Genomic DNA, 232,763 nt, shown 5'->3' on the forward strand with positions numbered 1-232,763 from the left:
GCTTATATATTAATTCCAAGTGTACAATTGTGGTTTGTATTTTGTTCTTTAGGAATACATACTGCTTTACGAACATAAAGAAAACCAAGAAACAGTACGGTCCCTCCTAATCCTGCTAGGATTTCTGCTAAAAGCAATCTCAAATCTGTGGCTTTCATCAGGCAGGGACTGAGGGATGTGCTTACCTTTAACGTGTATAAGTGCTTTCATCGAGTTCCTACCCACAAAGCGAAGCATGTATATAAAACTTTGAGGGGTTTAAGGCCCTACCTCCATCTGACATCATTGCTCTACCCAGACGGACCCTTCATCTGTGGCATTGAGCCCCACAGCAAGACACAGGCAGCGAGTAGGGTATTACACTTTTATTCTTCAACTCCCCCATATCCATTAAAATAGAAAAGAAATCCTCAACTGTTGCGAAAGTACCGGTATGGTTACCCCGACTGTACGGGAGAGCAGTGGTGTCTGTGCCGCAGGCAGATGGCAGGTTAGCGCCCAGAAGTTAACGTACGTATTTTTGAGGCTCGCTTAGCGGCGCAGGGTCTGTCGCAGGCACCGATCGCCCCGCTCGGAGCCGGGACCCCCGCGGCCTCCCCGTCCCTGTCACCTGGCCCCGGCCCCGGCCCCACGCCCCGGCCCCCCACGCCCCGGGAGCGCCGCCTGACGTCACGGCGGCCCCAGATTGGCTGCGCGGGGCCGGCACCGGGGCAGGGGCACCCCCCTCCGCCCCCCTCCCCTCCCGCACACGCTCACTCGCGGAGAAACTCTTAAAAAGCGGGTTTTTTTTCCCAGCCCGGACTGGCTTAAGGACCGTTTCTGACACACGCACGCAGACCCCTGCCAGCTCCGGCAACCGAAACATCTGCTCTCCATTGCGACCACCCCCCTCCAGCAAACACCCTTCCCCTGCTGCTGCTCCTCCTCCCTTCCCGCTCCGGCTCGCAGCTCGGCTCCCACCCGCCGCTTCCTTTCTTCCAACGATGTTTTCCTGCTCCACGGGGCGACGTGTTTGCTGAACTTTTCTAACAGTTTGGGGGGCGGGCGGGGGGAACCTGAGGCTTTTTTCCTTTCCCTCCCCCCGGCGCAGGTTGGGGGGCAGCGAGCGGAGGAAGGATCCGCACCCGGGGCGCGGGTCGCACGCGCGCACGTCCTTTGGAAGAGAGGAAACCCTTGCACCGGGGGTCCGCGAAGCTCGCCGGCTGCAGGGGCTCCCGCGGTGGAAATGGCTCGGATCAGATGGGGCTTCCTCCTCCTCCTCGCTGCCTGTGCACTTTTGTCACCAGCGCTCGCTGCCTCCGAAAAGGGCAGGCTGAGGAGGATCACGTACGTCCTGCAGCCCGGCCGGGCGGGCTCCTCCGGCAGCCGGCATCAGCGCCCGACCCTCCTCGGGGGGGAGCAGCAGCAGCAGCGCACGTTTAACGTACAGCTGAACACGCGCTACAGCGGCGGCGGCACCCCGGAGCGGACCCGGCGGATGAGCAAGCCGGGCGGCGCGGGCGTGCAGCTCCGCTTGAGCCCCGCCGGGCAGGTCCACCCCAACTCCGCCGCTCACGCCGCCTCCTTCGCCAAGCCGGCCCGCTTCGGGCCGCGGCCCAAGCCGCCGGCGGCCCCCCACGGCAACAGCAGCGCCGGCCTGCCCCTCCGCCAGAAGCACCAGCTGCCGCCGCTGCCGGGGTAAGGCGCCCTCCCGCCCGCCGTGCCCCGCACGTCCTCCGCTCCCCAGCACGGCTGAGGCGAGGGTGGTGCTGCCCGCCCCCCTGCAGCCTCCCTCCCCGCCGCCCCGAGCACCTTTGTCGCGGCCGTTGTCGCTTTCCCTCGGGACGGGGGATAGGGGCGGGGTCCGAGGGAGCCCGCGCCGGGCTCCTGGGAGGCATCGTGGCGTTACCTGCCCGCCGCCGGTGCCCGGCTGGCTGCAAACCCGCTGTGGGCGCGTAACTCCCCATTTCTTTGCCGCCTCCCCGCGGCACCTGAGGCCGGGCCCGGGCCCGGGGCCGGCTCCCCCCCGCCCCCCAGGAGCCCGCTGCGGGTCCCGCGCCCGGGCTGAGGCGTCGAGTGCGCGAGGAGCCCCGTAGCCGCCTTCCTCTCGGTCCTTCCGCTGGGGCGGCGGGGGTGGCCCCGGCCCTGCCAGGGGCGAACCGCGGCCCCTGCCTTTGTCGTCGGCGTCCCTGAAAGCAGTGCTCGGGGTGCCCGGCCCTCTCCGGGAGGTGCCAGCCCGCCTTTCCAGTCAGAGCCGGCGCCGGGCGATGAGTTTCTTCAAACGCTCTTCGGGACGTTTAATTCTTCCCGCCTTTTCTCTCCCCTGCCCAGCGCCCGCCCCGCGGCCCGGCTGGGGATGGGGAGCGGGGCCGGCCGCCGTCGCGGCGCCGGGGGGGGGCCCTGCCGGACCCTCGCCTCTCTTTGCTGTTCCTGCAGGGTCAATGTCTGCGGGGGGCAGTGCTGCCACGGCTGGAGCAAGGCCACGGGCTCCCAGAGGTGCATCAAACGTGAGTAGCCGTGTGGGTCGGGGGGGGGGGGAGACGCCGCTGCGGTCAGTGCCGGGGGGACCTGCGGGGACCGCGCTGGCACCTGGCGAGGCGGTGGATCCCGACATCGGCTGAGGGCAAAGAGTTGCCGGCTCAGCTACAGATCCCACCTGCGCCCCACGGGCGCGGTTACCAGCGCGCTTGCTCGAGCCCTTCTCCCATAGCGTCGTGGTGCGCGGCAGTTGTAACACTCCACTTTTAATCTCTAAATCCCGGCTTGCTAACCTTCAGCTTTGCTAAAGGATGAATAGCGGGTGCTTCTGATGTTTATTCCCAGCACAGATAGTGGCATTTTTGGAGAGAGCTTTGCAGAGGTTATTTTTTGTGGAAAAAACACCCGCACATTAATGCTTGGGTGTTACGAGTTTTTTTGAATGGGGGGGCTTAACAGGGTAAAGAACCTGCCAGAGGAGCGCAGGTGGGGAGCAAGGAATTGCCGTCTACCCACACTGTCCCTTCACCAGCAGCATACGTGATGATCCAGTGCTTAGGGCATGGAATTTTAGAAGCGCTGAACAAGGCGAAAGAAGTGTTTGGAGAAGCTCCTGTACAGGGATGTACCTTTACTGGGATATCTAGAAACACAGAATATGTGCATAAAATAACACTGATTGAGTCAATACTATTATACTCTGGTTGTCCTTTCTAATGTGAAAGAGGAAGAATCTCTGCTAATTTAGGCAGGATTCAGGATGACTGCAAATGGCTAAACTGGAGTGATGTTGCTATGAGGTCGTGGAAGACTGGAATGACATACCTCTTCAGGAAATCCCTTTAGCGATCAGCGAGATTGGGCAGATCTTGGAACATCGCTTTCATTTAGCAGGACAGTCTTCTGTCCCTGAGAGAGTTGGAGTAAACAATGCTTTCAAGATGCAAACTCTGTTTGGGGTTTTTTATAGTGGCTTTTGTCCTTGTGTGGGATTTTTCACAATAGGGAGCAATCACATTTGTAATCCCCAGTAAGGTCAAGTACCTTTGACCTCCATGGAGCTGTTGCTAAGAAGCAAAGACTTTATTACAGGAGGCTGTTAAAGACAAAACTTCACAATTTCCCTGACCAACTTAGACATGCATTTAATGTAGTCTTCTAAATTAACGTTTTCAGCTTAAAATACATACTGCTGTGTTAGGTTAGTCACCTTTTTTCTTTAACACACATTACAAGTACTAGAATGATTTCTTCAGCTTACATTGTTTGAGAAGGTATTTTGAGGCTAATTGCAGAGCTTAATAAACACCTACCTTAGCTGAAAGACAAATCAAAGTGAAAAAAACTAATAATTTCAGGAGATTAAGAAGTCAAAAAATCTATTTCAACTGCAATGCTATTATCAACCAATTTTATTTTCACTATTTAGAACAAAACCCAAACAATTTTCTTTTTCATGGCTCTTTCTCTTCTAGTAACTTATTTCCAGTTAATCTCATCTTTTTTAACTTTCGTTTATAAATTAAGTAGTTTTCATTGCTTTCTGTCCTTTAAGGTTCATCTTTTCGACTTCTCTCATTATCATCCAACTGTTCTCTCTTTTGTCTTCTCTTTTTTTTATTCTCTTCTATTTTTAGGGCCTTCAATAAGGACTAAGTCAGGCAATTAGATTTTTATGGGATAACTGTGTAGAATCTCATTTAAATCCATGAATTACTTGGTTCATTCATATAGTTATTGGAGGAACGGAGTAGCAGAGAAAGAGTTAAAAGAAAGGTGGGGGGGATTTTCTCTTTGACCTTTCTCATTTTGTGTCTCTGATGCTGGGCTCTCCTTTGCATTAAATGTTTTTGCTGCCTGCTCTGATGCTACTCTGATACTCTTAGCTGTGGTATAATACACTTGGCTTGGATCTTCTCAGTTTTACCCCTCTCTTGGCAAGTCAAGGGAAGCACTAAATGTACTGAAGTTGTCTGGTTTGTAACTTAGGCAAACCATGAGATAGCATTGACTTGATTTAGCTGTGGAAGATTAGTCTCACAGTCATAAAAGCCAGATACCTCCTTTTCTTGAACCTCCCGATGTTCCTTTCAGAAGAACAGAAACCCTATAATTGAACAAAAGTTAACCCCTTTGTTTCCTGTAAAAAGAAGTGATTTTTAAATTCAGATAGTGGACTCTCAGTTGTTTTTGAGTGGATTATTCCAGTTGTGGATTAATTGTGCCACAGATGCAGGCACACCTGAGCTGACTTCATGCGGAGTCAGTTTGGATCTGTCGGGGTTTATTAGCTCAGGCTCAGTATCACTTTAATAAGCTATTTGGCCTCTAGGGCCAGTTTATATTCTTTTGCATGGTGCAAAGCCTGAGCTAATAAACCCCAGACCCATACTGGCTCTTTCCAGAGCCAACTTCCATTTGTCTGCATTGTGCTTCCAGAACGAGAGTGCTGAGAGCCAGATCTGATCAGTGAGGCTTATTAGCTCAGGTGTAATCCCAGGCTGGAACAAGCACCATGTGTTTCTGCTCTGCTGCACCTGTGTGAATAAGCCTGCCTGTAACCCACAGAAAGAGGGGGTCGAAGGGAAGAGGTATGGTCTTACAGCCCAGGCTTTGTTAATCTTCCCCGCTCCCTTTCTCATGCATGGTGGTGTTTGCTAGCCCTGCTTTCTCACGTGTGGGGCTGTGGCTGAGGCTGCTGTTCCCTTGGGTGACTTCCATCCCAGGTGGGTGGCAGTCTGGCTGGAAGCAGTGGCAGCTGCATTGCATTTCCCTCAGTAGCAGCAACAGGGGGTATTTGAAATGTTTCTGTGCAGGTCAGAGGGCAGCATCTGTATGGAGGAAGCAAGTGGACATTTCAAGTCCTTTTTCTAAATTTTAGTTTGAAGCTGAACTGCCTGTTGTGTTTACAGTATTCATGTTCTCTTGGAAGCCTTACTGTGTGTCCTCAGAAGGTGAGCTTCTGTTTTCCTGTTAACTACCTGTATGAGAATGTCTATCGTATCTGATTTTAGGCATATAGGGTTTTCCCCCTCTGTGCCTAATACTTAAGTTTTACATTGTAAAGTTTTATTTTAAGAACTTTTTCAAGCTTGGTGTGACTTTGCTTATGAAGAACTGCATCATTCTAATTAAAAAGATGAAATCATAAAGCTCAGTGTTAAAAGTATTCAGAATTGCTTTATACTGGGAGAATGATGTCTAACGATCAAAAATGACCTTTTTGAAGCGTTCAGAACATCTACCTTTGGGTAAAGACAAAGGTGGGGAAAATCCAGCCACAGCGATAAACACTTTGGAAAGTTATAAGCATGTGAAAGGGTTTATGATAAAGATTGTCTTCCAGTCATAGTTATCATAGGTTATAACGCGTGTAAGCGCAATAATAAGATGCTGCCAAGGCTGGAGACATCATGTTTTGTTAGTACTTGTTATATTACCGGAGCATTATACAAACATTAATTAGCTCTATAATGTGGCTGTAAGGCAAGTAAAACCTAGAGTGTGGGGTTTTTGTTATTTATTTCATTTATGGAAATTGAACCATAGGTTAAATGCGGCCTTGGACAAGTTATAACAACTGACTGGAAGGCCTAAGCTGGAAATCAGGAGATCCTGCCTCTCAACTGCATGTTTATCCTATTGAAACCTGTTGTCTCCTACTTTGTTACTTGCTACTAAATTTGTATTAGTTAATACTACTGCCTACAAAATATGCTCTTCTGTTTGTTCTGTTTTTGTTTTCTTAATCATTACAAGGAGCTGTCTTTCATGTTGGGAAGTCAAGAAAGAAATTACCTATTGTATGGAGGATCTGATATCTTTAAAAAAAAAAAAAAAATTAACAGAACCACCTTATTGTAATAGTAGACCCCTTCTAAAATGTATAAGAATAAGTTTTGTCTGGAGTATTAATATAAATTATTTGTGAGTGTTCTCAATGTAAACTGGATAGAATTCCTCCAGGCAATGCTATTTTTTAAACTAACTGTCACTAACGTAACGATGAGAATTGACAAATGCTAGTGGGAAGGAGAGAGTTGGTTGTTAATGGAGTACGGAAGTATGAGCTGCTTATTGCAGAGCTGTAAGGAAGGCTCATAGGGCAAACAGGTGAGGAAGTGGATTTTTGCAGGATTATGCTTAGAGTAAATTTCTTATAGGGAGAGGAATTACTGTCTGTGTAGATGTAGAACCCATGTACACCATCCTTGTCAATTAAGAGAAAAAGGATCTTGTGTCTTTGTCAGCTGAAGGTGATGTATGTGTGCGTGTATGTATTCCATGCATGGGCACAAGGTGAAGGATTTTGGAGTTGGAACTGAACTAGATTCTTCGAGTTTGGTCATGAAGTTTTATCCTGTCTGTCGTGTGCTCAGGTACCTCAGAAAGGTCATCAGAAAATAAGACAAACAGTCTGTTGTCTTTTTTGTATTAAAAGATTATCTTGCTTATTCTCTTCTCTTTTGAAAGACTTCCTGACTCAACATTAAATAAATGCGCTATAGATAAATGAGGTTTAATTTATTTTTCAGAATAAGAAAATACACAACAGTAGAGTCTTCATGCTGGACAAGAAGGAGACTAGAAAGTTGTCTTAATACTTGCCCAGAGGAAGGTCCCTTTTGTTCAGTTCCCAAAACCGCATGGCTTCTGCTTGTGTATTGCTATTCAGTTTGAGCCATCTGATCCCTAAACCTCCAGAGCTATACTTCTTACTGTTAGCATGCTACAGCTTTGTGTTTCCTTCAGGACAAGGGCACTTCGCAATGTAACCAGTAGTTCTAGACCCCCAGTTGTCCAAGACCTGGATGGAGCACACCCTAGGTTGCTTCTAGCTTGTGCTCCTGAATTTTCTTGGGGGAGGTGAGGGAAAGGTTGCGTGCTTAGGTCTTGTTCTGATATAGGGTTAGGATCCAGACTGGAAACTTAGAAGCATACATGGATCCCCCAGTTTAGATATAAAACTCTGTACCACTGAATACTTTAATATTGGTTGCTCTGAATCTACTCTTTCTCTGTTTTCAGTTCAGCTCTTAGAAATGGTGGTATCCAGGAGAGCTGTACTTCTCATCATTGGAACTGAGTACTTCAAATGTTTGCAGCTGTGCTTCATGGTGGTTTTCTTGTCATAAATGGTTCCTGAGGCTTGTGCTTAATCAGTTTTGTGGCTTTGAGTTTTACCAAGTTCTGTTTATTTACATTGTGTATACAAAGCCTAACTATAACATACTCTCCCCAAATGTTGTTTCTTCTCATTCTGAGACCATCATCTCGGTAAAAGCAGTATCAATCTCCTTCAAATTATGTCTAAATCAAAATTAAATGTTTCAATTTTAAAGAGACATAACTACTTTGACCTCATGTAACTGACCTATACATTAGTACTTTTTAATCTATTCTTTGATGTTGTTTTTAAACACTTCAAAATTGAAAAACTGAAAGCCATTACTTGAGTAGCTTGGTTTTGCCTCTGCTGTGCTTAAAGCTGTAATATGTAAATAAAACTTTTGAATTTCATATACAAGAAACAGATTGGCTTTTGTAGTGGGAAAGCGCTTGTTAGGCCTCAGTGGTAGTTCCATGCTGCTTTATTTTCGCTTAGTGTCCTTGGGAAGGGGGGACAATGAGAGGATCCAAATTCGTGTAATCTTTGGCTTTGTCTACTTTAGCAAGCAGCATGGGCTAACAGGGGCAGATCTATAGACTAAAGCCTTTGGTTTTTATGACCTGAGGCCCACGTGTTTCAGGGCTTAGTGTTTTATTTTGGATGAGGTGTAGTCTGGTCTCATGGAATGAATGCCAGTATGAGGCTGAAATACATTAGCTGCGTTCTTGAAGTGTTCATGTTTTGTGTTTAGTTGTTGTTTTTTTCAATTTCTTTTTTTCTCTGCATCTAAAAGAAATACAGTGCATATGGCTTAAGATGGCCCCACAATGCGAACCAAACCTCGGTGAGTGCAATTGGTAAGATTTGCTTCAAGACAGAATCCTGACCCAAGCTAAAGCAGTAACGCAGACTTTGAGCACAGTGTCTGTCTCCTGGCCATTGGTGGCAGCCAGCCTCCCACCCGCAAGAGGAGGCAGTAAGAGCTGTGGGAAGACGGGGAGGTGTTAGCTGCTCCCTGCTGTACAGACGTGACCACGCTGTGTGCCGTTGCCACATTTCGGTGAGGAAACTTAAGTCCACAATTAGTATGAGGTGAAACCTACCCAGCCTTTTCTTTGTGAGCCATTTGGGACTTTACTGGAAAGAAGTAAGGTTATAATGATACGTAGTCTCTATTTCATACAAATTCTGTATGTGTGTATAGATTTAAAACAAAACAAAAAAAGAACCTTAAAAGAAACTTCTCAAGGTGGTGTGCTCCTGCACTGAAGCAGATGACAGATCAATAGTGAAGTCGTTCAGCTCTTTGCAGCCGTTAGCCTTCACAAAAGAAACAGGGCATGTAGTAAAGTTGTGGTAAATCTACAGTGGATAAAAAGTCCTGAACACTTCCTCTGTTAATATAGTATCAGAAGGAACCCAGAAAACTGTTTTTTTTTCTTTTTTTCCTTTTCAGATTTGTTGGCTATTTGTTTCCAATGTGTAACTTGGAAGTGGTGTAGAAAGCTGTGTAGGTGCTGGGGGGAGCTGTGGTTCATCCAGTGATTGTGCAGTGTTCTGGTTCTGCAGGTGTGCAGAAACGAAATGACATGTTGACAGTGAAGTGATACTTTGATACGTACAATACTAGTCTTACATCTCTCCTGTATGGCCGCTCTTCCTGAGCGTGAAGAAGGGAAGAGCTGGAAGCGGGGCGTGCTCCCCTCTCCTTCCTCTCCAGCAAAGTGAGAGAGCAGGGCAAAGCGGCTGTGCGTACAGGATCAGCCAGCCTTTGTGAAAGCGGGGCTGTAGTGAGGGGTGGGATTCTGCACTCTGCGGGGCGTTGAGAAGAAGTTGGGTGCAGCACCTCTAACGATGCCCTTCTTTGCAGCCTCCAACATGAAGGGCTGCTTGAGCCAACTGATCCTTCCTTAAAGCAAGCTTGGATTGCCTGAGAGCGACCGGGTTAGCGGAGGGTGGATGGAGAGGGGGCACGCACCTCCCTCAACCGGCTCCTTGTTAAATTACTGCAGTACTGGGTGTTAGAAGATGATGGGTGGTTCAGGTTGTCAAGTGAGTTTGTGCTCTGTAACTAACATGGGCTGATACTGGGTTGGGTTTGAGGTTTTTGCTTTAGTTTTTTTGTTCTGCCTTTAAAAGCACCAGTACTTGACTTGCGTAGCCTAATTTATTCCCAGAAAACAGATCCTCTCCATTGACTACAGAAAGCAAGCAAAGCTTTAGCATCTCTCTGCATTTCTGAATGCACACAGAAGGGGAACAAGGTTTTCACATGTTAGCAAGGCAAGATGTTCATTTAAATGCGGAGCTAAAAATAGTTCTGCTCGGCCATGTTCTTTTTTGTGAAATGCAGATAGTAATCCCTGCATAAACCTAGAGTTCTGGAGAACTGTTTCCTGATAAAGGGGGATTGTTTTGTGTCCTGTGGCAAGATTTGTTTTTTCATAATTCGAATCAGTTTTTTTATTATCTCTAGATGGCAGTTTAGCCCTGGATTTTCAGAGAAGCTCAACTAAAGGGTGAACTCTTATTGAGAGTTGGTTGGATTTAGGAAAAACTTTATTGTTCTTAGCATTCTGATTACTCTATTATGATTAATAGTCTCTTCTCTGGTATTTCTTTTCTGTAACGCTTCAGTTGTCTGAATCCTGCATCCAGTTAAAAATTTTCAGTTGTCTCTTTATTGAGTTTCTCTTAGTTTGTTCAGTTTCCTGCATATTTCTTACAAAGTATTTTGTAACAAAATGAATAAGCACTGTAATGAGAAAGGTTAAGAGAATTAAAAGGATTGCAGACTGGAGTGTTAACCACTCCAGCAAGCAAGAACAGCGTATAACGTGAATCTGCTGGTTTCCTTGGCTTAGGCCATTCTGTAGTGAATGATTTTTTTTTGTTGTTTTTGGATACTGAAATGATAGAAGGATCTATAGCATGTGAAATGTTTGTACTGTCAGAATATGTATAATTATGATCTCATATAATTAAATACTTTAAAATGTCTCCCAGATTGTACAGACTAAGTATTTATGCTATGTAAGTTCCAGTAAACACATTAATGAAAATGCCAAGTATCAAATAGCATGTTACAGTCTTATGACTGATAAAATAATGCGTCCTTTTGCTGAAGTTAGGCTTTTGAAGTATTTGAGTATAGCTGCTGTTAAATTCTAATAAATCTTAGCCTTTAGAGATAATACTATGAAGATACATAGAAAATAATAGAGTATGTTATGTTGTCATTAGGTTAGGAGAGAAACTTTGTTTGTTTGTTTTAGAAGAAATATGTATGCCAAAAGCATTGGGTTTTGTTTCCCTCCTTTTCTTGGAGGTCATGTTTATGTAGTCATCCATGCCAGTGTGGGAATGCATCAGATGTTTTGAAGTAGACCAGTGAAGAATTCCAACAGTGACACATGCTTTTATTTGAAGTATATTTGGGGAAAGAATTCCCTAAGACCATATAATTATGATGAAAACAAAGTTCCTGTGTAGGAAGACCCAGATGGTTGTAATACTTCCTCTATTAGCAGTGTAGAGGTCATACAGGTTTTCTGCAGTTCATGCCATTTCTGCTGATTAAGTAATTTCAACTTTTTTTTTTTTATAGAATGGTCTTACAACACCTTGTCTCACGCTTGGTCACAAATTTCTCTCTCCTCCATCCTCAATGACTGTGTAGAATTGTTGGATATATTTCTGGTAAAATTCAACTTTTGAAAACTGTTTGGAAAGAGTTACTCAGATGGAGAACTAGGTGCTCACCATCTAATGCTTTTCTGGGGATCAAGTGTTCCTTCAGTTACCTTTTGAGTTTCTAGTCTCCACTGTAATGCTTACAATGACTTAAAAGACTCAAAATGGTATCCAGAATAAAAGGGTAAAAATAAGTGGTGAGCTAATCAATAAGGCAATTCAGAGAATGGGAAATTATTATCAACTTTGCTATTCTCCAGGATGTTGGTACTATATTCAGATTTTTGAGGGAAGCTGGAATATGCCTCTTTCCTTTCAGAACCCACAGCTTGTTGCTCTCTAGAGAAAGTGCTTCACTGCTTTTATTTTAGACTCAGTGGGGGGTCATCATGCTGTCTTTCAACACAGCAGGAGTTAAAGGTGCCTTTGTAGCACAACTTTTTGTTTAGGATGCGCACTCAACCAAGATGAGCTTTGGTTTGGTTTCCTTGTGTGCTTGAGGAATAGAAATCTTGAATTAATGAAATAAGACAGACAGTATTTGCTATGCCTTTAACAGTATTCCTACGTTGCATGTAAAGGAACTTCAAATTTCTGCTCTAGCACAGATATATTCATGTCACTGTGTCATTTTTTCCCATTTCTGTAAACTTGATGCACGCATCGATTCTTGACCATTTTATGCTAGAATCTGAAAAAGCCCCACACTTCTGATCCTCCTTCCAATTACTATATTTTCTATTATTTGCCCTCTAGCATGTATTTTACTTGACAGGATTTATTATGAGAGAAGTTGATAGATACTGTGCCAATACGTGCAGTGATGAAATTTGTTAGAAGTCAGTGCATTCTGCTTAAACTGATGCTTGAATATATGTGTGGTTAAGAGGAGGAAAAAAAAAAGTTAAATTTTATGTGGAAACAGAAAGGAAGAATCTAGTGGATGGGCTCACTAGAAATAACACAAAACTCACAACACTGTTGTAGTGTAATTGTGGTATCAAAGTATTAGAAATTCAGGAATGACATTGAAAAATTTTTCAGTCATTTAAGTACTAACCAACAGCAGTTGCTTGATAAAAGAGATGCTTAAAGGTGGAGCTGAGGCTAAAAGATTAGAAACTTTTGCCTGCGGGAAACTTTTGGGACACTTAAATTGTTTATTGTGGGTTTCTCACTGAAAAGTACATTTTTGTGAATTTCAATTCTCCACATGACCTAGAGACACAAGGAAATAAACTTGTAAATGAGATGTTACTGTCTGAAGAAGGTAACTGTGAATCAAGGTAAAATCAAAGTGATTAGCATGGAAATCAGATCTTAATGATCTTAATTCAAGAATTATCAGGAATTTAATATAAAAGTGTTTTCATGACAAGCGGAGTTAGTTATACCTGTATTTTTTGGACCTTTTGAAAGAATCAAAAGCAATTTTTATCTAAACTTCTTCAATATGTTATAATATTTTATACTTACTGATTTAATATAATAAATTATGCTTAATTTAGTATGTATTAAAACAGAAATACATTCTGTATATGTAGAAGTTTTAAAATATTTACATATTTTAAAACTGTTATAAACCTTCTATTTTAGGTCTTGCTCCCGCAAATATTTACATACTCTTTAACCAAAATAATATGAACACATGGACTGAAAAGTGCATGTGTATAGATCGGTCCCAAACCAACATACAGATGTGTTGGAAGGGGTGTGTTTAAGCCTGATGGGTAATATTATTATTTTAGACTTGCTTTTCTGAAAGAATGTCGTAAATACAACCTTACCAGGCCTGATAAACGTCCCTCTAACCCAGTATTCTGTCTGTGATGGTGGCGAGCAGTAGTTGATTAGGGAAGGATGCATAAAAAGGATGAACATGTTGGGATGCAGCCATGGAAAATGCTTTCAGCTTTTTGTGATTTAGGGAATTCCAAAGCAAATGTGGCACTATGGCTTTATTTTTAGTAGGTACAGATTGCATGATCTTAAAACACAAAAACCAACCCAAAAGAACCCCATGTTCCTTCACCATACTTCTGGAAAGTGGGGGGAGGCTTGTTATGTTGTTTATGCCTGGCCTTCCAATGTGGCCAACTTCCTTGGCACAGCAGGTTTTGGATGCTGAAACTAATAGGTTCAAAAAGCAGATCAGTGAACTCCTGACAGAAAAATCTGTTGAGGGTTATTAAACACAAAAACAGCACTCTTGCTCAGGAAGTTGCTGAGCCTCTTAGTTCTTGAAGGCTGTAGTGGTACAAACTTTTACTGCTTCTCATCCTGTCCTTAGACCTGTCCTTAAGCATCCCCCTTAGTAATGGAGAGAGGAGACTGGACTAAGTGGATCTTTGATCTGACCCACTAAGCCTAGTCTCATTATTTGCATCTTTGCCAAGCTCCGTTTTGAATTTCCAGTCATAACCTCCTTGAATTGAATAGGACCAAGCCTATTGCCTTTAACAGGAGTATATTGGCCCACTTTTCAGTTTTAAACTTAATACTTCCACACTGCAGTTTTTGGAAGCTTAGCTTTATGGAAAATAATGGTGTTTTCAGTTAGATGTGCCATTATTGTTGTCTTCAAATGAAATAATTAGGTCATACATCTGGCACGCTGCAGCTGTCTTGAACATTTTTAAAACTAAACTGCTGTATTATGTCAATTAAAATGTTCATTTAATTCTTTCCTAAAAATGTGATTTTTTTAATCCTATTTTGTGATTTTTCTATTACATAACATTAATGAAGAACTTCAATCAAAGGGTGTATTGCTGTGAAGATCTAATGGATCAGGTTTTTAACCTGCTGTCACTGTTTACGTGATTTGAGACAAACTGGGTCTTTTGTAACGTAGTTGCTGGATCTGCTGATGCTTGTTTTGTTATCAGGCCAGCTAGACTAATGCAGTTTGTCCTGCAGAGCTTTGTATGCTTTATGGATATGTAAAGCTGAGGAACTTTCAGGGCTTACATTGCTGTCGGTGAAGTGAGAATCTTCAAGTCTGTTTGGGTAAAAAAGATACGGTCATTTAAAAACAGGTTCTATTTTCAGCTGCATAGTTTTAAATTCGTTACAACCTTATTAGGTTCACTTTGATAAGTGGAAACTAAGTTTCTTAGGCTTCTGAAGCACAGCTTTGGTTCTTTACTACAGGAAAAAAGAGTTGCAGTTTTCTCAGGGTTGTCTTTTGTGCATGTATAAATTGTTAATTCACTTTTGAGAGTTACGACATACACAATGATCAGTGTCCTAGCAGAGCGGATAGTTTGTTATGTTGGCTTTTGGGGTGGTCCTGTTAGTTTACTTTTGTGTTTGATTTTTGTTTTTTAAATAACTGGTTGAGAAGCCTGGAGGTTAATATAAATGCATGTCCATAAATCTCCAGAAATATATGTTCAGTATGAATGTTTTTTTAATGTTGTAAAAATGGGACTTTTGAAAATCCTGATTTTTTTAAAATTTTTTTTTTCAGAATTTTTATGTGATATTTTTCTAAAGCGTTCCCAACTGTGCTCAAACTGTTTCACTGTGATCTTTGCGCATTTCCTACAGATGACCTGGATGATGGGGTCACTGTTCTGGTCTTAGAGTCTCTCCAAAGTCAATGAAACTTAATTAGGATTTAAGGCTCCTTAATCTATTTTCCAAAGATATAATTAATTTCAGTCATGCATATAAGTGAATTTTTACTGTTCATAGCAAAATCTAGGTCTCTAAAGTAAGGCGCAAGAAAGAGTTGGCTTGTATATTACAACATATGGTTGTTGTAAATACCTTCTCAAGTTTACAGTGAAAATGGTCTTCAGTCTTCCAGCAAACACAAAATATAGTCTCAAAAATAAACAGAAATATAAGTATGCAAATGATTACTTTTTTGTTGCCAGGGAGATGCAGAATATGCAGTTAAGCTAGCTCAGCTAAGTAGTATTGAAAAGAAGATATGCTGCTGAACATCATATGGAAGGGGGAAGTATATGTGAGAAGAACCCCATGCAAAGGTCAAGTGAAAGTTGTAGGGCAATTCTGGTGTCACGTACAGGTGGTATACACGATACATCTGTATCAGATGGTATTATCAGTTGACAAATTAGTCCTCCGAATTACTACAGTCCCATCCTAATAAGTTATTTCGTAGGTATGCTTGTGTGTTTATTTTTATATATAAACGTATGTGTTAAAACTTGATTGAAGTGCCAAGTACTCCAACTTATTTGGACTAGGGCTGTGGACTGACTTTTTTAAAAAAATAAAATAACTGTGCAATTGGATATACCTGAATATGGTGCAGAATCACATGTTATGGTTTAAGATACAATCTTACCTGTTTTAGTAAAACCTGTAGACTTTGTGATCTGGCATATCATTTCATCTATGTTAAAAGGTCTTTAACGATATTAAGCGTGCTTAGTTTGAAGGGGCAAAGTAGCTCAGGAGTGATTCTTCTTATAAATGCTTCATTGTATGCCATCTCTAATAGGACTAATGAAGACATTATTTTGATAGCTATTTTAATTAGAATTGTATTTTATTGTTAATTGTATCCTGGATAAGAGAATTAATTTGTTTTGCCATCTTTGTGTTATTTCAACATTCTCTAAATACAATAGCATTGTAAGTTTAAGTATCCAAAATAAATCCTCAAATTAGGCATACCTTTGCAGTGTTATGTATACATATGATCAGCAACTGCTTTTTCTTTTTTTTTTTTCTTTTTTTTTGTGGGATTTGCTTCTTCTCAAAGTTTCTTGCTCATTCAGAATGGAATTGATCCTGCGTTAACTAAGTCTACAAGCTGGGTGTTGAGTCTAGGCTGATTATTCAGACTCCCTCTATAGTCAGTGGATAGAGCAACACAAACAGCGTAATTAATCCTGTCTGGAGGCAGGTATCTGAAAGCGAATTGTCTTTTGAAGAATCTGATCCCTTTTCACTGGTGGTACAAAGAATGTATAGAAGCTAGTTCAGGATAATCACAAGCACCTGTCTGTTTCTTCAAAGAATGCAACCCCTAGGTATAGCTATATCTTTGTAGCAGCAGTTTGTGTCTCCTTTTTGATGTTATTATAGTGGTGATATCGGAGGGAATTTCATTTGGGCTTTAGAGGAGGAGGGGTTGAATCACTTCATGCTTCTCTGCATCGTTTTGGTCATCTATAATGTGACAGTAAGGATTCCTTCTAGGTACCTATGGAGGATCTGTGATTTTTTAAATAGTAATAGAATGAATCTAAACCTGGATCAGTAGTAAAATTCTGCATATTATTGTTTCATCGGATGCAGTTTGGTTGTTAAAGTATGGGGAGGGAGGATGCAGGGAAGGAGAATATAAAAGGCCACTAACAGGAAGATTTGAAATAATGCTATATTGATTTAACTCATGCGTTTCCTATTTTTTAACTAAGCAGCATTTTACTTTTCAAAGTTGTTCAAATGTTGTGCATGTCTTATGTAGGAAAGCGGTAAAAGCTATACCAACTTATATACTATCTTGTGGAGCTTAGCAATGTTGCTCTCTCCTATTCCAATTAACATTAGCAATTAACGTCTTTTTTTTTTTATTGCGGGGAGGGTTTGCATTTTCCTTCATGCTTTGTTTCACAGGTACTTTTTAAAATGTCTTTTCTTAGCTAACTGTGCACCACCATGCCAAAATGGAGGGATGTGCCTGCGACCTCAACTTTGTGTGTGTAAACCAGGGACAAAAGGTAATTCCTGTGAGGATACAGTCATGCAAGACACATCTTCCACTGGAGGCCGGAGCCCCGTTGTTCCTCCGTGGCCCATACCCCAGCAGGCTGCCCAGCAGACCTTTTCTCAGAAGGTGCAGGTCCCACCGAAGGTTGGCCCTATGACTCAGATGGCATTCACCATCAAGCAGAAGCCTCCTGTTGGGTTATCTCAGCAAATGCAACCACAGTAAGTGTTTTCTTTGCTTTCAAAGAAGTTCAGTATGTTAGATTTGTAAAACATTGTTCCTTGCAAGTGTTTTCACATAATCATACTTGGAAACTTACACAGATTTTTTTTAAGAGCTTTTTATTTTAATGATCAGACTTCAGTGGATTTTTAAACTTCTATTACTTATGAGCCAGATCGTCTCACCTGAACAGAATATCCCTTAATATCAGTCAACTTTATTTTCCTTAGAATGACAATGCTGTACTAATTTCAGAGGAGTTATTCTTAATTTACAGTAGTGATTTTTTGCGTTTAGCCCAGAACAAAGTCTGGCATGGAATTTCAACACCTCATAACTGAAGAGAGTAAGATTGGTGCTTGTGTTGCGTTCTGGTTTCTTTCTTCCATTCACATTATATTTTCTCTTAAAGTAAGTGTGTATGGTTTTACTGCAATGGATACTTCTGCTTGCTTGCATTTGAGGTTCAGGATTGTATCTGCCTGTCATAGGTAGCAAGGAAACATCCCTCTTATTGGACAATATTTTCCCTGCCTCTTCAGTGGCTGGTGACTTAGTCAGACTTTGATATTACTTTCATTCGTTTAAATACTTCAAGTGAGTCTGAAATTCCTCTAATTATAAAGTTGTTTTTATTAATGTGTCTGACCTTAACTTGTTTCAGGGCTGCGTTTGATATGGGGGGAGGGAGATGCGCAGGAGGGTGGCAATCAAGTTGATTGTGGACAGTTTTAGGTGTCTGCAGCAACTACTGTCCTTCCAGTTTCAGGTGAAGTCAGTGACAAAAAGTTTCTGTCCTGTAACAGGTGTTGCTTTTGGTTAGCTGTAAGCAGGGTGTAGTCTGCCTTGCTTCTAGCCTCCAGAGCAAGATAATCTGGACTGGGAAATAAACTGTGCTTTCCTGTGCCCAAAACTATAAAAATGAACCCGGAAGGGTGGTGTGTGATTATAGAAGTCTGCACCTGAGTAGTTATATGCTCCTGACAACAAAGTACATCCTGCCACCCCTCTCCAAAGCTGCATCTGAGGATAGGGATCGCTGGGCACTGCCAATGGTGTTTGGTGTTGTCTGGTAACATCTTTGTCAGGTTCTTTCCTCCTAAACCCTTCCAATTCCTTTTACTGTTGTTCTAGTTCATCTAACTGTGGAGCCACAAGCAAAACTGGGTTCATACATGTCTTGTGTAATAGGGAGAGGAATTTACCTGAGTTCCCTTGGAGTTCTAAACCCTAAGCCAGTTATGTTCTTTAAGAAAGGTAGAAGGTGGGGCAGTGTGGGCTTTAGAAACAAGTACATCCACAGTCTTAAAGGACACAGAAATTGCTACCCAATTTTAATATTTTATAGTACTCTGAGCCCAGTTTCATTCCTATCAGTGAAACAAGGGTTATTAAAGTGACTAGTAAGAAGGGGAAATTACTGGTAAAATCAGCAGGCTTTTTTCTGTTCCCTCCCATCCAGACCAGCAGGACTGCTAATCCTCAGCACCTGGCTTCTCTGCTTAGCCCCACAAAGTGCAGTATAGCAAATCAGTACAAAGAGGCCAGACAACTCCTGTCTTATCAGTACTGATTCCTGTAGTGTACTGTGTGTCTTTTTCTTCCTTCCTCCACACAGAAGCATTCTCAAGGATTTCTTCTTCCTTTTGTGAGAAAGGCCAGTTGTCCAAATTGGGTAGTAAAATATACTTCAAAAAAAGAAAAGAAAAAAAAAAAGAATGCAGTTTGTTCTTGCCTGAAAAAAAATCTGTCGTCTTCCAAGCACTCTGAAGCTGTGCTTAGAAGGCTTGTGGATGCCTCTGGAGAAGACTTATTTTTCATTATTCCTGGAAAAGCAGATAAAGGTTTCCTCTTGTATGAAAAGAGAAGATGATAAACTGGTATTCTTCTATGCTACTATGATAGTTGCCAGGCTATGATGCTCAAAGTGTTTCTAGAGGGTACCTACAGCATGTCACGCTTCACGAAAATCTCTGTTCTTGCTTGCACGAGACAGCATCCCAGATGTAGAGGAAGCAACTTCAGCCTAACAAAAAGAGTCATCTGTTATCTGCTATCCAAAGTGCCTCTGCATGCTTCCATAAGCAGTGTTAACCCAGGTGGGCTTTTCTGTTCACGTGACCCTTCTCAACCTAAGGATTTTCTCTTAGATGTAAAGAGACTTTTTCAGGTAGATAGGACTGTTAGTCTTTGAGCTCACATGAAGATAAATCTATTTCAGCCAGCTTAATAATAGTGGGGAAAATGGAAAACTGAGTCTTTGGAGTCATGAGAAAGCCAGCCTACAACCCTGGCAGGAGCCAGACATAGGAGCGGGAGATGGAGAGGAAACAGGCTGTTTCACAAACCAAAGCAGTTGTATAAAGTGCAGCAGAAGAAGGTGGATGTTTAGATACAACTGTTGAAATGAGTGCTAGCAGTAGTTCTCATGCAGACTACTAGGACAATTTACGAGGCTGAAAAATCCTTCTGAGGTCAGGTCTCTACCATTGGCGCAGAGCAAATGGGTTAGCTCCTGCTTCAGTTCTTCTTCGAACGTCTTGTGATCTCATATGTTGTGTGAGGCTGCCCAGATATTTTTGGAATGGCTTTTTTCTGTTCCCACTCCTAGAAACATAGGTAAGGCTATGGCAGGAGTGGAATCATCCATTGTCAGTGAGGTTGGTATGCTGATCTAGGCACTGCTTGCTATGCAGAGCTGTCAAGGGCTGGCGAGAGTCAGGGCAGAACCCAACCTGGAACACCAAAATAAGCTCCTAGAGGAGAATTGTCTCTACAGTGCTTCTGTTTTGCCATCCTCTGTCATTTTTTTTCTGTTTTTGTATATGAATGCAACTTTTCCATCTTCAGTCATTGAGATGCGTTCTTACATGTTTTCTTAGGATCATGGTGGCAGTGATGTTTAGGGAAGCAAGGAATTCATTTATTTCTTCCCAGAGATCTTTTTTTGAAGAATATGGTGCTGAATAGAAGGAAACCTGGAGAGAGGTTAATTTCCTGGAATATCCTGGATTTAGAACACAGGCACTTAGCACTAGCAACTGTCATAGCCCTGGACTGAAGATGGATATTATCAGGTACAAGGTCTCATCTCGAAAGAATGTTAGCAGAAGATGTAGATGGCTGTAATTGAAAACAAATGGTGTCTCAGAAATAAAAATCTGCTTCTCATTGGAACCTGTTGGGAATTCTGATCTCAATAACAGACGTGCTTTGTGGTCCTGAATTCCTGTGATAGCTCTCCAGTAACTCCGGGTGTCCCTTTCACATCTCATTCTCTCACTTGTTGGCAACAGTATAGCTCCAACAGCTTGATTTTCTGCATGTACCAGCTGTGGGAGCAGAATTTTTTTTTTTAAAGGGAACTTTCTAGTACAGTTTTAGAAATGGTCACCAGAAGGATCAACCAGCTGGAGCTCAATAATACACTGAAGGGTCACAGCATTTCTCCTTCAGCCTCTTTTGGAGGCAGTTATTGATGAAATTTGAAAGTTTGCTTTTGCGTTGGGCAAAGCAAAGCTCATCAAAGGAGAGGTAGATGCACAGACTTTAGGTGACAGATTTGGGCTTACTGGTGTGTCTGATGCATCTAGAACTGTTTCTGAAGAGGTCCCCTCCAAACCTGTATTCCTGGATCCCTGGGTCTAGTCCCATGCTATTACAGGCAGGCGTATCACCTGCTAATTTTAGTGAACCTATCTACCTGTGTCTTAAAACTGTTTTTCCCTTCTGTTCAAGGATGTAGTATTTTTTCCAATAGTTCCCTAATTTTTATGAATTGATGTGAGATTAATATGAATTTAGATTGGGGAAAAAAAAAAAAATGAAAACTGACTGAGAGAAGAATTGGGCATGCTGTTATGACCCTACTGAAATCAGCAATGTAGGACAGTTGTAACCGAAAATGGAATATATTTTCTATATAATCTATAATTGTAAGTTATAGATTTACATATATATGTAAGATAATCTGTAAAGATTATTGACTTTGTGTTGTACAAACTCTTGGCTGAGGCTTACTGCAAAATATAAGAGACTGCTCTTTTAGCTCTTTCCTGTCCTGCATACTGGTTCATTTTTGTATCTTTGACTGTATGTAGTTTATTTTTTAGAACATGTGGTTCTAAGATGTGATAACTGACCAGGTGATGGTCTAAAAAAAGATTACTGTTTTTTGAAGGTTAATAGCTAGTGTGAGAGTAAATACTTCTGAAGGACATCCATTTTCCATCACCGTTATGATAGATTTTTGTACTAAAGTTGTACAGAGCAAGTGAAACTTCACTACTTTTTAGTTAGAAGAGCCCTGCACTTGAACTTAACTGTGAAGTCTGTTTAAAAATACTTTATGGAAGCTCTTCTTGATGGAAGATTGGACTTCTGTCCAAAAAGACCTTGACTTGTGTGTGTTTGTTTTTTCTTTTTTAAAAACGAAACTTTTTTTAAGAAAAGCGAGGACTTTGGGGTAGTGTTGGTGTTAGAAGCATAGAAAAATTTAGGTTGGAAGTAGAGGCAATCTGGTCCAACCTTCTGCTTAAAGTGGGATCACCTATAAAAGGTTGCTCAGTGCTTTGTGTGGTTGAGCTTTGAACATTTTCAAGGCTGCAAGGTTGAAGATCTCACAATATGTCTGGGCTCCTGTGGCAGTGTTTGACCACCCTCAGAAAAAAAAAAAAATTTCTCCTTATCTAGTTGAAATTTCCATTGTTGCACATTGATTGTTACCCTTTGTCTTTTCACTGTATGTCTCTAAGAAGTCTGGCTCAGTCTTCTCTATATATTCTCAAGAGGCAGTTGTAGATTGCAATATCATCTCCTTGAGCTGCCTTTTCTTAGAGCTGAACAAACTCACCTCCCTCAATCTCCCCATACGCTTCAGTCCCTGACAGTCTTGGTGGCCCTCTACTGGACTCACTCCACTGTGTCAGTATCTTTCTTGATTTGGGGAGACCATAACTGGACACAGTACTGGAGATGCAGTCTCACAAGTGCCAGACAGAGGGAATAATAATTTCCTTGACCTGCTTGGCTGTGCTGTTGCTAATGCAGCCCAATATATGATTGGCATCCTTCATGTGGGAGCACGCTGCTCACTCATGTTCAGCTTGTCCATCAGGACCCCCAGATCACTTTTTGCAGGGCTGCTTTCCAGCTGTTTCCGTGCCAAACCTGCACTGTTGCACAGAGTTGCTGTATCTCAGGTAGAGGGCTTTGTGTTTGCCTTTGAACTTCGTGAGCCCTTTTCTCCAGCCTGTCAAAATCCCTCAGCCCTCCAGTGTAACAACCACTCCTCCGCATTGGAGTTGTCTGTGTAATTGCTGAGACTGCATTTTTCCCCTTCTGTGGGTCATTAATAAAGTTGTTGAACAATATTGGTCCCAGTATTGATCTCTAAGGAAAGCAAATAGTTACCCACTTAAGCTCCTCTGAGTTGGATTTTGCATCACCAAATACCACCTATTCAGCCAGGCAGTTTTTGCAATCACTTTATAATCCAGTTATCCATATTTCACCAATTTTTACATAAGGAGGCAACTGTGTCAAAATGCCTTGCTAAAGTCCAGGTTAAAAAGATTGATCATGCTCCTTTCATGCACTGGGCTAGTCATCTCATCATAGAAGTCAAACAAAACCCAAGCAAAAAACCCAAAACAAAACAACTTTATTCCAAGCTAAAACTACAAAGTCTGTGATGACTTCTTAACTTCTGAAAGTTGTAGTTCAGTTGTTTTCATTCTGTGTTGGTGATACTCTTTCCATTCAAAGCGTGGAACTTGTACTGTACACTGCCGCCTTTCTTCAGGAGGACAGGCCATCTTTTTTCTTGGGCTACACAGGGGAGCTGGAAGCAACTGAACTATAATTCCAGTGATGATATCTTGGAAAATTAATATTTTTGATTCTAGGCAAAATATTCCACATTAATATTCTTAAATCTGATTTTTCCTGTTCTCGGTGCAGCTTGGGGTTTAATCTGTGTTCTCAGGCACATGCATGTATGTGTGCTCAGGGCTGATACACCAAAGTGCATACTTGAGGATATTGAGTGTATAGAGGAGTCTGAACAAGTCATGACTATTCCATTAAGATACAACCATAGACTGTTATCTTGGGTTTCAGAGCTTTTGTCTGTAAGTCATGGGCTACCAGGTTCTGCCCTCCTATAGTCCAGTGCCATGGCTGTTTGATTTATTCTAAGAAAAGAACATCTAAATCCTGTGACCTTGTATCAGCACCGTGTGCTTTGCAACATCGGGGTGTTACTGCTTCTCTGGCTTCAAAATTTAACTCCAGTGGTGAGACATGAGGTTTTTCCAGCAGTTCTTGAACCCACTGGCTTGTGTCAGAGAGGTGGAAAACTGGCAGGCAGTCTGCAGTGTTAAGCTGACTGTATCCCTTCAGTATAGGCTTCTAACGTGTAGTGAACTCATGGTGTACTTGTTACAGGTTCACTAATGCAAGGTGGCTCCAGGGAGAATCAGGAAAGTTAGTTTTCCATTGTAAGCTATTTGGGGTGGATTCTGAGGTGCCTTTGCACAATGCTTTTAACAAGAGACCTGCTGCAAGGAACTGTAGTGTACCCTGTTATCCCTCAGGTTATTAATTTCTTCCTGATCAACTTGAAAATCATCTATGCAGGTCAGTTATCCATATTGTCCTGTAAGGCATGTTCCTTTTGAGAATGTCAATGTAGCCTTCCCTTCCACAATCCCAGCAAACTGAACACACTCCACAAGGTAAACTCAACTTTGTCATCAAGTTATTTTCTTTGAGTGGTACTGGAGTATGTTCATGCTAATGTATGTTGATAACAGCAAAATAGAGACATAACGATTTAGGCATACTCCATGGGTGTAGAAATAATTTCCCCTGCTTTCGAGGAACTGCTTTTCAGGAAAGTAGATTACTCTAAAACTGTATTGATGCTTTCAGCTTAGTTGAAAAGAGGACTGTAAGCCACCATTCCAAACCACAGTGTTTTTGTTTGGTTTTTTTTCCTGGCTTAAAAAAAGGTGTGCCTGGCCATTCAGTGTTTGCATGGAGATGTGTAGTGGTGGCTTTAATGAGGAGTTTTCAATGTTACTTGTTACTGTGTTGCGAACTGGTTATGTTCTCTTCCAATGTGGCTTTTCTAGTTTTATTTTTTTTAAATTGTACTACTATTGAAACTTTTACCATTTGTCATCAATAAACTATTTCAGGAGATGTTGGGAAATGATCAGAAGAACTTTACTTCTTTCCAATGGCTTGTTGGGGACTGAAGGAGCACAGCTTTTCATGGATAGCATGACAGTGTGTTTCCAGTTTTAGGAAGGAGTATTTGTATTGTTAAAATTTGGTTTGATGTAACGCTGTTGTCATGTGGCAGAAAGTCTTTCTAGACATTCAGAATGTTTACTTTTAAAAAGGTTGCTCTATTAGCAAATGTTTGTGATACCAAAGCAACTATGCAACAATTTTGTACTTGACTGAGACTTTTTACCCAAACAGGTAAAAGTAACCCACTGACGGTAAAGTTTGTTCCTCTAAGCAAACTACCGTGCAACAGTAGTGATTATAGGATGTGGCTGAAATAAAAACAACATTGCAAGTAGCCATTTCCCTTGGAGCATGTATGATCAATAAGCTAATGGGAATAATTTTCATGCCATTTTCATTCCCCCCTCTTTAGAGCTGTGGGAATGGATCTCAGTAGGTTGATCTGAAAAAACTAATGTCTATTGTAAAAATACGTATGTACCTTTAACTTCCAAAGGAAGAAAAACAAAGTGACAATAGGGTTTATTAGTGATTTCAAGTATAGAAATATGATTTAACAGTATTCTCTCTTTAGAAAAATCTAGGTGTTTTTGTTTAGTGTTGTAATGATCGCTGAACCAGGGATGTTTCTCCAAGTTCAATATACCTAAAACAGAGGAAAAAGGCTTACTGTGTTTGTAGATGTGTCTGCCTTTGGTCTTCGTATCAGAAATCTTGCTTAATACTTGATCTTCAGCCCCTTAAAAATAAAATTAGCTGCAACTATTAGCTGATTTGTATGTCCTGGGTATTAGTGTAACTTTTGGTATTGTCTTAACACTTCCAGACTATATTGAGAATTCATTCTTAATAACCTTATTAAATAGATAAGAAAGACACAAAGAACCCCTCTTCGGGGGATTTACTTAATCTTAGCATTTTGCTAGTGTAGCAGATAACTAGATGTTTCAAGAATCTTCATTCAGAGAATAATGCGGGCTGACCTTAGACAAAGGCAGATGTATTTTTCAGGATTGGGCCTGTCTGATTAATTACAAATGCCTCATTGATTTCTCATCTGTGAAGAGCCTGTTCTCATGATTTAGGAACCCTGAGAGACATATACTTCATCTCCAGTAAACTTACTTTCTTCAGTGCTAGAGTCTGAATACTTCACTGAGAAGCAGACTTTTTCCTACTGAGAAGCAGTTTCCACTTTACCTAAGCTCCATAAAGGTTACATACGACATGTATCCTTATACTTCAATAAATTCCTCTCAAGAATCCAAAAGTATTGTTTTACACAATGTGTAATCAGTTGCTAATCTAACCACTACCAAGGAAGTTTATTACTCATGTCTTATGTTGAAGTTTGGGTGTTACTGTTCATCAGTATCTGGTGAGAGACAGATTTTTTTTTTGTATGACAGGATTTAAGACGAGTATAAATGGTGAAGAGCACTAGGCAGTTGGAGAAAGCTGGATCTTCTCCTGATGTTATCGTTCAAATATTGATTGAGACTTTGTAACCAGCCAGTAGTCTGTTAGAGGGATTCTGCAGTAAATCCTTGTTGATTTCCCTCTTTAGCAAATTTTCCCTGAAATACCTCATAAGGCCTTAGAGGTCTTGGAGGACCAGAAGGTGGACTGTTGGCTAATTTGAAGTGTCTAGCATGGATAGCATTGTATGGGAAGTTAAGTCTGCTAGCGTGCTCAGAAGTTATGTAGGCAATTGAATCATGACTACTTGACTTTGTTAAGCAACTTCCTACACTAAGCAAAGGACCTACTGTTATTCAGAAAGGATTCTTTACATGTGGTATGTTAGGAAAATAAATACCTCCACACTAATAGCTCACTGAAGCATCGTAATTATTGAAGAGAATTTCTCCGTGCTTGAAAACAAAAAGAAGCATAGTTTCTGCTGTTGAGACATGGAATTTCCAGGACAAAGGAAGTATTTGCAATAAACTAGCCTTCTTTACAGCCCTGTTTTGTTACTAATGCAATCTATAGCTTTAAAAACTATCTCCTCCAGACATATGTACAGGGAAAGAAAAATCTTTTCTGATAGGCTTTAGCTATTGTAATAATTAATTTAAAGTATTCTCTATACAAAAAACTTATCATGCAGCTGAGGACAGACTTTATTAAAGCCCATAGCACCACTGGAGGATATTAAAAGGAATTCCATGTCAGTTTGGATGCTATGATAAATGGTGTTTCAGGCTTGTCGGAGGTTTTATAAGCAGTTTAAAATTGGTTTAAAGGAAAATACTGCTTTTGGATATTCTGTGCGTTGGCTGTGTGTTTTCTGTTTTATTAAAAAGACAATTGAAGATGCAATTCTACATGTTCTGTGTCAGGGAAATGAGTTTCAAAGGCAAGATAGTCTGAAAGGAGATAGACAATACTAGTACATACTATTATGTCATTGGGCAGTAGGTGGCAAGCTTTGCTTTTCCTTCTACTTAGCGCTTATTTTTATATTGCGGAATGCCAGAATTTTGAAAAGGGTGGTTTGAATTCACTGGAATATGTCATTTATTGGCAGCACATTTTTTTGAACCATCTATTTTGTTCATTGTGTATCATTGCCTTTCTGTTGAATGCTGAAGTAAAGCCTCTTCAGATGACGGAAGGACACAAATCAATACATGTGAGCTCTGTTGTATTCTCTTATGGCTTCAGTAGGGATTACTAACACACAAATTAAAAATAAATGAGTTGCAGTCACAGTCAATAACAAATTATTTGGGATCCTCCTGTTCAACTTTTATTGTGGATCACAGTACAGCTGGGGGGGAGGGAACACAAGACCTTCTTTTAACACAACATTTTCCCAAAATGGGACTTATACTTCTAGCTCTGTAACTAATAACTGAAAAGGAAAAATAACAGAATATTTATTTTGCCTTTCTCCTGATGTGTTGTGTCCCATCCTGTGTTCTGGTCTGTCTGTTCCTGCCCTCCCCCCTTATTCCCCCCATGAATTGCTAGTCTGGTATAGCTCTCCTCACAAACCCAGCCTGCTCTGCTGTTGTGTAGGGTCAGGCATGGGGACAATAAAGCAGCAGCAAATTGCCTAGCTAAAACTAAGGGTGTGTAGAGAGGGCAATGCTTGAGTGCTTGTCCTTAGTTACTTTCTATTGTGGGTGACTGTTAATACCCCTTCTCTGCTCAGACTGCTTGCCGAGAGCCAATCACCTGACATCCGACGAATTAGCAGCCAGCTGTATATCTGTACCAAGAATAACAGGGGGCACAGCACCTCTCCTCCTGTGCAGTTCCTCTCAGCTGTTGTCCAGCTTAGACCTCCTCAACTGTTCTCCAGAACACATTTTTACCTGTTAGCCAAGTTAATTCTTCGCTGAGTTTCCGCGTAGTGAGTGATTTAGAGTTGTTCTTGCTTTGCTATTAAAGTTTTTAAAAAGTTTGTTCTGGATTAAAAAAATGACACTCTTCTCATTCTCTCTCACTCTGTCCGGCACACACTTTATAATAATTGTTCTGAGGAAGATCAGCTATCTTGGATCTTCTTTATCTCAAACTTAAACATATTAATATAGACAGCTATTTAATTATGTCATCCTAGAAATTCTAAAACAGTAATTAACATTTTTTTTTTTCTTCCTATGGCAGGGCATTCTGCACAGGGGTAAATAGAGGTTGCATATGAGTTTACATTTTCACTGCTGAGGCTTTGTGTCCTCGCACTATTCCTAATGAAGGTCAGAAGGGTTTTGGGACTAGTAACAAGGTTCTGAGCTGTCAGTTGAGAATCACAGAATCATAGAATCATTAAGGTTGGAAAAGACCTCTAAGATCATCGAGTCCAACCGTCGACCCAACACCACCATGGCCACTAAACCATGTCCCTAAGTGCCTCATCTACACATCTTTTAAATACTTCCAGGGATGGGGACTCCACCACTTCCCTGGGCAGCCTCTTCCAATGTTTAACCACTCTTTCAGTAAAGAAATTTTTCCTCACGTCCAATCTAAACCTCCCCTGCCGCAACTTGAGGCCATTTCCTCTCGTCCTATCGCTAGTTACTTGGGAGAAGAGACCGACACCCACCTCGCTACAACCTCCTTTCAGGTAGTTGTAGAGAGTGATGAGGTCTCCCCTCAGCCTCCTTTTCTCCAGGCTAAACAACCCCAGGTCCCTCAGCCGCTCCTCCTAAGACTTGTTCTCCAGACCCCTCACCAGCCTCGTTGCCCTTCTCTGGACATGCTCCAGCACCTCGACGTCCTTCTTGTAGTGAGGGGCCCAAAACTGAACACAGTATTCGAGGTGCAGCCTCACCAGGGCCGAGTACAGGGGCACGATCACTTCCCTCCTCCTGCTGGCCACACTATTTCTGATACAGGCCAGGATGCCATTGGCCTTCTTGGCCGCCTGGGCACACTGCCGGCTCATGTTCAGCCGGCTGTCGACCAGCATCCCCAGGTCCTTTTCCGCCAGGCAGCTTTCCAGCCACTCTTCCCCAAGCCTGTAGCGCTGCATGGGGTTGTTGTGGCCGAAGTGCAGGACCCGGCACTTGGCCTTGTTGAATCTCATGCAGCTGGCCTGGGCCCATCGATCCAGCCTGTCCAGGTCCCTCTGCAGAGCCTTCCTACCCTCGAGCAGATCAACGCTCCCGCCCAACTTGGTGTCGTCTGCAAACTTACTGAGGGTGCGCTCGATCCCCTCATCCAGATCGTTGATAAAGATATTGAACAAGACCGGCCCCAGTACTGAGCCCTGGGGAACACTGCTCGTGACCGGCCGCCAACTGGATTTAACTCCATTCACCACAACTCTCTGGGCCCGGCCGTCCAGCCAGTTTTTGACCCAGTGCAGAGTCCACCTGTCTAAGCTGTGAGCCGCCAGCTCACATTCTCCTTCTCTAGGAGAATGCTGTGGGAGACAGTGTCAAAGGCCTTACTGAAGTCCAGGTAGACCACATCCACAGCCTTTCCCTCGTCCACTAGGCGGGTCACCTGGTCATAGAAGGAGATCAGGTTGGTCAGGCAGGACCTGCCTCTCATGAATCCGTGCTGGCTGGGCCTGATCCCCTGATTGTCCCGCACATGCCTTGTGAGCGCCCTCAAGATGAACCGCTTCATAATCTTCCCCGGCACCGAGGTCAGGCTGACAGGCCTGTAGTTCCCCAGATCCTCCTTCTGGCCCTTCTTGTAGATGGGCATCACATTGGCAAGCCTCCAGTCGTCCGGGACCTCCCCCGTTAACCAGGACTGCTGATAAATGATGGAGAGTGGCTTGGCGAGCTCCTCCGCCAGCTCCCTCAGCACTCTCGGGTGGATCCCATCCGGCCCCATAGACTTGTGAGCGTCCAGGTGGCGTAGCAGGTTGTTGACTGCTTCGTCTTGGATTATGGGGGGTTCATCCTGCTCGCCATCCCTGTGTTCCAGCTCAGGGGGCCGAGTACCCTGAGGATAACTGGTCTGCCTGTTAAGGACTGAGGCAAAGAAGGCATTAAGTACCTCAGCCTTATGAGGGCATGGTTAACTTAATTGCTACGACAGCGTTAGGCACACATAAAGGATCTTTGGCACCAACTATTGGTAAGTTGAGACCAGTGTTTTGAGATTCTGATACTGCAGCTATTCTCACTTCTGTAGTCTTTGGCAGTGCTATTGATGCATGTGTCCTAGAACAAAAACTGGTTCAAAGGTAGTTACTCATCTCTCTGTGCTGCCAGGCACTGAGTCAGCCCTCAGGAACACCTCCATCCATCATTCTAGGGGAATGTCATCATTGGGCCGCAGGAACTGAAGTCACTGTTTAGTTGAAATGGCTCGTCTCCCTCAGGGCTGGGATCATTTGTGTTGGCGGAGAACACAGAGATGATTTTTTGATGACAGTGATACCAGTCTCAGTCCTGGTGTCATTTTTTAATGGTGCTGGTGCACACTTCAGTGCTAGTCTGTAAGTTAACAGGTAATTTGTAGTTACCTCTGTTGGATTGAGTATTCTTGCTGTTAATTGGGTTGTAACAGACCTGGGCCTAAAGGCCATGGCCTTCCTTAAGTGTGGTGTGAAAGGTAGAAAAACATGAATTTATTATCAAATAGGCTAGTTGTTTGATACCATTGTGAACCAACAGGTTCTATGAGATGTGGGCAGATTGTTATGGCATACTGCCTTGAGGGAAGCCTTTGGTGTTTTGGTGGGCCAAGTCCAGTCTGTTGTTACAACTTGTTTGTAAGACATTTTGGATGTGAACATTTGTGATTTTTACCACACCTGTTTTAGTTGAAATCTTTGGAGCTGCAAGTGTGCAGTTTACTTGTGTTGAGAGTTCAGCAGAGACTCCTTTCAATGGCCTGGAGCTGGATAGCATCGGGCCATGTCAAGTACTGTGCGTATGCAGTGAACTCTCAGCAGTACATTGATTTCTGTCTACCAGAAAAGCAGAGGTATCTTGGAAAGAATTTTGAAAATATAAAGTATCACCATTGCACTGCCACACAAGACATTCATGAGATTCAGCTGCAGTGTCCTACACTTTGGATTATTGACGTTCCTGAGATGATGCAGCCTACCTTTGCATGAACATCTCGTTTTATCCACACTTGAGCTATCATCTAGTGAAATGAAGGTCTCAAACAGCCGTTAGAGGATGTTCAGTGTTTTCATTAGTATCTTTGACAGGAAAAGGATTCTCAGAAAGAATCTCTTTTTGATACAGAGACTTAAATTATAGGGAGCCAACTGGGACCTCCAGCCAGCCAGAGCTTATTCCAGACAGGACGAGGAAGCTAATCTGTGTGATGGCAGTAGCCAGTTGGCTTACGGTTTTATGTGGCTATGTAACACCACTTTTCTGAGTAAAGCTTTGGTGCAAGAAAAGGGCGGTCAGTGTTGAAGTAATACCAGGGAAATTGTTACCTGGCTCTACTGTTGTACAATTTCCTCTACAAATCCCATCTTTAGTGTGATGGAAGGATCAACCAAATGTGTGTAGGAGAGTCCTCTACTCCCTCCTCTATCATTCAGCCATGACTCAGCTATGTTAGGAAGCCAACACAGACAACCTGCATTACAGTGAGAGATAAAACAGCTTGGTCAAGATTTCAGTCAGTCTCCAAGAGCTCACTGTGCTTGATTCACCTCTCCAGGCACTGTGCATGGATTGTAACAAACTGTATCAAAAACATGTTCCACATCAATAGTAAGGCAAGTAAAAACCCTATCAAATTTTTTTTTTTTTTTTTATGAAAGTTACTGTATTCTTCTCTATTGGGTTCTGTTGTGCCCAGAGTACTACATAGTAGACAGGTAGAATCCTGCTTAACTTTTAGAACTTTTGGGTGAGAATTATCTGGTCTAATGACGTCTTGGTGTTGACTGTCTGTTCTGTCACCTTCTCTGTCCTTCAATTTAAAACAGATCCTGAGAATCCCTCAGAGAAAGGCGTGGGAACCTTTCTAAGCTCCTTCATGATGAACACAGATGGGAAGAATTAATCGAGACTTTCTTCTCTGGCCTTTTCTTCTCTGTGTCTTCCTTTAGTATGTTGCTTAATTGGTTCTAAAGACTTTTGGACAGTTTTTCAGCTCATTAACTTTTTTCAACTAGCTTCCATTTTATGTTCATTCTCCTGTTTTGAAACTATGAACTGCTGTAGTGAGTCTTTGACTTTTGTTCCCTCTTCAAGGATGTTAACTCTAAGTAAGTTTTGCTCACTCTTGCAGCATCTTTTCAGTGGTAACATTTGAATTGGATACTGTACACAGGTTAGGCCAAAACAAGATTTTATTCTTTTCTTCTGGGTTCCCAATGAGCTGATCCATGAAGATATTGTTAATCACATCTAAAAATTTTGTTTTACTGTTGTGCTGTTGTTTGGGGGTAAATGAAATTTCATATTACTATTGTTTCCTATCTTTGTAGCTGCAGTGATGTCACCATCTTAGGCAGCTAATAATATAGTCCTAATGCTGTGTTTCTTCTACTTTGCATGGAAATTACAGTTCACAGAGATGCTCTGTTAGTGATTGATATGATCTAATTTGAGAGGCTACTCTTTGAGAAGTAGCATCACTCCTCCACCAGGTGGTCTGTTTTATATCCAGGATATTCCATGGATTTTTCCCTATCCTCCCATTAGTTTTCCTTTCCCAAGGTAGGAATGATTCCTTCCTAATAAGTTTGTATAAAGCTGGTCATTCTTTCTCCATTCTGTTTCTTGAACTTGTAATGTTTCATGTAGAAGCACAGGTACTTCTGGTTTGGTTGCCTCCTCAGTTAAAAAGAATACTGTCAATTTAAAAATTCTCCTATGATATTTGTAAGTGCCATCAACCTAGCTCCATTAAGCTTTAAATTGAGTTGTGTCTTCCATAGAGCTTTCTCTGTTTCAGTTTCTGACAACTCTGAAGTCCCCTATGTTTATAACGTTTTCTGAGCCATGCACTGAAACTGTCGATCTCTCTGGTACCTTGTTTGTGCAAACTGTTAGCAAAAAGTGTCAAGTTTTAGAGCATGAGACAAATGTGCTGTCATTTGACACTCTCACAGAATGGTTTGGGTTGGAAGGGACCTTTAAAGATCATCTAGTCCAACCCCCCTGTGCCATGGGCAGGGACATCCTTCACTAGATGAGGTTGCTCAAAGCCCCATCCAACCTGGCCTTGAAATCTTCCAGGGATGGGGCATACACCACTTCTCTGGGCAACCTGTTCCAGTGTCTCACCACCCTCAGCGTAAAAATTGCTTCCTTATGTCTCTCTTTTAGTTTTAAAACCATTGCCCCTTGTCCTTTCAATAGCCAAGGTCATGATAACACAGAAAAAGTAAATGCCTCTATATAATATATGCAATTCCAAAATATTTTTATAACACGAAGAATGTTAAGTTCTTAATAATTAGTCTAATTAAAGTTGTGGTACAGGAAACCAAGATCTAAACTTACAGGCTGTAGGCAGTACTACTGTCTTTACATCAGTTTCATAGTAGAAAATTTACAATCTTAATACATTTACATTTTTTAAAAAAAGTCTCACTGTGATTCCACACACCCCCAGGATGCTGCTCAACTACTTTCTCAACCACACTCCCAGATCACCTTGAAGCAAAGTTCGTAATTTGGTAATAATCTTCAGTGATCACCTCTGGACAGCAGTGTCTGAGCCTAGAATCCCTTTAGCTTTAAGTACTTTTTAAAGTACTTTTAGAATGTGACAATTTAGAAGTATAAAGTTAGACTTACCTTTGTATGGGTTTCACACTGGGTTAGCTTTTTCCTTAGACCATTTTACATTTTATAGTCTGTGTATGCTTCTAGAAAAGGTAGCAATCAGATGTAAACCCTGTACAATTGATGAATACTCTGATCTTAATTACTACTTTGATATGGATTCTGTTCTGGTTTTTGTATGGTGGACAGGGGTGGCTGTAGAATTGATGCAAATTAATAGTTATGGTGAAGCAGAAATACATTTATATATTTATTTACTGGTGCAAAAGCTCTGGTGTCTCTCTCGCTTCCTGCACTAGTACCTTGAAGCTCTAAAGTGGAGGACAACTGCTGGTCACCACAGTCCCAGCTGTGCCTCCTTACTGCTTTGAACAGCTTTTGTTGTTATTATATAATGCCTGTTTGGGAATTCCAGCTGTTGCACACATGCAGATCCTTAACAAGAAGCCAACTCCCCCTCATCCCCCCTTTCACTATTCCAGCTGCTTTTCACTGCAGTGTATGTTTTGCATCCTGAAGTATTTTCCTTCTGTTGCACCCTGGAGGGCTGTATCTATAATTTTTTTTTTTGATGGACTATTTAGAAATCCAGTGAATTCCTAAATTGGATTGTCTTCTGATGTGCTTCTGGAAGTGAGATTAGAAAGAGATGTAACATACAGCTGTATACTCGGAACATTTCTAATGGGAATTCAGGCGATGAAGACTGAAAAGAATGAGGTTGTAAAAGGAAAAAGAGGTGTATAAATTCAGTGATTTTCTTTTTTTCTTTTTTTTTTTTTTTTAAATCCCCCCCCCCTTCCTTCCATTCATTGCCAAATTCTGCTATTATTGAAAGAGTAGAGGGGGAACTGCTAATTCTGTGTGCAGTGCTCCTGGTAAGGAGATCATTTGGGGGTAATTCCAGAGCAGTCAGCCTGTCAGTCCTTTCTGTAATAGCTAGTCTGTTTAGAGGGATGGCATTTCACCTCTTTTTCAGGTTCCCATTGGAGAAGGGAGACACACGCTTCTCTTAGCTTCCTATTCCTATAGCTGGGATGCCATTTTTGGGGGGGAGCGGGTTTTACTTCTGGCTGCTTTGGCTGGTCGAGGTCTTAAAGGAAGAGGACATAGGTGCTTTTTTCATAGTTTTCCTGCCATTTTGTCTTCAGGCAATTAACACATCTTTGGAGAACTGTTTTGGGTGGACATTGCCATTTCTTCTTGAGTGCTATGCTATTAGTGCTCTTAACTCCACCTGCATGTGGAGTCCTTCAACCAAGAGAGAGGAAACTCCTGGGCTCACTGTTATGAATGCAGCTTTTCCTGAAATGTTTGCATGTTTTACGGCAAAGCTCCTTTTGGAGATGTCATAGGGGTTAATCTTCAGCCTACTGGATTCTCTGGTGGAATATGAAGTGAAACAGGGTAACTGTGTAAACACTATATAGCTTCTGTACTGAGTGCTTTAACTTTATCCAAGGGTAAGACATAGCAAGGCCTGCTAAGTATGGATGGGGACCTAGAGTTCCTTTAACTTACACACCACCTAGGTTGCTCTGTACAGGGTAGAGCTGCTAGCAGGATGTTGTTGTGTTGTCATGTAACACGAACTGCGGCTTCTTTTTCTACATGAGTAGTTTATTCATAGCAGGATGAGTTGTTACAGCTGCTATCTACTTAATTGATATTTACTTGTGTTGTCATTGTTGAAAACGAAACAAATTATTCATAAAAATGACCTGGGGGAGGTCTGGTGACTGATCCCCCCCCCATCTTCTCTTTCACTTTGGGAAGTCTGTTCCTCTCTCTTGGAGCTCCTCTTCTTTCATTCCTACTTCTTGCAGTGTGTATTTGGCCTGTATGATCCTTGCACTGTAATTTCTGCCTTTCTGTGTATTTTTTAAGTGTTTCACGTGGCAAGATTGGAATCCTGGTTGAGGTATCTAAGGCTTACGCTGTATTACTAGTAATAATACATTTACCTTTTTCATAATATTATCTGCTGTTTGTTTGCATTTTAACACTACCTATTTGTCTTTTTAAAAAGTTTAAAACAGCGGCCACTGTTAATTATTGTACTTTTTTTGTAAATGCTTTCAAGTAGCTTTTTCTGAGAACAGCCATTTTTAAGTTATTCATAGTAAACAAGGTTGTTCTAAGAAACGATAGAGCTTACAATTGTTTAAAAAGTAGCTATGGAAACTAGCAGATGATTCTCAATTTAAAATGCGCATTCTTTGCTTTCATTGGCTGTGCTCCCTTCTTGAAAATGTCATGCTTCATGGGCACTCTACAACATTTTCAATTAATTTAATTTTCTTTAAATGGGCAAAATATTTGTCCTCATTAAGATATGTTAGAGTTTTAAAACATAAAGCTGTTGTTTGCTTGGTTTTCTGTGTTTGGTTTCTTTAAGTTATGTGATCATAAAAAGAATCTTTTTTTCTCTTCCAAGCTGGAAATGTTAAAATCCACTCCTCTTTAAGTCTGGCAAAAGAAAGTTTCCTTCTTGAAACAAGACCAAGTGTGCCAAGTTTTGGCTTTAGTCTTTTAAGCCAAAAGATTCTTCTCAGCAAATGTTACACAACTCTTGCAGCGTTCAGGACATGTTTTGTATCTGCACTTCAAGGTGCAGAGTTTAGTAGGCATAACTTTTTGTAGACAATGCATCTCTAACACAAAAGGTTACATGTTGTCATTTTACTTAGATCATGGCATTTAAAAAAATACTTGAATAGTCCGTTATTTTCTCTTTAAAGAGAAGGGGGGGAGGGAGATTCCTCCAGCCTAAAAGAGTGAAACCAAAGAGGCAATAAAAGCTGGTGATTGCCACACATTTCTTTCTATTCAGTCTTTCGTAGCTGTACTGTTGTAGATACAAAATTCTGTGGGAAGGCTTGTTAAATGATTCTCTTCCCCCAAGTACAGTTCAAAGTCAGAGTTCCTTTTTGATGCTTAGAGGGGCAGGTTATAAGCTCTGTGCATAATAGTTGTCAAGTTGCTTGACATATTGAACTTGGTGTGGCTTTACTAAGTTTGTGTCTCTTGATAATATTCATGAAGTTCTAAAATACCAGTGACTCAGAAGCAGTTGCTATTCTGATTCAACATCCTCCTGGTACACAGAGTATAATGCAGTTATAGTAACTGAAAATAGTTTGAAAACTTTCCTAACCGTATAGAAAACAGTATGCATGTGTTCTTAAAATCTTTAGCTTCTTAACATGATAGTGCTTGCTAGAAAAGACTTATTTTTAGAGACTTCTAGCATGCTCGGCACAAGCTTTCGGAACTACTTTTTCAGCTGTACCCTTAAACATGTGCTATGGGGAGCCATAGCTGGTTTTGACTGTGGTTATGTAACTCAGGTAAATAATTAGTTTCAGATTCAGTTAAACTATGAATTACAGTGATTGTCTTCTGAAAATATATCATTTTAATTGTCAAACTTGTTACAGAGAATTGAAGAAGTAATATGGGCCTCTATTATAAAATTCAAGTGTCAGCTCTTGGCTTTTCTGTTCTTTCCTGCTTCTCTTCCTCCCATCCCTCCTATGTTATTGGCGGGGGAAAAACAAAACCGAAAAAACTCTATCCTGTATAGTTTAAGTCAGTTGTCATTATTGTGCACTATATTTATTGTAAATGAAATGATCGCAGTTTGCATGCAGTTCTGCGTGTGTCAGTTTCATACAAAAGTTTTGGCATACATAGGGGCTGTAGTTAAGAACTCAAGTGATCCGTAGACAGGGAAAATAGTTATCGCTGGAAGTGCAGCCCAAGTTTCACCCTTTTGTATGTTGTTTTAAAATATTGTTCTTTTTTATCATTATGTGTTATCTCACAATTAATAATAAAGCACTTGGAAGTGTGAAACTGCAGAGCCTCATACAGTACAGAACAGCGCTAAGAACTACAGCAGCTCATGCAGTAAGCTACAGAACAGAGAATGCAAAAAAAATTTAAAGGTACTTTTAAAGTCCAAATATTCTCAACATCCAGCTGATTAATTTTAATTTTAGTAGGAAATTGCTGCATGCCCTGTACATCTGAAATTGGGTATTTTTTCAGGTGCTTGTGGGTTTTTGTCTTCAGTTTTGTCAAGGAAGATACTTGGGATATTTCTTGGCTAAGTGTTAAGTGCGTTTGTACTGCATCAAGAGTTAAGCTGAACTGGAAAAAAGCTGCTCTTTAAGAACAAGTATGCACAGGAGATACTATTTTGGTGTAACTAGATTGTTTTAATTGTGAAAACAAGCCTCTACTATAGCAGTTTCTATCTCCATGTATGTAGAAGTCTGTTTATGAGAAAAAGCTCCTTATAAGCTAAGAAGCAGCAGGCTGAAAGGATTATAAAAGCCCTGCCAGTCAGTTCCTCTTGTGACCATCCTAGGCCCAATAACATAGGCATGCTGTGGCTCCTGTGTGGAGGCTTTTTTCTTTTTCTCCCCCCCGCCCCGCACCCAACCTTGTGCCTCATTTCCCTGCACCCCCCCAGTTTGTTCAGTTGTGAAGTTAATATCGGCAGCAGAGGATCATCATCTGCCTACAAATAGTATCAGTACAGTCACCTGTCATCCTCCTGAGCAGGGGTACTTGGGCAAACCGTCTCCGTGGGTAGGATACTCATGGTATCTCCCCATTGCTGATTGTTACAGAAAGGAAGTGGAGTGTAATCCAATCCGACTTTATGCATCTCCCCTGGAAGGCAGGCTGCAGATTTAGAAAGCACCTATGGATGATTCAGCCACTTCCCGCAGAAGAACAGGAACTGATCTCAAGTTGGCAGGCTGCCTGGCCAGCAAGTACCAAGGAGAGATTGCAGGACTCCTGTATCCTCTAGTCAGCTGAAAGGGCAGAACCAAGGCCTTCATCACTCAAACCTGTTGTCTGTGGGTGTGCATAGTGGAGCTTACAGTGTTTGCTCATTGCTCACATTGTACGTGATCAGGTGTACCTATAAACCTCGATCAGACAAGAGAGGATGGAGGCATTTGAACAAGCTAAGCCCAAAGTAGCGTTTAAAGAACTGGAGATGAGCAGTGACTGCTCCATCTTTCACTCTTTGTTCAAAAGTAGTGTGTTAAGCCCAGGGATTCCAAACAGCTATGCCTTTTCATCATTAAATGGTGTGTAAGGGTAGGTACCTATGGTATTTGTTGCTGGAGTTTCTAAAAATAGCACTGAGTAGTGAGTCCTGCCAAAGGACTCAAAAAGTGTCGAGAAATACCAGGCAATTACAGGAACGTTTAAGTGCTGGAAACAGGAAGAATGTGCTCAGCATCATCATGATTCAAGGTAGCTAAGTGACCTGGAAATGTGTAATGTTGTCGTTTTCACAGTAGTAGCCACAGCTTTCTGAAATCCTTGTTGCTTTACTTAAGGTAGAGGTGGATTTGCTTCATGTAGAACCAAGGACTGCAGAGTTTCTACAGGCTGTTTGGATGTGGGGCTAAACACAAGCCTCAAAAAAGGTCTGTTTGGCAGGAATGCCAGTTTCCAAAAGTTCAGTGGAACAAGTTCTGCTGGGCTGATGTGAGGATGTGTAATTCACAAACCAGCTGGCACCACAGAATAAGATGTTTTCAAAATACAGGTTTTTATCAGTGGTCCTGAGATGGTACTGAGTTATTTTGCTTATATTTCTACCATGACAAATTATCTCAGTAGACTTTGTTTGCAAGATGTATATGTTTTAGTATGTGCATAAGGTTGTTTGATCTGTTTTGTGATTCAACATGTATTAGCCTATGCAAATATTGTGAACAGTCAGTTTTGTGTTGGTTTTGGCAGTAAGTTGTCACTGTCAATCATCTGATTTGAAAATACAAATTTTGATTTGGTTTACAATTAAGATACCTGTTTTAGTAACACAATAATTCTGTCTTTTTTTTCTTTACAGCCCAAAATATAGCCACATTAAGGATGGTTTTTGAGTTCTGTGTAATTTTTTAAAAAATTGAAATCTCATTTTAATTTTCAAAAATTCTATAATAGAACTCATCCATGTAGAGAGAAATGCTGTACTTAGATTTTTGTTTTTCATTAAGTGAACAAACCTAGATATATCAGATGCTAGTTAAAATTATACCATAAACTACTGAGTTTGTAGATTTGAATTGCACATCTGAATTGTTTCATTGTGGAAGGTGCATAAATATTTGCTTTTTTCCTTTTATTTTTTTCCCCCAGGAAATAAAGCGCATAAATGGTATGCCATGAAAACCTTTTTTAGAATAAATAATAAAAAAACTAGGTTTTTTTAGGAGTTTTTTAAATTTATTTTTATGTTTCTAGGTTACTGTGGTGCTTTAGCAACTCTAACAAACTCAAATTATATGTATAGATGGTGTTCTTTAATTTGATGTGTTTTATTTTTTAATTGATTGTGCGTGCAGTTCACTAACTAAATAGTATGTTATTTCCAGAAGCACAGTCTGCTTTTTCTGGTTTGCTGAGCAGTCACTGGGTGTTTTAAGATAATTTAAATTAGTTTAATATATTTAGGAGTTCAAGCATGTATTTCTTTGAAGTCATTAATGAGGGGAAAAAAAAAGAACTCTAGCAGACATTTCAATAACGAAGCACGCAAATCAAAAGAATGTGAGGAGAAGCTTCTAAATTGAGCCCTAAGGATGTAATTTCAAACACCTTATAACCTGTCCTTTTTATAGTTTAGACTTGTTGGAATGACGGTATTTTGGCTTACGTTTGAAAGAAATCCTTTATGCAACAGGGGGAAAAAAAAAATTTTAAGTACTGTGAAATGTGGTTTACTGTTATGCCTGTGTATAACACAAACCTGTAAGTCACAAACTTCAGCGACTTAGGATATATGCATAATATATTGTACCAAAATCTGTGAACCAAAACCAAGGACTGGGACAGTATCAGAAAGAAGGCATGTGTAGCAACTGCATTTTCTCAAAATTCACGCTGAAAAATACCTCTTGTTACAAAGCTTGTAGTTCTAGGGAAAGCAAAATTTTACATGTAGAGAAAGAAGCAAAGTGAATTTTTGAGGAGAAATCGGAGACATCCTTAAAAACCAGAGGAATGCCTCACAGACTTCAAATTTACCTACTGCAAATAGGAAAACAAGCTATTCCTAGACCTCTGGAATGCAGTCTGGGCTTTTGGTCACAGTATTTTTGCCTTTTTTTAAAGTACGCAAAGTGGTTTGGAATAGGAGATCCAAGTTCTTCCAGACATTGTTGGTTCAGCCGTATGTCAGAAATTCTTCATAGCTGCTTTCTCGCAAGCTGAATTGAACTGTAGTTGGACTTATTTTTATAATAAGGAATTAGATAGCTTTCACATACTTTATCCCTGTGTTGATCATGGGCTGAAGTCAGGGATACAGTGTTCTTTAAGTTTGTTTGCATTTCACTGCCTTCCAGGGTGACAAATGTGGGTTTCAGGAACTGGAGTCAGGAACCAAGAGAAATCTCCACTTTGGCATTCTAAGGCAGGGTAAAGGCCGCTGAATGTAGCATCTACGGGTTTTAAGTCCAAAGGTGCAAAGCTGTGTTTGACAAGTAACAAAGTCCTGGGATGAAATCACAGCCAGCAATGAAATAAATGAGAGTTCTGCTGTTGACTTCAGTGGAATCAGGATTTTATGCTAGTGTCTGGGCGAACAGATCGTATTAAAACCAGTTTAACTGTTTCGGTATTCTTTTGCATGTGTACTGAGCACTGTACAATCTTAAAACCTTTCACTGTTAAATACTTTGCAGCATCTTATTAGATTGTGATGTACCTCTGTGGAAGAAGGGGCAGGCGACTCAAGAAGAGTACAGGGATCTCGTTAGGTCGTGCAGAGAGGAAATGAGAAAGGCAAAAGCCCAGCTAGAACCCAATCTGGCCGCTGTCGTTAGAGACAACAAAAAAAGTTTTTACAAATATATTAATGACAAGAAGAGAGCCAAGGAGAATCTCCATCCCTTATTGGATGCAGGGGGGAACATTGTCACCGAGGATGAGGAAAAGGCTGAGGTACTTAATGCCTTCTTTGCCTCAGTCCTTAACAGGCAGACCAGTTATCCTCAGGGTACTCGGCCCCCTGAGCTGGAAGACAGGGACGGCGAGCAGGATGAACCCCCCGTAATCCAAGAGGAAGCAGTCAACGACCTGCTATGCCACCTGGATGCTCACAAGTCTATGGGGCCGGATGGGATCCACCCGAGAGTGCTGAGGGAGCTGGCGGAGGTGCTCACCAAGCCGCTCTCCATCATTTATCAGCAGTCCTGGTTAACGGGGGAGGTCCCGGACGACTGGAGGCTTGCCAGTGTGACGCCCATCCACAAGAAGGGCCGGAAGGAGGATCCGGGGAACTACAGGCCTGTCAGCCTGACCTCGGTGCCAGGGAAGATTATGGAGTGGTTCATCTTGAGGGCGCTCACAAGGCATGTGCGGGACAATCAGGGGATCCAGCCTAGCCAGCACGGGTTCATGAAAGGCAGGTCCTGCCTGACCAACCTGATCTCCTTCTATGACCAGGTGACCCGCCTAGTGGATGAGGGAAAGGCTGTGGATGTGGTCTACCTGGACTTCAGTAAGGCCTTTGACACCGTCTCCCACGGCATTCTCCTAGAGAAGCTGGCGGCTCACGGCTTAGACAGGTGTACTCTGCGCTGGGTCAAAAACTGGCTGGACGGCTGGGCCCAGAGAGTTGTGGTGAATGGAGTCAAATCCAGTTGGCGGCCGGTCACGAGTGGTGTTCCCCAGGGCTCAGTACTGGGACCGGTCTTGTTCAATATCTTTATCAACGATCTGGATGAGGGGATTGAGTGCACTCTCAGTAAGTTTGCAGACGACCCCAAGTTGGGCGGGAGCGTTGATCTGCTCGAGGGTAGGAAGGCTCTGCAGAGGGACCTGGACAGGCTGGATCGATGGGCCCAGGCCAACTGCATGAGATTCAACAAGGCCAAGTGCCGGGTCCTGCACTTCGGCCACAACAACCCCATGCAGCGCTACAGGCTTGGGGAAGAGTGGCTGGAAAGCTGCCTGGCGGAAAAGGACCTGGGGGTGCTGGTCAACAGCCGGCTGAACATGAGCCGGCAGTGTGCCCAGGCGGCCAAGAAGGCCAATGGCATCCTGGCCTGTATCAGAAATAGTGTGGCCAGCAGGAGGAGGGAAGTGATCGTGCCCCTGTACTCGGCCCTGGTGAGGCCGCACCTCGAATACTGTGTTCAGTTTTGGGCCCCTCACTACAAGAAGGACGTTGAGGTGCTGGAGCGTGTCCAGAGAAGGGCAACGAGGCTGGTGAGGGGTCTGGAGAACAAGTCTTAGGAGGAGCGGCTGAGGGACCTGGGGTTGTTTAGCCTGCAGAAAAGGAGGCTGAGGGGAGACCTCATCGCTCTCTACAGCTACCTGAAAGGAGGTTGTAGCGAGGTGGGTGTCGGTCTCTTCTCCCAAGTAACAAGTGATAGGACGAGAGGAAATGGCCTCAAGTTGCGCCGGGGGAGGTTTAGATTGGATGTAAGGAAAAATTTCTTTACTGAAAGAGTGGTTAAACATTGGAACAGGCTGCCCAGGGAAGTGGTGGAGTCCCCATCCCTGGAAGTATTTAAAAGACGAGTAGATGCGGCACTTCGGGACATGGTTTAGTGGGCATGGTGGTGTTGGGTTGACGGTTGGACTCGATGATCTTAGAGGTCTTTTCCAACCTCAATGATTCTATGATTCTATCATTGTTTTACAGGTACAGAAGTGGAGAGGAGAAGTGGAGAGGAGAAAAAACGTGTGCCTATTCTAACTTTTTTATGCTGACTTCTCTGTCTCTGGAGTAAACTGTATTGCTCAGTATAGCAAGTTCAGTAGCAAAATTGAGATTTCAAACAGTTCAGCTTTCATCATTGACCTCAGTGCACTAGATAAGCTTACCTTCTACCTAATTATTTTAGAAATAACAACAGTGCATCGTTATAATATTAATTATAATTATAGCATTCGTTGGGCTCATTAGCAGTGGAATGATGAGTCACTATTCAGTTGAAATCTACGCTCACCTTTAGCCCTGTAATTTTTCCTGAAAATCGTGAACCTTTCTCAGACAAAAATATTACTGTCTTTATATTATCTGGATTTGCTTTCTGAAAGATGATTTTAACACTCAGTTTTCAAGCAACCAATCTTTTTCTAGTAGGATTAAGTTAGGCAAGTAAATGAGAGAGCCTATTTTTAAATCTAGATTCTTTACGTGCTGTTTTTAGATTTAGTTGCTGTATGAAATGTTGTAGTGATCTATATATATGCCAAGAGTTAATGTTGATGTACTAAACTTATTTTTTCTTCTTTTAATGTCTGAAGTTAAAAGGTATATATTGTACCTCTCCTGATGCTGGGACGCTAAGCCAATAGAGATACCCCTAAAGTGCTGCTCCTGTTAAGCCTTTAAGCAATTAGTCATGTAGGTAAAATCAGCTATATCTGGTCTCCATTATTAAATAAGCTGATAAATAGTGTTTTGGTGGGGTTTAATTATTTTTTGTGGTATGTCTAATAGAAATATAAATAAACCACGTTGACTTTTGTTAATCTGTTGTCAAGGTTCTTTGTCAAGATTCTTTCTGCGGAGGAATTCCCCAGGTCGTGACAGCGTGTAAATGCTTTACTAGTTCCATTAGCTTTAGTTGGTTCTTTAGCTCTGCTGAAGCGACCTTTTTACATCAGGGAGCTTGTATCGACACAAACAGGATTAGAGCTACCTTCTATTTATCTTTTTAAGACATTATACCATGTAGGCATAAACACACAATTTCCATGAATGTTATTTATCTGAAAATCCATGATGATGAAAACATAGTTATACTGCATCAAGTGTATGCAGTTTAATGAACAAAAAGTTACATGGCTGAATTTCAAGAAACAACTAAAATTCACTAATAACTTTTGGAAATTGCTGTCCTCTGGTCCTGCATGAATTTACCACCTTAATTACTTAGAAAATGTTTTTTGTGTGATGTTATGTTCAAACTATTTGGAGATGTATGTCACAAGGCTTTGGAAGCTCCTGACCCCCAAAGTTAGACTTCTGGTAAGTGTAACTGCTTGCTGTTGTCACCCCTTTCCCTGGTTCTGCCCGCAAATGGAAACATTCCATTTTTGTAATGACTTAAAACAAAGAATAATCCTTATTACTCAATTTTGTGGTATGAAAAAATAGATCATATGAGCTTATCTAGTTCAGCTAAGAAAGAAGTTGTACATTTGAAAATTTAGATGTTAAAAGTGTTCTTGGCCTAATACAAATATTATTTTTACATCCAAAACTTTTCATCACTTACATTTTCACCGTCAGGGGTACAGCACAACATGTATTTCTGTTTTTGTCTTGCATCACTTCCAGACTTCCCAGATGTGGCAGGGAGCATGCTGTTGTTGCATCACTTGAATTTAGATGGCCACTGTAGAGGAGAACTTGGATAAACTTTTTGGTTTTGCTTTTTTTCCTGACTCTCCATCTTTAGGATTGCCAAATTCTGTGGCGTAATTTAGTAAGAGCAGTCCCTGGGGTGTTTCAGGGAGTGTATCCTCTAGCCAGTACAGTCTGTCAGAGCTGCTTGCTGCTGATTTAGTATACCAAAAAGAGCTTCTGCTGAGAAATACACGTACTGAAGGTGGAGTCTGGATTTAATCTTGAAATTTTCTAGGATTGCCTGTCATGAAGTACTGTGCATTTTGTGCTTCTTGTCAAGTAAATTTAGAAAGCCTTCAATAAATATGGTTAAGATGGTTATTGTGCAATAACCATCTCCCCATTCAAACACATGAAGACATAGTTTATTCTCATATAATTAGCATATGGCACTTCTTGTGTACAATACTTGGGCAAAGTCAGTATCATACTACATCTGCTAGTAGTTGCTTATGTACGAAATCAGTGTGTATTACAGAGGGATAAAGTGCTCTGACTTGCACACTTATTGGCACTTCCTTATGAGGAGAAAATTAAGATTTGTTAACATTGTTTATTCTGTAGGAAACTGATATCCTTAAGCACAGGGATTTCTGAGGTTTTTTTTCTGTGATCTCATAATCAAATTTGAGGTGTGCTCATCATCCATTTACATTGGCATCCTTGGAAGTAATTATGATCCATAATATCTTGTGCTAGTTTTTTCCATAAACTGATTCTGCAATATGTGGAAAAAGTATTTCCTTTTTAGTCCAGAATTTATTGCATTTCATTTTGAATTAAGGGTTATTTTGTATATTTCTGTCATACATTCCCTAAAGAATTTTCTCTGGACCCAAACAGAGTCTGGCTTTTCCCTGCCTGGGCACTTCATAGAATCATTAAGGTTGGAAAAGACCTCTAAGATCATCAAGTCCAACCGTCAACGCAACACCACCATGCCCACTAAACCATGTCCCTAATCGCCACGTCTACACGTCTTTTAAATACTTCCAGGGACGGTGACTCAACCACTTCCCTGGGCAGCCTGTTCCGATGTTTAACCACTCTTTCAGTAAAGAGATTTTTCCTCATGTCCAATCTAAACCTCCCCTGGTGCAACTTGAGGCCATTTCCTCTCGTCCTATCGCTAGTTACTTGGGAGAAGAGACCGACACCCACCTCGCTACAACCTCCTTTCAGGTAGTTGTAGAGAGCGATGAGGTCTCCCCTCAGCCTCCTTTTCTGCAGGCTAAACAGCCCCAGTTCCCTCAGCTGCTCCTCATCAGACTTGTTCTCCAGACCCCTCACCAGCCTCGTTGCCCTTCTCTGGACACGCTCCAGCACCTCAATGCCCTTCTTGTAGTGAGGGGCCCAAAACTGAACACAGTATTCGAGGTGCGGCCTCACCAGTGCCGAGTACAGGGGCGTGATCGCTTCCACTTCATGGACTCTCTTTGAGCTTTGTGGGTATCAATGCCTTTAAAAGCCTTCGTTGTTATTTTCCCTTAGCTCTTTACATTCAGTAACGCTTTGAGTTTTATCTTTTAATCCAATTTTGTATGCTGGAAACCTTCACCAGGCTGATGCTAGAGTCTCTTGGATGCTTGGCTGCTGTCAGTATAGACATCAGTAATGTGTAACAACTTCTGGTTGCTTCTGATGCACATTGCCATGTTCATCAGTGCTCGATTTCATCTGCAGTCCAGGTACTCCGAGTCCTTCTCTCTTCCTGTCTAGCCACTATTAATTGTCTTGGCTTTTTTGTATCTTTTCCTACTTGTACATAAGTCTAATTTATAAACAGGTTATAAACCTATGATGTATTGCCTATTTCTGACCCCTTCTGAGAAGCTCTGCTTATACCAGCAAGGTCATACTTTTAAAACACTTCCTAGACATAACAAGCTGTAATGACAAAACATTTTTGCTAATCCATCTGCTTCTATACGAAAAATTGATGGTGTAGTTACTTGCTCATTGCATTTATTTTTTTCATAAACGTGTCTTAACCCATCAATCTCAAGGGTAGACCAAGGTTTTACGTTCTTTACTGGCGTATTTTACTTTTAGTTAGTTATTGGATTCCTAAATTACAGACTTCTGCTTAATTCAGACAAGGCCATAAGTGTACTCTCAGAATGAATTTATCTTTTGTAAATATATGCTTGCTAGTCTGGAAGACCAAATTAGATTTGAGGGTTTTTTTGAATTACTGTAACAGAATTTAATATACTTATAAGTTAGTTATTTAATTGAAGTGGGGTATTACCAAACCATGTATGTGTTGGTACACTTCAAAAGGACATACCGTAATTAATATGTGTCCAAGAAGAAAAAGTGTATCTGTTCCATATCTTTGCCCATTTTAAGCTTGCAACACTTTTATAATTTAGGGTTTTTTAGCAGCCTCTTGTAAGATAAGTCTTCAAAGTATTACGAATTTCAAATAAGTTATATCAACCAACTGGGCTCTTTGTCTGCTGTTTTGTTTAACATGCTCAAGAATTTGAGTAGATTAGTGATGCATGGTTTTCCTTTGCAGCAGCTGTGCTCATTTGCCTTTATCGTATAGCATCCATCGTGGGAGTTTGTTTCTATTTTTAATTGTCATTTCGGCATACTTTTCTAATATCAAAGTCTGTCTCATGGTTGGACAGACTAGAAATTATCACCAGTTAATGTGTCTTTATCAGAGTAATTTTTTTACTATACACTGTCAGTGTAATATTCAGTAACATGCCACTAGCCCTACGAAAACAAAAGTGATTTTTTTCTTTAGAAAATGTAATGTGAAACAGGGAAGGCATATCATATGTTAATTTTACTAAAGATTATGTATTGAACTTGCTCAGTGCTCTGGTTAAGTAAGTTTGCCATTAACTAGTGAATTTCATCTTGACTTACTGTTGCAACATAGTGAATGCCTGAAGGTCAAACTTTTAACGCAAATATTTGTGACACTGACAGCCACTCTTTTAAAAGCTGAATTATTAATGAGTTTGATGCCTTCCCTGATTTCCAGAAGACACTGACATGTATCTTACATGAATGTAGTATTATCAAACGTAGTGTCCTGGAAAAAAAAAACCACAACAAAATCAACAAAAGCAGGTCAACAAGAACAAGTCAGCAACACATCTAGGTTTTTTGGTTTGGGTTTTGGGGTTTGTGGTTTGTGGGGGGGTTTTTTTGGGTGGGTTTTTTTTTTTTTTGGCTCCTTGAACTTTGCTGGTAAGAGGCCTGACAAGTTGAAGGTGTATGTATGTCTGAGAACCTGTATAAAATAATCTGGATATCGAATTAATTAATCTGGATTCTTGAAGAGCTTCACTGGTTAAGTGTGGGTGAAAGTATGCATAAGATAATGAATCATTTATAGCATCTAGTTGTTCATTTGGTGCATAGTGAAAAGGGAAGTTTGCAAGTTGCTGTTACTGTGAGACTAAGACTTGTGTCTGTTTCTTGTTCATCGTTGTCTCATACTGGATTTTCCTAGCCTTCATGCATACTGTTTCCTTAAGTGTTGGTTTACTTTGAAGATAGTTAAGACTTAATACTCTAAGAAGATTTTTTTAGATTTGCATCTGTTGTATCCTGATGGTGCTTTGGGAGAGGAGTGGAACAAACTTTCTGTGCTCATTCTGATGAAAAGATCTAGTAGGCAAGCTTTCCTTTTTCTCACTGATAGAATTACCATTTATATAATTTAATTCCTTTTCAGAAGGAGTATTCTTCAATCTTTAAACACTCTATTATATGAGAAATGCTTGTCTGCTGTTGCATAACTTGCAAGAACTGTAGCTTCCATCAAGTTGTGTGCCTGAGAATCTGTATTTTTGCTCTGTATCTGAATATTCAACCATCACATACATTTCTTTTGCTTTAAGACCTTTTTCTGCTTTTTGACATCTAGGAAATGAATCGTTGCACGTGATTCTGGAAAACTTGGTGTACCTCTTCTCTTTAGAAACCTGGAAGAATGTTCATAAATCTACACATTTCAGTTTATTGTTTGGTATGCAGATGATGGAATGAACTTAATGGAGTCATAGTTACGCGCTTACACTGTTGTTTCACAGAGCTTTAGTTCAGCTATTACACCAGCTTATGCTGGCAAAAGGATTCTAACCAATGAGCAATTCATTTGAGTCTGCAAATACAGGGCTAGCTTTATTAGCAAACACTTAAGAGTAGATAATCCCTGAAAGTGTCTTCAACAAGGATTTTACCACAGAAATTATATTTAAGTTGGGCAAAACTGGTAGTTGTGGATAAAAGTTAGTTTTACATTTCTGTGGGAAATTTTATAAACAATTTTGATTCCGTTTAGCTTTTTTTATCTTGGTGTAGATTAAATATCTTTATTAAGATTTGTAGTATTACTTCCTTTACAAATCAAATCAACTTGATTACGATCAAATAAATAAATGTGTAAATAACATCTTAGCCTTTTAAAGGGGTAAAAAAAGTAAAAACTTGAAGGTATTGTTTGAAAACAAATTAGTCATATCCAAACCATGATCTTTGCAAATTTTTGCCTAGGGAAAAATGTATCACAAAGATACAAAGTCAAGGCAGGTTTATAATGAAAATACTAATGCAACCCTAGTTATTCTAGGGCAGGCAGGTCTCAGTGCTTGTTTTGCAGTGTTTGCACTGTATTTCAGGGACAGGATTTTTAATTACGCATTAAAAAATACATTTTTGTACATGAAATCAATTTTGTGCAGAATTTTTGCAATGGTGAAAAAGAAAAACTTGAGCCCTTCCTCTCTTTCATCTCTTGTGACTGGTAGGACACTGTGAAATAGGCCAAGCTTGATTAATGTTAGGTATGATAATGTAAAGGGCTTTGAAGAAATCCCATCTGTTCATCATCAGCTGGGAAGTTAAACTTTCTCACGTATCTTAAAAAAATCGGAGAAGCAATATAAGGAGGAAACAGCTCGCAAAGGTCAGGCTGAACTAGCAACTGAATTTTAATGTTTTATGGGGGGAGGATATAGTTCTATTTTCATGCCTTTCAAACTGTCCTGTATATTTTCTTTATTACCTCGTAATTTTAGAAAATGCTGGGTTTTCTTCTCCTTTTGACTGTTCATTGTGAGTTTGAGAGGAGGTAGTGAAGCAGGAATTAATTTGTAGGTTTGTATAAAACGACTGTGTTAGCAATTTAGATTTTTTTAAGTATTGCTAGCTAGGAGCCAAGCATGGGAGCATCAGACTTACAGTAAATAAAATGAAGAAAGCAGCCTGAGTCAGGCTTGTCTTATTTAGTCTAGACAGTACTTTTCATGCCAAACATTGCTGGTCTCATTTCTGCTTGCCAGAGTTACTCTGATACATCGCATTCCTGGTTTGCTTTTATCAAGCAAGAGAGCTTTCTTTGCATGATAGTTAGATGCAAATGTTTGTTCTCCCTCTGCAGTGCTGTTGTAGCCTTATTAGTATTTATCATATTGTTTGCTGAAAATGCAATTAGACATTTGTTTGTCTGCCTAGTGTGCACTTCAGCAGTGGAAAGTTTTTGTCAAGTTTATTAAGTTAATGTCAGTTTTGAGCATCTAACTACAAACTACCAGATAAATTAGTGACATAAGCCTGTGTAATGCAAAAATCTTGTGTAGTCTTGGCTGTTTCATGCAAAATTTAAAGATTGGAACTAATGATTGCATCTTTTTAACTAGTGTTACAGGGAGCATTAGTAATACTTGAATATTTTGTATTGCAATAATGCCCAGGGGTTCCACTGAGTTGTGCAGCGTTCAAATGTGCAGTAAGCAACGTGCTAAAGTTGGGAAGCAATAAAACCTTCAGTTGCAGTGAGGGTTGTTATTAATAGATAAGAACTATTTATCTCTTAATATTAAGTATAGTGGCCATAAGTTGACAAGTATGCCTTTCCTGTCTTTGTTTTAAATTATTAAAAACCTGATTTAGAGTGTCTGTGACCTACTTCGAGTATCCTCTTGTGGGCTGTGGTAGCAAGATAGCACCAGCTATTCTTAGTGGCCTTGAACCTTGAGTAGTATTGTGAAGGAATCAGCCTATCCTGCTACTTATTTATTAATTTGGATATTCCAACACCAGGAATAGATGAAAACGCTTCATTCAGTGCCTAGCATTCCTACCCTAGTGTACTCTGAACAGAGATTAAACTGCCTGAACTATTTGCCTTGGTGACAGCTAAATGCATCTGAGCATAACAGCAGACTTGGCTTTTGCTTTGTGCCAGGGGCCCCTGGCGTGGGTGATGTGACTGTGGATTACAGCATCTGGGCCCCCATGCAAAGACAGGACCAGCATGAGGGGCTCAGGCAGAGCTCCAGAACTTGGCAGAGGCCACCTTACAGGAAAGGGAAGAAGCAGTAGTACTCCCAGGCTGGTAGGAGGGTTGTTTGGCAAGCTGGCACCACCAGTCATAGCAACAACCACAGCTTTTTAGAGGATTGGGAATACATTGTAGTAGAGCTGTTAAAATAATTTCCAAAGGCTCAGTGGGGACTGGGGTGATGCTTGTTACCAAACTAGGCCTGAAATGTTTCCTTGTGACATCTTAGATTTGTATTGGTCATTTTCAGTGCTGACATATTAACTACCTTCTCTCTGAGGCACAGGCTCTCCTCTCTCTTCTGAGGTCAATTAGAGGGGATAATTCTGAAGAATTCTTTCACAGAGATCAATACAAGGAAAAAAAAAAATACCCCTCACTGTGTTGCTGAGCCCCCTAGAAATCATATCTTCTTACTTAGAAGTCCTGCAGCACTGAAGGACCCCCTGTGTGGTGGTCTAGGAAGAAAAATCCTGGTTCCTTCACTAGTGTCTATACCGAAGCTGTTGATAGAACTACGTGACTGGTTTCATGTAGCTCCCATGATGTAGTTAGAGGAGTACCCTTGATTCTGGTGGAAGATGCAGCATCTCAGTTAGCTATGCAATATCCTTTTGATTATGAACTAACATCTTTAAGAACTAGGTCATGTTGAGAAGAATTTGAATATCAAAAGAACAGTCAGAACAGAAGGAACTCATGCTTTGATGTTTGACCATATCAGCTCCTACTGGAACTGCAAGACCAGTTGAGCTGGTCGGATGGCTGGCAAAAACCTGCTGCCAGTTAGCTCACATTCACACTAGCAGTGGATGTCCAATACTGGGCAACTTTTAAACACTTGGAGTACTTTTGTGCATACCTATACTCAAGATCTTTGGTAGTTATACACCAAGATCATCAAAACTGAGGGTAAATGTGCAAGAAAAAGGGTCTAGACAACTCTTAACTTTGTTTTCATGCAACTATTGTAAGCATACACCTTGATACAAGGATAGGTGATTTACTCAGTATTGAAACTAAGATTAACAACTCACACATGAGGTGAAGGTGTTTCCTTTTAAAGAACTGGAGTTTCTAGAGTAAAGATTACAGTTTTCCTGTGTACTACTGAATAAACCACTCTCTTGCAAAACAAAGCTTACTCTTATACTGCCTTAACAATAATTAATTAACATTAATACTTAATGCAAGCTAAATTAAGGAAGAAAATTGCAATACCTGAGAAAGAAGGAAGAGGCAACTTTTATAAATTCTGGTGGTAAAACTTTCAGCCTCCAACGTATGGCATTTCTGTCTTTGGGGTGTTGTGGTGTTGGGGTTTTTTTAAAAACTTTATTTTCAAGTGTTATGATGGACTGTATTGTAGGTTGACAAGATTGGGCTACAGTGTGGCTGGATATGTGGCAATATAAAAGCTAACACTTTACTACATGTTATAGCCTTAACAGAAAACAGACAGGCACTTAAATGGCAGCATCTGTCTGTGTCCAGTCAAAGAAGATAACACCATAAAACTTAAATATATATAACTTCTGATAGATTGCTGTAGTATCAACTTCTGTAGTATTTTGACCTCTGTTGTCGTGACCTGCTTACCCATAACATGGGAAGAATTCAGTATAGACCCTCTTATGTCCAGGTACAAAAATGGATGTCCTTATACATAGGTGTCAGATGAGATCTGTAGAAAAAACAGGTTGTGCAGGAAGGATGGTAGTGACCCTTCAAAGAAATGAAATTTGTATGTGAGCAGTACCAAAGGCAGTGATGACAGCTTTATCACAGGCTGAGGTCTTCCTGGTGATACTTTTTATTAGACTGTGATGGATTCTGAGCCTGACCTCCAACAGAGCCTGAAACCTCTCTTTTGAGCTGCTGGTAGGAAACCTAAAGACAACACGGAAAGTACAGTATTCTCTCTTAATCTGGGGAAGGGACTTTTACTGAATATAATGAGACTGTGTAAGCACTGTATTAGAAAAATTTGACTTGAAGGTAGTCTGAGGAGTTACGTTTCTGTTGCATGTAAGAGTCAGAATGTCTCTGTTAATGAATGCACTTTTTCTCAAACTGATCCAAGTTAACAAGAGCATCTGTGTAGGACAAAACCCCATTGTCTGTTCTAACCACAAATCCATTGGCTACAGCAGTTACTAAGCATCCTCAAATAATGTGACTAAGGAATCGGGCATTGCTTTGGAGATAGGGGCTGGCTCAGGCTCCACATGTTGGAAAACAATACAATGATCATCTGACTTCTTGCTCAGCTGAAACTCTTCAGTCCCACCACTGTGGGGAAGTGCTGCTCAGCTGTCCTCTGTGATATAGGCCCTTATTCTCAGAGGACAGTTATTTACTCTGCAGAACTGTGGCTCTGAGGGATGTTTGTTACAAATCCTGTGACTTTCCCGTTTTTCCATTTTTGCAGACCAAACTTACTACAGACCCTTAGTTGAGAAGGAAGTGAGGGAGGTTTACAGCATCCCACTCTTTATGCCTTCATTTGAGCAAAGGACAACATAGTGCTAGTAGCCACTGTTACTAGGTTAGTAATTGATACTGTCTCTGAGGAACACATATTTCTACAGTGTGATCTACACTAGCTACAACTTCTTGAAGACTTGCTGTTAGTAGGCTTGTTATTTGAAGGTGTGTTATTCCTTGCTAGGCAGTGGAACTCTGCAGCCCAGGGCCCCAAAGTGGCTCGCAGTTTCATTGAATATGATTAACAGCTGTACGATTTGCTCCCTTGCTTGTTTATTGTTGGGTAGCACTGTGGAAGAGTGAAGGCTGATTTGTTAGTAAAGAAGTGGTTCCTACTGCTGATGATGGCTAAATAACCATGGGTTTTGAGAGAGAGAGAAGGGAATTTCTACTGAAAGTTGGCAAGGTCTTGTGCAGTGAGAAGCTGAGGTCTTAAGGAGGAATCTAACAATACAAGTAAGGAACTGGGATTGGCAGTGAGAGAATCAGTGAGCTTGAAGGAATCATCTTGTTTAACAGGAAGAGGAAATAGGTTTGCTGTGAAAGGAAGCTACGTTGTTGTGGGATGTTTGTCAGAGATGTTCAATAGTGCAGGCAAAAAGAAAGTGGATGGGGAAAGTAATGTGGAGCAGGGAAACAGAGACGTTCTGATGAGATGGGAGACAGGCTGAAAAAGGGGAAGAGGAGCAAGTGCTCTGCTCTATGGCTGGAAGGGTATGGTGGGGAAGGGAACAGGGTTTCTGGGAACAGAGTGGGAAAGTCAGCTGGGCTGAGGTTCTACTTAACATACCTGCTGTGAAATGACAGTTGTAAGAAATAGAGAGGTTTAAATGCACCGCTGCTTCTCTGACCAGTCTGGAAAGCTCTGTGTGCTAACAGAGTTGAGCTCCAACTCATGATTTTGAGGAAGACTTTTTCTCGTTCCTCCCTGTTTTCTGAGCTGTCCATGATACTTCTCTTTCTATGTTGAAAAGGAAGTGATATAATCCCTGTAGTCTCTATTTGTTAGGTGTTTGTTGAGCAGTCAAGACAATGAGAATGCTAAATGCATGGAAAATCAGGTGCTTCATTGGAAGCTAGTAAGTTTCCCAAACTGTGTTTTTGAGAACTTGGAGTACAGATGAATTTGTCTTTAATTTTTACCAGTAGTTTCTAAGTCCTAATTTATTAATTCTTACATCATTCTGTCTCTTCTATGTTTGTTTTTTCCCCCTAAAACAGGATGATACCCCTTTCGTCTCAGACACTGATGATGAATCTTCATCATGGCCAAACACAGGAATATGTGATCAAACCCAAATATTATCCAGTAAAAAAAGTGATTTCAGGAGAACAGTCCACCGAGGGCTCATTACCACTGAGACTGGGCCAGGATCAACTTGCATCACCTTTTCAGTGTGAGTACAACTGCAAAAAGTGTACTCCCTTCTCCCCCCCCCACCCCCCCCCCGCCCCAGTCACCACCCCCCCCCCCCCCTTTTTTTTTAAGGTCTTGAAAATTTCTTTTGTTCACCTGAATTGCAGTAACACTTCAAGACAGAAAAGGTTAAAATAATTAAACATGAGATAATTCTTAGATTAGCAAATGCTCCAACATTCTGCATCCTGTTGAGAGGCAAAACAGACTTCCTGGATGAAGAAAAAAGTTGAACCTGATTTGCTGCTGGAATCTCATAATGCTATTTCTAGATGATAGTTTTTCCTTCAGGTAAAAGGTGCTTTGTGAGCACTTGCTAGAGTAGGCATAACCGTGAGTGTAGTCAGCGTAAGACGAGAGTTCCCTTTACTTCAGTATGATGGATACCCTTCTTGGAAAGCTGGAGTCCAGGATTGTGGTCTCATTGGTAACTATTTTTCTCTATATTTAATTTATTATGTGTTTATGAACTTCTGCACAGTATGGAGGCTGCATGAGAGTTTCTGCTTCATACCTATAAAAAAAGGATTGTGTAGGTGCCCAGCCTGTGGCCTTGGCTCATGCCCCATTGTGTGGGGAGCTTGAGGACAAGCTTTGGCTTAAAAGATGAAGAGCTTGATGAATTATGGGTTAGGTATTACAGAGCGTCTGCTGGCTTGATTTGGAGAAAATTTCCTGCAGTTAAATAATGGACTGGTTAACATGGAGACCTAAGGTACTTGCAAGTCTCCTGACAGACTTCCTCTGCTGTGGCACAGAGAAATATGTTCTGCTGAGGATTTAGGGAAGAGCCTTTCCTTCTAAAGCTGTAAATATGCTTGGGTTTTTTTTTTTTGTGTGTATCTTTGCATTTCTGCATTGCACATCTTTATGGTCTGTCCATTTATACTTAAATGCAACACCCTGCTTCCTTTTCCTCAAGTGTAAGTTCATCGATGGTTAATTAGAATCTTGGCCCTAATGGGAAGAACAGGAGGCGGCCGGAGGTCTTTCGATTAACACGTTCAGAGTGGTGAAGTATACTGTTTGCAAAGCACTAGATCCCTTTCTTAGAAGCTTCAAAAAGATACCTAATCACATTGTCAACATCAACCAATAGTCCCTTTTGCAAATAAGATACCATTGCTTTTCTTCCAGCCAGCTGTAATTTTCCTCCAAATAAGATATTAGTGGCCACTGGGATTGGATTGTGTCCCTCTCCTCTGACAGAGTATACAAATCCCAGATTGTATAGTTCTCCCAGTACTTGGAGTGACTGTTGCTGTGGTTGGATTCTGGCCAAAAAATCTTCAGTTTTGCACCCTTCTTTCAGTCTGTTTGAGTCGGTCTACCTTAGATAAGCTCAGCATTGCTTGCAAGTACCAAGCCACTAAACAAACGGGTTGTGTGAGATTATTTTTTTTCTTCTGTCATAGCATAAGGAAATAACTCCATGCAACTCTAAGACAAAGGAGTTAGTGCTTCTAGCTCTTTCTAGCTTATTGGAGCTCCTCTGTTAATTGCGGTACTCTGAGGGACATGACTGGGAGAAGGAAAGCCAGGAGCTGAAGGCATAGAGTATTTGTTATCAAATCCCAAGAAGTCCCTCAGTGAGCGATGTGTTAGTATATCCCTAGCCTGAACAGGAGACCTAGAACATGTCCAGCTATATCTATTTAGGGTGGCTTCTGGTTTCTAGAGGTGCTGGAATGGACTCCCAAGTATAGAAGACTACTTGTTTCCATAAAAAAATGAGTGGTAAACTTCAACTGTCAGTATTTTAATGTTAGGGATGTTTGAATTAATTACAGTGAGGTAAGATTAGCATGTGAAATTTCATGTTAGGTGTTCTGTGATAACGACCAATATGCAGTTCCTAGCCCTGTCGTGATTGGAGGGATGAGCTTCTGCGAATTATGTCATGCTTATGGTAGGGTTGACATTCATTGTCTAGTTAATATGAGGAAATCTATGAGAGTGGCTGATGACCTCATGGCATTTTGTCACTGCTGTTAAATGTATAATCTTGTTTCATGGCAGAACCTCTTATTTCATTGAGCAAAGGAATCAGTAATGGTAATGTGGAGATTCTTGAAAAGGAAGAGAGGAAAAATATAGTAACTTTATTAAAAAGCAAAAGCCAGAAAGTTAGTACTGAATACTTCAAGACCTTTTTTCCTTATCATTAAATACTTTTTTTCACAGAAGAGAAGAAATAGTAGCCGTATAATACTTCGTGGCATCGCTCAAGAGTTCATAGTTACCAGTTAACATGGGGTGCAAAGCAAGTCATTCTGTTATTTTTTTTTTTCTGAGCATTTCTATGCATTTTATTTTAAAGTATTAACGCTGTGACAGAGATTGGCATCTGTGAAAGATGTACTCCATAGAATAAATCTGTTTTTCCAGCTGTAGCTGCAATTGGTGTTAATTTTTCTGGACTTCTACAGATGATTTCAATCCTGTGACATGGAATGGATAGACTTGAAACTGGAACAAGTGTCAGTCCTGAGCTACCTTTAGAGGCAGGTCTGTCCTGGCAGAGGCAAATGAGGTGTGGGCTAATGGTGCTTTGGGAGGAAAACTGCCAACCCTGAGTAGGTGCTTCTGGGCATCTGCTGGTTCATAGACAGTCAGTCGTGTTTGAATGTCCCATTATAGTGTTGCCAGATCAGCTTTTGGAGCTACTAGGGAAAACATGTTAAAGATTAGTCACATTAAATGTTTTTCAATTAAAATTCATTTAAGGTTCCTCCTGGAACAATTACTGTGGTGTATTTATGAGCAGTTTCATTTCTCTGATAGCTTTCAGAACAAAGACAGCAAAATGGTCTATTCTTTTTTTGCCTTTTAAGGTGAATTTTGCAGTGAAGTTATATATCACATCCACAGAGCTTGAAAATTCAGTAAGCCATCGGGGTTACAATAATAGCATTTAAAGTCACCCTGGGATGTGAAATGCAGTTACCTGCCAGTAGCCATTTCTACTGTCAAGCATTTTGATCTTTTGTGCTGTGGGATATAAGCCTTCTCCTAAGAATAGCTAGTGCAATTAGTCATAAAGCTTGCATAAAAATTTTAAGTTCTTTAGTGCTAAATTTGTAATTCTCATTCATTGTGCCTAATGGGGGAGGCTGTTATAGTTGTTCATAGTGATTTTTTAAAAAGTCTTGTTTTTTAGAAACAAAACAAACCAAAAACCCACCCTGGAAATAATGTTAACAGATCTTGAATTAAACATTTTTTGAGTTCACTGACTCATTCGAATTTTCAGAATGGTCACAATTTTACTCCATAATTAATTCTGTCTCCTTATGCCTAGTATTGTAATACAGTTTTATTTATATGGTCATATATTGCTTTTTTTCAAAGGGCTCATACCACATTCAGTAGAGAAAGAGAAAGAAAAATCAGGGACCCGTAAATATGGCACTGTATAATTTTAAAGTGCTTGTCTTCAGAGCTGAAATGCTATTCTGTTCGCATGCTTCTAAATCATCTGTTGTTAAAGTTATTACACTGTAAAGCATCTATCAGATTCTATTTAATTAGTAAGCTGGTATATTTAAGCTACTGCAAATTAATCTTCAGATATCTTTGTGCAGAATTAGCAAATACTTAAGGATAAGGCTTTGGAAATTCAGAGCCTTCTCAAGCAAATTAAAATAGCTCATGTTGGATAGACTGACAGCTGCAGAGAAAGTATAAATATGGTTTAGCACAAGTAGGAAGATTGAATATATAGTGATAAAAATAAGCTTGCCGTGGAATTGATATGATCAGCAAAGAAGAACTGAAAAGGATGAGATCATATGGATCTCAACATTTGTAATATAAACATCAAAAATACTTTGACACATAGCTGAGGCCAGCCAAATAGCCCATCTTATATAAGCTCACCGTGAGCTCTGAGTAATTCTCAAGGGATGCATTGCTTTCTTAAAAGTACATATTGGCACACTCGACCTATAATCCATCTGAACACTTGAAACCTGAGGGTTAAAAATCCTCCAAGAGTCGGTAGCAATGGCATCAGCACAGAAACTTCAACTGTAAAAATCTGTTTGTAACCTAGTAATCTATAAAACAGTAGGAAGATGATACTTTTAATAATTCAGGTACATCTACCTCAGACATTTTCCATTATTCTTTTAATGGCACTGTTAAATAGTAACTACTAGTCAGCGTGAGCTGAGCATGGATCCTCTAAACACCAGTGCTGATCTCTCTGGCTTAAGAAATGTAATGCTGAAAGGAATTCTGTGCTGTTTCTATTGGTCTGAAATGTATAAATATATCATAATAAGCAAATTCTAAACTGAATGTGCGCTTTCTGGTATTCCTTTCAACACAGTTATTGTGAGAACTGCTTATTACAGCAGTAAGAGGCTTTGAAGTTCTGTTTCACTCTATCCACTTCTGGTGTTAAATGATTCTTCAGAAAATGCATTTAAATATAAGTCTCATTTTCCAGAGACTTGTTGAGATGGTTGAGGGCTAGTTTTTAGTGGCATTGTGCATTTTACCCATTGAGCTGAAAAAAGTGGAATTTCTGCTTCTGAAATCAGTTGTCTAGTGGTGTTGGAGTTTGTGTTGCCTGCATGTGTAGGACACTTTCGCACACCCCTCACCGGGCTAAAATTCCCCATGTGTACAATGATGATGCCATGGCTTCCCTGTCTTGGAGGCATGTTGTGAAAATATATTAATTAGGGGCTGAGGCAACCAGAAATCACACTAAAAGCAAAAGGAAAGCTCAGGAGTAGGTATAGAGTACCTTGCCCACAGCTGGAACGGCATTGTATGGTGTAAATAAAGCGTATGTTTATATAACAAAGTTATCCCAAGGATAAATATATGTTCAAGAAGGAAAATGAGCCTAATCTGTTTATTCAGGAAGACAATACCAAATGTATGTGAATTTTGCAATTGGAGTTGCGTGTTAAGTTTATGCAATTAAATAGTATGGAAGACTTTTTTCTTTTCTTTTAGGTAGAATGGGGTTTTTTGGTCTTCACCAAAATTCCTTATAAAATGCATTAAGGAGACTTGTCTCCTTTCTATTTTAGGTAGAAAATGAAAACATGTCTCGAATTTAAGTAGTACAGGTTACATAATGGTTAGTGAATACAGGCTTGCAGCACCCTACTATGGCTTAGTTGTGTGTGTTGTGGCTTGACGTTGGACAAGTACGTGTGTGTGGGTATTAGACTTCTAGAATCTGCATGTGGTTCTGTGGGCAGCACTTAAATGCCTGTGTAAAGATGAAGCTGAAACAATCATGAAAGTTGTATAACTGTTCTAACTATTGATACATTATATTGCTTCATATTTTACAACATAATTTTACATATGTTTATATGCATGAAATAAGATTAAAGTGGAAAAAAATGTCCCCCCACTTAGAATTGTGATGTGCAGAATACTCTGTTACAATTTTGGCATAACAATAGCTTTCCTACTATTGGAAGCATAATACACTGATAACTTAGAGAAGCTCTTTTTTTAAGGTCATACATAATTTACACATGCTGCTTTCACTGATGACTTCATAGGTTGATTTAAGCAAAAACAGGTGTCGCTTTGAAATTCCAATTTAACCTATTCTTGTGAAATTGCACCATTCTGACTTCACTACGTGACACTTACATCATAATAATAGTATTTCCCCATCAGTAAGTATGGGTAAATAGCTGTAAAATACATATATGTTTTACTCTTTAAAAAAACACATACAGAGATATGACGCGTGTTCCATGTGAATGCATCTGTATGATTTGACATTCTACCACAATTCAGCGTCTGTTGACTTCAGGGAAAAAGCTCCCTCAGGTCTTCACTGGGTCAGATATTCTTTCTACTCTTCTTGGTATTTGTTTGTGGAACTGCTCTGTGTAAACAGCAAAATAATTCTCTTACTGGCTGGTCTTAACTAGAGCATTGTATTGTGTTCCTTGTAACTTCTGCCTACTTTTATTTATATAGATATTAGAGTTGAACACTGGTAACTTTTCTAAATAGAAGTTTTGGGAAATGTGGAGGTGAGGGAGGGATGTTAAAGCTATACTCTGATTAAACAAGGTATAGCCAGCAGAATGAGGTGGGTAAAAAGAGAGTGAACAGTTAGCCTAACAAGCAGAAATAACTGAAAAATCACAACAGTCTGTTTGGAGGGAATGTAGAGTCAAATTCACTTCAGTCACTCATGGGAACTGACATTCATGTCTTGCTCCTGAGGTTGTACGTAATCAAATACAAATAAGGGAATGGGGTAAGTATATAAATGTCAGGGACTTTTTTGTTTTGTTTTCTCAAATGCGAAACACTTGCATGTGTGTTCAAAGCCTTTGCTCCCCTTCAAGAGGCGAGGGGGATTTTTCAGGGACATTCTAAAGCATTTAAGAAAAAATTTTGGTGCAGTCAGCATCAGGGTCAAACAACAGTGTGGCTTTTTTGGTTACAAAACCTGACAATTTTAGTAAAGCATCCTTTTCCTCTCTCCCATTTAAGAGCATTACCCATACTGCTATTGAAAGGCATGACAGTTCATAACAGCCATTTAAAGTTTGCATTTGATTCCAGTGGGACTTGGAAACAAGAGGCTAAACTCCAAATATAAATTAAGTGGCTTAACTAGATCATGCTAATGGAGTTAACTCTGTCAAATCAAGCAGCACATTTACTTTGCTTTTGCTTTAAGAAGTAGAGTGTCAAATTCTGAAAAAAAAATCTTCAACAAATGAAAATAGTTATTTAGCAATTACAAAAGACTGTGGAGTTCTTTGAAATCCTTGGAGACAGAACAACTCTGTATAAATACAAATTGCTTCTCTCAATATACTGTAGCTGCAGGCATTTTAACAATATCCTTTCTAAGCTGTCTTTGTGATTGTTTGTGTATCCATAGAGGGTTCACAACTTAGGAGGCCAGTAAATCAGTACCCCCAAAAAAGTACTGTATTTTTTCTCTTTGGACTCTGAAAAGATTTTTATGGCCCTGAGCTCACCAATAATTGAATGCCTGCATGACAGGCAAAGGGTGCTGGTGCTCTTACAGGAATTAATTTAAATGTTACATTCACCCAAAAATGAATGATCATCTCTCTATGCTTTAAAATATGGAGGCCAAGACTGATAAACAGCAGTGTGAGGAAAAATGTTGGAAAAACAGATTGGTGATCTGGCAAACGGAATTAAAATCAGTTCAAAACGTGTTACAGCTAGGGGAAAACACAGACTGAGACAAATGCATCTCAACTGCTGTGATGAAAGAGAATTGGCTCCAAAACCAAAGATTTCTCAAGAAGAAAAAGAGAAGAGGCTTTCCAGAAAATTCTGTAGGGGAAAACCTCTATGACGTGTTTGAAAAATAGTAATTTAGCTGGATATAGAGACTGATTAAACCAACACGAATAAACATTAAAAGTCCCTTAGCCAGGCTAACTCCAGAGTTGCTGTGATACAAGTCTTGGACCAATTCTTGGTATCCGGACTGTTGCAAGTAGCTAAGTCTGGTTTTACTCACAGGAGATGTGAGTGCTCTTCTCTGATGTCAGTGCTGTCACCCATGCCAGAAGGAACGAACAAATGTTGACAAAAAAAGTACTGCGAGAAGAAGGTCCTTCCATACCCAGTGAAACTGAGATTTCAGAATCGGTGACATCCTTATTTCTGTTGTCATTTTTTTCCCCCTTCAGAAAATTAAAGGAAAAAAGATCTTTGCTTCATGCAGTGCTGAGAGAGATTTTTAATGGTGATTCAGCATGCAGAGGGCTATGTTCATTTATAACTTAATTCCATGACGTTCTGTCCTTTGTCACTGTTTACAGTTTGTTGACTTCCTTAGTGCTTTTCAGTTGCTTCCTTTCAGGAAATGGAATGTTAAGTGAATATACTTAGTAAAGTAATATTAATTTAATTTTCATTCCCTATTCTTCCTGTAAATGGTAAACACTTTTAGAGTGTTACACCTAAGCCTTGGTTTCTCATTTAAGGGAGTCATGTACCCTGGGAGGGGGAAACCGTGTCTATCTCAAGAATTTATTTTCTACAGAAATAACACTCTTCCAACTTAAGACTTGTAATACTATCATAGGGCAGGGTAAAGTCTGTTGTCTTGATTGTGAAAGGAGCCTAGATAATTACCTTAGGTGACATGCATAATTTCAGATGAGTGAGATCAGGTGGGAAAGAATCTTGTTCCCAGTGTGTAAAGGCCTAATTCAGACCTTCTTGAAAGAGGCCTGTTGATAAAGTGGACAGTAAGGGTTGTATTTAGCTGGTAATAGTAAAGTGTCAATGACACTAATAATGTGTGTTCATCTGTGCCCACCTGAGCTCCTGTATGGCTGTAAGTTTGTGTGTAAAAATGCTGACTTCACTATCTGAGCGTGCAGTTCCTGCAGTAGTACCTGCAGTAGCCTTCATCAGTGGAAAATAGCTTGTGGTGGGCTGTGAAGTCATTGCTGCTTCATTACAGCTGAGATGAGCATTGTGTAGAACGGCTTTCTGTCCTAGATGTAAAGACAGTTGTCGGTGTCTAAATGTGGCTTTTTGGCTTTTGTTCCCTTATCTCTCAAGTGAAAACCTTTTGGATCCCGGTATGCTTTAGGTACCTAAGAATCTGGGTAACTTGAATTGGGAGTTAAAAAAGGCTTGTGGACCTGAATCCTGTGCTGCGTTGCTTACAGCTGGAGTTGTTTCCAGCCCCAAACCTGAAGCATGGGTGCGAACTTTCAAGCGTGACACTCTTGGAAGAGCTTTAAGTTCTATTTCAGGAGAAGTGCTTTGCTCTGAAGAAGACAGGCCATCTGGGTGCTAATATTTTTGCGTAATTCCCACCTGGACCTGCAGCTGAAGCACTCATCTGCCTGCCTATCCTTAGAAGTGCAGTCAACTAAGCCTTGTTAAACTCTCCTGCAGGATTAAGCTCTCTAAGGAGTGCTATAGTATAGTCATGGTGGGGTTTGGAACCCAGCTGTAGTGAAGAGTCACCCAGTTCCTCAAAGAAGTGTGTCTGAGCCCTAAAAGGATTTGAACTAAGCAGTCTTACGTCCTCAGTGTTTCCTGTTTAATGGGTTGGGCACATTCCTGTTCAGTGTGCTGGTTAGGCTGCTTGCTCCATGCAATTAACTTCTCTCATCCCTTGTACAAGAGACCTCGGACTGATTAGTGGTATGACTCAAGGCTAAAATTTAAGCTTTTTTAGCATCATATCCATTTGTGGATCTAGTCTACATGTAATACCTTTAAAACAAATAAACAACAGATTAAAAGAATTATCCCCTAATAAATTTAACTGAACAGAGTTGAGGCCATTCTGTCAGACATCTCAAACCACATTGCAGTCTCTATTAATTTATTTGGGTTGGTATATTTTTCTGGAACATCCTAAACTATGTAAAGGGAAATCATAGTTAAATTTCTCACTACCAACTATTGATTAGAGTTTTTAAAATTGCTTTAAGCATGGAAAATGTCGGTAGTTCAAGATAGGATGTTTGTTGCCTGAGGATTGCATATAGAAAATCTTTGTAGTGGTAAAAAAGACAAGGAAGACAAAAGGTGATTCATAAAACCTGCTGACAGAGATCCCAGATTTCAAATCTGTGTGATTTGTATGTTATTCACTTGCACAGGACAAAAATGGTTGTAATTATTGTGAATTCCTCTGACTTGCTCTAAAAAGGATGTGTCAGTAAGAGACTTTATCAGCAAAGGGCTCCTGGGGGGCATGTAAATACAATTATGAATGTCTTTCAAAACGATCTCAGCACTTGTGCCTGCATGTGCTCCTTTGATACTTAAGTGACAGCCATCCATAAAAAGAAAACACAACAAGCCTGTGTTGTAGACAGGAGAAAGTTTGTCAGAATTCGCTAGAATTCATGAAGAAAACCTACTTTAATGGAGCAAGTTTTGCTGTAGTAAATTGCTTCAAACAATACACTGTTTACCTTCAGCTCTATCTTAAACTGAGATTAAGAGAACTGAAAAGTGGGTTACTTGCCTCTCCTAGAATAGACTGAAAATTTTGCTGTATTTTAGGTTTTTTTGGGGGGTGGTGATGAGGAAAACGGAAGTCCCCCTTCTCTCTGCTGTGACAGGGAGCAAGGAAGAGGTTGTATCCCTGTGATAATCAGCAAGGAAAAAGGCTTTTCCAGATACCTTCTTTTCCGTTATCTTCTTCCTTACCTTGGAAGCATCAAGTCATCTGGATGATGTCTGTCAAGGATGCTGAAGAAGCAAGCAGGGCTTAAAAAGAGGGTAAAGAAGCAGGAATGCAATAGAAGCAAGAAGTCTGAGAGCTCATTTCTGACTGGAGGGAGAAGATTGTGGTAGGAACATCTAAACAAGACAGAAGGAGGAAATGATGTGAAGATGTAGTGACATGGCTAGTCAGAAATAGGTATATAAAGAAGTGTGTATTAATAGCAATGGTGGCAAAAAGAATGGCAACAAAAAAGCTGTGGAGATCACTGTTCAGTTACTGTCATAATAGGTAGCTGGGTCGTGTTTTGCTCTTTGAGGGCCCCGCTGGTTTGCATTAAGGTAATAGAACTGAATACTTGAAAAGTGACAAAATATCAAAGGTTAAGCTGTATTAACTAGTGAAATACCTGTAAGATCATACAAATGCAACAAAAATAAGGAGCTACAGAAATAACAAAAAGTAGAAAGAATGCTGGAATTAAATACATGTCAATAATGTGTCGCTATAGCTGCCTAAACGTGGTAAATAAAGTACAGCTTGACATACTGCCGCCTTGTTCAAAATGGTTGCCTGGGTGGGTATGCACACATACGCCTCACCTCATGCAGAACTGTGGAGTACTTTTAAGCATCAGAGAAGGCATTGGATCTTGGATGAAATAAAGCTGGGTCATCTTATTTTTAATTTCATTGCCATGTCTAATTTTTCCCAGTGCTTGTGAAAAGAGAACCAGATGTGAGGTGTGCAAGTATACTGTAACAAAGTTTCTGGAAAGAGCAAAGACGCACTGCCCTACCTGAAGATAGGCATTGTATATTGAAGCAAAAAATGAAATTACTCAGCAGCTGTGCCTTGCCTTTCTGAATCCATGTAGTTTTCAGACTTGTTTCTGCTTGTGACTGTTACAGAAAGAGTAAGTCTCATATTCTGCCTGTTTTTCAGATGGGCGAGGCTTGAATGCAGGAGGCTTGAATGCAGAAGGTTTTACTCAGAGCAGAGTAAGGGCTGAGTTCAGTCCTGCTAAGGTCATGTAAGGAATGTTACACATTCACTTCACTGGGACGACATCCATATCAGCAGATCAGAAAGGGGTTTGGGAGATCTGTGCCCCTTTGGCCTAGCCTGCAGACTGGGTCTGAGTATGTAGTATTAATAGTGCACCATTGGGGGAGAAAGTAAGTTATACCAACAGAAGCATTTTACGTAAGCTGTATTAAGTAATCCTGCTGCTCTCCCCAACACTGATCAGACCTCAGCTGTAGTATTGTTTAGTTTTGGACAGTATATTTGAAGAAAGATGAGGACCAAGTGAGTGGTATCAAAAGCAAAACAAGAAAGAATGGAGGTCTGCAAAATATGGCCTGTTAGACTGAAAAAGTTTAGATGGTTTTCGTCTGGAGAAGATGAGACTGAGGGAGATTCATGGTAGCAGTCTTCAAGTATGTTAGAAATTGATCCACAGAGGAATAAGGTTTTGTCAGAGTTTGCTGTAGATAAGGCAGGGCAATAATACACTTGAATTGCAACAGGGGAAATGTGGGTTAGGTATTAGGAATACCTTTATAATAAGAGAGGCTGAAGCACTGGAATATGTTTCTTAGGGAGGCTGTGGAATCTGCATAATAGAAGGGTTTTGAGAATAGGCTGAACAAACTTTTTGTGTAATGCTGCTTTTTCATCCTGTGTTGGGAAAAAGAAGAGAGGGGAGATTAGGTGATCTCTCAGAGTCTCTTTCAGTCCTTTCTATGCCTAGCAAGGGCTGTATTCCTCTCAATGTGTAATCTGAAATTTAGGGAAGGATCTGCCTCTGGTCTGTATGTGAATCTAGTGTGTCTCTCTCTCCCCCTCTCATCTTTATTTTTTTTTTTTCTTTCCCACCCTTTTTTTTTTACTTAGCATTGGTAAATCTTCCAGACTGATATACCTAAGATGTATGATAGCTAAGTTTCAACTTGTTCTGACCTTTGGGAACTAGGTTTTTGGAGTTTTTTTGTTTGTTTTAAATTGATGACTAAGTGGTGATAAGACACAACTTCCTCATATATTGTCAAAAGTGTAGAAAGGTCATTTGACAATAGTTCTAAAAGCTTAACTATTTTACTTATGTGGTTGATTTTTATACAATGTCAGCTTTCCTTTTGGCTGAACAAGCATATCTAGTAGTAAGGATGAAACCAGGTGGACTGGTGAAATAACTGGGAGACACCTGTTTTAGGAAATAAGTCACTTCCTTCTGCTTATTTCCTTTTTTTCTGTCAGCATTTAATTAAGAAAAAAGAGAGGGAGTTGGTCATCTGAGAATTTAAAATGTTGCATCTATTTGCTATTTAAAAGCTTATCGGCTTTGATTTGAGAAGATAGATTTTTCATTCCAAATTCCTCCTCATGCATCATGGTTGTCATCTGAAAACATGAAATTGCCTGACATAATCTATTGTCTTTGGAAAGAGAATGTAATTTTAAGATAGAATCTTCAGGTCTGATGAGATTCTGTGTAGCTAGACATAAGAAAACATACTGGGTTCAGTGCAGAAGTAGGGTGTCATGAAAACAGTAGTGTATATCATTCTTGGAGGTACTAATGGAAAGCCTACAGTTTGCTTAGTTCTGTTTCCTCAGGAGATTTGCCTCAGGATATTTGTCATAAGTGAAGGTATTAAAAAAACCACAAACCCCTCTAAAAGTCGAGTCAGAAAGAAGTTTTGTGCAAGGATTATGGGAGAGGTATGTGTAAGCTCTACCAGCCAAGTCCACAGTATAAGCCACTGCTTGTGAATTTTATTGTGAATCCTTTTGATTAGATCACTGTGAAGCACAAAAACATCATACACAATAACAGAATAATTTTTTCAACACATTAAAATATTTTCTTCTTTTCGCCCCACTTGACCTATGAGACAGTACAGTGTAGTCATCTTTTTAACTGAATACCAGTTCTGCTCTCACTAGTGTTGCTAGCCCATTGTATTCCTGCAAAACAGGGACGTGCCACAAATCTTCTGAGATACACTAGAGCTATTGAATACTGTCTAGTTAAATCTTTGCAGAATGCTGTGCTGCAGAGCTGTGAGGGCAGCCATAAAACCAGGAAAAAAATGTGTTCATAGAAATTCTTCTAGAAAGAAACGCAGGCTGAGTAGCATTACAGACCAAAGGGAACCCAGGAGGTTGAGGAGGAATCCTTCCACTTACACAACTCTGCCTAGGCATGGCTGTGTGAGCTGTTGTGACCACCTGGACCTAAAACCTGCCACCTGCCTTGTCTTAACTCATTCACCTTTTCTGCTAATGCAGAAAAAAAAATTAGTTTGTCATGATGGACAGTGGGGGCGGAAGGGATTCTGTGAAGAAATCCTTTTGCTTATATTTTCCATTTCTCCTGCAGCTGTTGTTAAATCATAAATTTATCACAGCAGGAGCTTGCCGTGTTCATAATATTATATCATAGTGACTTACAGAAACGGAAAAGAAAATCACATACATGCGGTGCCAATTTTCAACTAAAATCTCATCACTTCACCCAGGCATCTTTCTTTTTTGAATTTGGCTCAAGAGAGTTTCACAGATTTTGGAAATTATGGGTACATTCTTCCACTGATCTCCTTTGACAAATGCATCTAGGAGTTCTTAGGTATAAGTGAGCCTGGACTATGAGGCAGGATGATGGTGCAGCTGGCTGAGCCTCCTTGTGAATTTGCTGGCTAGCTCAGGGATGAAGCTTTAGCCAGTGTTAGTAATCCTGATTGTCCTATCTTTATTAAAACAACAATCTGATTTTATCTCTAGTTCTGCCATTTTTTCAGTAGCTTTGGTATTTGTTCGGTGTTTTTATCTTCTGCTTTTATTGTCTTTCATTAGGCTCATTTATTTATCTGGTCTCACATTTGTATTTCTTCAGTCTGGTGTTACACTTAAGAGCAGAGTGAGGTGTTTCATTTCCACATGTTTAAAATTGGTTTTGAAGAGTTTATAATACATTTCTGTCTATATATTTAAAAAAAAAAAAGATTCGAGGTATGTTGCAGTGCTGTAGCACCATCATTTTTTTTCCAGAAATGAATTTGAGATAATCTAAGTTGCAGATCTTGTCATGTCTACGTCACAGTGGTGTCATCAGTAAAGCTTCTGGAGTTTAAAGAAGAAAATAACCTGTATGCTACCTTAAAAATGCACTGTCCTTCTTTAATATGAACTAGCCCAAAACCAAGAGGTAAAGGCTATAGCAGTAATGGGCTTTTTCTAGCTTGAAACTGTGTCTTTTAACATTAATACTGCCAAACCAGCTAAGAGATATTGAAGGACATAGTTTCTCATTTAGTATTAAATCATCCCTTCTTTGGGGAAAGGGGGGGGGCAACCCCCAAACCCTACAGAAGAGAAGAAAGGGAGAGGATTCAAGGAAGTCCAAGAGTCTAACCTTGCAGAGTTACTGCCAAAAGCTTCCTTTCAGGAGAAGGGTTTGTAGTCTGTTTTCAATTTAAATCTGCATGTATTATGCTCACTGTTAAGGTCCCTAGACCTTAGGATGTGTGAGGATAGTACTGTCTACTTAGGTACAACTACAGAGAAGGATGAAGATAATGTCTCTGCCTTGAATCACCTCCTCATACACTGGTCAGTTTTCAGCTCGGAGGCCATCGTTAGCTTTTTATCCTTCCTAAATGTCTCCAGAAGAATTGAGGAAGTTAAAAGCTGTGGCCTGCTAGGCAAGGAGAAGAAAATGGTTTCATTATAGTTTTCATAAATCTGAGAAAGATGGAGAAAGTCTTCCCATGTCAAAAGAATATGAAGCTGTCTTATTTCTGGCGCTCTGCAACTAGTAAAACAGGAATATCTGTGAGAATTGAATTTGTTTTATAGCAAAAGCATTGCTGAATAATGATTTGAATATTTGTAGGGGCTAGGTCTTATGTCATGTTGTTTTTCGGACTTCTTACTTCCCTGAAAAGCTGCATTTAAATATTCTTTGATAGATACTCTTTACCTCTGTAGATACTGGCCTGTGTCATTGAAGGTACTGTTCAACCGCTGTTCCTATGTTGTTACTCCCAAACTTACATGCTAACATTTTCTCACCCAAAAGAGGCGAGAGGCAAATTTACAATTTCCATTCAGTCTCATACTAAGGCATCTCTTCTACCAAAAAAATTATGCTACAGAATTTTTCTGGTAAAATCTGAACTATGTGATAAAAATTATTTTTAAAATATGATTTTTTGTTATAAACACTGTGCCAAATTTTGCTATAGCTCAGGACTCAACAATATAGAGCAGAATACTGTGAAGGAGAATTAAATCGTGGTTTAGTTCCATCTATACTGGCAAAGCCAAATTTTTTTTTTTATTTTTTTTTATTTTTTTTTTTAGCTAAGCTGGAAAACTTGTGTGGGTCCCCCAATACTAGTTTTTACAGTGTAGGCAGGACTGACTTTTGTGACTCAACTAACCATGTTTTTTTAATTAGATCACATCCTAAAGGAAAAATGTTACTAAAACATCTGAAAATATAAAATGGATTGGGCTTTTCTAGGAAAAGATATATATAAAACTATACAAATAAAATACAAAGATGGCAGTATTGCTTGTGAAGCTCTGCTTAACAAAAGGAAAGCTTAGAAGTTCTAGCCTCAGCAGTTCACAAGCCACTTATGTCTGTTCATTGGGAAGGTGTATTAATAATTTTCATAAGAAATGCTTGGCATCCAAGAATCCAGGATGTCTTCTAAATAGACTAAAATCACAATACTGGCCTTTAATTGAAATACTCTATTCCTGTGTCTGTCTGGGCTGTGCTTTTTCTAACTATTGTTTAGGGAGAATAAGGTGGGAGCATCTGTACTACAGCTGCTGTTCAAATAGAGCAATGCCTTTACTGTAGACAAAACAGTTGGCACAATTGTTTTAATTTATTTGTTTATGAAGAGCCAGAAATAAGAAGGCTTTATATTCTTTTGAAGTGGGAAGATTTTCTTCATTTACTTGAGATTTTCAAAAAAATGTTTGTCCAGAGGGTATTTCATAAACTAGCTTAGACAACTATCCAGCAACTTTTTTATTTCTATGACATGAGGAAGAAGGAGATTCTTCTCTTTCTGTGCATCATTTCTTGGGATTGTTAGGTTTAATATGAAAGTATTTATTGTTTCCAGAAAGATGCTGTGATATATTTACAAGAACTTGCTGAATTTATTAGTAAGTGTGCAGAGGACAAACTGTTTTCTTTTTAATCTGTTCTTTTTCCCTAATTTTCCTAATGAGTAGTTTTAATCTCTTTTTTGTCTTCAGCTGTTAGATGTGGAATCAAATACATCTGTTTTTAAATCAAATTCTGTAACAGGAAGTTCTTCTAATAGCTTAACTTAAAATTAGTGTTTGCTCAGTCTTCATTACATTCAAGTTTTAAAAATGACTGTAAGGAAGTATATAAAAAAAAAAAGAGAATCTAGCCATTTTTTTATCTTTGAGCTCAGAAGCAGTATTTTCAAGCATTGATACTTACCCTTTTCTCTGAGCTATTTATTACTTAAACAAAGGCTGACAGCAAAGCTCAGTCTATAATATGTAAATCCTTGTGGAAAAATAGTGCCAAAAAACTGTGAAAAAATGGGTCCAGGCAGCTGCGTCACAAGGTTTGACCACTTCGGGCTGGGGTGCCAGGAGATTTGAGACAGATGTTTTCAGACATGCCGCATGCCTAAAACATTTCCAGGGGTCGAGCTACAAATAGTGACTTAATAAGTGCAGAAACAGGAAAAGTATGCAGGAGGACACAAGAGTTTATTCACCCCTAGGTGCACAGCCAGCCTCTTTACATTACATCTGCCTGTCAGGGTTGGCTATTTAAGCTGTCATGCCCTTGGTATTGCTCTTTGTCTGCCTGTGAATAAAGTGCAGCATTGTGATTACTAATCCCACTCCAGTGACTTGACTTTAAATGTGGTTTTGGAGCGGATCCCGGAGTTCTGTTTGCTAAGCTTCCTACTCCTGTTTCAGAGACACCACTGGAGATCTATGAGAGAGAGCACTGCAGACTGCCCTCCTCCTGTAGACCTGTCGCCTTTTTCTCCCCCCCACCTTTTTTTTTTTCCCAAAACTTCTTGAAGGAAATCAATGGATACCAAAGTGATCTGTTTATTTTTCTTTTTTTCTTTGCCTCCGCTGACAGTGGGAAATCACACTGGTCGCATCAAGGTGGTCTTTACACCCAGCATCTGTAAAGTGACTTGTACCAAAGGCAACTGTCAGAACAACTGTGAGAAGGGAAATACCACCACCCTCATTAGTGAAAACGGCCATGCTGCTGACACTCTGACAGCCACTAACTTCCGAGTAGGTAAGTACCCTGAAACTGTATTTGTCCTTAGCTGTCCTCTCTTGACTAACAGAGGGAGGAGATGCTTTGTTATTAATACCAGTTGTGCATCTGTTACTCTTTGTTTGGAGGGCTGTGCTGAGTAGGAACCATTGTATGTTAGACAAGCTTTCTGGTATCCTTCGGAAATGTTCCCAAAAGTTCCTTTTGTGTCATAGAAGAAAACCTCCCATATTTTTCATCTGAATTTTCAGCTGCAGGGCTACAACATGCTAAGCTGAAGCTTTTGGTAAAACTCATCCCTCAGAGTTTGTGTTGGTAAATAGAGAAAATGTCAGATCCCACAAAAAGTTCTGTTTCCTATTTTTGCTTGTTGAATAAGTATCAAATGCACATAAAATCTAGCTAACACAGTGAATCTGTCTTCAAAAAATTGTTCAGGAGTTCCTTAAAACTACAAGCCTTTTTAAAAATACATCGGCTTAAAACTTTTTCTTACTGCTGAGAGTAAATCACGTTTCATATTTGTCATTTTTAGAAACTGAAATAATGTTAAGGCCAATTGAAGTTATTGAAACCAGTCATTTCTCTGTTAATGTTTATTCTTTCTGCTTGCTCAATAAGAGTATCAGCAGTATGCCAGTCTAAAGCCTACAACTGCTTGACTGTGTTGAAACAAATCCTGAAAGCTATCTGGGATAATGATTAGCATATTTTAACTGTACACTATATGACATTGGTAGGAATTTGTGTGTAAGTATCAGTCTTGTAAGCTAAGAGAAATACAGATGTATGGATACATACCTAAACACTTTTAGATTTGTTGTTTCATATTATGATATCCTTAACTGCTCTTGGAAAGTATTTTGTTGTTATCCTGAAAATATCATAGTATCGTTTTCTAAAAAAACTTTTAAAATTAATTCTTTTGCCAGTTTGTACTCAAAGAATGCCAGATATGAACACTGTAGTTTTAGTCTCTGTCTAGTATAAACATAATGTCAGACAGTGCTGAGGCTGGCCAATACTGCCCTTTCTAAAGTGCACTATATTTCAGGCTCTGAGGGGGGAAAAAGCTATTCCAAATTATTCTTCTTTACATCCGGACACATGATACAAAGAGCAGTTCCCTCTCTTAACACTCCTACTAGACTATCAGACTGTGGGTGAAAGCTCTTGAAATTAATAACACATTCCTTGATAATATGCATGCTTGTAAAAAATATGTATGTTTTGGACTAATGATAACAAAAACAGTGTTTTAAAACAGCAATACAGCACATTTTGAGTTTGTTTATGGTTGTTTTGAGGCATTAAAAAAGAAAAGGATTTTGTAAAGGAATGGTAAATCAAATACTTGTGTTTACTGTCAATACAGATTTTTACCAATGTTTTGGCAAGAACCACAGCTAAGTAAGTTTTTTGTTTAATTTTCTGACTACTGTGAAAGGATAGGGTTATTCTCCCCCCCTTTCATTTGACCTGATTTTTTACTGAAATTATGAAATGCTGAGAACGGGCAGTCATGTAATTTGTCTGCTATGTAAATCTGTGCTGTAACACGACCTTCTCTCAAATACTTGGAGAGTGGAAATCGACCTGTGAAGACGTGTTCCACACCTTCCTTCCTGGCCTCAGGCCATGCAGCTCCGTGATGCACTGTGTACAATAGGCTGCTGGAAATATTCAACAAAAGCAGCTCATAATAGTATTTGATGGAACAATAGGGGAGTGTTATGTTTAAAAACTTATAAAAACAAGTCGCTACACATGTATAGGGATTTTTAACCTGCCTGTAGCTGTCGATCTTCCCTATTACCTTTAAAAGACCAAAAGCGTTCACCACATCCCTAAGTATCGTCATTTTTACAGAAGAGGAATAAGAAAGAGGTCTAAACTGTGACTTCAAGGCTCTCCAGTTAAAAATAAAAGTGCTGAGTGAACTTAACTTCTTAATGGCCAGAGAGGAAAGATCCTACACCTGTAGACTGAGTTATTTCACTGATCACAGATTTTTCAGGAGCTTTTGAATCAGGGTTTAAAATAAATATTACTGAAATAATTTTTATATCTGTTCTCTAACTAGTGCCTCTCATTAGCTTAGGCTTGTCCTGATAGAGATGTCTCCTGATACATTAAGCAGAAGTAATTCAGGTCTTCTGAGATAATTTATTTTTGTTACATTTTTAACATCTGTATTATGTTTTGCTTGTGCTTTTTGCTTTTAAGTCCCTGTTCTAAACTTGTTTACTTACTGTTTATCCAAAACGCATGGAAATTCTTAGTCTGATCATTTGACATTTTAAAAGTGCAACCATGAAACAGAATGTCGTGTCAGAAAATACATACTTAAAGCAGCGAACAGCACTTTTTCAGTATGTTTTTTTAAAGTGTTTGTTCTTCCTAAAGCCAGAAAAGATAAATTCACATGCCCTATTTGGAAAACTAACTCCTATTACTAATAATAGGTACCTACTATGAATGGGGAAATTAGGAAACCGCTTTAGGTTGTTAGATCTAAATGTATTTCTGTAGCAGGAGCAGCATTCTAGTACACAAGATTTAGTTTAGATTCTCTGATGACAGATTGCGGTTAGCCATCACTTTGCTTTGTTCTTAATAATCCATTCTTTCTAATAATGAACGAGAGTAAAATTTTGTGTATGTGTTTTAAACTTTGTGCTGAACTTTGTAAACACTTTTTATTTTCAGAGATAAGAAGTTGCAGTGCCTGTACTAAAGCTACTCAAGTTTTTCCATGGGTTATTTCAGATTCTTAAAATTTGCTCAGTTTGTCATTTCAGCTGAAACTTGGTACCAGTGAGTCCAGGCAAGGAACAAATCCTGTTTCCTGAAAATTTTGTTAGATATGGATAAGCCATTAAAACCAAATACCCACAACAAGAAACAGATTGGGGGAAATGGTAGCTTTTCAGGTAGCTGAGATTTTGGCTGTTCTCATGAAGAGTACTAGCATTTCAATTGAAGGTGGTGAAAGCTTGGTATTTAAAAGTAGGGATCTCCTTGACTGCCAGTCTGCTTCAGTGAAACTTTGGGGTTTTTTTCAGTTTAATATTGTGAATGAGATATGTTGCACAGTTAAGCTAACCAACCTCCAAGATTTCATTGGCTTGGAGAATGAAAGCATTTAATCTGAGTGGAAGCTTCTGCTGAATAGATGATTCTCATTATTCTATTGGATTGATGCATGTGCAGTTTGTATGGTATTTCAGTCCTGATATATCTACAGAGGCTTGTAAAACAGGGTCGATATATGTGTGTAGGAAAGGATGCATCTAGAATAACATATGAGGTTTCTGTCTCATTCACTGTTGAAGTTACTCAGTGATGTGTCCTGTTTCTCCTCAAAATTATTCCATATTCCAAAATACCTGCTTTTGAAATGAGTTTTCTCTCTGTAAGGAGTGGGAAGACAGTGATAATTTGTAACTGTAAAATGAAGCTGTAAGGAATTAGGAAATGCCCAAATTAATGTTCTTCATGCTCTTTAATTTTTTCCCTATTGTACATAAGTATTTAATTATAGATTCACATTCTGTTTTTTTTTCCACAGGATCCCTGCCTCATTCATTGCACAGGAATGACAGAACTTAGTAAAGGAAGCAGTCGTTTAATACTTAGGTTTATATTCACTGTTCATTTGCAGCCCTGCGTCTCATTTAAAGCGGTTCATTCAAACTGTTATAAATGAGAAGTTAGAGTTGCATGCTCTTCAGTGGAAGTGCATATCTACCTGTAGAAATTTTGTGACTGAGCACTTCGCAGTATCTGTGTCAAACAGGGAAACAGCAGCATTCTGCAAGTGGAGACCAAGGAGAGTTTAAGAATTTTTTTTCCCAAGACCATAGGAGACGATTGGGGCAGAGGTGGTGATAGAATTCTTGCTCTGCTACTCCCCTTTATGTCACTCTTTAATGCTCATCAGTATCTCTTCTTTTAACATTCCCTTCCCCTTTTCTTCTGCTCCCTTTTCACATAGCCTGCACAGTTGTCCTTCCTCCTGGCTTTGCTGTGCACAACCATAGTTTACTTAGGCCGTTACTGGGGATGAGGGAATATTTTGTTGTGTGCTTTCCCTTGGAAGAAGGGCAGATTTTTAGGAGCCTTTTATTTCTTGTTTCATTGCATTTGAGTGAAAGTTAAAACTGCTTCTCCTACACCTTCATCTAGGAAAGAGTCTAGAGAGCATAATTATGCAGAACTGTGAAAATGTAAAGCAGTTATTTTACAAAAAGTTGATAGAATTTCTGAATTTTATTCAGACATACATGATCATGAATTTCTATCAATGCTGTAGAAGTTAACATTGCTTTTTATTCAAGCACTTCTGGTCTTATCAAAGAATTGTGTTGGTTAAAAATGGCAATGACCTGTGTAAGCAAGCCAGCACATTTTTATCTGTAGTTTGTGTATGACAGGAAATCCAAGAGCAATGAATGGCATTTTCTTGCTGCCATTTGCTATGTAATAAAGTTGTTTCTTTGCTCCATATGATACACACTACACATATCTTACTACATTTAAGAGGTACTGTAAGACTATGACATTTGAGGAGGATTTATCAATATTGTTTGGTATGAAAAGGCATTTATTGTAAGTAATATTGGAGGGCAAATTTGATGACATATAAAGACATATAAAAGACCAACAGCTTGTAGAAGTATTTGTGTAGATTTGTGAGAATTTACAGACTCTTTTGGCAGCTTGTGAGGTGTACACTGTTCAGTTTTCTACTCATATTTTATTCTTTGTTTTGTTGTACTGAGTTTAGTAAGAGCTGCTAGAATGGCAACATGTTAGAAGAGATGCTTTCTTCTCTATTATGAAGTGGTGTTTACTACTTGGTGAATGGTGTCAGCCTGGGTAGATGACCTGTCATGTCTGATCTATGTAACTTGTGCCTCAGCAAAACACTATTCCTATGGCTTCAGCTGAGACTTAGCAGATGTACGTGTAGCTTCTCAAATGGAGGATTTAAAATAATTGATAACAAATGTTATGCAGAGATTTTTGAATTCCTTTTGGTAACATAACTGAGGAGAATTGGTTTTTTTTTTTTGTTTTGTTTTGTTTTGTTTTAATGCTTTGGTTTTCAACTTGATTATGTTCCATCAGACATCCTAATTGACGAGGAGCTTATTTCTGGAATAACTGCTTAGCTTGAGAACAGCATATGATAATTCATAGTCTGTTTTTAGTAGTGTATTCTCTGTGGGTAAGAGTAAAGTGTTACTTTGAAATATCTTTGGGTTTTGCACTTGAACTTGCCATAGTATCACCCTTTTCTGAAGTAGTTATGATGCAAGAACCTTGCTATTCCCCCACTATTATCAGTTTAGTACTTTTACTGTCTCTGTAGTGGCTACCTTGTAGCCTTATTTGGTAAAAGTTTTGTTTCTACTGTTCCTGCAGTAATTATCATTTCTGCTCTGTCAGGCTTTATTGTTTTATGCTCTTTTTGCTGCCAGATGAAATATTTTTTCTTTTAACAGACACTGGCAGACAGTTGAAAATTTCAGAATTCTCGGACAACTTGGTTAAAAGATTAACTTTTTAAACTTTCTGCAGCAGCAGCAAGGAAGTTGGTCAGTCTGTCAGAGTCTCTCTCTCTCTCCCCCCCTCTCTCTGAAAAAAAAAAAAAATTTGAAAGGATCAGGACATTAGAGTTTATTCACTGCTTTAGCTGGTAATTTGAAATTTAATCTGTATAAATGATGACCATGCTTGAAATATTTATTCATGCAGCAGCATTGTAACAGCTGTAGCAAAATGAAGGCCAAGAATTTTTCCTCAGACACTGGACTGACTGGCTAAAATTAGAAAGAAGGACAAATAACGGTGGAACTATTTTATGAATTGTTTACATCCTCTGCCTTATAGAAGATGCTAGGAAAAAGGTATTTCCCAGCCTGAAGAGCCAATGTAAAACAATTTGGGAGGAACCAGTTATCATGAGCATCAATTTTAACAGGTATTCCTTTTTTTCCAATCTCCCTTTGTTCTATAAAGTAAATTTGAGCAGACAGGAGAATGAATTCATTTACTTACAATCCAGGTAGTGTAGTGTAGGCTTTCCTAATCTGAACCACTAGTGGACTAAAATTCTACCCTGTAATGTAAATGTATCACTTTGAGCAGCGCTCAGGGTTTTAATGCATTTTCAATTATTGGCCATCTATACTCAAATTACAAAGAAAAATTACATCTTAAGGATTTTGTTGTTGTAGTTGTTGATATCCACATCTGTTCAGAAGGAATGCTTTCTTACCCCCATGTATTTATCACTGCTTGTCATCAACAAATAGTTCTGGTTTCTACCATACAGCTTTACAGCATCTGTGAGCTCTTTCTTCATAATCTTAAAATAATTATTCAAATTTGACATCTTTCCCTCTGATTCTAACGGAGGCCAGACGCTAATTTAAAGAAAATACATTGTTCAGCCAGATGATTTTAATGAGGTTGAACTTAGACAGGCCTGTTAGCAACTCATTTCCACTCCCTTGCTTACCTTAAGGACTTCAGACCATCACTGCGAAGCAAAAGTCCATCTGCTCTCAAAGCACTCACCAAACTGTATATTATAGAGAACACAGTTTTTGGATGTGCAGTCATAGGAAAAACCACAAATGGAAATGGTACAAAATCCACACCTGCAGCCATTCAAAAACACATGGAGTACGTTTCCCTCAAAGTTAAAGCAAAACAGAACACGAAGTTAAAATGCATAATTGTCATGGCTTAACCTCAGCCGGCAACTAAGCACCACACAACCGCTCGCTCACTCCCCCCTGGTGGGATGGGGAGAGAATCGGAAGGGTAAAAGTGAGAAAACTCGTGGGTTGAGATAAAGGCAGTTTAATAGGTAAAGCAAAAGCCACGCACGCAAGCAAAGCAAAACAAGGAATTTCTTCACTACTTCTCATCGGCAGGCAGGTGTTCAGCCATTTCCAGGAAAGTAGGGTTCCATCACTCGTAACAGTTACTTGGGAAGACAAAACACCATAACTCCAAACGTCCCCCCCTTCCTCCTTCTTCCCCCAGCTTTATATGCTGAGCATGACGTCATATGGTATGCAATATCCCTTTGGTCAGTTGGGGTCAGCTGTCCCGGCTGTGTCCCCTCCCAACTTCTCGTGTACCCCCAGCCTACTCACTGGTGGGGTGGTGTGAGAAGCATTAAAGGCCTTGACTCTGTGTAAGCACTGCTCAGCAGTAACAAAAACATCTCTGTATTATTATTATTAATGCTGTTTTCAGCACAAATCCAAAACATAGCCCCATACTAGCTACTGTGAAGAAAATTCACTCTATCCCAGCCAAAACCAGCACAATAATGCTTTATTTTACTGTATATGGTTTTAATTTATAGGGATTAGTTTATGTACATCTGACTTGAAGTACTGTAAAAAGAGAACTGTGAGTGCATTTATTTGAATGATTACATTGTTACATATTCAAATAAACACACTACCTTGTACAGCTATAATTTTGTTATTGCTAAAGCAAATGTCTTTGCACATACCTCACTGAAGATCAAGTATATGCTAACTTTGGCTTAAAAAAGAAGAAAGTTGCCTTCGAATTATGTAAGCACAGAAGAGTCTGACAAATTTCTTTACTGGTTAAAATATGCTTTTATCATGGATAGATTTCTTAGCAAATGGGTTTGTATTTAATGTGTCCTTTTGGACGTAACACAATCAGAAGGAAGCAAGCAGGTATCACAGCTCTACTGGTCGCAGTTGTTCCCCGTTCAGCCTCTCTACTGTCTATTCTGGTTTTGTTTATTCTGCTGCAGATAATTCCTCTGTCTCTGCACAGTGTAGCCTGTATAACTTTCACCTATCCATTCCACCTTTAATTAGTTCTTAGATTTGAGTATCCCTGTAATTGAGAGGCTTGTTTTGTAGCACAGAGGCACAGAGACTTCTGGATCTTTCTTCTGGAACATGAACTATATCTTCATTACGCACACATTTGAATTCTTTGAGTTTTCTATCTATCCATAAAAAATCTGAACTGTTAAAAGGGAACTGTGAACTTTCAACCAGAGATTTACAAATGTGAATCAAGTTGAAGTCCATGGGAATTGTAAACTTTTTTACAAACCTCTTACTAAGTCTTGAGGGATGCCAGTCAATGAATAGAAGGAAAATTGGGTATTTGCTGCTTGCACAGGAAGGGGGTTGAGTTTTAAGAAACACAGTCACAGAGAGTATTTCTTATCTGTATTTTATTCAGTCAAATACTTTGTTATTTTGTCATGTTGGTTGTATTTTTAGTTTAATTTAAAGGTGATAAGCTAAGCTATGAAGTCAAATTTTTGTATTTGATATTATTCAGATACTTCAAGTTTAGGGGAACTTTAAGCAACTTTTCAGGTCATAATTTAGGAACATGAGTTCTCTGACTTCTTCCTGAGAGGGACTGCCTCTGTCCATAGATTGTACAGGGCAGCGATCTCCAAACTTTTTTGATCGCACATCCCAATAAGTAAAAAATTTTTGAGCATGCACCCCCAATATATGTATATTTATTTATTTATAAATTATATACATGTAGTACTGTATATATCATAAATATGTACATTATAAAACATATACAAAGCAAAATAAAAATGCATGAGATAAAGATGAAATAAGCTCTATTTTGAAAATTTATTTTATTTATTAATGGTAAAAAACATATTTCTTTCCAGCATCCCAGTAGATTGTCTTGCACACTACCTGGGGTGAGCACACCCTACTTTGGAGACCGCTGGTATAGGGAACCAAAGGAGACCACCTCCATAACATAAGCTGTAATATTATCTTCCTGCAGTTAGCATGTGTCCATCATGTCTCACTTATTGTTTGATATTAAATTCAGTCTGTTATGTTAGATGCTATATATGTAGGTGCTAGAACACCTTTTTCAATCTAGTCAGAAGTTACATAGGTCCAAGAATGCCTATTGCGACAATGGGGGCAAAGGGATTTTTTGTACTTGCGTGCATTTCAGCGCGCAGGGTTAGGTACAACACTGCGTTGTGAAGCTTGTCAATGGGGTTGTACACAGCTCAGGGGAGTTGGGTGCGTGGTTTAATTGCTTGGAACTGGATATGACCAGAGTGCTGACTGCATTTTAGGTTTACGCAGCTTGTGCAACAATTTATACAGCTATTATGTGTTGTGAAAAGAACTACGATGAGAATTGTTGAAGTGGTGTGGTTTTCAATGAATTTCCAACTGTACACTCTATGCAGAGTAACCTTTATCCTTCCTACTCATTAGAACTGACTCTACTCCTTTCCTCCTTCAGAACTCCAGGATTTGAGTCTCTTGCTTTCCAGTGGTCTCCTATGACCTAATTTATTACTCAAATGCTGAATATTATCCTTCCCAATATTCTTATATTGTGTCACCTCCTCAAGGTCAACTCCCTAGAAAACTTTCCAATTTCTTGTGATCTAGCCAGTGCCAAAAAATCTTAGATAGCTTATGTTTTTCGTGTTTTTTGACTAGTCCAGGAAGGTCTGGATTACAAGCTATTATTTGTGTGTTAATGGGTATCCACTTGAAAGAATCTATTCCTACTTTATTCTTCTTGTAAACTTTTTCACTCAAAAATGAGCACTGTGGTACTGTTAGAGTAATCAGAGAGCTGTCTCCTGATGTTTGGAAATGATGGAAATTTTTGTAATGACTACAGTTTTTGTGGCTTTTCTTTTTCTATTCTAAACATAATTTTGTTATTGGAGGATGTCTTGTGATATGGGATGCAGTGGATCAGTGTTCATAGACCCTTTGGATCTAAGGTTGGGGGTTCTTCTCATTCACCAAATCTTACTGAGGTGCCTGAGTCAGGAGCCTAGTAGTTGGTAATGAGAGACAACTTTATGGCAGGATAGCCTGAATGGCCTGCTGTGTGAATCCTGTCTTTATTGACAGAGTGGGGAACCTCAGGTAACAACACTCCTAACTTAGATGGCTCAGGAAGGCACAAAAGGTTAAATGGGATGAATCTCAGCTTAAATATCTATTATTCAGTTGCCAGAAATGGTAAGGATGTTGACGTCCCTGGCCGGTGTCAGCTTTGCTGCTTTTGTGGTCTTCAGAGCCTTTGCATAACAGGCGTGACCACATCACTTAAATGTTTCTCAGGACATTTTGCCATTTGGTCTGATGGTAACCAAGCAGTTTGATGTCTAAGACCAGCTCTTTCCTCTGCCTTACACTACTGGGTGTTACTACTTTTTTACTCCATACGAGAGTCCAGTATATTTTTTGGAAACAGCCTAGTAGGAGAATGGTGTCAGAGCAGAGGGATCAGTTCAGTGACTTCATCAGATTGTAACGGTGCATGAGCAGTAACAGCTTAGTGTCGTTATGGTCAAGTTACTCATTAATCCTGTAGTCCTTAAAGGTAGGTAATGCTGCTCAGCTGACACCAGAAAGGAATAGGACAGCCTGGAAGGATCCTGTAGCAATAAAGATGCTTGTTGTTCATTGTTATCTGTCCTTCTGTTGAATTCTTGCTCTGTCTGTTGAAAACAGGTACATAACAACATTAACTAATACATGTTAGTATTATGCATGCTCAGGCATGCGTATGCTATACGGAGGAGTAAGAGCCTTAAAAGCACTGGGAACATAGGAAGGGTTAGTTTTCATCAGACACTGGGCACATTGATTTCAGTGCCACTTTGATAATGGCAATTAATAAGTTATTCAGGACTGCTTAAAATAATACCGATAAAGTCTGTATACTGCAACACACTATTTCACAATCTGTTTATGTTTTGTATTCTGCAGGAAATTGTTTTAAGAATGCTGGTTTGAAAAAAGTGTTGCTAACTTGCTACACTTTCAAACCCAGCCTTCCCTAGAGGTTTTATTTCAGTTGCATATGTCTTCACAAAGAGGAAAATTAATATCAACACACTGTATAAATCTGAAGAAATGCCTGGAGTAGCTTTTCTGTATGTGTTAGCATCCTTATCAAAGGTCTGACATTGGCCACTTGTAATGCATTAATTCCTGATAAACAGCAACTAGTGGGTTTTTTTTTTTTCCTTAGAATACCGATTCTAGGCCTAACTCTTGTGTTATACTCTATATCAGGATCAGCTCTAATAAAATCAGTAGATTCACCAAATATGATCAGGGTAGGAGTGAGTCATCCCTCAACACTGTCTATCCCCTTGCCTCTCAAAATAGTGTCTGAATCATCTCAGATATTGAGAATATTAGAAGCAGGTTTAGCAAAGAGTAACGGTGAGCATCATGCCCATTAGTGAGCCAGAATCCTCCTGTCAATCATTTCTCAACTACCAGAATTTTTGCTCTACCCTTTTTATGTTGAGTAACCACAGCTTTAGGCCATTTTCCATGACAGAGCGTGCCTTTTATTTTTTCTGATAGCATTTGAATATTCTAATACTGTTTTTCAGCCATCCCATTCTTTCCACACTGTAACACTTTAATAGTTTTTTGGCAGCTGTTGGTCAGATAGTGCTCATTTCGGTTACCTACATGCAGGCCTATGGTTGCATTTGACATGTCTGAGGATAGCTGGCTTATCGCTTGAGCTTGGAAGGATGTGATACAGGTCCTGTGAGACTCCCATGCCCTTTGGACCCACATTGAGGGATGAGTGAAACACCTGGGGGCATATCATATGTCTCTTGGTTGACTTTGTGTACACATCTTCAAGTCACTAACATCCAACTCTTCTTCCTGAGGTGTTTTAAAGTACTGAGTTTAAAACTGAGAAAGACATATGAGTAGTACAGTGAAATTATCTTGTGCATGTTCTGGATTTTTTTGCTGATCATGATGCTCACTCAACAAATTAATATTTCTCTAAAATGTATTGCAGCATTGTCCTTTATGATCTGAACCTGCTCCCCAGTTTTCAGTATCAGGATCTCCCATAGCTGCCAATGTAGCCTCCATCAAAGAATGACTGATACCACACTACTGATATGCTTTTATAATGAAAAACTGAGACATAGTGGGACAAGCATGTAGACTGAGACGCTTTAAGTTTCAACATGCACCTCATATATAGATGCTGACATTTAGAGTACAGTCAATGGGGATTTAGAAATTTGTTCAACTCGCTCTAATACAGACACAAATAACTAAGGCAATACCTACTTGACTCTGTTTTTCCTTGGATGGGATCTTGCAACTTTCCATCCCCAGTGAAGACAGCATCCCTCCCCTTTTTCATAAGTAGACAGTTCTTCTTTTCTAGTGTATACCTAATTTGTTACACTTGCTGCACCTTATCTACAGTGAGTTGACACTACCATTAAGTGATGCTAATCATTAGACAGCCTCTCAGCAGCTCAAATAAAGCTCAATTACTCGTGGAGATAATGATCATCCCAGAAGCTGAGCCTGTACTTACCAGCTAAGTTAGAGAATGAATTTTAAATGGAAAGTTTGGTGTTGGGAGATATGAAAATGTAAAATTCCTGAAGGTGTAGGTGATCTGATTTTGTGATGCTTTCTTCTACTTGCCTGCATTGGTAATTGCCACGTAGTGCTGCATTAAGTAGAAACACAGATACTCCTCCAATCAGGCTTTAAGGTACTGCATGATTTGTTAAAACTTGGTGCTGATAGTGGTACGTGGAGGAGTTTGAAAAGAACTAGTAAAGTACAGTTTCATTTGAAGAGATACATGTTCCAAAATTATGAGAACAACAGTGAAAACATTATGAGAATAGCTAGACTGCATTCTAGTAGTGGGCTTTCTGTTTTTTAGTGTTTTCTTTCTGTTTATTTTAAATGTATTATTCTAGATCTGTAATAGAATTTAAAAAAACCAGCTGCTGTAGTTCCTTATTTTGGAACTATGTTGTCAACGTGTATAGTGCAAGGAAAATGCATGTTTGTCTATGAAAAAGTGTAGAAAGAGTTTATTTTGTAGAATGATGTGACTGCAGCCTGAAAATGGTCATGGCTACAACAGACATACTATATCTGTAAGGTTTTTCTTCGCAAATGTAAACATGTGGCAACTTTAAAATAACTGAATTGATAAATCATCAAATAGCCATAGGCATGATAACAGCTATTGAGCTTCCTTAGTGCAATGTCTCTTTGTTAAAAATTTTTGATATGTGGAGTATGGCGTTTCATGGAGAAGGGAGAATGGCAGAAAGAGAAAGCTGTTTGGGAATTTCTTTGTTTTTTTCTGTTGAGAGGAAGAATCCTTCTAGAGCAAGAGCAATTCCCTAGGATTCTTGGTAGCATATTTTAAAGTGTGAAATCATGCCTGTCCAGATGGCTTTAGGGACTACTACTTGCTTTTCTACTCAGTGATTCTCAACTCTGCGGAGTTCAGTCGTGAGACTAGATTCAAGCTAAGAACAGTGCTTTGAATCCAATCCCCAAAGCTACCTGCATTTCTCTCTAAATCTTCATATACAATTTTTCTTCAGTAAGGTTTCTTTGATGGGAGGAAATTAAAAGTAGAATTGATGAGGAGAAAAAAACATATGGAAAAGCGTAAGAAGATTGGAATTACTTTTGGAAGTGTTCAGTCATGATTCAGCAAGGAAGAAGGAAGACACCAACCTGACTTTGTAATGATGTGTGGGACATGGGGGGATCACTGATGACAAATGGAAGGGGGGGAAATAGTGATATGTATAAATTAAAAGTTATTAAATATAGAAAGTTGGTAAGGATAGCTAAAGAATTCACAGAAGAAGGGTAGATATTAAATATTATATGAGAAGAAGCCCAGTAGTGGTACAGGAGATAACATACAACAGACACATTTATAGAATTGTTACTGCTGATAAAATAAAAGCAGAAGGATTCAATAACTATTTCATTTCCGTGTGGAAACAATCTGTCCAATATATGTGCATCATACAGAAATGCCTGATTACTTTCTGGAATGTTAGTAACTAGAAATACTGGTTAGAGGTATTTTCAAAGTAGATGCAGGTACCATCTAGTACATGAGCTGTTAAATTCCAGACAGTGGAAGGGGCTGAAAGCATGAAATCTCATGCTTTGTGAGAAGGGCACAATATTATTTTCTCCTCTTTAAAAATGTAGGTCTATGTTGGATCAACAAAAACTAGACTTCAAAAATATTTATCAATTTCATAATGTAAGAGATATCTCTAAGTAGCCTTCTGGTTACATTAATGAACCTTTTAAGTAGAGGAAGAGAGAATCTCATCCTCAGCAACATTTAGTCCATCTCAGAAAGGGCCCAGGCATACCATTTTTACAGCATATCCTTGGAAGTTGGCAAACAAATGCTGTATTACACCATTGGCAGGAGATGGAGGCTAAAACTGTTTTCTCCTTAATTACTCTGCCTGGACTCCTCACACTGAAATATGGGTATTTCATCTGTTCTGTCATAATATGATACAATGAGGGATGCATTTTTGGGACAGTTTGTCTTCTCCCTAAAGCAATCCATTTTTAAAAGCCCCAGGTTCTCATAATGTTTAGAAGTTTAGGGTGCTCTTTGCAGGGGGGGAAAAAAAAATTAAAAAAAAAAAAAAATCAAAGACTCATGTATCCTTGTTAGTTTCTGGATAAAGAAGTAGCTTTACATAAAAGGAAGGTGTGTACATCTGTATGTGGCGTATACACAGATCTCCTTACTCTGGGATTTTTAGAGGCAGCCTGCCGCTTTGGTCTTCTTGACAGAGTCGAATGTGGTTGCAGTTGGGTTAGAACGGAGTAAAGACAGTTGTTACTTGAATGCGATTCGTTCTCTTGCTCAAGAGTTCTGTATTAGTTGAGTTCATCCTTGGACTCTGATGTTTGCTTACATCTTTAATGTTAACAGTCTTGAAATGTCATGTGCACTCAACAGCAAACGAATGAAATGACCCCTGCAGTGCAGCTTAGCATTAATCTTATTGTGTGGGAAGGGGAGATGTTAGTAATAACTGATTATATATAATTCCTGAGAGATGTCATAATTCTGCATTTATCCCTAGTGTTGTGGGGGGGTTTTTTAGTAATTTTAACAGTACAAATGTAAGAAAATAATTTTACCTGCAGAAAATAACATTTATATGCAGAAAAGATTGTTTGTATTTTGGAAGTGTTAAACTTGTTTCAAGACTGTTCTTTGTGGCTAACTCTCCTGATTTTCTTTGAGACTTTTTTTTTTTAAAGTGTGCATGATCCAGACAGGAATAACACCACAAAGCTTGTTTATTTTGGCAATAATTTGGTTTCCTTGTCTGGATAAACAGCAGTACTTATGATCCCGTTCCCAAGGGGGGCTGCATTACTTTGTTAAAGATCTGTTGGTAATAATAGTTTAAAAACATAAGACAAATTCTTATTAAGTCAGTGACCATGTTAATTCACAATAGCTGAGAACCCAGTTTAGCAGCTGCATATTTTTTCTTATCATACCATTAGGTTTGAGGTAGGTTCCTGTTTGACATTTTTCCCTGCAGTGTTGCAGATCTTATTTCTTTCCAGAGGAAACATCTGGAGTGCCTTCAGTATCGCATTCACCCTTTTAGGATGATTTCTATTAGTGTATTGCAGCATTCAGAGTAAAAATTTGTTTGATAAGATCCTTGTTATAATATTTACACATCTACTGATAGGCAGTGCGAAGGTGATAGTATAAGGGACCACATTTGATATAGTTCCTCTGTATCACTTTCTGGTCAGAAGTCTGGCATAATGGAACATACCACCTTGAATGACATAAAGTCATTTTTTTCCACTTGTGAATATTTTTAGTTGTTTTATTTTTTTCTCACTCAACAAATGTGAATGTTAATGCACCCACTGAAGTGACTACTGCATTTTTTCTCAAGTAGGGTTTTTTCACAAGAACTAAGACTTGGGAGTTCATATGGGAAGGAACATGCATAACAGCTTTGAATATATTACGTTGATGATAATTATAACTACAGAAGCACAGAATAAGGAGAAACAAAACCTTGGGACTGTATAATATAGATTTTGGTGTTCTTGTTCACAAATGGTATCCATGAAGTCTGATAACAGTTTCTGATAATAAAGAAACGTACTTCAGCAGGGACGTTCTTTGAAGTACACCCCTTACCTATACTATTCTATTGTCTGTCATTCCTACTAATTTACAATTATTCATTGTAAAAATATTACATGTTTAAATTCATGCCATTTTGGGGAATCTATATTTGTGTAAGCTAATTTAAAACTAATTAAACTAGTAGTAAACTAAATGAAACTATTTACTAGAGAGATTTCTGTATGACAACCCTTTCATTTTATTTTTTACTTTGCATCTTCTTGGTGTACCCGACTGAGAAAGTATGCACTGTTCTTCTACCTACTTTTCCTGCACTGATTTTCCAGCAATACTCTTAATTTTTCAAAATCTTTCAAAATATAATTGCATGTTATTATGCATATTACGACATATTAATCTACCCGAGTTCATGCCTTATACTTAAGCCATTGTTTATGCACAAGATTGCATTCAACAAAGGAAACCAGAGGAGAGCCTCAAAACATTTTTTCCCTTCTTGTTGAATACTAGAGATTTCATTAAAAAGTGCTGTGATGGGGAGGCTGATCCCCCATGCCATACTGCCATTTGTTACATAGCCGGACTCCTCTCTCAGCAGTAGCAGAGAGTAGCCATTTCTACAGGATTGCTTGTGTCTGGAACCAAATCTGGTGCTGTCCTCACTATTTGGATCAGTGAATAGCAGTGGTACGTAACAAGGGATTTGTGGGTGGTAACTAGGCTATTCACATGAGCAGAGCATCGCTTTCCTGTTTTCAGTGGTGAGCAGAAAAGAGCATTTTTCATCTGTTGTTGGAGCTCTCGCCATCAGATTTACTTTTAAAAAATGTGTTTGGTTGTTGCAACAGAATGTTTCTCTTAAAAGTTGTCAAAATACAAACATTAGGATAAATTCAGAGGTGAATGTAGAGGTGTTAAACTATTAAATCAAGGCCACTTAAAGCTTCTTTTTTCTCCTTCTGCTTCCCAAAGCACAAGTTTGTAATATCAAGATTCTCTTAATCTTACTTTAAAAAATAAACTAATTATTTGGTTACTTAACTTGCAATTCTTTATATAACACCTCTGAATTACAACAAGGAATCTGAAGAGAAACCTATTCAGGGTGAAGTAGTTAGAAAACTGAGGGACAACAAGAAAGACGGGGAGGGAAGTAGGGGAATAGGGAAGAGTCTAAACTGGAGGATAGCATCGTTACTGTAGCTCATACCTCTCTGCCTTTTGTGGGTTACTGTTAGAGTTTCTGCAGTTAGAAAGTAGAAATAAGTTTGGAGCGATTACGCAGATCTATATATAGCACCTCTGGGTTTCAATTTTTTCCTAAAGTGTATGGCGTTTAGAGGCACTACATTACAAGAATGTTGTATAGGGCAGTGCTTCCCCTCAGTGAATGCCATCTCTTCTTTCCTATGAAAAATTGTCTTTGGTAGATCTGCGTGCTAGTCCCTGCACTTTCTGTATGCTTAGTAATAGCATGGAAGAAAGATGCCCAAACAGCATGTAGTAATGCTGGATAACCATGTAGTACTCGGAGACAAAATTCGTCTGCTGATTCGTGATGCATCCAGTGGAAATACTGCAATCTAATGAGCAGTTTAAGGTTTTCCTTGGAGAGCCTGTTGATGTAATTGAATAGTGCTTACACTTGAATAATTGATAGCGTGTAAGTAGAAAAGGCAAAGAGTGATGAGAAAAAGCGAGACAAACTCACATGTTCCCTGAGGTGTAAAAGAAAAGGCATTTGGAGAGTCAGATGAGGAACATTTCAAAACCCATCTTCGTTTTCTTCTACACTGGTTACAGAAAGGGAGTTTCCATCCATCCTAAGGGCTTGTTTGGGTAAGCATGGACTATTTTTTAAGGATTAGGAGGATTTAGGTGCTTGGAATTTGTTTTGTTACACATTATTTTGATTAAATGAAAACATTCGGACTTGATTAAATTCGTTTATCTGGAGCTGTTCAAGGTTGTTTGAGTACCTTGAAAACAAATTAGATGATGTAACTACATGGACAAACTATATATCAGTGGTTTCCTAGCTGCTTTGTTGATGATTTCATGCCCTATTCTTGTGTTTCCAACCCATAGCCGTGGCAGCTTTATTGGGATTCATGTTGCAAATGTTCTCCTTTTTCCATACAGTCATCCTTTCAGAGACTCCCTGTGGGGGCATCTTGATGCACCTTCTCCGCTTGTCTCATTTTGAACAGTGATACCCACCAAGCTGTGCCAGGCTGGGGGGAATTAAGGCCTTTGGATGCCAGAGAAATCAAAACTTGTTATTAACAATTAATTGCCCAAGGATGCAAAGAATACTTAAAATGTTTGTAATTCCTTAAACCTTGTCTCTACATTTCTAAAGGATGGATGTTTATTTTTATTAAGAAATTGTTCAATTTGTTCAATCATATGTTGGCTGATCCTTAAGAGACAGTTGAGAGACTTGGCTTACAGCAGATCTGAATGAAGAATTTGTTGCCTTTCTTAGATCCATTAATACTTACTTTGTTTTGTTTGTAAGATACCCACATGTGAACTAAAATTTCTTGTCGTTTTGTGCAGACCTTTCTCCACATTTTTATCAGGCTCCGAGCAGCTAGAGGATTTCACACCATAATGGATATTTTTGTTTCCTTTTTTTTTTTTTTCCTTTTCAGAGGAAATGGCAACAGCCTAGTGAGAATCAGGCTCCAGTGCGCCCTTTGTCTGAACGCCAGTTGTGAACATACGTGCAAACTCAGCATCTTGTAATGGTTTCTCCCAGCACGTGGGTCTGGATTTTGTCAGGAGTGTCCCCTATGCCTCTGGCAGCGTTCAGCCATTCTGTTTGTTTAAGTTCTTTAACCTCAATGACAAAACAAAACAAAGCAAAAAAACTTTCATCAGAAGTTGAGCTGTTCAAACACACCCTGGCTTTATATCCTGTTCCTATCTTAAGTGGTCCTTTCCCCAGAGCTCTTCGGTCTTTGTTAACCTGAGATTCCTAGAGCCTTGTCGAGGAAAAGTAGCGTTTCCTTCCTCTGCCTTTTTGGAGGCTTACCCTGCTTCAGCTCACTTTTCTCAAATGGTCTCTGTGTAATTCCAGCTCTGGTGAAGTTGTGTGCCTGTGATTTCCAGCACCAGTGTCATAATCAAATGTAGCCCTTTCTCCTGGCCATAAACTGCCTGAGGAAACATCACAATTAGTGTGTGTATGCTTATTATGCCTATTTAAAATTATCAGGTATTTTATTTCAATGTGTTTCACTCTTCATTTTTTGTTTCGGGTTTTTTTTTTTAACGTTCTCATAGTATTTGCCATTTGAGATTATCAAATTTTCAGTTTAGCCTGGCGATCACATCCTATTTGTTTTTACATGGCCAAGTATAACTTACAATTGTATATTTCAGAATTTTTAATTTTTTTATTACAGAATTTTATATTCTCAGAATAGATTTAATGTATTCTCATTTAAAGTTCGTTTCTCATACATTAGGCCAAACCTTCAAGAGATGTAAATCACTATATCTGTACATAAATCAGCTGAGTGATTTGCACCACATGATGATGTGGGCAGCTTGCAATTTTTATTTGCTCTTACATGTAAATACTGAGAAATTAAACATTCTTTGTTATTTACCTCATACTAGACCTTTCAATGGCATTTGTTTGCACTTATTTGCACAAGTTATTTGTGTGAATTTCAACAGCAAACAGTTATGAAAAGGGACATGAATGAACTCTTTCTATTGGTATCTTCCTTCACAGTATTTTTAACACAAACTTTTGTTTGCTTGAAAGCAAAGCTTTTCACATGCCTGTTCGTTACTCGGCGGGCTCCTGCAGGAGACGAACTCCTGAAGAGCGCCCTGTAATGCAGAGATACCTGTGCAACATGGCCTTCCAGATGCGGACTGCTTTATAGAACAGGAGCTTGGAAGAAAGTAATTTATTTTGGTGGAAATACTGGGTGTATTTATATTGTTTAAAAGCTATATTTTGCACGTTACCTTGTTGCGTTGAGGCCAGAGAGGGCAGGAAGAAAATCTATGGGATAGGCTTCTTGCACTCAAGGAATGCCTCAGTGAGACTATTTCTGTTTACATTTGTTTCACTGTACTTCTTTCAAACACTAAATCGCTGTCCCCTTAATGCTACTTTACACTATTTCATTATGCAATGTTACTTTTGCAGGAAGACCACCTTAGCTTTCAACCTTGCTCAGGCAGATCTTTACAAGTACCTAAAATTCTTTGTATGTTGTCACCGTTGCAGTAAACCTGCTCGTTTGTGGCTGCTCGGGGGAAACGGTACCAGACAGAGATAGCTGTCATGCTTTAATTACTGCTGGGGTCAAAAATCCTTCATTTTGCCCTGAAGTAACAGCTGTTCTGTAAGGACATCTTTTATACACTCAGATAAAGTCCCAACAGTGTTGGGACCCAGAAAAGTGAGGCCTGCGCTGGTGTGGACAGTCTTCCAAAGTCCGCTAGGCGTTTTAGCACAGTGCTACAGCTTGAAGTACTTTCAGGCAGTTTATATGAAATGAAACTATGAGATAAGACAAGAAAAATATTAAACGTACATTTTCAGAACAGAGTGGAAAAACAATTCTGGCTGTTTACATTTGTGCGTGGACCTATCTGGCGATCAGGCAGCACCATTCTGGACCCTTTCAGTACAGTGTGAGGGTGCTCTGCAAAGAGCTGGGCTGATAGCTCTGTTTCTTGAGCTCTGTTTCCTGGGCCAAGTGAATTACGCAGCTGGGTTGGAGCTCCTTACGCTGCTGAATGTACTACTTTGTCTTCTTGTGCCGCACAATACACAGGTTCCTTTTCCAATACTGACATTTTATGGTATTAATAATAGCAATAGGCTGCAGTTGTCCAGAGATTGCACCACTTGGAATAATAAGCACTAAGTTCCTAATTACCTTGCATTACCTACAGTTTCTCATTTTTATTGTCATTCAGTATAGACTGAGCAATACCAATCTAGCAAAATGCCATAATTCTTGTAAAGTCTTTTGTTTATTTTTACAGTCAGAATCTTATCTTAAAGCTGACAAATGGATACTGTATGCTATTTCTCCATAGATCTTGGATTTCTGAACAAATGACCTTAGTTTGTCTTGAACAAAAACTTACGGTATTTTTCCTGTTGTTTTTACATCATTTAGTTCTTGAAAATGTTGACAGCTTGGCTAGATTATGGTTGATTATAAAGTCCCACATCATATTTCTAGGAAGTGCTCAACCATGTCTAGTACTGTTTGTATCTCTCAGTTAAGAAATATTTTTCATTCGATGTTGACATTTTTCATGTTTCGTCTGATAATTTATATTGCTGTAAATGTGCAAGTACTAGCTGGCGCAGAAGTAATTACCCTTGTCTTTATATTGGAGTTAAAATATTTTAATACTTTGGAATTTGTCTCTGAAATCATTTGAATAGAATCTCTCGATATTTTTATGATCCTCATGGGTGGGTATACAAATTAGCTTCTTTTATCTGAGAGATGAATGTTAAGCAAAAATCTAGATACTCAGTAAGACATGGTTTTCCAGAGAACAGCCAAGGCTTACAGTGAAAATGGAAAATTATCTGGTGAGTTTTTCCCCAGTCTTCCAGGGAAGTGTAGGTGGCCCAGGATTTTCAGAAATACGAGGTTGACTAAATGAGTATACCTGTACCAAAGTGTGAATAAGAGGTGCAGCCAGACACTGTATTAATTTAGCATCTTGCGTAGCGTAATGAACTAAAATAGCTGGGATTTCGAAGGGAAGAATGTGCTTGCTGTGTTTGTCATGGAGAGAAGATGCAAACTAGGCAGAGGTCAAAAGGAGGGTTTGTCATTTAGGGAAGATGTGAACCAGGCAGAGGTCACAAAGACAGGAAGGGAAGTGGTTCTACCACAAGGCAATTAAAAGTGCATGTCAGATGGGTAGTCATTCTTCAGATATCAGAAGAACAAAGGGCCCCAGCCCTATTCCTTTTCTCCTTGCCTTCTGTGTGATATGTCGTCAGATAATACTAAAGCTAAAGTCATTAACAAAATTTTTCTTTCTCTTTTCATTTCAGTTATTTGCCACCTTCCATGCATGAATGGAGGCCAGTGCAGTTCTAGAGATAAATGCCAGTGCCCTCCTAATTACACTGGTAAACTTTGTCAGATCCCTGTGCAGACTGCCAATACTCCAAAACTGTACCATCATCCACAACAGGTGAACAAGGCTGTAGGATCGCAAATTATCCACTCCACTCATACTTTACCACTGACGATGTCAGGACAGCAAGGTGTAAAAGGTAACTTTTTTCTTGATAGATATTTTTTCCTTTGGAGTTGATTTTATTAACTAATTTTGGGTATCCAACCAGTAACGATAGCGATCTGTCTACATAGTTTGAATCTTGACACCACAGCTTGAATCGTGAGCTCACGAGAATGACTGGAAAGTATTTAGCTTAATGACTGAAATGATAAGAAATAACAGTGCTATTGAAAAGAGTTTATAAGTAAATTTACTTTGCTTTACGGTGGAATTTAATGCAGATTGCAGAGTCAAAGGATAATGCAGGGGGGCTTCTTCCAGGAGTGTAGACACATTCAAAAAGAGAATGATTGTGGCTGAACAGAGTCCATAAATTGCGGTATACCTAGGTAGAAAGTTGCAGGCAATTCCGTGATTACTAGTGGAGGGAAGAGACAATGCTTTTCAACATAAAAAAAATTAAATCTAATGTAAAACTAAAAATACAATCCATGTTTATCTTTGTTATGTCATTTGGTAGAGTCCTATAAGTTAATTTTGTGGTGAACTTTTTAATGTAGATAGGCCATGATATGATTTGGTTAAATAGAACATTCTTTCCAGGTCATATAACAATATCATAGAAGAAAATGGTAAGGATTTTCTACTGCTAATGCTGTGAAGAAGGCAGAGGATCAGAAACAAGAAAAGCTGTAATGTTAATAAAATTTTGCCCAGTCGAAGAAAGTTCAGTCAGCTTCAGGTTTCCGTTTCCTCTAATACTTTTTTGTGAGGTGACAAGTTCTGATGACCTTGAAGAGGAGTGTTGAATTTGTTTCCTGTGTGTCCTATGACTCTAGGTGGCATTTTATCTGGGTGAGATCCTGTCCATATGGAGAGACCCCCGAAATTCAGTTTCACAACATATGAATTAGTGTGAAGTTTGTTTGTTTGTTTGAATTGCCAGATTGATTTTTTTTTTCTTTTTTTTCTCATCAAGGGTAATTTTACAATTACCTCTCCAAGATTGCTATCTCTGAATAAAAACAAAATATATGGGGGAAAGATGTGAGGAGGCTCAGTTGTTGGCAACTAGTTCCTGAATAACTTTGCTAAAAGAGGCCAAACTATTTATATGTTTGTGATAAACATAATCTAATGTAATAATTCTGTTTTCAGACAGGGACATAGCTGTGAAGGAAGTGTTGACAGTATACTTCTGGAAACACAAAATTTTATAAATGCTTTTAAGTATCTGCTCCATCTTTTCAATGGATTTGTTTTCTAGGGAGTGCTATGCAGTCCATTGGGAAATAGTTTCCACTGACATGTTGGAGTATTAGTCCCTAAAGCTCCCCAGAACTTTTCTGACTCTAAAAAAAAAAAAAAGGGGGGGGGGGGGGAGTGAGAGAGTAAGAGAATATAATTACCTAAACATTTAGCAGAGCAGAAATTTATTTCTGTGACTATTTAATTCCAGATCAAATTATTTTAGACAAAATGGTGGACTATAAAAAAATTTTTTTAAGTCATAGTTGTTTTTCAGATTTAGAGTTGCTGTCTTAAAAGACACAGTAGGTTTCTCATTGCTAAAGAGTCTGACCTCTTGAATATTTTTTTTCCTGACCCTCAAGTCCTCATCAGAACCATCAGCAGTCACAATGCCTTTCCATGCCCAAATGAAGATGTTGGATTGTGGAGAGAGGAATGTTTCATTTCTTTCAAGGAAAGAATAAAACAATTCATCCTGAAATGGCTGGCAGAAATAAAAATTAATCAGCACATCTAGGCAGTGATCCAAGACCTGGAGAGGACTGTGGTGATAATACTACATGGGAGAAACCAGCCTAAATTTGATGTTTTCAGCATCTGAACATCTGTAGGTGGATTGATAGATTAAAGCAGAGCAATTCAGTGATTTCTTTTGAGGGCTAATATATTCTTTAGATTTATCAGCTGGAGAAACTAGTTGAAGGGATCCCTCTTCGTACATAAAAATGTATGATAGTAAGTTGGGGTGAGTTTTGTTATTCTTACAGCCAGACTATGCTGTCTTGTCTTGCCCTGCAAAACCAGTCAAGTAGCCTAAGAAAGGCCTTAACTGTTTCTCTTTGTAACACTGAATCTTTTCTTTGTGGGTTTACCTGTAACAGAATTCATGTCGCATAAATTTTGCTTGAAGGTTCCTTTCTGCTACAGGCAAGATCTGAAGAGTCATTAAGGCCCTGCAGCCATATTTTGCTGACTTTCTACTACCTTATTCCTGATGTTTCTGTCTGCAATATGTTGAAGATTTTCATAAATTAAACAATGGAGACCAGAGTAAAAATAAGTTTCTTTTAAGGAATTCCTATGTGAGACCAATCAATCCTGAAAGTGCGCCTAGAGAAATGAAAATAATGTGAAAAACCAAAAGTGATTTCTACAAAATAATAAAATCTTAAATCAGCTAAAAGACATGAAATATGCTTCCTCGGAAGTGGAGTTGTGAGATTGAAATTTTTAAATAAGAACTGAAAATGCCTAATCAAGTTCCAAAGAACAGTCTGGCCTCCTGGAGGCAAGGAGACAATTCAGAAGACTCAACAATCCAGTATGTGTTATAAAGAAAGTATGTCAAATGATACTTGTTGGTTCTTGATGTTTGGAAGGGGTGTTACATTTAATGGATTGGCTGGCCTTGACTAGTCTGTGCAGTACTTGCTGATGAGAGAGACCCAGCCAGACACAGTAAATGCTAACTTTGTTATGCAGCTTACAAACTATAAAACTTTTTACATACCTCTCCTCCCTGCCCCTCCCCAGTAATAATTTGAGTTACATGTTTAAAGTGCATTTTGTGTTTCAATGAAAAGAAGCTTGAGGGTCATAAACAGTTCTGTGCGCGTTAATTTGACTGGAGGGTCTCAATCTATATACCCAGACTTAAAACTATAACTGTATTTAAAAACAGAAGTATCTGAAAAACATTTCCTCCCTCTTTATCTGCCAGATCCTGAATTCAAAGTTCAGTGAAGGGAGTGGTGGTTTTAGATGGTTGAGATGCTGGCAAGTGTTGCAGGGGCAAACTTAGGACTTGGCAGGTATATAAAGGTGAAGGGATGAAATCTGAAGCTTTTTCTGTGTTCCAGAGAAAGATGATGGATCTGAAAAAGAAAATAAAGCTTACTATATATCCAAAAATAACCCAGTGGAGTTTGAATTCTGGAACTTTGAATGGGATTCTTATTACACAGTATGACCACAAATATTAATGTCACACCAGCCAATTTGGACATCCATGTTTATGTAGCGGTCTTTACAATGCTATAATGTCGTTCTTTCCTGCGTGAAGAGTTTTGATTTTCTGCTTTGTAAATGAGACTCTATGCGTTCTTTCAGCCTTCTCTCTAATGCCCAAATTTGGACTTTGTTTATATTTTGGTCACTTCAAGGCACTGTGTAAAGATTCTAATGTATGAAAAAGAGATGTCTTAGAGGTGCCCAAGATCTCTTTTTTGACATATTTTATTACCAATTTTTTTAATGTGTTTTTCCTTCAATTATTTTAGTGAAGTTCCCTCCTAACATAGTGAATATCCATGTGAAACATCCCCCTGAAGCCTCAGTTCAGATCCACCAAGTTTCAAGAATTGACAGCACATCAACGGGACAAAAAGCAAAAGTACCTCAGCCAGGACATCCACAGGTCTCTTACCAAGGTCTTCCATATCAGAAGACCCAGAAAGGACATACTACTTACACAAATCAACAACCCATTCCTCATATGTTTCCTGTTTCAGTTAAAACTCAGCTTGGGCGCTGCTTCCAGGAGACTATTGGGACACAGGTAAGAAATGTTTACTAAAGCTTTTGAGACAGGTAGCTTTAAAATAGTATCATAAAAGAAAGAAAAAATTCTTCACCAATCACAGGGAAAGGACATATTTGACATTCTTTTCCAAAAGAAAATTCTTGTGAGAACGGACTGTAAAATGTTTTACAAAGTAACATTTTTCTGAACCTCCTTCTCCTTCAAGCTAATGTCTTTATTTTCTGCAGTCTTGGATCCCTGACATTCTCATTTCAGTTATTCTAGCTGTAACGTCTCCATTTATAAGCTACTTCTCCAAATTAAAAATCATAACTTAAATCCTAGCTCCATCTCTTCTGACTGAACAACTAAGGTTACACCATCTTCCACAGCTTGTACTGTCCTTTGGTTTAATAAGCCTTTCTGCACGTGTATTTCAACAGCCAGTGTTTTTCAAGGAGTTGCAGTTTTCATTGAAATTCCTATTCAACAACTTCATATGTTTTACAGTATTGTAGACTAATGTTTTGAATCTATTGAAATGTGACCGTTGAATGGGGTAGAAAAATCATGAAAGCCAATTGAGTGTTTGCTAAAACCTTAGTTCAGTTTAAAATATGTTCACATCAGTTTTTACATATGACTATTCAAAATTGCGTATCTTCTTTCAGCTCTTGAAAGCACTTTAATAAGCGACATGGCATTATCATTTTTGCATATTTGCATATATATGTAAATATACAGAGAGAGAAAAAAAGCATATGTGAAGAGATTGTAAAAAAGTTAGTAAGACCCTGTTATTTATTGCTTATCACCTTGTCAAAATTTAACTTTTCAGATCAATTTTTTTTTTACACTGAATGCACGCCTCAGGCTGAAATTTTGTGGGAGGTTTCAGAAAAATCACTCACTTGTTTTGAGGGATGACATTAGAGAATGAATATGTTGCTTTATTCAGGCTAAAAAAATAATTTAAGACTGTTTCAACGAAGATTTGGATCGTCTGTATGCTTTGAAGTAGAAACTTAAATTTATCACAAAGGTCACTCTGCTTTTGGTCCTTCCAGTAACATGCACCCAAAGTTAGCCAATTTTGAAGCATCTAAAAATGTCTCTATTTCAAATATATTCCACAAACATTTGTTAGATGTTGGCAGCAGAATTCTCCAAAGATTTCACCTGCACAGAGCATGGTCTGCCTTCCCCCCAAAGGGACAGCACCCATCATCCCTGAAATACAGGACTGGAGCAAAATGTCCTTTACAAGTGTTTCTTCTAGCTGTCAGTGAATGCTGTGATGCCAAGTGTTAGAACTGACAGCAAGGAAACTTTCTCATGGCTCCCAAGAAGCGCGCACACACAAACACAGGGAAGAGACCTCACTTACAGAGGGGCAAGGAGCTTTGGAGAGGATCAGTGATGGGGAACAGACAGGAGCAGAAGCAGGATGCAGTCAGAAGCAGGGTGAGGGTAATGTAGGTGGCAGATCCCAAGGTAGTGATAGCAGTTACCTTCTGGAACATCAAACTGAAATTGCAGTTCCTTAGTCTGCCAGCTCCAGAGAAATGACTTTTTTCCTGTAAAATATTTTTCTGTCTTCCTTTCAGTGACTGGCTTCTGCGGAGTATTGTAGCATTCCTACTAGTGACATAATTAACTCTAGTTTCAAAAGTCATTGCTGTGGAAGTAAAGATCCCAAAGCCTGCTCATGCTAGGCCATCACGTGAGGGTGTTTAAAAATAATTCATTCTGAAGAATGCTATGGAAGAAGGAAATTTAAATGTCATCGTGCCCCAAAAACGTTTCTAGAAGAACAGAGTTAAGTTTGCGTATGGAACATTAAAGGCTAGTATTCACTAATTGTTGAGTGCTTGATTTGGTATCCACAATGTTAGTTTATTCTGATGAGCTCTTTGTGCTTGTCTGTTTCAGGAATAGTAAAACCTTAAATTTGTTCTTTGACAAGTGTTGAAGCACATATTCAAACTAAAGTTCATAGATTTTACATGACAAAATGAAGCAGGGCCTGTGTCAAACAACCATTTCTCTATTTCCTAAGAATGGGAGATCTAACAAACGTGGCATTATAATGTGCAATCATAAAATGCTGGAAATAATTATTATAATTAATAGTTGTTTATTATTTATTTGTATTTCTATTTGCACTCATATATAGGGGAAGACAAAATTCCTTCCTCAGTCTTAGACTTGGCAGTGGGTGCTGCATCTTTTATCTCTTACCTTTTATGCTTGACATATTTCCTGTCTGTTTTCTGCCGCATGCATGAGTGAGGTATTTTGAATGACATATCCAAAACCTGCAGTGTCCTATGCATGCCCCTCACATTACAGTGGTTTTAAAACTAAAACTTACTCATCGCTCACCAGAAGACAGTAATGTGCTCCTTTTAAAGGGGGAGAAAAGGAGAAATATGCTCGCATTGCCCTTGTGCCTGACTTGGAATCCTACTAAATGCTCAGTCTCCGATTTTTATTATGTTTTTTTCAGTATTCCCCTGGAAAAATGTGTCTTTGCAGTGCTCTCAAGAAAGGGTAGTGCCTCCTAGTTTAGAATAATGCATGTTCTCATTTTTTTTACAGATTTCATTGGTTCTTTCAGTGTCTGTCTTGGAGAAGAGCATAGTAAGGATTTCAGAGGTCTTTTGTTATTTAATTTAATGGTTCAGTTTAGAACTGGAGTTGTATGGTGGCATTTTGTAGAGCATTCGTTTAAGACCTTGCCATAAATATAGATTTAAGTGACTCATTCACCTTTCAAATTTGAACCTGAAATGTCAATATGTTTTTCCTGCAGTCAGGCAATGTGTATTATTTATTTGTATGTTAAATAGACCTTGAACTGGGAAAGATGCTTAATTTTTTTTTTTTTTTTTACTCTTAAATGGATCTATTCCAAAAGAATTTGGTTTTCTGTTTCTTTGATACTCACTTTGCTAAATATGACGGTTCTCTTTATTTGTTCAGACAAGCTGCTAAACTGAGCTTTTCCTATTAGTAGCAATGTGTTGCTCCAGTCCTTTCTGGAGTTTATGCTGGATAATTTTGATAGCCATACTTTTTTCAACAATCATAATGTTTATACATTTTTTTGCAGGGTGGATTGTATATTTGGCTTCAGAAATGTTTTATTCAATATCCTGGGATCAAAGGTGACTTTACTGTCTATAGAGCAGATTGATGGAAGGATATGTGTGTGGCCTCTTGCAGGCAAATCAACCAAGTTAATAAAGACTCTGCTGAACTTACTTTTGGTCCAGGCTAAAAGCACAGGATAAAAACAGTATCAGAATCTCTACTGTGGTTTTGTGTCTGTGTGTGTAACCTCTACCATTCTGTGTTTCTCTCCATCACTTGTTCTCTCCTTCTTCCTTGACTTTCAGCTGGTCTTCAATTACAGGTCTTCCGATTTTAATGCTTTGGTTTTTTCACAACCTTCTGTGGAATATTTTTCATTTCCCAACACATTCTTCCTCACCCCACCTTAGTTAAATTCCTTTAATGTATCTCATTCAAAAACAGTAGTCCTGCAAAAACAGTAGGATAGTTGCTATACTCAAATCCCAAGACAGCCAGGGCGTATTTTCTGCAGTGTTATTTCCAACAGAGCACATACTGTTAAAAGTTAGCAACTGGAGCCACCCTGAACTGAAGCTTGGAGGACTTCAACTATCAACAGATAGTTGAAGAATCTGGACGTATTCTTAGGCCTCTGATCATTCCTAATTAACAACATAGAAATTCTTCTAGACCATCTATTCACTTAGTTGTCTCTAGTATCATAAGTGACTATAACCAAAGGCAGCAACCATGAGAAAAGGGTAGTAAAAGATGTGTGAAAAGATGTCAGTCTACAAACCTAGAAGGACAGAAGGACAGGAGAGGAGGGAGAGGGGCTAGAGGAATGAAATTTCCTAGCTTAATTAGAATAGATAAATAAAGATGTATGTTTTCATAAATACATATACACGTGTGTATGTGTTGCTTAATTGTGACTGTTTTCTGAAGTGTCCTCAGCATTGGGAAATAAAGTGGAAAGAGCAACTATAAAAGTAGTATTACTATTTCAATTTTTAATAATTGTGACTGTTTTCTGAAGTGTCCTCAGCATTGGGAAATAAAGTGGAAAGAGCAACTATAAAAGTAGTATTACTATTTCAATTTTTAAAAAGTAATATAGGAAGCAAATAGTGTTCTGGATGGTTCCTTTTTCTACTCAAGTCAGTTCACTTTTCCTGGCTGCCTCTCTTTTCTGTGAGTAGAACGCTTAGCAATTATTTCTCCTCTGGGAGATGTTAACGATGATTGCTCCAGGATAGCTTACCATGTTACATGATAGCTTACTATGATATGTTGCATGCAAAAGTTGTGGTTCATCAAATGCTTTCCTAGTACCAAAAAGATTTTTGCAGGGTATATCATAAAGTAGCAGTTAAGCTGCAGGCCAGAAACTTAGTGTTGTCATAAAAATATAGAAAACAAACTTTTACCTAAACTTGCACCTTGTTATATAGAAAATGATGTTGAGAAAATAGAGACTTGAAGTTGGGAAACAGATACAATGGAAGCAGTAGGACAAAAATCCCACTTAAGATGGAGAACAGTAGATCTGTGGAGAGTACTATGTTACGGTGCCTTCAAAAGCTGGAGATTGGACACGGTGTCCTGTAATGTCCTTTACAGCCATGTAGTTCTGTGTTTCTGAAATCCAAGGAGTCGGTCATCTTAGATCACTGATTCTCAAGGTCCTATTTAAAAAGCAAGCAAAGAAGGAAGATTATGTTTCTCTTCTTTAATGCCTCTTCTTCAGCTGCTTTTCATTTTAATTCTAATAAAAATGCCTTTATTATGACACAGAATATTTTGTTATTTCCCAAAATAATTCTACAGTGTCAGTGGTGTACCTAGTAAAGATTGTGTTGGTAATCTCAAGTCCTGTTAATTTTGCATATGATTACTTTGCATTTAAATTGAGAAAAGAATGCAGATGCCTACTATCTGTCAAAGTTCATATAAAGAGAATTAAGCACCGCGCTTATTTTCCCCCTTAAGATCAGTTTGAAGTGCCTACTAAATATATTCATGTGTTTTCCTATGGTTACTGCATTTCAGTATTTTGGCTAAAAAAGTCTTTTTTCTCAAAATTGATTTGGTCTCTTTTTTGCTTAACTATAAAGAGGGAGGCATTTTTTGCAAAGCAGCAAGAAACTGGAGAAGCTGGTATTTCCAAATGTCTCTAAAGCAGGCTCTTTCTGACTAGATTCACAAGTAATGCTGTTCTCTTCAGCAGATATTTTGAGTATCAGTTTTACCGAAGGAGACTTCTGGTGATCTCAGCATGTATAATTTAAAAGCAAGATAAAAAAGAGTTGTTATTCTAAAGAGAGACAGATATTGAAGTTGCTTACCTGGCTGAAGGCAACGTATGCCAAAATGTCCAGAAGAGAAGCTGGCTAAGAAGTCAAGTCTGCCCATGCTTGTTCATTCCTCCTCGCTGTCCCTCAGTTGCGCTGGTGTAATGGCTGAGAGGAGCGGGACTGCTCTCTAAAATGATCACTGAAAGAATTTAAAAAATATTGTCTTCTGATCCCCCGTTTTTGTTGGGGTGTTTTGAATTCAGGTCAGTTCCGGGGATATGCAGCGTTCAGGGGATATGTTCCACTCCTCGCCTGTCAGTTGTTTGCTGAACGATGCTTTGTGCTTCCCTTGTGAAGTACTTTGAAAGGTGTTGCAGAAAAGATCCGTACTTGTTACAGCTCTGTTGAGAAGGATGCCTGAATTAGAGTTGTTTGGTATTGTGAAGTGAAATTTGGTGTGTTGTAATAATACTTCGGAAAATCATATTGAAGAAAAACGAAATATATCACCTATAGCAGACAATAGAAGCATATTTTGATAGATTTTTTTAATAGATTAAGCTAAATAACATTAATGGTGAACACTAGTAAAGACTTTATTGAAAATTATAAGGGCTGTCCATTTTTCAATGTGATCAAAACGCTCACATATGCGTTCAGACATGTTTCAAATGCTGCTTAGTTCTGATAAATAACAAGTATGTCTGATGAACAGATGTTAGTTGATCAGCATCTTTAGTGGGATAAATTTCTATGGAAATAGTTCAGTAATGTCTTTTACAGGAAACGTTTTGGTTTGAGCAACACTCTTCTCTCTGCTGTCAGACTTGGTAGAATACAAAATAAGCCAAGTGATAGGTGGCAGCTGGAAAAGGTCAGAAATTGTCAACATTGTATCATGATAAAGATTCTGACTGCAAATCACTAAGCATTTACTTAACTTGATTCACACAAGGACATAAACTGATCATGTACTTAACTTTGAGAATATACATAAAGTTTTTAGGAACTGGGCTTAGATCACCGATGAGTTTTTCACGATGGGAGATATTAAACAAAGGCATCGAAGTTTTTGAGTTAGAAATCAGAGCAGTGAAATGTGTTGATAGCTCTTAATGTATAACCTAACGTATCGATACTACTGTATGCAATATGATCGTAGTGTATGTAGTCTGGAGGCGATGACAGTAGTAATATGCCAGTTGAAGTTATTCATTCAACTGTATAAATATCCCTGTTGAACTTCAGATTTAACAAAACATTTCCTGTGGAGGTAAATTTCAGGTATTTTCATTTTTTGACAGCTGTATGAAATGAACTTCCCTATTTATATTCTTTAGGCAGGAAAAATGATACAAGTAAAATTCTGTGCTTCATACTGTTACTTTTTCTCTTAGAGCACTTTTAAAACCTTTTTTCTTTAAAATAGTCTTAAAAATACCATCTCATAAAATGAAATAACTGTCTGGAATTCCTTGAAGCTCATGGTTTGGCTTCTGAAGTTTTTAAACAAATAGACTGTCAGAAATCAGTGTGGATTCATTTCCAGGATTAATGCTTCATTCGCAATAGATTCTTTGCAAGATCAATACCCTGAAATATCAGAAGATTAAAGATGTATCGGATAGCAAAAACACCAAACATTGTTTTAATTACTCAAATAGAAGAAAGCTGGATAATTTTTACTTGCCTATGAAGAATGTTCTGCTTAAGCCAAAACAAATTCTTTACCAGTTCTTTTAGAAAGTCTGGAAGTATTTAAGTTTCTCTCCTCTGCTTATGAGACAATGCCTGTTAGTGAGCCAGTGCTACATGGGGTAATACTCTTCATTTGTAACAACCTGTCATTCAGCTGGTCAGTAAGCTAATTAAGTACGTTTCTTAATTGTTTCAGTAATACGGTTTATTAAGTTTGAGGCTTCTTACTCTGTCTGTTGACCTATAGGAAAAAAAAGAAGCAACAATCCAAGGTCTGTGCCTGTTGAATAGTTTACAGAAAGTTAAACAGTGTATCCATTCACTTCTGCTATTGTGGTATGTGAAATGCAGTCTTTTGAGCTGAATCCCAGAGTCATTAGCTATTAACTCAGGCAAAGCACCTATCGATTTCAATCATAGTTAATCATGTGACACTCCTTTATTTATGCCTGTATTGTGGTTTTAACTAACAGCTCGTGACAGGGATTTGTAGATGGGACACGTAGGAGTGGGAGTCCCAGGAAACATTGTGGTCCCTCGGCCAAAATTCTCTGCGGTTGCCCTGAGACTAATGGCCAGACTGGGCTCTCTACCGCACTTTACAGGGAGCTGAATAAATTCCTTCTACTGCCTTAGCAGAGGGATTTCGAGGATATAATCCATCCTTTTCCCTGGCATTGGAAAACACATGAAACCCTAGTGGCAGTGCACAACTCAAGTACTGTTAGCGCTCCAAGACTGTGGAGATGGGGCAGAGGCTGGAGTCGGGACAGAGGAACAAAGAGGTGATGTGGCTTGGGGTGGCCTTTGTGCACCAGCACAGGGTCAGCCAGAATTTCAGTCTACCAGTGGGAATATTCAGTACTTCCTTCAGTTATATAAAATATTGGCGTAGAAGCCCAGGCACGCATGGGGAAAAATATGTGGATTCGAAACAATACTTTCAGTGTCTGAGTGCTTTACCCAGGAAGAACTTTGTTTTATAGCAGTACCATGTGTGCCTCATACTGCTGCTACTGCTGAGCCTCTTTCAGCACAGTTGAGCTCTTTTATACCAACCTTTCATGACTTCTTTGCCTTCTGAACCAGTAAGAATTATCTCCAAATTATAAGCTTGTGACAGATGTATCATTCATGAAAATCTGTTCTCTGTCTATGAGGAGTTTTCCAGAAGCCCTCAGGAATACAGGCTAGATTATTTTAAAATGTGTGTGAATGATGGATAGAAAAGTGTAAGCCTAAGCTTAGGGAATGGCATCATCTTCATGCATAGTGCAAGCTGTGTGCCTGTGTTTAGCTTCCCTGATTATTTTAAGCTCATACTTACGTGTTGGAGTTGTGTTGAATGGTGAGACAAACTAAAAATAGTTATGGATTCCCCCAAGTGACTTTTCCAGTCACTTGTGACTCAGAGACTGAAACAGGCTGTCTGAAGAACTAATGAGTTCTTCCCAGTAGTAGGAAGTGGGTGAGACACTTGAAGTGGATAGAAATTGCCTGAAAGTTTTTGAGACCTGTAGAAACAGAGCTTCAGTTCATTGATGCTTAGGGTTTGTGAAGGGGAGGAGCATCTCAAGAAATTGTAGCTGGCTAGGAAACAGTTTGTGCAGTGCCATGAGTGTTGAAAGTATCTGAAGCGCTATTAGATGTACCAGAGAAATCAGGGTTTATTAGCCATAGAAGAACTCTGTTTCTGCTTGGCTTAGGACTTTGCAGAGCAGTCATTTTTTCTGATGCATAGCTCCAAAATTACCCAGATCTTACACCACTAGGAGCCCCATGTGGCAGTTGCTTTTTCTTGCTGGCCAGTTTCTACAATGATCTGGACGTTAACCAAATTATCATTGATTCTTCAAGCTTTAATTCACCATAGAGGCAGTGGGAGCAGCAGCTTTAATCATTGCCAGTTTTTACTGACAGGACTACAAACCACAGTTGCCAGATGACTCAGACTTTGGCATCCTTATTTTTGCTCATGGTTTTTATATGGAAATTTGAAAAAGTTATGACCACAGAGATCATGATTTTCAGTAGAGTGCAAATGCTGTAGCACCACACCTAAACTAAAAGTGGGCTTTAGTCCATCTTCCTCCTCCTTTCTTTTTTTTTTTCTTCTTTGTTTTATATGCTTTTAATTTACTACTGTTAAATGTCACCTTTTCTATTCCGGGGATAAAGAAAAAAAAGGCCAGTTCATGATGGCATATTGGCTCTCATGTCAGTGAAGTCTTGCCTTGACACACACATAAGCTGCTGCGATATGTCCTTGAGGCTTGTGACCTTGCAGAGGAACACTGGGTGTTAGGTAATGTGCCTCACTGCCCAAATGCTCCATTTCTGAGATCATAAGGGGAGGTGCAGCACCAGCCTTGATTCCTCCCACTTCTTTTCAGAGAGATGAGAATTGTAAAACTGAGGCACAAGGAGGGGGAGAAGAGTCGAGTGCAAATTGGTTTAGCTGACTCTCGCTAACAGCCACAGTATATGACTTCAGTAAGCGGCTTCTCTTTCTTTGAAGAAGCAGTACTAGCTCTAGGAAGGGAGTTGAGCAGCTGTAATTATAAAGTAAACCTGAGTAACTGTGATGATAAAGTAAAATGGTCCTTCCCAGGGCCACCTGGGATGCGGGTTGAGAAACCAGCATTGTGTAAAGATGTGACATGAATTCTCTAAGGTTTTAGGGCAGCCACTTGGAAGAGACATTATGAGTACTCTCCAGTTGAAAGATTTTTGAGCTTCTGGGAACTGCAGCATTATCTGTATATCATCTAGTTCCAGTTTTGAAAACACCTGAGCTGCAGCAGCAGAGGGAGTTGTACAGAATTCCCTGTTTGTGCATCTTGACAGCCAGGCCAAGAGTTGCTTCTGGAAACAGAGCAGACTGACTTATCAGGAATGGTCAATCTCGTACTAATCCTATCAGTGCCCAAGCCAGGGGAGCACAAGACAGCCTGAAAGACACGTGTTCACATAGTGTAAGCCTGAGCCTGCATCTGAAAGATGGGACTTGTTTTGATACTTTACTGTTTTAACACAGCCAAATACCATCCAGGCCAGGACTGTTTCTCACCCCTTGGAACATGCGAAAATTTGTCACAAGACCCTCTGCAGATGGTAGTGTGAAAATAGACTCCTAAAGTTACACAATAACTGAGCAGTCTCTTTTAACCTGTTTGGCCACTCTGTTCTTTATGTTGTTCATGTGTCACCCTAAAACGTGGCTCAAAGCACAAGTGGTGCTACCCCATGTAGGCGTGATGTGCAGAGGTGAACCGTAACTTCACTAAGTTGTCCTGGTGCTAAAAGCTCCGTTTCATGAGAGAGGCTGCGACAGAGGATGTTCCTGGCTGCTCACACATCCCTTACTTGACAGATGCCTAAGCTTCACAAGCAGCAAGCGCAGAGCTGCTGCAGGTTGCACATTACAGTCTGGTGTTTAAACGGTGAACTGGTGCTGCTTTCAGTTTGTTGCTGAGGTACTTCAGGAGGCGCCTGGGGAGTATCTGTGAAAAAGGGGCAGAGAAGATGGCTGGGATGATGCCTTGCCAGCCCTCACCATGCAAAGAGGGGACCCTCTGATGAGTCAAAGCCCTGATGTTGTGGGTTAGCCTGCTATCTTATTAGCAGTCACACTGTGAAGCTACACAGAGTTACTCTGTACTTTGAAAACATGATTGACTCATGGGTGTCAGTACAATTAAGTGCACGCTGGAAAAATTTTGGGAAGGTTGGAGGAAGCCGTCAGTGCCTGGGCATTCAGCATGCATCCCCTACTGCGGAGTGACTGGGTTACCAGCTGAAGTGAAAGCAACCGCAAGGCCACAGCCTGTGCCATAGGATGAGCCAGCTATCTTGAGCTGAAAACTAAGCAGCAGTGAGCATTTGGGTCAGAGGTTTATATGCTGTCAGGAAGGGAAGTTAGATCAGGGAAGGTCTATTCACTGCATACTGAGGCTTCACACTTCAGCACATTTGAATTGTTTGCTGCAGTGCCTATTTATATCAGCATTTGCTTTGAAAGTGTTACTGAGTGCAGCTGTTACGCACTTCTCTTGTGCTTTGTGCGCTTCCATTTTATACCTAATTGATAGGTTTAGATATATTTTTGTCTGCATCTCAGAAGTACATTTAAGCTTTCTTTGCAATTTTCTTCCATTTTGCATGGTAAAAGTCAAGAACATAACTCAGTATTTTGTAAGATTCTGAAAATTTGTATTCTTATTAATAAAATGAATAATAAGAATATTCGTGGTCAGAAGAAAAAAAAGGAATATTGACCTCAAATTATTGCAAGATTAATTTAAATATTTGCATGGGGAAAGACACTTGTTTGGAGTAACACAGACATCACTAACTTCACCTTCAGTCATCTTATCTGTGTTACCTTCTTTAGTATCTGGGCAACAGAATCTGTCATTATAATTTGGCAATTTTCAGTAAGTGGTCATAAACATTAAACATAAGTTGGCAGGAGGTTGAGGCTTTTTAACGGGGGATAACATCATAGAAATCACAGTCATACTTTTTGTCTTTAAGAGAGTAATTAGAAAGGTATTTGAGATAATTTATACAGTTTTTGAAAAAGTGGACGAGCACATTTTTATGAGGAAAAACGTAGGGAATAGGTGCCAATGGCGAGTTACTACCTTGGAAATATGCTCACTCATTCTTATGACATACTGTTCTCTTCTGTTTCTTTCTCCTTTTCAAGTTGACACAGGGGAAGATAATACTGTCACCTAATTTGCTCATGCCATTGCAATGCACTATTTAAGTTCAGCTAAGAGCTCCAGTGAATCTTCAGTGTCTCGGCAAGAGATTGATCCAAGATGGCTGAAAAAGAACATTGTACTAGAAGTGAGCATCATATAGTATCATTAACCGGAGTATTCTTTACCTGACTATTCCAGTGTGGCAAAGCACTTCCTGGCCTTTCCAAGCAAGAGGACTGCTGTGGAACCGTGGGTACTTCCTGGGGTTTTAACAAATGCCAGAAATGTCCCAAGAAGCCATGTAAGTGCTATTTTGTTGTTATTCTCTGGATCAGTTTATGGCTTTTTTTTCCCTCAAGTAGTATTTTTCCTTTTTTTGAGGAAAAAAAAAAAGGAACCTAGTAGAAAGAATAGGCTGTTGTTTGATTAGGGACAGGTTGCAGAAACTGGAATTCTCCTGCATGCCAGCAGAGTTACAATATGCAGGCACTCAGTGCAGCCAGCAAAGTTAATGTCGTTGGGTTTTTTTATCCCTTCCTCCTCCTTTAAGTCAGTGATGCACTGTTGTGTTTTCTCAGTGCAGGAAGGATAATGACATTGAATCATCTTGCCTCTTCCAGCTGGATTTATTTTTTTAAAAGTTTGCACAGAAATGTTAAATTATAGAGGCGCCAGTTACTGCTTGGAGAGAATGCAGTGACCTCTTGGGACTGCAGATGAACTTTCAAGTTTGAAGCCAAAGTTTTCCAGGCTCTAAATTGGCAGTTACTTTTTTTTTTTTTTTTATTCCTCTGTTTTAGAAATATCTTCCTCAACAATTAGGCAACGACAAAGACTTTCTTCACTGTATAGTTATGATTTGACATCATATTATAAAGAAATTTCCAATTATTTACATGATAGGTGAAGCTAGTCTCTTAAAATTTTTGTGAGTGACATTATTTTTGCACAAGAATAGTAATACTTCTCTGTCATGTCATATTTTCATCACTAAATGAAAGATGGGAAAAGATAATGTAATCTCTGTTTTGCAGATGGAGTGGACCTGCATTTAGTGGGCCAAAAATAGTGCAAGGAGTTGCAGTCATTCTTACCTAGGTCTTCTAGGCCCCTGTTGTTCATACAGGTAGCAATGCTGGAAACATGTTCAGTGTTTGATTTTTTTGGAAGCATATTTTTGTCCACAAGTCTGAATGTGGACATAAATACAATTCCAGCAGAAAAACTACTGTTACTCCTAGTTCTCTGACTCCTCCTTCCACAGGAGAGTTTGATATAAATTTATACTGACTCAGTCTGATCTGCTAGTTTATAAAGCATTTAAATTTTGTGTTTTGGAGTATGTTTATCTTCTGATTTGCTTCCAAAAGAGAGCCTCCTCGGGGTCTTTGAGGTCCATAGTTAATAAAAGACTCGGGTACCTAAATTTCTATTCCTGTAGCACATAAATACAGCTTTTAATAGAGACACACATTCTGTATTGGTGTATGAATTGTGAAATGTGTCCTGATTTTGTAGCTTTCTCTAAAGAAGTAGCAATTTAACTACAACTGAAAGTTTTGTTCATCAGAAGCGTGTGGGCGTGCAGAGTGTTGCTTAGTGGATATAGTTGTGCCATGGGAAAATCACAAAAGCCTGAAATTTGCTTCAACCAAAAACTGGTAGGAACTACTAATACAAATTTTTGGTGCCTGGTTTGAAGGGAAGCCCATGTGCTAGTTCTTCATAGCTCAGGTAAAACACTGGTCTCCTCAGCCTGGAATCCACAACAGACAATGTGTTGATCAGGCAGCTGCTTAATGCCAACATGCTCAGCATGATGTTAAGAGCAAGGAAACAGGGAAACACTGGGACAAACCATGTCCAAAATCCTGGTCCCCAGGTGCTTCCTAGGTGGGTACAGAGAAGTGCCTGAACTTCTAAAACATGCCTAAAACCTCTCCTGAAGGGAAGTCCAACACCCTTTTTTGAAAGCACTGAGGAAGAATAATTTTTTTGAAATGCTAATGAGATGAGCACTGTCCTTTATAATAAAAGCTTAATGGCTAGCACACTTGCTCAAGATGGGGCAATTCAGAGTACCTTTATCTGCCAGAAGAATTTCTAATCTACATTTTATACCTATGAGGAGATGCCCTAACCCGTAAAATGTAGAAACAATTCTTGGAACAGGACTGGGAACCCAGTCTCTTTCCCAGTGTCCTTAATTACTTACGGTATGAGTCATGCTCACTCCTGCTTTCTGGCTCAATCTGGAATTGTTTTTTTGAATGTAACTGTATGATTTCAAGAGGAGACAGAGAATGTTGCCACTTGGAATAATCCTGTCCTTATGATTAAAGCGTTCCTGGAAAGTAAGGGTTTGTGTCTCCTAGAAGTGATGGGATACGTTTCTCATCTTTCTAGATGGGAGCTCTCACTGTACAGTAGTGTTTTAAGAAGGGAGGAGGACATGGGTGCACTGTTTTCTCCAGATTAAAATACAGTGTTATCTACCACTACATTATATCAAGAGTATGATTTGGTAGGTGTATGCTTCAAGAATATTCACTGAATCTGTCAGGAAGCTTTGGTAGAGGTATATGTAATTTCTTAGTCTAGACTTGATTTAGGAATGAGTTAAGCATGATGCTATTCAGTCATGCCATGGCTTATGGCAATTCTGCATGAGTGCAAATGGTGAATTTTGAGATCTCTAAAAACTTAAGGTGATAAATTTGAAGTGTTGCAGGAGTTTAAGTGGTCTTACAGCATCTTGGAGTTTTATAGATGTTCAGTTTGAACTTAGGCACACGACTTGTTTTGGATCTGGGCCTAAGTGTCCTTTGGGCATAGGTGTCAAATTAAGCCTCATGTCAGTATCGGTGTTATGCTTCTGTAGAGCAAACAATTTCCAAAGATAAATGTAAATTTATGATAAGATTTAATGAAAGTGTGGAGTGCCTGCTTAAGGATTTATATTTCATCAAGTATTTTTATTTTTTTTTACAATATTGAGAATGTTTCAGTGGTAAAAAGAGCATGCATATATATTAATATATATGTATATATGGTATTGGATGGAAAAACTTGGGAGTCAAGTAAATTATTAGTAAGTTATCAGTTAAGTGGTGTCCATGGTAGTGTCTGAGCGGCAAAGTTAGTCCCACATTGGTCCCATGTCATTTTGACCTGTTCTGATACTTCACTAAATTGGTATTACCCTTTTTGTTGTAGACATTTTGGAAGCAAACAGACTTCCTTTTGCTTTTATGGTTTTAGGCTTCATAAACTTCACTTAAGATTGACCTGTTTTTATAACAATATCTAATCAGGTGTCATTTAATGTGATCTTCTGCAAAACCCACTTCAGCAAAATATTTAAGCATATACTTCAGTCTCATTAGCAGGCACTTTTCTTCTCTCTTCAGTCAGCTACTTAAGGATGTACTTAAGTTTGCGTGTGTCTTGTTTCCATGGACTTAAATAGGGCTTTGTCACTTTGTAAAGATGTACTTGCATATTTTGGTTAATAGCCACTGCTCATTCAGGGCTTCTGTCTTGTTGCAAAGTCAAGTGCCTTGGCCTGAGACAGCTCCCATGTCTGTAAGTTTATGGGTTCTTCAGTATTACTGAAAAATAAAAGAAGAAATTTTGGAACAGATCTTCATTTTTGAGGGCTTCTACAGAAGTCAACTTTTAAGGCAAAGTGCATTTCTGTGTTACATGGGTAATGTTATGATTGTTCAGGCTTCTTGCTAACAGTTAGTAATTACAAACAGGTTGTCTAAGTGAGTAAAGGGTAAGTAATGTAGGACTCCATCCAGCTCCCACATGGATAACTAGCCATCACTGAATAAGCTCCTTGCTCTACTGCGACCTGCTTACGTTGCTGCTCTTTGTAGAAGGAAGAAAACAGCTGCTAGTAAGCCACTACTTCCTGTTCAGTGTGGGAGTAGGAGGATGAGGAGGGAGAGAGAGGTTAAAATCTCTGACCCCACTCTAGCACTGCACTTTCTAGAGCAGCTGAGTCACCCTGGAAGGGAAGATGCGTTGCAGCACTGGAAAAGGCCTGGCATAGCTTATGGGCTGGTCTCCATCTGCAACTGGAAGAGCTCTGCTCTTCCTCTGTTTTCCTCTGCCAGGCTGTACTGCAGGGTACCATTCCTGCCCACAAAAAGTTAGAGACACTGTCTTGGTTTTAATGTGAATTGAATTAGGTCTGTAATGGCACACGCAGGTAAGTTAGGACATAATCAGTGCAATTATGAATCTGACTCTGCCAACATGAGCATTAGGAGTTTCACTGACATTTTGGGGGACCAGGAATAGGCTAATGCATTGTGCTTTTGAAAATCTCACCTTAAATTTCAACTGTTTTTAAAATTAAACATTGTGAAAAGACTGGAGCTGCCTTGAAAATAAATGTGTAGCTGTCATTTTTGGTGAGAGACAAAATTTTCAAATTTTAATTTGTGTTAAAATGATTGTAGTCAATGTAAACATGGAAAAGTATGTGTTCAAAACTGTAAGAACATTTTTGCTGTATTTTGACCTGTACTCTTTTTGTGTTTAACCATTTTATCATTTTAAGCAACCTCTAAGGAGAATCTTAATGTTCTAATTAAGCAAATATTTTAAATAATTCACAGCAATTTGAAATAAAACTGTCTCACTCCAAAAGCTGCTACTCAAGATCATTACTTAAATTTTCCCAAAGAATAGGGAAAGCTTTAGAACTAATGAAAGTAATTCTTTTTTTTTTTTCTTTCTTTTTTCCCACCCTTATAATCAACCAGTTACCAGTTTTAAAATAAGCTGCAGGGATAAATGTGCAATTCAGGCACTATATGTGAAGTGAAGCCAATTGAAAACACTGTCTCAGTTGTTCTGTCTTACTTGACAGTTTATGCACAGCAAAGATGGAAAGTGTTTGATTTTTTTTTTTTTTTTTTTTTTTTTTTGGCCTGCTACACATTTAGAACAGTTTTAAAGGAAAACAAAAGATCTGACCAAATCTGACCAGATGTAAGGTATCTCTGTTGTAGCATTCAAATTATGAAAAACTCTCTTGACTCTTATTAAAGGCACTTGTGTAATCATAGTGCCAAAAGTTTAGTCCTATATGTTTAATAAACTACTGGGCTTTGCCAAGATGTTAGCTTATAGTGCATAACCATACAAAGAAGTTACAGCTCTCATTTATGATGTTATAACAGTTTAAGAATCAATAAACAGGTTTCTGTAGTCTCAAAGGCAACCTTAAATGGAGGAAAGAAACAATAAATAGAAATAAAAATCTAGTTAACTGGACACTTTCTATTTTGGCAAAATTGAACTCAGTCTGTATTTTGCAGTGTTGTTATGCCCTTGACAGTTTACACTGATTAGCCAATAAGTCACACAGTCTTCTACAAGTCAGCAACTTTGTTAGGTAAATCACAAATGTTTTTTTCTTCCTTTTGCCTTGTTTTAAAAGTTCATTTGCTTCTATTTCCTATGTATTTCAAATATTTTTTAATTCATTGTGGCAAGAGAAATGGTACCCAACAATTTTGCTTAACACTGAAGATACTTCTGCTTTCTAAAGCCGCTTTCAGTTTTAAAACCATTGAGTTTCCATCATGAATCTTCAACTTTATCTTTTCCCAACGTGATATTTGTAGCTGGTTTGGGAAAGTAATTATTTGAATATTTGAGAACAACTAGAATGAAAGATAATGTCCTGATTTCAAAGATTTATTTTGTGGACAAAATAAAAATTTGACTGGGTAACTGAAGACTTAAGTGGTATACATGTGGAAAGAGATGGAATTAAGGTTACCTGTACAACCTTTAATTTTAATTTCTTGACCTTTTGTGCTTAACCATACATCATAAAAACTTAGGATTTTGTTTTTATAGTTACATAATAATTTGGCTGTCAGGCTCTCTAAATAAGCATATAAATCAGCAGTATTTAACTGATGTAATTTTTTTCTTCAGCTTACCATGGATACAGTCCTATGATGGAATGCCCACAAGGCTACAAGAGGATCAATGCTACATTTTGTCAAGGTACGATAGTGCCCACAATTGATTGTTTATTTTGAGTACCAGTTTTCTGTGACAAATTCTTTGATATTTATGACTTAGATTAATGGATCCAGTCCATTGATTTGTATTTGGGAAAAAATGTTGAGGCTACTTTTAACTCTTTCCAAATATTGGCAACTCCGTAGAGTGCTTTTTTTTTTTCGCTCCGGGCAAAAAACTTTTAAAACTTTTACGAATGCTCTTGTTTTCTTTGATGATGTATAAAGATGACTTAAGGATTCATTTACTTTGCTCTTCAGTAGAAACACGCTATTCTGTCAGTTCTTTTGCTAAACAGTGAACTTGCAGACTTACTCAGTTGTCAGATGAAACTAGCAATAGAGAATAATTTCTATAATCATGAAAGTATAGAGTAATCAGAGAACAATTCTTTTGGGCTTAAGAGGTTAGACACAACAGTGCTGAGAACAGCCAGAATAATGTCACTGGCAAGTGGAAATGAAAAACCATGCATACCTGGCTGCCATGTAAAGCGGTGACCCACATACTTCAAGAATGTGCATAGTGCAGGTGAGGATGTATGGAGTTAGATACTGCATAAGTTGTGTTACTCCAAGATTATGCCCTATGTTTCCTGGCTGTAAGCATAGAAGCTATCAAAACATACAGGGTTGTGGGATCTGCATGATCATGCAGCTCCACAGAAAGGCTTGGGGCATTTAGATTCTCCTGGCCTACGGTATCTCTGTCTGATGAAGCTGAACAGATGACCATAGACATACGCTCGTTCTTTCTGTATATCTGGGAGTATTGAGCAGAGGTGCCGGATGAGGATGTAGGAAAAAGCTTAATTGCTTGTCCGACTTGTTTGGCACAGCTCAAGTAAACAAGAGAAAGAAGCTCTGAGAAGATGTGAGCAATCCTGCAGTGGTGCTCTGGAGAGAGGGTTGGGAAGGAAAGGAAGAAGGAGTTCAAGTGAGGCTGACACTGACCTGTGGTCAGGTTTGTTAGTCATTGTTGACACTGCAAGGGCAAAAGAGGTCCCAACAAATAGTTGTTGTGGTGGAGAGAAGGAGAAAATTACAGAGTAATTGGCGTTGAAGGATATATGTAGGCACTTTGGAGATAAAGTTAATTTTATTTAACTGAAAACTTTCAGTTAGCACGTCGATGAAGGAACATGCAGCAGCCAGCCACATAAAGAAATGATTTTAGCAACCAAAAAAATACAGTTTGTAGAGCACTAAACACAAACATCCCACTGCTGAGGGAGATGTGAGCTGCTATCTGAAAGTATAGGTGCTTGAGCCTATCTGCTGCTCGGTTCTCTGCCTAGTGGTTTACCAGCTTGCAGGGTAGTGGCATTTGGAGGATTGTGAGAGAAAATTGGGTTGGGTCAAAATAGTAAAAAACTAAATGGAGGAGAACTGCAAATTGCATCTCAAGAGCTTGTTCCCTGATCTGCAGTGAAAGACTGTGGAGTCCTATTAATAAATAAAAGGGTTGGGGAGATGTTGATGGCAACTTACTGATGAGGACTGCAAAGTGAAAAGGTGAAGGAGGTGAGCGTTAAGGCATAGGTGGGCCACCTTTTCACACCTCAAGTTAAACACGTAGGTGATACATATATTTCAGCAATATTTTTCCAGCCATTTCGAAAGAGAGTGTCTCATTTTGCATATTAGTTACGAGGTTTTTTCAGAGTCTGCAAAAGAGAGGATTTCTCACTTTGAGCACAGCAAGTGTCTGGAAGATGCCATGATGCATTAGTGCCATCATGCATCCCTCTGAACATGGTCCAGGAGAGACAGGAGCTTCTGATATCTCCAGTAGTTGTGCGCAAACCCGACTGTATACACAATGGTTTCCTAGACAGCAGCAACCCAGCAGGCATTTAAAGGCGAGTAGGGCATTCAGTTTGTTTCAAAGGGTTGTACCTAGCTGCTGGCAAACCTTATTTCATGGAAACTAAGATTCGTAATCAGGGGCTACAGACAGTTAAAAAATGGTCTGGTGCTTGTGAAGGTTGCCAGAAGTAGGCCAGGAAGTTGTTTCGCTGAGCAGTGACAGGCTGATAGAGAGGGAGAACATATGTCTCTGGGTAGGAGCATAAGAGGGAGCTAAGTCCTGCCATGGTAGTGTGCAGAAATAGATCCGTACCTGGTAGGCTAGTCGTTGTTTGTTGTGCTGGGTTTTCATAGTTTTTTCCCTGACACATTTTTATATTACATAACTAATACTGCAAGAAATATGAGGCTTTAAATAGTTTGTTTTATTACTGCTATCATTATCCCAGAAGAGAGAGCTGTAGACTCTAAAGATAACTTATAGATGATACATGGAAACTTATAACCTAGAGTTTAACCAGACAATGGGAGTCAGATTATCCCACCAGGAAGTAGGCTGTTGATGAATTGAGGATGGGGACAATCTCTTAACTTTCTGGAGAGGACAGAGGTGGTGACTGCTGCAGGTTCCCCTTATTGCCTTATCAAGGCTTAGGTGGCTTCTCTGTAATTTACTCACCAGCACACTCCAAAAAGGAGGTACAAATAAGGAAGCAACTGAGAGAAGGAGTACCCATGAAACAAAGCCAGGATGAAATTTAGTCCTACTGAAGTAAGTAACAAGATTACCATTTTCTTTCAGAGGGTCAGGATTTTGACCTCTGTTTGAACGGTCAGCAGGAAAGCTAGCTTCATATGTGAAAGCTGCTGGCAGGGTATATTTCAGTCCTGAAGTGGTCATTAGCATGTGCTTCTCAGTGGGTCAGGCAAAAGTGTCCTGTTTGTGTTTATCTGAATCAGACATGCTTTTCTAGAAGAGAAGCGGACAGGGCTAATGAAGAAACAGCTGTCCATATCACAACAGCAACAGCTGTGAAGAGAAAACTGTTTAAGCTGCTGGCGGGGGAGTATTTGTGTTCTTGTAATAATCCTTACAATTAAATTGGAAAGGAGGGGCACAGCATGTCCATATGCAAGTATACATTTTAATTAGATTATTCTTTGCTGAAAGGGTGTGCATGCTGTGTCCGTGCTCAGAAAGCACCAGCATTGCTGGACCAAGTAGTAATGGGGATATATTTCTGAATCCCTGCCTGCAGCTAAAAGAGATTGCTGTTTTCACCTAGATATCGTCCAACTTTCACTGCCTTTGAAAAGTCAGGCCTAAAAGCTTAATTAGCCTTTTGTTCTACATTGTTTTTGCAGTCAAAAGCCTCCTTAGTTTACAAAGCCTATGTAGTATTAGTGTGATTAATAACCAGGTCCTAATTTTTTTTCCTTTCAAGTGAGTGAACTGATGTAATGAAACATTCTTCTCTCTAATGTGTACGGAGGACAACAAAGAACCATCTGTGGGTCTGCTAATTCAAACAGTTTAGTGTAATTGCTATCAAGAAAGCTTTTTTCCCCCCTCAGTAATTATCTTTTCAATGGGATGATTTATTACGTGTACACACATGGATGCCCTAAGGCTGTCATTAAAGCCAAAATACAGCTTATCAGAGTTGCAACTTCTTTGTCAGAATCCACATGCAATGCTAATTTCTGGTTCCCTGTTTAGAATTATACTTACTGTTTCCTCCTTCTGCTAATGGTTTTCTTGGAAAACTGAAATAGAATGAAAAAAACCAGCTGGTGAAAAGGTTGGATTCCTTTTTCAGGAAGTGAACATATTGCCAGTAGAGCACTTTAAAAATCTTATCTTGAAGAACTGGAAAAATACCTGAACACTTGTTGTTTTTCAGTGAAGTAGAAAGTTGTGCATGGAAGTTCTTGAAAAGTCCCCATATGCTTAAAATTAAGTGTATATGAGCTTGCAGAAACTAGTACTTGTATGTTGATGGATCAAATTCTGTAATTATGTGCTCTGGGGACATAGCTTTTGTACCTTGGCTTCATCATGATTTAAAATAAATTTTGAAGGTATATTCTGCCCTCCTACATTTGTCCCTAAAATACAGTAATAAATTTGTTTTTTCTGCAAGTTGTGTATATATATTTTATTACTTAAAAGTAATAAGAGCTTTGCTTCATAAGAAATGCTATTTGATGTTACTTAGCTACAAGTTAACAACATTCTTTCAAAGAAGTTCTTTTATGATGATCAAACTGAGAAATAAATATATCTCCAGAAACTGGGCTGGGTTGCTGTTTGGACATTGATTATGTGTTTGAAAAGTGTGGCTCTGCAAACTTGTGTTCCAGTAAATTCCACGCAGGAGCACAAAACGAGTTGGATTGATTTCTCCTGCTGCTACTCTGTTAGCTCAGAAGAAATCAGCGGGTCATTTCTTAGAATAAGCAACTGTTTTTTCTATAATTTCTAAAAATATATATTGCAATAGTTTCATTAGCAACCAAACCTTGTTGTTTGTTTCTTTTACCCCTTGTTCTCACTAATCAGGTTATTATTGAAACAATCAACTATAATGGAGGCAGTAAAATCTGGATATTATATTTTTCTTAGAACTGAGGATATTAATAGTGGTTAACGATACAGCTATAGCAGAAACAGTTGGAACAGTATTTTCAGTGGTGTTAGTAGGTACAGTGGTAATTGATTTTCATAAAGAGAATAAAAACTGATGCCTGCATAGTGAGCCAACTTGGAGATCATTCAGTCAGATGGCACTCCCAGTGAAGCCTAGTGTATACCTACCAGAATGAGTCAAATTTTCACAAATGAGACATAAATTATATATTCCAGTCTTAATTTGCAACATGAGATATTGTGTGTATTAAAGCACTTACTGCATGAAAACATCTGTCAAAGCACATATTACTAAATAACATTTAATGACTGACCACTAGGTCATTTCTAATTAAGAAATTGCCCAGTACTTTGACAAATTCTAATTAGTATATAATTGATCTAGAAGGCTTGCTTTGCTTAAATGCAGTGAAGTGTCTTAAGTGAGTGCAGTTCTTATTGAAAGGCAAGTTGCTCACTTTGCATCAAAAGGAGATAAACATTTTCCATTCAGTTTTATTACTTAGTCATTTAAACAAAGTCAGTCAGTTTTTGAAAAGCATTGAAATCTGATTTCAGAGCTAAGTGCAGAAGTCCCCCTTCAAAAATTTACCTTTCCATGGTGCTTAGGCCTGGAATCGGCTGTAGGCTGCTGATGTTGAGATTGCTTGTGTCCTCTGGCACCAGGCACTTGGGACAGAGGGGATGTGAGAAAGGCTGCAGTACTTTCTAGCCACAAGTTTATTCTGAATATTTCAGTGCAGTTACCAGGGCTGTAGTGGTCTGACTAGGCTTTCTGCTTCTACAAGGTCCCTTTCCTGGTCCAGTTTTCTTAAGAACCTTCTGGATATCATGACTGTCCTAGCTGGAGGCTGTTGCATATTTAGTTTTTATGCCTTGTCATCTGTGTCATGTGTTGTCTTAAAAATTGTGAAATTATAAGTTGTTTTCTCCTGTTTATGCATGTAATGTGACTTTGAGAATCTGAATTTTTCATTGTTTATTGAGACAGATTTATTCATGTTATCAAAAATCACCTACCAAATGTGTAAAATAGAAAACGCATTGTATACGAATGAGATCTATTGTTTCAAAAGAGGGATTATTATTTTAATTAATACTAAATCACTTCCTAGTGTTCTTCAGCCTTGTTTATGAAAATTTTAAATGTCTTTTAGTTACTTCAACATAATATAGTAAAAAAAAAAAAAACAACCCCCTGATCCAATTTTGGTAGTTGACACTATCATTTCAAAGAATCAGTGCTCCAGAAAAGAGATTTGACTGCGTTCTTTACATGAATGGTAGCAATGATTTCTTTAAAAAAAATAAATACTTTTTTTGTTTACATTTGCATTGTTCAAAATTCTTGTAGTGACCCCTGACTTTTTTGAACTCAGACTGTTTTTCTTGAGCAAAAGTATTTTCTTTAAAATGAATGGATAGATTTCAGTAACATACTGTCAGAAGATTGTGGCTTTGACCAGGACACGTTAATAAACATGTACATTCAGTTCTAGAATTTTGTTTTTAAGTTAAATGTTTAAATGTTGTTAAATGCTCCAAGCTGTGATGATTTTGATGAGCATAAATTCAACGCGTTAAGCACAGAGACGAAAGAATGAATTTCATTTTATAGGAATGTTTCAAATTCCAGTATGTCTGTGACCAAATATGGGCCTCACTCGCTATCTGAAAAGGGTAGAGAGTGGACTTGCTCCATGGGTCCAAATGAATCATAGAATCATAGAATCATTAAGGTTGGAAAAGACCTCTAAGATCATCGAGTCCAACCGTCGACCCAACACCACCATGCCCACTAAACCATGTCCCTAAGTGCCTCATCTACTCGTCTTTTAAATACCTCCAGGGATGGGGACTCCACCACTTCCCTGGGCAGCCTGTTCCAATGTTTAACCACTCTTTCAGTAAAGAAATTTTTCCTCATGTCCAATCTAAACCTCCCCTGGCGCAACTTGAGGCTGTTTCCTCTCGTCCTATCGCTAGTTACTTGGGAAAAGAGACCGACACCCACCTGGCTACAACCTCCTTTCAGGGAGTTGTAGAGAGCGATGAGGTCTCCCCTCAGCCTCCTTTTCTGCAGGCTAAACAACCCCAGTTCCCTCAGCCGCTCCTCATAAGACTTGTTCTCCAGACCCCTCACCAGCCTCGTTGCCCTTCTCTGGACGCGCTCCAGCACCTCAACGTCCTTCTTGTAGTGAGGGGCCCAAACCTGAACACAGTATTCGAGGTGCGGCCTCACCAGTGCCGAGTACAGGGGCACGATCACTTCCCTCCTCCTGCTGGCCACACTATTTCTGATACAGGCCAGGATGCCATTGGCCTTCTTGGCTGCCTGGGCACACTGCCGGCTCGTGTTCAGCCGGCTGTCGACCAGCACCCCCAGGTCCTTTTCCGCCAGGCAGCTTTCCAGCCACTCTTCCCCAAGCCTGTAGCGCTGCATGGGGTTGTTGTGGCCGAAGTGCAGGACCCGGCACTTGGCCTTGTTGAATCTCATACAGTTGGCCTGGGCCCATCGATCCAGCCTGTCCAGGTCCCTCTGCAGAGCCTTCCTACCCTCGAGCAGATCAACGCTCCCGCCCAACTTGGGGTCGTCTGCAAACTTACTGAGGGTGCACTTGATCCCCTCATCCAGATCATTGATAAAGATACTGAACAAGACCGGCCCCAGTACTGAGCCCTGGGGAACACCGCTCGTGACCGGCCGCCAACTGGATGTAACTCCATTCACCACAACTCTCTGGGCCCGGCCGTCCAGCCAGTTTTTGACCCAGCGCAGAGTCCACCTGTCTAAGCCGTGAGCCGCCAGCTTCTCTAGGAGAATGCCGTGGGAGACGGTGTCAAAGGCCTTACTGAAGTCCAGGTAGACCACATCCACAGCCTTTCCCTCATCCACTAGGCGGGTCACCTGGTCATAGAAGGAGATCAGGTTGGTCAAGCAGGACCTGCCTCTCATGAATCCGTGCTGGGCTGGGCCTGATCCCCTGGTTGTCCCGCTCATGCCTTGTGAGCGCCCTCAAGATGAACCGCTGAGCTACAAGGCTGAAGGGAGAGAAGACAGCTTTACACCACCTTAGTGTTTCTCTGCGATTCTGCATTAGGCCAGCTGGGCCTGGGTGGTCTGAAGAGCTGTTATAATGGTTAACACAGCCAAAACACAGTGAACTTCTCTTCCTAAATACTCTTCCAGCTGGAGGCTGCGAAAGGGAAACACTATAGGGCTGATATTCCAGCCATCAGCTTTTGTAGGTTGCTCTATAGCAGGACAGCTCTCTGCTGATCAACTAGTGCTTCTGCACCACTTCGCTTGGCTATAGCAGGCATCAAGCTCTTCAGGTTGTGTTGACCTGTAAATGTGTAGATGACTAGCAGGCTGTGAAGCGTTTTTGTATTTGCTTGCTGAGGAATCTAAGTAAAGTATTTCAGTAAATGGGCAAATTAAAGGAGGTTACAGTAGTTTTATGATGCACGCAGTAAATCACTCAGCATGTTTTACAGTAACCAAGCAAAGCATATTCTTTCAGCAGTAAGTGACAGGTACAGATCTCATTATAAGTAGGCACAGGAATTTTTCCTAGCATTGGATGTTGACACTTGGCATGGTTTGTTATCCTTGGAGAATGGATACTCAGGCTACGTTACGGTGTCATTAATTGTGGAATAAAGCTGAAATGATTCACTTCCTGAATGTGATTGAATTAGGCATGCCATTGCTCAAGGAAAGGTAGGAGAACATTGCATGTAGGTTTCCAGTAGAGAACCAAAGTACAGTTGAACAGCAGCTAATGCAGCCCCAAAGACTGTTTTAATCTACTTTAAAAGCCATTATAGAATAGGAGAAGGCAAGCAGAACATTGGAAGATAATATCTTCTGCAGCGTGTCCTCCCCTCCGGCACAGAGTTCTTCCATGCATCGTCGTACAGCGGAGAGAGAAAGAGATTCTACTGCATTGTACCCTTCTGTACACAAATACCTATACAGTAGCCAGAGGGAAACCTTCCATTAGGTGTATAAATGCTTTGTCACTTAAATTTAAGTACCTTAGAACAGAATTTGATCCCATATCTAACTTTTCTACTTTTAATGTTTTGATTCATATATTTCTTTTTCAGTCATCAAAATTCCCCAGTGTGCAGTGCATGTAAGAGAGCTGAACAAGTAAATCAATACTTGAGTAAAAGAGCCTGACCCTCATAATATAGATTGAGATGTTGAAAAGCCACTGGGGTTTTGGATCTTTAAGCAAGGAATAACTGTTTAGAGAAAAGTAACAAATAAGGGTTGTTTTTCAAAAGCTTTCTGATTTTTTTATTTCTTCTGGACTATTCAGTCCTTCCCTAAATCACAGTTATTAGAAGAAAATAGGTTGTTTATTAACTGTTGCCTGCACTTAGACTTAATGAAATTTAATTTAGTATTGTGATATTCACCCCATGTAATTGGAAATGTGTGTGTGGTCATGAGTAAAAACAGAAGTCAGTTCTTCATCTGATTCTGTTAACTATTTGTGGAACAAGATTCTGGTACAGTGCTTTCAAAACACAGTTGTATTTTTGGAGTGTTTCTAATGTGAAACTTTGACGATTGCCTTACCCTGGACAAAAATCCAAATAAAATTTCTTCATGAACATTCTTAGAAAGCAAGGAGAAAAAGACATGAGTAAAGTAACTTTTCACTTTGATATCTGAGTTATCCGTTCATTTCCATCTTCCATCTACTAATTAATGTATTTAAAGTTCTTTGAAGATGAAGTTGGTTTTGGACTTAGTAAAACTATATACAATTATCATGGTTTATAACAAGCTCAGTGTTAGCATGTGCTTTCTTGTTTAAATGAATACCATCTTATGTTGTTTCCATCTTCCTCCTTCACTTCTGTTTCGTTTTGGAGGTTTGGGGGTTTTTTTAAGTCATGAAGATTACTTTGTTTGTAGTCCCACTCTTCACATGAGCAGACAAGCATTCAGTTAGGAAATGGTTGTTTTAGCTTGCTTTTTTCCCCAGGAAATTCAGTGGCAGTGAGTCATTAACACATTGCATTTTCTGAGAGCAGGTTGACCTGACACCCAGTAGATCTATAAAAATCTGTGGGAAGGTATCAAACACTAACTGTTGTTGTTAAGAGAGCCTGTTTTAAGTTCTCCTTAGTGGGAAAGATTGTAGGATAGATTAGCAGCAGTTTGGTTCTTCTGGGTTCTTCGAAGCTGGGAGCACTGTGGTGGCTCTGGAGGAGAGCGTGGTGGCTGACCTCACCATATATCCAGCTGTGTACTTAGAAGAGGGTATAGGAGGAGCTGAGACATAGAAGTCTCATCTGTACAGTACTGCAGCACCACTGTCAAGACCCTGGTTATGGCAAAACTTCTGTGCATTTGGATGAACTTGTGAGAGTGGAGTCACCAACAGGGCCTCTGGGATGGCATGTGGCTTCTACGGCCGTCTCAACAGATCCAAAATAAGAGTAAAGTTTCATTTCTTGTCAAACTTTCATGGCGATGGACTACCAAATCTAGGAGCACAGTGTGTCAAGGACATCAAGGACCAGTTCCATGTATTTGGCATATATAATACTAAAGAGTAACAGCAAAGGGTCAGGCTGTCAGTCAGTGCAGAATGACAATGCTTCTTTCATGCCAGTGGGGTTACACCAGTTTATTACCATTGAGAAGGGTCAAGTCATTCACATTATCAAGCACCAACTATTACAAAATCAATGCTTTATTTACCAGTTCTTTAGAAATCATAAATAACAGTACCTACTGTGAGAGTTTGCTGTGGAGCCATGCAAGGTGCTGTGTGGAAAAGCTCCTTGCTTAACTTTTTTTTTTTTCTGTATCACTAACGCAGAGGTGCTTTACCAGTGGAACTTCATTACTCTGTTTTCCTTGGAAACTGAAAATTAATATTTAGTTGGTCTTTAGAAAGCTTTATTTACATATGTATGGTTTTATAGTACGGCTACATAGCCCCTTAAAATATTTCCTCTGTGTAGATGAAGGTGTTTGATCAAACCACTCTACAAGCATTTTGTCGGTTCATACTTCTGCACAGCAAAAGATTATTCAGACAACTTTAAAGTAGCTTTTTCTCTAGTTTTTACAATGGAGCAAATGAATTCTCATTGCTATACTAATTTAAAACTGAAATATTTTTTATGTCCATATACAAGAAATAGAGGGCTAAAAAGAAAAAAAAGTCTGTTAATCTTGAATCAGATTTCTTTTCCAGCTGCCTGAACAAGTTGATTCCGGTGCAATTTGCACAGCTGGGCAGGCTGGCAGGTGGTAGGAAACATTTTGGGTAGGTGGCCTTTTACCACACTCTGAAATAAAGTGAAGTAGATAGTAAATCTGGAAGGGGTTTTTAGATTTTTTTTTTTTTTTTTTTTAAACCAAAGTTGTTAAACAAACACTATTCTTACATGTATGTATGTTTCTTTTGAAAATTTGAAGGGTTTTTTTATCAGCTTGTAGCTTGTTTCTGTTGAATCCCCAGATACGCTTGTGTAATTCAGCATAGAGCATCAGCTCAGTAATGCTATGAGCTCATTGAGAAGACATGACTTGGAAAAGAGGCATTAAAAATACACTATAATTAAGTTATGCTGAGGCATCAGAACATGCACAATAAAGTTAACTTTAAAAATTGGACAAATTTAGCAAGAGAAATATCTGTATCAGGAACTCTAGAAGGAACATTCATTGGTATTTACATACGTATAAGCTGGTACTTAAATGTAGCAGTGTCCACATTAAATAGCGATAACAGAGTGCGTGTGAATGGGGTGTTGTATTTTTAAATACTAGACGTACAAGAACAGTTCATCTGGGAAGAGATTTAATACAGAGGCAGTAATGACAGCATCTGTGAATGTTTCCTGCAGAATAGTTGAACCATTTGGAAAGAAAGATGACTGTGTATTGATGAACTATGGGAAGATCCCATCTACCTGCAAATTAGCCACTTCAGTAAATAATGCCATGAAACCTTCACTATTAGTAGGCAAAACTCTAAAACAGGGTTCTGCCAGTATCACCAAATGCGTCCGATACGTTCCTATGCCAGTTTTTCTTAGCAGTGACATGAAATAAAGTTCAGATCTGTAAAAATGTGCATAATTTGTATTTAGATGATATTTAAATTCAATTTACTTTAAAACTCACAATTACAGTTTAGCTGTATAAGGACTTAAATATAAGCTATGTTAAAAAAAAATTCATTATGAAATCCAAATAGCACAGTTTTGCTACTAGGTATTCAAGATCACTCAGCTAATTGAAGTCTGTAACCCATAACTAGAATTTGTTTAAGTGCAAAGCCAGATATTTTACCCCCTTCTGCAGAACAGATTTTTTTTTTCTTCATTTCACTGTAAAAATATATATATGCATTTCAGTTCAGTAGCTAAGTTATTCAAAGTTGAAAAACTGCTTGAGAATTATAACAAGACACCATTTTTTCCTTCTCCGACATACAGATATAGTTCTACAAACTTAAAAGATATGGTTCATTTGAGTAGTACAGATAATACTAGCGTTGTGAATAAAATGATTCAAATTCAAGTTAGAAAGCAGGTTTCATAAATGTTTTTTTCCTCTTCTTATCTATCTGTGTCTTTGCAGGATTTTACTGTTTGTTTTTTACATGCCTATCTACTTTCAGTATTCAAATAATAAAATTTATCCATAAATAGATTTTTAGCATTCCTTAAAATGAAGCTTGATGTAAACAATGAGTAAAATCATCATCTAATAAATGAAAAATGCAGCATTAATTGTTTTAAACATTGAAGTTATGAATGCACTTATGTTAAGCTATGTAATTACTTACCTTGCTTAAATACATGTAGAATGGTAGTTATCCTCCTAGATAGGAAGGAAAAGTGCCAAATTTTTCGTAATGATGACATAAGCAAATAGCAATGTATTTTGATGGTTAACAAACAAGAGACTTGGTCTTTCCTTGAAAATAAGAACTATAAAATCAAAGTCAAATTAATATTATTTAAAATAAGTTGTCTTTTTCACTGATTTAAAATGTAAATGCTGTCTTCACTGGACAAAGCATTTCTGCTAATTCTACATGGATATATATTCCAGAAAAAGTTACAAGAAAAAGCGGTCTGTTATGTATGTCCCCTGGGAGATACCTTCCTTTTTTTTCCCCAGTAGTATAGGTTAATTTTCCTATAAATAAAAATGTATGCTTAGAATTTGTAAAGGGAGGAAGTTGTTTAAAAATGTCTAGCTATTACAATGTAGAAAGTGAGCAATTATTTTCGCTATATGTACCCATGTCAACACCAATGAATAACTAATATTAAACGATAAAAAGCAAAAGTCAGATTAGAATAAAAGAGCACAGTCCTTGTTAAAAATATGTATCTTAATTTTTAATTTTTGATATTATCTTTCTTCCATTTCTTAATTTCATCTATGTTTTTCCTCTTCCTCCAAAATCTATGTGTGCTTTTTGCATGTGTGTATGTGTGTAATTTGTGTATTTGTGTAATTGTGTTAAGGATTTTCATTTTGAAATGAAGCTGGATATCGAGATTTTTCCTGTATTCAGAGTAAAGCATACTGCCTCTTCCTCTAACTTGTTTCCGACGACAGAGTCAGTGCTTCATCAAAGCAAGTAGAATTATTCCATGGTTTAGCATTTGAGGACTGATCTGACAACCCAAATTGAGAACAGGTAGAAAATTCAATAGTGGGTTCTTGGGTGTTCCAGTATTTGCTTTGTATTAGCTTCTAGGTATTTCATAGTCTTCTTTTCCATTATGTTCCTTGTCGTGCCTGATGTTTGAAAGTGGAGGGTTAGCAACATGTCCTTTCCTCCCAACAACTTTACAACAGCATCGATAGGTTTCTATTTAGGGATGTTTCAATAACGTCTTCAGTTTGCTAGCGGTTAAGATTTAAGTTCATTCCTCGCAATAGTCACAAAAGATAATGTATTGAAACAATGATGATCTTCCTTTTGGGATCAGTTGACACTCTGTAGATGCCTTCAAACATATTTTGAGATTTCAGGGCAAAAGAAAGAACCTAGTCAGACTAAGCAACTGAAGAAACTGCCTAAAAAAATTTCATCGAGTGCATCAGAACAAGTCTAGCTTACTAAATATTCTGTATTAGTGCAATCCTTAAATAAGATACTCCTGTGCTTATACGGGACATCTTCCTGCTTAAAGATCGGATGGGTCAAAAGTTAGGCTGCTGTAGGAGAATATTTCAGCAGGTTTTTGTACTCCTTTCTTATACTGTTCTCCTTTTTAAATAGTCCACTCCCTCTGAGGTCAGAAAGTCATGTAGTCTGGGAATTTCACTTGAAAATTCCTTTGAGGCAGAGCTGATCCTTTGTAATTCATGTGGTTTCCATCACATTTCATCCAAAGTTCTAGGATATAAATTATCACTCTTTGTCACATGTGGCTAAGTGCATAGAGGTGAAGTTGATCCAGGTGGTGTCAAGATACTAGATTAGGTATAGCATTGGAAGAGCTGAGGGATAAGCTCAACACTGAGTATTTGGAAAAAATCACAGCTGACGTGGCAACTGCTGGAGTCTGCTGTACTGTGAGCTTAAGTCGTGCACTCCTGTGTAGTGGGACAGGTAGCCAAACTTGTGGAGAAAAATGAAGAAGGTAGGAAAGTGAAAGATTCTTTCTGTAGGTTTCCAAAAGCAAACTCCAGCACATCTGTTATTTTACGTATTCAACTTCTTACCCTCATTGATTGAGTTGAATCAGGCAGCAACATACGATGAGGTCAAACAAAATGGTGAAGGTTTTATAAAAACTAAGAGGAAAGGTAATAAATATTATATATTTTAGAGAAAACGATCACTAATACCTGATTTCCAAGGAGCTAGCTGGAATATCTGATTTCTACTTGAAGCTTGTTTACCCAGCAAGGTAGGCATTTTTTCCTAGCTTGGGATAGGGAGAGAGAGTCTTATGTAGAAGTAACACATGTCAACATTTTAAAGTAGGTCTGTTTCAATGTGCTGTCTCTTTTTTTCTGAAAGAGGAGATGTGACAATTTATGACAGAGACAATTATAGGTTAAGGGTTTTTGGGTTTTGGTTTAATTATTTTAAGTTTTTGATTATCAGTGCAAGCTACATTGTTACTGTCTCCTGAAATAAAACCCTAGTTTGGCTGACTTCATTACAGATGGTATCCAGATGATTGTCAGACAGGTCCTATTCTAAGAGTGAGTGAATTATAGATACAACCCCAAGAGTGATAAAGGCCTGAGGCCCAATGCTTGGGGCATGGGAGAATAATTCAGTGAGACCCTGAAAAAGGGACACTGGTGCAGGTAGCCTCATAACAGCAAACTTTATCAAAGCAGTTGTTAATTATTACAAAGTTGTGTTCCCACATGTTGCATTGTGCTTCTTCTAGCACAATGAACCTTCAGGCACTACCGAATAAAAATACTAATAAAAACTGTATTAAATATGTCAAGCAGTGTTTCATCCTGTATAAAATACACTACATCACTTAAAACTTGTCTCTGAAAGTTCTTGTGAGTTGTGTTTGACTATGCAAGCAATCATCTAGTCAGGACAAGGGGGGTTGATAAGCCGGTCAATGTGTATTTGTTTTTTAATTCCTAGTACTTGAGAATGATGTATAAATGTAATTGTTTTTCTGTTATGTTCTCAGCAGTGTTTTAAGAGGTTATAAATCAAATGTTGCCAGTATGGGAAAAGGTGTTGATTGGAGTGTTAACTCGTAACAGTTCTCCTGCACATATTTAAAAAAAAATAAGATAACTTCTGAAGAAAGAATATTATTAATACATGTTTCAGTATCTGATTATTTTCAATTTTCCCACAGATATCAATGAGTGTCAGTTGCAGGGAGTATGCCCTAATGGTGAGTGCTTGAATACCATGGGCAGCTACAGATGTACCTGCAAAATGGGATTTGTGCCAGATCCTACCCTCTCAAGATGCATACGTAAGTAATAGTGCTAATCAAAGTACGAAAGTAGATACTTAGTTGCACTTTAAATGAGGATTTATTTGACTGGCCCCAACTCTTCTAAGCTGTCCCCATCTTTTTTGCTGTCCCTGCCTCCTTTTCTGAGCTTACTCACTTTATTTAGTCAGTCTCAGTGCTCATGCCTTTTTTCTGTCTCTTTGTCCTGGAAGCCTTGGTCTCCACCAACAGCTGCCCAGGATCCTTGCCATCTTTTCCTTGTTTTCTAGTCACAAAACCTTCAAGGCCGCATCCAGCCTCCTCATACACTCAGTCTTTCTCACTAGCCTGGAGTTCTCCTTTCCACAATTTTTTCTCCCCTCTCTGCTAGTTCCCCAGCCAAAATCATCTTTGTGTCCCGCCCTCCCCTCTTCCACCTCTGCAGCTTTGACCTGGGTAGTTTCCATTACTAAACATTCAGCCCAGGATGATCTTTGGCACATTTTCCTTCTGATTAAGAAGGATTAAAAATTAAGAAAGAATTAGGAGAAAGAAAAAGTTGTGAACAGCATGAATGCAAATATTTTCCTCTGTTAATCAGCTTTTACTTAGTTTGAGATCAACTACCTCTGCAAGAAGAAAAGAAAGCATAGAGAACAACTAAATTTCTCACTTTTAAGTTTTTTAGGAAGAATATTTACAAGTGAAAAATACCTCATTTCCCAAGCTCCTTATCTGAGCTGTCTTTTGATTTATAAAATAGTCTAGAGCTGTAGATGAATTCTTTCATTTTTTCAGCATAATTATCTTATGCTACTTGTTAATGACACTCAATTACTGAGAAAGTTTTTCAACATTTTGAAGAATTTCTTATAACTTTTCAGTTGAGCACCGGAAAAAAGGAGTTGGTTTTCACTTTTGCTTTTACATGTCATGTTGAAAATCAGCTAGTCTTTGTATTTTTTGAGTTAAGTGAACATATGACCCAGAACTGTTAACTGTATGTGAATGTGGATGCATAAATTAGAAAGCTGGATGGTTCTTAGCTTCCTGTTACCTCATACTAGTCATAGCTTATGGCCTTTGGCTCTTCCACGCTAAAACTAAGCATAACAAAATGTTATGATTGTCTCTTTTATTAAAAAAAAAGTCACATATGATACTTAATCTTTTTGCAGTCTTATTTATATAGCCTACTTACAGCTGCATGTTCCAGTGGCTATGTAGCTTGACACAACTGTATATTGCTAGTGACTGACCTTAGTCTTCAGCAGTTGGACTTGTGTACAAATGAGAGAGTTGATTCTGACTCTTTATTGTGGCAGCAACGCAACTGCTGGTTTGGAAATTTTTTTTTTCTTTAAAATACTTTTTATCCTTGGTCTAGGATGAGTTGGAATTCAGGAGTGTTTGATATGAAATAAGAATTTTCTTATATGTTGTGATTATGGCTTGAGATAGGTGTTTGAAATAAAACTTGTGCAGGTGGTAATATTAATCCATTAAACTGGTGTTGGAAATCTAGTGGTGTTTCTCTGTTTTGCTTTTCATATGAACAGTACCATCCTCTCTTCCACTTTCATTGCAGCTGATAATCCTATAGTTGCTGAAGAGAAAGGACCCTGCTACCGGTTTGTTAGTGCAGGAAAGCAATGCATGCATCCTCTTTCTGTTCAGCTCAGCAAGCAGCTTTGCTGTTGCAGTGTTGGCAAAGCCTGGGGCCCACACTGTGAGAAGTGTCCGCTTCCAGGAACAGGTAAGAACTGCCCATTAAAAATACAAGCTCTTGCCCCCACCCTATGCTTGTTATGCGTGCTTTAAAAAAAAAAAAATCCAAGAATTGATTTTAAACAAGAAGTGTCCATCAGTAAATTATGACAGTTCTCTACATCATAGTAGAATAATCACATATTACAGTAGTTTTGTTCATAGGGAGTTGTGGTTAAAACAACGGAATTATCTTTGATATGTTGTGATAGAATTCCAGATTAACAATATTTGCATCTCAGAATATGTCCTTGAACTTTGATTCTCCATCACATGAAGATGAATTTATTGTATGTTATATTCTGACTATAGATACAGGCAAATTAACCCAAAATCTAATTAATACTCTTCAGTTGTTAAAGGCACTGGTGAAAGGATGGCAGCTTTTGAGAATTAGGCTACAGAACTACATGTGTTGTAGTTTACATGACAGTTAGTGGGATACGTATGGGAGTATCTCTGCTTTCTAACCTTCCTTCATATCTTTACCATCCATTTTGAGGAATATGCAAAGTATGGTGTTGTCTTCTTAACAATAAACTAGTAGTTAAACATCTCATGCCACCTTTCACTTAAAACAATTCTTTACTTGATACATAAAGCTCACTTGTATTATCAGTGTTCACTTGGAGTCCTGCTGGTTTTTAAATATATAAGGACATGGAAAATACCAGCTTGGTTGATCACCACGCTCATTTGGGCTACTCATAGATTAAGATACCACATATTATAGATACTGATCGCTGCTTTCGAGTACCTTCTATTCCCTGATTTTGCTTAAAACTTAAATGACCAAAGTTGGAGTCTTTAGTCAAAATCAACTGAATACTATTTTTTGTCCAAATGTATGGTCAAATTCATCTTTTTTAAAAAGCATCATTGCTTCTTGTAATATACATGAGGTACAGCCTGTTCAGTATTTTAGTAATGGTAATCCACAGTTCTTACTGAAGTTGCCACTGCAGATGTTGCTGTTATGATACAGGTCATGTATTTCTCTGGAGTATTTTATAAAGATTCAGATTTTCAAAACTAGCTAGCTGCTTTGGGAAATCCACAGCTAGCATCAGGGACATGATGAAAGCAGCGGATTCCTTACTTTTTAAAGTTTGGCTTACAGAAATGGAAGTGACGAACATTTTTGAGCATTTCAATTGATTTTTAAAGCCGTTGTTTCCTGCATGAGCATTGGGTTGCTAGATCACTGATTAGGATTTTAGAAGTCCAGTTCACTTTCAGATAAATAATATTTCTATGGCTTTTTAATGGAGAAAAAATGTATTCTTATCAGATGACTCGCAATTTAAGTGCAGATGCTTTACATCTATGAGAATATTGCATGAAGCTTTATGCCCAGTTGTGTATATTCTGGAGCAGAGAATATATGTTTTTGTGAAGTTGACTGCTCTCTAGTCATAAAAAGTACATCGATGAATAGTATGTGGAATTGGTTATTCTAGTGATTTTTCTTAATGAAAAGACTTCAGAGAGAAAATCTGTGAGTAGAAAATTCTGATGAGCTGTGTGGGAAACACTTTTCCCATTTCATGACAACTTTCATGATTTAAAAACATATTCCTTTCTATAACAGGTTAAATTCATAATCTTTCAGAGTTTTCTGTGAAAAATGTGTGAAAGTGGGATACTCCAGAATGGGGTAATGTATTTACTGCAGCATCCCATGTTGATTTAAGAGTCACTGAATTAAAAAGTCATGATCTCACTCTCTGATAGCTTTTAAAATATTTGTACAAAGTAGACCAGCTCCAAAAGAGAGACTGAGAGAGACCAGCTTTGTATACCCAAGTGTTGAGAACACTTATCAGAGCTGTGGTAGAATAAGGCTCACATTTCTATTCTGCATTTGAGAGAATGTGCCCTGAAACAAGACTTCCTACATCCTGAGTATGCGTCTGAAGGGACGGGCGTCAAATTTTCTCTGTCTTCCTCCTTTGACCGGAATTCCCACCCTCAGTTGGGTGTTTTTTTGGCAAGTTTTGATATTAGCATTTCCCAGCAAAAAGTATTTCATCATTCTGAATCCACTCAATTTAATCAGTTTGACCCTTCATCTTTTCTATTACTAAGACACCATCAGAACACAGTATGCAATTAATGCATACTGCAATTTAATGTATAATTTAATGAATTCATCTGTGGAGTACCTATAGCTAGTATTTTGTGGTTTTATTTTAGATAATTCATTTTAAAACCCTGATGTGTTCAAAGCAGAATTTGTGAACTTACCAATGTCCCCACTCTGCACATCTCTTAAGAAGCTGTAAGAAGTCACATCGGGCACATGGGAGACAATCTTTGGTGTTTCATCCCAACATAGCTTTACCTAAAGCAATGAGGACAATGAAGCACTGCCCCTTCAAGGCTCCTGAAGGTCTCCCTGTCCCTGACAGGAGCATAGCTATTATCTTGGATGGGGAGGAAGGCTGACCTGTATTTCTCTTTCATTCTAGTCTTCTACTAGGACTGCAAAACCTGGTGCTCATGTAGAGCAGCTGCAGAGATCAGAGCAGCTGCTGCTGCCTGACTTTCATTACCTTTTTCAGTAGCAGCTTTATAAATGAGATTATTTCCCCTCTCTTCCAGTGGTGATTTGGCTTTTTATGATCCCCTTCTTTTTATCCAGCCCACTGAGGTCAGTGGAAAGACTTATTCAATTCAGTGGAATTTGGATCAGGGCTGGTATGAGACCTCTGATGTAGTCAAATGGGATCCTGTGAATGAATGTTGTTACTGGTTGATACTCTTCTGCTCCTCTGGTAGAGGGTGGTGAGCTTTTTTCCTTTGGTTTCGGCAAAAGGAGAATGATAGAAACAGTGATCTTGATTCCTTATGCAGTGTAGATGATGATGACAATTTGCATATTTAAATTCATATTCGGAAAGGATATACTGTTTGAAGAGGATTAATACAAAAATTATCTTGATATAATGATAGATTAAACATAATTGAAAAAAGATGGTAAACTGGAGTGGAAACCTGCTGGGAATAACAGCCAGAACATGCTTTTGGGAGAATGCTCAGTCATATTAGCATGCAATGCACAGCTTGTCTTTAAATATTTCTTTGTAAAAATGTATATACAATATGAGATTAAATTTGTCAGTGGTAGTCATTATATTTTCCACTATGTCAACATATTGCACTTTTAGACTCCTAAAAGGAATATTTTCCCATCCCAAATCTAGCTGCTTTTAAGGAAATCTGCCCTGGTGGAATGGGTTATACGGTTTCTGGCCCTCACAGAAACAAGCTATATCATCACCCTGCAGTTAGAGTACAGCCACCTGTCATTGGCAAGACCCCGATTACTCAACCTGTTGCTAAAGGTACTTCTCCTCCACCTCTCCCAGCAAAGGAAGAGCCAGTGGAGGCACTGACCTTCTCACAGAAAAGTGAGACTGAGATGGCTGTGCAAGAAGGTGAGAGTGGGAAAATTTAGTCTTTCTATATTTCTATGCATGTGTCTTCAATGGTATGTTTCTTTGCGGAGTAGCTGCGTACAGCGCAGGACAAAGAGGCATCACTTCCCACAGCAGAGCGTTCCACGTCGTGGAGTGTATCGTGTTACATGATTTACTTCTGAAATTTTATGTATAGCTCCTACCAGATGCTGAGAACACCATGGAGAGAGACAGACTGCTGTAATCTCATTAATTTTTATGATAAGAAATAGTAAATATTTGTTTTAAGACTTCTATAAAATTATTTATGATCTCTAACGTAGAACAAAGGACTCAACTCAGGCTTTGATTTACTAGTATTTGGGGTGGCAGAAGCTAAGGGGTTTTCATCATCTTCCTTCTATATGCTCCTGTAGATTAGCACCACCTGATGTGGGCATGCTTCCCCTTCATGTGGTCTGCTCTCACCCCTGCAGCTGTGCACTCCCTCGGTGCGACCATGTTGGGTCAGCCCCTCTCTGCTGGGCTGTTGAACGATTAGTTGACTCCTCCAAGATATTTTTCTCAGACTTGGTTTTCTGCAAGCTCCTCTAAGAACTTGTAGCAGCCAAAATTTTCCCGAGTCTAAAACAAATGCAGAAGCAAAGAAATGCAGGAAGCAGCACTATTATAAATAGATTGCCAGCAAACTTGGCATGAACTAACTGTAGACAAGAAGAAATACATTGCTGAAGAACCCTCTCATGATACTGAGTACTTAATAGGTTATTTCCAAGTAGCAGTTATGTATCTGTATGTCAGGCCATTATTAGAACGAGTTTCAGTCAGCTGACTTTGCAAAATTCTGTGTGACATGGGTTACTTTTCCAGTTAAAATCACTGCTCTAGTTTTGCTTTCAAAAAGAAAATGGAGCTAAACTGAATCTGGAGAGAAAAATGAGCCATTCAAATATATTTACAGACTGTGCTGGATTATAAAATCTCACATAAACCTCTGGGCTTTTCTGTGTTACAGAGTGGAAAAAAGTGCTGTATCATTTGCTAAAATATTACTTCAGTAATTAGAAAGTTTGCCACATTCTAGTAAATCTTAAACCACAAAGAATCTGAAGAAAAAAGGAGTATTTTTTTTTTAAATAAAAAATTTTAAAAAATATGCTTAGTCTAAGTCACTAATGACACATACAAGTTTGAATTTTATATTCCATTTTTGGATATGTTTGCATTTGGAATTTTTGAGATTTTTATCAGAAGTTCTCCCAGTTCTGATAATCAGCCTCCCAGCTAATACTGAAGAAATTAGAGCAAGAAGAGTGATTCCCCCCCCCTCCAAAAAATCTATCCTGTAGAAAATGTTGATTGCGAAAAGAAAAATATTCTTACTTTTTTTTACAGAACCATATAGATTTTCATCAGTAAACGACAAATTCAAAAAAGGCTAACTGCAATGGAAAATAAAAACTTACATGAAATTTCCACCTCTCCTTCCCAGAAAAAAGTCACTCTTGTGGAGGGGAAAAAAAAAACCCCAACCACTTTTGCTTGCTTAAAGAAAAGGCAAATTTCAAAACTTGACTTTTTTTTTTCCCCCAATAAATTCTTGCAAATTTGTTAATGGTTAGTTATATACCATTATGATATTAATTTAGCTTTAAAATAATTACAGATGTTGATATTCCTTGGAAGGAATTAAAGAAGTTTAATCAGTGAGTTAATAACCTGCGAGTTTCTCGGCTTGTTTCTAAGGAAACAATTGAGAAACCTATAAGGCAGCTGAATACTGAGTAAATAATTATAAGCATTGGTCAGTGTGTAGAATGTTATTCTGATTTCAGGTTAGTTGTTATGCTTGCTTCAGGAACATTACTTCACGTTTGCACCATTTTGGAATGTGTTTAAGGCCTGAAATTTTTCTGCGATGGCAACAGCTGCTTTCAAATGTGCTAGTAGTTTTAAGTAGAATGTCTAAGTAAATGTTATGTGAAGACTGATTAATTTTCTTTTTTCTTTCTGGTTTTAGTGGCAACTGCAGCCCCTGATCAGGTAAAACATGATGTGATTTATCTAGGAATTAGAATGCAGACCATGTGTATGAGATATGATACGATAACTCTGAAACGGATTTAGGATTTATGAGGAGCGAACAACTCACTGGGGACTTACAGTGCAAACCCTGAGGCAAAAAGAGCTCATGTTATTGTTATGTACAGCAACAGGCAGGTAGTGAGGTACAGGAAAGAGATTACTTTAACCTCTCTTTAGGGCATTGATGGAGGGTCTAGTACTATATTGTTCTATCCCATTCTGGAGCCTGTATTTTAAAGAGGATATTGAAAAATGCAGACAGTATGAAGGAGAGCCACGGATACTGACAGCTAGAGAAGATGAGTTGGAGAGAAACAGTATGAAGCTTTGAGAAGCATTTGTGACACCTGCTTAAGGGACTTGTATTAATGCCTAAGTTAGTTTCCTAGGTTTTTTAGGGTTGCTATGTATTCAGTGGAGAAGAGCAGGTGTGTATCTGTGTTAAGTCCCCATTCTGGAGGTTCCAGGTTCTCTATGCTGAAGATAATGGGATTCGTTAGGAATAACTGCAGCTGTACTTCATTTCATTTTCCTAAAGACTTACAAGCATCTAACACTTATGAAAATAAGATGATCAGTGCAATAGCTAAGAGAGAACCTTTCACAGTGGTCAAAGATTTAGAGACATATGAGATTGTAAACTTTTGTGTGATACTGAACTGCAATTAAATACTATTCATAAGCAATTAAAGACCAGAGGATGGGAGAACTATGGAGAGACAAAGCCAAAGATATAGTTAGAAGCTCCATGAAATGGTTGCTTCAAATAAAATAAATGTTAAATTGTACGCCATTGTGTAAACATAGTATTCCATGTTCTTTCAGGTTTAAATTGGTGGTAATTAATGATCTGCTATCAAAAGCCAGTCATGTGAGAACGTTAGCAGTTTCTCAAGCTGGGAGTTTGTGGGTTGTTATGATAGCTGAATTAAGCGAATGTTTTCAGAATGTAAATTTTTAATCATTCTTTTAGGAATTAGCTTCCCTCGATCAAGAAAAGCAGCCTGATCTAGAGCCTGGGCAGCCTCAGCTTTCTCCTGGAATTTCAACAATTAACTTGCATCCACAGTTTCCAGGTAACTTGTTTTGACTTGTCTTTTAGTATGAGAGAGTGCTTACAATTCTTCTAACAATGGGAAGGTAGCAATTGTAACAGAGGTTGATGAAAAATTGATTGCGGCTTCACAAGCAATTTTTCCATGAGCAGAATACGGGGCGGGGAGGGGCGGGAAATCATGGAAGCTGAGGTGGAAGGAATTGAGAGGTTGGCATTGGCTGAATGACTTGTTAGGAGGCAAAGACATATTTTAGGCGAAAGTAATATCCTGGATTACATACATGAGCATTTTAATGTCATCAGAGTTGAGTCCTTGTACCCCTTTCAAGAGTAAACTTTACTTAGGTGCCTCCTTCTAGATTTATGCATAATTTTTTCTGCAAAAGTTTTACTATTGTGTTTGCTTTCTTTAGCACCTGGTTTTTTTCACAAGCAGTAGAATGATGGAAAAACACAATTATACAATTTTTTTTTCCTACTCCAGATCTAAGCAGAATAAACTCATTAAAAGCTCCATAGTGTGTCTGGCTCATTCAGTATCATATGTGAATTCTTTAAGGGGTTTTTTTTTGAATGTGATTGATTTCCATTCCATGTCACACAGTAGTGATTGAGAAAACATCTCCTCCTCTGCCTGTTGAAGTTGCTCCTGAAGTCTCTACTTCAAGTGCAAGTCAAGTAATTGCACCTACTCAAGTTACAGGTATTGTACTTCCTTTTTAGAACAAAAATAAATTAAGAAACGACTGTGAGTTCCTGACGCTATAACTTGTTCCATGCTACTTCTGAATTATAATACCGAAGAGAATGTAGCTGCAGAACAGAAGGGAATACTCTGGGGAGAGATAGAAAGTACAGAACAGCACAGCAACGAGGGTACTGTCAACAGAGCTAGGACTGGGTCCTCCCAGGCTGTACCTGCCATTTTTGTGCCAGCAAATAAATGATAGAAGGAAAAATTAATAATTCCACCTCAGATTACATGATCTGCAACCAAAGGCCAGAACTGAAGACTTCTTGGCTACAAGTCAGGTCTTTAGACAGTCTGCACGTGTTCGTCTTCTTTGAGGGATGTAGACTTTGTGGGATGTAGATCAGCACGTTCTACAGAAAGCAGATGAGGAGTTATTGTGAGATCTATTTTGAAATGTTCTTTTGAGGTTTGTGCTTCTTCCTTTTTTGATGTATTAAAGTTGCCTTTTCTACATCCATGTGACAAGAAGTGAAAATAATAGAAATGCAAGTAATGCTCCTGTCATAGCTGAAACTTGTCTAAGTGATGGCTGAGTCCGAAAGACATGAAAATTTCACTTGCTGTACATTTGAAAACAAAAAGGTGAATGTACTGTGTGTGTATACATGAGAGCATTACAATGTCACATTGGCTAGTCTCTCAGAATTAACACAGGCTTTGAAGTAATTGCAAGATCCAGGTAAATACTTTGGGATGCAGTATTGTATACGGTAGAGAGATCTAGGCCTACCAAGAGGTTTCCCAATTTGCATTCACAGGGGGGAATTGCACGTGCTTTAATAAAAGTTTAACTCTTCAAAGATGGCTTTCCTTCATGCAGGAACAGATTTCTGAGTTGCACGCAACATGCACAGGGTCTAAATCACCCGGTTGTTCGAAGTACAATTCTGTCTGCAGTTAAATCCTCCTGAATCTGCTGTAAGAGTAGACAAAGTATCCTGTCTTTCTGTAAGCATTCCCCTGCCTTCTTCAGTTACCTATAATTGCAGTCCATCAATCCCATATGAAAGTTCTACTAATGGTGATTGTCAAAACAGAATTTGGAAGTCAGCTCTGCTGTGATTGTGCCCCTTCTGCCAGCCAGGTCCCTGCTTGCTTACAGGGAGAGGAAGTTACTCTGCAGAGAACTCGCATCACTTAGAAAAAAATGGTAGTTTTCCATGTTCTGCTGGTTTTTCTTCCCTCAGAAAAAGGGGTAGAACTAGAAATTGCTGTGTGCTATAAACAAATCAATCTGTTGTTCAGATACGGTTCCAAGTGTTGTTCAGGTATTTAAGGGATAGTAAAGTATAAGTGATTTGTAGGACAAAATCCTAAATTGGATTTAAAAAACTGAATGCAGTTAGAGTTGAGATGTTTTTGAGTGCCTTAATTCTGTACTTTAAGATTTAGCTAAATTTAAATGTAACCTATTTCTAAATAGTCTGGATAAATGACTCTTCTTTACAGATGGTTATTTTTTCAGAAATTGTGATTTCATGCTGCTGTATAACCTTAGTTTACATTGCAACTAAACACAGTCATTAGTATTTTTTGCAGTAACACATAGCTTTGAGAATTTCTACATCTACTGCAAGGGTTTAGCATCCAATGCTGCCTGTATCTGAATCTCCTTATCTTACAAAATACATCCAAGCCATTAACAGATGAGTATTCTGTAAAAACAGTCAGAAACTCACTACAGTTATTTTCTTAACCTTCGATGCAAAGGTTAAATAGTATAAATTTTTATTTTATATTATCTTCATTTTACTTTATGTACCTATTTATAGATCTTGGATGGGACATGAGAATATGTCACTAGGAAAAGCCTAGATGGTTTCTAGATTCTTCCAGATAAGGAATCCATTACAGAAACTCAGGACTTACAAACTTGATTTACAGTTCTTTTCAGGCCTGATCTTTCTACTTGGATTACAGAATATTGTACCCTTACTGAACTATGTGGGAGAGTTTAATGTTAAACTTTTTTTTGTTTGCTTAGAAATCAACGAATGTACAGTTAATCCTGATATCTGTGGAGCAGGACACTGTGTTAATTTGCCTGTGGGATACACTTGCATCTGCTACGAGGGGTACAAACTTAACGATCAGCAGACAAAGTGCTCAGGTATGAATGGATCTGAAATAACCATGCTATGAAATGCTTGAAATGTAGAGTCTGGTCAGGGGAAATATGCTACAGTGCAGTCAGGAGTTGCTTCCTCTACTGAATGCTTCCAAACTACAGAAACTAGTTTTTGTATGGCAAATAAAATTTGCCAGGTAGCCTCTGATATAGCCTTTCAGCCGCTTAGAACTGAATGTGAATTTAATCAAATTGAATGAAAGCCTTTCCCATTGTGAGATGAGAGAAAAAGTGATTAGAGAGACCTTCTCTTCTCAGCTTTATATCAGGTATCTAAAATCGTCAGACTGGCAGGCAGAAATACACTTCTGTTTGGAGAAAGAATGACCGAATTAGTGCCTGTTTCTCAGAATGATTTGCCCAGCTACCAGCTCTGCAGCTGGACTAAATCCAGTCATTTTGTTAGGTCTTTCCTTTCAGCCTTCTGCTGAAAAGAGAAAGCATATCATAAACATCCCAGAAGCACATTAGGAGATCTGCAAAGTGAGGTCTTCATCCCCTTCAAAGCTAGTGAGTTCTGGAACAGAGGGCTCTAATGAGCACAAGGTGGGGCCCAGACTGGCTCTACATGAGCCATTTCAGATTTGGAAGCAGCTGTATCTGTATCTTTCTTTCGTTCAGAGTATGCTGGTTTCTCTGTAACTTGGATCAGAAAGAGTTTATTTTATCATGTTGCCAGATTATATACTATCAACTTTTCACGCTACCAAAAGTTCAGTAACTTCACACTGATACGCCTGCTACCAGGTGCAACTACAGTATTAAAAAATAATTTGCACACATACACAGCCATATGGCAACTTAAAATCCTTCTATTTCGTACAAATTGTGTTAATGTTCCGTGCTTGCAGCTTGTGCTCAGCTTGCACTCAGAGTAGTGATTTGAATAGTAATCATGTCACATTCTTCAGGCGAATGCAATATTCTTATAGTCTAAGCCAATAAGAGCATTTTTTTCCAACCAAAACTATTTAATGCATCTTTTTTGCAACTCTGAGGGAGAGGAAAACATATACTTTTTCAAATAGTTAAAATAATTACAAGATCAGTCTTTTCAAAACCATGGCATAGAATGCACGAAAAGAATCACAACTAAATATGTTATTCTATAGTCTTATGTTTTTATTTCTTTTATAGATATTAATGAGTGTAATCAGGCACCCCATCTCTGTTCCCTTGGACGCTGTGAAAATACAGAAGGAAGTTTCCTATGTATTTGCCAAGCTGGATTCATGGCCAGTGAAGATGGAACCGACTGCGTTGGTAATTACTAGTCTCCTTTATAGAAAATAAAAATATGAAAATAAATCAAGAAGCTTACCTGAAAGCCACTAAAGTCTCCTTTTCAGCTTTTTTCCTCAACGTCATTGATACTGGACTGATGTCTGGAAGTGTATTTAACTGTCTCTCACCAGGTGTTGTGGTGAGGAAAATATTTGAGTAGCTCCTACTAGTTTTCAAAATGATTATTTGTTGAAAAACAAGAATTTATCATGTTTGTTTAGGAAAATTACCACTTAGTAAAAACACCTTCTGGGGTGAAAAATACAAATATTCAAAACTCTTTCAATCACTAGCAGCTGTAACAAACCATGTTTTTTAAATATAGCTGCAAACAGCCATGGACTTTGCAGAGCAATACAAACAGCCTGAATTGGCTGTGATCTTCCTCAGGTTAGTGCTGCCTTGGGCGCATTATACACACAGTGACATGCCTTGTGTTTGTGACCACAGGGCTGCTCACTGGCCTTCCTACATCCTGGCTGTTTCTAGATCTCATTCTCTCTGTGATTACGAGCAGTGAGGTAAAGATGGAACTGCTCAGTAATAACAGCTGTAGGGCTGTGGCTTGCAAACAGCTTGAAAATCCAAACTTACTTACGTTTAATTAAAGCAGAGTTTAGGGGCGATGCGAGCATTCAGTAATTGCATGGTGAAGCAAAATTTCTCTTAACCTCTCTTTCTCGTCTGCAGATTTTGATGAATGTTCAAGACCTCATACTTGCGGGGAAGGCTTTTGTATAAATACTGTTGGCTCATACAGATGTGAATATTGTGATAGTGGATACCAAATGAACAGGAGAGGTGAATGCGAAGGTAGGTTTGGACTCTTCACCAGTAGTAATACAGTAACAGTTGCCAAGCCAAACAACTGCAATAGGAAGAATCATTTGTTCGCATTGACTGCTGTTTCTGATCTCAACAGAAAACTTTACATCTATTTAGTTATTTTTGAAGAAATCTGGCCATTAGATGGAAATATTAAAATAACACAGATTTTTTTCATGTTTAACTTAGTATTTTTCTACCTGGTATATTTCTTTTAATTCCTTTCAATCTCCATTTGCTATTTGATTTCAGATGGAATGTCTTGGCACAGTGGTTTTATATCTATTTGTGTTCAGAGTTCCCTTTCCCCATCCCACTCTGTGCTTATTTCCATGGGTAATTTCTCTAGCTTAACCTTACTGCTGGATTTCTCTCACAGCTACTTTCTTCATTTAAGTTGCCTTCAGATCATTTAACTTCCCCCTGTATACCAGCTGAGAATGGCAGAATGTTCAAAAGGATATTGCTTGTTTTATCTACGGTATGTCCTGGATGATGAAGTGAAGTTACCATTTATTCATATCACAAAAACAATGCCAGACGTTACCGCTCTTTGGAATGATTAACATTGCTTGCTGTTCAAGGGAGGCTTAGCACTGCGGCTTGAGCTGCAAAGGGAGAATTCTCAGAGGGTGCAATCTTAAACAAGAAACCTTTTTGAGTACTCTCCAATCTTTTCAGTTATTTGGTGTCTGGAACCACAATTCAATTCCTATTATTTAGATTTAAGACGCTGCAAAGGAGTTCCCCCACTATGGACAGAACTATCTTGGGACAGCTATTTTAACAGCTCTTGCCATGGAATCAAACAACTTGATTGTTAGTCCTTCCCTGCATATTTTACCAAGTTTCTATTTCAAAAAACAAAAAATCGATAATTTTTCCTATATTATAACAGGTAGCAAATGATAAGTTGACTTTTTTTAATTTGGAAACGTATTATCTAGCTGGTATTTCATGTTGCAGGAGATCCTAGGACATCTGACCTTCAAAACTTCACATTATTTTTCAGTGTGATATTTTTGCCTTTTTTGCTCTTCTTTTTTCTTTTTTCATTTTCAACTTGAATTGTGAACTAAAAACCACAAGCAGCCATTTCATTTTAAACATAGTTTTGTTCAAGCTTTAGTCTAAGTTACTTAGGACAGAATAAAATTGCTAACATGTTAGGTTGCCTAGCAAATAAGCAACTTAAAGCTGCTGTGGATATATTTGCTGCTCTGAGCATTGCTAAAAGATTCCTCTTTCTATTCAGACAATTTTTTTTATTTAAATAAATGTTTCACGCACTCCACTCTTATACCTACTTTTTCCAAATCTTCTCTGTCAGTAGGGAATCTGTGATTAAAATAGGCTAGAAATCAGAATATCACAGTGCATCAAATTTCTTATTAGCTCGTATTTTAAGTGGTGTGGTGGTAGTCCTCTATCATTTAACTTAACAATAGGTAATTTCTGAAACCAAATTCTCTGTGGAAAATTTAAGGTTGCTTAAGGGAAAAACCTTCCTACACTAAATCCATCAAACCAAGGAAATGACGCATTCGGGGAATCATTTCACCATGTCATTACACCTACACGTTATAGTTACCCTACTGACAGATTCCAGATTCCACAAATAACTCCTTTCCACCTCCTCCACACTTCAAAAACAAAGGCAAGAATCCTCAAAGCTGCACACAATACACACAGTTCACTTACACTTCCTTACCCCATCTTCATTCTGCCTTCAAGCTATACTCATGCAAGCTCTGTCATGGGCTTAGCCCAAGAGTGCATGTATGTTGTTGTTGTAGAGTCTGTTGTTTATGTAGAACAGTGTTATAGGCATAGCTGAATGTCATTGCATACGATTAAGTATTCCTATAAAATCTTCTTGTGATTTCTTTAAGCTTTGCAGGATTTAGACTTTATTTTGACTGAAAAATTCTGTGCCAAATACATCATTCATGTTGTGTGTTTTCAGGGCAGATACAGTCCAGGCAGTTCTGAGAACAGGTTTCAGCAGAAGTGGATTTTTTTGTTAATTAAATAAAAAAATCTCATAGCAGTTTCACTGAGAAACGTTTGCAGGTCTGCATCGTAGTGGCTGAAGAAGCCGGTTGCTTTTTTTATGAGAAAGTATTCTCAGCTGGACAACCATGATTCTGTGAAAAATTGTGATTTGCTCACATCAGTGAGTTGTTTGGAGCTGAGATGTTCAGTTCTCTGAAGGTTGGAGCATTGTCCAGTTAAATTACAAGTGTTGGAGGCTACATTCCTTCTGTGAGCTTGTTCCCAAAACTGGAATTAAATTGCCTCCCTACTATCTGTGCTGGAGTAGCAGTCCTTAATTGCAGAAGACACAACCGCTAGGCTTGGGGCAGGCAAGGGACAGGAGCTTAGGAAGCTGGATTTAGAGGTGACTTTGACGATTTCATTAGTTCTGTGTGCTGCATGAAGCAAATATTTGGTAGGAAAGATTATAATTATTGTGTAATTAAAGACCATGTTATAAAATGATACTCAAGTATGGGAGCAGACTGGAATGGGGCTGCCCACACACTTTTAATTCCAGCATCTTCTGATCATTGGTCGCTTTACAGCAGTTTGTCTTTGAATGTCATTTTTGTATGCAGTCTCTTTTAGATTACATGTATTGTGGGTTTCTTTGGTGCAGGATAACAAGTTCTTGGTAGACTGCTCAGAGCCTGGACATGAGATCCATGAGTTTTTTAGGTCCTATCTCTTGTTTTGTCATGGGTAAACTGGGACCTCTCCTGATGAGACAAGTCCCTCTATCACCCTAAACGTTGCCAGCCTCAGTGATATGTGTGTTGTTTTTGCCTTCTTTCAGACATAATTAACTCCCTGCTCCCTGTAAACATCTTTGATTACCATTCACACAATTAAATTTATAGTCCACATAAAACTTACGTCTGCATAACTCTAGGACACTGGAGCATACCAAATTCCTCTTTGCTTTGAGAAGCCAGAGTTACAATTTTATTGTTGTTACAATGCACTTCCGAAGTCTCTTGAGACTGACTACAGGAAGAACCTCAGGACACTTCAATATAGTAAAGGGGTGATATAAGCAACATTATTCTTACCTGTCTAAGCCAGAAGATAGCTGATACCTGATCTGTTGTATGTTATGGAGGGCCTACCAAAGATTCGCAGTGTAACAGTGTCCTGGTTTCGGCTGGGATAGAGTTAATTTTCTTCCTAGTAGCTGGCATAGTGCTGTGTTTTGGATTTAGCATGAGAATAATGTGATAACACACTGATGTTTTAGTTGTTGCTAAGCAGTGCTTAAACTAAGTCAAGGACTTTTCAGCTTCCCATGCTCTGCCAGCGAAGGTGCACAAGAAGCTGAGAAGGGAGCATAGCCAGGACAGGTGACCCAAACTGGCCAAAGGGATATTCCATACCATACGACATCATGCTCAATATATAAGCAGCGGGGATTTGGCTGGGGGGGCAGCGATCACTGCTTGGGGACTGGCTGGGCATCAGTCAGCAGGTAGTGAGCAATTGCATCGTGCATCACTTGCTTTTTATATTCTTCTATTATTATTATTATTACTATTTTACTTTATTTTATTTCAATTGTTAAACTGTTCTGATCTCAACCCGCAAGTTTTCTCGCTTTCGCTCTTCTGATTCTCTCCCCCATCCCACCGGGACGGGGCGAGTGAGCGAGTGGCTGTGTGGTGCTCAGTTGCCAGCTGAGGTTAAACCATGACAAACAGAAAATTCAGATTCAGTTACATGTAGTATGATCTAATTTATTTCTCAGAGATGCCCCTTCGCTGGTACAAATCTGTGTGAACTTGTACCTTCCTGGGTCTCTAACAGGTAAAGTACACAACTCTTTAAATGTATTAGTATAACTTAACCACAGTCAGAATAATGAGATTAATTTATCGTTCAGTGTTTTGTTATGGTTTTGACCGGTATTTCCTTTTATCTTCTCTTCTGAAGACATTGATGAATGTCTGACTCCAACTACGTGTCCAGATGCACAGTGCATTAATGCTCCTGGCTCTTACCAGTGCATTCCTTGCAGAGTGGGATTCAGAGGCTGGAATGGACAGTGCCATGGTACGTTCGGTACTCTTTGTATCTCTGGTTATAGTTCTTGTTCCGAGATGCTGTATTTCCTATGTCATCCATGTTACAACCTGATGACAGCGCTGTGCCCTGGGTCCCCATTTCATTCAATAATAATTGAAAATACGAGATTTTTGAAATGACTTTATATTCTCAGACACAGCATATATGAGGAAATCATGTTTTACTATAGATAAATGAACATTGACTCTAGACTGCAAACAATACAATTATAATTACAAAACAAAATTCTTGAAATAGAAAATATGGAACTGAAAGGGATGTATTATCAGTGAAATGCTAGTAGGCCACTGTTTGGAGGTATTAAAAAATGGAAAAAACATGAGAATGCTAACACATCAGTGTGACTGGCAGGCTTTTCAATAGGATATGGGAGTTTGCTCACAAAGCATATTAATAAGACTTTTTAATTATCTGTACTTCCAGCAAAACATTCAGCACATCTTAAAATGGCTTGTCTTGCTTTAGGCTATGTTTTTAGGACAGATTTCTCACGTTATAGTTTTGTCGATTTGCTTTTAAATGTTAGATTTATTTTTTTTCCAAATCGGTTTTGACTATTTGAGATGTAGGTAAGAAAGAGCATATGAATCCATTGTGCAAAAAGAAATAATCTTTTGCAGTTTTGAGTGCCACTTGCTCGGGCGCTCTCAGAAACTTGAATTTGATCTCAGTTGTGAAGGATGTGCTGTCTGTTGTGAATCCTCTCATCCACTCTGCGTGTAACACATGCCCTATAATTCGTGATGGTTGGAGTAACCATGTTACCTAAACATAGGTGTATAATAACCTACATAGGAGGTGTTTGCATTATTGTTGTAGGTCAGATTGGCAGTGTACTTCATGGCTTATTTCCTAATCGCTCCGAATTGCTGTGATTCGGTTCAGTTCATGAAGCAGTCTAAGAGCATTGTTTTGGTTGAAATAGCACTGGAACGTGGGCATCTACTGTGCTCCAGCTGCAAATGGGCTTTTGATGTGGAGCAAGACTAGAGCCAGGTTGCAGTGAAGCACCTGAAAAATGTATGGCGTAGCTGTCAGAGCCTCACCACCAGTTTTGGTGTATAGATGATACCTTTTTCAACCACCCTATTTTCTAATGAAGGCATATTGTAGCAAATTATTTCTGTCTGAACATCTGCTTGTTACAATTTATTAGCATGTCATAGCCGGTTATTTGGTCTTGTCATCTGACATTCTGGAGGAATGTATTTCTCAGGTAATTTTCAGCAAATTGATGTGGTTCACTTAGCACACGTTCATGTTCATCTTTGTTTTGCTCCTTCCCACCTGCCTGGATTCCTGCTACCCTTGCAAAGAATGTGGCACATGCACTCTGTTAAGAAAGGTTTCCTCTTATTTAACTCCTTATTTGGAAAATGTTAAGTTGATTTAATTTTGCATTCTTTCACAATATCAAGCTTGATTTCTATACCTATTTATGAAAATAGCCTGGTTGAAAATGCCATGGCATAACTTTCACTTGTTTCATTCTTGCTAACTGGGTTAGTAGGAGTAGAATGAGAGAAAAGTCGTCACTGCTCTGTTCAGATTTACAAACAAAACTAAGTCATGCAAGGGATAAGTCTTGGTTCCATGTTGCTGATACTTTTTTTCCTTGTATTACTGCATGTAGTTTCCCTTTTTCGTTTGTTTTATGAAATGTTCTAAGCCTCGACATCTCACTCACATCGTTAGTGGTGTGATCAGTCTTCATTTTCTGTTTATCCAAGACTTACATCATGTTGGAAATGAGCCATACGCTTTTTAGAAAATGTAATGCAGGCAGAGTTTGTCTCAAATCTGTAGCTTTGCAATATGGTACAATTTAAATACACTGGAAAGGAAAATATTTCCCAAGTTATCTATGAAGGGTATTTAAGTCCATTGTTCCATGATTTGATTTGTTTCTGCTGTTAGTTTAGGTCAGTTGCAGCTCCGCTGCGTTTTCCCCAGTGCTGTTTTCAGTAATTTTTTTTTACCTCGGCTCATTCCTCTGCCTGTACTTGATGCCCTGGAAAGTCTAGTGTAACAATCCTGCAGTTCTTTGATGCTATTGATATTGTAATCTTCCAGGATTTAAAGCCAGGAACATAGCTACTCTTGTTTAATAAAGGCAAGTCAATCGGTTCACTTCAGACTTATGTAGAATAGATTTAACTGCAGTTTAGGTGAGAATATCTGACGTGAGATGCATATTGGAAGGAATTAAAAATGGCACCTGCACACCCTGTCACCTCATTGGCTTGAAATTGCTACTGTCCCAGGTCCCTCAGTGTGTTTGTGTCGTACAGGGACTATTTGAAATAATTTTTCTAAAAGTTTACTTGCAATCATGGGATTTTTTTTCATCTTTCTCTCTCCACATTTGCACATTCAAATGAAGTGATATATCATTATATATAATGACAATAAAGTAGTATGTGAATCTAGAGCACACTTCTGCATATTGACGAATAAATGAAAAAAATTAGGTTGACCAAACCTTCTAGACGGCTTCATCCTCATGGTTATATCACAGTGGTGAATTTTGCAGCTATGTTGTTAACAATATTCAGCTTATACAGCATTAGGGACCCCATCAGAAGATTTCAAAACTAATACAGAGGTCAGCAGAGCTGATCCGTATACCTCCAGCCCTACTGTAGGGAGCTTCAATAGAATCAGTTACAGCTCTGGACTTCATCTCAGGAGATACAGGTTCTGTTCCTGGCTTTGCTGTCTTTATGGAAAGTCTCTTGATCTCCGAGTCCCATCGAAATATCGGAAATAATATTGCAGGCTTCATTTTCAAGTAGCTTGGAGATAAGTAGATGAAAATGAATCTATAAGAAGCAGATTTGTTATTCAGTTGGAAATTTGATTGCCTGACTGCTGAATTAGGTTCTCTGTGTTTTAACAGATTCTTGAATTTGATCATTGATCATATACATTGAGAGCAAAGGCTGTGTCTTGTTGAGCGAGCACATTTTGCAACAGTAGGGTTCTGAGAAATGAGTCTTGCAGAAGGGTGTAAGTAGTATCGCCTACTGAACTGCCATAGCAGAGCACCTGTGGATCTGTGCTGTCATCTCTCGCGAGGATGCCACTTCGTGTTCTTGGCCAGGCTGCAACAGGGCATCTTATTTACAAAGTTAGAGGCTCAAGTGGGGAAACAAGAATTGTAGGTCATTTGAAATATGGACAAGAATGGTGATTTCATTTGTGTCTGGGGAGAGATGGGCTTTGTCAAAGTCAGATTGTACAGGAGCTTGTAAAGAGCCAAGAATGATAAATATATGTGAGGAAAATAATTACTGCAGATATTCACAATAGGTAATAAGAGCTATGATGATGATTTAAAGACCTCTAATCTTTTTCCAGCTCTCCCTGTGCTACAGCTGCCTAAATAGCTCAAGTGCCTCAAATAATCAGTAGTTTTACTCTTTTATGTTGACAGATTTTGTGTGCTTTGTGGTGGCAGAAGACAGGATAATTGAGAGTAATATGATTTTGGGCACATAAAAGCAAATAAGGTGTAATTCTTTTTCTGCATCAGTGAAGCTAAAAAATACAGCTTTTTCCATACAAACAGGGACACCTGCTTGCTGTTATCTACATCCCCAAAATAAATAAATAAAATTTGAAAGTTAACCTTTTATTTTTTTTCAGTGAAAACCACTCCTACGAAAAAGACAATATTGATTATTTTAGAATACTGAATTAATTTTGGCTGGGTTTATAATGAAAGATGTTATTTATTTATATGTTTGCTTTTTTTGTTGTTGATTTATACAAATTGCATTCAGAAGGAATTCCTGAAAATGATTCTTAAGTAGTAACATAGCAATTTTCATGTTGGCTAAAGAGAGTGGCCCATCTAGTTGATACCCTTCTTTCAGAGAATGATGAAAGTAGGTGTCTATGAGATAGCTTATAGAAAAAAAGTTTCTTTCAAGTCCTCCTGTAAATAAAGGATGGTTTGTGACCAGGAAGAGAGATTTTGCTTCTAAAACTTTTGTTATAAAGGCGTAATTCAGTGGAGTTCCTTGTTGATTGTATAGAGTAGCCTACAAAGGGACCTGTGTGAAGTGCAGAAGGATTAGTGATAATGGTTACAAGGTATTGGCAGCTGCTAGTACTTTTATCACAGGTACGTAGGCTAAGAGTAAATCTGTGTACTGCAAGAATGAACATGCCAGCACTTGCTGACCTCTTCTCTATACTAAAGCTGGACTGGTTTAAGCTACTGTGGGAAAATTATGGGCAAAATAATCTTATTCAGGCAAGGATGATGTGGACACAGTTAGTTCATAGTGCAACCCCTATTTAAAAAAGCAAAGAAAAGGAAGAAAAAGGTTGTTAGTCTAAACTGCAGTTTTTGCAGTACTGGGATGAAAGCATTGTTTTAGTCATGTGGGCTCTGAGTACAGTTGAGTGTTTGAGCACAAGGCAGCTCAAGTTCAAATCCTTTTTTAAAATCAGAATTGCTGCAAATTGTCAAGGTCAAAATATACAAGAAAACTGATTATAACCGTGCTTATGGTAGAATCTGAGTAAATTCCCAAGCTCACCTGAAAAAGATGGTTGTACCCAAGTTAATGATACATTTATGCTTTCTTTGTATTCACAGATATAGATGAATGTCAGTATGGCAATCTCTGTACAAATGGACAGTGTGAAAATCTGGAGGGGTCTTTCAGATGTATTTGTGGCCAAGGTTTCAAGCTGTCTGCGTCAGAGGATCAGTGTGAAGGTAGGAAAGAATATGATTAAAATTCGTAATATTACCTTTTAGGTAATATTTTTCATCTAATAGCATTCCTTTTAATTGAGAAACAACAAATGTACAACACTGAAGCTAAATAACCAAAAAAGTAAGGATATGTATTTCCGTTTTATGGCTTCCATGGTCACATTGTAGATTTTGACATTTGTTATAAAGCCAGTCAAGAATGTGTAGTAATATTTATATTGCTAAATTGGAATTTCTGCAAAATCCTTGGCATTTCTGTCATTTTGGAGGTTTGGGGACAGTGGCTTTTGCTGCCTTAATTACTTTTCTTTCTATCTTTTTTTTTCCTTTCACGTGGGTGAGTGGAATCAAGAAACCCAGGCTGCACCCTCTTGGAACCCAGCAGTGTCAGTTAACACTGAGCTGATGCCTGCACTGGTGTCACTGCACTTGAAGTAGTACATTTAGGGGGGGGAGAGAGAGAGAGAGTTTGGTGTCGTATTTCGAAGAACAGTACCTGTACCTCCAAAGTGTCAGGTTCTACATTTCTTCCACATCTAAAATTTCCCAGCAGTACTGCTCCAGTGGAACAAAATTAGATCTGAAGTCAGAGCGGAGTAGTCTGAGAGGGGACCTAGAGTGTGTGCAGGAGGTATGAATATTCCTCTCCTTAGGGAGAGGGGACTGCTTGAAACCTCTCCCCAAAGGTGAAAATCTGGGAGAATGTCTCCAAGCTGTGGAAGCACACTGAAACCTGAACGTTTCTTGTCAGATGTTTTTTCTTCTTTTCCTTCCTCCCCCCCCTTCCCTAAGTGTCTGTGTATAGCACCAAACACTTTCAGACTTCTGAGTGCTAAAAATAATACAGTAAAACTAAATGATCGTTCATGTAAATTTGTCAGGAAGTTTGAAACAAAACATCAGTGTAAGTTAAGTGTCTTGAGTGAGTTAAATGTGCTGTCCAGGATGCACAGCAGACTGGTCTTGGGGAAAGTATGTAGACTAAAGTTTGACTGCTTCCTCTGAGCCTTTCATGGAAAAGGGCCTTTGCCAAGCTGAGCTGGCATGTGCAGACTGTTCTTCTTAAAGTGCACCCTTCTGAAGTAAGGACCCGTACACGTGCCCAGATGCTTCATGCAGCCCCACAGATTTCGGTGATCCTTAAATTCAAAACTTCTGTGGTCGCAAGGGACCATTACTCAAGAGGTCAGACTACATAGCCATAACACAGACCTGAAAAACCTCATTGAGTAACTTTCTCCTGTTTGAATTGGAGTATATTTTCAGAAAGACATTCAGCCGTGCCTAAATCCTAGAAGTGACTAAGAACCTACCATATCAATTTAATTACTGTTCCTTAACGAGTATTTTATAAATAAGGGAGGGAAAGCAGGTTTCCTAGCTCAAACAAGGCATGTGCTATGTTCTGAATTCAAAGTGCCACTCCCCTCCAATATTTTGAGTTTTTCATAGGAAAATACAAGTTTGATGTTCAAGTCCATCGGTTAACCCAGACTGACCCCAGTTTGAGAACAGAAGCGCTGAGGGATTAGCAGTGGTTGTGGAAGCAGAGAGACATTTCCCCATACTTAAAGGATTAATACTGTTACAAGGCAAATATTTAAATGAGCCTTAAGGTACAACTTTATAGGGGAACAGCCTGTCAGTGTGCATCTGAAAACCACACCCTGTTAAAAGGTGGTGATCCTGCTGGAAAGTATTTTGTGGGTTTTGCTGACTCACTTGAGCAGCTGGCTTGTTACCTTTGCCAGATATAAAAGAAACAAAAGCGGCTCTCAAGCAGCATGTGTGTGTATTTGTGTGTCTGTGTGTACCTGTTTGTGCATTGAGGGATATACTGACACTACAGGAGAGAATGCTGAATGCAGTCATCTCAAGGAAAACATCCAATCTGCAATTTCATATATTTTTATGCATTGTATTGACTGTCTGCATTTGTTAATAAATAAGACCAAGAGAAGCAGTACTGGATATTGACACTCCGCTTTGCTGTTTTGTTCAGAATTGGTTATTGCACCATTTGATTAATAATTGGTATTTTCAGATGTGTTATGTTTTCATTCTCTTCCGCTACAGATATAGACGAATGCCAGCACCAATCACTCTGTACGAATGGACGCTGCAGGAACACAGAAGGATCTTTCAGATGTATTTGTAGCCAAGGCTATACATTATCATCTACTGGAGATCAGTGTGAAGGTAAACTTGTGGACTTAAGCTACTGATTCATTTTTGTCAATAAGATCTTGAGTGTTTCAGCTATAGGCATGAACTCTTTTGAGAATGGGGCAGAAAGATATGTTGCTCCTCTTTGTTTCTCAATACTTTACTGTCAACCATTCAACAGTCCCCACCTACACAGCCACATATTTAATGGATTCTTAGAAATAGTCCCTGTCATCTTTCCACATACAAGAAATCAGCACATGTGTTTCCAACAGTAAGATTGGAAGAGCAGGAGACATTGTTACCAAAAACAATTAATCCTTTCCAAACCTTGTTGCTCAAATTCTGACACAGAGGTTCAGTATTACAAAAGCTTCTGCCGGCGTACACTGTTCACATGGGGGCCTGCTAAGTAAAACTTCTTCTCCAGCTGGTTTTGGGAACCTGTAGCCAGCCACCACAATCCCACACGTGCACTGGCAGGAGAAAATATGTAGTATACAATGAGCTCTAGGGGGATCTGCTGGAGCTCACAGCTTTCACTGTCTCCGAAGGCAGCCTATGTACTGAGCTTGTAAAAACAAAAATAAGAGGTGAAAGATGTACAGTAAATGTAGGGAGAAATGCTGTGTCATAGAAAACAGAAACATTCTATTATCTCTCAAGTAGAACAATTTAATTGTCCAGTAATTGGCAAACAGATTTTTTTTTTTATTAATTATTTCAAAGCTACTCCCTCTTCTCCATCGTTGGCTATACCACCTGATGTGGTACATCTGCTGCACTACTCATGGTCACCTTGAACATGTGAGATTACTTACTAGCGAGCTCCAGAAAAGATTGTACCTCAGTTGCTTCCTTATCTCACCCTCGGGGGGGAAAAAAGTCTCAGTTAAGGTCTCACTGTACATGTGGTATTAGCACATAAGAACTTTCCAGTTTCTGGTGTGCTTTCTGTAGCTGCTGATACCAGGGAAGACACAGCTCCTTACTGCTGTTCTACCTAGTAGTGTTCTGCTGCTAGGTTATTCTCCACACAGCACTCTAGGAGGCAGTTCCCACCTTCTCACCCACAGCAATAGGTGAGGAATCCTCCTCTTCAAGTGATCCAGGCAGAAGAGCAGTTCCTCCTGAGCCAATCAAATATTGTCTTCTCAAGACAAACCTGTAATATCAGACCAGACTTCATCAGCAGCGATGATACTGGATTGTCCACATTTAATGAGTGACAGCATCTCTTGAAGTTCTCACCAACAAGGAATAAGGATATCTTATAAAATCTCCTCAGCACACTGATACTCTTTGGTACTGACCTGTTTGGGGAATCTGGTCATAGAATAACTTAACATGATCTTCTCAGAGTTCCTGGTGAATACCAGCATCACTTGCATCAGCTTCAAGAAATGTGGGCTGATGATGCAAGTTTTGAAACTCGCGTCAAAGAATTTTGCTCTCACCTGGCTTCAGGATCTTCATGAGTTGCAACAGATGCAGAGATATGGAGATACTGTGTCAAGAATCAAAGAAAAATGTGGTGGAAGGGATCACTGGTCCATTCCTCCTCCCGAAGGCAGAACAGACCATACAGTGTCATTCCTGACAGGTGCTCATCTAACCTGCTCTGAGTAGGTGAGATCCCAAACATCTCTTCAAGCAGCCTGTGCCAGTGCTTTGCTGTCCTTGTGTTAGACTTTCTTTTTTCCCAAATGTGTGATGGTAATCTTCTATTGCTGCAGTTTAGTTTATGAGTTCTTACCTTGTCCACCTTAAACAAGAAAAGGTTCTTTCTTTCCTCTGCATAGCAGAGAGGGAGGTGGTGAGAGAGTGGGATGCATAACCATTTCAAGCATTTTGGTTCCTTCAACAAGAAGCCTTACAAGCCATCAAGTCTGCAGAGAGAGATTTTGAATTAGTAAATGCTGTTAGTGTGTGTGAGCACGTGAAATGGTGAGTTAAACCATCTTGTAGTGAAGAAGAGCAAATGAAATGCAGAAATGAATTTAAATCCATTGTAGCTGAGGACCAAATGTTTTCCAGAACTTCTCTTCAGACTGCTTTGGTGCATTTCATACAGCACAAGAAGTCATGGTAACTGTTGCTGCCATCCATCACTATGCAATGGCCTGTCAGGACAGGTCCATGCTTTATCTTCATCTCTTCCTTAATCCTGTTCAAGGGCAATTTTCAAGAAAAAAATAATTTCAGAAGCTCTCAAGGCAAAAGAAGAGGAATTGGATCATACAAGGAAAAAGAGTAAAGCTGTTCCCTCACCTCAGGTTCTTCGTCTCATTCCCAAGAGTCTGTAACCAAATGTACAGCTTCTCCACCCAGTGATGGAGCAGTTAATTTCTGTAGAGAGTTTGTTCACTGAAGATTTTCATAAATATTAAAAGTTCTGCACAAAATCTATTCATCTCTTGAAGTGGAAGAAATTCTTCTGTGCTTGCGGTATATCCTTTCAGTATTTTCTGAAGTACAGGATATTACAGACTGCTTTTAGCACCTTGGAAACTAAGTTTGAACAGACTGTTGTTGTTTTGCTGTCAGTAAGAACGCTTTGTGCAACTGCTTTATCTGCTATACATTCTCCTCTCTTGTTTTTCCTCACCTGGTGATGTAATTAGTTTTGAAGGCTCCTTGAATTATTCAGTGCACATTTAGGGAACTGAGTTGACTACAGGTTTAAATCTCATATTCTTTCCATGTCAGCGGAGGTCCTCAGCCTCACAGCCATATTCCCATCTTCATCAAAATGGCTTTCCTCCTGACCGTTGGTTCAGCCAGATGGGTGCATGGACTACAGGGCAGAGCTTCCATAAAGGCAAAATTGCCATGAGAAGACATCCAGTGTTTCTCCATGTGATGGCCTCTGATTTTCGAATTAGCCTATTTACCTGAATGTTTTCTAACACTTCACAGAGAAAGCAGGAAAGAGATGACAAAAACTGTGGGTATAGCACAGCACAGTTGTGTGAAAAGAAGAGAGTGGTTCAAATTCTGGCCAGTTTCTCAAAGACTCAGGGATGGACATTTGTCAGAGGATACCCAAAAATGTATCAGGCTGTAAAGCCAATGTGGTTGGCAGATCACTTGCAAGAAATGTGCTTGTTTATTTAATAAGGATTTCTGCTACTGCAGAAGTTTTCTTCAAAATGTAGCAGCTCAAGAAGCAGTTTGCTGGTTTGATCGTTATACACTTGTGCAAACTTCTAGAGATATTGCAGAATTTGGCAGAGTTATGCTGTGCTCATTTTCAGCTGTGCTTTTTGCAGCTCTGGCAGAAGTTTTTGTCTGGAAGTCTTTGCACAGTATTTCACTTATTTAAGAATAAAGGTAATTTGCAAATAATTGTTCTGTACATTGGTGTATACATGCTCTGTATGCATCCTTGCACTGAACTCTTCAGAAAATGAGAAAGCTGGACTGAGGCTTTCATACTTTCAGTTCTGTCTGAGAGCAATAATCCGTATATCCATTCATACTGTAAATGCCTGTATACCCTGTTATCCAAGGCTGAAGAACTTTTCCCTTCTGCAGTACCTGTAGAGACTTGCTATTAGCTGCTTGGAAATTAGTAGCCTGGAAGTATGTGACCACCCACAGGTGGGCTTGTATGCACAACCTTCCACTTGAAGATAGAAAAAGAAGTTACTTCCTAGTAGTCAGAAGTCTTCAAGATGCATGACCACATGCATGTTTATTTTCTTTCTGCCTTACTCTCTCATTCAGCATCTCCTGTTCTTGAGATGAAGTGACACTGAGACTTTCTGCTCTGTGTTGCTCTGAATATGAGGGAACACAAAATGTGAGCGGACCTGTGGGTAAAAAGTATTGGCCTTGTCTCAACTGACAAGAAGTATGAATATGCACCAGCTGGACTTGCATATAGACTGTATATCTCAAAGAACTCGGGTTACTGGAAGAGTGTCTATCTGAAGCGTAGGAGGCTGCAGTGTTGTCCTAGGAGCCTTCAGAGATTTCGCCTGCCAAAATGCTCTAGACATGCACCTGTAAAAGGTGGTAAAAAGCACTGAACATCTCAAGCATGAGTTGCTGTCTCTGATTTTTCTGGAGATTCTTGTGCAGCAGCTGTAGGACCTGTGAAGAGTTGCATCAGAGAAAAGGAGGTTTGCATCCTATATGGAAAATAATGCATTTTGACTGCATTTGGCAGAAGACGCCTTCTTGTTGTGCGACTTGGCATTAACTCAGCGCAAGGGAGTCGTTAATTTTTTCTCATGCTCCTAGTCAAAATTAATTGCTGTTTTAAATAAACCACAATTTATTTCTCAGTTGAAAATGATTGTAAAACATGTGCTTATCAAAAGGTCACAGCTTTGTCAGCATTAAGTGCAGTTTTATCTGCAATAACATTCATTTATGTAAGAAAGCTATCCCTATTTCTTATTTTTATCAAATAGATTAAATCCCAAGGATAGCTGCACTCTGATATAGTGCGGGCTTTGCAGAAATAACTGTAGAAATGAGGTCGTATCCTCTTTTTTAATTACAATTGTTATTTATTCCTGCAACACAGGAAAAAGTTACAATTCTAATCAGCTAAAATCCATGCTTAAGAAGTCAGAATAATCAAAGGCAGTGGAAAAACTCTTTGGTAACTGTTTTTCAAAGGAAACTATCTGCATTATCAGAGCAATAGACTCAGTGAATTACAAGGTAGGGCAATGTAGAGGCAAGGGAAAGTTGCTTATGAGATGCTTCTTTTACTTGACTTTCTTATGTTCTGCTTCTTTTAAAACTAGAGGCAGAGTCATTAAATACTTTGTGATCTTTAGCTGTAGTGAAACAAAACTGTATAATATCGCTGGAATGTAGGCACTTGCTGAGTTAATCCCGTACCCACAGCAGCTGTGCTCTGTTTCCTCTGGGGAAGAAAGGACTTTAGGTGGAGACGATGCCAGTGTCCTATCCTTGAAGTATTTGATTACTCTGTATCTAGTTGGTATCCTGAAACTTGCCCTGCTATGTGTCAGTCAGCACGTTTATCCCATGGATGTCAAGACACTAGGGCAGAGTCTACAGGCTTGGTGCTGGGAACATCGTGTATAGGCAGCTGGGAGCTAGGCCCTGCATGCCCTGACTCTGCAGCTGGATTTCTGGCTTGGGTGCAGCACTGTGCAAAAGCAGCTATTCAGCTTCGTGACCAAGCTGCTAAGCCTGCAAAATGGCTGTATTGCATCACATGAACTGCCTCTGAAAAAGCAACCGTTGGCACAGCAGTACGCACAGTGTGGTCCCTGTCCTACAAGCCTCCTGTCCACGTGGTTGTTTTGTGAGTAGTCTCCGCAGACAGGTCTGGTCTGGTGTGGCACACCAGCTGTGCTTGGGCTTGCCCGTACTCCGGGGGATGTCTGAGTCGGGTCACTTCCGGCTCAGGGATCTCTGTGTAGTGGTCTAAACATGTCCAAAGATGCATATTGCAAACTACAAGTTTGCATTAGTAGGCATTTTTTGTGTCTGTCTTCTAAATGTACAGCTGCTTGGATTTCCTTGTTAATTGTACTCCTGTAACACCACAGTCACCGTTAAAGTAGGGGAGAGATTGGTATAAAGGTCTGTCATGATAGCTTTCATTAGAGATGCAGATGGCACATATTAGACATGCTTGCTAAGAATAAATGACACAAACTCAAATGTTAAAGCTCTCTAGAAATACAAGAAGTTTGATGGTAAGATGAAAGAAAGTAAAAGGACATTCTAAAGTCTAGTAAACTTGATTCCCTCCCCCCCCCCGCCCCGAGTTATTAAACGACATTGTAGCTTCAAGTTGCTACGTTAGTATCAAAGTATCACTATTAAAAGCGTCATCAGTTTTTACATCATCTAATAATTCAGTTATGTTTTTATTTCAGATGTTGATGAATGCCTTCAAGACAGTGATATTTGCCTTGGAGGAAACTGCATGAATACTGACGGGTCTTACAAATGCACTTGTCCAGATGGTTTCCAGCACATAGCGAATAGGGGATGTCAAGGTATGAAATAGCTATAAAAAATACCTGGATCATTATTATAAATGTGCAAGTTTGTAAGCATAACTTGTGATAGTCACAGATCATGCTAAGGAAGAGAAGCTCATTTTATTTACCATTTGTAGTACTTTCTTACTCTTCTCATTTTATATTACTCTCTCTAAATATATGCTGAGAAATTATTTCCAGAGGCTGAAATCTCAGCCTTCATAACTTGAAAGATAATCTATATTAGAACTAACAGAGATACAGTGCTGCATTTTCCCAAATCCTGGGCACGTTTATCTTGACAGAACCTTCTATGTTTGTGAATCAGTAATGTAACAGAAAGAGCAGTGTAGTTAGTGTCAAGTCACATCAGATAAACCTCTTTCACCTCTAAAACACTTGCAGTGCTTTGTGGAGGATGGGTGGGGAGAATGTGTTATCTGGGGCTGAGTCAGCATTGCCAAACCCAGAAAAATACTTCCTCACTTTTAGTTCTGAACGATCCCAGCTCCATGTTGGCACAACACCCAGGCATGCCTCACAACTCCCTTTTGCCATCCATTTTTATGAGACAAGAACCATGGTATTAGAGCTGGAAAGCGATAGCGTGTTCGTGCTCTAAATGACTGGAGAACCAGGAGACCGGACTTTGCTTTGGCTGCTTTCTTATGCACAGTTTAGACTTGAGCTGAAAGACTGTATTCCAGCTGATCTGTGTTTGAAGATCTTGTGCAACCAACAGTAAATTCCCTGTAGAAGTTCTGAGTATTATATGTGACTGCTTTCTAATTCAAAAATGTTGCATTCAACATAGGGAAGTACTGTATTAGACCGTGCTTTAGTAGATAAAAGAGAATTGATCACACGCTATAAATCAATGCCAGCTTTGATACCACTCTATTCTCTTCACTCCACTGTGTAAAGTAGTAGTATATAGGCTTCATGTTTTAAATGGATAAATATAACAAAACTGAAAGCATTTATGAGCCAAGTAAGGGACAGACAGTATAGACAGTAATTTTAACAGAAAAATGTGAATGAAAATTGGAAATTATTTCAGGTAAGAGCGCCACGCTTGAGAAAGAAGACCACCAACACTGAAAAATAACAACTTGCTGTAGAGGGGAGTGAAACTGCTTGAGAAATAGCCAGAGCAGTATCAAAACAAGTGGAAGAAAGGAGGAGTTGATACAATGAATACTGACAAGTTAGAATAGCAAAGAATTAGACACAGAGAAAGAACATAAAGGGAGATCTTTGGCTAGCAGAATTAAGTATGGTTAGACTTTTTTTACTGTACTGACTACTTGTTGTTAAGCTGCTACAGGATGCAATAGTAGAATTTTTATTTGTCATAGATGGAAATCTCCAGTATATTTTCTTGTCCTGTATTTTGTACTGGACAAAACTAGCCATACTTATATCATAAATGATGACTTCTTTACATTTCAACAGTACCTTCAGAATATTTTAAGCAGCAAACAAACTGAGACATTTTTAAATGACTGAAAGTTAGTTCTATCAGAGTTCTGTAATAGCAAGAAAAAACATAAAATTTTTGAGAGAATTCACCTGGAGAGATTAGGGGCATGGTAAAAGATCCAGATAATAGGCCACTAGTGCAGAGTGATCTTGATCACATGGTATGCTGGGCATGAGCAACCAATATGCATTTCAATATTATATATTGAAGAAGGAATCTCAGTCATGCTTGTAGAATAGTGGACTTCCTTCTGGGACGCAGTCACTGAGAAGGATTTAGGGGTCAGAGACAGTCAGCTGAATATGAGCTTCCAGTGCAACCCTGTGGCCAGTAGGACTAATGCACCCCCCGGAAGATTGAAAAAGCAGAATATCCAGCAGGAGTGAGCCAGGTTTGTTTACCTGTATTTTGCACTGATACAACTGCTATTGGCACATTGTTGTACACTGACATTCTGGTGCCCACAATTCAAAATGGACGCTGATCAGCTGAGGAGAGTTCAGAGATGAACCCAAAAAAGCTGACAGCCTGGGGGAGAAAGGACTGAATGCTTTTAAACTGTTTATTTTGTTGAAAAAAATGAGGGGTGACTTGATCATAGCCTTATTATCTTCGGAGGAAACCATAATTGAAAAGTAGAGAGCTATTGAATTAAACTGGCAAATTTATCACAGAATGCAGTGTCTGCAAGTTGAATCTGACCTAGACTAGAAATTAGGAACATGCGTTTTGGTAAGGAGCAAAGTTGAAAAGACTCCAAAACATTAGAAAGTGTGCAGTTTGCTCTTTCAGATGAATTATACTCTTATCTCCCCAAGATTGTTAATTTTGTTTTCCTGTCTTTTAATACATCATTCTACCTTGTGTAATCAGCTGTTTTGGTTTCCAGTATTTTTCTGGCAGTTTTAAGAAACGTGGCAGCTTAGTCTTGAGAACAGTGTGCGTCCTGAGAAGGTACCGTACTGTCCTTGTCATTGCTGATCTCCCACCTTACCTGACTTTCAGAGAGCTTCAGGAAGTATGTCATTGGCCTGCATTTACTGTGAATTCAGAGAAGACTTGATACATGTAGGCCAATGGCATCCTGGCCTGTATCTGAAATAGTGTGGCCAGCAGGAGTAGGGAAGTGATCGTGCCCCTGTACTCGGCCCTGGTGAGGCCGCACCTCGAATACTGTGTTCAGTTTTGGGCCCCTCACTACAAGAAGGACGTCGAGGTGCTGGAGCATGTCCAGAGAAGGGCAACGAGGCTGGTGAGGGGTCTGGAGATCAAGTCTTAGGAGGAGCGGCTGAGGAAACTGGGGTTGTTTAGCCTGGAGAAGAGGAGGCTGAGGGGAGACCTCATCGCTCTCTACAACTACCTGAAAGGAGGTTGTAGCGAGGTGGGTGTCGGTCTCTTTTCCCAAGTAACTAGCGATAGGACGAGAGGAAACGGCCTCAAGTTGCACCAGGGGAGGTTTAGTTTGGACGTGAGGAAAAATTTCTTTACTGAAAGAGTGGTTAAACATTGGAAGAGGCTGCCCAGGGAAGTGGTGGAGTCCCCATCCCTGGAGGTATTTAAAAGACGAGTAGATGAGGCACTTGGGGACATGGTTTAGTGGACATGGTGGTGTTGGGTTGACAGTTGGACTCGATGATCTTAGAGGTCTTTTCCAACCTTAATGATTCTATGATTCTATGTAGGTGTTGTGTGAAGCCCAGCGCACTGACTTTTCCCTGTGCACCTCATACAGATACTACCCTTCCCCGAGCTGCCTCTGTTCTTTCCACATATGTACCATGACTTCAGGAGACTGGCCTAGAAGGTTTACACACAGGATAGAATCAGTCTGTGTCTAAAGAAAATTCTATAATGGGTGTCATGGGTCTTGAAATAATGGTACTGAAATCATAATTTCTCTAGTCTATTAAAATTATTGTCTTCTTTGATGCATTTTGTATGGTTGTAACAATGGCCAGAATCTAAGCAATGAAAGACATAGTTAAGAATAAGAAATTCTAGTATCTGTGATGATGGATGAATGAGCCTTGTGTAAGTTTTGTTTCTAAATCTGTGTTTGATCTCAGCATGGTATTGAAAACCTCTTAAAAGCAAAATACAAAAGTACAATTACAATGTGAATGGTAATTCATCTAAAAGTGGTACCTTCTTAATGAATGAATGGAGTCCTTAAGTTCTGATGGCAGGTTTTGTTGGTAAGATGAGACATTGATCAGAAAGAAATGCTTGTTTTTCAGATTCAAAAGTAAGTTTGAAAGGCAGCGTTTGAAAAATGCTTTCTAAGTTTAAAAAAAAAAAAAGCTATGATGACAAACTCTTATATAGCAACCTTTTGGGACCATTCCCATTCCCCATTGGCAAAAAAGAGCATTTGGCTTTAAATTATGTAAAATCATCTTACTGGGAAGGATGCAACTCCAGACCTGCTGGTAACAGATGGAGCCAGATGCACAAGTTGACCAGCATGCAGCAATCAAGCAACAGTGAGATGGAGCCATCTGAGAATTCCCCTAACGCAGAAGAAATGTTGGCTAGTATGGAGCTTATACTGACACCTCACAAATCACTCTCATCTGCTCATCCTCATCGCAGAGAGTGATATAGTGAGAGTATGATGCTGCAGAACATACTGATGCCTATACAGAGTTTAAGAATGATCCCAGAAAATTTGGTTACTCTGGAAAATGAGCCCTGTTTACATAGCTATTTCCGTAGCTGGTAGAAATAAAAGCTACTTTTAAGACTAATTGAACTTTGGCTTAACATTAAGGGTATGATGATTTGCAAAGCTGTTAATGTCTCTGTGTTTTCAGATATCAATGAGTGTGAGAGATCTGACCTCTGCTCACCTCACGGGGAGTGTCTAAACACGGATGGTTCCTACCAGTGCATATGTGAGCGGGGCTTTTCTGTGTCTGCAGATGGCCGAACATGTGAAGGTGAGACAAGTCACAATAATGCATTCCCATTGGTTTGCTGTTTATTAGTTGGGCGAGAAAAGTAGTCAGTTTGGATCTAATACCCCAAAACCACTATTAACTCAGCAATCTGCCACCTAAGGGCCCTTTGTCCTTTTTTCTCGTAAATGCACGGGGTGCTGTGCTGCTGCTTGAATCCTAAGAAGTGTAACAGGAAATTCACAAAATGGGCAACGTAACGGAGTTGATGTTTGTTACAAGCTGTGTTTTACTTTTCTTGATTTTTAATAATTTTGCTATCTTAATATTGGATTGTATTTTTTTGAGCAAAAGAAATCAGTGAAAAAGAAGGAATACTAACCTAACTATGGCAAACGATGGCAAAGGAGGGAATGATATTCTTATGTTGATATGTGAAACCAGTGGACATCTGTAATAATATGAAAATCTATTCATAGATGGGAAATTATTTCTATCTTATAGCAAGGGTGGAAGGAATAAATATATATAAAATGCATGTAAAGTGAGTTTGGAACTTAGGCTTCTGATAAGTTTCAGTGGGTAAGACCTTCCTGCCATAAATATTTAGGATTATTTAATTTAAAGCTTGTTAAGTGCGTTAGCAGCAAGCCTGAGCTGCCTGAATGTTCTCATTGCTGTGTGTAAGACAATAGAACCTTGCTTGTCGGACTTCTTTTTTAAAAAGATGCGGATGAAGCATCCATACAACAGCAGTAACTCCAGTGAGAAATTGTAGTAAAATGCTATCTATGGTAGAACCTCAGGCATTTTGAAATGGCAGAAACGGAGTAAATAGCAGTAATTAGATCTTTACAGTGCTAAAGCCAGCTTATTCTTCATAAGTGTATGCAGGTATGCTTATACGGGTATTTTTCAGATAAGGTTGTAAAAGCTACTCCAGTAATAACACTGGTGAGAAACACCAGCCAGGAGCCTAGAATTTAGGTGTAACTAGGGTTTTTATTTGGTTATAACATGAGAATATATCCTGTTGCTAATGGAATGCACGCACAAGCAGGAGAGCTAGTGATGCTGCTCTCCTGCACTGGATTTAAAACAGGCTTGTGCTCAATGATAGCAAGAAGATATGTGGCTTTGTGTAATCAGTGATGCTGACAGAAAACAAAAATTGCCCTAACTGGATGAAGAATGGCTGTTCTTCTGGATGAGAGGACTGTTCAAGACAAGAAGCCTTGTGGGAAAAGTTCAGAAGGGGAAAAAAATTATATGGTGGTAGTTCGGCACGATGCATGCAGAGGAGGAGCACTGAGCAGATGATAGCTCAGTGTTAAAACCTACGGGTAGTGGATCTCGCACATCCAAGAAGTAAGCAAGCTGTTCTCTAGCCCAAATTACAGGCCAGTAAATCCGTATGGGATCAGTTTTCATGGGCCAGCTCTTCTCATAGTTCACTTAGGGATAGTGAAAAGGTGCTTCCTTCAGTGGAGGAGGTGTATCAAAACTTCTGTCTGACTGTTGCATTTACTCCCCCTACTTTTACCAGAGGAAAAACAGCATTACAGCATTATTATTTGAGCTGGCATATAACCTGCCATATAGTTAGTAATATAATATCTAATGAAGTGAAATACACTACTGGCAAGAATAGTTATGCTGATGTAAGGGAATAAGTGCTGTATATTTAGATACAGCATGACATCAAACACACTATTTGTGTTTTTTATTATTACTGATAACTAAAAAAAAATCCTGCAGTATTTTTGGTGCTTTTTCCTCTCTAAACATTTACCCTATTTTGTAATCATGGCATAAGTTGAAAGGAACATTCTCTTACTGCCAAGACAAAAGCCTGGTCAAGTAGGCTAGAGAGAGTGAATCTGAATAACTCCAGTGATTGATGGACAAGGCAGTATTTTGTGATTTCAAGTAATGGGGATAATTCCAAAGCATGTTTGTGGACTCTTTTGGCAGCATGTATACATTTCACCCAGTGTTTAGGAAGGATATGGTTAAATATCTTCAATTTCTGTGCAAGAAAAGTAGTAGCAGGTGTTTTGCCTCACTGTTGAGCATAGCTAGGAAAAAAAAAAGTGGTCAGAGAAGAATGCAGCCTGCTCTTAGAAACCAAACACTTTATTCCAAACCAACATTTATTAACCTTGTGAAATCAAACTCTCCGAAATTAAAAAAGGCAGAACTGAATAGAAACACAACTTCAAAAAAAAAAAAAAAAAAGTTGGTGGCATCTAATTTTAGGGGATGTACCAGAAACAATGAGCCCCTCTGTCTGGATCTCTGACAGTTAATAAAGTAGCACAGTTCCCAGGGAAGAGTTACCATCACATATGATGAAGTAGTACAAAGTTAATCTCCATTAGAACAAAAAAGCCAAACTTCTACTAAATAGAAAAAGATGAAATCACAAGATCTTACTTCCAGGATTGAGAGTAGTTTTGGAACTTTTTAATGAAGAATAAAACAACAAGTACAAAACCAGTTGAGCGTACTTCACAAGTAATTGGTGGTGTGTATGGAATACAGATCAGACTTTATATTCAGCACTTGGAAAAGTATTTTAATAACTTGGCGAAGCAAGGGTACTTCTAGTCTTCTGAAGCAGCAGCACTCCTTTTCTACCACGATTAGTTTCTCCATTCTGTCATTTTAATAAAAACAATTCTAGAGTTGAAAACACTCATTTAAAGGGATGGTGTCGGTGTTAATATTTGTAGTGGTGTCAGCTTCATGCGAAAAAGCAAGACGAAACAAAAGGATCAGAAACAAAAGGAACGTGTGACATTCCAGGTACTGAGAAAGGATGTGGCTTCCAGCCGCAGAAGCTACTGTTCTTTACACTAGGTGCCTCTGTGAATTTACTTCTAGTTAAGTGAGTGAGAGTAACTGTTTATACCATCAGAGAAAGAACCTGAGGAAATTTTGCTGGATTTAGACGCCTCTCTGTACCTGGGGAGCAGATTTTCCATATCTCCAGACTGTTTTTGTACGAGTTTGACTCGTTTTTTTTTTTTTTAAAGTCAGAAACAACAACAACATAAAACATTTAAGAACCCCATGTGGTTCAGTTCTGGTATGGAGTTTTTATGGCCATTGGCCAAAGTAAACTGAACAGCTGTGGAGACTGTGTCTTCTTCCAAGGTGTAGACAAACTTTTGTTGTAGTGGTGACATTCCACTGCTGCCTGGCCCCAAGCTCAGCAATTTGGCTGCGCCAGGCTCTCTGAACAGGAGGCTCTCGGAGCGCTCCCTAGCTCCCCGTCAAGCTCTCTGGGGTTTCTGTAAAGGCAGTGTTTTACCCAGTTGGCTGCTAGTCAGCTGTGTTGGCAAAACCTCAAGTTAGAGGTTCTCTGATGCTTAAGTCAACACCATGCCCCAAGCACCTCTTCTGTCTCCGTGTCCAATCCCTTATGTCTCTCAGTGGCTCCCTCACTTTTCCCCTCTCTCTGCTCCCAGCCCTGAGCTTCACTGCCTGCCTCAACAGGCACTCCAAAAAAACTTACACGTCCCACCAGAGCTCTCCAACCTCTGCTTCTTCCTTTCCCCTCACTTACTGTCTTGTATCCTGTTCTCCTTTTCTTGTCCACCTATCTGAGCCTTTTGGATGCTTGCACGGAGTATCCACAGATCATTCTGTGATCAAAGAATAACTTACAAATCTGTACACAAAGATGCTACATTGTCCATCATTTAAGAAGTCTGAAAATCAGGAAAACAAAGAGCCGAGCTGTGAACAGTGCAAAACTGTTACCTCTGCCACCAAAGACATTTTAAGAGAGTAGATGTTTGCTGTAGCTGCACATCACAACCATAATTCTGCCCATGTAGGGAAGACAAGGCAGCTTAAGGAAAAGGGTATGGTAAATCTAGGACGCCTTTTGGGGCAGAGTATTATCTGTTACATGGAGTAAATTTTATGCAGTAGACAACTTCACGGCTTCACCAAATCTCTGGTTAAATACTGAAGTAAGAAAGCTCAGGCTTCTGCCAAACATAGATACAAGTATGAATCTCCAGGGTATGCCCCTGAGAGATACCTTCTTGTTTCACGATGAGTTTCACAGACTTCACCAGCCTTCTCACATTTGCTGATAGAGGTGTTTTAGGGCATCAACTACTTCTTACCTGGACGCTGGCTAGAGAAGTAAGAACACAAAGGTGAAAACAAGAATCTCTCTCTTACCTGCATCATCGCAATGTTGGAATGACCATCCAGCATTACTGCCTTTAGATGGCCAAAGTCTTTATTCAAATATTCATTTTTCTAATTTTCTCATGACAGTGATTTTCATGTATGGGTGTTATGGGCAACCCTGGAAGTCTCAGAATCAGAGCTCTGTTCCCCTAAGCACTGTGCAGAACTGTCCTAGGAAACAGTTCCTCTTCCAGACACTTTGCCATGTAAGTAGATTTCAGTGAGACTTAAATATCACGCCTGAGGTTAAGTATGCCTTCATCTTGTTCAGGTTGGCAGAAAACAGGAACATGGTGTTGAGCTGAATAGGAGTGCGCTTGAGTGCACACATGTTTTGCCTTTCTTTAGATCCTGATGATGTTAGATCAAAGGAGTTTTGATTAAAGCAGGCAGCGCAGAGTCATGGATTCTAAAACAGGTCGTAATTACAGAGAACTGCTTTAGTCACCATATAGACATAGGATACACTAGTTTCATATTTAGTTTTTCCCCTTGCTTTGTCTCCATATAGCAAGAGAATCACCGATTACAAGCCTCATGCTTTACAGGGTGATTAAAGAAACAAATGCCCTTTCCGGCTGTAAAGCAGGAGTCCTCTGAGTGAGCTGTCTAGACAAGGAAAAATATGTGGTGCTTGGACCTTCTCCGTAATTTGCCATACACTGAAAGATCCAGTCATGTTCAGACTGTGTACTCTTTACAAACAAAACTGTCCTCTGTGGCTGTATTATATACTAAATTAGGACACTTGCTACAATCACAAGTTTTGTTTCTGCAGCTTTTCAGTCAATGACCTTAGTTTACCTTTAGAGAACCATCTGCATGATCCATTCGCCTGTTTCCTTTAACATTTAGTTATTAAGTAAGAGAAATACTGTAATTTAGGTAATTCTGAAATCCCCGGTTGTAGTCTCTTCTGTCTAGGCTTTTAACAGAGTAACTGTCCTGTGGCTCAGGAACTCTTGTTATTAAACTATAGGTGGCCACTGAAAATAAAAAACGCTGCGTTATTGTCTGTTGTCTTAAATTCCTGGCTGTCAATCCACCATTTTTTACTCATTTTGAATTACCTTTCTTAACTTAACAGGATTTTCCAAATAAGGGAGAGAGTATTCAGATTTTTTGACCAGATACGTGAAACTCTGATGATCATATGAGAAAATAAGATATGTTATGCAGGTATAATGTGCAGCAGCAAGAGGGAGGGACCACAAAAACACAACCATAAAGAATTTGTATCTTCTTTCTCCCAGTAACTCCATATGTATCTTTTTATAATTCTGTCATTATGGTGACTGGAAAAGGAAAGGATATCAAAGGTAATACTTGACCTTTCACCTTTGGCAGTGTATTTAATACAGATATATATTTCTTACTCTTACTGCTGAATTAATTCTACTAGGGAGAGCTTGTGGTAGATTTCAATAAGTTCAGTATGCAGAAACCACCCAAATACTCATATTCAGTTCCTTGAGAATAAACATACTAGCTATTGTATTCTTTGCCAAATACAAATAACCCTTTCTAAGATAAATTCCTTCAATATTTTTCCTTTGTTTAATAAATCAAGCCATAAAAAGCGTTAAAGCCTTTACTGACAAAACCAACAAACCAAATAAATTATTCTGCCAGTTCCATCTGCAAGTACTTTTTTTTTACAATTATCAATTTTACTCATGTCTCGTAGATTTCAGTGTATGTAGTACATACAGTTTTTGCATGAATTCTGTGTTTTAGCTGAAGGTTGTTAACCAGTGGATCAGTTTAGTAGGAGAAGAGGTAAGTTTTCCATCACTTAAACATCCTAAAGTGAAATTAGATGCCTTTCTGAAAAAGATGTTAGAATTCCACAACTTACAAAATTTGCCAGAGACAGCTTTTTAACCTATTTAAGAGGTCAGGCTACATGATGTGGATAGTCTCTTCTGGCCTTAAAAATCTACATACAGTTCTAAACCTGTTCAAACCCCAGCCACAGCAAAGAGGAAAAGACCCCCAAAAAGCCTCTCCCTGAGGCAGACAGAAGCATGCGTGGATGAATTTAGGCACTTGGGGAGCAAGAGGGCCGCACAACAGGTAACCTGTTAGGGAATGTGTGAATGGTAATGATGTGCTGCTCAAATTTGGGTAGCCTGGGGAGCTGTGACCATGTGGTTCAAAGACCAAGAATTCCTGTTCAGCTGAGCGTAAGACAATTTAAAAGTAAAAATGTCTTTGCTCGGTGAGCACTGTCACAAGAAGAATGAGGTGCATCTTTGCTGACTTTTCTAGGCCTTTGTTTGACACAGCTGTGAACAGCTGGAGGAGTAGACAGGACTGTGTTTGAGCCCTACTCTCTCCTTTCAGAAAGACACCAAGCAGCAGCGCTGCTCACCTGTTCAAAGCAGCCCTCTCTCTGTGGCAATGCAGGATTCAGTCCTGCCAGCCCTTCAGTTCGGTGAGTGCCCTAAGGCCTTCACTGGAGGTAGAATAATGGTAGGATCCATCACATGAAGGTCTACTCTAATGTGCAGAATTAATGATAGTAGCTAGCACCCAGCTAAATCAAAAGCGATTCACTTTATTCACCATTTAAAATGTAATTTCCCCTGAGACACAGTGCAGAAGGTAACTCCAAGCGGACAGCAACCTTACTTCACAGTCATAATGATTTCTAGGAAAGAAGTGTAGCAATAATTTCTCTGCTTCAAACTGCAGAGGAATTTAGAAGGCAGAAGGTACTAATCCTAGCATCCTGGCAGGTTCCCAGTTTCAGTTAATGTTCTTCCTCCTGAAAAACACACCATACATCTTTAATGACCACAGATGGTCAGGGCCTTGGGTTTAGGTCTTACGTTGAGCGAAGATAAAAACAATACATTCCTAGCACTTGTAATACACTTACAGAAATAAACCACATTCTGCCACAAGTGGCTCTGCTTCGTTATAGGCTGATGGGCAGCCGAGTCAAAGAGACTTACTCATGCAAGTGACTCTTACTTGTAAGGCCAGCAAACCACAAATGGGAGCTACAAATGAAAGGGCAAGTACGGAAAGCAATTAGTAATTAGTTCACCTACCTGAATAAGATTATTCGTATGTGTAACTTTACAGGATTACAGCCAGAAGGCTCAGTCCACAGATATTTACCACTTACACATACACCGTGAAATTATTTTCTGTGCCGAGAGCCAGAATGAGATCTGTGCAGCACTTCCGCCCAATGGATGCAACCATCCCCTTGAACTCTTTTTGTAGGCACAGTGGGTTCAGTTTCACACACGTTGTTGACTCTATAATGCTACACTGGCAGAATCTGCAAGCCAGTCAGCAAGATGGTCATGTTTAAACTATGTCTTACTCTGTAGTATGTAGCATCATGCTGTGATTGGCAGGTTTGGTGAAACAGATGGGAGACAGTTGACCAAACCCGTTGTCTGACAGAAGATATTCCCTGTGAAGTTAACACTGAAACAATTTCTTAAATTGTACGTGTGCTTACATTAAAATTTTGTCTTGTCCTTTGTGTTTTCCTTCCCAATGTATAGAGGGACATCCTTGCATCTGTTTGCAAAAATGGCCCGTCTGTTGTTTTTCTGCAGTCTTCATGAACGTCTGCCTTTGATTGTCACACGGCCTGTCTGACGTTAAAATTCTTCCTTGCAGATGTTGATGAATGTGCGAATGGCACAATATGCGGCAGTCACGGGTTCTGTGAAAATATGGATGGCTCCTACCGCTGCCTCTGTTACCAAGGGTATCAGGACCCACAGGATGGGCAAGGGTGTACGGGTGAGTTCTTAGGTGCAAGTACTCATTCCTGCAAGGTTCTAGTGAGCAAAAAGCGGCATATGAGCAAAATGCATTTCTTCACAAGAACATTTTTGTTTTCCGTTATGTTTTGTTAAAGTTGTACCACTTACTAGTAAAATAAGGTTGAGCTGTGCTTTACTCACTGAACTTTGTGCCAGATGGAAACTTAACTGTGTATCCGTTTAATGAGAACCTGTTATTAGGATTGAATGGAAACCAACAGCAAATAAGCTGAGCCACTCATTTTCTCTCTTCAAAAAAAAAAAAAAAACAAGAAAACCCACTATTTCTGCACGTCAGGACCATTCACAAATATAAATCATAACAGATTGCATTTAATACTTTAGCCTATTTAAATGCAACATCTGTTTAGTCTCTTAGCTGAATAACCAGAACTCTGTACTACCCCCTACAGGAAATAACGTCTGGCATGTGGTACAGCCAGTCTGAATTAGATGGCACACCTCCCTAGGCACATCGTATTTGAACAGTTTTTAACATTGGCTTTGAGCTCCAGGAAAGACACCTATCACCATGAAAAGATGTGAGATTTTTGTAGGTGTGTAAATACTGCACTTTTCTCTTGTGAGTATTAGGTTTCCAGATCTGTTGTTCATAGTGATGGTTGGACCTGAGATCCATCTGAGGCAGCACAAGTTTCTAATATAAAATTAATACCAGATCAAGGAAAGGTATTCATTAAGCAATTTCTTCAAGCCAGACTCAGGATGAAACACATTTACCAGGAAGAGAGTCCTGAACGGAATACCGAACAGAGAGGAGGAGTTAGAAGTTTTACAGAAGTGTTTGTATGTGTTTTCTAATATATTAAATAGTTTTACTACAAAATTCTTTATGCCATTTGGCACTTAGCTTGCAACATACCAATGTATATTTTTGCATACAGTGACTTTTCACGGATGAAAACAAATGAAGCAAAGAAGGGTGGGGGGAGAGGGGAAGAAAGCAAAAGCTGGTGTGAAACTAAATTTAATTTTGAGTTGCCAGTGAAGTGGTTCTGCATCATAAAATAATGTCTTAGGTTTTTTCCTTGTAAACACTATATAAAATACTTTTATAAATTTTTATGTCAGTTATCTACCAAAACAATTTTAGGAAAAGGTAAGTCTCTTTAGCTCCTGGCCAGGCAACTTTCCCCAAAGAAGACTTATTCCTTGTGACAGGAATCCAGCAAAAAGATAAAGAAAAATCTAAGTAAAAGTGCTGAGCAAACCGCAAGTTAAAATGCATATTTATATAAAAATACACAAAAATCAACATTCAGTCATATGACTAGACTTTCATTCTTGCTGGATAAGAGGTAAAAAGGATAGAACGTTGCCCCACAAGTTATACTTTAGACCACACTCAGTTACAGAAATTTCTGAATTGTGATATGCAAATTGTAATTTTCAGATTCTGTCATTAGTAGACAAAGTAGATTTTCAGAAGTAAACTTTAGCAACTGAAAAGAGAGTAAAGTTAAGTGATCCCGACAGTATTTGGTAACCCTTGTTTAAACAGCAGACAACTCTCCCATCAATCAAAGAAGCATTTCAGGGTAGACTAGTTAGCAGGTATGTGGAATCCAAGTTAAAAATATGTGGGGTTTTCTGGGGAGAGGAAATTTGCAGTGTTTTGCAGGGGTTCCCTGGGTGACCTGGGCATAACCCTTGTGGGTTCCAGAGCAGCCTGTGAGGCCGTGCATACGAGAGGTGGCGGTGGGGCTGGGGAATTCGCTGTTCAGTGGATGTTCACGAGGAAAATGGGATTTTGAGGAGAAAAGGGAATTCTCTTTTCATAGTGCAGTCTGAATCGCACCAAAACCTATTCATTTTGCTCATTGAATTCAGTGGAAGTCTGATAATAAAGAAAGTTAAGAAAACAAATGAGATGAGTCTGAATCTTAAATCCCAAGAAAAGGGTACAAAGAAAAGCAAGTATTTAAAAATGAGAGAAACCCAAAAAAAACTGACAAAAATGAAAGCCAGAGTTCCAGTCTCCAAGCAGCACCTATCAGCACCAATAGTCTATAAACTGTACTGTGGCTTTCAGGGGCCTTTTTTTCAAAGGACCGACTACTTGTTTATGAATCCACTTAGGTATTAGTGAGGTTTTAATCCTTCCCCAGAGATCACATCTGTAATCTGGCAGACAATATTGGCACAGGTACTGCAGATAAAAGAACAAACTGTCAGTAATGGGTCTGAATTGATTTATGTTTTGGATTTTTTGCCCAGATGTGAATGAATGTGAAATGCTGAGTGGAGTATGTGGCGAAGCCCTCTGTGAAAATGTTGATGGTTCTTTCCTGTGCCTGTGCTCTGATGAAAACCAGGAGTATGATCCGATGACCGGACAGTGTCGCTTCCGCACCTCACCAGGTAAAATGCCAGTGGATTTTTGCATGCTTGGCATGATTTCCACTGCATATGTAACCAAGGGAAAAGTAAAGTTGGTTTAAATGCTGGTGTTGCTTTAACTACAACAGAAAAATTTAAAACTTTGTCGTCTTGAAAGTGTGTGCGTGAGAAGAGGTGTTTCTAGGATGGAATATCTTATCAGTGAATCATTAACAGTAAAAACATAGCAGAAACACCTTCTAAATTTTGTATGTCAACAGACTTGGCAGCAATAATGAACAGTTACAGTAGTTAAGAGTAAACAATCTCTTGTTCGCTGTACTGTAACAATGAAATGTGATACGGAATCAAGTCTATGGCCTGGGTGATTTTATTTTTTGTTCAAATTTTTACAAACACCCACCAGTATGCTTGGACAATGTTTAAGGGAGCATATGATTAAAAACAAAATTTGTATATAGCAGTATCCTCTTAGCATTATCTAGAACTAACATAAGTCCTCAGAAAAGGTAGTTGGGAAAGCAAAAAGCCAAAACACTGAATTGTTGTCGGTCTCTTTGAGTGCCTTTCTGAGTGCCCTTGCCTGTTTTACTCCATCTTTTGTCCTGTTTTTCCTAGTAGTCCATTGTACTGTATTTGTGAGCTTCTGTTATCAGGTGTTTCGGGTGTTGCAAATATTACTGGAAATACACTCATTAAAAATGAGTTTAGGACTCTTAAAGTTGCCTCCGCATTTCTACACTGATCCAGTTTGGAGAAAGGAACAAGCCCGCAATAAGGAGCAACAGAGTACAAGAAATTAAGGGATTTACTTGCACAGCTTTTTTTTTCCCCTCCAGAATGCAAATCTTGGTATTTTTCTTATTTTGTTCTTACGCTGCAGGCTGATCTAGCTTCCGGAAAGCTTTAGAATAACTGGCTGTAGTGCCAGGATACAGACTCTACAGCTTACAAGGCTGTGGCTGTTTTCTCCTATTACTCATGGTTTTTCAGACTTGTAAACAAGGTTGAAATATCTGTGATCTAATTGCAACAAGTATTTAGATCACTGAATGTAGCGCTCACCAGCACTCAAGAAGTTGCCTGTGAAATATCATTAACAGCTGATTGACAAACTGAAACCTTTGCAAAATCTTGTGAGAATGATTCAGGCTTACAGGAGCTTGTTTTATAAAGAAGGAATGAAAAAAAGTAAGATGGCTGAGGCCTCCATTCCTGTTTGCAAGGAAAAATACTGCAGTACCTTTCCACCATGAAGCAGATTAGCTTAAATACCCACTGATGATAACTGAAGTAGCAACATTTAAAATTCTTCCATGAACTTATGGAAGAAGAGCATTTAAATTATGTTATCAAGATTTGCCGATGTGAATGCCATCTTCGTTTTGGTACTGTGAGGAGGTAGTACTTGAGAGAAGTCAGCTACTTGTTGAAGCAAAACCAAAGCTAAAGAAATTAGCAGAGGACCTGAGCCCATGTAAAAAGAAGTCAGGTCCAAGGAGCATTCAAGGACATACCCAAACATTACTGTGGGGAGGCAGGGGATGAAAAACCCAGTGTGGCTGATTGTACTGTCAACAGATGAATAACTCTACTGTCAGTACTAACTCCATTTTGTTGTCACCAGTGAACATAGCTTTACTGTGGTCAGTTTGGAAAGAAGCCATTCTTCCTTCCCCTCCAGCCTTCATCAGGCCCTAACAAAACATGTTTCAGCTTTGACTCTTCTCTGATAAGGTCATCAAGGAGGAAGATCTCACACAGGAGACCAGATTAGGACCCAGTGAGATGTACTTTACACCATGTGCTCTTGAATAAGGAAAAATGGCAGTACTAGGAACAGAGATCTTGCTATTTATTCTCTTACTTTTCTTCCAAAGTAAAGGGAGGAAAGTACTGTTGTTAGTTCTTCTTAAAAAGGATTCTTGCTTTCCTGTACACCCTGCAGCCTTGCTGGTTTGTTTGGGTTTTTTTCTTTTATCAGTTGGCTTCTGTTTCTCCAGACCTCAGAGACTGACCAGTCAAGTATTGACCAGTCAAGTAATGACACTGCCCCATGTACCTCTGGATTTGACATTTCAGGAGCTGACAATACACACTTCATTCTTCTACATCTGCTCACTTTGCTTATTCCTATTTTGTTCTGGGAACCAATGGGTGGCCCTCGTGCAGCTGTCAGTTCAAGAGGGAACAAAACCAGTCTTTTCCTCCCCATCTGGAAGTGGCATAAGCCCCATGTGCTCACGGCAGGATGAGCAAATAACAGTTATGTTGGTTTGCCCAACAATGAGTACTTCAGCCTCCCCCGAGACCAGCTGTGGCATGATCATATAGGAATAGCATGCTGTCTCCCTGCGAAGAGCGATGGCATAGCCGCACATCCTCTGGCTTTGACAAGCCACATACTCGAGCCAGGCGTGCTGAGAGCTTTGAGAGCTCCTGCGGTGCATGTGGACATCATCTGTCAGCATTAGCTTGCATCATGCCTATTTTTAGAAAGGAGGAATTTAGTCTGCATTATCCTGTTGCACATATCTATAGTTCAGTGTGGTTTACTCAGCTTTTGCTTATTTCTCATTTTGTACTTTTGTGCATGAAGAAATGTTCGTCCACCTCTTATCAAGTGGAAATAGGTGAAGATTGTTCAAATGTTACTTTAATTTGGGAACTTTTTTGCATGTGGTTAAAGGCTGTTAGCTTCGTGGAATGGGGCGTGTTCACACTTTTCTTTACTTGCCATTAGGGCTCTAATATAGATTAGATTTCCTTCTATTTAGATTTCACTTGGTGGACATTCATCTATTGTTAGCTGTGTCCTGAAACAATCCTCTCAGTGAATGTATTGGGAATTCTAGCCCATATTGTCATGTTCCAGTAACAGACCAAAAAAAGTAATTGTGCAAGGTTTGATTGTCTTATTCCCCTCCTCTCTGCCCTGCCGTTCACAAAATGTAGCAAATGCTTCAGAAGGAAGAAAAGATAAAGGAGGAAAGAACTCTCTTTTGTGTTAGATGAAACTTGGCTGTTATACATCTTTGTACCTAAGAGAGGAAAAAAAATGCCTGGTTTGGGTTAAAGTCTTCTCATTTATTCTTTTAACAAGATATATAAAGCCATTTATGATTGATTTCTAGCAAGTACCAAGCTGAATGCAGTTTGAGTAATAATCCATATTAACATGGTTTCAATTGTTTCTACATAAGAAACAATTTGAGGCTGCCAAGTAACATTTTATAAATCTGATCCGAAAGCTTCTGGAAGGCTAGAAATTTGGTGCCTGAGTACAAATTCTAAATTTCCTAAACTTTAAGGGCTTTCTAGATGTTAAGACTTTAAAGGAAACTCTTCATATTTGTATTGTTTTTTTAGTGGCAATATGTGCATGGTTTTCTAAGGCAAATAACGATCTGAATTTCAGTCATCTATGAACATAGTCTTAGATATCATTTTTAAATGTGCATCACTTGCCCTAATCCCTGAATTGTACATATGCATGTACATGCATGTACATTGCACACACACACGTTAGGTGTTGTAGCTTGCCACATGTGGAGCCAACTGAGAAATCTAAACAAGTACACCCTGACAATAGCCACGTAGCAATCTGTTTTTACCGTCTTTTTGAAAATCAGGTTCTGAAAGTGTGTGTTACTCAAGCTGTTTGCTCAGAGTCACCGGAGTCTTTGCTGAGGTTTTAGAAGTCATGAACTTGTAATGATGATTTTTCTCTTTAGCAACCACCTTACTGATTCCACCTGTGAATAAGAGGCGTCGGTACACAGTTGCAGTATTTAAGATTCCATCAGTTCTATTCTATTCCATCAGTTCTATACGTTTTGGTTTTTTCAGATCATAGTTACTAACGGGCCACTATTTAGGCAAATATTTAAGTGTACGCTGAAGTCTAAGCATGTGTTAATATCCTGATTACCCAGTGAATCCTATATCACTAATGCACATCTTTGCATCAAACACATGCTGAAGCATATCGTTGGATCAAGGTTACGCTAAGGTATATAAATCTATTTCTAATAAATACTTCAGAGTTCAATCGAGCAGCAACTATACAGAATCTCTCTATAGGCTGTTAATAGAACAGTCATATCAATGAACTGATAAAATTACGTTCCTTTACCAGCATGCCTTCGGCAGAGAGACATTGTACATTTTCTAACAACAAAAAACCTGAAATAACGATACAAAAAAAAGTATCCATTTCCTATCATATTTTGTCAACATACCTAGTGAAACCACTTTCAAAAACAACCTGTTTACGAAATGGTTAATAATGTATGAGAGAAATTACAAGCTTGTAGACACAGACTGGTCTTGGTTTAAAAAAAAAAAAAAAATAAAAGATTTGTGTCTCATTTGCTTTCCAAACATTCATGACGCCTGCTTGACTAACCCTCAGTCACAGCTGTGTAAACAACAGAGTTTTAAGCTGCTGAACAGATAATGGGAGGAGAAACCAACACATCATATGTAAAATGGGAATAAACAATGACATGATGAGATTGTCTCCCCTTCCTCCCGGGGCAACTTCTGGTGTTCTTTCTCTGGTAAACAGCGTGAAAACTGCCATGCTTTTTCTCCTGTTGAAGATTTGGCTTTGATTCGGTAAGACAGATGGCAAACGGCCAAGGAAAATGTATAATTTGTAGCTAAAGTACTGGGCTCTCACCTTGGAATAACAGATTTAGTTCAGTTGCGTTTCTGTGACACATGATAGCCTTAACATAGTTCCTATTGGATAGCAGCTGATACCACAAAACCACCGCACTTTATGAAATTCAGCGCATTATGGAAAATTGTAATTATCTGATGAGGGGAGACCACAGGTTAAACTAACAAAGATGAAATAAGCACTCAGCTGGGTGTTTCCTTTAATGTACAACTTAGTTATATTGGCGAAACAGCAAAGGAAAGTTTGCCTTGTAGGTGGCAACATTGTACTAAATTTGAATAGAGGTGTCTGCCAGCCCCTCAACCTCCCAAAACAGAAACAGTCACTTTTCTGAGGAAAATAGAAATAAATCCAATTGTCTGTTTGGAATTAGAAGCCAAAAGAACTATTACACACGTTCATACTACTGAAGTGCAATAACAGGCAATCCATACTGGTATTTTTAAACCTGCTTTTCTCAAACCCAATCTAATATTTGCATGTTTGGTAAAACTGCCTTGCCCCACTGCTTGGGGGAATGTGGGTGGGCAGGCATAACAGGCTTGAGGTAACAAGAGCTGGAGTTCATTGAATTCCTTCAGCATTTGTTGGACAATCACTATCTTCAAGCTCCCACCTCACAGCCATTATTTTTTAAGTGGATGGGATTAGAAGAAAATCCATCCTATAATTGACATAAACAGGCTGAGCTTGACCTCCAAGAGACAACCAGAGGCGGGCAGATGAGGTGGTCAAGTGAACTTGGCTCTCCCAGGTATGCCAATACTTGTAAGTGGGCCAGCCTTAAACTCTTTCTTGAAAAGAAAGCTTGAAAAAAGCTACAAGGCAAACAAAGGTAGTTTATACGCCACAACTCTTTGGGTCTTACTAATCTTCTAGCATTATGAAATGCGCTGTCACTCAGGAATAAAATAAGGTTTTTATTCCTGCCTGGATACATGCGTTACCTGAGAAATGTCTCCTGCTTGCCATATTGTGCAAGAGCCCGAGTAGAAATGAACGAAATCTCAAACAATGGAAAAATCAGCCAACATGCAATAATTTTTAGTAGGTTTTTGTGAATCAGACATTTGTTAAGTGCTAAGCATAAAGAATTTCCCAAGATAAAAAGGAAATAAACTAGTCACCTCAGGATTTATCTATCTTAAGTTCCTGAACAAAGTTTTGGTTTTGATTAATAAATGTGAGTATTTGTAATTTTAGAACTCGGTTACCTTATGGACGGCCTATGAAAAGTTTTTCGTATTGATCAAGTGTGAATAACAATTTTATGTGATAGTTCCCACTTCTGAGCTCTTGATGAGAATTTTTGTGGAAGTGCAAGGTCAAATAGACAGAGGTCTGCAAACATAGGTATTTCTTTTCAAACTCGCTTCTTGGTGTACTTTAGGAATATTGCTTTAGAAAGGTCTTTGTCTATTAATAGGGTTTTTTATTGGATCTATGGGAGAGACTATTTTGCCTCCAGTGCCTATAAATATGGTGAGAGGACCTACTCAACTGCTAAAGGCAGAAAATCTGACTTCTTGGCTGGATGCCTATTTTAAAGTAAAGCCTATTTTAAAGTAAAGCCCAGAGTCAGTTAACTTGACATCTGCATCATATTCCTCTGCTGACTGTGGAGTCAGTTAGTTCCTTTTGCAAAAATCATAAAGGGCCTTGTTTTCAAGTGTGGAACATGCTTTTTTCCCAGTCAAATTAAAAGGGGCTGGAAATGTTCATTCTTTTGAAAATCAGGCCTTTTCAGTTTGTGCCTTAGCTCCTTTATCTGTAAAATTAGGTTGTAATGTTTGCTCACCTCTGCGAAGAGCTTCAAGCTTCATACATGAAAAGCACTGTGTCAGTAGTTGGGCACGGTAGTTAGATAGTTGAGCATGAGACCAAGTAGTTCATGCATTGCTTAAAAATGAAAGAAGTAGAAACATGAAGAATCCCTTTGAGGCCAACTTGGAGAACAGCTCTGAAAAAGTCAAAGGAAGGTTATAAACTTCCATAATTCTTCCTAAGAACAAAAAAGTTAAACCAAAATTTGTACTTAACCATTTTCTTCCCTGCCTGACAATGCTGCTCTAGACTGTGGTGAAACAGGTACTGTGGCTCTCCTGATTCTCCCGTAAAACTGATTCATTTCACATGTCATCTTCCATGCTTTGTTTTCTTTTTGCCTTTAGAATTACCAATAGAGGCTGATCAACATGAAGATGGAAAGAAGGAGTGCTACTACAATCTGAACGATGCTAATTTCTGTGACAATGTGCTTACATCCAATGTAACCAAACAAGAATGCTGCTGTACCTTGGGTGCTGGCTGGGGTGACAACTGTGAAATCTTCCCATGCCCTGTCTTTGGAACTGGTAAGAGGAGGCCTTCTGCCCCTTTGCACACTCTCAAAGCGTTGTGTTTGTGTTAACAGTAATCTGCTTTGCCTTCAGAAGAAGGCTTGCCCATTAAATCCCTTATTCTGTAGTATTTAGTCATGACTTATCCATGGGAGACTTCCACGGAGGAAAAGTTAATAGGAATATTTCATACCTGGTGTAAATCCATTGGCTTCACTGCAGTTACCCTAGGGATAAAAACAGCCTGTTACTGAACAGCATTATCTCCAACTGATTTTAAACAAAGATGGATTCTCACAGAAGCTTTTTCCAGATGCTATGGTAACATGTTAGATTTTTTCCACAAGCTGGAAAACAAAGGTAAGCATTACAGTGGTTTTGAGTCTGCAGCTATTCTTTGTAATGTTGTTTCCACAGCACTATGAATTACTGATATATATTATGATGTTATTTTCACATTTTGTTACTGAACAATTCAGTTAATCATGTTGTCTGCAGACCATTGTTTAACCTGTAAATATTAAATTAGAAAAACATAGCCATATGATATTTGTCACAAATATTGAAAATGGCACTTGAAACATAAACAGTGATGGCTGAAATTCAGAATCCAGCTGGAAAATAATCATGTAAGAGAGAACATGTGTAAACTTTTTGAGATTAAATGCTAAAGATTACTTTTCACACAAATGTATCATCATGTTTAATTCCTGTTTTAACTGTACTTTAGAATCAGTGAAACTGAAACGAAATGCGTTATGAAAAGAGCCTCTCTACTTGGATAGATTTATTTGATTCTGTATCGTCTCCGAGACACTTCAAATAATTTCCCGCTGTAATCCACACCATGTTCTCCTGTTGCAGTCAATTACTGTTTTTCCTGCATAAGGACTGCAGAATGTGGACAGGGGTTTGTATCTCAGTTGGGGTATGTCTAGATTGCAGCTTGCAGTATAGCTCAGAGAGGCCCACGCTAGCTTTAATTAAGATAATTTGGCTACCGGTATTGTTATAACTGCAGTGCACCATGAAACCCAGTAAGGACTACATTTTCCTGCCAAGGAGCAAGAGAAATTAGTTTGCATGGAGCTCTGTCATGCTGTGGGTACCCTAGCTAGGTTTTTCAAAGCTAGCGCTACAAACTGAGAGCAGGGGAAAGTCTGGCTTGTAGCATTAGCATCCCCCATTTAGCAGAAGGTGTGCATGACTGCCTGATAGATGTGAATAAGGCAAAACGTTGCCTCAGATTTCTCAAAATACCCTGAAACACATATGTAACACGTACATATGTGAGCAACTTATTCTTAACAACACAATTTTTTGTTTTCTCTTTCTCCTAGCTGAATTTACTGATTTGTGTCCTGAAGGAAAAGGTTTCATTCCCTCTGGAGAATCATCTTACGGGCTTCTTGCTCAGAATTACAAAGGTCGGTACTGACTTGTATGAAGTTTATTTCAGAAGTTCTGGTAGTTGACTGACTAGAAATGTGAGCCAGCAATGTAAACATACTAATTCAAATTTTATTAGGTGACAAAACCAGCTTGTGGTATGAAACATTACTGAAAATCATCGTTTGACAGATTGTTAAGAATGTCAGTTATATAGTCTGTGTGATAGTCTGGTTTAATTTATACTAAGTGCTATAAGTGAGAGTAGGTACTGAGACCACAAACCTCAAATACTCATTTACATATGAAATACAAAGCCACCTTAAATTTGTAAATAAATGTATGGGGAATTGGGAGAGAGAAAAAAAGTTCTGTTAAACATTAGACTTACAAGTGAGAATGGATATAAAAACTGAAGAGAAGTTCAGCAACGATGTTCTTATTACAGAACTTCATGAAATAAGTATTGAACAAAAGATTGTAGGGAAATGCAAGTGACAGAAGGGGTTTGTGGGTGTGGGTGGGAGGGAGTTTGCATCACTAAGAAGGAAGAGTGAGATCAACGAATTCCTTTTTAAGTTTCAGAAGTAGCCATCAATATTAACAAATTGTGAAATTAATTTTACTTTGCATAAACACACTGTATTTGTGTTAGCTAAAATGAAGTCAACGTATTATCTTTGGGTTACATAGCAGCTACAGGGTCTTTAGAAAAGCACACACATTTTATATATTTGTTCCTATTGGAATTGCTTTTTTACAAATCAAGAACTAAATGTAGAAAGTACTGTGTATTCATATCACATAAAAATGCAGTAAAATTTAGTATTTTTAAAAGACCTTAATAGAGGCATAGTATCACATGGTTGGTAGATAAGCATTTGTCAGAGTTGCTTCTAGCTAAATCACTAATCTGTCAGACCTAATTCTGAGAGATGACAAAAACTGGTGGGACTTTAAAAGATTGTCACATGTACTTTTGCAAACTGTCCTTCCTCACTGACTAGGACACTACTAGGTCAGTTTTCCTGTCAAGTTAGTGAGTAGACCATGATTGAGTTCAGTTCTCTGTCCTACTAGTATCTTTTTGTGTTATCCTCAGCAGGTGTTTCTTTGCATCTGGAAGTGCATGGGACATGGAAAAGATACTAAAGATTAGAAGGCACTAATACCCAGATTAATTCAAACTCATGTGGGCATTTAAATGGGGTAACTCACGTAAGACCTCCACTCTCTGGAGGTGTCACTTTGTCCACCAACTTGGAGGAGAGAACAAAGTGCCATAGGATGAATCCCGACCTGAGACTGATGGCAGCAGGGACCAGTGTTGGACAGACTGACAATTTACATCTAGACAAGTCAGAACACTGTCACAGAGCTCATCTTAAAGGACCTCATACTCTCTGAGAGTATTTTTATTCAGGGATTAAGTGTGTTGTTTATCTTTGCAGATCTAAGATTTCTGTATATCTTTGCAATGTAGATTTGGGACATGCTGTGTGTGCAGTATGTCCAAATGTGTCTCAGAGAAAATCTGCATTGTTTTTGTTGTGCTACCTCAGGGTTGATAATATCTCTAGCTGCCATAAATATTGAAGTGTGGAAATAGTTCATGTGGAAATATCTTCCACAAATCCTTGCCATAATAAGACTTTTTCTGTTTTCAATGTTTATTTTGTAATAACTGTAGGAATGGCACAAAGGACAAATAATAAATGGACAAGTACTTTCAGTAACCGTTACACTAACTCATATGTTCCTGTTGCTTTTGTCCACAAGCTTCTGCTTGTAGGAGCAACTCCTGTTTTCTTAATTGGAATTATCTGTCAGAAGTGAATATACTCAGCTAGCCTTCCTTGACTCTACTTCCAGGCTTTCCCATTTTTCCCCAGACACAAATCCATGTTCCACAGGGAAAAGGCAGATGTGTACATGACATTTCTTATTAATCTTTGCATTGTTCTTGCTGCTAAACAGTCAAAATATTTAATGTTTGAAGCCACTTAGTGGCTGCAAGAGTGGCTGTAAAAATAAGTAGCTTTGTAGCACTTCCAGTTCTTCTGGAAAAAGTAACCATTTGAATAATTAACCTTTAAAACTGCTGTACAGCTGGAAATTACAGCTTTGGGCTAAAATCTGTGTTGCCCCAGAGTAAATGGGGAGTAAATCTATAGAAGACAGTGGATTAAGACAACTGGTATTGAGAGGAGAATCACCTACTTTACATTGTGCTTTTTATTGCCATTTTTAATACCAGCCTAGATTTAACAGACTATTCTAGGTAGGTCTAGCAAATGAAAAGTAGGCTGGAAAAAAGGAAGTGAATGGAATTCCAAGAGTAACAAATACATAAATACAAGACTGGGAAAAAATGTGTACAATAGTGAAAAGCTATATATGAGCTGGCATATATTTTCCATGAAACCTCCCTTACATTTAGCCTCATTTGAAAGTGTGGTAGATTCTCTTTGTCAGCTGTCACTAGGTCTATAGTAGTTGCAGCCTTATATTTAGCAACAGACACAATTGTTCCTACATGGTGGGAAGTCTCCACAGAAGTTGTGCATATAGCTTTGAAAAACGAAGTCACAAGCAGTGGAGATACGAAGATTCCCTACCATGCACAGCAGAGTCACCAAACTGTGTGGAGAGAGGAGAGCAGTCACAAAGTCCATCCATAAGCATAACTGCTTAGTTAGTTTTGTAATTAGCTAGTGTGATTAAATTAGATCCATGGTGGGAATCCCTTGGGTAAAGCAAATTATATTGGAAAATACAGGCCATATTCTTCATCTGTTTTGCTTGGAGCTAAGAGTAATGTGGTACCAAACGAAAGAAAAGGGAGCTGCAGATTCTTCTGGTCTCTGTGTGCCACAGGACTTACTCTGACAAGGGAAAGGGAAGGTCATGGTCTACCAGTTTTCCCTTTCCCATTCTGGCTACGAGCACATCGTAGCCTCTTCCATGCCAGGTTTTTTTTTCCTGTGGGTATCTGTGCTCCTGGGGCCCTCTGTTTAAAGTGAAGTTTGCTTGAACAGAGAAGTGTACAGGCTTTATTCTGTCTTGCTCCTCTGTGTGGCCTCATAATAATTATGGTAACACAGCCTTTAATGTTTTCTCCCCAGATGCTGATGAATGCCAACTCTTTGGACAAGAAATCTGTAAAAATGGCTTCTGTTTGAATACACAGCCAGGTTATGAGTGCTACTGCAAACAAGGCACATACTATGACCCTGTTAAGCTCCAGTGCTTTGGTAAGTTTATTTAAAGTGGTCTTGTCACTATAATGGTATGCAGATGGGCAAAACAAGCAGACTCCCATCAGAACTGCGGTATTCCCAGCAAGGGGAGGAACACCGGGCCTCCGAACTCCTGTAGCAGCTTTTTAAGAGGCACTGGGTCATTTCCCTTCCCTTCTGCTTGGCGGGGCAGCAATTCTGGCTGACATGGCGATGGCATGTAGAGCAGGGTTTGCTTTATTTGCTTCCTTTCTCAGCAAATTGCTCCCAGGAGTTTGCATCTCCAAAACAGCCCCTTATGATCCTTTGAGTGCATATTCTAGAGCTGGTACCACCATTTATGCAGGCAGCATAAAGTGATCGGAGGTGGCTCCCTCCTTATATGCACACTGCTGCTTCACTCTGCCAAGGTACAATTTAGCCTTCTGTTCTTTGTACATGGGGTGAGCAGTGAAAGCCCGTATGTTGAAGCTCACCTTTCATTTGGTAAGTGTGCTGGTTTTACTATAATTAATCAAATTAACGCAGATTTTTCTTTTCAAGGACAGGTATTTTCCACAAGGAGTTAATATGCAATGTGAAATTACAGTTCAGGTCATTGATAAGCCCGTTTTAGTCTGCACAACCTTGTACTCCTTTGGTTCTGGTATTCATCTGAAAATTACTCATAACTGTGACCCTGGCTTTTGCTCTGTAAGCAGAAAACCATGTGTAATGTGCAGAATAGCATAATGAAAGGAAGTAATTTTTGCAACCGCAATAAGAGAGCCTTTCACCGTGGGATTCTCTGGTTGTTCTTTACAAAGGGTGGGGTTTTTGCTGATTTAATGTAATTTATTTGAAGTAAAATGGCCTGCTCTTCCTTTTGAGCTAAATTTCTGCTTTTCCTCTCCAAGACAAACTAAGGAATAGAACTACTGTGGCTAGATAAGGTGATCCCTTCTCCTGACCAGCTCATGAAGAGTCTCAGAGAGTATGCCCACCTCTAATGCCTGCTGGTACTGTCCTAAAGGGGTAGGAACGTGGGAAGCGGCTGCAGCTGTGCTGGATGCAGGGTATGCCTGGCACTCCAACCCCCCCCAACAAGCCTCCTCATCCAGATGCTCCCTAGTACTTGAGGTTTAGAGGTCAGCATCCTGCTGATCTGTCTGTCCTTCTCCATGGGCACAGGCAGGATTTTGCTGCCAGCAATTGGTATTTGTGGTAATTAACAGAAGCCATGCAGGGAAATCTGCTCCTAATATAGGAAAATATAAACATGGATTAACACAATGCGACTACTTTGTGCTGGCTCTCCTTGATACATTTCCTTCCATTTTAAAGACACGGATGAATGTCAGGACCCAAACAGCTGTATTGATGGCCAGTGCATTAACACAGAAGGATCTTACAACTGTTTCTGTACACACCCAATGGTTCTGGACGCAACAGAAAAGCGATGCATCAGACCAGCAGATTCAAGTGGTATGATCCATTATACATATTACTGAAGTGAGTACACCTCTACGAGGTGGTGCTGACATGGCTATAGACCCCAGTAAGCTTAGACTGGGTCATGCTTGGATGAGCCTGCTCTTTTGGAGGATTTTGGAAGGCAATGCTTGGACCATCACCTGTTGATCCAGAAGGCATCGTGATGTAGGACTCCACAGGGCTCCACTTCGCCAATGCAGACAGGAGATTGCTGGAATTATTAACGAGATTAGGCTTGGGCTGGGGAGCCTTCAGTCCCCTGATTCACCAGCTCTGTGTCTGCCTCGTCCAGCCTCATAGGTAACGAGGCACAGCTTGCTTGCTGTCTCACTAAGGCTGGGGTTTGGCTGTGGGCTAACTCTGGAGATTCAGTTCCGAGTGAGTGACTGCTTCTAACAAAGCAAGGAATAAAACCAGGAATAACAGGATATAGGAGGAAATAGCTGAAATTGTATCTGTGCTTTCAATTGATTAATATTGAGGGTACATCGAGCTCACATTTTCAAGCTGTGGGCTGCAGCACCACTGCTGAAGTAAGGTTTTTGCATGTTCTTTTAATTTCAGTAGACACTGATTTCAGAAAAAATGTTAGATATTATGAGATTCTTAGAAACGTCTCAGAAATCTAGGGCATTATGCAGTCTGCACAGCTTTGTCTATGCCACACACACCTTTGAAAGAAATGTTACAATGGGTTTGATTAATATTGGCACTGTATAGCCATAAATCCAGACCTCTGGTCCCTGCAACTTGCAATGAATTTTCCTAAGATGCTTCTGTGAAAGGAAATGGGAATACAGACTGAGTGCTTGCTTTAGTCACTCCAAATTATAAGACTGATACTTTTGAGGAGTAACGTGGTCATCCTCTTGCCTGAAACTGTGAAAGAACCACAGCACTTCTATTGTTCAATCTTCAGTTAAGCAAACCAAGAGCAGGATTGTCCTTTGGGTTCATCTAGGATGTGAAGAGAATGCAAAGGCCCAAAGGGTCTTCCGTCGTGCGACATTGGGGCTGATACAGCAATGATGATCTCACCCAGCACAAAGTGCTCAAGCCTTGTATCACTACTGGCAATGTCCTCCCTAACGCAGAGGAGGAGGGAGCAGGCTGGTTCTTTTGCTGCCAGCAGAATTTGGAGTTGGTTGCGGAGACCCACTGCTGCTCTTCACTGTGTGTTCCGGCAAGTTCTTAGTAGAATAGGTATCTAAATTCTGATCACCTTTGCGCTTTCAGAACTCACCGTTTTACTCTTGAGCTAGGTTTCAATTCTATACTCACCCATGCACCAGTGCATCATGTAAAAATGCAGTTAATAGACATGCACAGACAAAACAGAACCTTGGTTTGTGACAACACTCATTTTTCACTCTATGTTGGAACAAAATCAAAACCTTGCCAATGTCTTTACAAAACAATTGTGCTGAGGTTTTTACATTCCAAGTGGAAGATTAAGTTTACAGTTCCTCTCCCTCTGATCAGCAGTGATCAGAGATTGCTAGGACTAGGAATTGTTCCTACTGAGATCTTTGTCAGAACTAGTATGCCTTTGAAATATTCCAGCTTTGACAAAAATACATGTTTTTGTTAATGTTCATAAGAATGTGACAGTAGTTCACAGCAGTATTCTGTCTCTAACAATAGCTGTAAGTGGATGATTAGAGACTAGAAGAGCAGATAAACAGTACTTCTCACCCTCCCCAGCACACTCACAGCCTCCAGCTATTTTCAGCTCAGGGGATTTCCTGAGCCTGATGTAGTTTGTCTGTTTAGTTAATGGGATTCTCTTCCAAGTATTTGTCCGGTCTCCCGTTGAGCCCATGTAAAATTTTTGTTCAGCTCTGCCCTAGCTGTAAAAGTTCTTTCAGATGCCATTGATGGCAATATAAGAAAAGCAAAGTAACAACTGTTAAAGATTCATTCCGTGGATGGAGTTCCCCAAATATTCACCCCTGTCCTAACACTGTTTTTTGTCAAGCTCTGTTAACTTCCATGAGAGCAGAGCTGAGTCAGTGTTAAGTGTTCAGCAATGACTACTGATTTAGGAAGTTTTATTTCTTGGGTGTCCAACCCAATGTGCTTTTAAGTTGGCCTAATAGCACCAAATCAGAACCTTTTAAGATTTTTGCAAAGCTGAACACTCAAGGGATGAGCCACCTCAGGCACTTAAAAATGGTCATGACTTCTAAGCTTAAATTTGTATTCAGCGAAGTCTGTAAAGCTAGGTTATTTTTCCAATCTAAGTTTAGAAAACTCTGCATTATGCAAGTATCTTATTTAAAAAACTGTGCTGCAATGATGATCTAATACGGTCTTCTCCATCAGAACAAACTGAAGAAACTGAGGTCTACCAGGATCTTTGCTGGCAGCATCTAAGTGATGATTTTGTTTGTAGCCGACCTCTGGTTGGAAAGCAGACGACGTATACTGAGTGCTGTTGCCTATATGGTGAAGCCTGGGGCATGCAGTGCGCACTGTGTCCTATGAAAGAGTCAGGTAAGGAAACGTACATGTCAATTCTTGGAATGAAATCTGAAATACTTAATCAGTTTAATCCCTTGTATTTCTACTAGGGCTACTAACATAAGAAAGAACAAAAAAACCTAACCCTTCAAGAACTAATGGAAATTTTTCTCATTAATTAAGGGGAAATCATTACAGTCTAGATTTTGAAAATGTAGCTGCTTTTATTTTTTGGCACTTACAGGACCTGTTTCCTTCAGGTGGAACTATCAGTGATTGGCAATTTAGAACCTTGGTGGAAACAGGAGGGCATTTTAAGGGTAGCATTGTTCCTTAACATGACTGACAAATTAAAAACCATCTACGAAAATACAGATGCAGTTCATGTGCACACACACGCATGGTACTCAACGGGCTACTCAACGGGCTACATAACTTTTGGATTTTTGTTGCTGTTGTTATACATTCAGATGCATTTTTCAGTGTGATATTCTGCCAGGCTGGCTGCAATTAGATGTGTTTGCTTGATAAGGATCTGGTAAGTTGTGGTTTAGAATCACTAAACCTATCAAAGCATGAGTTGTTGCATGTTATATTAGTTATAGCATGGCTATATGCTCAGATGTTATGAAATGTATAGATGAGCAATTTAAGATAGATAAGGATAGATAAGGGAAATGGAGTACCAATAAGGACTGAAGATTTTCCAGGGAATATAACTTAACGTTAAAGAAAGCTGACTGACAGTCATACTTTTCAAAGACTGTATTTTGTTTACGTGTTTAGAAATTAGACATTGTTCCAAGATATTTCAGGTAGAAGCTTCTTCTTGTGGTGACTACAAAAGCTAAATGGATATAGAGAGAAATGGTGTCGTTGGCACACAGACTTAGTTCTAGGGACTGGAGAAGAGACCAGTGGAAGCAGCACAGGTGTGTGTCATGCTGTGCCTAGGATATGTCAGCCCTGGTATACACAGTCTGGTACCATACTAACTTCTTCCCCCATATAAACTATTCCAAGGCCTAGTTTGGATGTAGCTTTCTTACTACAAATGTGTCTTTCAGTAGTATGGTTTTCCATGTAGGAATACTGTGCTACACTAGTAAAGCATTTTATTCTGATCATACCTGGATTTTTACTTGAGCTTGTGTTACTCTAACCATAATGTTGTGGCTAAAGCAGTACATGTTTTACTTGTACCAAGAACCCTGGAGTTAAAACTACATAGAAAAGCTCAGTGAAGCATTAGTGTGGTTGTTTGTGTCTGCTTGGGTTTTATGTTTTTATAATTTACTTGCAAGGTCCCTGAACCTGTTCTTATAGATCTTTACTTGTTTGAGTTTGCTTTGGAAGTGCAGCAACTGAAAAAAGCGCCTGATTTTGATGATGTTGGCTGGAGTAAGTGCTGGCTGATGCTTGCCCCAGAAAGAGACTGAAGAAGAAAAACAGGGCATGACAGCAGCTTGATTTATAAGATATGGAAATCTCTGAAATGTCTTTGTCAGAACAGATCTTACAGGATGACATTCCCAGGCATCGAATTACTACACTTGCTAGAATAACAATTGCAATAGAATGAAATGTAATAGTAAAAAACCAAACCAAAACAAAACAGGGCAATAGCTAATAGCAAGAATTGTTGCTATGACCTGGAGCTCCTCAGGTGGAAAGATAGAGCAGAATAAAATTTTTCTTTGTATAAAGTTCATCACATGGTGACAGTGACCCATCTGTGTCATGCAAGCATGCAATCCTGAGAGAAGGAAGGAAAGCTGTTCCCGGTAGAGAGAGTTCAGGTAGGTACGAGACTTGCTTCTGAAGATTTCTAGCTAGTTACAGTTAAAGCAGGATAAATCTGAAAAGGAACAGAGAAGGACTACAAAGATGGTCAGGGAATGGAGAACCTGTCTTACAAGGGAAGATGAAAAAAGCCAAGCCTAGATGCAGAGTGAAGGCTACAAATGGTAAGACTCTCCGCTACATATCCTATCATGGAGGATTCCCACAAGCTTTTAAGTTAAATAACAGTGCTGATGTGAGGAAAAAAATTGGAACAAGTTCAGTCTGAACATATTTAGGCTTGAAATTAGATGGATTTTGATCATTAGGACCACAGGATTCTGGAGCAGCAATCCTGCGACAGCAGTGGCGTGCAGATCCCAACTAGCTCTATGAAGAAACCTGAGAAATTAATTAAAAAAATGACATAAATGTTCCTGATGGATAACATGATGCTAAATGTCACTTGGATGACCCTCAGTCAAAGCTGAAGAGCATTATGTTGGATCATAACAACTTTCTTCCTCCAGACATAAGATAATTTTTATGTGAAGTTTAACATGCATTGCAAACTATCTGCTTTAACTGAAACTACGAGGCATACTTTGATCCCAAATACATCATTATAGATTGGAACATAGATGGTTAAAAAAATGAAAGCATATTGAATCTTTATTATGTCAGAACAAACATACAAGCTTACATTTCTTAGTGGAGGTGGTATATGCTCACGTGTCCTCGCACACACGTGCACGCACACACACAGAAACCTGGAAGCCTTTCTCTGTTTTCAGGAACATTTACCGAGAAAAATTTAAAGCTGACTGAACTGAATAAATGATTCATTTGACATGTCTTCAGTTTGTAGTATTTAAAGTGATATCATTGGCTCGAGAGAGTGCTTTCACACCTCTGGGCCAGCAGGTCACAGGTTCAAGTCCTGGCTGGGGAACCTGGAATTTCTCCGGTTTTAAATACTTGTGTATTGTGTTGGCCAGATTTACTACTGAAGGTGTTTGCTTATTTCCCAAGTTAGGGGCATTCTGAAGATTTGTAACACATGTTATAGAAGACCTGGGGATGTGAAAAGCATTATCACCAGAAGACTTTCACCATGAAATAGGATGGATCATAGAACGGATCATTCACTGATCTGTGGTTTTCTTTTACCTTGTTTATACTCCTCTTGAATTTGAGGATCTAGATGCTGCACTTAGAAAGAAGGAAATACAGACCACCATAAGTGATACATTTGCAAGTCCCTTCTAGAACAAATTCACGCTTTAATAAAAATAACCTCTAACTTTTGTGTCCCAGCTTTTCTTGAAAGCACTTCCATTTTTCATGACAAGATTTAAATGTCTTGTTTAAGTAGCATCCAGCATAAAACCAGCGGGAAGATAGAGAACTTTGATAAGAATTGATCCATATAAATGAAAAAGAAATCCAGCCCTTCATCAGCATGAAACCAGAATTTAAGTAGTTGCTAGGATTTCTAAAAACTACTAAGGGGTGCTTGATCAAACAAACCCCACTGAAAATGACACTAAACATCAGAGCCTGAGACAAAAATAAGTAGCACCTGTTGAAGTATTGCAACTGAACAGTGACATCTTAACAACAGTAAGACTGATAAGTATTTTGATGACAACATCAAGGAACAAACTCAAAACACTTAGTTCAAAATCCTGATCAAAATAGCGCAAACATGAACTGTAGTGATGTGATTGAGTACATCTTACTTGTACAAACAATTTTGCGGGGCATGCCTCCTTGTCATTAAACAAAGGAAGCAAAGACAGATTGCTTTCAATTACATTGGTTCTAATGTTATGATCTTATGATATCATCATAGTACAGATAAAGGCTTTCACAGATTGCATCCAATACCAAAATGTTAACTCCAGAAATGTATTCTCTCTGGGCTCGTTGTGGTGTTAGGCTGTACTTGCCCAAAGAACTTTTAGTAATTATCCTTAAGAAACCTCTGCATTATTTGAGGTTTTTCATTTGCAATCTGCAATAATTGACCAATTGAGGAAAACTGGATACTTTTGTTTTAGATAACAAAAGCAAAACATCCTTTCTTCATTGCACCCACCCCAAAAAAAACACGTCAGGCAACCTGCCTTCAGAAGTTCTGCTTCCTTGGTCAATTTACTGTTAGTGCCCTAAGACCCAACTGTTTCCATCCGGAGTCCACGCTCTAGTAACTGGCAGCAGGACAGGCACCGATGGGTTTAGCACCTGGGTCAAAGCATCCATGCCAGAAAACAGAGCAACTGGCCAAGACTGAAAAAATCTGGAGTCTAAAATAAGGCCATACACATCTCATGTCAATCTGAACATGTAACACCTGAATTATAAACCTGCTGAGCCTCCAGAAGCTCCTGCGAGACCCTTATGGGACTGGAGTGGATTTTACACAAGGTGTATTGTTACAGAGTACAGGAAATTTGAAGGGAGGAGATAGAAGTAACAGCTAGAAAATGTTGAGTAAGGTAGTGTGCTGGGGTCAGTGTTTAATTTAGGGAGACTGCCTATTTTCGTATTTGTAAAATGATCTTCAGAAACCTGTCCTGGAGTTTGTTATTGCAGTGCAGTACCACCTTTGTTTCAGTAACACCTTAGGATGCTAGGAAGGTGGAATTAGGTGCCCTTGAACTAAAGATATGCCAGTCTGTTAAGGAGGGTGCTTTCTCTTTCTCCTTCTGTAGGTGGCTGCCTGGAGAAGTTTTAATATGGAAAAAGGGGGTATGGTAGGACTGGGACTCTGCAGTTTTAACAGATGTTTTAATAACTATTTATTGGGGGGGGTGAACATTACTACATCTATAGCTAAGAACTTGTTGGTAGTCTGACTACTAAGATAATGTCATGAACACATTCTTAGGCAACTGTAAAAGACATCAGCATTCAGTTTATCAGCCTGCTTATTTGTGTAACCTTATACATACCTTGTACTCTTTTACTGTAAGTCTTAAGTTCTGGTACTTTGTGGGTTTTTACGGAACCACTTTATGTTTAGAAGATCTGCAGAAAGGACTAGAACTCCAGTCCGTAGATGTCACAGATGTTCTGTGGGACTAGGAGTCACATAAAGAACTGCTGAAGACTCATGTTGTACTTGAAGTTTCTCTTTATCTCCACCTTAGCATTTGCAAAGCCCAAACTAGGAGAACACTGAGGGTAGTGGGTAACATGAATCATCTGGGGTGTTGTATCATGTAGGATTTCTCTTGGCCAACGTCGCGGTTTTTTACACAGAACCCCACATCTGTGCTGGTCCTACCAGTTTCCCCTTCCATCAGGAAAGAGAAATAGGCACCTTGAGAGTTAGATTCCTCTGACCTGTTCTAGACGTCTACTTTAGGATGAGATGGTGTCCTAGAAGTGGTTATGTCTTTCCATGGACTAAAAAGGGACACTGGATGACTAATTCAGGTGCAGACCCTTGGAGATGCCTACATGTAGTTGTTGAATTCTAAGCCTTCTGGCAGGACAGATTGTTTGGACTGCATTTTTATTGCAAGGAACTCAGTGTATCCTTTGTAAACATTATGAGTTAGCTGTGGGCTGAGCTTTCACGTTATGAGAACATGGTGTTCCCTTCAAGTTCTGGCTTATGTCACTCATGAAGATATGGAAGTGCAGGGAAAACCAATGTGTGTAAAGGATGAGTTTCCATCTGTCCTCTTTTGAGATGGTAAAGATCAGTAGGGAGGCACTGGATTGATTTCTGGAGACCATTGTTCATCTTTCTCTTTAGGATGGCATTGTGTCTCCTTCCTTTCTGGTAAGGACTCTGGACAAATGGATTATCTTTTGGGCTCAAAACATTACAGTGATTGGGCCTTGAATATTCAAAGTCTTATGCTCAGTTGTGCAGATTTTTGGCTGCTTTCATTTCTGTTGATGAAGATTTTCAGTGCTTTTTCTGAACTTTAGGAAAGACATGTAGGGAATGCATGCTTTGGAAGGGTTTTCCTCATGGACCTCACTTTCCAAGTGTACCTGGGAGTCAGCAAGGAATCAGAAAGCCATTTGCAAGGTTGTGGCAGAAACAATCTGACTCTTACTACAACTTTTAATAATCTACCTCGAGCAGTAGGAGAGAGAAGGTTGTTTTAGGAAATTTGAGCAGCCTTAGTTGAGGAACAAAATCAAGAGGATTTGAAATAGTCAGGTTGGTAATTACTTCAATTTTAACAAGAGTTTTACATCCACTGTGAGCTTTTCCTCAGTGATTTAATTTAGAGTATCTCCATGGGAGGATATGAATATCCTTCTTAACTCATGAAAAAAAAATCCTTTAAGACTGGTACCCTTCCCTTTCTCTTTAGCACCAAGAGTTGTAGAATATATATGAATGCTGTCCACCACGAACCTCAGCATCTGTTCATGGAGGATGTCAAATGATCTAAATGTAGAGCAGAAATATCTTCAGCTTTGGTTCACAGATGATGCAATCTCCTCAGAGAGTGTAAGTTTAACCAATTCAGACTGATGTCCAGAACCTCTGGTTGGGAAGGGGCGTATATTACATGTAATAAATGCTTTCTTGGCTTTGTCCTTCTCTCCAGTGATTTCTTCCATGGTGAAACTGTTGCATTCTTAAATAATTTGAAGGAACTGCCTTGGTGTTGATAGCTTTGGCTTCTTTTTTGTGTGTGTGATGGCGACAATTCTGAGGAGCTGGAACAGAAATAATGCTTGCTTTATGGGCAGGAGGTAGGATTGGCTGTGGTGCAGTTGTTTCATGGTTATGTCAGGAAAAGCTTTTTTATGTAATATTTTGCTTTAAATACATGAAATATGGAGTATTTTTTTCTGACTAGAGAATACAAATAAGGCCACACAGGCTTGCACAGTTACAACAACTGTATATGCAAATTCGATGCACGTTTGCACAGCTGCACTTGTGCTAACAAGCACCTAAAAGCCAGTCAGTCCATCCAATTTATGTTGCGTTGTCTCTGTCAGCCTAGCTTTCATCACCAGTTATGGCTAACATCTGTGCCAGTACGCATGTGCGTCTAACACGCTTATTTCATATGCACGCATCTGACTTAAAAAATGTCCTTTACATTTTTGGAAGCATACATCAGCTTCCTTTTATAATAGCTATCCTAAGTTATACAACAAGCTGTCTCAATGCTTCATTTGCAAGTTATGAGAAAAACTTAGAAACACATGGAGCAATGTAGACTAAATTATATTAAAAACACAAGTCTCTTTCCTCTTGAACCACAGTTGTATTGTCCCTGATCACAGCCAGGAGATGAGCGAGCAGGGAAAATAAATCCATCTAGAAAAAGGTTTTATCATTGATTGTGAATTACAGAAAATGAGGGGGTTTTGGTTTGTTTTTTTTTTTACTTTACATGAAAGATTATTTTGCAAGTGAGCATTAATTTCTGTGACAAATAAAAATGCTTTTGTCATTCAGGGGTAGTTACAAATTTTCCCTTGCTCTCTGCCCTCTTACCGCCGCCTTGATCTGTCTCCTACTGTCATGTCCCTAGGGCAGTATCATGCTGCTCTCTCATTTGTATACTTGCTGCAACTTTCTGTGCACCAGTCATGCTTTTACCCACAAATCTTATGGCACTCTGTTCGTTTAGTTCCCTTCCCTGGAAAATTGCGACCAGCATAGAGCGCAGTGACCCAAAATACACTATTTTTAATTTGAACTGTAGGAACATAGCATAGCAAGGGGAAAAGTTTAAAACAACAGAAATTGTATGTACACATCTGTCTTGCCGTAACTTGTTCTATCCTCCAGAGGGGGACTCTGATGGGTTCATTTTTCTCAGGCATCCAAGTCTCTAGTTCACCTTATTTCAAAACGCTGGTTCTCGTGATCTTCCCAGACTGTGGCCCCCCCCGCATGCCTTTCAGTCTTTGTACTCTCCTCTCTGCCCAGCCTTTTCTTCCCTGGAAAAAAAAAAAAGGCAAGCTCAGCAAGGTGGCATAGATAACTTGCCATTGTTATTGGTCCTGAATGTCTACTGTTGGTTTCTTATGTGGGTTGCTGTTGCTCTCCTTGGGTTTATCTCCTGAGCACCTAGTAACTGAATCAACACATTACAAAAGTCTACACTACTTGGACAACTAAACAGAGCATACAGTATTAAGAGAGTAGTATAGGTAATTCCAAATCATCACAGTATGCATCAAAAAATGATATAAATTGTATATAAGGAGTATAGGTGTATACATTCTAAAGTGACTTAAGACTATTAATGCTCTGTAAGCTTTTGTATTAAAGCTCTATATGCAAATAATGTATAATTTATTGAAATATTAGAGTGTATTAACAGTTAATTAAGCATAATCGACTTCAAGAGGTTAATGGATTATTACATTTATATGTATAGCCTTGTAGAAGACCTTGATATAGTTACAACTCCTTGTAACAGATACTAAGTTTACAATATGGCCTAAAACAGCTCTTCATCATTTTGTCGCCACTAATTTACTTATAAAGAGACCTAACAATGCAGACATTCACAACTTGATTGGCAAAGGACCAGTGTGGCAGGAAACAAGTTTCTATTGTCAATATTTCTTTATTCTTCTTTAGATAATAAACAACTTTGCATTGGCAAATGTGCAATATAAAATAGTCTTGCACAATCCTCAAACTACCCAACTCTCATGTACGTGAGAGGTCCAGCGCTATGGATTTTCAGGTGTTTTGACTGCTTCCTTCAGGAGGAAAAACATTGTTTCTACTACCAGTATCACAAAGTGCAAAATTAGCACTGAGTAATCTGAGAAGCCAATGTCCAGGTTCTGTCTAATCCTTTCCATCAGATCACATTCACGTGGAAGAAGCAGTGATCCCTCAGACCTGCTCGTCTCGTCCCCTTGCCGTTCACTCACTGGTTTTGTGTGGTGGTTTCTTCCACACAGGCCAGATGAATTAGTATTTTGCGGTAGAGCATAGATTTCCTTTGCCAAGAACATTTGTGTGCATCTGTGAGAAGGTGCTTTTACACTTCTGTGCAGCTTTTCTCTGTTTGCGTATTAGAGCTCTTGGGCGTAATGAACAGCTCAACACAAAACAATGAAGGAGTCAGTCTGAGATGATAACCTGGCTGTCCCCATACGTGAATGTTATTTGGGATTAGATGTGGGGAAGGAAGAATAGGGTGTGTCTGGTCCTACGACAGCTCTTAAAACTATGCTCATTATCACAGTATCTCAGAGGGAAGCTGTGCATTAAGGGATGTAAGTAACATTTGCTATAAGCCGTTTATTTTCTCATGCTGGCTTTGTTTCACGTGCCATGGGATGTCTCTCTTGGGCAGTGTACTTTTTCATCTGGGAGAGGAGAGGGTTGTTTGAATATTATTATTACTGTATATAAATATATTCTGGAGGATGCACACTGGTGGAAATCTCCTTGCACTTGAAGCAGAAGGTGGTGAGATTTACAATGACTTGTAAGTTTTCTGGGGAGTTCATTCTGCAGACTCGGACTGGCACCCGTGACAGTTCTGCGATGTGCACAGACAAGCTTTGCCTGTGCTGTACAGTCTTACGCTCTCAAAGAGCCAAGTTGTTGACCACAGAATTCAAACAGACTTTTTGAACACTGTTGTTTTCAGCACAAAATAAAACTGTTCCAGGTGGAGGAGATACTACCTGTGAAAACAAAATGATAATGCTGGGCAGCAAGTGGGGCTGTGTTCTGTACTGTCTAGAGGCAGTCTGGATTTATCCAACTATTTGCTGTCTGGGACAGTTCTACAGAGCATGAGGTTTCTGGCTCTGTAACCATCTGCAATTCTTGGATTTTGTATCTGCTTAGGGCTTTTTTTCCTTTCTCTGTTTTGGTGGTTTTCTTTCCCGTCCTTACTCTGCCTGATTCTCAGAACACCAGGCAATCTTCACAGAAACAGATGCTAAATAGTCTGTAGCAACAGTAAAGGAGCACCTGGATTGCTGTATTTTAACAACGTTTCTATTTTCAAATAAATTGTCTTGTATGTATTTTAGTAAACGGTAATGGAAACAGAGGTGGCACAATAAATCAAATAAAAAAATCAAACTCTGCATCAGCATTTCAGACACGGACTCTGACACCTAAAATGAAGAGTTGCTTTGGTCTGCTTTAACTTGTGTAGTCTGGCTATTGGGGAGAGGCAGAAAATGAGTGTAACTATTTCTCCTGTGTACTTCCCCTTGCCCTTTGAGGTTCACGGCCAAGGAGACTTTGAACAGCTCTCATCCTTAAGCCTGTGGTTTGAAGATGCAGTTTGCAGATGAGTGTGTGCTATTTTAGAAGGGTTTTTCATTCTGTGATTTCTGCAGGTTGGCCCCACCTGCTCCAGTTTGCTTCCTTTGGGGTGGCTTCTGTCAGCAGCCGCGATGGTCTGGGGTAGCCTTTGTTCCACCAGAATGAGGAGTGTAGCCATAGCGAGCCCTGGAGAGGGGTGCATTGGCAGCGGGATACGCAGCATCCCTCTGCTCTCGCTTCCCGTGCAGGCCAGAAGAACCTGACCCATAACTTTTTGTACCGTTATTGACTCAAATCTATCCCTGGTGTTATCCCTGTTATGACTTAATAGTCTGTGTTTGGCTCATTAACATTTTAATGACATTCTTCTTGAAGAGAGAATGCTTGTGGAAATTGCAGATTTATGGTGTTTCTAGGAAGATAAGTTTATTTCCAGCTAATATGAACCACAGCTCACTGGGACTAATGTAATGCAGCCTGTGTTACAAGTGTGATTAGTTTTATATCCTATTTTCTTTCCCCCCTCAGAGGATTATGCCCAGCTGTGCAACATTCCTGTTCCAGGGTCTCGACGGCCATATGGACAAGATGCTTTGGTTGACTTTGAGGAGCACTACACTCCAGAAACTAATCCATACTTTGTTGAAGACCGTAAGCAAGTTTCTGTTATGTAAAATACTTGAAATGAGGGTTGTAACTTGGATTATTTCCCTGTAGCTGGCTTCATTCTTCTGTTTGCTTCTGAGTAATGTGGCCTATTTATGTTCTAGTTATTCCTATGACACTAGCTTTCAGTCAGGTGTTCTGGTTCAAGAGCCAGTGTTGTATAAGAGTCCAGTTGGGCTCAGAGTAAAATACTAATTTTTAATATAGTGAAATAGTTTGTGCCAAGTGTACTAGATTTGTATTTACCAACAGATTTACAGCTAAAGGTCAAAAGGATTGCCATTTTTCCTCTCACAAATTAATTTTCCTGTGGAGCATGGGACAGATTTCTTTGGAGTGCATTTAGTTTAAAAGAAAAAAAAATCAAATCCCTTCACGCCAGCTTTCCCTGATTTTCCAGCAGAATTTATATGGGGGAAATGGAGAGCATGCAAGTCGTTCTTGCTCAACGGAGAAAATGTACAGCACAGTATGATCAGAGAGTATGCATGTATATAGCCTTCAGGCTAGATGGAAGGGCCTGCCAAGCAGGGTGTGAGGGACTGTATACAGCATCTCAGTTGTACTTCAGGAATATCAGGGTTCTTTACCGGCCTGGCCCAGCTCACTATTAAGCCTTGTGGGAGAGGAATGCTTACAGATCTCAGCATCTTCCTCAAAACCAGCCACCCTGTACAGGTCCAGCATATTTCATCACAGTTTTAGAGAAGAAAAGTGGAGGTATCAGAAGGAACTGGTAACTTGCCGTGCTTTACACCCATGGCCTACAAGTTGCCACTACACTCTTTCCCAAAGTGCTTCTCCTGTACGAGGAGTTATTTTTAAAGTAACAGCAATAGGTCAAAACAGGGCAGGAGGATTACAACACACTATTAGAAGGGTGATACGCATTTCTTGCGCACATTGCACTTTATACATTTATATAGAACTACACAAATCAAGTTAATGAGTTCATTTCTACGTAGCATCTAAATGACCTTCTGGCTCTACACAGAATTGTAAAATGTCTTATTTCTCTATATCCAGATGATTTTAATTAAACAGTACTGAGTGTTGATGTCTAATTGGAATGTCATGCAGATGATAACTACCAAACACAGTGAAAAGCCCAGAAAGATGACTGGGTAACCAATGTGATAGATAAAATACTGAGTGGGAGAGAAGCACTTTGCAAGTTATAAGCAGTAGTGAATAAATACAATAAAGTTGTGGACAGTTTTGAATCCACAGCTGAGTCTTAGGGACGGAGGCTTAAGAGCTCATGTTTCTTGCTCCCATTCTATCACTGAATTGGATACAGGGGCAAGCAAATGCATAAGAAACCCCAAAACACACAGCTGCATGACTCTGCCCTGATCAGAGGCATATTCCCTGACAGATACAGTTGCCACATGTTTAGGGCATCAAAGACTTCAAGGTCACAATCCTGCTGTGGTCTGTATGAGGAATACAACAATACCTCCCATCCTGTGGCAGGGCCATGTACTTCAATGTAGTATTTGTCACCTGTGTGTAATCAACCACAGAACCAAATACACATATTAGAATTACAACCCAGGTCCTATCCAGCTGTTTTGAAGTAGAATATTTTGTGAAGTAGAACTTGCTGTGAGTGATAAATATTTTGGTTTTAGCTAGCTGAAATTACAATATACTGTATTTATGAGAGAGAAAAAAACCCCTTATGTGTGTACATATGTCTATGTACATGCATAAACATATGTACACATATTCTATATGTCAAATAAATTATGCCTTTTCTTTATTTAAAAAATATCTGTGTATTTGAGGGGGCACCTTTCCATTTCTTGGCACTGTTTGTTTTCTAAATTAGTAAAGATACTCACTTTAAAGGACCCTCATGAGCCCTCCGCAAGCTCTGTTAGAGGACTGGAGAACATAATGAAACTTGGTCAAGTTTCTTGCTACATTGTAACCATACATCATGACAGTCTGCTCAATATCCTCAGCACTATTGCACTGAGATGTAATTTACTAGGTTTGTGGAAAAGATTGTAATGTTTCCCACTTAATGTACACTTGTATACATCCTATCTATTGTATATGTTCTTGAGATGTGGCGTATGTCAGCAAGTACTTATGTCACATTATGTGTTCAGCATCTCCAGAATTTATTCAGTGTATGACTGACCAGCATGATCCTTACTAAGAATCCCACCATGCTAGAGAAAATGCAGGATATAGAAACAATGTAGGTAGTCAAAGAGCAGGGGGAGTGGAAATGACAGTACACAAGTTAAATGGAGGACGATACAGAAAGGGCAGAGTAGGAAAGGCAAAGCAGGACAAGAGAAAAGAGGGCCTCAAGAACCAAGACAGGATGGAGTAAATATAAAAAGACAGGAGAACAAGCACAGGGAAAGGGAGAATTTCATATTCCTAGGTAGCATTGCAAATCTACGTATCACAGCTGTTGCAACCATATAAATCAGTAAACAGATTTTAGATAAACCAGTAGTTTGTTTGTGGAGTCACTAGATTAATTATATTAGTTATGGGGCAGATTTGGAGATGTATCCTACTCTGTTCCACTCCAGCTCCAATTTCCCCTCCATTTCTGTGATACATATTCATTATGCTGGTAAACCTGCAACTCCCAAATGCTCTCGACTTTTTCCTCAAAAGTCTTTTTATGTGATGGGCTGCCATCTGCAGTCCCGTTACATCACTGCTCCACGAATAAAAAACTTGTGCAGGACTAACAGGAGCAATTCAGTCCAGGAGAGACTCTCTGAACATGTAAAAATGTCAAATAATTTTTTAAGTATAAATCCTTCCTTACACATAAAAGCATAACTGTCAAAAAAGCCCTAACACAGGGAGCACAAAAGGCATTGTACAAATCAGTGAATGCAAAGACAACCCTTTAGCTTTGACTACTCACCATCTAGAATTATGACAAGGAACAATTGGTAGATTATAGGTATTTGTATTGGCACCAGTCGCTGAAGTACCAGCCAAAGGGTTGTTAACCAAAACCACAACAGGAAAGCAGTCTCTGATTTCTTCTTACTTTCCTTAAGGCAGTTGAGATTGATTTTTTTTTTTTTTTTAAATTTTTTTTTTTAGTACGTTTTCTTCTAGATAAATTAGAATGCATCTCTTTCCCTCTACACACACCTTATTTTTCTAGAATACTATTTTAAGGAACTTTTACCCTAAACTGCACTACCACTTCTTACCTTTTGTTTCCATAAAGGTTAATACACATAGCAATTAAAATAAAAGGTGCTATTTAGAACTGATTTATCCTTTAAAAAAATATACTGTCAAATTATGCAGTTTCCTTTACAAAAAAAAAATCACATATTTTTAACACAAATTAAAAACTTAAGAGTTTGCAGAGTTATTCGGTTTTCATCTTGAAACATACCACAGCACTTTTCCAGTGCATTTAAAACTCCAGATGGTGCAGATCTGCTAAAGCTGACCTATTTTCTGCAAAGTCAAGTCACATTCCAGTAAACTTCTGAGAGAATTTCAGAGTCTCAGTATACATTTGGGTATACTGATTCAACAGCTCCGTAACTTACTTGTTTGCAATTCTTTCTCCACCCAGGTTTTCTGAACAGCTTTGAGGAGTTACAAGCAGAGGAATGTGGTATTCTGAATGGATGTGAAAATGGCCGATGTGTAAGAGTCCAGGAAGGCTATACCTGTGACTGCTTTGACGGTTATCACCTGGACATGGCCAAAATGACTTGTGTCGGTGAGGATAGTGTATTACTCAATCTTCTTCTGTTAGTCTGTCAGTTTACTCAAATCACTTGACCTAAGGAGGGGCTAGAACAAAGGGGTCACAGATGATCACCTGAATTACATTAAAGATGCCAACTTTGCTTGATTTACTGCAAAGGCCAGTAAATATTTCCTCAGTTCATCTTGGTCGTTACAGCTGTGTTCAGTTAAGAGCCTAGAAGTGAGCAGACACACATTTATGTAATGAAGCTTAAACTTGTATCAAGAATTTAACACTAATACACAGAACAAATGTTTTTCAAAGGCTTTAGTGAGCTAAGAGGATAGAACTGGATCCAGAGTAGAAGAGTAGTTTTAGGAGCAGATTTTTAGAGTGGCTGAATCACCTAAATATGCAGATAACCACTTGGTGGGGTTTGGCCCCTGATTCTCACTGATTTCAACAGTCAACAGACCAGACTACTCCCCTTGCTCTCAAACTAGTAAATCCGCACAACTAAGGAGGACATCTAATGACTGTGTCTTCAATTAAAACAACAAAACACGGGAAAGGCAAGTGTTAGTGAGAAGATGAAGCAAAACAAGACTCCTCTGCGTAGAAGCCTAGTAGAGACCGTGCGTGGGTATTTCAGTTTAAGGTCTGTACTAACCTTGCTTAGCATTATGCTTCGTAACCCACAGCTGAGGTCTCCCAGCTGTATCATAATAAGCTGCCTGCATGCCCTGTAATCTTTAGGGCTTTATGGCAAGCTGGCCTCTTTAGCGAGAAAAGATGTCACTCCTGTGTATTTCAGGCCAGTGCTGCACAATATTGAGTGCAGGTGGTTTGCTGTTCACAACTATTTAGTTGACAGCACCAACAGCTCCTAAAGTATTTGATTTTTTAAAATACAGATATTATACTAAGAACCTGGAGTTTCTTTCTTATAAGCCACTTTTCAGTCATCACATAAAACCCTGTAAGTGGTTATTAAATTTTTGTTTTGCAGCTTAGGCTGAATTTGGACTTGGTGATCTGACAGTTTAAGGCCATTTAATACACTGTTGATTTCCTATGATAACTTCCACCTCTTCCCAATAAAATACTCATCTGTTACAGCTTTTGACCCAGCCTAATTCCACCTGATCTGAACTGAACATACAGGTCTCAATGTATTCATACAGCATATTCTACTCCTGGCAATGCTGGAAATAAATGAGTTCTACCTACATACCAGACTTAAGTGCATGTGTTTTGATGTCCCCTTTTTGCAGATGTGAATGAGTGCAACGAGCTGAACAACAGGATGTCTCTCTGCAAGAATGCCAAATGCATTAACACAGAAGGTTCGTACAAGTGTTTGTGTCTCCCAGGGTACGTACCTTCAGACAAGCCAAACTACTGCACACCACTGAACTCAGAACTAGACAGTGAACTGGAGTAGAGGAAAGTCTCCATATCCTAAGCCCATATACTCTGCACTGTATAAAGAAAAGGAAGAAAAGTATTTAACTTGAGAAGAGAAGGCACCGGAGTAGCGAACGTAAGGGGAGAAAAGCATTAAAATGTGTCAAAGGTGAGACATGATGGGCTGGTAGTGTATCAGCTTCACTGAAGCAACAGACCAAATGGACACATTACTCTGTATGAAAGAAACAATCAAGTATATAGTGTGTTCATAAGAAAAAAAGTATCTTTGAAAATAAGCAAAAACAGTGCTGTTATTTTAAACAGAAGAGCTTTGGTTGTTTGGTTTGGTTTTTTTTTTTTTTACTATTGCTTGATTAATTTGGCATTTAAATAGTGTTGGAAATATTTTATATTACTATGTCATTTTTTGATTGTTCAGTTCCTTGCCTACTGTTTCTTTTCAGACCTTTTTTCTGATCAGTACAAATTCTATGATACAGATAGTCTTAGGCCATTTTATAAGAACTGTTACACAGGGTAATGCTCCTCCTTCTCTGGAACATTGGTCAGTGACTTTTTTTTAATTTGCTAGTTGTCTGCCCTGTGGAGCAGGCACCACTTGTTTTCAAATGTTTATATACCTTGGCGAAAAGTCCTTATATTCATTTTGTATTCTGTATGGTTGTTAACTGCACTTAAAGTCTTTAGAACCTTTCTTGCCAAGTTCAAAGCTGCTAGTGGACAACATTGGATTCTTTTTGTACATTAAAACAAAAGATTTTAGCTCACGTCTGTATTGTAATGTGTAAATTGAACACAAGAGAGATCTTGTATGATTACCCTAACATGTTAAAGCTGTATATTAAAACTCAATAAAATCACCTTTTTTTTTTAGAAAAAAGCTATTTACTAATTGTAGGCTTTTTTTTCTTTTATTGGTGTTTATGTTACAAGAATCAACCCCTCAGGTGTTTACAGTACTAGAATTAATTTACATTACAGTAGTTGTAGGGAGTTGTCTGGCTGGTTTTTCCTTCTCATGCTGTTTTAATAAGACCAGAATCTGAATTAGTTGATGCCCGAAGTTAGGCTTCCAGAGGGAAGATTTCAAACACAGACCTACAGAAACTGTTTGACTTGGAAGCTGATTCCCATGGAATTTTTCATCTTTCCTGGTTTAGGCATGTTTCCCACTAAATCTGCAAATAAGGCTCTTCAGTATGATGGCCTGGTTTTCAGAAAATACTGAAGAGAAGGAGGAGAATTTCCTTTTCTTGATGAACTGTACCTTCCCATCAGCTCTATTTTTCAGTGGAAGGAGAGGAAGAGATTAGGAGACTGACAGATGTTTCACCTTGACCTTCTCCACAGTGAAAGAGTTTGCCTTGGAAATCCTGAAACAGGTCCATTTGATGTTTTCCAAATGAAACATTTTTGCTGTGTCTTTTAGACCTGCCCTGCATTAAAAGGAAAAGGATAACATAAGACTTTAAAAAGTGGGTCAAATTGGGTCCAATTGTCCAAAAAACAGATTTTTATTTCTCATTTCACCAAAAAAAAGAAATACTTGGTTTGGTTCTGAATCAAATTTCTTTTCCAATATTTAGGTCAGCCACTGAACCAAAAATATCACAAGTTGTATTCCTTTCCGTACTGCGCACTCATTAAAGCCCACATGCCTGTTAATGTGCAGAAGCATCTGTCCTTCCCAGGGCACCTCCTCTCTGCTGGAATTTACCACTAGGACTAGTGAAGATACTGTACATTTAAGATCTGATGGTATGTTAAAATGCAAGAAAAATTTCTGAATAAAACTGTGAGGGGAGGGATCTTTAAGAAAGACACTCTTTGTAAAGTGCCCAACTCTCTTGACTTTTCTAGAATTAAGCAGGAGAGGGGTGGAGGGCCAGTTGCTCTTCTCAGTCAAAAGAGGTAGACTACAAACACTACAGCTGGTCTATAATTACAAAAAAAAAATTCATTCTTGCTTACCTGCTGTGGTTAAGGAGGAAGGAAGGAAGGTCTGGTCTTACTAGGGAATTCCAGGACTAAAGAGCTCTTAGTTGTCCTGCTTAAGGTTAATCCTATGATCTTAATAAAAACCAAAGTCACAGTTACAACCTTCCACTGGATTCAAGATGAGCTCTGGTCTGCTTTCAGCTATCATGAAAATTCATAGGCAAGACAGTGCTCCCCCCACTCCCACCTCCAGATGGCCTCCTCCCACTTCAGGAACTGGCTGTGTTCACCTCTCAAAGATGGCCTAGGCCCCAAAGCTGCCATTGCAGTCAGCACCACAGCCTCAGATTTTCGACACCCCAGTACTCCTTCAGTCCCTCCCCAGCTAGGGAGTTAAAATGGCAGTACAGGTCTCTGCTTTTCCTGGGAGTATACCAGTATGACAGCTGAGGAAATAACACTCAAACTTCAGTACCCTTACAAGTCTTCGCTTGGGGACAAACACTGTACTGAACATGTAATTCTGAGCCACAAGATTGGCTCCTTGCTGATTTATTACATCTTTTTAAAACAACAAGTTTAGAATAGCCTGAGACTTCGCTGTTCTCAAGACAATATGCACTCTGACCCCCTTACTTTCTGTTATTTCAGACAAAAAAAACCAATCCAAACGCAAGCTGTTCCATGAGCAACAAAACTAAAACGAAGCCTGAATTCCTATAACCTTTCCTTGTAACTCTCCTCAGCAGACTAACTCCAGCTCCTTGTATCTCTGCCACTCTCCACAAGTACAGGCAGAACCCGTCTGCAGCTGTGGGTGCCAGGACAGGCTGACGGATGCACATGCATTGACACAACTGCTGCCAAACCAAATGTTGTCTGTGCTCTCAGCAGTGAGGGTTAGTTGGGTCACTTGTCTCTAGCTGTTCATCAAACTTCACAGACCTCAGACTGTACTGGTCTTTTCGTCTCATTTGCCTTACACACATGATTGAAATTGGTCACAGGGTTAAAGGCTACCAGTAGGTTCAGAGAGATGGCATACACTGGCTCTGGTTCCACAGAAAACAAACCAACCAGCAAACCTAAGCCTAAGTGGCCTCTTCGCCTATCAATTTCTGTTACCAGCAATTCACAGAAGAGGTTTTGGTGTGTCCAGCCACCTTCCATCTCCCCTGCCTAATTCAAGAGGGCAGCAGTTGACCCAAGCCCTGCGTGAAGCTTGAAAACCTTCTCATCACAGCCGCACTCTTCTATTACAGATACTATATAAGCAAACAACATACTTTGTGCATGCTTCTGCCTTTCCCTTTTGCCTCCTCTTACCTCTAATATGCCTTAAAACACACACAGGGAGCCAAAAGCAGACCAAACAGCCTAAACTCCACTTACATCCCGGTGCTTAGTATTCCACGTTGCCTGGCTCCAGGCCTTCAGAAATGCTTTAACAAAGGAACCACAATTGAAGGAATTAAGTGAAATTCAGCCGATCTGACCTCAGCTTCTGGAGCCCACCTACTTTGCCCCAGTGTAGCAAGGCTGGTTCTGTCATTTCACCTGAAAAGCTGCAGGGCTCAGGAATACAATTTTGATTCATAGTTAAACAAACATTTTCTTAGCATCATTAAAACGAGGGATTGGACACCATGGATGTAGCCATTTATATGTTACAAGAGCTGCGGTTTAGGTGAGAGCCCTAAAAATACAGAAACCACCACGTACAATTCCATGATTCAAGTTTCTGAGTGCAGCAGAGTCTGGAACTGATTACAATTTATACCAAATGGCACCAATACTTTTTACATACATATGGACCCTTTAAAAAAAAAAAATTAGTCCTTTTTCAGCCAGCCATTTCCTTGCTACAAAAAATAAAATTGCTGACATGGTAGAACTGAATTCTGCTAGTTCCCTTATAATGCTGCTGTGTTAATGAGAATGAAGTTACTAAAGAACTAGAGTGACACACATTTCAGCTAGAAAGACATTTGATATGAATAGATACTTTCATGCTGGGATGCTATTCAGTGAAAAATTAGCCAATGTTAAAACTATTCAAAGTGAGCACTAACATTCCTTGGGAAAAAACAGTCACAGCTGGACAGATCATTTCAATCCAAGAGACAAAACTGGCAGTCACGACAAATATTCAGCTAGTCAGTGGCAAATGACACACTCTAATAAACTCCTGACTAAGAGAAGTCCTAAAACACTGAAGGCGCCAAAGTGGTTATCATGACCTATTAGCTCCCAGTGATCCTCACCCTCATGGGAGTTTGAATCTGAGTTTTGGGTTCCTCAGTGCCCCTTGAGTGATGTCCATATGGCAGCAGAGGAGCTCCCGGCTTTGGCACTCTCTCTTAACTTCTCAAAAGGAAAGGTGACAGATCCCATTAGAGCGTGTCACGGGCCTGATCTGGCCAACAACTGAACCACAGCGCATTCTTTTGAAGTGCACAGCAAACTTGAAAACCTCACTGCTGCCTCTAGAAGAGACTACAGTATTGTTCTTTTAATAAAGCCACCCACTTTCAAGAGTAGTTTGTACTTGCTGGGGACTCTGCTAACACCAAGCAGGCCAAGGGAGCTATTAAGGAGCAATTCAAGCAAAGAAGAGGTGAATTGCTGTGTGACACAGAGGCTACTGCTCACTTCTGAGATCATTATTTGGTATTTACACAGCTTTTTCTATCAGAAGATCTGAAATTTACCTAGGAAAGTTAAAAGTGATGTGTCCAAAAGAGGAGCAGAATAACTGAGAGTGAGTGAATGAGGAAAATCAGCCATTTGCTGAAGGCTTCCCAATGAGTGATGATGTCAGCTTGTGAGAGAGTAACAGCATTCTTTGGGAGAATGCCAAGGACCGGGCTCCAGTCACTGCATGCGCCTGCAGGAATAACCTCACACAGCAGAACTAGAAAATTTGGACCCTCCTGGGGCACCACCTCCACAGCTGGCACAGGCTGTGTTTTCACACCAAGCTGTGAAAGATCTTGAACCCCAACACCACACCACCCCCGCCAACCTTTACCATTTGAGTGCCCATGTACCAAAAAGAGAACATGTGTTGAAACAGGATTATCCTGTGACAACCTGCATTAATAAGTGATTTTACTATCTGGTGCGGAAAGAATGGCGTAAACCAAAGAAATGCAGAATGTCAGCCATGTCAGATTTCCTTCAAGACCACTGAATCACCAGATACGTATTTTGACTCAGAGACTCTTAATGAAAGCCTTCAGGCTGCATGTTCTGTCCCAGCTGTGTCTGGGGCCTGTGATTGCTCTGCTCTTCTCCCTCTCAAGCTGTAGGGCTGGGAAGATACCTCTGTGCCTCAGCAGCTGAGCAACCTCGCTGAACTTTGAAGTTTGCCCTGCCCGAAGCAGGAGATTGCACTAGGGGCCCTCCAGAAATCCCTTCAAAACTACATTTTTCCATGAGAGGAGGCTGTGACCTGACACAGCAGCCTCTGCCCCCTATCCTGATGTGAGACAAGGAACCTGACAGAGGGGATGTGACCCCTTTCCCTTCTTCTCCCACACCTAAGCACATGCCAGGAGCATGCCTTTCACTTTGGAGAAAACAGAACACCGATCTGCTCAGCCCATCTCAGGAGAATCCCATCCAGAAGGAGCATTACGCAAAACGTACACTGTTGCTTGCTATCGATCAATATGTTCTTGAAGAGTTAAGTGACAACCTCAGGTAGAAGGGAAGTTCTGCAGTAAAGTTTTCGTCCTGACAAAAGACACAGAGGAGGGAGGAAATTTGGATATTCTTATTTCTTTCTACACTGACTTTCCCTTCCCCTCAAGTCATGCTTCGCCACACACTGCTTTCCATTAGCTCTGAACCAAGGGGGATGGAGAGGATACTGCTAGCCAGCATGGAAAATTTCTACGTGACAATTTCAGCATCACCTCCAATCCCTATCTACTCTCGCTGCCAGGATCCATTCTGGGCTGGATTTTCCAAAGCACTCCATATTGATTTAGCTCTCCTCCCACCGAAACCTGTGGCACCTCCATGGATTCCAGTGGGAGCAGAGCAAAGGCTGTGCCAAGCTCTTTTGAAAAATCACACCATGTGTGTTTAATGAGGAATGTCTCTGGCAGAAAAGTTGAGTACAGCTAAGCAGATTTTTTTATTTCTTTCACATTAAAAGTTTAATTTCTGCCACTTCTCATCCAGGAGGTAACTGCCCGGAAGGGTGGGTAGGACCTGTTCCAAAATCCCCAGCAGGATATAGTCTGTTTCCACCTAAAACTGAATTAAACTTTCCTGTCATCTAAATGGTCCCTGTCACTTTGTGAGTGGGCACCATTCTCAGGATCCACACCTCCCCTTCCTGCTGCAGGCAGCCATCCAGCTCAGCTCTGGCCACAAGGGCATTCCCCACTTTCTGTCCCATTTGATACCCCTTTCCAGGGCCAGTCCTCACTGCAGTCCTGCTTCTGCTTTTCACCTCCAGCACATCCTGTCATTTGCTCATCACCCAAAGCCTCAGCATCCCATGCACCCATTCCTTCCTGTTCATTGGCATTGGACTCCACAAAGTAGTTTTCAGTCTCTAAATACAGATTTGGCACGTGGTGAAACTGATAGCTACTATCCAATACTTAGAAAAGTCTTCCGCCAAGGTAAACTGATCACATCTGTCACAGCGGTCTCTCTCCTCACAGAAATAGAAGGCACCACCACCAAGTCAACTTCATATTCTTCCCAAAACTACCCAGAGAGATGTGACATCTTCATTTTCCTTCTTTTACCATAAGCAAGAAATTTCAAGTCTGATTTTAGCAATGAATGTATTCTTCTTTGGCCTGCAGCATCACCAAACTGAGCTGAATAGCAAACATGGAATAAGGAAGTTTCAAAAATAAAACAGGAAAGGGAAATCCTTTGATTTGCACAACAGTGAGCTGAATGAACATGGAATTTTCATTCACATTTGCTCATGCTTAGATGTATTTTTTCCCAAAAACTAAAGAAAAATAGAGAATTATTATTTTAAAATTCCCTTAAGCTGAAAAGGAGGGGGAAAAAAGGAACTACATTAACTGTATTACTCATTGTAATGTTAGTTCATTTCAGTACATTGAATATAAAACAAAGCAGATGATAGGGAGCTTTTGAGGGTTTCACTATTGAATGAAACAATACATAGTGCGTCCAGACATATATATTAATTTCACATCTGGTAATAGTTCTGATATTGGGTTATTCCACCAGAAGGCTGCAGTAACTATTTTTAGCCAAGCTGGCCCTTACTTCATCCAGTAAAACTTGGTTTATGTTTGAGTGTTTGCTAAAAACATTACATCTACCACATACTAGACCTAACAAACCACTTGCAAATGTGTACCATGAGGAAGACAGTCTAGGAAAATCTAACACTATAGGTATTTTCCCTTTCTAAACACCTAACTCAAAACAGCTCCAAGAGACTCAGCAGCATACAGGGCTCAAGGGCATGGACCTTGAGCAAGAGCTCCTTGCACATGGTCTACCAGCCTCCAGGGCAGACCAAACAAAAGGTGCCTGCAGCAGCTCTCTCTCACTATGATTCCCTTATACTTCTAATGTCTCTGTTTTAGTTCTCTGTGATTTCCACTGTCATCTCTTCATTCTTCTGTACAAGTGCAATTGACAGTATCCATTAATACCACTATATTAACATTTTCCCACCTAATTTTGGTGCAACTCCACTGACTTCAGTGACTCACACAGGGAGTAACTGTGCTCCCAATATATTAAGACCCACAGCAATTTTCTAATGCTTCAAAATTTCAAAAAATAAAACAATTCAAAACTGTGAGGAATAAAGTGTTTAAAACCTTTTGAAAGCAATCTAGCAACACTGGAGAAATTTGCTAATTATAAATTTTTTCTGTGTTTCAAAACAAGTAGTATCTCAGAACCCTTCCAACTCCCCTGTTGGCAACATGAAACATGAACTAAAATGTACTTGTAATTAAAGGGCAAATAGTAAGAGTCAAACCAAACCTTTTAAACTCTGGGTTTTGGGGTTTAATTTATCTTTATATAAAGCATTTTATTGTAGGATCATAAATGGGATGAAGTATCAGCAGCTTGCAAAAATTATTAATTTTATAATTAATAAATATTAATAAAAGTTAATAGAATTCTCCCATTGCACAACCAGCAGAAGATCTGAATCCAGTACCAGCTGTTCAACAACTGGACAGAAATATAAGCAGATATCATAAAGACCTGGAGATACAGTAGGAGAGATTAAGCCCTTGTAATTTGTTTGGGCTGAAAACTGCAGAAAAGAGGAGAGCTCCGGGGAAGCCTGCCGTTCACCGGTTTTAACAGCAGATACTTTTTCTCCTGCCTTTGTCACTAGAGGTCAGCACAGCATCTGAAGTGCCACGTTGTTCACTTTTAAGGAATGATAAGAAAATCCACAACTCTCAGAGGGAGACAGTGGTCTTAAGAAACAGCTCCAAGAAGACAGAATCTGTGTTTCTGCAATGGAGAAATGTGAAATGTGAAGCCTCAGAAAAAGAAGCACACAGCAGCCACCGAAAAGCCTGAACCCAACATGAGAGTAAAAGCACGCTAGAAGTTTAAAGGTTCCCACAGAGCAATTAGAGTCTAACAATGGCTATTTTTAAAACACCCATTAGCCTAAGGTAAAAGCTGTCACCTAAAAAGCCCAGCTGACTAACACTCTGAGGACTCTTCCTGATGCATGAGAAATAAACTATTTAATCATCTCCCTGCACAACGAAATTCCTACCCCAGGCTGCGAGCAGCTGGTCTAGCTCATGTAAAGCTAGCTCATACATGCAGGTCAAGGAGACAGGGAAAGCATTAACTGCACTGGAACAATTCCTAGGAATGCAGGGGAAAAAAAACACAGACACTCATCTTCCAACACAACAAAACAGATATCCACCGTGTGATCCTTGTCCCCTTGAAGTCACTAGAGAAACCTCACGGTTAGGGAGTCTCACTGCTATTCCTGTCCCCTGGGGCCTCTCAAAGGCCCGATTACTGTCAGCCAGGAGGTGACATGGTATCACAGCACCTGACAGGAACCATGAAGGAGCAACTCTTCCTCTTTCTTTTAGAAGAGGAGACTGCGGCAGTCAGCTGCTCTCAAGACAGGTGCAAGCAACAGAGATTTGACACTGAAAAGATGTCACCTTGTGGCAGGACAAATCAGTCGCCTCCCCTCCCAGTGCATGTGCCAGAAAAGGGGTCCGTGTTCCGGTATGATTTATGGTGTTCAATTCACTGCTCCAGCAGAAGAGCACATTTGTCAGTACGACCCAGACTCCAACAGAGAACTGTGTAGCTATGCCCCAAAAAGCCATTTAGTACAGACTGCCCTACCTCAAATGGCAGCAAAGGGGCTTGGACTACAGTGTCTTCCATAAGCTGACACAACAGCGTTTAGCACAACTTAACCTATCATCTCCCCTGTTCTGGCAGATACAGGAAAGCAACACCTTGAAATCCAGAAATGTCTGGCCAGCAAATGGAAGCCCCTTGGAATAGTGGCAAAGAAAACTACAGGAGAATAAATTCACACTGACATATGGGGAAAGTAACTCATCTTGGTCAATGAATTATACCAAGGGGAAACTAGTGTAAATGAGAACCTAACTCCATCAGCCTAACAAAAAGCAGATGGATTTTAGCCATTTTAAAGTATTTTCTTTCCTAATCTACACCTGGTTACGAGGGATAAGTAAAATGGTGTGCACCCAGCTTCTAGCAACCATGAAAAAGTTAAGATCTTGATTCCTGTAGGGAAGTCTTTTTTCTAGAGATGCATTACCTGTAAAACACATTATTGCTCTTCTATTAGTACATTATACACAAAGGAGGAAACAGTTTGTCACTGCTATATGTTTTCTCACTTTTTTTCTTGGAAACTTCAATTCTAAAAGCCACACGTTAAAATAAATACAAGAATAGAAAAGTGGGCTTTTGAGATCAAACATCTAAAGGCTGAAGTACAGGACTATAATGCCTGAGGTCTTCTATCCATTACTATTACCTTTGAGTCATAGTGCATGGGAGTCAAAAATGGGCACTTTATTGTGCCAAGTGCTGTAAAAAAGACTTTCTCTCAACAGAGGTATAAAATGAGAAAATAAGATGGATACAGGTGCAAAAAGTATACAAGGAAATAATGAGATAATGCTAGTAATAGTGAGAGCAGCTGCCCACACTGTACGAACAAGGGATGCAGTCAGGAACGGGGACTTCTGACATGGCATCCTGAGCAGCCAGAAGAGCAGAGAAGCCACCCACAAAGATGGGCAGCACCAGAAGAAGAACTTGTTGGAGATAATTTCTGACAGTTCAGGAACCTGTTGAAATTTTAAGTATTTTACCTTCCTGGAACAAAACACCACCTGCTGCCCTGCAGCAACAATGTTGACGTTTTTGGAGGACGGTGGGACAAAGGAGAGTTTTGCAGAAGAACAGTGAGGTAACAAGGGTGCTTGCATGAAAATTTTACAAGTGGGAACATAAGATGAAATCATGAGCTGGCTGGAAGCAAAGATCAACTCTGCTAGACTAAATTACGTACGTCCTAAGCAGGACAGAAGTAGAATGCAAAGAACCTTGAATACAAAGATGTGACTGAAAAGGGAATAGGAGCTAAGTAAAATACAAGGGGGGAAAAAGATTAAAAGCAGAAACAACCAACAGAATAAGCTTTCCAGATAAAAGTATTACTTCCTGTGAGACCTTTGGCAAGTTACTCTATTTCCTCATCAATAGCATGGAGATAATGTTTCCTGCTGTCACCACCTCCCTAAAAGCTTTAAACTCCTGGTTGTTTGTACAGAAATCAATAACAGGGAAGAGATGGGGTTGTACAGAAGGTTTGGGCCTTAAGAACTTGAACATTTTGTAAATGAAGCTTTAACTTTAATCTTCACTATTATGCTGCCATCAGGTTTAATGCATATTCTTTGTTTAAGGTACAGAGAAAAAAATATACATTGTGTTTTGGTAAGAAAGAAGGTCAAAAACAAATTAGACTTCTATTCTTACTCTCCCCTCATTACCACACAACCAATCTAAAACACACACAGTTTATGGCATGAGGGACTACAGACCACAACTGTGCTAACCTCATGAGGCCACAAACACACAGGGTAGACAACCAGCACATTATCTTCTACATGTATGTTGACTCACAGCTTGAGTCTGACCTGCGGATTTCCCTGATTTCTTTTTTTAAGATCACAACGAACTGTTCTTCAGCTTGCCCCATAGCTGTAAGCGGCAGATCTGTTGGGATATTTCTACATTTTGATGATTTGCTTGAGTGGTAGAGGGGAGGAAAACAATACATTTTCTATACAGTGAATATAAGCTACAATTAGAAAGGCCCTTAAACTCACAGCTCCTCAGCTGCTATAAACTGGCACAGATCCATTAAAACCAATTGGCCAGATTCCCCCAGACAGCTCAAATCAGTGTCGCTCCACTGAAGTTGATGAGGCAACAGCAATTTGTAGAAGCTAAGGATCTGGCCCACAGTCTGCGCTGCAGTCCAGAAAGACCATCTGTGTTTAACAGGATCAGAAATCAAAAGGAAAGTCCGTGTCCTTATAATTTACTCAAAACTATTGAGACAAGTGATTTCCATGGTGTTAAGTCAGGTAGACTAAACAAGAGCTATATGAGATAAAAACCGTTTTATTGTTTCTTCCTCAGTATAGGTTTACCAGGGAAAGCTATGTAATTTCTTGCAACATATTCCATGAGGCAATGAAATGTGAAGGCAAGGAGACAACTAAGGAGAGAAGAGGGACAGGAATAACACTATAAAGAATTCAAGCTATTTAATGAATTATGGGCACAACAAACTAGAGTGCACTGCCCTGCTCATGCTGACTTTATGTCAAACCCATTCCCGCTGATGTCAGTGGAAAGAGTGATGTAACACAATGCTGCTCAGCAGCACAAGGGAGGGGCAGCATAAAAGCAGAGGAGAAGGCTCAGATAGTTCAGCTTTTTATTTTGGAAGCTGTTCTGAAAAGCTTCCATATTCAAATTTCGTGGGAATTTGGATACCATTTTTACCATTCTAATTGTGAAAAGCCAGATACAGATCTAGAACTAACTCAGTAATCAGCACTAGTGGAGAAACCATATCAAAGCATCTAGATTCATGTTTTGTGGCTCGTTGGTAGAAATCAAAATTATTTGTGCGAAGGCCCTTTGAGGCATCCAGCAAAAACCAGTGGATTTGTCATGCTGCCATGGGATAGCTCAAAGTTTTCTGTAGTGAAGAATTCACGATTCTCTTTACATGGACAAGCTGACTCTGCACACAGGAACTCACTGAAAAGAAGAGTTTGCTTACATCCTTAACACATGCACACATGCATGTATTTTCAGGGCACAGAGTGTAAAAGAACTGTGAAGACAAGATGCATTGAATTCCAGGGGACCAAAAACATGCCCACGAGTTATGGGCACCACAGTGTTACTCTGCATCTGCTCATGCAGCCAGTGTTTGTCCTGGAGTCTAATCTTTCTTATGCATTGAAGTGAAAGTAAAGTAAAAACAGGGCTGTCGGAGAAAATACATCTCTTCTGCTTTGACACAGAAAAATTTAACTGCACCTTACAAGCATCTGCCCTCAGCAACTCTTCCTCACCCTGTTCCTAGCTCTCACGTTGCTCCACCAGCTACCTGATCGATCCCCAAAGGAAACTCTGAAGTGGAAACTCTGAAGACCTCTCTCAAGACAGATCCTCTCCTCAAGACTGCAAGGGTGAAGTGAGAGTGAGAATTTCTTCCAGTGTGCAAAGTCGGAATGACAGAAGAGAGAAATCCTGCTTTAACCTTGCATTCTATTTTTAATGTTTGGAGATGTTTTGAATGACATATTGAGAAAAAGTGTGTGTGTTTGAAAGAAAGGCTACCAGCAAAATCAGTGCAATTGGGCTCTACTGACACCGTCCTGAGACAAAGCAAGCAGCTATTCAAGACTAAGCCTCTCCAGGGCTCTGGCAGTGCTTGGTGCTAACTGCACCACAGCGCACAGAGAACGTGTGATGCAAATTCAAGTCTGTAACCACTAGCAACTCATTGAGCAGATTTAAGATTTAAACTAAACTACATTTGAATAAAGGTATGCACATGTGAAATACTGCTAAGCAGCTTTGTATTTCAGTGCTGTTATATTGTGGAGATCAACTTTGCAGAAACAGAGTTAGTTAGGCCTATTCCACAGCTGTTCCATAATAATGAATTCAATCAACTTTTACACATTGTCAGTCCTTCAGCCTTGGTCTAAGGTCTGAAAGAGCCAGAAAGACTGCAGCGTGCCTTCAGTCATCTCCACGACAGAATCTTCTCAGCTAAAACTGGTTCTGTGCTTCAGCTCAAGTCAGTATTTGATCCACTGTTTACTACGAAGAATTATATTCCTCTTTGTCAGATTTGTAGTACGTGATCTGCAAAGATCAACACCTTCCTAAGACTTTAAACCTGTCTGCTAATTACCAATAGTAACACAAGAAAAAATATCATAAATATTTTTATTATAAATTATAATAATATATAAAATATATAATTATAATAATAAATTATAATAATAATTATACTTACAAATAATAATAAATTATAATTAAATTATAATAAAAATAAATAATATTTTTATCATAAACTTTCAGGTCCTTCTATAAATTAAATTATTGATTTTGAGAGGAGTTTCGCTTGGAGCATTCCATTTTGGTTTAACTTTATAAAAAAGTACTTTCAAGGAAAACCTTGGTCTTGAGTTATTATTAATTTTCAAGAAATCAACAGGAATGTTTATTCACCCACCACTTGTATGTCTCCTCTTTTTTCATAAACAATCACATTCTTGTCATGAGAAACAGGATCTTTGCAAAGTTCTCATCAAGGCAGGCACTTTCCTGAAGATGCTCTTGATTTTTATATAAACTGCTCTGGCGTCATCTAGTCTACATAAAGCTAACACAGATTTGCAAATTCATACATAAAACACCACACTAGCTAACAGTCATGATCATTGCCTACATAATATGACTGAAACAAAAGGTTTAACGTTTTCCAAATTCCTCAAACGCCACCGGTCCTTAACTCTCACCACTTTCAGCAGGACTCGTATGTGTGTATTTCACATACAAATCTTAAACAGAAGAAAAAGTACTTGCCCACATAGCAACATCTATCTTTTAAGTCTCTACCTTCCCACTAAAATAATCACCAATCCCAAACCATGCATTACAGTCTTTTATCTTCAATAAGCACACTGCTATTCTAACATGAAACTACCACTGTAAAGACCAGCAGAAAGCTTTTTTATGCGATTTACCTGATTTGTGTAAATTGAAGGAAAGGCATGTACCTCAGACAACAGAAAAAGTGGGAATAGGGAGAAGAGACAAAGAGCCAGGTAAGTACAATACTATATTATCATCTTAATTGAGTATAATGTGAAAATAGTTAATTTTTTTTTTTTTAAGCTTGACGGAGCCTTGGAAGCTTGGTACGTATTTTTAAAACCACTAAGCTGAAAATAATTAAAATTGGAAAGCTTCTGATCAAAAAACTGACCCAAAGCCCGTCAAAATCATTCTTTATCTCAAATTAATTCATAAAATGTATTTGAGGATTTTAACATAGTTGCTAGTCAAGAGCTGTAGCTGCACAGCCGTCCTCATTGAATACATGCACAACAATTCTGTTTCTCCACATGTAAATGCACTTAGTTTGCTTAAACGCTTCCAACCTCTCTGGCTTGAGGCTGCAGGATAAGTTTCACTGAGGAAGAAAGTACTCAGATGAAATAATGACTCACAGACTTTAAACGTCATTCTTAAGCGTGCAAGATCTGCACCTCCTAGAACACATATTTTGCCATCCTAAAACATGTTCGCCATCTTTGTCCTCTTTTCTAAGCCAAAGAAAATCTTTGTTCCAACTCCCCAGTCTCAAACAATTTCAAAGATTTAATCAAAATTAAATACTTAAGGGAAGTGATAATTACTCAAGAGCTAAGGTCAAAAGGCCTAGTGCTACTGTGTCTCCTCATTTTTTTGTAGAGTACAAAAGACGACATCCTAGCATGTTTTTGAACAAGTGTTTTCCTCACACAAGAGAACTGTGTCTGCAGAGCAATCTTTATCAAATTCTTCTACTTATATTGGTGGGCGAGGGCAAAAACCCCTAAGATCTTTCCTTTGTTTAAATGCATTTCCTGCCTTCCTTACTGCTATAGACTGTGTTGTGGCAGGCCTATTTATAGTCCAAAGAAAGGAAAAAGCACCACTGGAGGCAGGAAAACTAAGTTCGGAAAGAATAGAAGGAAGTGTGGCTGCCATTTAGCCAAACAATCTAGAACTAATTGAGCTCAAAAGAGCCCCAGCCTCAGTGAAGCTGCTGGGAGTGAACAGAGCACAATCCTGCTTCTCTCTCCAGGGCCCTGCCCAGGCTGTTGAGCATGAGATTCATGTACAGGACACTGCTGGGCAGCAAATAATCTCAGCATCTCAACACCGTGAGAAGAACCCTTTAAAAAAAAGGAGTGTGCTGAAAGTTAGATACCTATCATATTAAGGTAAGTAAGTGTCTCCTTCTGGCATTTCTGCTTGCTGCATTCTCCATGTCTTTTCAGATGTGGCCAGACTGGTAAATGAAAACAGAATGAGCTTTGGAGAAGGAACTGTATCTGATTTTTAGATAAAGGTTTGGCAGGATGTCTGATTTTTAGATAAAGAAATCTGAATTCAATTACGGATTCTTCAGAAATTTCCTTAAGCAAAAGAAGCCTTTGCCATATATCCATAAGATAACTTTGCTGTTTTCCTCACCTGTGTCATGTTCATCTTATAATCTGTGATTAAGTACTAGAGAAATGTTGATGGTAACTGTACGCCCCAAAGAAAAATAATGAAGTCAAATCTACATTAGGTTAAATATATAGATTTAGAGACAGAGAGAGGGAGGGAGAAGTATATGTAATATACAAGTTGTGTTGATTTAGAATACATAAACATATCAAAATGTATATAATTTATAACTGAAATCTTGTGAGAATTTAGTCTTATACTCATGAGATACATTTAAAGGTAGGAACTTAGCCAACATTAAAACACCTGAAAGTTTCTATAGTTTTAGAATTTATTATGACAGGTAATTTGTGTGTGTGTGCGTGTGCACACATAAAAATATACTATATATAGATATCGATATATACTATTCATTGTGGTTTTGCATTGCAATACCATGCAGTTGCCATTCTGAGGTCTAATTTAAACTGACAGTAGAATGTGAGTGAAAATTTTTAATCTGCTTATTTTCAGATACTATACACAGAGTTATACTATCATGACTGCATGTGTAAAAAGCTCCATTTTAAGACATACCGGTGCACAGACCATATTAATCCATTGAATTAGCATCAACAAGACAGACTTTTAAGAGGGAAAAATGAAAAGTTATTTTAAGATTGTGTTTGATTTCTTCGATTTCCAACATGTCCTTTGCTCTTCTAACAAAGGAAATGCTGTTGTGATTTGAAGGCAGGAGGATAGAAGCTGTAGAATACTAGATTCAGGATCTCATCATGCGATTTTCACCTTCTTTGAACGATCTATGAGAATAACCTTTGTATTAGTCTCACTTGTGTTAACACATTACCTCTATGCATATGCCATTCAGATTATTTATTTGTTATTCAGATGCTGCTTAGGATTAGTGGTTTATTGTAAAAAGTTGCTGGTGAGTAAAAAGGAAGTGTGATGTGTTGTTATTCTACCGTATCCCCGTAGGATGCTATTATGTTTAGAGTCTGTTATTGTGAAGATAGCAAGGCAGGATGTCATCCATGTAGGTGAAAAGCTGCGATAGGACAATTGTAAACAGCAGCAGTCAGCTGAAAATCTGATCCAGGGAGGTGCCAAGCAGAAATTTAGTCAATGCTCATAGAAAGGATCAGGCTTTTCTTTGTCTGATTTCAAAGTACACAATCATTTACAGTAATTCTCATTTCCAAGAGGTTATAAGCCTGGTCTTGTGAAGAATAAAACACCTGTAATGGGAGTAAAAATAGAAGCCTGTACAGATATTTGTGAGAGAAAGCTGGTTAGACTGCAATTTGAGTAACTAGCATAGCATGCTCTCATTCAGGTAATATTCCTTGCTTTAAATTTCAGTAACTGATTCCCCTGCACGAAGACTGAGCAGAAACCAAAAAAAGGGTTTTAACTAAAAAATATTAGATTAAACTGTGTAACCATACAGTTACTTTTGTAAAACTCATAGGATGGAGGGAAGGAATGGAGGCAAATCTGCGGGTGAATACTCACCCAAGCAAAGCAGCATTGCAATTTCTGCTGTTAAACAAATGCAATCATTTCCATGAGATGTCAGTTGCACAGCTATTGCTATACAACTGAACAGCAAACACTGGATCATTCAGATTTTCAGATTTATTCAGGTCTGCAACACTCACCACAACATTATTTTAAAGCTCAGTATCACTGCATGAATGTAGCAAAACAGAGACCATTGATTAGCTATAAGGGGATCATTTGCAGATCGGCCAGTTACAATGTAATTATACAGGAAGAGGTGATAAAATAATGCACTGATGCACTTTTGCATTTATCTGTGGAAAAGATATTATAAATGGTACTTAGAAATTGCCTAATTAATACTCTTAACAAATTCATATCCTTAATGAAGAATTAACAGAACAAATTCTGATGAGAGGCACAGACGCAAACCCACTGAAGCCAAGAGAGTTGCTCACACCACTGAGAACAGAGTTTTTTGTTCTGAAGGTAAGGACAACCTACTCTACTGGCTACTCACTAGTTTCTGTTTCTTACAGTATGCAGTATAGGGAACATGACAGTAGCTCAAAGCTACCCTACTCTTTCTTTCTATCCCTTCTCCCTTTTTAGCCCCTAGGACAGGCTCAAAGCAACTCAGAATCAGGGAAAATGTGTCAGCAGTACGGCTAGTGGTGCTCAAAACATACTATGCTGTTTCCAAATAAGCCAGATTGTCTTAGAAAAAAAACAGCTTAGAAATTACTGTTAGGTTTTCTATCTTCGAGAACTTAAGGCCAGTGTTTTCAGGCTTGTCTCTGTAACTGCGAGAGTTAGTAACCCTAGTTTAAAAAACGGAAACTGCTTTACATAGTCACATAATCACAGAAGTAGCAGTTTTAGGGGAAAAAAAAACACACAAAAAGATTTGTTTCAAAACTGCAAGAGTTCACAAGTTCATGAGTTCAAAGTTTGCAAACTGAGAGTTTTGTCCTGAAGATACAATCATTCCAGAAGGCCTTAGAATGACATTTACACCCCTGCACCTTATAAAATTTACTACCTGCTAGGGTCTGACTACTCTGCAGGAGATTCTTTGTATATAAACACTTTTGAGCGTTCACAAGTACTAACAGGGTTGCAGTTATTAAGACTGCAAGCTAAAAATGAAATAGGAGAATTTGATATACCAGAAGGAAGTGGAGGTTCACATGCTTTCTACCCTGCTATTATTTTGCCAGGAGATATAAAGAAGTCTAGGGTTGTCAATTAAATACTTCAGTCAACTGTCACTACTGTGTGGGCAGCATGGGTTTTTGGTTCCAGAAAAGCTGACTGACTTAAAGAAAAATCACATGACTTAAAAAATAATGCACTTTGGGTGACAGACAAACCATGCCATGCTTTCATGCAAAGCTAGCTCAGGTTTAGTAGGATTTATTATTCCTCATGCAATTGCTCCAGTTTAAGTATCTTAATTTCTCCCTAAGCCCCTATTCCACTATACCAGACGCTCTTACAAGGGAGCTTTGTGCTCCAAGTCACAGTCAAGCCTGCTAACATTACAGGAAAAAAACAGCAGAGACATAGAAGTACCAGTGTGTCTCTTTGGGGCAGTCAAAGCAAGGTTTTTTGAGAACATATGTACAGTCTACAGTAGTCTCACTCAAAAAGCAGAACTGGGAGAGAGGGAACATAAAAAGAAACCCAGCTAAAACATATTAAGAAATCAAAGTTCAATATTGGACAGCATCAAAATAGTTCTACAAAAAGAAGCAGCTGCTAAACACAACAGAAATGTCAGTGCTAAAAAACAATTTCTTTGATAATGTCTAAAAAACCCAGCTTATAACTATGTGCTGAATAACATCCTGATTGGTGCAAATGTTTATACAGGTGCTTAAATTTAAGCATATGAGTAGTCCCATTGATTTCAAGCAAAATTATTTCAACAGACTGATAAAATTTAAAGCCAGGCAGAGTCATTAGATCATCTAGTCTGACTTCAAACACAGCATGCTAATTTTACTATTCCTCTTGTCCAAAACCTAAAAGCTTGCGTGCTTACAACAGAACATATGGATATAGTATGTTCAAGATAAAAGTTTAAGGGGAAGATCATGATGTTCTACATGCATGAGTAGCGACTCACTACAGTGAGAATTGCTCAAGTTGACACAAACCCCTTAGCTCAAACAGGAATTAAATGTTGCACAGGCTTTGTAGCAGCTTACTGCACAAGGGTGAAGGTCAATGTGTGTATGGAAGATGGACTGTTTCTCCCAGAAGTCTATGTGCCATCAGAAAAAGCCATTAACTTTACTTCGGTGGCTTTCCTGCTCTTCTAGTGGACTAGAGAAGTACTGTTGCATAAGCAAGGATGAATGAAAAAGCTGCTTTACAAGTCAATCTTCACGCCAAAGTGCAGCTATATTTTTTGCCTTCGGTTCTCTCATTTCCCACAGACCATGTGCAAATTGTTGTACAAAATAAGGAGCCTCTGTTCAGAAGCAGATGAGACATAGAAGCGTTAACCAAATGGAGACATACAGCAAAAGTGAAATTGTCGAATCTCTTATCATCACTTGAACACACACAGGCAGTTTAAAAAGACTTATTATTTGAACAAAAGACGAGAAAAAGTGGGAGACTTGACCTGTGGCCTCCTTTACAAGGATGAGTAACAGTGGATTTATATTACATGAACACACACAACAGCAGAACAGTGCTGTGGAAGAATACAACATACAGTCATAACAAAAAACAAAGGGATGGGGTACAAGACTGTCTTGGAATACAAGTCCACCTTGCCCACAATTCATATTCTGTCCCCAAGATTCAAAGATCCTTTGACTACAAAGGATCTCCCACATTGCAGCAGAACAGAGGAGTGGGAACGTACAGCCTCCAGGGCTGCTTTGAAAACACAGCTAGGAGAAATGGGATGGCCTGTGCTTTATGCGACTAAGAGCCTAAAAACGCTGAAGCTGATATATACCCCAAGTGACTGTATTCACAGAACACCCAGAACAAAGCAAAACTCCACCATATGACATAGTATTACCAATGCTTGTTCATAGCACAATCTAATCAAAAATACAATAGGACACACTGGCTAAAGACTCCTCCAAAGAGCCTGCAAGTTCAGTGACCATGCAGGCATCTTCATGTCTTGGGTTAGCACAAAAAAGACATGTTGGCTTTGGTAAGTATCCTTGTCTTTATCTTCTTCCTATTTCCACTGAGTTTCAGGGTTGGCAGTCTCCTTGTTACTTAGCACAGTACTTCCTGGGAAGCACAGAGGTACCCTAGGGGAAGGAGAAACCTGTCCCAGCTCTTGACAGCAGGGGATAATGGCAAGCACACTACCATGTTTCAGTCCTCAGCTCTTCTGTAAACTCATTTCAGCAATTTGCTCTTATTTCTGCACTGGATATCATCTCTGAAATGACCCTTCTCAGCAATCTGTTTAGTAACGGTTGCAGACCAGCTTATCGCAGTGGTCCCCAAACAGACTGTGTGGACTCAAGCAGCTGCGCAATGCAAAATATAGCCCTGCTGTAACAGTTCTATAATGCAGGACCATACACCTCCAGGAATATGAAAATGCAAATTGGCCAGTCTGTCGCCAGTATTGCAAAGAAGTGATGCCACTTGGTCAAGATAGCACAAAGGTGCTATCAGCCAGGACAGTTACGGTGTGATACAAAGCATTGTGGGTAGTGTGCTCTACCAACATGATTCAACCATACGCACAATAACTCAATTTGGGGGGGGGATTTAATGTTCTGTCAAGCTAACAGGTCTGGCATTGTCCCACTAATTAATTCATGACAGTTTACATTATAAAGCCGTAGGTCACTTTAGTTAGAACAAAAATTAATGTGTACCAACACCTCTGTTTAGATAGCTCAGCATTCTTAGAATCCTTTATATCCTAACATACTTTATTTTTCCAACATATTATCATAAAATGTTCCATTGCTATTTTGGATTATTATGACACCACAATTATCTAGGGAGGCTGGAGACAAAGATACATCTTCAAAGATCAGCTGGCTCATTATTAAAGGGAAAAGGAAAACTGAAATAGCATTCAATCTCAACTGAACTACAAAGTATTCTTTATAATTTCAGAAATGGGAAGAGGCAAGGGAGGGGAGTGGACTAATGCTGAATTCTTCCAAGCTGCTTGACCTTCCTCCCAGTCATGGCTAGTCTCTTCTTTCTCTCTTAAAACAAGGAACCTCCATACTGCCTTTATATAATGCTGTGGTTTTATACTGCAACACAGCCTATATGGAATTCTGGACACAACACATCATTCTATTATAGTTCTATTCTATTCATTCACATCTGGTCTATCAGAGCAGGAGGGTGACTAACTGTCTTAAGCAATAATTAAAAGCAGAAATAAGATAAAAAAGCAGGATAGTGTCCTCATACCATTAAGAGACATGAAAGTGGAACATTAGCTAGAGAAAGGCCCAGATTCAGACAAGTGTAATAAATCCAGCAGAGTTATGTATACAGACACCTTGGCCCCAAGGGGCTCTGGCATACAAAAATATTAAGTGTTGTGACTATAATAAACAAATTCCAAGCTCACAACTAATGAGCGTGGAAGCAGTAGCCTCTCTCTTGTCTTTGCACTGGGTACTTCATAGAGTACATAAAAGGCACAGATGGATCCAAATTCATGCATCTCACAGTAAGTTTGGAAGCATGAACCCCAAGATGTTTGCATGCAATGCAGCAGATCTCAAATAGGTTGCTGGATAACATAGTATGACTGATAAACATGCTGTGTGTTGGACTTAGTGGAGATCCTGCCTGCCAATTCTACCAGGTTAGGCATTTGTGATCCATGCCTCATTTTACAATGCAAGCACACGCTTAAAGTGCTATTGTTTACAAGGAAGTGGTGCATTATTTTTTAATATTTTGACAGAAACTGTTAGAAAAAACATTCAGTGTTTTTCTAGGGAGAGGAAGGAAACAGGCTTGGGTTTTTGCTCTTTTCTGGGTCTGTTACTAGACTTCATCGTTTCCACTCTTGTAAAGTCAATGCAAATGGACTATGTCAAGCTGCAAGGTGGGATGTATTGCTTCAGGCTGATACTCAGATACTCAGTACCAGCTCATGCTGCCCCACTAAGAAGAGACTGACTTACCAAACCAAGAACCGCTGGGACATCAGTGGTGGTAACATGTACATCAAAATTAACAAAATAGAAAAAACATTTTTCACTACTTATGTATAATGCAAAATTGGCAGAATAACATTCTCTCTGATGTACATTTTGAGTGAAAAGCATACTCAGAGGTGATTTATGCAAGGCAAAGCTGAAAGTAGTTGAACTTGCAATAGGAGAGACAAGTAAAATACAAAAGTCCCAGAAAGTTAAGTACTGTCTGTAAAAAACATAAATAAATGCATTATAAAACATACATTCACTGACTTGAAAACTTTTTGTGTGACTATCATTCCAGTTCATGTCTGAGAGAGGATGTAATGAAGAGCTCTGAAAAAGGCTCTGATGTCATACTCTTGTTCACTTGTACTCATTTGCATCAATTGTGAAAAAAAACATACTTGTTGAAGATTTTTAAATGGTAAAGGAACTGCTGATTAACTCAAACTTACTGGGTGCAGAAAAGACAACAAAAACTGAGAGCCGCTGTACATTCAACATTGCAGCAATGCCCCATCCTTGTTCAGCAGGTCATCCACAATGAGGATGGCTGGAGAAACCTAGAAAACAAGTCTCTTCTAAATGCTCAGGTCTGTTTAAAAATCTTCAACTTCAGAACAACTAAGGCAGTACTGGAAAAAACACCCTTTATGACAGATTTGGTTTTGTGCTTAGTGGTACTACTGCATCTAGATCTAGAATTACAGGAACACACTCTTTAAGCTCTGTTTCTGAAATGAGCATATCCACCCTGTGGAATATAGCTATTCAATTTAGTTGGTAATAGACAGTGAAGAGCTTTTGTTGCTTTGTTTGGTTGGTTTTTTTAAACAATCATGAATATATTGTTATTGCTATGGAAGAGGTCCTTTTCGCCTGCTTTGACTGCATGGCACAATTTCACCCTATCCCTTAGCAAAGGCAATGCCACTACCCTTTAGCATTCACAATGTAGAACAACTTACATTTGTCAGTCCACCTCTACTTCAAGGATTACAAGAGAAAATTTCTCATTTGTTTCTAAAAGAAACAAGTCCTTTCTAAAAATTCTTTCTCAGAGAAACAAATTCCATTTCAATAACTGATAATGTGAGAAATATATACACGTTCATCTATCAGTTGCTTTGGATCAGCTATTTCATGAACTCCTGCTGTTTTTGTAAAAATGGAAGTCACAGTACTGAAGGAGAAGCATTGTGGATAAACTCACAAGCAGCATGCAATCTTGTCATCAAACAACTAGGAATCTATTAAACAAGAAAAACTTGCTGAACGCACTGAGAAACTTGTAACTGAAATGCCTCATGCTGCATACTGTTGGTCACTTGGTGCTTTTCAAGACATAAGGAATTCCTCATCCTGATCTACCCAAGCACCTTGACTGAACATCAAGAGATGTTTTTGATGCAATTCCATGTTTGAAGACAATACACTGGATAAAAGACAAATTTATTGGCTCACCCACACATCACCTAAAAAAATTAAATAATACTGAACGTCTTAATATGATGAAGGACTTAATATTACTTTAAAAAAAACTCACTTTCCACCACAGTCTCTTCACTGCAACAGCCAGTTAGTGCTCAATTTATGCTGCAGGCTTTGGACAAGGTGTTTCCTCTTACAAACATGTCCTGCAACAAGACAAATACAAAAATAAGAATTATGACCTCTCTCTGTGAAACAAAATCAAGTAAAATGAACTGGAAATAAAAAACATTATAGTCTTACAATAATAGTAATGATGCTAATAATTGAAATTTCTTACGTATGTTGATATAAGGAAG

The 232,763-nt window shown here is 39.3% G+C and overlaps 1 protein-coding gene across 8 annotated transcripts; it reads left to right on the forward strand.

The window, feature by feature from the left end:
• Positions 1–1,090: 1,090 nt before the first annotated feature.
• Positions 1,091–209,405, forward strand: LTBP1 (latent transforming growth factor beta binding protein 1). 8 transcript variants are annotated; one of them, XM_076334287.1, is made up of 33 exons: positions 1,091–1,677; positions 2,416–2,486; positions 16,888–17,176; positions 55,051–55,226; positions 72,604–72,771; positions 94,847–95,071; positions 98,568–98,845; positions 110,793–110,895; positions 116,559–116,630; positions 131,961–132,083; positions 133,633–133,800; positions 137,018–137,251; positions 139,254–139,276; positions 140,292–140,394; positions 140,980–141,078; positions 143,114–143,239; positions 144,395–144,520; positions 145,232–145,354; positions 149,333–149,452; positions 154,095–154,217; positions 156,294–156,416; positions 162,257–162,379; positions 166,661–166,786; positions 174,602–174,727; positions 176,989–177,132; positions 183,970–184,152; positions 185,478–185,564; positions 188,652–188,780; positions 190,089–190,229; positions 192,564–192,734; positions 203,260–203,382; positions 206,978–207,127; positions 208,372–209,405. In XM_076334287.1, the coding sequence occupies exons 1-33, from the start codon at positions 1,226–1,228 to the stop codon at positions 208,539–208,541; spliced, it is 4,998 nt and encodes a 1,665-aa protein (XP_076190402.1). In that variant the 5' UTR covers positions 1,091–1,225; the 3' UTR covers positions 208,542–209,405. The 8 variants fall into 8 exon arrangements, with proteins under 8 accessions (XP_076190402.1, XP_076190403.1, XP_076190405.1 ...); XM_076334288.1 differs by having other exon boundaries at positions 140,983–141,078; XM_076334290.1 differs by having other exon boundaries at positions 137,183–137,251.
• Positions 209,406–232,763: the final 23,358 nt, after the last annotated feature.

The sequence above is a fragment of the Aptenodytes patagonicus genome, chromosome 3 (genome assembly GCF_965638725.1).
Source record: "Aptenodytes patagonicus chromosome 3, bAptPat1.pri.cur, whole genome shotgun sequence".
Taxonomy (NCBI): domain Eukaryota; kingdom Metazoa; phylum Chordata; class Aves; order Sphenisciformes; family Spheniscidae; genus Aptenodytes; species Aptenodytes patagonicus.

Bases quoted from the DNA above. Each gene is read 5' to 3' on its own strand.
- LTBP1 (XM_076334287.1), top strand. From the start codon at position 1,226: ATGGCTCGGATCAGATGGGGCTTCCTCCTCCTCCTCGCTGCCTGTGCA. The intron at 132,084-133,632 runs GTAAGTAATAGT...CTTTCATTGCAG, and splicing joins TACCCTCTCAAGATGCATAC to CTGATAATCCTATAGTTGCT. The intron at 149,453-154,094 runs GTACGTTCGGTA...TTGTATTCACAG, and splicing joins CTGGAATGGACAGTGCCATG to ATATAGATGAATGTCAGTAT.